At 39.8% G+C, this 249054-nt stretch overlaps 3 protein-coding genes across 20 annotated transcripts in view; 1 reads left to right on the forward strand and 2 right to left on the reverse strand.

Moving 5' to 3' along the window:
• The window catches only part of SOX6 (SRY-box transcription factor 6), a 393141-nt gene extending 320437 nt beyond the window's left edge, over positions 1-72704 (reverse strand). The window contains exons 1-4 of one of the 7 annotated variants that reach the window (XM_072337682.1): positions 72566-72704; positions 71241-71355; positions 42174-42393; positions 41147-41326 (exon numbers count right to left, since the gene is read on the reverse strand). The gene's annotated coding sequence lies outside the window, so the exon portion shown is untranslated. Of the gene's footprint in view, positions 1-34996; positions 35112-36078; positions 36128-36815; positions 37327-41146; positions 41327-41881; positions 42029-42173; positions 42394-71240; positions 71356-72565 lie in introns of those variants that run through there. The other 6 variants (XM_072337688.1, XM_072337687.1, XM_072337684.1 and 3 more) reach the window with 6 other exon arrangements.
• A 274-nt stretch (positions 72705-72978) lies between these two features.
• On the forward strand, positions 72979-78707 carry C5H11orf58 (chromosome 5 C11orf58 homolog). Its single transcript, XM_072338901.1, has 5 exons — positions 72979-73134; positions 73317-73397; positions 74141-74201; positions 75904-76013; positions 77203-78707. The coding sequence occupies exons 1-5, from the start codon at positions 73075-73077 to the stop codon at positions 77407-77409; spliced, it is 519 nt and encodes a 172-aa protein (XP_072195002.1). The 5' UTR covers positions 72979-73074; the 3' UTR covers positions 77410-78707.
• Positions 78708-85613: 6906 nt separating this feature from the next.
• PLEKHA7 (pleckstrin homology domain containing A7) lies at positions 85614-219404 on the reverse strand. 12 transcript variants are annotated; one of them, XM_072338385.1, is made up of 29 exons: positions 219261-219404; positions 219073-219149; positions 218931-218988; positions 145787-145870; positions 138897-139008; positions 135626-135730; positions 134732-134804; positions 133461-133561; positions 127580-127698; positions 125199-125684; positions 119481-120000; positions 117397-117483; positions 116888-117007; positions 115066-115119; positions 111697-111777; positions 109568-109636; positions 109322-109402; positions 107976-108125; positions 106056-106157; positions 102690-102798; positions 101385-101623; positions 100510-100698; positions 100148-100265; positions 99221-99300; positions 98631-98831; positions 95378-95536; positions 92878-93011; positions 91952-92094; positions 85614-87146 (listed from the first exon to the last, which is right to left on the reverse strand). In XM_072338385.1, the coding sequence occupies exons 1-29, from the start codon at positions 219341-219343 to the stop codon at positions 87124-87126; spliced, it is 3957 nt and encodes a 1318-aa protein (XP_072194486.1). In that variant the 5' UTR covers positions 219344-219404; the 3' UTR covers positions 85614-87123. The 12 variants fall into 12 exon arrangements, with proteins under 12 accessions (XP_072194486.1, XP_072194485.1, XP_072194484.1 ...); XM_072338384.1 differs by having other exon boundaries at positions 101388-101623; positions 127580-127758; XM_072338383.1 differs by having other exon boundaries at positions 127580-127758.
• Positions 219405-249054: the final 29650 nt, after the last annotated feature.

Consider the following 249054-nt stretch of genomic DNA (forward strand, 5'->3'; position numbering starts at 1 on the left):
AACTACCTTTTGAATTTTAGAGAGTTTTTAATCTAGAACATACACAGTAAGAACAGAAGTCTGTTCCATGAAAAGTTGTAAGACAGTGCAGTGAAGCAGGGACAGAGGGAATGCCAAATATGAAAAACGAAAAAGATAGCCAAGTTCTTCAAACTAAAAAAAACAGAAACTGGTAGCGAATTGTAGGAGGTAATTAAAAGTATGTGAAATAAATTCTTTCTTAAAGTAGACACTTTCCAAGGTTACAAACTTCTTGAACTTGCAAACTGGGTAGTAGCAGTAAGGAACAATCATCCAGTAACAAATTAAAGTATACAATTTTAACAGAACTTTCAAGACTGAAAAATACAGCCTCTTCTAAAGAGATCTAAAATATATAACAGACACTAGAGGATACACATGGGTTACAGAAGAGCCCTAAGAAACTGCAACAGTACCATATTTGCCCTGTTTCAGGTCACTAGCTAAGAATTCACTGACACAGGCAGGCACAAAAAAATATGACTCATCATATTCCGTACACCTGCTTCTGTGAAAAGATACCTAAATACTCATTTAATTACAAAGGAGAACACTGGATTCAGAGAAACTGAAAATGTACTTAAAGACCCTATTCTTACTAAAAAACTGCACTAGCTCGATGCCGCATGAGTGGATTAGCTGCTCTTATCTCACAGTTAGAGATGGTCTAGATGAATAGCAGAGTAGGTACAGCCACAGGCCTGATCAGAATCCATCACTGATGACCTATAGCTTTGGTACCTACCAAAGCTATACAACTTCCATGCAGTCTGCAAAAAATAGTTAAGAGACACACCACAGTAGATCCTCTGGCTCTGTTCTTGCCATGAATACCATGGAAATTAATTTACCACAGTTCATGGCAAGTCCCCTCTCATTTGCAAGGGAAATCTGCAGTAGCATTGCCGATGGGGAAAGCCAGAATGCACATAGGTGAAGAATTTGCTTCTCCATCCTTAATGTGTTCAATTAGATGCGTGCAAATGAAGTACTTGAGCAAACTACTCACCAAAGACAAGCTGCTTTCACAGCAAGGCTGTTGAGCTGTATGCCTAAGTGGATAAGAAGTATTGCTATATAAAGATGATGTACGAGGTCTGATCTGAAAGTAATTTCCCCTATTTTATTATGTTGGCCCACAGTGTCAGAGGCAGATGCTGGTGGTATGGCAGTAGAAGTTGAACCTTCCTGCCATTACATTTCGTTGCTGTGCAACAGATGGCAGTGGAAGGGCAGCCTGGCAAAATAATACCTGACACAGAAGTGTGGATAAAGCATTCCTCCATGGGGAAATACTGCACCCACTGACATTCATCTTCGCTTCCAAAACCTTTATGGAGACCAAAACATGGACACAATCACAGTGGTACATTTTAACAGTGGAGACAGATGATCACCTCAGCTGGTACAGATTTTATAAGCATGGCATGTAGGTTTTTGTTCTTTGCTGATGACTCTATGTTGAAAAATAGTGTTTTTTACTTGAGAATTTGTTCCATCAAATAGTGTCATTGTGTTCTTTTAATCTGTTGCATTTTTCATGTAAATAAATAGGAGAGCAACTTACATATCAGTTCTCTGAGTTAATACTTACACAAGCTCTCTCATTTTGTCTATTCTTATCTATACCACAACTGTCTTTTAATGTCCAATTTGTTAAAGGCCTCTGGAATGCCCTTTTTCAACACAGCACACCATTACTCAGCAAATTATATATATATATCTTCATGGTGAAAAAATATTAATATATGGCCAAGTGATGGCACAAATCAAAATACTGATCCTTACCTTTTCAGGGCCAATAATATGAAAGATTTAATTGCCAATAGCACTTACACACAGCAGTGTTTTGTTTTCAGACCTGAAGTACATTCAGTATCTCCACATTAAAACTTTCAAGTAGGATTACTTGTGAACAACAAAGGTCTTTCCTTTTTAAACAAATTTAGAAAAAGTAATCATCCTTCACAGGTGAGATATTTTGTTTATTCTATAGAGAATCATTTCAGTCTAAATTAAACTCCTGAAATGGTTTTGGTGATTGCTGCAATAAGGACACAACAGGGAAAAGATCTGGGAAGAGAATAACACATTAGATGAATGTCTGACAAACACTTTTAGTATATGAAAACTACTGTGTGTTTTTGTTTCTGTGGTTGTTTGGTTTTTTTTGTTTTTTTATCAAATATCACTATTATTGTATTTTAAGTGTAGAATCTAATGCTGCTTATCTGCCCCAAGTGAAAATATCAATCTGCACTCTATTTTCAGTATGGATAAATGAAGATATATGTCTCCTCAGCATACAATAAGACAGTAGTGGTACAAAGACACCTGCTAGAGATTAGACCATCACCCTGCCCATCCACTATTTAAAAATGAGACCATTATTGGTGCCTTGGCCTTGAGTAAACAAACAGAGCAGCATGAAAATGGCTTGTCTGTTAAAAAATTAAGACAATTAGAAGGAAAAAAAAAAATGCAAAGAAAGATGTTAAAAGCTCAACATGAAACTCTAACATTCTGTTTTCTCTAACCTAAAACTTCACAGACAAACATAACCAAAGAAATGCCCATCAAAAGCTTGTGGAAAGGGTTGTTTTACATATTCTCCTTTCAACACTATTATTAAGAACAATGCTGCTTGCTGCTAGCAGTCATGGGGAAAAAAAAAAGCCAACAGCAATAAATCCTAAAATAAAGTCACAGAACTACACCATTACTGAAAAACTGGTACAAGATTTCTTACTTATCTCTATAATATGTTATGTCTACCCATTCAACTACTTAAATTACCTCAATCACAAACATTTTTAAGAGAATTTGGTTAAAAGAAGTCCAAAACAAATAAAAAGGAATAGTGAAATCCAAGTGACTTAAGAACAGCCATGTGAGGCAACCTATAAACAGGGCTTTCAATCAGTAACTTGTTCATCACGCTGCTAACATTCTCTTTGTCCAAGGAATACTAAGTGATCCTTCACATAGTGCTGAAGGTAAACTGCAGTAAAACTCTGCAAGTCAAGAAATCTGGAAGAATCATTTGTCTTCCTTAAAGACATTTCCTTTCCATAAGGATGTGCCCCCAGTGGCTTTCTTATGCAAAGAAGAGCGATCAACAAATGGGCTGAAGAAGACCAAAGCAGTCCTGTACCGCCTCCCTGGATAAGGGTCCCATGGAGACCCTTTACAGAAAGCACACAGGCTCAAACCACATCATTTGCATAGTTTAGCCTCATGTGTAATGAAGTCTCACTGAAACCAAGCTCTTCTTGCTAGTACAGTTGAAACATGAACACCAACAAAGGTCAGATCCAGACATGAGATGTCTCTGCATGGTAGCACTCAGTCTGCCCCTAGTCCTGAGAAGCTGGCCACATTCACAGATGAGATTTGTGGTTTACAATATGGTTCACCCCATTATTCCAGTGAGATAATGGAGAACATAAGATATGAGCCAGCTGGCAGACTCACAAAGCTAGAGCTGAACTACACCTTCGGGTCAGACTCCTAAGGCAGGAGAAGGAACTGAGGATAAGAACGTGTGACACCACTCTTCCAGTGGGTCCATCTGTAGCATAGAGTCTCTGGAAGATGGAGTACAGTTCATGAAAGAGTCATAGGCCTAAAGTTGTCATTGAACATAACTGGCTTATAAGCAGCTCATTACTTGCCTGATCAGGTATCTCATAATAATTGCATTATTCCAAAATCTGTAAGTCAGTAGGAACCTTGCTATTGACTTCAAAGGGGCTTTTGATCAAGCCTTGCCCACTTAGTAGGATACCTCTCTCCCTATGTCATGATTCAGCAGCTGCCATCAGGAGGCACTCAACTAGACAGACTTGCTACTCAGCCACAACAGAGCCACTAGGAGGGCACCTTCATTTTCAGACATTTGATTCCATTTTATAGCTTTAGCCAACCACTGATCTTCAGTACCTGGGACATCTGCTTGGTCAAAAAAGAATTCATTAACATGAATTTAAGAAAAGAGTAGTACTGAAGAGACCTCTCATGCTAACTGGACATGGTCTGGTCTAGATCTGACTTTCGTAGATCTACATATGTAAAACAACACTAGCTATTGGCACAGAATACAGAATGCAAAGTATTTTTCAATCCAAACAAAAGAGGTGGAAGAATGACAACGTTCCCTCTAACATACATAATACATTATTTATATACTTCCCTGACCATTAGGCAGGATCACATAATGATCATTTATAATGTATCTTAACAGTTATATATCTCTGCATACGCATTACTTCTGAAACTGCATACTGTGTGGCCACACTGTAACTTGTCACTGAGAGACATTGTGGAAATCCCCCTTATTTCATGGATCATTGATCCAATGTGTAAATCCTTCTTAGCTTGCAAGCCATTGACCAGATAAAACATAAGGGCTCCAAAGGGAAAGAGCCTTTCTGGTCTGCTGAGCAAATTCAGCAGTAGCGCATGTACATCAAATTCACATGTGAAAACCTCTTTGAAATCAGGGTCCTGATCCTGCAAATACTTATGCTCATAACCTATAAGTCACCCCAGTGCAAGTCGAATATACTTATCAGGCACCTTTAGAAACAACATTGTCCTACCCGTGTTGGTTTCTCGGATCAAGACCTAAATTCAGCTGGGAGAATAACATCTAGAAATAATTAGACTTCTAAATTTTTTTTTCACAAAAAACAAACAAATATGTTGTATGTTGTTAGCTTTAAATAAGTGCAGAAAACTTGCGAACATACACTGACCATTTTTAATAATTTTACTCTGATTCGCTTTCAAAACTGCTAATTGGATTTTCCCACAATCTTTAATACAACTAAGAATCACAGATGTTAAGCCAATTCTGCAAATTTACTGCTATGATTCAGCAGCTGAATGCCTCTTAAAATCTATCAGATGGTAAAAGAGACAATGCTCCTACAATAACATTTTGCCTCTTAAGCATCTTGTTACAAAACCTACATTTTCCTTAATTTCAGATCTGAGACAAATACAAATTCAAACTACAGAAACACAAATGTTATTTTCTGTGGTGCTGGCATGCTGTTATTTTCCAGATCACCCTAACATGAGGTAACTATTATCGATTGTGAAAGCACAACAGGTGGGTCACATGAAAGGTCACATTAGTTTTGTTCACAGGGCCAAACAGAAGGTTTTCATTATCCTTAATAAAAACAGAAGCAAGTAATAAAATATATCATTGCAATAACATATCTCTCCATTCATATGCAATAACCTCATCCATTAGGTCCTACAATTTCAAAATACTGCTGTTGGCTCCAGCAGCACGATTATTTTTGCGGTTGCTACTTATAAAAATAATATAATAAATCATAGTTTGCCTTGTGTATTTCCACACTGTTCTTTTGAACTGATTTTTGAAATGTTTTTCTGGACAAATCTTTGCAAAGCACATATTCATTTAGAAACATTAAGCACTTTAAATGGTCAGTAAAGTGGCAAAGATTTTTAGTAATTCCTGTCATTAGCATAATAGCAAATCATGATGATCTAGGAGTACTCAGGCACCTTGCTCAAACCCTGATGCCAAACAAGAGTAGAATCACAGCTCAAACATGGTGTAAGGAAGTCAAAACACGTTAGACCCTTTCATAACAGTCTTCAGGACAAGGTGGTTGACCAGTTCCATTCTCCCTGCAACACATCTGTACATCCATATGTACATACACACACACGCTTGCCATTTCAGAAGGCCCCTATTTAAAATGATATCAATCAGCCTCTCTTAACATCTAAATTAAAGAAAATGCTTAACATTTAGGTGGGTTGTTTTTGGTTTTTTTCACCTTAATAATGATGCCTAGATAACTAAGCAGAAGGATAATTAATGAATCAATTTTTCTTCATAGTTTTTTTCTATCTATGGGCTGTTCTCCAGTGCCTTATGCTGGTGCACATTCACATCTCAAACACACCTGAACATAGCATAGAATTGAAACTAAGCTTCAAAGGAATTTACGTTTGCCTAAAGCATTATTTCCCAGTACCATATGGGTTGTAGGCATTAGCAGCAAGTCCAGAACATTCCTACTGCTAATAGAGCAACAAAGAGAAGACCTGATCTTAAAAAGCAGTATCTTGTTATCAGAAAGCAACATGTGTTACTGCAAACGTATGGAACAATGTGCCTCTATCTGCGAATGCAAAATACCTCTGCTAGAATGACTTATAAGTCAGACACCAGAAAACCAAGCTGCTTATCAGCCTCTGCCACTTAACTTTGAAAAGCTCATCTTAGGGCATGTTGTGTCTGCAGAGAGACTTGCACACCGGCAGCAAGTAAGCAGCAGTTCAGTCTCCTGCACCACTCATTTTTGCAAGTTTCAGGACAATGTATTTCTTTTCAGAGCCACACCTGCTGGCGTTTCTGACAGACTGTTTTGTCATGTGCTTAAGAGATTTTAAATTCTTTCTCACAATTTGAAAACACTAAGCTGCAGCTTCACCCTTTTTCACACCTCACTCCTCCCCCTCTCACAGTCTGATGTGCTAATATCAAAAACCCTAGAACATAAATCAGGAAGTATATTTCCTCACTGGCTGAGGCACAAGGGTTAGGAAGATCTTGAGCGTTTTAAGTAAGAGACAAGTCTCCTCAGTTACAGCATATCTGATGCAGACACACACTGTGTGGCATTCTCCAGTTTAGAGGGCGTGCCAAAACCTTTATCTATAAAGTGCTAAAGTAAAAGCAGTGGCAGGTAAATAATTTAGATATGGAAAAAAAAAAAAAAAAAAAAAAAAAAAAAAAAAAAAAAAAAAAAGTACCTTGAAAGCAGAGTCTGACCAAACAGAACGTGTTTTAGGCTCTTCTTGCTCCCCTCCAGGGAGTTATTGGAATTATTCCAATTGATTTAGATAACCAAATCTGTATTTCACATTTTGCTTACATTTTGGCATGCTTTATTCACAAAGCAATTTTCAAAAAGAAAGTTAAAAAAATACAGTAATTCTTCTAATTGCCTCCGTGAACTTGAGAATAAATTAGTAATTTTTGACAAATTACCCAAAACCACAGAGATAAAGTGATAAAAAGGCTTTTTGCTTCCCACATCCCAGGGAAGTGTAGAGCACAATGAACCTGATCTAAAGCATGGTATGTAACTGACATTTTGTCAAGAGAGCCTTGTGTGAAAAATCAAGAACATTGGAGGAAAAATTCCAAAGTCAACAGCCTGATTTATATGATTTACAAAAGGTCAGCCCTATTTCTGGATAACTGTTTGAAAGCTTTACAGTATTTACAATTCAGTTATTTCTATGTCTTTTGTGGTAGCAGCACAGTACATTTCTCTTCCTTTCTGCTTATATCAAGGCATTATCTATGTTAAACTGAGGAACCTATGTACAAATGGTTCATAATCAGGTACAGTCCCACCTGTACTATACACCCTTCCTCTGAGAATCCACAAGCAGTGAGATTTGTTATAAACGTGGGCTGAATTATAGATAACAGCATGGTGAGACTGACACCAATGATAGCTCTTCCTGAAGCGTTAAGTGGTAAAACTGCTGAAACAAGAGCATCTAAAATATACGTGTCCAGCTAACATTTGTTTCCCTTTGTTTTGTTTAATAAAATATTTAAAAATTATAGAAGGTTTGTTACTTGCATACATTAACTACATTATGTATATTACATTATGTACATTACAGCTATCACATTATATATGTTAACTATATTACATATTTTATGTGCAGCCCATGAAAACTCCTTTCCACTCAGTGGTCAAACAACTGGACACCTGTGATCTAAAGTAAGACACCAACACTCCTATTTCATCCACCAAATCAAAGGTGGCTGGACTCTAGGAGATATCTGGCAAACAATTCTAATAACAAGCACTACTCAGACAGAGACTACTTCGATTTGGAAGCCTCGGTGCAAGTCAAAACTCTACTTTGAGACATCCCTACTCTGAAAACACCACCCAGTTCAGCATCACCATTTTAGTAAGATTTCCCTAAGGGAGCACGTGCAAACAACAAATATACAGAGCGGTGTGGTTAGGCTGGTACTTTATAGATCATATAACTAGAAAGATTATCACTGTGAAAATGGATAATTGAAAATAAATTGAAAATAAATGAAAATGCTCACCCATGTCCTGGGCTCACAGAAAGACTCCAAAGGGAGCAATCTCCAGAAAGAAATCCCTCCCTGGTGGCAGCCAGCCCTTAAATGGGGTCTAGGAGAGGTGCAGCCAGGCTCCACCCAGTCTGAACACACGACAGAATTGCCTTCACCTGTGCTCCCCAGCCTGTCTCATTGCTTGCCCCAGGTGATCAATCAGATGTTCAGGCCGTGATTCGACAGTTCTCATACAGAGCGTTTGTACCATATGTTTGGGAGGGTTTTTTTGTTCTTTTTTTTTTTTTTTTTTTTTTTTTTTTTTTTTTCCCTGAGACATTCCCTGCCCAATACATATCACTGATGAGTTTCCACCACCCACCAGAACCTCTCCAGCATTCATACACCCTTGAAGTTAGCATGTTTCTGACTCTCACTCTAACTGGGGGGGCTTTTTTGTTTGTTTGTTTGTTTTTGTTTTGTTGTTGTTGTTTTGTTTTTGGCTTAGCTTTGAAACAAGCTATTTTCTGACAACAAACCAAACATTCCCCTCAGTATCACACAAATACACATGCTTTCTCAAGCACACATTTTAATGTGTATGCACTAAACAGTCCCTTCCAGTGAGGACCAACTGCCTTCAGAAATGCATGAAAACAGACGACTGAGACACCTGTTGCGTTCAGTCCTTCTCTACCAGCCTGCATACAGACTGAAGTGCTTCTGTAGTGTTCCTATTTGTCTGTCCCATTGTACACTGAGAGCTGTAAGCAGAACAGCTAGTTTCATACACACACCTTATTTTCACCCAACAAAGAATCTGGCAGTTTGAACTACAATTTCAAAAAGGTCATGAAAATCTGTAAAAAAGCCAATGCATTTTGGATTCAAAAATTGTAAAGCCTATCTCAGAAATGTATCTTTCTCCCTCTCACTTAACAGTTGTTCTTAGTTCTCAATTACATTCCTTCCATAACAATGACAATGTAAGCTAACACAGCTTAGTCTGGTTGGCAGAGACATCTATGAACAATGAGGCCAAGTCAGAGGCTTAACCTTTGAATTTTAGTTGTATGATTAATCTGCAGTGTCCTTTGTAGCATTTATATATTATTAATTAATTCCACTAATTCCACTAATTTAGGTAACATATGCACTGACTTGAGGAAATTTCAGACTCTGGTCAGTATAAGAAATTACATTACATCCTGCAGATGATGAAAAAAGGAAGGAAAAACCTTTGTACCTACCAAATTGAGCTGTTGTGATCTCAAATCAGTTGTTCTGCACGTACGGATATAATGACAGGAAAAAATGTAATTATAATTAGGTGTCTATTTTGATTTTTCTCTTCATAGTATCCGTACTGAATGTCATTTGATTTTAACAAACTATAAAGTCATTTCAGGCAGGCACTGTACATACTTGCAGTTACCATTCTCCTTAGTTTATTTCATATGCAAGCATTTAAATATTTTTAAGATATTTTTAAAAAATAAATAAATTTAAAAAAAGAAAATTAAATGATACAGTGATCATCCAAAAAGGCAAAACAAATAATTACTCCTCCGAGTAATGTATTAACTCCTCTGCTTTTGAAGGATCACACTTGAGAAAAATACCTCAAAAGAAAAAGGAAACAAAACTCAGTGAGGCTCAGCTCAGTTGCAGGACTGATTCTGTTATTGGAGCTACATAACAGTTAAGTCATGAGCCCAAGAAAAATCTTATTTTACTTTAACGTGGCTCTATAAGGGGCCTTAGGGCCCAAACGTATAAGATGGATGTTCACAAGAATCAAGTCTTTCTGTTTTCAATAAATGTCTTCCTTGAATTAAGCTTTCTACTTCTAAGATGCCTATTTTGTGGCTCTTACACTGTGTCATTACCAGGAAATTGGTAAATTTTTATCAGGCAATATTCACACCACCTAACTTCAGGTACCTCACTTAAATGCCTAGATTAGAAACTAAGGCTTTCCGTACCATTATTGACATTCCCAAAACCATAAAAGCTATGCAGATGGGAGACCATCTCTCTCTACTCCCTGCATAAGAAAGCCCGAAGTTAGATACACTGTGCATACTATACAGAGAAAAATAAGAAAAATTTCATTTCTAAGACAGCAGTGAGAAAATCCACACACACAGTTCGGGACATGCCTCAGAATTACATTCTGAGGGAAGTTAGTATTGACAGTTTTGGTAAGGTTTAGAGTAGATTCACACCATACAATGTTCAGATCATTACAGAAGCAAAATAAGTTAGGTAGAGGAAATTGATTCAATACTGATGAGACAGATTGTGATGGGTCTATCAACCCAGGGAATGTTTTTTCCAGGCACAGAAGTAGAAGTCCAAATACTCCATGGGACATTTGAAAATAGAATGAAGATAATAAGAAATTTTGGAACTGCAATGACATTGAATAAACATTTCTATGAATAATCACAGGATATTTTAGTAACTTGCATTTGTTACATTAGCACAAATGAAGAAGATACATATGTTTATTTAACAGAAGTATCCAAATTGTAACAAAATAGTACTCCATCTACTTAGAATACTTCTTGGAGCTACTTTCAGTTCAGTGTGCACTTCAAATGGTGCCGTTTAGCTGCACCAGGCTTTTTGCTAGCAATGTCTACAAGTCAATCTAAAATTTCCCATTTAGCAGTGCCAAAGCCAGTGTAGGATTTTGGTTTTTTGTTGACCAACTAGATTTAACACTTCTGCATCACATTTTTTGTTCATTCTTCGCAAGATCACAGACCAAATTATATCAATAGCAACCTGGGTTATCTGTAATTATATTGCCCTTATGTATATTACGAAAGTTAAAAGAAAGATCACAGTGTTTCCTTCCTATTGAGACCAGCTGTCAATACCACCACGTTACAGATAGGGGCCGTTCATACAAAACTGTCCCAGAAATACAATTTTAAAAGCCACAGATTTTATCAAAAAGAAGTTAGCACAGTGAGATGTAAAATTATTTCCTCTTACCCTGCCTTATTTGCTTAAGTTTCTGCTCATTTCTGTACCATTATCATTGTAAGGCAGCTTCTATACATCAGATGTTCTCCAAACCCCTGAGAGACTTTCTGAACAGTGATACTGTGTGCTAAAGAGATACAGAATGCTGAAGTGTCATCTGTTGGAAAGTAAAATTATTTCCTTCCAAACTATTTTTTTCTTCCCACCCCACCTTTGATATGATAACACCTTTTTTTTTCTTTCTTTCTTTTTTTCTTTTTTCTTTTCTTTTTTTTTTTTTTTTTCTTTTTTTCCTCCAGACCAAGCACATCACTTGTTAAACACCATGCCTCTTTTTTCTGATTGGAGGGAGAATTTCCAGGAGGCACTGGCACCCGATGGGCTGTGAAACCACACAGAAGCCTCAGAAGACTCAAAATCTCAGCAACTGGATGTTCACCATCTTTTGACTTCACTGCAAGTTAACTTTTTTTTTTCCCCTGAATGACTACATCTTTGAACATTAAATGAATTTTGCAGAAAATTACAAACAACCTTTTTAAGTTTACAAGACATCTTCCTCTCATTACCAAAGACAGGCTACCTGAGCAATGCATCCCCCTCTTCTTATTTGTCAGGCCCAATACAAGAAAGTGAGGTTGGCCCAGATAGGGTCATAGTATGTTTCTTCTCTCTCCCTGACAGAATGCTGCTGAGGAAAAACAGTAATACTAACCCTAACCTACTTTTACCCTACTACTTTAGCACATGGGCACCAATTAAAATATTGAATCCGTGAGTTAAGTAGCAGGTTTCTCATTCAACATTAATAACAACCCCCCACCACACACTGCCTAAAAGTTAAAATGCATCTGTTCTCTCTCTCTCTCTCTCTATATATATATATATAATAATATGTATGTATATATATATAATTTTTAGTACCAACCAGCATGTTAATTGTAGTAAAATGAACAATACGGGAATTGTTTGAAGATGGAATTAAATTTAATGAAATTCACAAACAAACCCCTTTTAGAAAGTAACAACAGCTTTTTGAACATTAAAGAGAAGCTCATTATATCAAGACAACTCCAATGTAAAAGGCAACCCGACTTCAATCACTGCATATCTGCATGTTAATGAACTTGCTGTGTGCAGCAGGGACTGAACAGAAGTAATGGGAAGACTGTCTTAAAGCATACAGTACACTTTGAAAAAAAAAAGAAAAAAAAAATCACGCCACCTTTAATCAATGAAACACCTTTTCATTCGTACCTTAATAGTAACTGAAACGATTTCAAACGTAACACAAAGGGAAGATGATACTTAGTAAAGGTTTCTTTAAGACATAACATTTCTTGCACATTCTTTCAGCATTCACATGCTGTCAGCATCACTGTGGCAAAGACTTTCAAGTTTCAGCAGACAGATACCGCCTAGTACAAAGTCTTTGTCATAATAATTTCATTGCAGCCCCCTGATCAAACATCTAGACAAATCTGAGACTGAAAAGTGAGAGCTAACCAGTGACCTTTGATTAGAACCACAAGCACCAGTTTTAATAAAATGCCTCATTCATTGCTTTCCACTGCCAACAAGGAAGGTGTGTTTGAGCCTGAAAAATGTAGTCAATAAACCATTTACACTCATATAATGATTCCTATTATTCACAGTTAGAATTTGTGACTGTAGCAAGTGAAACACAGACATCTTAAAATAGCTAAATGAAAACATACTGACAACATTCTACCTTTAAAATATATTCAGAAGCCTGCCTCTGCCTTTCTGTTGCCTGCTGCTGGCTTTCATGTCTTGCTGATCGTATTGTAATAGGGTTGTTGTTTTTTCCCCCCTACACCTTCATTTACACAATGTTTGGTTTGTTACTATTTCTCAAAATCTACGACTGTTGACAAAGTCCAGTTTTAAGGGCCCTTTACATTTGTACCTTATTTGTAATTTACTTAAGTAACAGTGCCTCATTCAAATGTGTATTTATAAAGCTTCATTTTTTTATGTCGTATATAAATATTTATACATTAAATTTTGAAAACTCAACTCATTTCTGGAGCTGAATATCCTACCAAACTTTGAGGAAAGATTGTAGAAAATACTTTGCAGACTTGAGCAGTTTTTCAACACACTTTTTGGTTAAAAAAAAATAAAATAAAATAAAAATCCCAAGTTTCTGGTTTCTAGAACAGAGGTTCAAGGAAATACAATTAAAATCCATTTCACATATTTGAGCTGTAGCATACCAAGCAAGAGGACAGAAAGGGGGTCTTATCACATTTATTTCCCACTTGAAAAGAGAAAGTCTTAAGCAGGGTAATAAATATTCAAATGACTTTGCACCACTGAGCTACCATATCAAGCTAATGATCTGTAGTCTGGAGCTCTATAAAAAGAAAGCTTACTGCCTGCCGTCACCTAGAGGTGTTGCTGTAAACACTGTGGGGGGATATTCTCCTCTCAGTGTGTGTGCGCGTAACTACACTTAATGTTGTTTTCAAGACAGAATATATTGCTGAGTCGTAAAACAGAAAGACAGGATGAAATAAATGCAGAAAAATTCAAGAACAAAATGAATTAAAGGAAAGTTTTGTGATTTAACTTTCTTCTTCACCGTGCTGTGAAGAAGCGAGTTTGGATTTCAGGCCTCACTTACTATAGCTGCAATGGCAAATAAGAGAGATACAGATGTTTGGTTATACATATGGTGAGAGCTCATGGCTGGTTAACTCAGAGTAAGATGGGTAAACTTCATAGCCTGCCACAGCTTGCTTTAATCTCAGATTCACTGCAACAGAACTTCCAGTATTTCCAAGCGACATGGCCCACTACCTAAGAGAGCAGTCCCCTTCGGGCAGGAAGGAACATGGAACAACTGACAGATTTGTTACGATCAGCCTGCATCCTCACTAGGGCATGGACCAAGCAGATATGTGCTCCATCAAAAGCCAAGGAGAAAAGGCTGCTTTAAGTACAGAAAGAATCATCACTAGCCACATGTGTAAAGGTATTTAAAAAAAAAAATAAAAAAAATCTTATCCTTATTACTGAATATTGCATAAGAAAAAGAAAGAGTGATGGTCTGCAGTTTAAGCATAGGCCTGGAAATGAGCCATATCTTCTGAGTTTGAATTCTGGCTAGGACCCAAACCATCTTGAAACCTTCCTGCTTCAGTTTCCCAACTGGAAAAGTGAGAATAAACATACTTGCCTACAGAATTTCTCCCACAAAAGTAGAGGATTAATTAAACACAGTGCACTACTATCTTGGCTATTTAGATGCACTAACATCCCTTTTCATCTCCATACAGATTTAAAAGACAAATAGCAATTGTGCATGCCCTCTCTTACATACACTCACTTTTTAACATGTGAGAGTGATTAGACATAGCAGGGTAGAGAAAAAGATTGACTGGAAAAAAAAAATAAAACCTACACAAAAAACACACTTACAGAAGCACAGAAAAGCCCTCACTGAAGTCTCGTCTTCATTTTCTGAGTCTTACTTTTTCCCAAAGCAATTCTTCTAAACCTGGAGGAGCACGTCTGTCATCAGAAATCCTCAGGTAGCTCTCAGCAAAGCCAACAGGATTTTATATCTTCACAGGACAAACTAGACTGGAACTTTGTCAAGAGTGAGGGAAACAATTAGTCATTTTCCCAACACAGTAATGTAAGCCAGGCTTCTGTCTCTGTGTTTTGGTCATATAGACTGCACTGCAACCACTGCTAGCCCAAAGACTGGTGTCTTCTTGCCCAGTATATACAGAAAGCATTTCCTGGCCTGTTCTTCAGGCTTTGAAATCAGTTGGAAGAAGCAAAGTCTTGGTCACTGACAAAAAATAATATGTTATTAGATACCAACTATCAATTTTTCATCATTCCATCAGGACTGAACTACTCAAGTTTACTCAGCACATTATCAAATTCTGAGGCCTGTATCAGACACAATTTCTCCCATACTAGGATAGGGATGAAGATCCTATTCATCCTCTGTTCTGGAAGAAGGCACGCACAACACAGGTTTTCAGTGACCTCCTTCCACAATTTGCCTACAGCGTCTCCAAAAATGAGAGCTCATAAGGGACCATTCTCTACTGACTTATTTTCTGACAGAATTGTCAGAAAGTGAAAGAGTCCAGAATCTGTGAAAACAAGTGAGACGTTAAATAAGAATGAGAAGCAAAGGTAACAAACATTTCTGTACCAACTCAGTGATCACTTTACAAAAAAACAACAGTACAAAAACAGGGGCGGGGAGAGGGAAGGAAAAAAGGACTCTTACTGTGATTCATTTGAAGGAGAAAAACCTCTCCCTATGATCAATGAAACCCATATAACCCATAAGGTTTTCTTGCCTTCCAAAAGCCTTCTGAATTGTCCACATACACCAAGTTAGCTAATGCATAAAGTACATGCAAATATTTCACAGCTCCAGAATCTGAACCCTAGAATTTGATTCTGTTTCTCAAAGGATTGATGCCTGAAAACATAAAACAAGATTCACATTCTTATTCATTATAAACTTACTATAACAAAACTGAACAAGTGAGAGAATAAATCCTATCACTTTTCACCAATTGTTTCTTTGTTGTATTTATAAATTTCAAACATATAAGAAGAGAAAAAGACAGCTTCTCAGAAGTGCTTAAATACTGTGGAAACAAACAAAACTAAGAAAACCTAGAGCTATCTGTCTGAAGCTGCCAAGGGATCATGTCTTTGTATGTACGTATCACACCTCAAGTTAATGATTTGGTTCTTATTTTCATTCCATGTTAGAAAAGACCAATCTATCTCAAATTTAGACTTTCTCATTTTGTTACATGCCATCTGTGCAGTACCACTATTTAAACATACTGTAGACTTAAAATAATATACTTAGTCTTTGTTTCTTCTAAATTACTGATAATGTTCTTCAAATACATTCACATGCTAGACTTTTTCTGTTGTTTTTTTAATTTCATCTTTTCACTTGCAGACAGCGAAGTATAATTGCTGTTGTAATGCTGTATTATACTGTTTGTTTCTTTCCTGAAATTGCCTGGCCTTTCCACGAACACTGCCACTAATATGGAGTAAACCAGACTGTTAGGCATTAGCCCTAAGTTAAGCGGTAACATGATCTATTCAGTGGCACACTTATCAAGTCAGTTCTGCTGCTGCTTATTTAAATAGAAATTGAAATATTAGCTGTTCAACAAACTCCAGGCATTCTGTGCAGGAAATTGAAAGGATTCTAGACCCTCCTATAACAAGAGAACTTTTGACAAGTCCTCCCTGAAGTTTCCTATTCTGAAGTACAGCACATCTCTAATTGAAGGAAAGAAAAAAAAAAAAAAAAAAAGAAAGAAAAAAAAAGGCAAAGCTGAGATAAGAAAAATGTTACCAGGATACCCAGTACAGATATACTAGTGAGTATCATTACCTGAACCTAACAGTGTTCTTCAGTTCTGTGCTTACGGGCTAAAAGAAAGGATAGCCTGTCCCAAGGAATAAAATACTGAAATGGATTCCAGATACATAGTACACAAGGTTCACTAAAAACTTGTTCCAAAGCACAGTTATACCTGGATTTCTAATTGTGGAAGGAGGAAAGAAAGATGTACTTAAAATCTCACACTCTTGAGAGAATTAGAGCTGCTGACCAACAAATGCTTCGGATACAACAGCTAACCAGGTTTGTCATGTGCCTTTTTAAACACTTACGGAATTCTCCGCCAGACTCAGCTGCACTACTCACATTTTTCTTCTTTTATATATACGTCAAATGTTGTGATTTGAGATTATAAAGCTAAGGGATAATGTTGTATTTCACTGTTGCCACCTGTCAGAGAGGATTTCCTAAGGGTATGCCACTATTCCCAGGGCTTCGCACATCTGGATAAAGGGTTGAGCTTTCATTCTACACTGACTGACTCTGAATGTTGAGCCTTAAGGATTTTGATCTGTTCCTAAGTGCACTGCAATGCAGGAAAATCAAAGAAGTCAAAGCAACATTATCTAAATAAAGTAAAATCTTTACGCCTGACTGAAGTTACCATACAGCTACTTTTGGTCAATAGCATGGCATAAATAGCAAAGTTTTACTGCAACATAAGCTTCAAAACTGACCCTGCAAGCTTTTGGTCAACAGAGGTGCCCCCAGAACAATTAAATGACCTGTTTGCCTGAGCAAGGGCTCAGAATCATACCTCTTGTTGCTGGTTACATCAAAAACAAAAACAAACAAACAATAATACAAACAATAAGATCCCATTACAAAGAAAGTACGTTCTCTATGCAACTCCTCTCATGCCCAAGAGCATTAAAAATGTAGAACAATTATTTAACCCATTTTTTAAAAGTGCTTGTTTGCACATAAATGCAACTTCTTCTTTTGCTTAAAAAAAAAAAAAAAAAAAAAAAAAAAAAAAAGAGAGAGAGAGAGAGAGAGAGATGTTAATAATTTTATTCTTATTCTCAATAAGCAAAATTACTCTGGTCCCCTGCTTATGACTAAATAGTGCTGTTCAACTTACTTTTTGGCTGTTTGTTTTTTGGTACTGGAGAAGTATTACTCTATTGTACACACTTTCATTTTTAATAGATGATTCACTTGCTTGATACTAAATGGAACAAATGCCTTAGTAACATAATCAAAAATATGCAGACGTGTTTCCAGAATTAATTTTGATATTTCCTGTCACTGAACTTGCCTCATCAGAGCATAATAGTAATTTCATAGTTGTAGCAACGCTGATTTCACCACACAAGAATCTTCAGGAACATTTGAAGTCGCACATGCTCAAGACGTGCTTTTTGTCCTGAACAGTTGCAGAGCTAGTTTGCTTCAAATCCCTGCATTCTCCCTTTTAAGGAGGATAGAAACTGGATTTAGACTTTCCAAACAACACTGGTCTAAACTGCAATCCATTCATGCTTACAGTTTCCTTCTTACAAAAAGATGCAAGTTTCCAAAATCACTATTATGCTTTTCCTTGACACTTACATGGCTTTCTAACTATTTAAAACGTGTACCTTGATCCTTTTAAGTAATTAGACAATCGGTAAAAAAGGATTTGGGCTCTAATAATTATTGTTGAAGGCTTAATGGATACATGCACTGCAGGGTTTATACTGAACACCTATTTGATAAAAGTCCTTTTCCTCCAGTTTCACACAGCATTCTGCAGGAAATAATCAGCTGCACAGAAATGCTAACATATGGCAGTATTATTGAAACTGCTGTAGAAATTAAAGGCAATAAAAATCTCCTCGGACAAGAAAGGACAAATAGGCCAAACCAAACAATTATTCTTGCAGCTTTCTTTAACCACTAACTCCATTTTATATGCAGTTTCCGATCTCTCATATTAACTCTGATCATATATATTTAATTCCATTCTTAAAAATTTCAGTAGACAACTTCAGTGCTAACCTACAACTGCCCTGTCAGAAAATCTTTGATGTCACAGCATAATAGCTCCTGAAAGAACAGCACTAATACTTAATGTAACATGAAACCAGGGCCCTGCAGTGGGGCTGTCTGCTGTCAGGAACAAACAGTTTCACTGCTGTTCCCCAGAAGTGACAAGATTGAGAACTAACAGGGCAGCACCTCCTCGGTGCTACAGGAGACCTGTGCACCAGTCACTGGCAAATCCAATCCCATCACTTTGAATGCACCACCATTATTTTAAAAAAAATTACACAAAATCCATCATTACAGCCATAGTTTTCCTGGGATGCTCTCATCATCTGTTGTAAATTCAAATGTTCTGATGTGAATTATTCCTATGATGCGAACGATAAAAAAAGGAATCTGTATTTACATGGAATTTCTTTAAATTTCATGCTTGTAAATAAAGATACTTGTTTTGCCCGAGGCATTCAAGAACTTATATTTTCGCTCATTGTGACCTTTGGATCTCTAACATTCAAGCTGAAATTTTACCATTTAAGTATTACTAGATGGCCCTCAGCAGAAAACGCATATCTTTCTCAATTGCTAACACAGGTGATTATGGACCCACTTTTGAACTTAATGCTAGATTTTAACTAATGAAAACCATTATGCCTGACAGAAAGCATTGGAAAGATCAGATTCTAAAATCTTAACGTGGCCCCATTCTGAATGGTACCGAATGTCACATGCTGAGTGCCCTTTTCAATGGAACTAAAGGCTCTCACAGGAGGTGTAAGACCCTTACAGAATCAGGCCCCATATGTCTCTGCTTTGGGCTCCATTTTTTGACCTCTTTCAAAACATTTTTAAGATGCATGTGTAACATTGCTTTAGGTCAAAATATATTACTATACATGAGTGTACCAAGCTCCCATGGAAATCAGTTCCATTGCTGGATTTATTTTCTCTCTTGGAAAGCTGACTAGTCTATTTTATAAACTAACAATAGCTGTATTTTTAAAGTTTATAAAACCTGGCCTCTGGCTAACTCATAAACATAGGATATATTATCCTTCTGTTTGTAAAGCTTAATCCTACAACTGTCAAGCTGAATAAACCTTTAGAATAACAGTAAAAAAAAGAAAAAGTCATTAACAGAAAATTGAACTCAGATTGAAATAAAGCTGTCAGTGACACAATCTCTGATACATTTGTTAGTACACATAACTGTAACAAATATATAATTTAAATTTCTCAAAAGCACTGTTTGGCCATCTAACTTGAAAAGTCACAAAGACATAGATGTTGTTTTAGAAGGATTTGTGCCTTACCATCCTCTCCCAGTGCATCTCTGGTACTTCACAAAAATAATCTAGAATGCTTTAGTCACAGAGGACCTTACTGGCACTGCATGGGAAATGAGTTCCTTCTTGCTGACTCAGAGCACATGCCCACACAACAACATTAAAAACTATCTGCTCATATGTTTACTACTCCTAGTATTTCTTCCTAGAACACACTTGAATGCAACACCCAAGGTACAAACAGTGAGTAAGAGACCTTCTTTACTTTGTAGTCTAAGTAGATTACACAAGAGAGGAAAGAGGGACACTGGGAGCAAAGCAATACATTTGCATGCACGGTCCATAGCAGCATCATAACACCAGTTAAATGCCAAGTTATCCTCTTTTCCAGGCCAAGGCCACAAGCACTTTCTCCCTCTGCTCTCCAAGGGGCACATACACGGGCTGCTTCAGAAGTAATGCCTGCTATTTTTTATGTTAGCCCACCATGTCAGTGGTGCTGATACATGTTGGTGGTGACAGCAGAGGCTGAACCTTCCCACCAATACTCCATCACATGTTGTTGCCGTGTGACAGATGGCAGTAGAGGGGCAGTCTCACAATGGCATCTGACATGAAGGTGCAGATGAACCAAAGGTGTATAACTGAATTCCTCACTGTGGAAAAAAGTTGCACCTGTTGACATTCAACACTTCCCGAACATTTCTGGAGACCAAAAAAAGTGGATGTGGACACACTGAGGTGGTGGGTAATGCATTTCAGCAGCTGCAAGAGAAACAGTGGGTCACCTCTGCTGGTGCAGATTTTTACGAGGACAGCACACAGGCTCTTTTTGATCACTAGCAACAATGCATAGCTAATGGCGATGTCTCTGTTGAAAAACGCTGTTTTGTAGCCGAGAGTTTGCTCTATCAAATTGTGTTATTGTGCTCTTTCTAGCTGTTGCAGTTTCCATGGAAATAAATAGCAGGCATTACTTTCTGAACGACTTACTTATTATTCCCCCTCTTAGGAATTTCACTGAACTCCTAGGAAGGCACCACTCTCCCTGCCAGAAGCTACTGTCCCCCTGCTCTAACACTGCGTTGTTGGAGTTGCAGTGTCAACTACCTCTCCTCACTACACAGCGACACTTTCAGCATTCACAGACATTTGCAGAGAGGCGGGAAAGAAGAGCTAAATGTATCATTTCTTCTGCCCCTCCAGCTAGACGTGTAACAACATGCCCATCTACAATCCAATCTAGGCTATATATACACTTCGCCCCAGCCTACTTCAAAGACGGAGCGTAAAAAGAAAGGCAAACAGTCAAGATTTAAGCTAGCATTTACCCGTACCCCCTATTCCATCTTGATGGTAGCATGCAAAAGCTTTGACAGAGATAATGAAATTTTCTTTCCTCACTGCTCTGAAAAGGCCAAAGTTTGTTCCTACTACAAAAGAAAAAACAAACAAACAAAAAACACCTGCATCCATTACCTTTGTCTGAGATATTTGGGATTTACCTGAGTTTCGTCTTTTTTTTCTTGTTGTTGTTAATTCTGCTTGTTCTATTGATCCCTTACAATGAGTTTAGAGAGAATTATGACCAAATGTGTAGGTGAAAAACTAAAAGTATAACTGGGAATAATCATAAAATAACTGAACAAGATCCTCCGGTTTCCTTAATTCCAGCAATGCCAACCTAGTGCCAAGATCATGCTGTGCAGTAGAACAGGTGAGAGGAGGAAGAAAACAATTAGAACCAAGACCTTACTTGGTCAAGACTTTCTGAAAGAAGAAAAATACCTGAAGCAACTGCCTAGAGATTTTAGTTCAGATAAAGTTTGCTGCTAATTAGCACCTGAAAAGCACTCCTTCAAAATGAGAAGGGAAAGGAAAAAAAAAAAGAAAAGCTTATAGAAAGCAATGAGAACTTGGAAACAGAAAAAGTCATTACAAACAAAATATAACTTATCTTCAGAATTTGATATACTAATTGTAGACAGGCACTATTAATTTCTGCAGATAAACAACATAGTTCTAAAGGGGGGAAAAATAAAATCTGGGTCAAACAGTGATCTCTTGATCAAAAATCTTAGCAATTTCATATTATACATAAGTTGATTACAAAGAACATGTTTATTTAGCATCAGTAATTATGTAAAATGAGCCATTCCCTCTAGAGATTATCCATAGCCTTCTAGACAAAACAAGCCCCAGAAGTTTTTAATCCTGACCATGTTGAAGGCTGACCATTAAACAAAGGAACAGGTCAGTGAGGAAATTTATAAGCAAAAAAATATATAAACCACCACCGGTGAATAAGGATTCAGTGCCCCAAAGTGCTAAGCATGTTGGCACCAATCCAGAAAAGTACTTAACTATATGCTGAATTTTAAGCACATATATAGTCTCATTCCCACTGAGATTATTCACAAGCCTTAAAGCTCAGCATGTGTTTATACAGTGAAGGACATGAAGAAGGACCAGAGCAATTGGTATCTTGTGGGCTCAAACCCTGAGCTGAGTTTTATCAGCTGGACCTCCAAGAGTTCAAGCAGATCAATTTTCTACCTGCTTTAGCCAATAACTAAACTTCATTTTAAAGTTCTGAACCCTTTTGAGATTATGAACTCCAGTCACTCTTCTTCCACAACCACAAGTGTGAGAATGAAGTATCACCAGCCAAACCTGTGGTTCACTGCAGCATTTGTTTGTTTGAGGATGTCAAAAAACAACAACAAAAGCTCCCAATTATTGTACCTCAGGCCTAAAAAGAGGATCAAAGACCATGGACCAAAGACCATCATTTTGTCTGGTTGAGGGGAAAAAAAAACCAAAAAACAGAAAAATAAAACCCTGAATATGTGTTGGTGAATCTAATGGCAGTGATTGCCTGAATTACTGGGAATAAATGCAGACAATCCAACTCACCACTGGTATTTATTTTAAGATAAAAACTGTGATAAGAGACAAACTGCTATTCACACATCTGATGCTATTTGTTATGGCTTCAGCACTGGAGAACTGGTAGCTCATGGCTGTCAATGACTTCCCACAGACAAGAGCCTCTTTTCCAGCTATTGCCTTTACCACAGCTCTGGAATGCACCACCAAGGCCCAAGCATGACCTATGAAAACTGGCTTTGACAACTAGCATGCTTTCTTACAAGCAGAAGAGCAAAATGCAAATAAATTAATTTCTCACATCAAGCAAGTAATGACTGATGTTAAAACAGCCTTTCATCTGTGTGCAAATGGGGTTATGCTCTCTCTCTTTCGTTTTTCTTTTTTTTCCTTTTTTTTTTTTAGGCCTTCATTTGCAAAAAAAAAAAAAAAAAAGGAAAAGAAAATGCATAACAAATATTTGTAAATATAAATAAAGGCATTTTATTATAATCTGAATTTTCAGAGATACTAACATACTAATTGTGTGAGGATGTGCACACAGAAACTTCAAAGAAATATAACCACATGCACCTTCATGTCTGAAACAAGATTTGAAAAGCTGAGGAAGACTATTTATTGCACATAGTGCCTGCAGTGCCTCATTTGGACAGCTATATAATATTGTAGCATAAGAATGAATTGGAAAACATGCACAGTCTGCTAAAGGAGCAACCCTAAAGTCACCAGTCAATTGACATATCTAGCAGTTTTAGCTAGACTGAAGATTATTACAGGAAGACCCAGTCTACTGCATTCACCAAGAAAAAAAAATCCCATCCACTATGGCACGTTTTTATGTGCTCATTAACTCAGTCAAGCCATAGCAACAGATGATCCCACCAAGTGTGGATACTCCTAGGGGAGACATGGAGAACCTATAGGTTTTTCCACATTAGTTTCAGTAGCTCAGTGCCTCTCATGATGAAGTTTTCTATTTCTCTTCTTTTTAGACTGGTTTCCCATTTGCTGCCCCTCCAACACAACTGGCTGGTCAGCCTGGATCTTAGTTATTTAAAAATGGAGCAGAGAGTCCAGCTCAGACAAACATGCACAAATGGAAGACTAAAATCTAGTTCTTCTGCCCCTGCACATCCTAGGTTTTCTGTCACTTTGGTTCTCACTCTGTCCTCTTTGTTTCTATTTTTTCCCCTTGTCTCCCCTCATTCCTTCTCTCCTTTCCCATCCACAAAAACCGATCACTTCAGGTTCCAAAGCATCTATTTCATTTCTGCTTTGCTTTTAGCTACTTCAAGTAAGCTAAGTCTTGATTGCTAACAAGATCAAAAAGCTATCACTCTTCCACTCACAACTATTCTAAAGACATAATATGCCATTCAATTTCACATTCAACATACAAACCACAAGTCAGTGTATAAGTGTACTTGGATTACTAATTTATACTCATTATTTAGAATCCATAAAGTCTTTCAACAATATTTGCTATCACGCAGTTAGTGGAAAGAACAGTAAAGCACCAAAGTGTTTAAGGTTCTAACTAATTGTCCGAAAGCTGTTCATACCAACAGTGTGATTATATTCATCTACACATTCAAGACTGATTAAAATATACAAAAGTGACCAAACATCTCAACTTAAGCCTTGTCCAGAAGCCTGCCTTTTCTCAGATAGCAAAGGCAAATAACCTGCATCTCACAGTACTTGTGAACAACTTCATGAGCAATAAGAAAGAAATAAGGGCTTAATCTGAAGTATACTAAGCACCGAAGAGGACTTCTTTGACCACTGCTTGCTATCTTCTAAGAAGATAGCAAATCTTGCTATCTTCTAAGAAGATACATTCAAGCTTTACACCATCTGTGTGGAGAATTTGTAATAATTTTAATGTATTAATCTATCACCAAATACTATCTGATTGTAGAAATTCTCTACATATGCTCAACAGCAATAAGAGCATCACAGTTACTATTCAGTTAATGCATTCATTCTTCTCTCCCATCTTTGGATTTTAACATCCCTTCCCCTCCTCCTCCTCTCCTTTTATTTTTTCGTCCCATCTTTTTCTCCCACACACATTCAAGAAGGCCCAATTCAGCACAGTGTGACATCAGCAGAGATCAGCAACAGCTGCTGTTCCAGCTACAACAGTGAGTGGATTTAAAAAAACAAAAAAATCAAGGGACAACTTTAAAGTTAGGGAGAGCTGTTTAAATTGAATTAATAATAACTCTACTGAGGATTTGGACTTTAGCTACACTCAATAGGGGTGCTTCATTACCTACTTGTGGGAATGCCACTTGTCTGTGATGAGGTCAGAGCCTCCTGGTGATAAATTCCATATCTGCTGTTTAGTCCGGTCAGCTGAAAATAAACTAGCAGATGCCATGCTGATTTGCATCTAGTTGCTATTGACACTAAAGAGACAATATGACAAAGACAGGAAGTATCATGTGGGAGCCACACATAGACAGTCTGAGGGGGAACAAGCATTCACCTTCTTTATCTAATCATCCCATGCTGAAGTAATGAAATATAGTCTTCCAAAAGAGGAATGCAAAAATCAAATACAAATTGGGGCTGGATTTTTCTCTTACTGTTTCATCTGTTATCCTAATCAATTCTGTGTCATTTTTATTAAAAGAAAAAGAAAAAAATCCATCAGAAGTAGGATCAGAAACAGCTTATACCTTGAAGCTTGCACTTCTGTGAGAGATCATCCTTGCATACAATGCAGCATAACAATTCCCTCTTGTTCCTTTTCCTTTTGGTCACATTATGCAGAATACTGAGTTGCTTGTGCTCAGTATACTCTGTGCAGTTACGTTGTGCTGGTGAATGCTGTGGTCCAGACGAGTCCTCAATTCAGGAAGGATGTAAACCTGTTGGAGCACGTCCAGAGGAGGGCCACAAAAATGATCCAAGGAATGGAACACCTCCCCTACAAGGACAGACTTAGGGAGCTGGGGCTATTCAGCTGGGAGAAAAGAAGGCTCTGGGAAGACCCAATTGCAGCCTTTAAGTATCTAAAGGGAACCTATAAGGAGAAAAGGGACAGACTCCTTAGCAGGATCTGTTCTGAAAGGACAGGGGGAAATAGTTTCAAATTTAAAAAGGGAAGATTTAGATTGGGTAAGGAAAATGTTTTTACAGTAAGGGTAGTGAGGTAATGGAACAGGTTGCTCAGAGAGGCGGTGGAAGCTCCGTTCTTGGAGACACTGAAGGTCAGGCTGGACAGGGCTCTAAGCATCCCAATACAGCTGTAGGTATCCCTGTTCACTGCAGGAGTCGGACTAGATGGGGTCTCTTAAGGGTCCCTTCCAACTCAAAAGTTCCTATGAATCTGTACTCAAAAAGAAACTGGATTTCAGTCTGTTCAAGGGTGGACTTAATAAATCAAAAACTCAGTAATTAATCCAAATTCTCAGTAACTACTCTTTGATTACCTCATCTGCCTTCTCCCTCCTATACATTTTTTCTCTTTCCCTGAAAATACTCTATATAATGCCCAGAAGAATAAATGTCTTTCACTTTTAGGGCATCATCTTGACCTCCAGACAATAATTTGATCCCACTCCCATCACAGTGTGTCACACAGTGGTGTTTTAAGATCAACTGTTAGAGGGCACACCCACTCACTCCACACAATATCTGACACCATATCTGCGCTAGAATACATGGCAATGTATCTCCACTAACATCGCTAATTAGAGGAGAGTTTTCACTGAGCAAGGAAAAAGGAGAGGAAACATGAGTTAAGGCTTTGTACCAAAGGCTGAGGGAAGATCTGCAAAGCTGGGAAGGACAGCCCACTCAACTACTTGAGTACTCAGTAGATGTGGTTCTTTGAAGTCTAGATTGAGCATTGCAATTGAGCAAGAGACAAGCCTGGTCTGGCTCTGTCACACCTCTATAAGCTTGTATACAGAGGCAGCAAGGGATGAAGTCAGGGGGATCGCTGTCCCTTATGGGAGGCTGCTTGAAACATGCCATCCCTCAGGAACACTGAGCATACAGTGAGCAAGTACGATGGCATTGTGAAGCATAAACTAATCTATACCCAAATTGCAGTAGTATTTCTTGAAGAACAAAAGGAGTCTGGGACTTGTTTACCTGCAGCAACAATACTGCTCTGAAATAGAAAGGCATCTGCTCTCCAAGTCAAAGTAGCCAGATAGCAGAATAGCCAGTATTAGCACACTGTTCCACCTCAAGATGGCAAATTCACTTCCCACTCAGCTGCAAATTAGGCAGATCCTACAGCATGGAAATGTTCCTTTCCTCTCAAGCAAGTACATAGTCAGATTTGGAACTTGGTGTGCTCTGAAAGTAATAAAAGTACATAAATAACATCATTAAGAGTCCAAAAGATCTGCTGTCTGGCCAATAAGCAGAAAGGAGAAAGTTTTACCTTACTCCTTTTTCCTGGACAACAGGTAGCAAGGCCCTTCTTTCCTGACCTCTGGTCTGTTTTGTTTTTGCATCCTGTACAGTTCTCTAAACTTAGTCCTTACAGTCCACATAGCCCTCATCCCATTCCTACACCATTTAGCCCAGAAAATCAAGATGAAAAACTGATCATATCTAACCTGCTTTGAAATAAAAGAAGAGACTCCACTATTACTTTCAAAATGAAATACCACAGGTGCCATAACTTCTACAAGGAATGAACAGTCGGTATAATGGGTGCTAACACCTATAGAATGCTATCAGAATGACAGAGTTTTTCTAGGAATTCATTGTTGACCATTTGGACAAGCCATGAAAATAAATGCAGTTACCATTTAAAAACAAAAAAAAAAAACAAAAAACCCACAAATAACAACAACAACAAAAAAAAAAAAAAAACACAACTAAAAAAAATATGTTTAAACATACCTACTTGGGTACACCTACCATTTATTTGCAGTAAAGGTTAAATAAAGTATGTTCTTATTGTAGTGACCTAAGCAGCAGGGAAAAAATTAAAAAAAAAAAAAAAAAAAAGAAAAAAAAAAAAAGAAAAAAGAAATGGAAAAGAAAAAGAAAAAGAAAAGGAAAAAAAAAAAAGAAAAAGAAAAGAAAGAAGAAAGTATCTGAAGGAAGATATAACTCATCAGGTCAGGGGTATCTGAAATAAAGAAAGCAAGAAAGAAAGCAAGAAAGAAAAAGCATAACCACAGTCTCCACATTTACAGAAATTCAACAGTTGGAAGGCTCACGCTCTGAGCAGAAAACCCACTAGAAAAGTCTGTGTAGGGAAACATATGATCTAGTACATAGTTGACACGTGATGAACTGCTGTCAGTATCATCCTATAGCCATAAGCAACCTCATGCAGATGAATCTGACTACATCCTAACTGAAACCAAAGCAAGTACTTTTCTACACTGCACTGAATGCAAACAGGGCCTGCAGATGCATCTCCTGCCTCCCAGAATAGTCACAGAAGGGTCTTTCCATTGAATTCTAAAGAAATTGGACCATATCCTAATGAACACAATGATGGCTTGGAGTAAAATGGAACTCTTCAACTTCAGGAAATGGAGTCACACTTGTTTATGACAGCTAAAACAGCCCCATGTGAACAAAATAATTCTCTTATGCAGCTCAACATTCAAGTATATTATATATTAGTATAGTATATCAAATCCTTAAAAGCATTCCCTCTAATAAAAATTAGCCAGACAGGTATATGAAACTCTTCTTATCCAGACAGCTATCAAAGCACGATCCATTATCTACTTCCACCTACTACTTCAATAGTTGGATTTGGTACTTCTAAGGCAAAATGTAGCAAGTATCCTTAGCACGCTTCTCTACTGCATTTAGGAGAGGAAGTAAGGATTAACTGAGCCAGTTAAAACTATAAGAAGAATGTAGATGGGCAACTACATCCTATCTTAGCTGGAATTAGGCCATGACATTGAGGTTAACCCCCCTACTTGTGCAAAAATACCATGGGTTTTTACTAACCACAACTGGTCAGGATTTCAGTTTAACAAGCCCATCCACAACAATAATACAGATTTAAAAAGCATGCTTAACATCCTCTGAAAGTGTGATATTATAGCACAAAGTACTCACATACTCGTACATGAACTGTAATCTAAAACTAGGCAAAATGAAGCGAGATTGCAAGATCACCTAAATGCAAAACTTCCACAGTACAAACATCTGTTTAAACATGAAGACTTCCCAAAAGCTTCACCTCAATAGATTTGGAGCATTAACAGATAGCCTCTGTAGAACAAGTTTCTATGAGTAATGAGGAAATCTGCCGCAGTCACTGCCTCCTCCGCACTGGGACACTGACCAATACAGTTGACAAAGTAAACAATTCAACAGCAGCCCTTCCAGAACAGCTCTCCACAAGGGCAATTAAAGTCACATTTATTCCAGAAAAGAACATCCAGATAGGGAGCACCCTGCAATGTGTTTTGCTGATTCTCATCCCCCTCCTCACAAGTAGGTCTTTGGACATTATGTATTAATTCTCCTTATGCTGTGTAACAGTTAGTTGGGATAAGTAATGCATCTTATCATTAAAATTATTATTTCCTGCACATGCTTCTAATTCGCCATAAAGTATGGTATGTAAGAAATCATCCTATCTTCAATAAATCACAAAAATACTATCTCTTTTTTTGTTTCCAATAAAAGATATTTCAAGCAAGTAGTAAAATTTCAGTGGTATATGGAAGGGGTCTTAGAGAAACACACACACATACACACACAAAAAAAAGCCCTACTATAAACAAGCCATCATTCTGGTAAGAGGAAATACAAACAACCAGAATAAAAATAGTTGATGCACAAAAGCCATAATGAGGGGGTTGCTCAAAAAATAACTTCTACTTTGAATGGTTTGGATGAAATACAAATTATCCACAGAAAAGTGTGGACTGGCATAAATGTTTGTACAAAATTATAAGTATATTTCTAGAAGTATGCAAGAGACAACCGCCTGCATGCTGCACAAGGTCCCAACAACGCTCTGCGTAAGTGCTAGTGCACACAGTCCAAACCACTGCATTTTAATTACTATGCAGCCTCAGATATATTGCCTTTGATATGGAAATGTTCTTGTTCTCTCATCTTCACATACAGTCTCATGCACAGAAATCTTTATCTGATTCATAAAAAATAAACTAGAATCCAATCTCAACACCTGACCTCAGTGCTTAGAAGTTTTTTACTAAGCACAGTGTCACTATAAAAAGAATGGATAATATTGGTGTAAAGTTAGGTATTTTGAGCAATGATATGAAGGATTTGCAGTTAGGAATCAAATCAATACTTCACCTCTGAGGTTTTAGATTTTCCTGTTGCCTTGTATCAGACAACCAGAGAAAACAACTGACTACACCTTTCAGTCTAGCTCAGAAAGAAAGATAAAAATATTTAAGTGACACCCCATCTTACCACCAATAGAAAAGATGGAACTTGGGCACTCAGTGTATAAAAATAGATCCTGAAATTAAAAAATAATTTAAAAAAAAAAAAAAAGTCCTCAATGTTAAATTTGCCATCTTATTTTGTGTGTTTTTTGTTTCTTTTTTAATTTATACATAGCATTTTTGTGCATATTTTAAAGGTATACCCTATGAGGTTCACAAAGAAAGAAGCAAAACATATCCGAGCTTTACTTTATCAAACAACCAAAATAAACTGAAAGAATATTTCAAATACAAAAGTAGGGCGTTTGGTATCTTATATCAATATGTTGCCTATAAGGAAGCTAAGAATTTTTGACTTTGACAAATTCCACGTGTCACATAGAAAGCATTAAATATTCCAATCTATTCAGAATATCCTCCTAGCTCTATAAAATTACAATCTCTTCTTATAAAGAATATGATCTGTGTAACCTCTCTATAGAAGATAATGACCCATCTGTAAATCATTTTGTTGCAGGTTATCTGTTTTTCATCACTTCTAGTACCTGCCTGTGCCTGATATGATACCCTTAAACACATTAACTTGATGGAATGTTTTGCCTGACTTCAAAAAAGCATCAATTGATAGATATTTATTCTCCACTATAAATGAATGACTCTGATTAGCCCAGTTTACCAATACATCTAATTTTATATTACTCCTGCCAATTCACAAAGCTCAAGAAATATTTGATTAAAATCATTTCCAAGCAATGATTTTCAAACTCTTGCTACTGTTTTCTTTCTTCTTAATTTAAGGAGACAAAACAGTAAATATAAAACTGATACGAGGATGTTAAAATATACAAGAGGAGGAAAGAAATGTCTATGTACAGATTCTTGTTTCTTTAAGAGAAAATCCATTTTTTCAGGTTCCTGTTGTACTAATTGAAAGAGAATTATTTAAAACTTCACTGAATACTTGAATATACGATGGGTATGTGCAGCAGTTTCGCCAGTGCCAAAGAACTCCAGACTTTTTGAAAGACAGTAAACTCAAAATTGGCAGGAAATCTCTCACAATGATGTCACAAATATTTGTTTGTTGCCACAGAATAATGCCTTAAAAGAACACCTACTTGTGCGCTGAAAAGGCTTTGGGAATGTGTAATCATCCAGTTTTATCACAGCAGAAATCAGCTGCTTTACGGCAAATGCATCTATCAGAGCTCTCCCTTCTGCAAAGATCTATGTTTAAGCAAACATACATGTGTTTCACATAGACATCAGACCAGCTTTGTACGCCACCTTCCTAATGACAAGATTTATCTGAATTTTGTTTACAATACGGTTGTTTACAATTGCTGTTTATGCAATATGGTATCATGATCTGCAATAAGATATCAGCCATGTATCTGAAGATTTCCAAATAGACCATTTAAAATAAAAGGAAATCCGGTTTCTATGTTTTGGGAATAAGTCTCCTAAAGTTTCTATTGTTGCTCTTCTACCTAAGGGGACAAAACCAGAAAACAGTGTATAGTTAAAATAAATAAATAAATAAAGACACTGAAAGGGAAAAAAAAGACAAATAGGAATCAGCTAAGTCAAAAACTTGGAACGTGCACCTGTGTGTTTCGCTGCTACTCGACGAATACGCCGTATGAGAGCTACCGAACACATCACACAGCAGTACTTCTCTCACAGGTTCTGACATCATGTAGAAATGTTTCAAAGCCCTGTCTCCTTGATTTACTATATTAACTGAAATGTTTTAAAAATATGTCCTTGTATCACTTCAGCTGACATAGCTTATATATACACAAACACCCCTATTTACATAACTTTAAAAACATTAGTCATTACACACAACCTCTGCCAAACAAGCCCACTGATCTTTCAAGTCACACTATGGAAAGAGAAATATACATCACCCCACCGTACAGGGTGTAAAGAAAAGTGCATCACTGCTTCTCCAGCGATTTTTGTTCCACAAAATAAATAAATAAATGGACAGAAGCCTTTTCAGTGTGATCCACGCACTTTTAAGGGTGAAATCAAACCGAGTGTAAAAGATTAATGGATATGCTTCCTGAAGTGATATCTCCCTAGGTGATTATAGTGTTTAGCAGATATAAGGTCATGACTAAAGAAACTTTCTCCTGCCCACTGAGAACAAAATATTTGGTCTTGCTGTCCTCTTGCACAGCTCTGCCCTCTATTAGCACGGTATACATCAAGGCCTCTAAGAACAGCAGATGTACATGGACACATTCAACTGAAAAAATGATCAAAGATGCAAAGAACATCTCCAAAGGCATTTTGTCCCACCTCACAAAAGAAGTTCAACTGGAAGCAACCACTAGCAATTGTTGGTCATATATTAAGAACTGCTGGCTAGGGAACAAGCACCAGCAGTCCCCAGTTGTCAATAAAATCAACATGACAGGCGAAGGCAGCTCACTTTGGACATCAGTTATTCCTTTCTACAGGTCAGGCACTGACGGTCTAATGAAGGAAACTGACAGGCTCCACTTGGTTTCTCTTCTCACTTTCACTAGGGTGTAAACGTAAGAAGAAAAAACTGAAGTTACATAAGTTCAGCAGAGAATCAGTAACGTGCAGCGGAGACAGCCGTCTTGTCTGACTCCCTTTGCACTATGTGTTGTACGCATGCCACTAGTTTGCACCCAACGATACAGCTGAAAAGGGAACCAAGTGAGCTTCGAGGCAGCCCAGTTAGTCTCTCAGCAGTACTGAAGCAGAGTGGAACTGCAAAGAAGAGAGACAATAATGCATTTAGCAGAGGATGCAAGATTGCAGAGCAAAGGGCCTCTTACTTTCTCTTCACTTAATGAATTCAAGTTCTGGGGGAGGAGGCCGGAGAAATCAGAGGGAGTGAAACAAAAAGTATGCCAGGAGAGAAGAGGCCAGGAGCTGAAACCCGGGGACAGAGAGCGCAGACACCAACGGCCGGAGCCCCCAAACCCGCGGCCCCGAGAGGCCGCCTCTGCCACAGCCGCCGCAGCCCCCGGGAGGGCGCTGCCACTGGCCGCCCGCACGGGTCGCCCCGTAGCAGGGGCCGCCGGGTCCCCCTCCCATTGCTCCAGCCGGCGGCAGCAGGCACTCGGCCAGGCCTCGCAGCGCAGCCGGGGCAGGGCTGCATCCCTCCGCCTCCCTCCCCCCCCTCCATCCTCCTGCCGCAGGAGCATGGTGGCGGCCCGGGCAGCGGCCTGGATAGCACTGGGAGCCGTGCCCGGGGCTCACCTTCCCCTCCCCCCGGAGGAGCGCGCTTCGACTGGGCTTGCAGGCGATGCTGGCCGGGCCGCTCTCGGGGCACCGGTTCCAAGTACAGTGCCTGGTTCGGTTTCCGTATATTCTTTGGCTTTTAATAGCTAGCTGAGGAAAAAAAGAAAGCATTATTGTTTTCCTTCTTTCCTTCTCTCATTGCCTATTCTAAATTTGACTCCAAAGTTGAAGCGGTTGAATTGGCTAATTCTGAATACAGTCTATTGAGAGACCAGACACAGCAGTATATCCCTGTATAGCAATAGATACAATGTGCTGAATTGGCAGTCTAATTATAAATGTGGCATTTGGACCTCCTTTCAGACCCAGTGCCACCTTACCTTATGAGGGAACTTCAACTACAGCAACTGTTCAAAACAAAATGCCATTACAGGATCAGCTTCACCCAACACTGGAACCGGCCAGGGGATTGTTTTACAAACAGCCTTTCTCACTTAACACAAGAATGTATTATAAGAAAAAGTTATGGATAGTGCAGAGTCTGAAAAAAAGGCGTACGTAGTTTCTGCCAGGTGTTGAGCTACTTCAAACTGCAGCATACTCCACATGACCTCATTATTTTCTTTTAAATGTACTCACTATAAATAGATTATTTCTTAGGTTTACTCGAATGAGCTGCTAGGTACGCTCGCTGTTTATACTCTGAGTGCGCATGTAACACTGCAAGAACAGAACCACGCGAAATATCCAGGCTTGAAACAAAAACCTGCAATAAGATATTGCCAAAGAACTCACGGTGCGCTGGAAAAGTTTGTAAAGCCTCTTTTCCAGAGGAATATTTGTATATAATGGCAGACTATGCACACATATCTCACATTCATTCTTACTATTTGCTTTATGGCATAATGGCTTAATTAAATGAGTGGGCACAAGCACGTCAATAAAACAAGTCAAGTCAAGTCGAAATCTCAAAACAGGTTTCAAAACTACTTCATTACAAGAATAGGGAGAGGGAAATTCGTTAATTTTTGGACCCGAAACCCTGCTGGGAGACCGCATAAAACCATTCTCCTGCCCTCACGGCCGGCTCTGAAGATGGGAACACCAAAAATGTTAAAACGAGGGTAAAAGAAAACAGTAGGAACAAAGTGCCGCTCCTGTGCCGGAGGCTATTTAAATTAGCTTAATAAACACACACCTTATCTCCAAACAGCAGGCGAAGATATATGACTTTATCACAGAAAGTTTTACCGTCTGTGTTTTTGGGAAACACCCCTAGGACAGAGCTAATCTGGCGTCCCCAGGCCCCCGGCACGCTGACTTCCCGCAGCCCCCCCGCCACGCAGACACAACACTAATTGTCTCTTCACGTTGCCACTTTCACTCCTTCCCTTCCTTCAAAAAAGAAAAAGAAAAAGAAAAAGAAAAACAAACAAACAAACAAAAAACAAAAACCCCCACACAAAAACCGCTGTGAAACGGTCCGCCGAAAGCAACGACAGCAATCAAATCGATATGATCAGTGCCTCTGATTGACCTCAAGGCCCTGCTCTGCTAAAGCGCACAGCCCCTGCTGCAAAGCGGGTTAACTGCTTGCCTCTGTTGAGCACAGCCAGGAACCGGAGCCGGGAAGCTCTCCCGGCGGAGGAGCAGCTCCCTGGCAGCTCAATTATTAACGCACGCGTGTAGGTACCTGATCACATCGCGCCTATACGTTCCCCCTCCCGCACCTAAGAGCCGCGCTCCCGCAAGGGCGACCCGGCGCCGCCACACGCGTGCACGCGTTCCCCGGGCGGCTCGGCGGCAGCGCGGTGCCCGCTCCTCCCCGGAGCAGGGCAAGGCGCGGAGGCTCTCTCATTAGCTCCCACTGATGACTCCTTTCAGGATCGTGAATGGAACAATTGTCAAAAACTGCGGGAAAAAAAAACAAGCCCTGAGACTATTATATACAGACACAGCTTGTGTGCGCGCATGTGACATTTTCAGGCAACCCAGATTTGTCCGTAAACTCTTCGGCATTATTCGAGATAAAGCATTCAATTGCTTATACGGTTAAAGAGGCCGCTTATCCCCAATCAAAAATCCGAACAGCTTCGAAGGTAGCGAACGCCAGGAAAAGCACGAGCTCTCCGCCAGACACACCTTGCCTTCCTCGGATCCTACGGCACTGCCTGTAAACAGCTGCGCCGCGCCGCGCAACTGTCACTATTTTATTTTAAAGGCAGGATAAGAACAGCAATAATAACAAGTGAAATACTTCCTGAAAACTTACTTCGCATTTAGTTTAGGCACTAGTCTTTTTTTCAGCTCGCAAAGGAAGCCGTTTTGTCCAGGTTAGGTATTGTCTACTTATGGATCAGCCTCTGGCTAGGGGTTTATTTTAATTTATGGCTTATGCATTCTTTTAAGGTCGATTTGCATGACCTCCGGCAAAGAGCGACGGCAGCGAGAACTCCCGAGCCGGGCGTTGCCACAAAGCGGCACGCATCGCCCCCTCGCCGGGCGCAAACGGAGCGCTCCGATGATGGAGTGCTCTTTTCCCCTCTCCCTGTGTATCACAAATTAGGGCGCGATATCGACGTTAAAGTTTTCGGTAGAACTTTATCCGAGCCCTCTGCTCGCGGAGATAAGGCGGCGCTGGGAGCCGCAGAGCCCCGGGACAGTGCCCCGCCGTGGCCGAGCCCGGCACTGCCGCCCGCAGCTCCCGCAGCTTTGTATGGCTCCCCGCTCCGGGGACGGCGCTCGGTTGTGGCCAACTTCAAAGCGCTCACCCACCTCAAACTTAAAGGAGAATCTAAAAGCCCCACTGAACTCCCGTCGCCTCGCTCCATGCCGTGCCCTCCGGGGTTAGCCGCGAAGAGAAACCCACGCGAACGCTCCGGAGCGGTGACAGCAGCGCTCCGCTCTCAAAGATTTATTTCGGATTTTATTTTTCCTCTCTCCCTCTCTCTCTCTCTTTCTCCCTCTCGTGTTAGTTCCTTGCGTACGATCTCTTCCCGGCACCATGTGTTCGCCTGCCGTGGGGGAGCTTAAAATACAGCGCTGATCTGTCACTACATTTTAAAATAAACTCTACTCGGCGAGGATGAGAAAGTGTTGTGATTTGGGGGTGCTGAGGTCCCTCGGTATCTCTAAGCCTCGAGACTCGCGCAGCCCCGGAAACTCGCCCGGGGACGAGGCTACAACTAGTTTTTGCTAAAGAAAAAAAAAACAACCCAACAACCTCGTGGTATTAAAGTAAATAATCGTGCAGAGGGAGGAGGGGGAAGGGGTGCATTCAGCAACGCTAAAAGCCAAACAACACAGCTACCTCCGGACGCTGTTCCTTCACTCAATTGCAACTAACAACCCATTAAAGACAGCGCAGGGGGAACCGGATTCTCTCCTGCAAAGCGACATAAATCCAGCGAAAACCCATTAAACCACCACCGCCGCCACCAAGCAACGCAGCACTACACACCACAGCAAACAACAGGTATACAACACAATAGGGCTTGTTTTTTCCTGGTTACCTCCTCGGGATCCAGTGTGGCACAAAGCACTGGGAGAGCCTCCTTTTTTTTTTTGCACCGCGCTTCGGTAATTTTCATTAAAAAAAAAATAATAATAAAAAAAATAAAATTAAGAAAAAGAGGGAAGGGATGGAAGGGGGGAGAGGGAAATAAATGGGTAGTAATTTGGTAAAATAAAAGAAAGTAAAAAGAAAAGAAATGAGCTAGAGTCTGCTGGTGTTTCTCCGGGCCATGGATGTGCAGGATCCCGATCGTTAGAAGTTTGCGGATGGGTTGCCTGGAGATTTGCTTACAATCAGGTTCATTATTATTATTTTTTTTTCCCTCCTGAAACAAGTGAAGGCGATGGTTACTGCTGTCAATCTTGGCAATCAATGTGAGCGGCCATGTCGTAAGTATTCAAAGCATTTCCCGTCGTGCAACATCAGAAAGTGAGTGGCCAGGGCATTGATCTGAGGAAGGCAGAAGGAGGCAGGGCTCCCCCGCCCAGACAGCACAGGCAAGATGAGACAACACAGAGAGAGAGAGGGAGAGGAAAGGCTGAGAGGGAGAGGGAGCCTGGGAGCGAGCGAGCGAGCGGGGAAAGCAACAACTGCAGAGAAAGTGAGCACAAAACAGAAAGTGAAATCACCCCGGGCTGCCAGCCGCATCCCCGAGAAGCTATCACCACTCACATTGCTATTAGACAAATGAAACCTTAAACCTCTCTCCTCTAATGACCACTGATTGCCCGGAGTGGTGAGGAAAGGTACCAGAAAGTTACCGGGAGGGGGGCGAGGGCGGGCAGGGGGAGGACGGGCGAGGGCCGGAAGAGGGGGAGGCGGGGGCCGGGGGAGCTGCGGGCTGCGCGGGGGGAGCGCAGGGGGACCCCGGCGCTCCCCGCCCGCGCGCCGCTGCCCGGCACACGCCGAGCGGCACCGTTTGGCTGCCGCCCGAAAGGGTGGAAAAAATAAAAAGAGCAGAAGGGGAAGGGGGAGAAGGGGAAGACGGGCTGCGGGACGGGCCGGCGGGGACGCAGAGGGGAAGCGCTCCGCGAGAGCCCGCTGACAGCTGATAGATAGATGGTGCTCTGAGGAGCCCGATCCCACAGCCCGGCCGGAGTAAAAAAGCAAGCGAAACCCGAAGTAGAAATGACGCGGGCGGTGGGAGTGGGGCTGCGGGAGCCCGAAAGAGGGGAGGCAGAAGGAGCTCGGAGCCCACAGACCGCTCTGCGGAGCGCTCAAAGGAAGGCACGAACGTGAGCGCGACTGACAGGGGCGGGCAGGTAGGGGCCGGGGGAACGCTGACTTCGGACGGACTCCCGCCGTGATGCCGAGAGCTCCCAGAAGCGGCGATATACGAAGATGTCCCTGCTAAAAGGCAACAGCCAAGGTCTCGAGTACCGATTTAGGAGCTCACGCTCCCTTGAGAGTGCCAACTGGGAGAAAATCCGAGAGCAGGAAGGGGAAAACTCCGAGGAGAAGAAGGAGAGTCAACCAGAGGCACAGTGTGCTGCAGAGCCAAGAAAGTCTCTCTGCCGTATTTTTACATTCCAAAGGTAAACATAAAAGAGACTTTCAAACTGTCAGGGGCCCGCGGATCAGGTGGGCAAGCAGTTCTGCAAAGCTAACGTCTGCCTCTTTTGATATTATTCACACCTATAGGCTAAACTGTTGTTAGGATGGGAGTGCGGAAAGCAACCTCAAGCCCACAAAATGAGAGAGAGAGAAGTTGTGTTGATTCATCTCTGTATTTTTGGCACTTTCTCCCCATTTTCCAGAAGGCGCCTGGAACAGTTAGTAACAGAGAAACTTTTAAATTTTAAAATAGCTTCATAACTTATAGAGGCCAAAAAGACGAGGAGAAAGCCTGATTTCACTTCCCTGCTCTCACAAGCTGAAATCTGCAGGCTAGCTGAGAAGCAGAAGCCCTCCTGCAAATGAACCCTGTCTCCTCATAAGGACGTGATGAAAATTAGGCATTACTGTGATGGCACACCTGATCTGGCCCTATTTCATTTTGTTAACAAGATGTGAGGCTCCAAGCCCTGCTAGAGCAGTGCCCATCGCAGCCCCCACCCTGCTATCCGAGGTGCTGTTGTCCCTCTCTGGTCCAGCCCAGGATAAAAGAGTTGGAAGTCAGAACCTCTCACAACAGTGGACCTGTCTAATAAGGGATTTGATTTTTTCACTACAATAAAAGGAGCAATCGAGTCTTATTCAACAAGCACGTTTAAACAACTTGAAATTTATCTAGTAAAGCTTTCTCATAAATTAGCTGGCTAAGGGCATAGCAGCTAATTCCCATACATTCTTCCAATTTTAATAAAAGATCCTAAAAGCCTGTAATTCGGAGATGGAATAAATGGTTAGATTGGAAATACCGAGTTTGTATTCACCTGTGTACAGCTAGTTCAAACTATTCACCTCGCTACAGTTATCTACGGGATGGGTTTAACAACAGGAAATAGCTTCCTGTCCAGATACTGCTGCGTCCTCTTTCATCTTTAATTGTTAGAATCCCTGTGCCCGGTCAGTAGCATTTTCTTTCTAACGCATGTAAACCTGCTGCGAGTAAAGGAAACACCTTGACTTTATGCACGACCGGTAGCTTTGGTGCACAAGAAATCCGAGTTCTGTAAGAAGACAGAGGCAATCAGAATATAAGGACGAAGCATCCCGCCCGAGTTCGCTACCCCGTCGGTTTGTTAATGGAAGATCTTTTTTTTTTTCTTTAAAGGAAAACAGATGAAAGATAACAAGCACATCCTCGAAGGTAGCATCCTCCTTCGCACAACTTCTTAAGTACGAGGCGGCAATGGGACGAGAGATAAGGAAGGCGTCAGAACAATTTAGCCGCCCACCCAGATCCGAACCAGAGAAGCATCCCTCCGCGCTCCCGAAATCCCCGCTCAGGGGCTGCCACTCGGCTGGGGCAGGGCACCGCAGGGATGCGCCCGCGTTCCCAGGCGGAGCGCGACTAACACTCTCTAGCTTGTTGCTTCCCCGTGCGATCAATTAAGTTACAGATGCAGCACACAATGCCGCGGAGTTACAACTTCGCGGTAGAAGACGCGGGCTCCGTGGGCACTGTATGCAAATGTGCATGTATATGCTCTGCACAGGAATAATTGCGCTTCCCTCTTTGTTTGTATAAGTGAACATCCGCCGTATGCACGTGCAGAGAAACAAGTAAACGCTTTAGCTTTTAGCATTACTACGCATTTAGAGGCTACATTTTACATTTCTTCTCTCGCTTTTCTTCATTAAGGCTAGAGACGGGCACAGCAGCCAGCGCAGGCAGATGTTGAGGAGGGATGTGGGGCTGCTCTGAGTCCTCACAGAGGGAAGGAATCAGCCTCTCGGTTCACGTCGGGGCACTTACCTGCTCACAGCTGGCAGCGCATTTTGTGCCGTCTCTTTCATTAAACACATAAAAGTAAAGCAACGTTCAACAAGGAAAGCAACCTGTCCGTGTGCATCTTTGATAAGACGAGCAAACCCAAAACTCCTGTGGAGTTGGTAGAACAGTCTCTTAAGTTTTGATTCAAAGGGTGAGAAATTCCTCCTTAAAACTCATTCGCCCCATTCTAAAGTCCCCTCTCTCCCCCAGTAAATGCCGGACAATTAACAGGCATATTTCAAAGTTCCCTCTGCTGACACTCTCCGACAATGAAGACTTTTTATAGGCTTGTTAAAGATGTTCAGAGAAAGTTTTGCAAGATAATCAACAGCATCTGAGAGAAAGCTGAAGGAGAACTTAAAGTCTGTTCATCCTACTGGGAGAAAGTTTTGTTAGACAAGATAAAAGCATATCCCTGCAGTTATCCTCATAAGCAACGCCATCAGCTGATGTGAGTTCCCCTAGAACAAGTACCTCTGGCGATCCTGTCAAAATTTAGGGGACGTTTGCATTTTGTAACGCCCAAAGCAAAAGATCTGAATGGGAAAAAAAAAGAACAAACCCCAAACCTCTGAATTCTTTAGAGCGTCATCTGCCAACACAATGTATTGTCCTGGCAGAAGCGGGAACAAGGAGGTTTCAATTTCACTTGAAACTGTGCATCACCCTGACGGTGAAGGAAAAAGCCGCAGCAACAATCTCCCCACTTCATACCCCCGTTCCTTAAAAAAATGGGGGGGGGAAAGGGCGGGGGAGGGGGGAGAGAGAAAAAGGGAAAACCACGTAAACTTTTACAAAGAAAAATAAAAGCAAGTTTGACATGAAAACCCCTTCCTGTCTAGGAAAGTTCATTTTAAAGGTCCCCTCTGTAAATCTAAAGTGCAAACACCAGGCTAAGGTAGTGAGTGGCTGGAATTTGCATGCTGATAAGAGAAGGCTGTTGTACTTACAGTGACAGAGGGCAGGCTGCGGAAGAAAAGCTGTTTGTGTTAGCCTGAGAGTCACCCAGGGCTGCAATGAGAAGAGAAGAGAGGAGTGGGAGTGCCAAGCTGGATACACCTTCACCGCATCTCATCACATCTGCCAGCCTCTCTCTCCCTCTCTCTTTCATTTCCACATTCCCTTTGTTCCTGAAAAAAAAAAAAAAAAAAAAAAAAAAAAAAAAAAAAAAGGAAAAAAAAGGAAAAAAAAAAAAAAAGAAAGAAAAAAAAATCTACACGTCACATCAGTCCCCAGATGCAGTCTACACCAAAGAAAAAAAAATGAATAATTCAATCAAACTGTGCATAGTCTCTAAGGCACTAAATCTATTGCACTTAAAGAAACGAAGGGTAATTACCGCTATAGAATTAGAATAAGGCCAGAGCACGCAGGGATCCCAGGGTCTGTAAACTCCACGGTCAAATAAAGTTTCACGTATTTAATCCTTTGACAACCCCAATGTAAACTAAAGGGGAGGATCAGAACTTATTCCGGTTGGGTTTGAGAATGCTTGAAGTGAATGTTACAGAAGCAGAGCGCCCGTGATCTGTGACAAACACAATGCGAGGAAGTCGAAGTGTTTCACTGCATCACCTCCAGGGTCCGTTCCCCCCTCCCTAACGAAGAGCAGACCACACTCCCACCGGCTTCTGCCGCTCTCTGCAAGTGCAGCGGGAATCGCTGGCAGCCAGCAGCCGCCTTACCTGCTAGATCGCCAACGACGCCTGACAAAAACTCAGGCTAAGAGGCAATTTTGTCCCACGCTTTGGCGGAGGGAAGCCACGGGGGATTCGCAGCAGCGAGGATTGACTCGAAACGCTGCCCCTGACTCGCGGATTCGCGCTGAGCTGACTTTGGGGACTGCCTGCCGGGGGCGGGGGGAGCGCGCTGGGGAGCGGATCCCAGCTGGGCGGGCGGTAGCAGCAGCGCTGCCGGAGCCCCGCGACAGAGCGGCCGGGCCGGGCCGGAGGAGGGCCGCACTTCTCCCTCTCCTACCTCTAACGGTGCGCTCTCGGCTCGGAGGTAAGATGACTCTATATTGTGTTTATTCTCTCCGGGTGACTCAGGTCCCAGGGGCATGCTTCTGTATTAATGAGGGCGGCGGCGGCACGGGGCCGTGTCTCAGATCGTTATACTGAAATCAAGCCGGAGTTTAACGTCGGTATCTGCCGCTTTGCACTTTCAATCGCATTCTTTGTAAACTTCTCCTGGGAGGCTAGGGGAGGAGAGAGAGAAGGGGAAGAAAAACAACCTCAGGTGAGACCGCACCGTGACGCTGACACAGACCGCTCTAATTCAGCGCGGCTTTGTGCTGTCCGGGAAGATTCAAACACCTTCCACTGACGCAGAGCATCGCGCAGCTCCTGTACTCGAGCTCCTTTAATAGGCAGTTCTGATTTATCCAAAACATTAACGGAACTGTTATTCTAATAAAGGTAAACTAGAAAACACGCTTGCCTCTCCGCTCACTTGGCTTTGTTTACGTGCTTAAAACGCCACCGTGAGGCCAGCTCGTGTAAAGCAGCGAGAGCAGCCGCCTGCCAAGGGGCTCTCGGATTAGCACTTCGCAAAGCAAAACAAACAGCGGTAGCGGCAGCGCGAAAGTCATCGAAGAATCCGCTGCCGGCGGGCGCGGGGCCGGGAAACTCCGCCGTGGGAGCGCCGCCCGGACCCCCGCACGCACGCGGACACGCGGGTGAGGGAAAGAAGGGAGGAACTGAAGACTTAGAAATGGAAAACAGAGTGAAGAAAAAAAGCCAAGCCCTGCCCGCCTGCTTGGTGGCAGAAAGGAGCGGCCCCACTCGATCCTCGGCCAGCGGGAAGCAGCCCCGACCGTTCCCGTCTGTCCCGCTGCCCCGCAGCTCCCATAAGGGCTCCGGGCCGCTGCTTCACCCGGCCCGGTCCCATCCTCGGGCACATGCAGGCCGTTCCCGCTGCCCGGGCTTTCCCAGAGGTTTAACTTCACAAGTCTTCCCGGGGATTTCGATTCACAGGCTAGGTTAGTAATCTACACTCGATTCACGTAATAGAAGGCAAATTAAAAAAGAAAGAGATAAGCCGTTAGACCCGCAAGCAGTGTTTGGAGTGACACTGCTTCAAGTTGCAGGCGAGGCTCAGCACAAGGAGATTCCTGGGCACGCTCCAGGCACAAGGAAGCTATAAGGAAGAGAACAGCAGCGGGAGACAGGTGCTGTTCCATGGGAGCACAGCGTATTACCACGCACTGCTGCTCCCAGCCCTGCTCTCGCAAAGAGCCCTGAGCCGGGAAGGTGCGCTGCCCAGGGACTCAGCATCTGGTTGGCGTGATGCTCTCCGCAAAGCACCGGAAAGCATTCATCACGCCCAGGTGTCCCGTCACCAGCAGGGCACTAACTGCACCGGCAAAGCTGAAGTCACTGAGCTCTTGGCTACGAGTTGCATTGGCAGAGTAAGCAATTGAATTATGAGAGTGCTATTAAGAAGCTCCAAATAGTAATAATAATAATTAAAAAAAAAAAAAAAAAAGTAATTATCATTTTCAGTCAGGGCACTCCAAGATGAACAATTATTTCAAATGTCCATTTTCATCAGCAAGTCAGAGCTGTGCAGGAGACACCCATGGCAGCCATCCATCCCACAGCCCACTTCCTTGCATGCACACCTGCAGGGCCCCCTGCACTGCTGCACAATCAGGGAGAGCTGAGCATGACTTGCACAAGGGAAGGACAGAGAAGCACTGTACCCCCCTATCTGAGAAGCCAAAAAGACACACATGCAAAGGACTCCTTGTAGCCCACACTAGTGCTATCTTATGTGGCAGCCCAGAGTATATTTTCAAAGCTCCTGACCTAACTGCTACAGTACAAACAAGATACTATGTAAAACAAAACAAACAAGCAAACAGAATAAAAACACAAAGCTGCTTTTGACCTGAGGACTGGCCCACATTACAAATAAATGCATTGCCACTAGGTCACATGCATATGACACATGAACAGAAAGAAACTGAATACTCAGCATCACCAATGATTTTGTATTTTATATTCGTACTGCTGTGCACTTTTAAAATGCACTGTTTTTAAGATGTTCCCCTGAGTTCAGAAGTGTCCGGCCTAAGTCACTGCTGGCTGTTCCACTCACAAGTTCAAAGCCCGTTCATGTACAATGCATACATCTTGTTAAGAAGACTAAAACAGTGATGCCAAAATGGATAAACTGTTCAGAAAATATCAGCGCCAGAGGTGAAGATGCCTCCAAAGAGCTCTGGGGGTACACAGCTTTACTGGCCTGCCCCACTCTGCGTGAGGGTTATACATCCCATGGCATACTGCACGGGTGGTATGGCCACCTCCTCCCTTTGATCACCCATAAGAACACCTCACGATTTCTAACCAAAACATGCAGTAGTAACTTCTTGCACCAAAGTCAGCTAAGAAGCAAATCACTGTATAAATCTTTCCAAGTATGTTTTAATATAGCTCACTGAACCTGGAACACGGGGTAGGAACTGCTGAAAGTGTTCAGACTGTTAAAAATTAAAATGCGACATGATCTCAACATATTTGAACATTCATTTATATGCTTTTTTCCCCCAGCATAATATCAAATTTAAGACCGAAGTACAGTAAATGTGACTCGGCTGCTTTGGAATCTTCCTAAGACAAGTGACTGGAAGATCAAGGTGTTTTATTTCCTATTTGAATCAATGATCAATAAGTCTTATACACAAGAAGCATGAATTTGGACTATAAAACACACTTTTTTAATAAGTGCAAGTTATACTGAATAAAATAAGTGTGTTTTGAAAGCAAAACTCACTATTTTTTAAGTCACTGCAATCTGTAATTATGAAGTAACTTGAATAAGGCATCTTACATTGGTCCTAAATTTTTTACTCAAGTAAAACACTCATTGATTCCAGTGTGAGTGTTGCTTGAGTAATAGAGTTCCCTGTCAAACTGCTAAAATCAGCTAGCTTCTAAAAGCCTGCAGCTTGATGGAATAGCATGATTATACTGAAAGTATGTATTTAATATGGAAAAAATAATTCACATTACCAGGCAGAAGGTTTTTAGCATTTACAATGAAATAAGGCGGTAACATAAGTAGATGCTGTGAGTGGGTTTCTAGTTCTGTGTCTGGTCACACAGACTCTCGTTCTTGTGGCTTTACTTATATAAGTGCATCAGTACGCGTGTCACAAACATGTGAGGTTTAGCATCTTAGGACAAAAGAAATAGCAATAGGTGGGCTCTCAGTATTCCCTAGCGAAACAAGACTATCTGTAAGTCAGTTACAGCAAACTGCACTGTAGCTTTTTTCTGGGATGTTGAATTTAAAAGTTTGTGACTGATGACACACATTTTATTTGTCATGAGCTCTCTATCAACATGGTGTATCACAGTTAGATTTTAAGAAACGTTCTCATAACAATTAGAAGTCCTTTACAAAAACACCGACATCAAGCAAATGGAAAATGCTGAAATACACCTTGTTCTCAGGTTTTCTTTTTATCGAGTGTTGAAAGCTTAATTCTAATAAGAATATTAAGTAAATAAATGTTAACTCTGCCCGGTGCTATTAGCATAGTTGAAATTGCAGTTTATAAATTTTTGAGAGCATCGGCATCATGATATGGTTGTCATAGAAACTGGGACAATATGTCATTTCAATTAATTTTACATGCAGTGATGCTGAGGTCTGTGTAACAAATCTTTTGAGAAGTTATGGAAGTAAATATAGAAAAGCGGGAATAAAAAATACAAGCAAGTAAAGCAAGTAACTGTAACCTCCAATTACGATTTAATTAACAAAATGGGAAGAGTTCTAAATTACTGTTAAAACTATAATCCAGCACATAGTTGAAACTAGTTAAGGAGACACTCACTTCAAAAAGCACTGAAGTTTAAAAGATGAAAGATAGGAAAATTCAGACTGTGACTGAAAATAGAATGCTTCCCTGTGAAGCAGATTTGGACAAAATATTTAAAAGAAAGGAAAAAAAAATAAAAAAAGATTTATTCCTGTTTAAAAACTCTAATATATAAAATAGTTTCAAATCATGAATGGTCCCTTTGTGTAAGAATCAAAAAGTCAAAATTGTTACAAATCCAGAATCGTAACACAATAGCAAGAAAAGAAGCTTTAGAGGTAGGAAATGTAACATGAATAGATCTATTTTTCCTGTAGAACGCAGCTACTGTGTGTTACAAATACTACCTTAGGTAAATTATTGCCAGACACACTCAACTGCCATTAATGACTTGATTATTAAAGCAGAAAAGCTAACCAAAATAAAGGCAGTGTTTTGTTCTTTAAGAAAATATCATAAGTGTTTTTTAGCAGCAGAAAACTTACTTATTTCTTTTTGCCGTTATACGACAGCATCAGCATATACCCTTGTTCTCACATTGCATGTATGACATGATACCTAATCTAGCAGTTTATACATGAAAAAAAAAAATACTGAGCACATCCTAGAACAAAATGTATGTTTTCAGACCCTTTTACACTGTAATTAATAATTACATAAGTATATTCTGTTTATTGAGTTGCTACACAGATTAGAATATGCAAGACCTTTCAAAGTGAGACGTGAAACAAGCCTGTTTGTAAGTAAATAGAAACTATCAATATTAAAAACAAAACTAAAGACGGGGGAGGGGGTGGGGTGGGGAAGAGGAGAACATTAAATAAGAAAAAAATATCAGCCTGAAGAAGCTATTTGCAGTGGGAGAGGAGAAGCATCTAGAGCTAGCCTCTCTGATAGGATTAAGGAGCGCTACAAAAGCAGCATTTAAATCTCCAGTTTTCCCTGACAATTAACAATGAAAAGCAGATGTTTACAAAGCTATTTTACATGCTGGTTTATAAGATGCTAAAAGATGGTTTGTGGATGGTAAGAAGGAAGAGCTGGATAACTGCTTGTCTGGTGTATATTTAAAAGCATTTTCATTGGCTCAGTTATTGTTAATAATGAAAGAAACACTTTGCGCTGTATGGCTGTGACTATAGAAAACTGCCGTCATAAAGTCCTCAACAAACTCTTAAGATGCAATTTACAAAGATAATAATAACACAGAATTATTTCACTTCTCTGAATGCTACACATTTGCATACCAGGACTGTGTACAATATACTCATAATGCACATTCATAACAACAAGGACTTCTTAACACTGCAATAGCACAAGATCTGTGCATTAAAAATCTACAGTTCCGAGTTTTCCTTTTTGGTGGGAAACCATTTGTCTGTATAAGCCAGATGCTCTGCAGCTACACAGGATTAGACTATATTCAATTCTACACCTTTATTGAATGCGATCATACTAAAAAATATATGGAACACTGGAAGATAGCAACACTATGAATTGCTCTCACATAGGAATATGGCAAGTGGACTTGTCACATAAATTTAAGAGGTCTGGTCTCTAACTGTGAGTCAGGAGATGTGGGTTCTATTCCTGGCTGTGCTACAAACCTACAGTGTTTTTCAACAAGTCACTTACACCAAGTCACTTGAGCAAAAATAAATAAATAAATAAATAAAAAATGCAAAGAATGCATGCCTCAAGCTCCATTTAGACAGATCCCTATCTGCTTATATCGGATGCAGGCAAATGTAGGCATATGTTTGGGAAAAAGCTGGGGCCTATCCTGGCTTTTTCATCTTTTTACCCTGTTTTTCTACACAGAGTGAGATTGTTGGGAGACATAATCCATAAAAGACTCCTCACATTAATTATATTTATGCGTAACGAGATTCCCATTAAAAGTCCCAGCTCTGCGGAGACTCACATGCATGTTTCACTTCACACATTTATAGCAGTCCCATTTACTCTAATGGAATTATTCACTCTGTGTAATTCCAGGCATATAAACTTCAGCAGTATCAGGAACTAAGTCGATGGAATAGATAACGTGTAAAAATACTCATGCAAGTTAGTAATGAGGCTCAGGCTTCACATCCTTGAAGACCTGTGTCACACACAGTAGGACTATGCATTGCTCTATGATAGCAGTCTGGTGGAAGCACGAGGATTGCACAGCCAACTTGACATTAAGTATTTTGGCTATCTTATCATTCCTACATTTTCAAAACAAACAAAAACCTCTTTGTGCCAGGTAAGGTAATTCAAGAAAACCTTTTGTTTTAATCATAAAAGGTAATCATAAATCACCAATATGTTACCACCATCCAAGCTGGTTTCGTTTTTCTTACCTCAGACACTGAATAAATTTTAACTTCTGTTAGCGCTTATGTTATTCCTATTATTTGCTCAGTTATGAATTAACATATAGCACTAAAGTACAAAAATATTTAATTTATGTTAGGCGGCCTGATTTAATTTCTTCGATGGACTCTTAAACAACTCAGTTCCCATCTACAGGCTATTCTCTCGAAACAAAATTATGCTATGTATATAAAACATATATAAGCAAAGCAGGTCAAGTTCCCAACTTGCAGATACAGCCATACTACACCTCACTGCTCCTGGTTAAAACTAAACATGCATATAAACGTTTATAAAATTGGGGCAGAAAGTAGCAGTCTTCCTGATCTGGATGGATTTTTGCACAAATTACAAATAACATTATTTACACAGAAACCTAACAGCAAGGTACTACTGAAAATATTTTGTGTACCTTTCAAAAATCACCACGGGGAAAATACCTTCTCAGCAGCTGGTATTTGATAGGGGAGATAAGGACAAACAAAGGAAGCAACATCTATCTCAGCCTGAAACAGCCTGTGCTGGTATTACACTCATGCCAAGCACCACAACAGCTAATACAACCTGTATCATAACTGCCTATTTTTTTTTTTTATTATTTTTTTTTCTGGTGCCAGCTTCCTTAGCTCAGAAACACAAAAAGTATCCTCCCTTCTCACTCCCCCCTCCCCTCCCACAGAAATTAGCCTCCTGGCTGAGTCCTTGAATTCTTGCCTGCCACAATCTGAGAGGAGGGAGGCACAATTTGCCTCTTAGTATTTTGCCTCTCACTATTTTGGCATTATTTTAATTCCATGGTATTTTAATAATAGGGACTGGTTAGGATTTCTTTCTTAAGCAACTAAAATGTCTGTGGCTAAGGTTTCTGTTCTTATGATTTTCCTTTTTTTTTTTTTTTTTTTTTTTTTTTTTTTTTCCCCTCTCCCGTTCCTGTTCTTAACACGTGTTTCAATTAGCTTTCTAATTTATGCAACAGAAAGGCATGCCCAAGGTGAACATTTTGATTTTAAAAAATAATAATAAAAATGGAAGCATTCACAGCCTTCAGCATAGAAAGCTCTTGCTCACAGAAGTTGAGATTAAAATAAAATTATGATGAGCAAAAGGAAAACACTACAGAATCAACCACGGAGCCACCACCCCCAAATCTCCAGCTCTTATGAACAGAAGTTATTAGCTTCTTTAGAACAGTCATTTTTCAATCAAGTATTCGAATCTGAAGGTATTTTCAAAGTGTCACAGCTTTCACTTTTGCTTTTCCTTTCCTGAACTTGTAATTGCAAGGAAAAACCGTTATTCTTCCAATGTACAAAATTAGGGAGAGTTGACTGTGGAATTAGTCGTGTATTAGATTTGATTGCGTGCGCATCTATTGTGGCCACATGCGAGGAACATTCTGTAAAATATCCTGCATAACCACCATGTTCAGCACAGGTAACAGCTCCAAAGGAATAACAAAAAGATATACATTGTAACATATTTTCCAAGGTTCTATGTTAAAGAATTTATTAAGGCCTATTTTAAAAAGCATAAGACAGGAGAAGAATAAGATAGGTGCTCTAAATGTAGTATACCATACTGAATCCTTTTTATTTTTATTTTTTTTTAATTCTTGAACTTTGGATTCTAAACCCCCGGCTCTCTCGCATGCAGTATTTGGCACACTTGTTTTCTAAGAGTGGGATTCAAACTTTTCAAAGCCTTCACATGAGGAACTTGCTTCTTTTTGCTAAGAAAAATTAATGAAAGATAGGAATCCTTTGATTTAGGGAGAAGTTTTATTTTGTGGGGAATATTAAGGGATTTTACTGTTGATATTTTCACATTAATATACATTATTTATCTCCACAGGGTGGCGAAAAAGAGAAAATTGCAAAGACTTACTGGGTGGCAGGAAGTGGGATTCACTATAATCAGCAGCAGCGGGGGACTCTTTGAGGTTGTGTTGCAAGATATATTCAAGATTTTAGCAGAAAGAAAATAATTGCATTTAATATTGTGCTGGTGGGAAATCGCATATGTTCAGTCTTTTCCAGCTTTTATACTTACATTCAGATTTAGCCTCTTGCCCTTAAGATGCTACTCCTTAAGGTCTGGAGACTATTTTTGTAGCACGGTTATACTGAGGATGTTATATTATTAGCCAGGAAGATCTTTACACCATTTGGATATTTTTTTTCTTACAGAATTTACCAAAGTTTTGTGAACACACTCACTGGACAAAACAACCAGCTCTGTGTTCAATAACTAAGCTACTTCTAACCCACAATGAAATTTCCAGCACTATGTTTCAATTTTTTTTCCATGAAAAAATCAGAAACAATGTGCTTTCTCAGATACTTGCTTAAAAGTTCTTCCTCAATCAACTCACCATCACTTCTACCATTCACAGCTTCTTTAGAATGGATGCTGTTCTGTCTGTACAAAGAGTCACTGATAAGCTGCTGAAATAATTAAAGTTTCTTACTACAGAAAAAGCTGCCAGTCTTGCAAAGCTTTTCTACACTTAAGGGGGAAGAAAATTTGTGCATATGACAAACTAGCATCAGGGCTCAATTATAACTCAGATAACTTCAGGAAATTATGCAGGTCACTCTGAAAGTAATGCTTCCTATTTATTTCTATGGAAATTACAATGGATACAAAAAGCACAGTAACACTGTTTTTTGGAGCAAAGTCTCAGCTACAAAACAGTATTTTTCATCATAGTTGCTACCGTTAGCTGTGCATTTCTGCCAGCAATGAAAAACAGCCTTCACAACACGCTTGTAAAAATCTGCACCAGTGGGGGAGACCCACTGTCACCCAGAGGTTTGTACCCCTCCGTGCCCACAGCCACTGATTGGTTTCCAGAAACATTCAGCAAATGTTGATGAATGCCAGTGGGTGTCATTTTTTTCCAGCCTTTGCTTCATTTGTACTTCCATGTCAGATAACATTATGTAAGACTGCCCCCTCCCCCCCCCCCCCCCCCACTGCCATCTGCCACACAGCAACAAAATACAATGAAATATTAGCAGGAAGGTTGTCTCTCTACTACCACACCACCAACACCTGCTCCTGACATTGTGGGCCAATATAGCAAAATAGGAGGCACTACTTTTGGAGCTGCCCTTGTAAGAGTAGCTGTTCAGTATAATTATGTAGAATTCTATTGAAATCAAACACATTAATACCGAATAGCATCTCCATCATCTGTTTCAATATTGTCCTGTTCTGCCCATAATTAACTGTGTAGAAAAGAAAAACTGCCCACTGTCTGGCCTGTCCTTTCCTCTGACTAAAGAAATCAATAATTTAAATCACTAAAATATAAGTATTTTGTTAAAGGTGAGATGAATTCTGTCTTGTATGACTACTGCAACCCTTGACTAGGTTCAGCAATTACCTTTTGTAGTTCCCCTGCTTTGTGTGACTAGAATACGAACCATGTGGTAGACCTTCAGTTATGTAAAATGCTAAAGGAACACTGATCATCTACACTCTATGTAGACCTACCTAATCTTCCTCTACGAGTAGATGCAAACTTCAGGTAAGCATATGAAATTATTCTTACATGAAAATCTTGTAGAGCATTCCTTACATTAACTGTATTGTACTGTCATTTTTCTATTTAAATACCAATAAAAATATATATACATGTGTATAAAAACATATGATCAACTTCTGGAATATGAAACACACCAGATCTGGGCTGTGTACTGACAAAGACCTATAGGTGTCTGCAAAAAGACTTTACCTGGAAGTTGTGTGTTGAAGGAAGAGATGGGGGAAATAATATTTCATTCAAGAAAAACCTTCTTAAAAGTGACATCAAGGCTAAATAATTTAATTTGTAAACCCTAATAACTATATCTCACAAGCTGCAGTTCCACTGTTAATTTATGCAGCTTCATGGCTGGCATCGAATAATTTACCTTCATGGCTCCACCCTTGCTACCAGCACTAATATTAAGTCAGTTAAAGAAACATATCTCTGTTGTGAAAGAGGAGCTGTTGTGATTTGAAAGCAGCTACAACAAAAGCTACGGCTGACCCAAGAGGAGACAGAAAGTGAATAGATGTTGGTATGGAGATTGTAACACTACTTTTAGCTTGAAGGAAAGAGTGGAACTGCAGCCTACTGATGTGATCCTGTGGCACGTTAAACAGACAAATGTTCAGTTAATATAGTCTTGCCTCCCATCCTTTCTCTACCAACTAAGCATTTCTGTTCTTTCCCTTGCATCAGCACTAACACCCACACAAGTGCGCAGGAGCCAATTCAGGGAGGTGACTTGTCTGGAAGCTAACCCCACAAAAGCTGTTTTAAAAAAAGAAATGCACAACCAAACAAAAAAAACTTTTCAACCAGATCTGCTCCAAGGAGCAATTCACAAAATGATCACACAAGAGCTAGTGCCAGCACAATGGAGAAGGTGGAAACACAGAGCCAGAGGCAATAGAAGAGAGGACAAGGCAGCCCAAACTTAGATCAACTCCAGCTGTGATGGACCTGGAGCCAGAGCCAGCCTGACCACTTACAAGCTTCCTCTAAAACCTCTGCACTTTCTTTGAAAACACTGTGATAGAATGAGTACGCATTCAGAGTTTAAATCACCAAGATGCCAAAGAAAAACAAGGAATAAAATCAAGAAGCTTACTTGCACACTGAATGAGGCAGAAGCAAGAGAAAAAACAAAACACCATGGTCTTAAAGTTCTGTAGCATAGTTTCTGTAGAATGTAATAGGCAAGGACAAATCATTCCTGACTTGAGTACTGGAGCTATACAGACCACATTTTTGAGTGAATTTCCACTTTCTAAGCCTTCATCGTGTATTTTTGGGCTGACAGGAACACACAAGCATTGGCTTCTGAAAGCATTATTTTTAGTTTGCAGGATTCCGTATCATTATAAAACATACTATTCTTTTTTTTTTTTTTTTTTTTTTTTTTTTTTTAGACAACTAAAACAAATAAATGTTTTAGTAAAATAGTTAGATAAGGTAGAGACAGCTTGAGAAGGACTGGAAAAATCTGAGACTGAGCAAACCAGAAGAAAGCACTGGGCCAGAGCTAACAGTGCTGTAGACTGAACTTCTTTTCTCTATGCAGGCACGTTAACTTTGCCATCCCGCATCCACAAAAATGCAAATCTTCTGTCACTTGAGGATATATGGGCTTTCAGAACAAACAAATGGACCCTAGCTTAAGTTTTAAGGACAACGTAAGGACAACGGTGTAAGACATGATCAAATAATGGTAAGCTGAATTTAAAAGAAGGTAGAAAAGCCTTTACTCACAGGGAAGTAAAATTAACAAAAAGACCTCTAATATAGCATTCACACTATAAATAAAAGAAGCAATGTCTCCACTTCTCCACTGATGGCTACAGTAGCAATGCTATGAAAAATATAAAAATGTCTGTAAAAGATGGATTTTCTTAAAGCTTTGGAAATTGCCAATTGACGAAAACCGAAGAGAGACTATAAAGGGCTGGCATGTTAATTCCTGAAAGAGAACCATCTATTCGAAAGTAACTTTGATTAGATCAGCAAGCCAGCTGCACAGAGACTGACTCAGACCACTGAGATATTTGAGCAGTTTATGTGTGCAAAGTACTTAAGTAAATACAAAGATATTACTAGGTTTAGTTTGTCTATCTGCAGCCTGTACTAGCTGGAAGGAAGCTAACACTATCACTGATTTAGAAGAAAAAAGATGAAAATGCTAAGAAATTGTAATGACCATGTGACTTGTCTTGAGTGCCCATAATGAAGGACTGTAACAGACAGCAGAGACACTTGGTATTGTGAAATTTCTGGTGCTAAGAATACACATTAACTAGCCAACATCTCTAAATCTAAGGAGGGTAAAGTAGTATTTACATACATGTTTGTGCTCCCACTGTTGTAGTATTTTCCTTTCCTGAAGTATAAATGTTCTAGATCCTTTCCTGAAAACTTAGGAATTATCAACCATGATCCAATCATGATCCAGGAGCATAAAAAGATTTCAGAAAGTTTGGAATGAACAGCAACGTACTTTAATAGTTAACACAAACATTAGAACATAAGGTGGGATCAGAATGTTTGCTTCTGAAGGACAGCAGTAGACAGAAGCAAGGAAAGAGCATAAAATGATACGTCAAGGGGAAAAGCTGGGAAGGAGCTGTCAAAGGAATTCAAAGAGAAAAGGGATCAGAAGCAATTCACATGCAATCAGTTTGTTTTCAGAACTGGACAATTCCAGGACTCTAGTTTTCCAGAAATAAAAATTTCTCAGAAACCTTTTAATGTAAGACTTTCCCAATGCTGTGTACAGCCACTGTGGGAAGGTGAGGAAAGGATAGGAATCAGCCTTCTGAAGCGTTGATGCTGGCCATAAAAACAAAGCTTAGTTGATATAATCCCATTTGGATATTTATTTGCCTATTTTTTATCTTGGTTAGCAAGCAGAAAACATTCTGGAAAGGGAAAATACAAAGCAACAAGGAGAATAGGATAGTATATCTGAATCTGGAGAAATGAAACATGGGCATTAATGACTGTAAAAACACCTGTAAATGCCATCCCTTTCTGGCCTGTTTTCTTTATGGAGTTTTGGTATAGTCTTCAAAACCAAATTCAATTTCACTGAGCAGATCACATCAGCTGAGTTCAAACTGCCTGTAGGAGCACAGCTCAAGGATTCAACCACACCTAGCAGTTGAATTAGATTAGATCAGCTTTAATTAGATTTTTCCTTAGGGAATTTGCCACAGAGACAGGACAGTCCTTTTTCATTTGTTTAAAAAGAAAGGAAAAAAAAAAAAAAAAAAAAAAAAAAAAAAAAAAAAAAAAAAAAAAAGAAAAAAAGAAAAAAAAGCAGAACCTCTTAACAGCAGAAAGACAGTAAAACATAGAAATGAGAATATAAGAACCACAAAATGCCCTTCTTACTTACAGTATTTTAACATAAAAAATATAACTCTTGTTTAAGTCAATCATCACAGAGTTCCAGCTCTTTTAATCAGAGTGTTGGTATACAAAGTAAGGCAACCCTGGGGCTGCTATCTCCACAGTTGTTGTTCAGGCAATGTTTTGCAATTCCCCATGCTGTGTAGCACACGATTATCCAACCTGGCATACTTCTTCACATTCCTACCAACACACTGAATTATGATACACATACAGAAAACATTACCATAACATGATTATGAAATAACCACCCTAAATTACTAGATGGTATGTAGTATTCCAAAAGCACTAAGTGTTTCCTACCTAAAATTTACAGATTATTACAAGTCAGGAGAGATCACTGATCTCTTTTTAGGATGAGTTTGTGACATGAAATTATCCTCTTTATTGGATGGTAGACATCAGGAGAATTCATGGGTGGATCAGTGATATTTTAAACTCTGCTAGATATTCACTCACCTCCTGCAGTACCCTAAAGAAATATGTTGGTTCTTGATGAATCATTTTGGTACAGAAAAAATAAAGCAATTCATAAAAAACAAAAAAAACCAAACAAACAGACAAAAAACACATAGTGAAGTCGAGGTTTGCAAATGCCTCCAAGTGCAGTGAGTATAAATTGCCTTATAGAAGCAACTGTAAGGCAGATAATCAGCATGACAGGACACTGAATTTTGGGGTTCTATTTTTTTTTTTAACAGACTAAAGTCAGTGTTCAGCTCACTCTCAAAATTTACATTGCCCTGTGGAAAGACACAGAACAGGCAAAATCCCTGGACAACAAAGAGAAACACAAACAAATTCCTCCTTTCTAAATGGTCACCAAGACGCACAAGTCAGTTAATTACACTGCTAGAATATGAACTAGGTTACTTTGCTTACTGGTAATGTGTCAACATAAAAATATGCCACACTGAAGGTCCACTTTCCAGGCATGCTGTCCTATACTAGGCTTGAGAATCTTTCCCTGCACAAGCATTAAAAATGCTTTCAGGTTACAGACACACCATACCTTTCTCATGAACTGTAAGTCTGAACACTTGAAGTTCAGAATTCTTAATGAAATTACTTGTAGCTACAGATTGTCTTTTGGTATCTCACAATTTTACAGTAATTTAAAAAATCCAGTAGTTGCATTTTTACATGTTAAAATGGAAATGGTTATGGTTCCAATCTGCTTCTCATAGCATGTAAAAATATCACATATACATAATTCCAGTAGGTGCCGTGCTTTATTATACTAGCATTTACGGATGGGGGGGGGAAGGGGGCAGGGTGGAAATCAAGTAATTTTTCTGGCCAGAAGTTTATGAACTGTATTTGGAAAGCTGGTCTATAAATCAAGCAAACAATTTCACTATCAATTACTTTCCCTCTTGCTTCAAAGTATCTATTGCACACAGAGATGTCATTAAACAGGATAGCAGAAAGAAGCTACACAATAATATTCGCCCAACTTGTTTCAATTTTCATTTACTTCAATACAGTATAACATACTTCAAAGTCAGTAATCAGTAATCTTAAATTTGAAATTCCTTATCTACTTTTCACCATCAAAAATACAAGGTATTTCAAAGCAATTGTTTTTTTAGTAATGTTGCAGATATTACAGTTTCATTAGGAATGAAAAAAAAAAAATGATATTGCTATCCAAGAACAGTGTAAATTACAAACAACAAAACCACCATCAAAAATTAAATATGACCTACATTCAATATCTAAGACTGTTATCTGTGCTCAGATGCTCAACAGTTCAACATTCAAACTGCATTTTTATGTCTCCCACATAATAAATTCAGTTATTTCAGCAGGTTTACAAAATTACCAGAAAGCAGAAACCTCTATCCACAAATGCATGCCATTATAGAAGACCTTGCTACATTGTTCTCTAGCACCTCCAACTCTTATTGACATCTGCATACATACAGCTTTCTTTGCCTTTCTGCATGTCTCAGGTATTATTAAAACTCAGATCAAGATAAATAAGTTATTTAGGACACCTACCCACTTTAAAGTAAAACCTGTTCATTAATAAGCTAAAAGAGCCAGGCTGAAGCAGTACCTGTCAAGACCACAATGTGAGCTTCTCCCTTACTGCTAACAGCTTGCCTTCACTCTATGTGTATTGAAGAATGCTTATAGTAACAAGTTTTCAGATGGTGAGTAAAGGAAGAAACTATTGCATCATGTTTCCTTTGCCATCTTAGAATCAAATCACGTAGGTGTGACCAGGGAAATCAATTGTTAGCATTAATCCCAACTCATTACATTCTTAATTCTTAGTTTAGCCATTCACCTAATAAGAAATACATAGAATTTATAAAACTCCATTAAACTTTTGCATGAGATTATACATACATTCACATTCTTAATGTTGTGTGCATGTGTGTATATGACATTCATGGAGACGTGAAGACAAGTACATCTATAGGGTATAGACAGATATGTGTGCGTACTTCTAGGTGAAATCAAAACATTTTGAAAGAAGAAAAAAATTCCTTGTTTGACCACACTCATTACGTATTAGTGGGCTGTTCATTCAGGCTTTCCTTAGGAAAATACACAGCCATGAGTTTTAGTACAGGTATATAAAGCAAACAGTCAAAAACTTTCTTCAGAAAATTTGTAAGGTAATCCGATCACATAAACTAAAGTTTTCACTTCAGCCTGAAGGAATAAAAGAGACATCTTTGGCTCAAATGTTTTAAAATTTATCACCTCAATACCTGCATAAGTAAAAACAATGCCCAGCACTGTAGCCCTTACAAGTGAAATTAGTGCCTGCTATAAGAAGAGGGAAGAGGGGCCTCACAGCACCAAACTTCTGAGTGCTTTATAACCTTTCTGATACACCTGGGTCAGTGCTCTCTTTCCTTTGCTATTTCTCTAATACTACTTCTTGCCTTCATGGCAAAAGCTACGGGTTTTATGAAAGTCCAAGTAAAAGCGACCAGTAGTGCAGTATTCTCACAGAAAGTCAACATACTCATGGAAATAAGGAAATGAAAGCCTGCTCCCAGATTCAATACCATGCCACAACATGACTTCAGGCAAAGCTTCACTTCTTGCCTCCATGCTGTTATCTCTGACCAACATCCTTGTTCTGCTTCAAACATGTATGGGTGTCACCCACCAGCCATCAAACTGCTGTTGGGATCAGGCATTCACAAAGCAAATTCACAAATTAAAACAATGGGAATGCTGTATAGCAGACAAATTACTCTGTTAAGCTATAGTTTATAGTAACAGAGGCACTGACCCCTGAAGGACTTTGCAGAGCCATACTTGCTGTGATTCAAAATGACCCTTCAGCCAAAGGGGTAAGACTTTGCTCTAGATTTAACCTGTTCTTGTTTTTATACTGTGTTTCCTCAATCATATTTACCCACTGTTGGAATTTGCCCATCACCAAATTACATGTTTTGTTCTTTATGTTATCCAGCCAAGATTTTGTTGGCTTTGTTGCCTAAAGGCACAAGCAGAACAATAAACAGTTCCAAGTAAGCTCCCTTACACAGCAGCAGACATGCTAATAAATGACCTGGTAGAGACTGATCACAAGTGAAAGGTGCTTGAAATTTATCAGTCCTCAAAACAGATAATTTTTGTTTATTCTGACATAAACTTAATGAAATCTGGATTTTGAAGAAGCCCCATCACTATAAAGCAGAACTAAGCATCCTATTTCTCTGCAGTGTTCAAGAATATTCTGAGTGTTCACTTACAAACATTTGAAATGAAGTGCATAAGCTTGTCAAACTAAAGGAGTATTATAATAGCAGATTCACTGCTGTTCATTTTTACTTTCTCCAGTCCACAGTTCTCCTGATTTCTATTAACTAGTTCGCTGCCACTGGCAGTCTCTTTGCAATTTCATTTGTTACAAAAATAAAGAGAAAACCAATTTTAGGCATCATATAAGTAACTTGCTAGAAGTATCTGACACAGTGTTGTTGCTGTTGTTTGTTTGTTTGTTTTCAATATGCAACAATGTTTTCCTCCTAAATATCCAAGAGATAACAGGTACTCCTTATTCAATTTGATTTTTAAAAGCATCCCTTCCTCCCCACCCCCCATCCAAATTTCTCCATGTTTTAAGAGAGCTGGGCAGCACTAAGAAACAGCAGGTTGAAACTATTAAAATAACTGACAGGACAAAGTGTGGACTCAAAAAGGCTTTTTCTGTGTGGGTGTCTTCTAAATCTACCATTAAGCTTTTCCCTGAGTTTATAATGTGTGGGATACAGTGCAGGGACTTGATCACTAGTCACTTCCCCTCACTTCTGTTTCTATGCTGGTTGTTTTTATGTGACTGTGTTTTCTAGGCATATTTGGATCAATTCCCTTACTCAGATCCCAGAATATATGGTAAGAGGCATTCTATTAAACATTTTTCCAGGTGTCCTAAAATACTACATAACTCCCCCACCCTGAAATAAATAGCTGTTTCATTGAGGTATTCAGCATCTTTGACATTCTTCACAGCAAAGTAAGCTTGCTTAAACAGTTTAGAGTGTGGAGATCAGCACATGTGTGTTACAACTGCTTAAATTAAATGCCCTCTGTGTGGTTTTCAGACTCTCCAAGCATAGATTCTTGAAAGATACAGTTAATTGTTTTTCCAATTAGCGTTTTTTGAAGTGTAGCATTGCCCTCTCTAAAATATTTTTCAAATCACAACACCTAAAGCAGCTTTATTCTATCTTTAAAAGTACATGCATGCACTTCTCAAATAGAATTAATATCCCATCACATGCTGCAACTACCACACCTACTGTATGCATGGAGAAACTGAGCTATAGTATGAGGACTTGATTTATCCCATTCACAAAGGATGTCTGTAGTGTTACTACAAGGGAAACCCTGACCTTTTGAGACCTTGTGCCTTAACCACTCAACCAACATAAACACCCCATTGCTCATTAATAATTATTTCCTAGAAATAAGCATAGCATACTTGCAAAAGTGCAGCATAGATAAGACTCTAAAACAACTCTTCTGCTGCTTATACTTACAGATATAAACAGTACACAGTTCATAATCCACCTGGAGTTTTCAGAAGGTTTTGATGTCAATGCTGTTCAAACACATCCTCTAAAACACTGAGTTTATAATCCCTCAATACGTGTCAGATAAAAGATTCCTTATTGATCAGAGGCCAGGATTTCGGCATAGGGTAACTCATGCAAACTTTAGGCTTTTTGTGTTTCTCTTTCTTTGTCTGGCTACTCCTTTTTCACTTTTAAACATGCAATCTATGATCCGTCAGACTTAGGAAAAAATCCAAAACTGTTTTCCTTGTAAATCAGTACATCCAGATAAAACCAGGCTAGAAGGTTATTGTTGATGCTTTGTTTGCTCGTGCTATACACACAATCTACTATATATAATCCCTGGATATCCTGAAAAATCATTGCTAAAGTAAAAAAACTTCTGTTTGATGTTGAAGTTTCAGTGACTGAAAGGCATCTATCATTAGAAGAAAATATTAGAAAAAACATGCAGAAGATATACTTTGTTAATCATATTACTTTTCGCAAGCTAGTCATTAAAAAACTCTTGCTAGGTAAAGTGAACAAATTGGTGCAGGTATGTGAGATTAAGATTCTCAGTACTTCCTTGGGGCATATCCCAAGCACAGACATATCTCCCTGGCATATACATGGCTGCATCATTAACTCATTAATTTGGCTTAAAAACTGTTCTCCCCATTTGTGTGATAGGCTGCAACTAACCGTCTGTTTTGTAAACTATTCAAGTCTATTCTGTGCTCATGCCATTTTTAAGACTTGTCTACATACAAAAGTTATGCTTACTTATACTGCCTCAATTTAATCAGCTCAGGCCCTGTAGTGTGATGAGATCATAAAGTTGTTTTCTACCTTATGTGTGAAATTCCTGATTTTATGGAAAGCAGACACGGCCCTTTCATACTATCACAGCTGCATACACATCCAGGTTACACCTGCACAACTATTGCAATAAAGATAATATGTAGCTAAAGTACTTACCCTTCTCTGAAACCCATATTTAGACCAAAACATACACCTGAAAGTGTTCCTTAGATATTTTAGTAAGGCATTTCATTAGGAACTAAAGCACTATTATTTTTGACATATATCATTTTAGAGCTGATGGAAAGTTGCAGGTACAAGAGTTTCTACAGGAAATGAAAATGGCAGAACCAGTTTCCTGAGTGTCTGTGTTATCCCAATGGCAAGATGGCATTTCAATTTACATGGCAAACTATCACTAACTTTGCTTTCAAATAGCATTCAGGATGTAATTATATTTGTTGCTTAGAAAACTGACAGGCTGAAGTTGCCAAGTCAGCCGAGCCAGTAAATCCTAGTAAATATTCAAAACATCGGAAAGTGTTGAAAATGTCCCAGAATTTCTTTAAACTCACAATGAGATTTCAATATTTTACAAAATATAGTAATTCTTTGTTTTTGTGGTTCAGTTCCAGCTCTATAACATAGCAAATTGGAACATTAATAATTCGAAATTTTCTTAATGAAAATATTATATAAGAAAATCTAATCATTGATGACATTGCTGTTTTTGTAATTGAGTGGGAATCTCCATTCTAGAACATTAAGCACAGAGGGAAAAAAAAATGAATATTTAGGTATCACAAAGTCCCTATAAAATGTGATTTCATTAACAGAATTTCAAAAGATGTGATCAGTTTTAATGAACAAATTGCTCTGTAAGCAACGTAAACGTTCACAGAGAGGCTACCAGTAGATTTGTGCTCTACTGTGCTCACGTGGGTCCACCCACATGAATTCCCCTGTTCTGCTTCTATCTTCTGTGACCTCTCTCTCCACTTCTTCCTACCAGAGTAATACGAGGAGCTCTGGTTTCCTTCAGCCCTTCACCAAGGAATGCAGCTGGGTACTCATCAGGGCAATACGCAACAGGCAGTTCATACTGAAATTAAGTTGCCTGGTTGGCTGGAGATACTGCTGCATTCATGAACTGGTACAGAGGAATATCATGGGTTACTCTGTTTCTACCTAGTCACCAATTTTTCTGAAGCCTGTAAAAACCTAAGAAGTGTAAGAGTCTGCCCCACTGTCACATTCTCTTGAAATCAGCCAACATTTTCTGACATACAGAATGGCACTGACATTGCAGACATGTTTCTTCCAGAAACAAGGTGAAAACACACTTAGTAACAAATGTAAACATATCTAATTTTCCTGGAAGTACATGTTTATCCTGCTTTTCTACTTCAGAGTTCCTAAACTTTGTCCCCATCTAGATTAGTATGTGAGATCTCACATTACACAGCCACAAGGGTTGGTAGTAGAATGCAATACCATATATTTGTTCAATTTGAAAAATTCCAATCTGAGTTGCTATCAGTCTGTAAAAGCAAGGTGACAAGGTGACTGGGCAACAGGATATGAAATATCCTTCATGAGTTTTCAGTTTTGGATAGATAATATTATTGCACAGCAGTTGCTTGCACATGGAAATCTTTAGGGATTATATTATTTCCTACAAACTGTCTGTAGATTCAGAGAGGCAAAAAAAAACCCACAGAAATCTAAGAGTTAGATGTATTAGATAATAGTTAGGTGTCATGTGAATGACAGAGGCACAAGATTGTGTTATGACTCAAATTCAGATTACTCACACTCTGTATATAAGTATACTACGAGCATTGTACAGAGTATATATGCATATTCAAACATACACTGAACCTCTCATGAAATTTCACAAGGTAGCAAAAAAATTTAGGCTTCTCACTCTAATGTCCAGTGCCCATTTCAAAACCAAAGTAGTCTGAAGTGTTCAAACTTCTCTTCAACAAATAGACCTTTTCCAACAAGACACATGAATGTTACATGTGGTCTAAGATTCTCCATGTCACAAATCACACCTATAATAAAACAGATTTATAACTTCCTCTCAGAGACAAGTGCTGCTCAAACCCAAACAATCAGTTTGCGATCAGACAGATTGGGTGACATACCTGCATTCAGCATTGTTTAGACCCACAGAAGCATCAACTCCCAAAGTTATTAGCAAAGCATAAAGCTTTTGGATCTGTAGTATATTCACTAACATATTTAACATTTCTGTTTAAATCTTGTATCTTTCTGAAGTTTTATTAAGAAACATGTATTGCTTATTAAATCACTCTGTGCTCTGTTGCTGTGCAGGACAACACTGCATGCTCATTCATCTTCTTCAAGGCTTGGGTGGCCTAATTGAGTCTGTGGCTGGTCCATGACCCTGCTTGCTAGATAAATTTACCCTGCTTCTACCATTTTGTGTGGAATTACTTGTCGGCTTCAGTCCTGCTACTTCTTCTGAGCTAGACCTTTCATTTAGTTCAGTTTTCATCTTTTAGTCTCATCTCTTCAAGGGATAAAGGAATTGGGGAACTAGCTGCAAATATAACTTCATATGGCTTCCATCTCCTTACGATATCCCTCTAGATTAGCAAGTAAATTCTTAAAAGTACAATGATGCATTCCTTTGTATGGTGGTCTTCCTCCAGAGCCCACAAATAAGACTCCCCCAAAATTCTTATAATATGGAATTTCAGCTTAGATGATCACAAATTAACCAGAGAAGGGCATATGTTAGTTCAAGCAAATTACTCACATTTTCCATTTTCGCTCTGTACTAGAAGAAATTAGATAGTTAATTTTAAATGCAAAACTTTGTACAGCGTGCAAATCATGTCTGTGTGTCAAAGTAAAATAACAAACCTAATGAGGAATGTTAAAAAAGCAAGACCCATTAGTTTAAAGATACATGGAAGCAGCCAAAGATGACAAACATGCATAAAATTCAAAACATGATGGAAAAGGGAACAGGCACTGAACCACATAAATCAGTGTTTTGAATTCTATTTCTCTGTGGGTATAATTGTACCTTAGTTTCTTATAATGATTTATTGAGGTAAATAGTCTGTATGGTTTAACAGCTACAGCTTCAAAGTGTCAGGCACAGACTCTCCTTTATTCATGAGGCAGCTGAGTATTGGGATGTGAATTAGCTTCTGTTTTCTGGGACTTGGCAAAGTTTGTTATAAGGACCTTAAGGTCCTTATAAAGGATTCATGTTGATGCAGCTATTCAAATGTGAAAAACACTGTGCTTCAATGGATGAAATAGAAAAGCTTTACAGTTATTCTGGAGGTTAAAAAAAAATAAATAAATAGCAAAAACATTGAAATAAACCATTCAGAATTACTTTCAGCAAAAGAAAGGTACATCCTAAAGTTAATTTTAATGTTATGTCATTCTGAGGAACACAGAAAAAAATAAAAAAATAATAATTCTTGATGAAGTACAAAAGTGTGAAGGAATTCCAGAATTTACTTTTAAGTTAAATTAAAATACAGTATGAAAAAGAAATGGTAGAATTTTAAGCTGTCATATTCACACTATGGGTCAATTGCCAAACTGCACATTCTATTGCCCTCAGACCAGGATAAACCAACCATTAACTAATCAAAAGAATCATCATCCATGAAAGCTATGATGGTGTTTTAACAGTTCTTAATCTGTTAATAAGAAAGAATAATTTGCAAAATATATTCCCTCTTCTGTTTATATTCGTAGGGCCATTCTTAGCAGAAATTATGTGTAGGCTCCCATGGTGTGAAAACCCTATGAAAGCCATGAAAATTCACTAAGCTTCCTTACGTACGGTGCCAAGACATTCAGCAGGAACCTTGGTCCTTGCCAAGAAACACGTGTGCCTCAGATACAGAAGCTCTGCATGTACCGGTATTTCAACATTCCTGGAGAGAAATGTGACCCCTTGATGAATACACTGGTTTGCTGGCATGCCTGCATTTCTCCCCATCTGTCAGAGTGGCATTCTGCCTTCTCACAAGGTGGGATGCCAGTTTTGGAGCACAGGTGCCAACCAAATATAGGTTCAGCCTAATACTCTGCAAAATGTGGCAAATGACATTTCACCTGCAAGAAGATCGTCCTACCTCTGACCCGTGCCAAATTGGGATTGCATGCCTCATTAACAAAGGGGGTCATCTTCTGAAAATCACGGGCAGCACCAGAAATGCTGGTTTCCTCTGTAATATCTCCTTGCTGAGAGTCTTCAGTGCAGAGGCTTAATTTACAACACACCAGAATTTCCTAACATTGCAGGCATGCAGCCCTTTAGAGAAAGCTGCAATAGACCATGGACAGGGATACACTGAATTCATTCTCACAGACACATGTCGGACAAATTCCAGGATTCTTAAAAAGAGTAAATGAACTAACAGAGCAGAAAAGACACAAGTAAAGTTGTGTATTACCTCTAAGGCAATTTGCTCCCAAATTAGCTTACCCATACTTTATATATAAACGTAAGCAACAAAAACAGAGTATTGTTAAACTAAAAACTATATCTCTTCTTTCTCGAAATAACTAATTTCACCTTCTTTGGCAATTTATTACCATTTCTGTAATTTCTTTAACCTAGGTCACACATGAAATAGCAGCAGCTTTAGCTTAAGTTTTGTTAAACTGATTATCCACAAATGAAAGTCGTTATGTACAATTCCATATTATTTAGACTATTTAGAGAGAATGGGCTGCTTTCCCAAATGACAGACTCAAGCTACTAGCTCTTCCCAGCACAAAATTACAAACCGATACCTCGAATTCTATAATTATCATTCAATACATTAAGATGCAGAGTCCTGCATCTGAGATTAAATAACCCCATGCAACATGACAGGCTGGAGGCCAACTGGCTAGTGAGCCTATTTGCATGGAAAAAAACCTGGAGGTTCCTGTGGACAACAAGCTCATCATGAACCAGCAGTGTGCCCTGGCAGCAAAGAAAGCCAACAGCATCCTGGGCTGTACTAACGGAAGCACTGACAGCAGACTGAGGGACTTGATAATTCCCATCTTTCTGGCACCTGTGAGCCTGCATCAGGAGCAGCACCTCCAACTCTGATCTCCCCAGCTCAAGAAAGACACTGAAAGAGTAGAGCAGGTCAGCAGAGGCACCAAGGCAATCAGCAAGACATGCGAGAAGAAGCTGAGAGAGCTGGTTTGCACAGCCTGGAAAACAGCAGGCAGGGGGGACAGCTTATCACTGCCTGCAGCTGCTTAATGAGAGGGAGTGAGGAAGATGAAACAAGAATCCTCACAGAGGTACACCATGAAATGACAAGCGAAAATGGATACAAGTTAAATTACAGGAAGTTGTAATTCAACATAAAGAAAAAACTGCCATGAGGATGGTCAAACTCTGGGCTAGGTTGCCAAGAAACAATGCAGCATTACCATCCTTGGAGCTGCTGGAAACCACACTGGATGCAGCCCTGTGCTCTAATGCCATCTGCAACAAGCAGAGCAGGAGGTAGGACCAGATGAGCCCTGGTGGTCCCTTCCAAACTACATGATTCTATGTTGCTGACATGCATGATTTTACATGATACACATACCAATTTTGGCAATGCCGCATACAGGAACATTCACTCACTAAGCTGTTTAGGGACAGCATATGGCCTTTATTTTTTTTATTTATTTATTTTTTTTAATCCCAGCTTTCCATGCAAAGAAAACATCTCAGTCTTCTGTACCGAACTCACTTCTAGTAAATCAACAGCATTATATGTGACATTTTTACTAAGCATTTCCACTTTGGATCCCAAATTCTTTATAAATAACATATTATTTAAAAATAGAAAAAAGCACCTGGTACATCTCTTGGGAAAACAAAGACCTAAAGTCAGCAGAACAGCCTATCTTTCTTCCTGGTACTTTGTACCTATGGGCCATAACCACTCATCCTAACATAAAATTTTCAAGACAGAATACATTTACAGTCTCAGACCTATCATAAATATCATGATATAAAAAAGGATGTCATCTTTCACATCCAGGTTAATTTATCTAAAATTTATTATTTCAGACAAAAATACCCTGATGCTTGGGCTCAAATTCCCAAGCTTAATGTCAAAACGTACAGACATTGCTGCAGTACTGCACATGCAACTTTATGTTGTTTACTATAAGAGAACGTATACCAAAATGTTCAAGTCAACTGCAGTGTAGGCAGAATGCACAGAAGGTTCTTGGCAAAGTTGGTGGACAGTTTATAGTTTATTAATGCTGTATATAGCTTGAAAAGTTCACCACATTAATTTTAAAAACCTAATGCAAGAAATAAGATGTTGGTGTTAAACAGGTAAAAGCAGGTAATGAATTTCCCTTTTATTTTTGTATTTACTGCAGTCACTCAAAGCCAATAGGCCGTGACTGATGCTGAATTAATAATGCATGGCTCAACGCAGGGACAAAGTAAAAGAGCAAATATCTGTTAATACGTCCTTTAGTATAGTAAAGATCCTACAGTAGCAAAAACCAAGGGGGCATTCTGTCTGCATGCTAAGTAACACAGGTCACCAGGACACATACAAACTGGCTGCAATGGACCCAATTCATCTTACAGCCCAGACAGTCAAATATGATGTAATATCTCAATGGAAGGAAAGCTGTCTGTTTTCTTGTTTTGTTAGAGCTGGTTCACATTCACTGCGATTAAGAGAGATGCCTGGCCTTGACTACCCTGATATAGAAGCTACCTGTCTCCTTGCTCCCCTAGGACTGCATCTATAGAGAGCTGTCCTAACTTGCCTTTTTAACGTGCTAAAAAAATGGGGATTTTTAAAAAATCTCTGTATTGAGAACAAATTCTAATACATGCAACAGCACTGGAAGCCTACACAGAGCAGGTTTCAAGGACAACATTTATCTATCCTTTGTTTTCTTAATTTATTAAGCTGAGGCAACAATTCTTACTTCTTTCCCAGAGGTACTGAACGATGGCATCTCTCCTAGCCCAGAAATAAAAGTAAGTGAAGACAGCCTTTGTACCGATGTGCTGCCTGTCTTGTTTACAATAAAAACTATTTTGTTTTTAGAAAGAAAGCTTCTAAGAAAAGCTTTTATAACAGGTTCAGAAATATAAAAGCCATTTCAGGATGAGGACACCTTTATCCTTTATTTTGTTAGTCCTTGAAAGGGCTTTTTAAATGTTAACAGCTACGACTGACTTCCCTCAACTGATGCTCCCTTCTCAGCAACCCTTTTGTTGGCATTTCTTTGTTTGCCCTTAGCTTGCCACTCCTTCTTCCCAACCCCGTAAAACACAACTTAGCAAGAGCTTGAGCTGAACTTTTGGCAGACACCATGACACTAAACCACAGAGAGCAAGTACATCGCGGAAAGCAGATCTCAATTACAAACATGTCTCTCTCCACCTACAGCGATATACAGAATATTTTCCACTCTTCTCTGTGGTAACCCCTACATACTGCAGTGGTCAGAAAAGCAGCAGTATTTTCATCTTAATGTATACTGAAAAAGATGAAGCATTTCTAAAATGCCAGGGCAATATCCTGTTTCCACTTAAAACAAAAAACAAAACAAAAAAACCTTCCTGCTAAAAACAAATTTAATTTAAACTGTGTACTTGCAGTAGGTGTATGTGTACACATGAAACACAGTTCTTTTTAATTTCAAGCTAAAATAGTCATTGTGCTAATCTTTCATACAAATATTGGCAACATTCCCTGTTTCACAGTAATAACCACTTTGAGTATCAGAAGTTCGTTATTATTAAAAATTCTACGTCACTTGAGAAGAGGTTGATCCTATTTTATACGCCGATGTCAGTTAGCACATTCTCAATTGCAGTAGCCCAGTTACACTACAGCTAGTATTTGCCATTTATACATTGCTTTGAACACCCTGCACAACCCTTAATTAGTTCTTAACAATGTAAAGTAGATATATTATCCTAGATAATCCTAGATAAAGCAGAAAGATAAGGTATGCCTAGGATGCTTATCCTTGGGCACAGCCAGGACTACAACAGGGGAAGATTCAGCTCTGAAACCACAGCTCCCAGAACAGGGTTGTCCTGCCTCATTACTGCAGCTCAGTCAGTACCGTGAGGCAAAGACATCCTTATCATATTAGACAAAGGAAAAAGGCCTTTTGGCTGTTGATCTTAGCTTGACTTTACTTTAACCCTCTCTACCTCCACAGAGAGATCTCAATACATATGTATTTTTACCAAATGTGCTACATCATACTCCTCCAAGATAGAACTACTGCAAGATCTAGGTAAGCTGCTGCTTTCCCATACCTAGCTTTCCTAAGCTAGCATTTGCCTGGAAGTTCTTGTTGCTGAGGTTCAAAGCTTGTACATGGGCTGGTGCAGAAAGTCTTCACTAAGGTAGTTTTTTCTGGCATTTCCTGTAACAGAGTTGGTTTCGTCCCATCTCCAAAGATGGTTCCCACCCCAATGCAGGAGCTCATCACCAAGCAGAAGTCTAAGACTGAGAGTAACTGTACAGAACAGTGAATAGTTTTTGTCACCTTAAGGGTCATTAGATGTCACCTCACTCTCATCTCAGCATCTCGGGGTTCTTCCCTACTGTTCTTCAGCTACATGGATGGGCAGCCATTTCAGTGAAGTCTGACTGCTACATTGCAGCCAGTTTCTACTTTGTAACAAAGCTGTACCTCCTGTGCCCTAAATGCCAGCTTCCAGAGTATCTCTTCTGAGACACAGTTACAGAACGGTGGAAAACTCCCACAAACGTTGCCCGGGATCCTTACCTACTATTTTGTTCATATGCTAAAACAGCCTCACAGATTCAAGAAGACAGGTTTCTTCCTAATCGGTCTAGTTCTCTTGTGAATCATGCTAATTTTCAGTTGTTCAAAAGATGACAGGAAATACAGCACTGGATCTTAACATGACAGAATTTCCTAGTGCTGTCCTTTCTCCTCATTTACTAATAATGCTGGAGGTTAAGCAAAGATCAGGAGTCACATATCCCCAGAACAACTTGTAATACCTCCATATAGATAAGTGACACTTGCGCATAACCAGTTTTCAGAGACAATTCACAGTTTTGCCAGCAGTCCAATCACTCCATTTTTAAGTTCCCCCATAAGTACATGGTAGAATTTAGTGCTAGAGATGTATCTGGTGTTTGATTATTACGGTAATGCTTCTCTTCAAAACCGGACCCTTTATCACAAGTGAGCAATAAGGTAATGAATGTATTTATAGAAGTCCTTTACTAAAATGTTACTAGCACATCATTATTTGTAATGCAAACAAAACGCACCATTGCAGTCAGCAATATAAACAATAGTATATTTTAGCCATCCTGAAAATAACTTGAAGTTAACTGTAAGCCACAACTGAGACCCAGTGATCAAATCTGAGTCTGACTTTGCACAAAGCCTGATTTTCTTGCACCTTTTATTTCTTCCCCCCAGTAGCAATCCTCAGTTCATCCTGTAAGGAAACCATTGCCACAAACCTCAAATGTCCCACGTGTTTTTCTTAAGGAATGGGTCTTAAAGCATAAAAGTACAAAAACTGCCATAAAATCTTAAGTGGAAATAAATAAATAAATAAATAAATAAATAAAATCTCACAGATATTAAACTGGCACAATCCCCATTTAACAGACTAAAAATGCTGCTGGATACTATAAAAAAAACATGAAGTGGTAATTTGACTTTCTCAGTGACTATGCTATTGGTTACACTTTTGGGGGTATGTTTGTGATAAGTCGTTGCTTAAGAAAATTGACATTTCAGTTAAGCAAGCCCCTTTAACAGTCACCATGTAATTATATAGATTCGTTAAAATGGGGATGAAGGTGTAAATGCAATATTCTCTTATATTAATGCTCCCTCATGCTCTTTATCATTGTCAAGTTATGATGGCAGCTTTAGAAAACAGAAGTAACAGCTGAACCTCTCTGATTTTGCATACTTGGTGCAACACAAGTAAACATTAATTTCAATATCGCTACCCTAGTGCTGTTTTATATAAATAGCATTGAAAATAGCGACAGCCAACATATATCTATAACTGAACCTACCTACACAGGAGCAGCAGGGCTATATCAGCACATCTCTACATTGGTAGAGCCGCAGAACTTTTGCACTCCATCTCCAGAGTCTTTTCTTATAGGATCTTCTTTCACTGCACTAGTCCTACAAAAGAAGGATGGGTGACATGTGAAGGACAAGGCTCGGGGAAGATGCTAAAATGTATCAAAGTGGCTGAAAGCCATTCAAAGCCCTTCTCAAACAAACAAAGGAAAACACTTCAATAATATCTTTTTAACCTCCTCCATTTTTCCTCTTCTGTAAGGAGGAAATTCACAACAACAGCTGCTCTGAGAGCAGTTCACCCTCTACACACAGAGATCCCTCTCAAAGACAGTGCAGAGCAGAAGCCGAACCTCAGAAGCCCAATAGGAGCTTTCCATTTACTCGCAAGGAACTGAGCACCCTTCCCTTGAGAGATAAGCTGTCCATCAGCACGTTTTCACTGTGCACAGACCTCTCTGTATTACAGGCTGCTCGCCCTCCATCAGGCTGTTGCAGTATGGGCTTCTGCCCTGCAGGTGACCGACTACAGGTGGAGCCTGCAGGCACAGCCTATCTTGCCCTTCCTCATGTCCAGCCTTCAGAAGCCAAAGATTTCCATGCTATAGCACAGTTACAGAGGAAAGTGGATGGACTCACTGGCTCAAATTTGAAGCATTTAGCTGCTGCAAACAAAATCTTGGGAATAAACCAAGCCAAAACAAATTACCAAAGAGAAGTAGGCACAAAGAAATGCAGCTTAGCTCTCTACAAGTCAACAGAAAGCTTGGATTAAACCCAGCTACTGAGAAGAACGCAGGGTTTGGGACACATCCTGACTTGCTTACAGCATATAGCAGGTAGGAAGCCTGAGGGGAGGAGCACATGTGATTTGTGGGCACAGCTAGAAATGAGAGCTACTCTGCTGAACTCACTGCACAAAGGCAGCCCAGACACAGACTGACAGACACCCAGAGAAGACCCGGTGAGGGCACAAACTTCATCTCTCTGACCAAAAGAAAACCGGAGCCGTTCGTTTCAAGCAAGGTGCTAAAGCAGGATTCAAGAGGACTGAGCACCTGTGTGTGTATTTACTCCTGTCCCCCTCAGCTACAGCTTATTTCATTTGAGCTCCAAAAATCCACAACCAACCAACTTTAACGCTCCAGCAGCCACGTGTAAGCTGCAGCAGGACTTCGCACACCACATTTACACCTCTCAGGGCTTGCACCTTCACCCCCTGCCACAGGCGGTGTGTCAGAGGCGGGGTTGCGGTGTGGTGCAGGGGTTTCGGGGCGAGGCGAGAACTCGCCTGTCCTTCTGCGGGCATTACCTCAGGTTCCGAGCCAGCCGCGCTCACACGATGCAGAAGCGCAAATTCCCCTAAGCCGGGAGCCCTCCCTCACCCCCTGAGAGCGCTTCGCTGCCGGCGGGCAGCCGCACCGGGAGGCGAGGGCTCGGCGAGCTGCCGCCCCTCACTGCAACCACCACCACAGGAATTGATGCGGGACCCGGGGCGACCGACCGCAGGTGCTGCGCGCGGGCGTGGCCGCCCAACTGTCCGCCTCGCGCCCCTCCCTCGCGCTCCTCCCTCTTCCCGCCCTCGGCCGCTCTCAGCTCCCGCCTATCGAGCTGCCAATCAGCGCTCGGCACGGCCCCGCCGCCGCGGGGGATCCTGGGAGCGGTAGTTTCCGCCCGCCCCAACGGCGCCGCCGCTCTCCCGGCGAGAACTACCGATCCCGGCGTCCCCCGCGCTCGACCCCGGGGCCGCGACCCGGCGCCGGCGGAGGGAGCGGCTCCGGCAGGAAGGAGGCGCAGCGGCCCGATCGCCCAGCCGCGGCCATGAGCTCGGCCCGGGAGTCGCAGGCTCAGCACGGCCTCAAGCGAGCGGCCTCCCCCGACGTAAACGGGCGCGGGGCCTGGGGCGGCCGCGCGGCGGGAGAGGGGAGGCGGGAAGGGACGGGGGGAGGCCGCGGCGCGGGGCCCGCAGCGGGACCGGGGCCTGCTCGGCCGCCCGCCGCCCTGCGCAGCGGGCCGCGCGGGGGGCGGCGGGGAGAGGCGGCAAGCGGCGTGTGCTCCCGCAGGGCTCCGGCAGCTGGCAGGCGGCAGATCTCGGCAACGAGGAGAGGAAGCAGAAGTTCCTGAGGCTGATGGGCGCGGGGAAGGTGAGCGGGCGGGGGCCGGGCCGGGCGGAACGGCACGCGGCGCAGTAGGGGGCTGGCTGCGGCCCCGGGCAGCGTAGTCGTTTGCGTTAGATTGTTTTGCTTGAATGTGATGTTTTCATAAGCTTAAATATTGGTCTAAAAGTTGGCGTTCCTTTGTGTCGGTAATACACTGCAGCATTCAAGCATCCCCTCATTGTACCGCCTGCACGGTACTTAATGCGACTTGCCGCGTAATGCCACTAGGGGATCCATTCGTTAACAAGCAGCCGCTTAGTGCTGTATCGATGAGACTGTGATGGATTACCTGGTACAGCGGGTCACAGACAGACACGAAGCCTGAGCTACTGCATTGGGACAGAGAAAGAAATCAAGGGTAAACTCACGTTGTCCAGTGTTCTCTGGCATGGTTTTGGTATCAGATGATCACTTGTCTTCCTTGTTTGGCAGACAGTACCAGCGTGTTTTTTTCTTCATCTTCAAAGTGGCAAAAAACAAGAAAACAGCCAGTTTTGGGGCGTGGGAAGAGTGAAGTGTAGTTGGTGGGCATTCTTTTTCAGAAAACCCAGCGAACCATAAAGATGGAATGAGCTTCATCAATAAATAGCAGCTGTTAGCTACTAGAACTTACTGTCTTACCACTGGCTATCAGGGTTTGACAGGAAACCTTTTCCGTTCGAGATTTCCAGAATGTTGGCAGAGCTGTCAGTGCCTAAAGCTCCAAAACAAACTGCATTTTCTTTTAGAAAGAACATACTGGCCGCCTTGTTATCGGAGACCACAGATCAACCTCTCACTTCAGGACAGGTCAGTCTATCCAACAGCTGGTACCAAGTCGGAAAGCAAACACTTGCACAGGGACATCCCAGAACTTCCAGCTCGGGAGATGCTGCAGGCAGGGATTTCAGGTTTTGAGGCTGAAGTTGGAGACAGAAGAGGCTGTGGAGCTGGAGGAGTTCCTAGCTTTGCATTGGAACACTGACAGGCAGCTTCTGTGACCACATACCTTTGGAAGTCAGGGTTTAGAAAAGTACTTGATTGTCACTTAAACCTGCATACAAATGCTCATCAGAGCCTACAGGCTCTTGTCATGCTTTCTTTTCAAAATAAGACAGTGAAGTGTTACTGCTGCTGGTTAACAGTGTTGTTATATTTCTTCCTTGCTGCCAGGTATGGCTATTCAAATCTGCTTCAGTGTGTATGAAAAGTGCAGAGTTGATTTGTATTTTTTTTTCCTCACTTCAGCTGATTACCTATTAAATAGAAAGATTTTTGCTTTAAGGTAGTGAGGTAGAAGAGAAGATCTGCAAGGACATCTTTGCAATTAGTAGTGGTTTGATGCCCTATAATGGCTGACCCTAATAACTGATCAGGCTTGCTCAGATCCTCAAGTCAGAGTACACCACAATCAAGCTGGGCGTGACTGTTTGACAGAAGCTGTGGTGAAGCTGTAGAGCAAAGCAGCTTTCTGTAGTCCAGAGAACTTGTTTTCCTGATATGCACCACAAGTAACTGTTGACAAAAAATGATTTAAAAACCAGAACACTAAAGGAAGTTTAAGGATCGACTCCAGGTTCTGCTGTGACTGTGAGTCACTTTGGCCTAGGATGGAGATGATGCTTCCTCTAAGGAGTCATAAATATTCCAAACTGCATTGGTAGGAGCAAGCAGTTCAGATGCTGCATTTTACTTTCTGTAATAACACAAGACTCCAACTTGCAAATGAAGAAACACTGAGGAAATGTTAGTTTGGAGTCCAAGGTTTCTGTTTTGCAGTGATACAGATTAAAACAGAAGTGGTGTAAGCTGACCTGTGGAGATTTTAGAGGTTCTTTCCTTCCACAAGAACAGAGGATTCCATGCTATTTTGGATTATAGTTTCCCCAGTAAAAATGAGCCTCTATTTGCGTGTTCAGAAATGTAGTAGTAGAGGGCATGAAGGAATAGCTCACGTTCTGTTCATTAGATAGTTTTCTTGCTAATTCCTAAAGACAGACAAGAATAAAGAGCTATCATTACCGCTCCTGATAATTCAGGGTGCATGTGATAATTTCAGATGTAGCTCTACAAACAGGACTGGCAGTGTCTTTCTGGTTGCTGCAACATAGAGCAGTCACAGTTTAATCATGGCAACCCACGTGTTATATACTGAAGGGCAGAAAGTTGGGCCTTTTGGTGATGTATTGGCAGGAGCACAGCAAAGTCGTGCCAGTTACATCTGCTGTGTTGAGTAGAACATACGCTGTGTGTAGCACCTCTGATTGTGTTGAGTCTTAGGAACTTCCTGTCCCATCCTTGTATCAAAACAATTTTGCTTGCATACTTGATAAAACTGCTTATGAGTCAGCATGGTTTGTATACAATAATAATAATCCAGGAGTTTCTAAGGTGGCTCACTTTAAGTTTTTTTTCACATACGTACTGATAAACTGAAAGTCTGATGGCTTTGTGTAATTTGATGTCTTTGTTAATTTGAATGAACCATAACCAAAGTACACTGGGCATGCAGGGGAAGAAGACAAGAAAATGAATGAAGAACTGGAGTCTCAGTACCAGCAGAGCATGGACAGCACGATGTCTGGAAGAAACCGGCGCCATTGTGGACTGGGTTTCAGTGAGGTAGGAAGATCATTATTCCTCTTATGATTTGGCTGCTGCTTCAGTAAGACGAGATGATACAGGGTTTAAAAAACTCATCATCGTGAGAATAGCAGCACATCTGCACAGTTTGGGTTAAATGAGAAACCTACTGACTTGTGGCCCTTGTGATAATCTGGAAACAAATCACTGCTTCTGTTTGTTCTGGAAAGTGACATAACGTGTTTTTTTATGCTCCACTGTAGTCAAAGCTGATTAGGATGGAAAGCTGCAAATACATTAATTCGGGGTGCTGCCAAAGAATGCATAAAAGGACAATGTAACCATCTGCATTGTCCTGGAGAGCTAATTAATCTGCTTCTTGTTACTGTGAGGCGTGTATCTCTATGGCGCTGAAAAGCAAGGTGGAATACAGGAATCAGATGGGGGAACTAGCTATATGGGGAGCTGAAGTCCTTCAGTGGGTTAACACCCAACTGGCCTTGTATTTGCAAGAGCTACTTACTGAGTAGGTAGATGAGTAGGAAGAGAAGCATGACAAAAAAACCACATTGGATTATTAGGAAGCTGTCATACTTGGCCAATTAAAATGTCTATTAGTTTTTTTTTCCGTGTTAGCACCAATTATTGCTTAAAAACATCACCAGTATTCCCAGAGAGAGAGAGAGACAACCTGTGTGGTGCTTAGAGCTCTTAAAGTACTACAAACATGAAGGTTTTGCTCCTTAGGTGCATGAACAAAATGCCATTTGGGAATCATTCTTAGCAGTAGCATTACTTTATTGCTTCTAACGCTGCTTTGTAGTGCTGTGTGCTAAACTTATTTTCAAAGATTAGTCATTGTTATGAATTCCTGATGATCGTCAGTTAGTTTCAGTATGTTTCATTTCCTGACAAACATCCAAGTGTCATTTTACACAAAATGAAACTAACCAAAGTGATGGAATCTGAATCTTTCCAAACTCATTTAATGGCATGTTCAGGATTTCTGCTGTAAGTAAATAGGGAAGTGGTTGAAGTGTCCCTAGATGTTGTGTTTGGTACTGTTAGCCAATCCAGTAGACTTGTTTTCTATGTAATAATTCCTTAAAGATTTATCAAGATAGCCCATCTTATTACTGAAATGAATGTGGCCACATAGCAACGGGAACTGAAATGGAGTTGCCAGGAAATAATGGTTTACCTTTCTCATCATAATCCGAACTTCTAGTTTCAGGAAGCTGAAGAAGAGGCAGCTGGGCATTCCTCTGACCATGAGAGTTCAGAGGACTCCGAAAGCGGCTCTGATTCAGAGCAAGATGAATCTGCAGAGGAACTGCAAGCTGCTGAAAAACATGATGAGGCTGCAGTCCCAGAAAACAAAAAGGAAGCAAAAAGCAATTATAAAATGATGTTTGTTAAAGCCAGCGGTTCATAACTGCAGATGTAACAGCTTTGTATTTAACGTACAGTAAGCCTTATTGTTACAGTGCAAAGTGGAGGACTGCTACAGCACAAATCTTTGTATTATGATTTTAAGAAGACCCTGTTAGAAGACAAAAAGTAGTGTTTGCTTTCAGTTGCCGTGGGCACAGTGAGATTCCTGCTTTTTGTAAAGTGTATAAAATAACCGATGAAATAAATCTTTGTTCCTGCCCAATCTCTACTATGTTATCTAAACTATCCTTCCCCTTATTTCATGCCGGATTAGAGAAATTCCTGCTTTTGGTTTCTTCAGTAATTAGTCTTGAATTCTTAACTGTGACTTACTGGGTGTTGCATTAGTTGTAAAATAACCAGTATCAGTACTTTCTCTGTGATGCAGTAGAGCTTTAAAGTGATTTTGTCAGTAGATGCTAGTGGGGACAGGACTAAGAGCAGAACCTGCTCACTTCTGTGACAGTATTAATCACTGTATCCAGCTCGAGTCCTGCAGCAGTGGGTAGGAAAAGATATTTTAGAACTGAATTCTACAACAGGAGACTCTAGTTTCTTATTTCTTCAGGTTAATAGTAGCAGAGGAGTAAGAAATAGCACATTGTAAGCCTTTGTACTGTTGAATAGAAGAAAGTGATTTGGCTCCTGGTTAAAGGACTGAGCTGTTATTTTTTAATATTCCTCCTAAAGAACTCAGTTTACTTTGAAAGAGAATATATACTTTGATAGTGAAAAGGATATGCAAATTATTTAGCGTTTTAAGGTATAGAGTACAGAGCTAAACTTGTAAACCTTTCCTCGCTTGGTTGTCTAGGTGAATTACCATGGAGGGGTTGCATCTCTCTAGTAAAGCTGACATGCTTAAAGAGGCAGGACTTCAGTAACTCCTTTCAGCAAAAGTTAAGCACATCCATTTCTCTGCAAATCCAGAGTTTATTGTATTAAATCAGTAAAATAACAACTTAGACTCGGTTTCTTCTTAGCACGTCAGATGGAGGATCTGCCTGTCCTTGCTGGGAGGATGGAATGTCAGATCCACACCTCTAGCACAGCCTCGTCCTTCCCCAGCAGTGTTGTGTGAAATTCCATGTACTTAAAATTGTTTCTGTATACAATCTATTGCATGCAGAGAAAAGCAACAAGCTCACACAAAAGCAGCAGGAGGTACTACTGCATAGCTCTATTGAACATACACAGCGGAGCATCAGTTACTGAGGGAGATCTTGGAATAAAATGCATTATGGAAAAAATAAAGAGCAGTATGACTGTAAATAAAGATGGTACCTTTTGATTTAGGTAGTTATTTTATTCTGCCACTTAGTCCAGATTTTTTTTATTTAAGCCATTTAGTTTTTAGAAAACTGCATGCAGCAGTCATTTAGTTCAGTGATTTGTATGAACTTCTGGTTTCCAGGTATACCAAGAGTTCATATATAGACAGATATATATGTATTAATGGAATCTATATAGTATTTCATTAATATATAGACAGAGACTAACACTGCATACTGCAAGGAACGGAGACTTCACTGTGACTCGTGAAAGCTGTTCCGTCTTTAAGAAAAATTAAGCCATCTAAAGAGCACAAAATTTGCTGGATGGTTATTTGCATTCAAATGCGGGCTTTGAACTCGCACCGCTTAGACAACTTTGGCAGACAACATGGCTTTGTAGAAGCCTTTCACATCATCAAGACAGAGCTTTGGACAAGGTCTAAATTAAGGGAGATATGAAATGTGAGAAAGACACCAGGGAGTACAAATAGAGGAATACCCGCGTTGTCATCAGCACTTTGGAATTTTTTCTGTTTCAGAGTTTTTCAGTGAGTAACCTTGTTGTGGAAGGGGCTCTATCAGACCCACCCCATTTCCTTACCATCTACAAGACAGAAGCAAGACAATGAGCAGCATCTGCCTCGGTAAAGCTCCTCCTTCATTCCCTAGTGATGAAGCTGACTGATTTACTACCCTTTACATCCTTCCTAGACTGAGGTCAGTCTTCTATTTAGACACACTAGCAGCACTTAAACTAGCATTCTCTTTTTTTTTCTTTAATCTTATTTTAGATTTGGCCGTCAGCTACTGTTTATTGCCTTGAGCAAAGTGCAATTACAAAATTGCAGTGTGGGCTGTAAAGTGCTGCATGTACACTGACCTGTAGTCTCTGTCTCAGCGTTGACACCATCGCTGTTCTTGCAACTTCTTCTGCAGCTGCTCAGCATCTACTCAGGTCTCTTGACTTACCACCCACACGCATCTGAAGGGACTCAGAAGGTGACAGAACCCACCCTGCTGCTTTCCCACTACCCTCCAAGTGAAGGGCATATCAAAGCCTGCCATGAGAGCTTCTCCCCACAGTGCAACCAACCTGGAAAGAGCTGGGAAAAGGAGGCAGAGCTGGCAGGCTCTGTATGGGGTCTCACATGTCTCGTGTGCAGAGCAGGCTGCAGCAGTGAGTGCCATCAGGGCCTCCAACACTCAGCTCTGCTCTGAATTCACTGCAGCCTCTTGCCTTGTTGAAGATTCCAAACACAGACAGACAGATCACACAAGAATGAAAAATCAACTGCAATTAAACTTTTCTGGTAACAGTTCTTACTGGGAAAAGTCAGCACACAATAACTTCCACTCCCCAAGCACCTGACATGTAATTTTGTGGACATCTGATGAGGTCCGGTGCAATGCACTTCTAATAGCGAACTAAGGCTGACTTGCTCAGAGCAGGAGCTGTGCACTGTCACATTAATTTCTGTGCAACGTTATGTCAGCACCTGCAGGTTCATCTATGAAGCAGCCTGTCTACAGAACTTCTTCCACGTTAAGAAAGACTGATTCAGGTCAGCAAAGATTCTGCAGCTGATTTTCTAATTTGGGAGTCAATTTTAGCAATATTTGGTAAAAAAAAACAAAACACCATTATTAGCACAGTGTATTCAGCAGCAGAACAGCTTCTGCTCCCATTAGAACTGAGAGAAACAAAAAAAATATTCAAGATGCTATTGGCTGATTCTGTAGTTCTCTGTTTTCCAGGCTGCTATGAAAGGAGCCTCTGAGAAGACTGCAGAACACAAGCAGATCCCAAAGCAAAGAGACCAACCGAGTTTGTCTTTGCAAACAAGATCTGGCCACAAACTCCTCAACTCAAAGACCACCTCAACAGAAAGGGATACTACTGCCCACACCCATACATGCCCTTGGAAATGACTGATGCAAGTCTTGTCTGTCACACAACCACCAGTAAAGGTTCTCACCTGGTTCTAAACCACACCTAAAAATTTACCCACACAAAGGTTAATGCGGGTGCATTACTGGCATGTAGCTTTGGAAAACAGAGCACTTGATCAGGTGGAAAGCACCAGTGTACCTGTTCCCATCCCCTCTACCCTGGAAGAGGGAACCCCTCAATATGAGTCCCATCTCAGCCCCTAGCCCACAAGGTCCTGCAATCACAAAAGTGGATGTTTCCAAGCCAAGTAAAAAAGGAATCTGTTTCTTACTACCATACAGGAATTCTTCGAGGCAAAGGAAACCAGATCTATAAGGTGCCCTGTAGCTTTGTGCAACTGCTTTACAGTTTACTCTTCCTTTTTTTCCTGAAGAGGAGGCTGACAACTTGATTCCTGAAAGCACAATTTATAGGCCAGCTTCAAAGCTATAGGTCCTTCTAAGGCTCTGGTTGGGGAATTCACATCAAAGACGATGTGCACATGTTGTTCTGATGTCAGAGAGGACGGTTGGCAGAAATCTCTGTGGATTTACTGCAGTCCCCAGAACAGGGATTAAATTATGCACTGAAGCTGCCTCTGTAAACTGCAGGAGACAAAGAGAATAAGCGGCAGCACAATATCTCATAATCAAAGCCTGGCACAGTGATCTGCATCGGTCTCGTCTAGCTGTCAGGGGATTAAGAGAAGGGACATGTGTCACTGAAGGGGCAAAGTGGAAGTTGGGTTTCTTTTTAGGAGTGTCACCTCACACACGCTTTTCTTGAGAAAATTACCCGATACGTACAGCACCGTGATGGATAAAAGTTTCCTCAGGTTTTTCACAGTGTTAAAGAACCAAAATACTTCATGGTTTAATCTATTTAGACCTGGCTTTCATGTACAGGTGCAGAATGAGATCCCACCAACAGTTTGTGCTAAGATCAATCCAAATCCAGTACCATTTCCAGTGTCCCACAGCTCAGGAAGATCTAATTCAGAAACAAAATAGTTATTTTAAAAAAAAGAACAGAAACCAGCATATAACAAAATAATTGTTTGTATCATCCATCAGTCAAGCAACACAGAGGCTCATATACAATCTCCCCACTTTTAACTTGGGCACATCTGTCCACTCTGACCTGCAGAGAAATCCTCTTAAGCCACGGTAAGTACACGGGCTCATCACAAGTATATCCAGCCACACTGAAGGCCGCAGAAGAAAAAAGTCAGACAATCTGAACTGGTTTCTTTTCACTCTTGGATTTATTGCTAATTCTTTTGTAAGCCAACGTCAGCTTTTCCCCGCAGTGTGGTACAGCTCACTGTCAGCCATCAGCCAGCTACTTCATTTCATTAGGGTTAAGCCTTGCACAACTCATCAGCCAGGGTTTCAGCTCGCATCCTGGACAACACCACAGACCCGAGGCCAGAGACCTCAGCAGGTCACGCAGCACCACTTCTTGTTACAGCAAACCACCTTGTTAAAAAACACCTCCAGGATCCAGGGAGGACCAGCCTCTTTCACCATCCCTGGCTCTGGGACAAACCGCTCCACATGAAAAATAGAGGGTTTTGCTGATAATAGTTAAGATTTGTCTCAAAAGAACAAAGCAAAGCTACTAGCAATAGGATGCTCCTCTAACCAAAACACTACTTTGTTATTCCCTCCTTCATCCACTGCCACCATCAGCACTGTACTTTCATTAATGCCTTTCACAAAGTATATTTTGCACTAGGTTATGGGAGTTGCGCTCTCTCACTTGCCAGGTGTTCTCACCTCTACGATTTAGGCTGACTTAAAGGGATTTATTACAGTGATTTGCTTCAAAGCCACTGTATCCCAGCTCCTTCAACCCTTTTACAAACATATCGCCTCACAGCACAAGGCTGTTCTCCATTCTCCCCTTCAGCCTCTTTCAGAGACTTGTTTGCAGATACAGCTGCCATCGTATCCCACAAACTCACTACTCACCCTCATTTTCTTAATTTCTTTCTTCCCTTCAGTGCTTTCTTACACTCAGCTCCTGGTAAAAGGCTTCTTCTAGTGGGCAAAGGAAGGAATCATTATCCTTTAAGCTCACATCTTATAACACCAATTCATCAATAAATTACTGCTTGCTGCAAAAAACAAAACAAACCCAAACCAACCACCCTCAATTAATTTAATGTTTTGTCCGGGGCTGTTTAATACTCTCTGTAAGCCAACAAGGAATGCTTACAAGTGAGCAGAGCACAAACATGCACATATGCAATACTTTCCGGATCAGCTTTCTTTTATAATTAACACTCAAGTTCTTCTGTCGTCTCGCAGTAATTTCATGGCGAGCTCTGATTTCACTTTCCTCTGAGGTTTACCTGTAGTTTAACATTCAAAGTTGGTTGTTGCACAGAATACCTCGACAGACTTGTATTAAAAATGCTCTTTAAAATTCCGAAGCTTTGAACTAAAGAAATATCTCAAGAAGTTTTCATGGAAAGTTCATCTCAGTTGGTTCAATTCAGCTATGGTTAGATGCACCTTTTCAAATAATGGAAAAAAATGTAAAGGGGTCAGACCCAATCAATACAGTTGTTCAAACAGAATTTCAGGCACTATGATGTGTGTACTTTTTGTGCTCTTTCTTTGTACTGCTCCACTATGAAGAAAGGTTGCTTTTGCTGGTAGAGCAATAAAACAGTCGTAGCCTTTTGAATACAGCCCAATAACCAATGGGAACCTTCACTAGGTGTGGAAAATATAGCAACTTTTCATGTCTTTCCTGTGCTTGCCTTTGTTCTTTTTATAACTACGCAACATACGCAGGCACACCACAAGCAAACACTTTAAAATACCCAAAGACAGACATAAATCAGAGGAGTAACATCAGATCATGCCTTCCCTATCTTCCAAGTTTCGACACAAAGTAAATCCGGTCCTTCCTTCATGTAACATCCAGAAGTTAATTGCTAAGACACTTGGGAAATGTGTGGTTTTATGCAGAGCAAAAGCCACCAATATAAAATATATACACATTTATATTTAGAGATCTGGCAGTCAGATGGGTAAATGAGGAAGGTGGAAAAAGAACCCCACAAACAACGCCAATGGGAGCCAGGCAACCCGTCCTCCCAAAGCCTGTGGGGTACCTGAGCCCACCTCATTTGCCCTCTGGCAATTTCTGGAAATAGCAGCCCACGAGTTTAGCCGTATCGTTCAGCTGCTTCCAGTTCCAGATAGCTGCAGCTTTCCAGAATAGCATCTCTCCATACAATTGTTTCCCCAAAAAAACTCGCTGGCAAAGTGTCTTTTTTCCCCTCCCTAACTGATCCAAAGCAGTTCGGATGCCTCCAGCTGCCACTCCCCAGACAGACAGCTGTATGTGCTCATACAAAGATAGGCAACAGCGCAACAGGATTCCTGGCAGCCCATCAGCACACGAAATGGGTTGGTGGTGGTGTTACACGAGTTCAGGAAGGTCAAAGCTGAGCTACTTTCAACCGTCAGGCTGCAGTTTTAGAAATTCAGCTGTGTGATAAAACATTAGTAACGTTAGTGCAAAAAACAAAACAGAGGTAAAAGGGGAAAGAATTCAGCCTGCATAATTTTTGCCTGGTGTAACACTAGAAAACACTAATTAGGAGACAGCACCTTCAAAACAAGTGTCACTGTTCCTGCTTCCTTAATTACAATTTCACTTAAGCTTCTTAACAGACTGCAAAGAATTGTTACCTTCTGACTGAAATGCAGCAGTCTGCACATAGGTGCCTTCTTCTTTCTAGCCTTGCTATCAGAAGTATTAAAACCTGCAAAACAACATTTTGATGGACAGACAGAACTGAAAAAGGAAGCTGTCCCAAAGCAAATTATCACATGCAAATGAAATCAACCTGTAATTATTTGAAGACTACACGCACTCCTACTAAAGGGTGGTCAATGAAATACAGCATTTCACGTATTTAATGAAAAGTTTTAGAAGAGAACCTAATTTCCCCCCCCCATATAGGACTAACTATGGACACAGTCCAAACTTGTTGGAACAGTTCGTTTCACTGCAAGCACTCACGGAATAAGCGGTCAGTGCAAAAGCCTCCTCTTTTGACACCAGTTTGAATGAGCAGATTCTGTGTGCATGACTGAAGGAAAGAAAATGAACACCTCCTGCAACCTGCAAAGCAGAGCTGCCCTCAGCCCTTCCCTTTCACTGCCAGAGCAGCACAGGAATTAGCACTCAACAGCCTGCAGTGGTTCAGGAGGCCATGGGCCTCGCTGCTCACCCAACTGTGGCTCCATTCCCTTCCACCCCTCACAACAAAGCTTCTGGAGAAGGAATGTAGTTTCACTGAACCAAAAAACACGTGGTCAAATGCTCCTTTGTATTTCAGTCAGTGAGTCTAAGGAACAGACAGAGCACGTCATAAGCAGCTCAGCTGGGAGGCCAAGGACTCACATTCCTAAATGCTCACTCTTGAAGTCCTGAAGTCGACACTAAGCCACGGAAATACAAACTGCTCCTCCACATTTTGTTCTACATATCAAGTTCCAGAAGCATTAAACACTTCCACGAGTTTCCCTCGAACTTACATCAGAAACTGAGAGCACAAACTGCTGCATGTCAGCAGCTCCAGCACTCTGTGGGGCCAGCTGCATCCCCACACCCCAGTTTAGATGGAGTTACTTGGGGTACCTTCATCACCAGGGACTCAAGAACTGAGAACGTGTCAGACAAACACACATCTATGAGACAGAAACGACAGCACTGCAGTAGTTGCATTTAGGTCAGCACCCTGAATGACCATTCTGTTCAACAATAAAAGATTTAATCCAATGGTAAGAAATATTTCTAGAAATTATGACGCCTCGGTGTAGGGGGAACTCCATTCGAATTCCAATGAAGAAAGTGCAAAATTCAGGAGCTTCAATGGGATTTACTCTTGGACATGGTAACAGCACAAACAATGCTGGATATCAACCAGTACGGATGCTGGTAAGAGCAGGCAAGACAGAGGCAAGAGGAGGCAGTTATGTTAATATTTTAATCTGTACATATACCATTTTCCAAACTGTTACATTTAAATTAATTTTTTTTCTTGCAAAATATTCATTTATGCTCTCAAAAGTTTTTATAAAGGCAAAAATAAATCAGTATTTTGGCAAAAAAGGTTTTGAAGACGATACTGGCAGTATTGAGGTAAAATAGATTACATTAGCTAAATATAGATCTCAAAGAATATTTCTGGCTACAGCGCTAAGATAATACGACTTGACTCAAAGTCTGAAACATGAAGTTCAATCAGTTTCCAGGGCTTTGTATCTATTACTTGAATACAGCATATAAACGAGTTAGTAGTATCACAAAATACTGCAAAGTATTTCTTAGCCATTTTTTATCTAGAGCTGAACTCAACTACCTAATATTGGGCAATTTCTGCATACCTTGCACCCAGTATTTTTTTTTCCCCAGGTAAAGCACTTGTAGCAATTCATTTAATATTGTTTTCTCCTTTCGTGTCCATCTCACCCCTCACCATGTAAGTAAAACGCTGCCTTTCAAAGTTTGGCAAAGTTGAGCACGAGCTGAACTTACATATAAAATTAGCAGGTCCCACATTACATCAGTTTTACTGCTTTGGGCATAAATATCAGTCAATACATCCATCATATTGTACTTTTTACTGAAAGGATACTCTGAAGAAAAATATATATATATATTTACTAGTAAAATTAAACATCCTATTTTTCTTAATGCTTACGTGACATACTTCAATTCAAAAGTTTCCTTCTTCCATATCTCAACTTCCAAAAAATACATACATTCTTAGCAGGCTCTTACTACTGTCAGGAGCAACTTATCACATTGTGTATCAATACCAGCAAGCTAATCATATGCAATCAAAAGAGAAAACAGGGGTTAAAATTGGTTTTTGTTATGGCTTCCCATGGAAAATTTCAGCTATAAAGTCGTTACTGGGATTTAGGAAGTCAAACTAGAAGTTCCTTGTAATGTATTATTTCACAGGCAAAACGGTGGGCAATTATCTCTAAGATACTCAGCCCAAAACACCCCTGCCGTAAACCTCTCACTGGGGTTAGATCTACTCATACCCTACAAATGTGCTTCTAGGATTGTTTAATTTGCCTTTTTTTTCCCCCCATAAAACTTTACATTGTGCTTCTGAGCCTGAGGGGGAAGTAACAGCGTCTCGTAACAACTAGGCAAGTAGCTCCTCTTCAAATGAATTCAGCCCTTGATTTAAACAAATTCCAAAATACATTCTGTTCTAAAAATACACTGTCAGTATTTTACAGAGTTTATTAAAAGTGCCATTCATTCATACAAAAAGTCTGAGCTAAACTGAATTCAAAATAAGATGTTATGCAATTCTCTCCATTTTCATAGAAAATCCCCCATGAAAGCTGAACATATCTCCTAAAGAACCTGTGATCAGCCACTGAATGCCTTCACGGAGCGCTCGTAATCAATCTCCTCTTCTACACGGTGCCACCGGGTGGGATTTGCTTCGAGTCTCACGTCAGTGCTCACTTACTGCTTTGGCTGGTGTGAAGTAAAATAAAACATGGTTAAATGAGAAAGCGAGTGCACTAATACCAACTAGCAAGCACTTTCAGGAAATGTATGTTTGCATTAAAGCCACCTGAAGATAGACAGAAAGAAGAAAATTAGTACTGACACGTTAAGCAAGCCATTGTCACGAGATGTCACTGAGCTCACGCTCAAAATACTGGGTCCCCTGTGTATTGCTGGTTATTGCAATTATTTTCTTGGTCATTTTTCAGACACACACACACAGGCATGTATATTTATATAGACATATGATAAATGTGAAGTCTGCCAATCACAGAAAGGCTGAGGTTGAAAGGGGCCTCTGGTTGGAAGCCCACCTGACCCAACCCGTGCTCACGCCTAACAATAACCAAGCAGGGTCAACTGTTACTCAGCCATTGCAGGGATGTAACGTTAGGATCTTGTTCCCAGAAAGTTAAACAGAGCCAGAATAACAAATAGCTACTGCCAACAAGTTCTGTAGAACTGCTCAGAATGTCTGAGCAGGTTCTCTCTTGCTCTCCATCTATCATGTACCACAGTCTTTCTGAAGACAGGTCAGAGCCTCATTGGGCCTTTCTGGAACATGCTCACTTTTATGTGATTTGTATTTGTTGCAGAGGAATTTGATTGTGATTAGTGAAACTTAAAACAAAGGTATCTAAAGACTAACACTATTTAAGGCATTCATTCAGTCCACCTGCTTTACTGCTTCACCTCTCTTTTAAGTTCTTGTTCAGAATTAGTCAACAAAATCAGTCCAAAGGAAATAAGGAAGATGGAAACACTTCTAAGGAAACTAGAGACACACGAGTGCTATACCTACAGCACACCTAGCAGTTAGCTAGTGTAATATTTACAGGCTCTTCTATTTCAAATAGAAAAATCACTGCAAATTCTACTGGGAAGAGATACATATTTCTTTATAAGAACAATGAAATTGTCTTAATACTTGAAATGTCAAAATAACGTAGTCAGAGACAAAAGTTAATACTTCTGTTAACACAATCCAGCAAAAAACCCCAAAACCCACAAAGGCACAAAACATTCACAATATTGCAGAATTAGTGATATAGGGCCAAATTTTCAGCTCACCTCAAACAAGACTCGAGTTTTAGCCCATGTACTTTTAGACATCAGTGCATAAACTACCCCCCACCCACCTTACATAACTTCAGTTGCATTTTCAGTTCTCTTGTGCAGCAAAAGTACAGGTCACTCCCAGGCAAAACTGCCTTCAGAGCCCAGCTGCAGCCACCGCTACATGCAGCACTGCCCACTGGAGTACAAATGGTGGCTGAAAATCTGGCCCCACGCTACCAAGAGTATAGATGCCTCTATCCTTCACCACAGTAAGGGTATGGAAGTTGCTCATATGAAAAGCTACAGCAGTTATTTGAAGACTAGTAGCTGTGTTAGCTCATTAGAAGCAATATTGATTATACAAGAACAAAAGGTTTCTGGAAAATGGATGCATGCGTTCATTTGGATCTGATTTAGGTTTAGAGAAACGTGTTAAAATTCAGCAAGCCACAGCGAAGATACAGAGCTAAATCAGACATGTCAAGAGCAGTTAGTTCTTACTTTTAAGGTGTTTAAACAAATGTGTAGTGAAATCCATTGCTTAGGGGAGAGTGAGGTGGCTGTGGTACAGAAGGTGAGGGTGCTTTAGGTGGATAGGTCAACTGCTGAGCTAGAAGGGATCACATACAGGAATTAGGCTGCACAATCAAACATTCACGTTAAAACAGAGCCACCTCAATTTTCTAACATGTGAATAAGAAACCTGATTAGTAACGCAGTGAGGTGTTACACTACTGTAGTGACATGGAACACAAACAACATTTCTAATCGCCGCTTTGTTCTATTAGTCACATTCAATTATGCAAATAACCAATCTTCTTCTGATGACAAGTTGGACAATTACCCTACGACTGGAATGTAGTAAGGCACACACAGCACTCATACGCCCCAATCAAATCCTGCTTTTAAAATCAGTTCTGGAATGGCACCCATGTTTACTAATTCGGTTTTGAGATTTCTCTGAGGTTGTAGAGGTTCCCAGCCTTTCACTGGTTACAGATAAAAAGCAGAAATTAAGGTGCTATTTAGAAAATCACAAGCAAAAATATTTTACGGATATATGTAACATTTACGCAAGGCAGTGCATGATAAATCAATCCTCAGATTTCAGCTTGAAACTTCAGGATAAAAAATAAACTAGAATAAAAATATTCTTGTTTATAAAGCAGAGTAATTTGAAGGCAATAATCCTAAAACTACAGAGACTTAAACTCAGCCTTAAATTCTGTTTTTTCATTTTAGAGGGCTAAAGGTTTCCAAAACAAACCACAATTCAGGAATTACATTCATGAAAACTGTACGTTTTATTTGAATCTTTCAGATTCTTGGCAGCATTTCTATTTTGAAGGTGGATTTCCAACAAGCTCAGAGGAACTTTACAATGCTGCGTTGCAGGCGTTAGACAAATGCACAATCTACACTGAAAGCAATGTGCATTATCACAGCATCATAACATTACTTATCTGCTTCACAGAAGAAAAATGTAAGAAGTTAAGGGTCTCTTTCAAAGCAAATCTTGATGCAAAATCTGGACGTGCCGGTTTGGACACCCAGCTGTGGTTTGCTTCATCAGCAAAAAGCAACTTCGAAAAAATATATATTTTAAATTCAAACTACAAAAATGAAAGTGTGAAGGAATGTGTAGAAATGGAATAAATTAGAACGTGCGATCAGCTCCGCAAAGCTTCACGGTATTTTCACTTTAAATCACTTTAGATTAACATAAAATGCCCCACAATCCAAAATCCTTAACTCTTTTTTTAGGGGTTGAACACCATCAGTCAATACTAAACCATTCTGGCTGCTTCATTATTTTATTTTTAACAATTTCCAAAATTTGGTGGTTTTTTTTAAAATTATTGTTATTTTTGAAGAAGGAATAGTGACTGAAATCAAAGCAAGAGTTGTTCTAAGAAACAAGTCTCTAAGAAATTAAGACTAATAGAAAAAACAATATAATTGTGGCAAGGGAAAATGGGCACAGATAAGCATATGGGCTTCCTTAACAATCAAGTCCTTTTTATTATCTAAGATTTTTTGTTTGCTTGTTGGAAAAGTGAAGGAAAAACGAGCCAGGTGTTTTACTTCACAAATGACTGCAAATGGGAAGAGACGTTTTAATCCCTTCTTTGGAAAGAATGTTTAAAAAAACCTAAACCATAGAATTAACAGCTATTACTAGCTACTATACATCTACCCTGTTAGCCACAAAACATGGACAGAGAAACCATTTCAGTGCTGTGCATATCAGTGCACACCAAGAAGTACGGTAGCGACCACATGAGGACTGCTTATATGGCAGGCATTCTGCTCTTCTACTGATACACAGGAATAATTTCAAGAAAGAGTGTCAGCTTCTCCCAAAAGAAGCTAGAACTCATATGGCAAAATGCTGTGTTGGTTCATACCTTCTGAAACACCCGAGTCCCATTCCATAACCAAAGCATGCAAGTCAGTGTTACAGTACCAAGCATCTGGTTATTAGAACTGGGACTAGAATGCCTGCAAAGGAGACTGAGGGTCTGAAAAGCTATTCCTGAAAGGCTCCCAGGACCTTACAATTCTGTTTATGTTGTCTACCCTCCTCAGTGAGCCACTTTTATTCATTCAACTCTGTTAAATCACCCACTGAAACTCTGTCTGTATCACCTCCCCTGAAAACTGCACTGCCTCTAGGATTAGTTGCCACTGAATCTGTGAGTATACAGCCATATCCAATCCGCAGCCTGTTATTACAGATGCACGTTACATATCTAGATATTAGAATAATCTGTCTTTACTGGGAAGGTCTTGAGGGCTTTTGTGGCAAGTACCATACATTTAAACTGACAGCTTCAGATGAGGAATGTGCACGCTTTTCTCCATCATAGTTAAGATTCCATTATTTCTATTCTCCTTTGGAACAGTGAGCAGAGCCAGTTACAAATGGCTGCTCAGGTACTGGCTAGAAAAGCTGCTGCATCCATTACAGTGCCATACAAATCTGTTGACACTTTTTACTTATTTCGACTATAAAGCAATCGAGAGTGAAATTATCATCTTTAGTAACATATTGCAAAGGGTCTAATTAATCTCCAGACATCAAGCAGAATTCATGCATGCTTGTCTTGCTCTAATCCCTAATCTTGATCATCAAACAGAAATATACCAATACCAATTTTAAGACTTTTAGCCTGCTGTTGTAAATCTCAAGATGGAAGTGATTCTGCTATACTTTCAATCACAGAAACCAGCACATCTCTCTTTTAAAATACATATATATATGTGTGTGTGTGTATATATATATTTATATACACACACACATACACACACACATATATATAAACCCTTTTTAAAATAGATATAGAAATCCATCTTGGAAAAAAAAAAATAAGGGACCAATTTACCTTTTAAAAATGAATACAGAAACAGCTCATTTCATGTAATTATAGGGAATTCATTAAAACTATTACATTCTTAGTGCTATTAGTAGAGTGAGTTTTCAAGTTCTAAACTTCCTGATCATAGCATATTCTCCCATTGAATGTCAAATTGCTCGGCCTATACCTTAACTTATCTGCATGTCATCTATAGACACCACACTGCTAATCTGAATATGAATATTTTGAATATGAATTACTAAAAACTTCTCTTAGGCCAGGAGTTCAGCAACAACACACAACTTTAGAAGAGGGAAGAAAATAGCTGTTAGTTTGTAAATAACTAAGTATTACCTGCTACCTCCTTGCTCCTCTGAGAGGCTTCAGAAGCCAAAGCGTATGATATGGTAATGATGCGTTCCTGCTCTTGGAGCTGTGAATCTAAATCAACTGAGTTGTGCTTGTCCTGGGCAATAGTAGGCTGTAGATTGTGCATACTAGTAGGAAAAGTGCAAAACAACATTAACATTTACAAACATGAAGAAGAGCCCACCGTGCAGAAAAAGCTTCAATTCATACAGTAGCTTTTGTATCTCATATATCAAGCTCCATATTTCACTGAAGTTCTTTGAGGTAGTGTTAGATATTGTATGTAACTGGCTATGGCAAACAAAGACAAGTAATGCAGCCATTAATACATTCAGTCACAGTTTCTGCTTAGCCTTAAGAACACTTGAAAGTCCTTTGTAGTAAACAGGTGATTAACAGGAAAGCACTATAAAAATAAACAGGTTTCTTTGAAACTGTTAATAGCATTTCTTGTTACTGCCCAGAAGAAATGGTGGTTCTCATATTCAGACACATTTGCATTCATTCTAGGAGACTAGGGGCGCTTGAGGTAACCACATTCATGAAAATGCATGTTTCAGCTGCCTTTACATTGGCCTTAAGTAGCCAAATTCTACCATGCTTTTGGCTGGATCTGTGCCTTTGCCTCCTCCTCACTCTCACCTACAGGTTGTTTAGTAACAACTCAGGACTATTTTAGGGTGCTCCAAACAGAAAAATGGACATATGCAAAATTTGTCATAGCTGGAATCTCTGGTACTCGGCTTTAAAAAGGAGCTTTAAGTGTGCTAAGCACAACACATACATTCGGTACGCATTTTCTAAAAGCCACCCTCATTACATGATTAAATTGTACAGGAAATAGTCTGTTGTATGAAGATAGATTCCGGTGCTTAACACCAACCTCTGTGTAAGATCAAAAAGTAACCGACCTTGATTTAGTAAGAATATTCTTTATCTTCTCTGCTTTACGCTGCCTTGCTGCCAGTTCTTCTGTAGAAAGAGGTTCTTCTGGCTCCAATTCAACATAACGTTCTGGAATTGCTACCTTCTCAGGTTTTGACAACTGTGGAACAAAAGCAAGCATCATGTTCTATCAATACGGACTTAAAGACCTTGAGATTTATTCTCCTTAATGCAAGAACACAGTAAAAACAATAAAGCATAAGTTTGCACAGTCAATATGTGTACCTGATCCTAAACATTCCCTCTGGACGTGAGCTGATGCCCTTTTAACGTGTCTTTTTCCCTTCTTTTATAAGATAGATCAAACAAATATTAAAGAGGATTGCAGAGGAAATTAGAATCAATAGGGAGCCTTTCTTCAGCTCAGCTTCAGAGCACAAAGTAGGACACTGCTTGCAGCTGTTACAGTAGCAAGAAGAACCCATATGCAAGAGTGGTAAGGAAATCAAACATTTTAAAGGAACACTGGAAAGTATTCATATCATTCCAGCATTTCCTGTGAGAGGAGGTATTGCCTAAAGTTTTAATTTATGTCTCAAAAGAATGGAACCTAATCTTCCTCTGCGAGCAGCAGGGAAAAAAAGAAAAACACCACTGCCTTATAAACACCTTTGGAAACTCCTGGACTGCAGAATCGGAAACCTTCGGTATTCAAAAGTTGACCCAAATACACCAACACGGTGCAATTAACAACACGTTCAATACACAATTGTGTAGGCTGAAAGTCTTAATTATGGAAATTATTACACAAAAGCTAGCAATGATTTTTGTGTTAGGATCAGTTTCCTTGCACAAAGGTTTTGCCTCACAGAAGATATCTAAACTACCTAATGAACGTAAGGTTTACAAATGAATGCTGAAAACCAAAGCAAAGACTGCTTCTGAAAAGCAAAAATAGCAAACATGAATAAATAAAAGAGAGAAAAAGGGAACTTTTCTCCCACAGCTGGATCCAACCTCGCCCTCAGCGATGAAGACCAGCAATACATAAGCAATGCACAAAGTGCCAAAGCACTCCATAAGTAATTGTCATTCATAACTTAAAACTAAAATCACAATCTCAAGTTTTTACAGTCCCTTTCAAAAAAAAAAAAAAACCCTAGGCCAACGCTTTCTGAAAAATAAGGATCTCTTGTTATGTTTCCTTACCTTCAAATCCTGCTCCTCCATAGAGCAATGTATATATTTATTGTACAGCTACCTGAACAGCTCATCCTGCCTCTTCAAAAACAACCGTTATCATGCAAACAGAGGATGTATCAGCCATAATAAGTATAGCCTTACGAGGTACAGAACTGGCCAGGCAAAGAGGATGGATAAATGAAATGGAAAAAGACAACCTGAGTAACTGGAGAAAGAAGCTTTAAACCCAGACCTTCACACCTGCTTCAGTCACTCTGAGGTATGTCTGATGTCAGAAATGTCTATATGCACAAATGTTTCTTGTCCCAGGCTGAAGGAGCTAGTTAGGATATAGCCAGTGATTCAAGAAGCTCTGGAGGTCCCAAGGAAACTTCTACTGGCACATGTTTAGCCAACTGTCATCTAACACACCCAGATTGTTCCCCTCTGTGCAGCTTTTCAGCCACTCTGCCCCAAGCCTGTATTGATGCATGGGGTTGTGACCAAAGTGCAGGACCCAGCACTGGGTCTTGCTGAAGCTCATAAAATTGTCCTCAGCCCAGCGATCAGCCTGTCCAGATCCCCCTGCAGGGCCTTCCTACCCTAAGGTAGATCAACACTTCCCCCAAGTTCGGTGCTGTCTGCAAACTTATCAAGGGTGCACTCCATCCCCCTCATCCAGATTATTAATAAAGCTATCAAACAGGGATGGCCCGTTTAGTCAAAGTGCTTCCTAATCTAGAAGTCTTCCTACCGTTAACAGTTTCATAGACTTCCCCTCCACCGTGCTGCTTTACACAGCACGTACCTGTCTTACACTTGCTATGTTCTTCCCTTTCCACTAGATGGCTCAATCGCATTTCAGACAAATACTGCACTCAGTTACCAGAGCTGGAAACAAATCTTGGCCCCAGTGCAAGAAGTCACATAAAAAGCCAGCAGAACGTTTTCTGCCATATCAAAATGAAGAGTAAGGCAGCTCTGTGGAAATAACTTTTACTTCTTAGCAGTTTCTTCTTTTAAATGCTCTTTATATTGTCACCTTTCTTTTCCTAATTCTCATAAACATTGCCTAACAACCACTTTTCCCTATAAAGCCTATATATTTCTCAAGGCAGAGCCAACCTTCCCATTTTTTCTCTCCACTACAGCACCATATGAACACAAACCTTACAGACACCCTAAAGAGCCAGGCCAGAAATATGCTTTCTTTTCAATACCCAGAAGACTCCTTTCAGTTTGAACTCCCAGCTCACTTTTGAAATAAAAGATGAAAATTAACTACATAAAATATAAGCTTAACATCAGGGGGAATACAGTAGGAAGCAAAATTATGAGTGTTACCTCTCTGCTGATGTCTAAATCATAGTCTTGGGGCTCCAGGTCTGTCTCTGTCACAGCTACTGCTACTGGCTGAACTTTTAACCATTCATTTTCATCCTTGTCTTCTCCACGAATTGCCCTCTCAAGTAGCTGCAAATCAAATTCTTGCTCTCGTTTCCACTGGTAATAGATACAAAACAATTAATAGCGTTCAACCGTACTGGCAAATTCAATGTTCAGCAGTGTACATAACTGTGTCTGCAAAAGCTATTTTGCTGAGAGAATCCACAGCGCAAACTCTTTAACTGATAGAAAAAAAGAAAATGCTGCTGTATTTCTTACAACTCTTGGCTGGGAGATTTCATTTCTAGCTATGCTGCATGGATTTCAGAGCACTGTTTAATTTTATACACAGTGTGCAACTGTAATAAAGTATATCACAAGCATTAATCGCATATGCTGATACAATTCTGTGATTCAGATGAACGTGGCCACCAGCACAACCATCTACAGAAGTACAGATGTCAGTACAAGCAAGCCTGCTGTGTTGGCCTTGCTCTAGGCACTCTGACCAGGCAGTGCTGCACCACTGCAAATCACTACACAGAAAGGACATTGCTACTGCAGGCTGAGAATTGTTAATTCTACATGCCTAGAAAAAGACTTGGCGATTAAAGTTGGTATTTTTAGTACTATCATTAACTTGTCTGAAATTCAAACACAGTAATTTTAATAACTCCTCAACTACTTTACACTCTATTAACCTCAGCTACCTGCAAAAATTAAAAACCTTACACATCCTCCTTACAAGATAAATATTCAGCAAGAATACAGTCAGAGCATAGTTAAATTAAACAGCATAACTTTAAGAGCTCCCAGATTATTGCTCAGCAGCTCCTTCACACCTACACGCAATACAGCTCCATATAAACTCATGCTTAAGAAACCTAACAGAGCATTTGTTCATAAGAGCCAAAAAATTAAGCTCTGTTGCAGCATCATTCCATCCAGCAGATCTCAGCGACTTTACCATACAGACTTAAAACGTATTAAAAGCAGCAGGGTAGAAAAGGGACAAAACAGTAAAATGATCTCCTGAGGTATTTAAGGCTACCAGTAGGAGAACATGCCATTATATTTAATACAAATGTTTAATGTTTCTATTACATATCTCTGGCTTTTGGTTGAAGTCTGAACTCTACATGAATCCCTTTGCCTCCATGATGCTACTTGCATTATTAAATCTACTTGAAACCTATTCATGCACAAGCTCTCGATATTCACTCAAAAGATACGTGTCCTCCATGTATATTTGGAAAGTTAATATACCTGAAAGGTCAATTTCATCTCAAAAATTAAGATTTTTTTTTCAGAATTCAAAAGGAGAAAAAAATGCTTTTATCATTCTCACTCTCCAGACTTGTTATCCTACTCATATTCGAACCAGGCCTGATTGACATAGTCCATTTCAAATACACAGTATCATTTTCAAATTGCGTTATGTAGGTAAGAAAAACATCAAACCATGATTACAAAGCAGAATTTTTATTGGCATTGATGTTGCAACTTGTACATTAAAAAGGCGCTGTATATAACAAATGAGCTGACGTACTGTGACCCATACTTCAAATGCCATTCTATGCTTGCGAGCTGACTGATTAAAAATTCGAGTTACACATACAAGGCATGTTTTAAGCAAATGTTACATACTGAGCAGCATTTCAATTATACATTTAACTGTTTGCCATTTTGGCTGCTAAATAATTGCAATGCTGTAAGTCATTGTGCTATTGAACATGCTTTTTGCGCTTTGAAGCCCTGTAGGTACAAGAGATGATCTCCGCAAAACACTGCTAGGGCTGAAAGATTCAATTCTTTACAGCAAGAAAAAGACCAAGATGGCACCCAATTTATAGATAAAGTACTTGTCACAAGTGTTAATAAGGAGTGTCACAAAAATGTTTAAATTCAACTTGCGTGTGTTACGTTAGACTTGGGAAACATTAGAAGCTCAGATTTAGTTCTTCTGATTAAAATATGAAAATAACGGTTCTGCTGTAGTTCCATATTTCCCAAGTATGACATACTGCCTTGAGTAACTTTGTGATTGCAAAACAGAAGACAAAATAGATGGATGTCTCTGAGTTGTGCACTCATATTTACTGGGAAAGTAAATATAAAGAACTGGCTGTAAAACAGCGCTACGGAGCAGTGGGGATGAAAGGCTGAATATTATAAGGGGTGGTTTAAATGCCAGCAATTGACACACATGTACTAAATGCAATTAAGCCTGGTAAAAATTGAGTAGTCCAGTTAGAAATTTTAAAATAACTACAAAATTCTGCAAATTAAAAACAAAACAAAACGAACAAACAAAAAAGAGGCATTAGGTATGATGAGTGACAAATCTAAAAGCAAGAGATCTTGTGCAATGAATTAGGTAAAACAAGGTGACCGTTCTAAAGCTCTAGTGGACCAAATGAAAAATAAATTAAAAGGCTACAGCGTAAGTGCAATTACAGTACAATCTTGGTTTAGCACCAAGTGAGCAACTGGGTAGCTTCACCAATTAGAATTGCTTTGGTTAGTATCCAAAACGTATCATTACAAACTTAGATTCTGTACAGCATTTAATCTCAGAACACAACAAAAATTCTTTTTCTTCAGCAGCTTTAATTTGAGCCTTATTAGAATATTCTACATGTTGAGCTTTAAAGGAGGACTTGCTGCAACTGAAACCAATTTGATCCTAATTTCTACTAAGTGCGATTAGGTTTCAAAACTTATTATTCATTTCTCCTTAAAATCAAACAAGAAAAACCAACCACACAACCTGCTTGGCCTGATATCATCACAACTATCTTGCAGCCTAATTTGTGAATTTAAAAGAAAAATAACCACGGTGAGTAAGAACATTCTAAAAGGCCCATTCCATTATGAAGCAGCTTGAAAATCCTAGAAGTTTCTTACACTTTCTAAATACAGTGCTAATAAAAAAACAATCACATCTCTGAATTCACTCTAACAGAGCCTCACCTCCACTCAGCACACGGACGTCTGACCAACTTACCTGCTGCATCTGCTACATACACTGTAACTACCATTAAAAAATGACCATCTGTTACTTGCACTCTCTGAACTCATTTTATACTGTATAACACTGATTTAATTATATTAGAAGCATCACACACGCTCAAGTGAAAGTGCTTGCTAGGAAAAAAAAATAATCCAAAGACATTTCTAGTTTAGTCCCTTTAAGGCATATCTAACATACTGAGCCTATGTCTGCAGAAATGGGCCTGATGAAAGACCGAGATGAAACAGACTGCCTTTCTCCTTGGCTAAGGGTTCTCTTGCGTTCACGAACTAATGCCTTCTGATGCCGTTTCATTCTTTCTAGTTGTTCCTCTGCACTCATCTTGCCTCTTTGGTGGTCTCCAGAGTATAAACGTTCCAAGGCACTCTTTGGTCTCTCCTGAAGAAGTTACAAGGCACACAAAAAATGTGGTGGAATTAATAGTTTATAAGGAGCATACAAATAAACAGCATCTTTCTCCCACCTTATTTCTAACAAAGATAATTTTGCTCTATTGCTTTGTATTAATTTCAACATTATAATATCTATTAGTACAAGTGATTTTGATTCCGAACTTTGTTTCTATAAATCTATTAGAAACATAAAGTCATCTTTCTACTTCCTGACTCATTCAAGAGAATTAGAAAATAAATAGTATTAGATCATTGGAGATGGGACTCCTCCCATGGGACTAGAATCCCATCTCCTGCTGTGCAACATGTGCTCTGGATTTAAGAACAATTTGGAAGATCAAGACAGTAGTCTTCAGATGTCCTTTAAAAACTTACCTTGGACCTATCCCTTCGAAGAGTTGCATATGATGAAATGGTAGATGACTGGTGCAATCTGGAAGTTGATCCAGATAAGCCTTTACAAGGAAAAAGAAACTGCTTTAAAACCAAACAAAGATGTGCCAGATAGTTGTTGTTTTTTTGTTGTTGTTTTTTTTCCCCCTCTTACTATATTCTCATTATTTCAGTTCACATTTCACATATTTTTCTTTAGCTCAGAATGCCACGAGGGGCAGGAAATTTCATTTCAGCCACAGCTGATACATTTCAGGTCACTACTGATCAAAACACAGAAAAATCTTCTACATTTTAAACACATATTAAATGAAGTATGAGGTGAATTCAGCTGTGCAACAATGGATATGCTTTACAAATAGTCACATCTATGAAGAAAATCAAACCTTAACAGTGTTTAGGTGTTTCCGGGATTCAAAAATCAAACTGACTACTTTTCCCCAAATATCCTCTATAACCTCACCTGTTAAATGGTGAAAAGACTTTAGTAACATGAGATCCTACTGACAAGTCACTCGTAGTGTTTGGAGGCATTACGTTTCTATTCTTTACCATTTCATTGACTCCCACAGGCAATACGTGTATTTTTTTAAAAATTCACTTGAGTTTATAAATACAACACAAAAATAATAAGGAAAGGCAACTCTGAATACAGGAGATATTCGAACAGCTCATTGCATTTTTTTGCTGTTTCTTTGCTTTTAAGCATTACATATGAAGCTCCTTTGCCAAAGTGTGGTTATCCATAACAGCACCGTTAAAATCATGCATTCTCTACAACTTCACAGCACTGTACAGTTAATCTAAAAATAACAATGTCAAAATAAAATCATCTCCAGAAAATCCTAGGAGAGAAGCTCCTATCCAAAAAGTACTGTGGAAAATAAACTCTGTTAATTCTTGGCTTACCACGAGTAGGCAGTGTCTGGTATCCACTATCAACGGTTATGAAACCACTGGAAGGTTGGTTGAGGTCACCACCTATCATTGCTAGTTCTGGTTCACTCACATATGAACGCAGTTCTACCTGCGTGGAAAGATATTTTCTGGTTGAAATGACATCACAGACAGCAAGTCTTAAAACAAATCCCAGCAATTTTGTTTCTGGATTACTGAATCTGTCTCTGCCATTACTATAACATACAGATCTCTTCCATTTTCTGTCTCTCCCCTCTCATTACAAGATCTGGCAGTATACATATTTCACAGACACTATCATCTGTTATTGGTTCACATGTTCCTTAAAGTGCAGATGGTCTATGAGTGCTCACCCTATAATCTCCGTTTACATACTGTCCCAGTTCTCTGTCTCTCTTTCTTTCATCTGACTGACGTTTCAGGCCTCGCACTGACGTATGTCTGATGACTGTGGCTTCTCTTGGGAGTGGTGGAACAGCTGGTGGTTGATCTTCAGGACTGTATAACTGAGGGAGAGGAGGTCTGGGTGGTGCTTCATCTTCCTGGTCAGAGGAAAGCACAGGTATGTGGCAAACAGTCTGGTCTGGAATAAACTGTCTGAAAGTTCGTAACATTATACAAATTATTTATGATTGCTTTACCATGTTCTTCTCTGTCCACCAGAATCTCGAGTTCTTTGAAGCAAACAAGACCCAAGAAAGCAAACAACCAATGAACCAAAAGGCATTACCAAAGAGCAAGGAAGGCTCTTCTGCTTTAGTATGTTCTGAAACAGTATATGGCTACTGTGAGTAAATTTCCAGGTTACAAACATAGGAATAGAGGAAATGGCCTTAAGTTGCACCAGGGAATATTCAGGTTGGATGTTAGGAAATAATTCTTCTCCAAGAGTGGTCAAGCACTTGAACGAGATGTCCAGGGAGGTGGTGGAGTCACCATTCCTAGAGGTGTTCAAGGAACATTTACACTTTGTACTGAGGGACATGGCTTAGTGGGCAATATTGGTGATAGGTGGACGGTTGGACTGGATGATCTTGGAGGTCTTTTCCAACCTAGGTGATTCTATGATTCTAAATACTCTTGTGTATTTGTTATTGCACAGTTTGATTACAACCCTCAGGTGTCTCCTGCTGTGCCTCCACATTGCATGCACTTAGTAACCATGAATGCTTTCTGCCAGAAGCAAATGAAAACAGCAGAGAAAAAGGCTCACAATAACAGTACTTACAACCTTTGGCATTAGCCTAACTGGTGACTGAAGAGGTGGCTCAATTTTTTTCAGCTGTGGTACTTGTTGCTGTGCTCTGGCCTGGAAATAAGGCTGTGGGTACAGCCTCACCTCTAGGGAAGGTTTGACCTGGCTGGACGGAGGGCTTTGTGGAACTGAAGGTTTGCTCTCCACGGTTGTGAGAGAAGCTGGTAAGGAAGGCACTGTAGACTGAGAAAATGAAGGCACTATTTTTCTTTCTAGGGGAGAAATATGCACATTTGTTAGATGCTGTGTTTCTTGTATCTGTCAACAATGTTCAGTTCATACAAATAGAAATTAGTATCACTAAGCTTTAAAAAACAGCCCTAATACTCTGCACATCATTTTCAACAAAAATTTAGTTGTTTTTTTTTTTAATATAAAAATCTATGACTGCTAGATTAAGCAGGGGTGGGAAAACATTCCCTTGATGAGGATCAAATAAGCCTTCCAGGCTAAAAATAAAAATATACATTAATATCATTCAATGAAAACCCTTGGTGAGAAGCAACAGGAGAAAAGTCCACACATCATACACAATCATTACAATGGCTGGATATGGCTCCACACCTCAGAATCCCTCGGATGGCTACAGAGCTAGACATGACTAAGCACCAATAGCCATACCATAAATAAACCATAATCTCACCAAGAACAATTTAATCTCCGTGTGTAAAAAGGTAAGCAAAGATAAACTCAAAATACAAGATGAATTTGCAAGAGGCATTAATAGACTCTTGCTATCCCAGCATTCTCCTCTTTCATTCGAAACATCATAAAGCAATTGAAATGCAGACCACACATTCTTTTCCTTCTTCTATTCCATAGCTCATGCTGCTCTGCCCACCAAGCACATGCCTGAAGAGGGAACGGGAAGGTAACTGGAGCGAGGGCAGTCAGGCAGCATCCAAGAGGCAAAAAAAAATAAAGCAGACAAGTGCAGAGAGGAGCTCCCAGACAACATACAGAACAGATACTACTTTGGTATGAGTCTGGTGTACGCGTGAAGCTGTTTCTGTGACCTGCATAACTTATCCCACTGCTATTGCTCTCTTTTTCTATGGCTTGTTATGCTTCAGGACGTCAAACAGAAAAACATACACTTTTTTGCTGGCTCAACAAAAAAAACACCGAAATAACGTGTGCAAACTGCAGATTTCCACTGCAGACATTACCAGAATTAACTATGCTGTCTGCTCTGAACATACCTTGAGAGTATCCACATAGACTCAAAGATTCAACTGCATTTGAAATTTTTCTACATTTTAATTATGCTCTCTTTACCTGGATTCTTGATGGAGTCTACTATGGTTTTGTAATTTGCTTTATTTGCACTCAAGCCAGCCATAACATCTTCAATTCTCCACAAGTCTTTCTGTATTTGTGTTTTCTCCTGACAGTTAAAAACAAAAAACCTGTTTAATTGACGATGCATTTATCCTTCTGTTATCAAAACCAAAGTAATATTTCAGAACTTATAGGCATAGAAATTTAAAACAAGCAAAAACCACATTACCCACAGATCAACATATCTTGCACACAGACCCATAGAATTTAGAGCTTTTTCTGAGTCTCAGAAGATTTCCTAAAGAAGACATATAGAATGAGACATCTCCATATTGTTCTCTACAATATTATTCAGGCTACAAAATCCTGGTTCTATATAAAGTGAGCTTATAGAGCCTTTTAAATTGTACTAGTTTCTCAAATCCTTTCGAACACTTTAGGATACTAAGGTAGCATTACAAAACTCCTCTTCACAGATTTAGAGGAAATGCCCAAAAAATATATTCAGTCTCCATGAATAATGCTATACATTCGCCTAACAACCTGCAACGAATTAAATCTAAAACCAAAACTAATTAAGAAGGGATGACAAACTTAATTTCTTTCTATGCTTGGGTGGTTAGGCCTACTGGATATGATGCATTCTTTGGTTTCAACTTGTGTCCTGTTTATTCCACTAATTCTTCCCAGCAGGCAACAATGGGAAGCTTTCTCTAATGTCTGGACTCTGCCTTCGTGTATCTTGTGGCTAGAGGCCGTGGCTACTGAAACCATCACTTCAGACACATGTTTATTGTAATCATCAAAAACCACAGATGGAAAAAGCTATTCAAGGCATGTGGATTTTTGTTGTTTCCTCCCCCCCAGCAGATTGTAAGTAATCTTGTTAATTTATTGTAATCTGTTATTTTTCCTAAGGAATCGATGCCTAATAACTCTTCTATAAAATAAGTAAATCAATAAATAAAACAAAATAAAAAACAACAGGCACTAAGAAAAAAATAAATAGTATTGTTTGTTTCCCACGTGGTTTTATAAAGGCAGAAGGTTGTGCTACACTGTTGTTAGGAACTGCTTACAAACTCCTTCACAACCCTAGGAATCTGTCACTTGCCAGGAGCTGCAAAATAACTGCTAATTAATCCCATAAACCTGAAAGAGAAAAATTTTACTAACAGCTCTTACACCTCGTAGAACTAGAGAAGGCATATCAATTGCTTTCTACTTTCTGTCTTAGCTCAGAAAATATGCTCAGTCAAGTTATAGATCAACAAGCAGGTTGCCAAGAACACAAACATTTAAATGATGGAGAGCGTTATTTGCCTGCAGTAAAGTCACTCTGTGGATGGGATATCTTGAAAGACTGTCAGGATGCAAACTATAAATTTGCACATTTCATTACGTCTTTCTGAGATTAATCAGACTACAAGGTACCAAATGATGGATTTACAACGATCAAGTCTCAGGACTGGTTAAAAATCCCCACACGTAGAAAAAAAATCCTGCTTCTGAAATCACTCAGAAAAACTGCGTGATCAGCGATATACACAATCCATGAGATCTTTTACTATTATTTCTTCCCATTAGTTGAATCTCAAATGCGAGGAGAATATTTTAAACCAAAAATGGAGTGGATCAAAAATATAAAGAGATTAATTTATTTTTGAATTATGAAAGGCACGATTTCTGTTCACCAAAAGGTATAAAAGTACTTCATGGGCGAGAAAAGTTAGTTTGGAGAGATTGTTGTTTTCTATAGCAACATGCATCTGCAATTTTATAGAATTTTTAGGAATACTTAATGAAGAATGAATAGTTTTTTCAGTACAGTGTTTTTGGTTTTTTTTTTTATGCTACTGCAAAATGTTAGATACATAACCTTGAGCCTATACACAGTTAGGTAGTCTTTAGATTTCTACGATGACTGTGTTTACTTGCAATGAAACTTCTCTGAAAGAACATGGTTTTAAGAATATTCATTACTTTCTGGGAAAATCAGTTCCCCTTAATATCCCCAAAACAGATATTCAGAAACATATTCGTCTGCGTGTGTGTGTATCACTTGAAACACATACTATGCTTAGGTATGTTTATGCATACACTTGGTATGAGATGCTCATTAAAGTAAATTAACGTTTGTTCTGTGTAAACCATCTGCCCATCTCTGCGTACTGCTATATCACTTGCCAAACACTATTTAAAGCAAGTTCAATACATAAATGAAAACTGTTTAATAAAGTATTTTGTTCAAACGCTTTCTGTGTAGACATGAACATCCTCATTGTTAATGGAGTGAACTTTGCACAGACCTGATTTTTATTCTAAAATACCCCTGGGATGTTTTGGAGGAATGTATTCTACGGCTGAGCTCCAATAAATGAGATTCTGGCTCTAGAAACTGACTACACACACACACACACACACACACACACACACACGCACCAAAAACAAACAAACCCACCAAATTTAAAAGTGGCTGAAAATGGAAGACTGAAACATTTAAAAATGTTTTACACCTCTTGTTTTGATACAAGAAGTTCATTAATAGCATATTTGTTTTCACTAACTTGCCTCTGATCTGATGTTTTTGGCAAATACATAAATTAAAAACATTGAGCTTTTTGGTCCAAAATACTTGGAAAAGTACGCTACGGTTTCAGCCAGTGAAACACATTGGCTTTGTTACTCATGTTTTGCCTTTTAAAATTCATCTGTTGTGCTCAGACATGGGAAAAATAACCTGAACTGCACTCCTGGCCCTAAGGATAAAATCATCAGTTACAAGCAGGTATGCAGAATTAATCTCATATGTCACATCCAGCTCAGCAAACAGAATAGCTCAGCTTCAAACAAAGCTTCTTTGTAAGATTCAAAACTGAATAATTGATTTAAAACTGCGATGCTGTTAAACACTTATTCCACTTCACAAAACAATCTGCAGAAATAAATCTTCCATAAATAGAAGAACATGACAAAGAGCAAGTAATGACAATAACAAGCCAGCAAGTGATGTTCTTAAAAATGGATAAAGAATCCAACAATGTCAGATCAAATAAATGTATGACTAAGAAGCCCTGCACAGTCTTATAAATTAAATACGTTATCAATGTCTAGATGTCAGCATGTAATAAAAACTTAATCAAATAATGACAAATTTGCATGAGAAACTTAGAAGCTATTAGACACCTGAAGATAGCTTAGTTACTGCACAGCAATGCTGCCAGGGTTTCAGAACTTCACAAACTAAGATGCGACAGCTGAATGCAATGCAAAAATTACAGAGCATCTCTCTTATGAGATGATAGCTTTCAAGTTCAGAGATGGCCTTCTCACACGTAAACTAGTGTCTGTAAACAGACTCACCTGAGATATCAATGAACTATTCATCTGTTCCTGTAAGGCTTTTTTCAGCTGGCTCACGTCATTTTCTAGTTTCAGATATTCTTTCCAGGCATTTTCCATTTCCTAAAAACAAAGATAATACTCTAGCACAATTATGATCAAACAGGATCAATTCTAATTGAAAGTTCTTAAGATGGACTTTTTTCCTTTATAAAGAGATGTAAAAAAGTCTGGTTTGTAGCCTGTATTTTATATTTGTATATATACACACACACATATAGAAACATGTATACATATATATTTATATGTATTTAATATTTATATACATATATATACACACTCCCTCTATCTTGAAGATACACTTCAAAATGCTTTATTGATTACAGTACTACATTAAGAATCCCTAGTTGAGAAGTTCTTGCCAGCTCACAGATACAAAACCGTTTCTTAACCATAAAACTGCTGTTGACAGTTTAACTGACTCTACTATGCTATAAAAGAAGCACATTCTACTTCCCTTCTACTTTCCTGCTCTACTTGAAGCAAGTTCACAACTAAAATTCAAACAGTCACCTAAACCTGAAATGATATTTTAAGACACAAAGTATGATATTCTTTGTAAGTTCCACTTACAGCACTGCAGAGCCATTGTAAGCAAATAAATAAGCAGACACCTGAAAAATAAAACTATCCAATTCCTTTTATGTCACTTAGATTATTTCCAGCACCCATGGCACCCACAGTATGCTTTCTGACACAGAACTGTGAAAATTCAAGTCAGTGTAAAGGGTGAGAGTAGGTTTCTTTTCCTCCAAAGTTTGAAAGAGAGAGTTTGGAGGCATACAAAACCATGAGGTGCACTGGTAGATCGGATAGTGACTGATAGTTCCCCACCCTCGTACACCAACAAGGGTCTGTCACATGAAACAAGTGTGAGTCAGGCTCAAAACAAATAAACTGGCTGCCCACACAGTGGGAAACAGATCTACACAATGCCTTGTCAAATTATGTTTTGGATGCAAACGATTCATAGAATTTAATAAGGAAGTGAGCTTGGAAATTAGATATACTGAGGATTACTAAGTAGACATAAAATAATGGTCTCATGAATTTTATGATCAGAAAATAGAAGCTGGATTGATTAACACAGAAAACACACCACCCATCCCTTAACCTTACTCTTCCCAAAACACATGAATATGCCCTCTGCTGAACCCTAACACTTCATGAGAAGAAGCCTTGGACTGGGCTAGTGCAGCCATTCTCACAATGACTTGCTGCTTGCCAGATAGAACATAAAGAGCTTTCACAGACCATATGTATTTTCTACAGGCAGAAAACATTGTACATATACATTTAACTACTACTGGCATCTTAATGTTCAGATCTCACTACAGAAAAGGTGTTCAAGCAACTCTAAAACAATTTTATGAAGAGCAGGTCCCATTTTCATTGAGAGATAATATTAATACAATGAGCACACAGCACGCAGCTTATATTATTCTTTCATTGCCAATTCTTACAAATATTTTTATTTAAGAAAAATGCAACGTTAAGTTAAGTTGCATTTGGGTATTTATTAACTTGTAATGGCAATGGTAAATTTTGACTGGAATACAAATAGACCCACCCCCTTTTCCCTTGGAAAAATATAAATATGATTATGTTTATGATATCTGCACTGCAAAAAGGATTAGCTGAAAGATTTGCTATTTAAACCCTATACATATCAGACAAAACTATTAAATGAAACTCTAAGCTTTTGAAGGAAGTGCACTGAAGAGGAAAGCTGGAGAGGTCGCCCATAAACATTTGGATTTCTGATTTATCATCCTGCACTTTAACAAAATCAGATCACAATAGGATTTAAGGAAAAATATACAGTTTTCCTCTAATTGGTATCTTAACTACTGCTTTCTTAAAGCAACCCGAAATACGTACCGTTGAAACTTTGGATATTTCTGCCCGAATACGTATAAGATCTTCTTGCAAAAGTCTTTGCTGGTATGAAATTTTTTCTGCATGCTGTGGTTGGTCTTTGTACTGTTCCATCTGCCTGTGTAACACCTCCAAAACAGACTCCAGCTGATCCTAAGAAGCAGCAGAAAACAGAGAAGCAGACAACAGTAAGCTTTCACCATTGATGGCAAACTTAATAAATTTATCTTTGTGAATGTAAAAACTGTATTCTATGCCCCCAGCGTTACCTCTAAGCCACTAGGCTAGGATTGGCCTGCTACTGCGGAGACTAAGATGTAAATGAATGAAACACTGCAATAGAGTTAATCACTTAAAATTCTAAATTTTAAAATTTTCTAATATCTTCTATAGAAGATGTTTAAATCATCAAACCTGTTGAAAACACAAATCAGTGAGAAGTTTTCTACTTATAGTCTGTGTAAAACTGTAATTTACAATTTTAGAAGAATCCCCTTAAGCAGCACAGAAGTGTGATAGCCCTAGCACACCACAGTACTAACAGTTTATTTATAGACAACTTCTCACTCATTGCTAGAATTAAAGCAGCCATGTGAGAGATTAAAACACTACCTAAACACTAAGTAGGTCTGATGCATTCAGTCAGAAGTAGCAGTGAGGCATTTCTGCACAACAGCTCTCTGAAGGATCTACTTGATGGGACTTCCATTTCACAATGCCTTTTATTCTGAACTACCTAGCCTTAGACTCTTTGACAGCTATAGTTCCTTGTTCCAGAAGCAGATACACACAAGAAGGGAAGAATAGGAGATACTTCTGGTATTGTTTACTGTTCAAACTATGACTTGAAAGGGCATGGAGGGAAGTAGGAAGGTTCCAAGTATAAACTTGTCCAGAAGTATTCCAGCATCTCAGTCACAAACCTCAGAACAATGCTCCAAGCTATCAATAAACAAGCATAGTTCCCAAATGACTACAAATGGGAATCTCACTACCACACACAGCACGCTGCTGTTTATGCAAACAGTGCTTGCATGCGTGGGAAGAACTGCAAATGAAACATGACTACCTCCCACTACATGAATCTAAGACATTAAGCAAAACCAAGCATATGCAACCCAGTTTGTGAATGATGCCAGAAGATTAACTGTATAGGGTTTCAAGACATTGATCTTCAAAAACCTTTTCTAAAAGCAGGTACTCAACTTCAATGTAAAAAAGTGTTTCTCATACAAAAGTTTACGTGCATTCTCAGAGAAAACTATCACAAAGCAAGTAGCATCCAGTAATTTTATTTGAAATTCCATACTTTATTATTATTTTTAATTTTATGTTCTTTTTATCCTTACTTTATTTTCCTTAAGAGCTCTTATTTTGTCCTCCAAGTCCTGCAGAATTCTGTCCTGCTCGCAGAATACGCTCAGCTTGACCTGAAAATAAAACCATATCGGTGTATGTAACATCAGAATTTTAAGAAGAAGAAAAGCCTCCACTAACAATAGTTTATCCCGAGGAGAACAATAAATGCAACAATTAACAGTACAACAAATGGCCAAAACAACACCAGAGTTTCTGAAGTGGTGGTTGATACTTACATCGATATCACTTTCTGCAACCTTGACAGGTTTTGTACTTCGCTCTTTTAGCGTATCACGCCCCGACACCTACGAGGAACAGGTTTGAAAGGTCTGAGTTGCAAATTAAAACTTAACTACCATTCAGACATAAAAACAGAAGTTTGTTAAATATTCATGTTTAACCACAAAGGTTAATAAGATAAAATTTTGGATACAAGTCTCTTAAAAGTGCATTTATCTTCTCTAAAATGTAATCAGAAAAGATTATCAGTTATACTGTGCTATTTAACGACCCTTATTGTAGCTAAAAACTGTACAAAATGGCACAATCCCATTTGTCCGTGGTTACAAGCGTCCTGTTCCTGCAAAACCCAACAGTTTTATCTCTTTGCTTTTAATAACTTCCTTGAGCCCATGAGGATTTGAATAGTACTTTTAGAATATGCAACTGCAAGTGTAACAGCATTAATCGATGACTGAAATATACCTTTCTGGCATCTATTTCATTATACAAAGGACAGTCTCTTCCATAGCACAGGGGTGCATGTTATTAAAGACAGACTGCTATGAAACTGCAGGGTGAAATTTAAATGCCATTTAACTTTATAATGTTTATGATATTTCTAATTTCTCATTCCATAAATCACTGTTTCCATATTTCATTTCTTATGGGAATATTACCTCCTCACATAATTCAGTTTTTAAATTGATACAGACTGTACTATATCACACTTCCAACCTTCCAGCAAGCCTAACATGAAGGCATGTCTATCCCTGCAGAAAAGTGTATTACTTCCACTGTTTACACTTGACTCTTTTGATGAATAAACAAGACTAAGAGAATGGTCATATAGAACAGTTCATGAACTGTACAATTTTAAAAGCCTTACTCAATTAGAATACTTTTAAAGACTCATTAAATCAAATAGAATCACAGAATCACCAAGGTTGGAAAAGACCTAAAAGATCATCCAGTCCAGCTGTTCACCTATTACCAATACTACCTTACCAAAGGAATACCTGCTACTGAGAAGTACAGTGCTCAAATACACTCAAGAATATAGAAAAGATCACCTAATTATTGTATTGAATAACAAAGTTAGATTTATTGTTGTTGTTGTTTGAACTGGTAGGGAAATTAGTAGTTTTCATAGTTCTTGTGGTTGGAGTGGTTTTCTCTGTTTAATTCTTTAAGAGGGAAAGAAAGAGCAGTTTCCTATTTGCTGACTGGCAGTCTATAGACTTAAGCAACATGACTTCCTAATCAACTTAACAGGGTCACACGTGATTTCTTAAAGTAGTTATTTTTTACTGCAAGTGGAAGTCAATCTTTGATACAACTTTCTCAGATCACAGCCCATTTGAGTATTTTCAGATAAACTACGTTTAGAACAGAATTAAGATGCTTAATTGATGTTTAATATCCCCTCCCCTCTGACTGCGGGCTCCATTAACATACTTATTGTGGGATTTCACATGGAGAAAGTTACACATTTATTACTTTTCCACTCCAAAAACCAAAAAGCGTTTCACTGTCTCTCAAAATTTATATTTTGATCTTCAAATATTTTCAACAGTAAATATGTTTAAGAAAAATCCCATCTTCCAAAGGTACTACTGGAATTATTTAAGTGCTAGACCCTATGTATAACACCAAGAAACAACCACATACAGGAAGCAACGTCAGCATGTCCAAGTAACAATAAGTAAAATCATTACTGGCAAACTAACAGAATGCAAAAGCCTTTTTCAAAGCAATGAAATTAAGACAAATACACAGTCCGCCCATTCTAAGACTTCAAATTACGTAATCACAGCTATACGGATTTTGTTGATTTTCAAGCAGTATGAGAACAGAATGAAGGTTCAGCATGCTTTCACACTTTCCAAATTTACACATTGGACTTGCTGCTTGACACAATCATTTTCATGACAAAATGAAACCAAACACTGAGGACAGCCATAACTTCACATACAGACTCCAAAAGGCAGTGGGAGAAAAAAAGAAGAAAAGGGGGAAAAAAAATAATCTTACATAAAGTTCTACTGTTTGCTATAAGACACCTGCAAAAGCCAGAATATATAAACATCGACTGCTACTTTAAAAAGCAATGGGATGAAAGCATTTTGGATGCAAGCAATCTTACATGTATACTGGAAAGCAACCCCTGTGCTGAGTTCTTCAGCACTTTGTAAATCATGTTGATCAGAGGTCCATTATTTTCTATCTGTTTTAAACACAAGTTTGAACAATAGCTTGTTATAGATGTAAGGACTGAAGATAGAAAACCTTAGCACATAAAACTCCATAAGTAGCAGCAATTTCACGTTCTTCTTTCACACAGATCCTCAAGGTTTAGAGTCTATATATTGTACCGTTATGGAAACTATAATTAGTTACCTATTTTATTATTTTCAGTAGATCATTCATCCAACCATAAGACTTCTGTTTTTTACTTTTGCAAAGCACACATACCAGCACACAGCACAATCACAGCTTAACAAGCACCATAGGTAACGGTAAGACATTTTCTGTCATGTAGAACATAACTCTTGCACCAAGAGCCCTATGCTGATAAATGGAGCAACGCAGTCAAATGCTTTGTAAATGAAGCCATCAGAAGCACACTCAGACTTACCATTACTCCCATAACAAAGACCTGCCGTGCAGCATTTCCTTAGATACCTGTGCAGCATAACCTTGTACTAGCAACCTCTTCCAACAAAAGGGCTTCACACGTGACTGCAGAAGAACAAGCAGCACCAGTGCCGAACAACTGGAGAGGGACCCAAATTGGCTTGGAATAATTGCACAACATATACTTAGAAGCAGAAACTTTGCACTTCAGCAGGCCTTACTCATTCATGCTTTGTGCAAGTCTCTCAGGAATGTCTGTGAACTATTTGGAAGTGCAACCACTGCCCAGAACTCCTTTGGCCTGACTGAACTTTATTTATCTTGGAAAGGAAAAAAAATCTTTCCCTTTCATGCTTCACCTTTGTTTGCAACATCATCTTGGAGATCTGTGGGGAAAGAATCTCTTGCTCACTATTTCTGCTCTTTTAAAACAGAGTCACAACTTTACACCTTTGTTTAAGGGATTAAAAAAAAAGCCATAACACACACCTGTGGAAATCCATTTGCAAAAAAGAAAATGTTGTTTCATAGCATAGAGATGCAACATCTCTTTCATTCCTACATCCCTCTGTTTCATGAGTGAAAGAGAACACGATATCCTGGCACTTTTTTTAATGTCAGAACTAGTTTGATGTAGGAGAAAAAGTATAATATTTGCAAAGCATATTTATATCATTTATGCCACTCTTATGACAAAGCACTGTAATGTTGAACAATACCATCCTAGTACTAACATCAAAATGTTTCTTAGATAATATATTTCAGCTTTTAAATAATAATCAAAAATGGACTGGTAAAGTAGGATAAGACCGAGGCTACTGTGGGGACAAAACATCTGACTTATAACAAATTACCAAATGCCTCATAATCAGTAATTGCACCCTGCTTTAATACTACAGCACAAATTACGTAGTTAATTAAATGTTTAATTGCTATTCCTAGTTGAAAAGTTACATTTCACAACATCTAAGAAGAAATATGTTCAGAAATAATAAAGCAGAAATGCCTAACTTCATTTTTAAGCCTATCTGAAATTGTCTCATCGGAGTAGATCTAACTCAAAGGCTAATGAAGTCAAAACTGATATTTGAAATAAAGGGCACTATATCTAAGCCTTCAATGAAAGGCACCCTGTATACTAATCATGAATTCACAATATTCCACCATTACCAAATCAATCTGTAATTTGCTTTGTTCCACTGATACTAGCTTTCCTCATACTGCGAGTTCAATAATTTACACTTAATGGCAAAGTACAAATTCAATAAGAACACAGACACCTACTCAAATTTCACAATATCATTTTAATCTCTCAGCACCCTGATCTGAATTTCATATTTTCAGACCATTACTGAAAGAAGGTTACTCTTTTGAGCATGAAAATATCTGAAAAACAAACAGACACCTTCAAAAATTACATCATTCTTATGGAACTTCACTTGACACTTTGACTGTCAAGATTTGTCAAAAGGAAATGCAAAGTAATATTAAGTTTCTTCTTGCAGAAAGATCAGGTTGCCCCCATACATTTTTCATTCTGGCTGCTTTTGGTAGGCACAAGGGGAGCTCTCAGGGGGCCAAGAAACTCTTTGTACCCCGAATTCACTAAAAAGCTAACAACCCATCCTATTTATTTCCCTAAGCACCTAACATTTTCAGGTACTTACAACATGGTCACTTGTAACAAGGAAAGTGATTGCAGGACCTCCTAAATTGAAATGTCACAAAACTCAGCCAAAGGCTTGGGATGCAGTTACATTTGGCACAGCCAAGAGCACATCAAGAACAAGGCCTAAAGCGATACACGTCCAACTGATTTTACATTTGTATGTAAATGATTATAACAGTTTATACATGCTATCATTTAGTCTACATACACCACATATACTATGCAATACATATATTTGTATTGCTAATATTTTCTATTGATGTATTTGGTTGCATATTCAATCATGCAAGCATCAGATGAAACTGAAGTTGCCATACTAGTGGTCCCAGCAGCTCATTATATAGCATACAGTCAAAGCCTCTTGGCATCACTGATAACTACAGACAAATAAGCAAGGATTATAAGGTGTCAAACTTCACCTTTATTTCAGAGACACCATATGATTCGTATATGGTAAGATATGCTACACAGCATGGAATGACTGCTTTATTAAGCAATATCATTGATTATGAAGTCTGATTTTTTTTCTTGAAATACCTGCTATCAAAAAGTGCTTTCAAATTGCCAACTATCAGATGTATCAGGAACAGAAGTAATTTCATTTAGACAGATATTCTGTTGCTGAACACCATATTATATTTTTATCTCTACGAAATATTACCTATCCTTACATGGGCAAATTTTATTGTATGCATGAATGAATATATAACTGGTATCTCTTAGCCATCAGAACATGGAAACAACGAAAGCTTCCAATTAATCACCACATTTTCGCCAAAAAAATGCATTATAAATACAGCCTATTATAAAAACAAGAGAAAAGACAGCTCGTATAAACTTAAAGGGAAAAAACTGAACACGTGTCTTAACTTAGAGGAGCTGACTTCATATTGTCTCTAAAGCAACAGCAAAAACATTTTGAAGCAGTTTGTAAACTTATTTCTTTTAAATCCACAAAACACTGACCCATCTGAAGTATCTGCGATGCAAGTTCTAAATAGAAACTGAAGTACCAACCATTTTCTGAGTTTGCATGTCAGTTCCATAACTACTACTATAAGCACATACTATTTTAAGCACAATGATAGCAAAAGGCACAGAGTTCCAGTTTCTGAAAGGAAAATGATTCTAAAACCTGAGAGTACAAAGATGATACACAAAGACAGCTAGGTTATAAAACAATGGAAGTAAACTTCTATAAAAGCTTACCTTCAGATCCAAATACTCCAAATCCTTTTTCAATTGGATATAAGTGTCATCAGCCTTTGGGTAAGTGCACAGAAAAAGAAAAAATAAAATGTATTTGAAGGTTTGAAAAATAACTTTAAAAAAAGATTGGATATATAAAGAAGATGATGATAAAGTAAACAAAATAACAGAGTAGGGAAGTACATCAAAAGCACATTTGCTCCACCAGCATATTGCTATTTACAGCTGAAAAATGGGCAAAATATTTCCTGAGATCATTTCTACCTCATGTCCACTCTTTGAACAGATAGACTTAGTTTTTACACTGCTAATGGGATACAAAACTACACAAACAATGCATTTTCAAGACCAATTTCTGATGACTATCCCTTCATCAAAAAGATTGTGGAGTTGTCCTCTAGCACAATGTATCCCTAGGAAAAGTCATCTGCCTAACTGAATGTCACATATAAATAGAAGCCTGTATATAAAAATCATTAGAACACTTCTTGATCAGACTGCACACACATTTTAAGATAAGCACCTCTTCATTTAACAAAGGCAAGAAATAAGCTTCATGAATAAAACACTAAGATCTCACTCGTGTGATTGGAGAATCCATTTCACTATAAGTGACAGCATTCAACTTCATCCCTCTTTTTCAGCAGCTCACCCCTAACTGTTGTCAGCTTAGTCACATAGGTACATTTCAACCTGTAACATCTTCCTTAGAATTAGTTCAAGAAAAGCATACACAAGACCTCATTTGAAAGTTACTTCTTTTTTCATAAGAGGTATTTGTGATAGGTAACAAAGTAAAACCTAACTGTTGCAAGCAGACATGGTGAGAAGCCAAAATTTCTACAATTTTTGCTAAAATTCTGATAATTTTCTATTCTGAGTGCACTAAAAATCAGACCCAAAGTACTATAAAAGAACTATACCATTCTCAAGCTTGAGCCAATGTGACTGTGTATTTTAAAAAAGGAAAGAAGACCTTTGCTGCAGTAAAATCAGTACATTACACTTACATTTCTTTAGACACCATCACCTAAATCACTGTCCAATTACCTTTCGAATCTGTCAGAAGACCTGACTAGAAAGTATGCCCATTTTTAAGGAGAAGTCCCAATTATTCTAGACCACCTTAGTGCAATTGTTCTGTAGGTGAGGTAAGGAAAGTAAACTTTTCCAAATTGAAAAAAAAAACACACACACCATGAATTTTAGGCCGATATAAAGCCTCCACCAATTGCAAGAGTCACCATGTTTTATTCCTATTTTTGAGGTTCTGATATAAACCAAAGTGCTCTTTAAGAACATTTGTTTCATCCCAACGTTTAAGTTACATACATCAGTGCAATCAAGAGCACCGCTCATGGTTCAAGGAGCCCACTAATGTTTATGAGCTAATGTTCACCTGCAGAACTGGTACAGTTACAAGATCATATGAAGGTACAAACTGGCTGATGCATTTTCACTTGCAGGTGAGGCAGCATGTAGCACAAGGAGCAAATCTCACCATGAAAGCAGCACAAAGAAATGGTTTCGCTTTAGAATGAGCGTGTCTAATCTTGTAACACACATTTCTGAAAATGCAGCCTTTTCAGAAATAGCGCAAAGAGGAAATATACATAACACTTTGAAACATATGCACCGGTACTCTGTAGATTAAAACGCTTATTTCTGACAGCAAGAGTAGCAAAGAAAAACTGCAAATGATCTGGGCATTGTAGAATACCGAAGAATGGGCAAGAAAGCACAGACCCAAGCATGCCACTGACAAAGCGTTTGCAGAGTCACAAAATGTCATACGGTACAGATGAACCAAGCAGCAGCTGACCTGATAGGTGGAATTAGTTGGCAAGTGCTGCAGTAATTGTGCGATTGTGTAATTTCGTATACTAGCCAACTTAGCCTGATGTCTCCTTAATCGAATGAGAAGCAATGTTAGCTCTTCAGGCTGCAGGTATTTAGACACATTGTAAAGAGGAAATTAGCAGTCTTCAGGAAGAGTAACTGTAATTATGTTTTTCACCTCAGTGCCCAGAAAGCAGTTACTTGACATGATTAAGCAATTATTTCATTAACTCCGCATTTGGTCAAATAAACATAATAGAAGTTGAATCCTGTGCTAATAGCTCACTCCTGTTCACAATGCAAGTATGAGCAAAATCCCTACAGGCTTTATTATTCCTACACACTGCTTAAGTTCAAGTTTCACATTCAAGTTACTTATGATTTATCTTATTTAAAAAAAAGAAAGAACAACTATGGAATGAGCAGGATTTTAAAACTTAACTACAATACAGTGATGACATGAAAGGCAAAGAAATTGCTCCTTCAACTTACCGACTTGCCATGCAAACTTGGTGCGCTCACGGTATGGGTCATGTAGCCCATAGCTGGCATCGAGCGTCGATCAATGTGAGTCGAGCTCTGCAAGAAGCCCCAGGCAGAATTATAAGCATTGTCTCAAATGAGATGTATGCTGTACTTGAGGGAGTATTCTGAGGATATGCACCTCTGCTATAAACTTTCTGTTTGAATTCAAGCCATGCTTAGATCAGGGGCCAGCCAGAGCCTCCAATAATTATGCAGAATTTATAAATGAACAAATACAACCTATGATGCTGGACAGAGCAGTGGATTCTGGCAGCACAAGCAGCCTCAAAAGCACGTGCAAAGCTGTTTTCATCAAGTAAAAAAAACACTCAAAATTTCACACACGCACACGTAATGTCTCCCAGAGTAAATCTGCTTGGCTTAACACCTTTAAATAGCGGGCTTGTACACCATGCAGTAACAACTGTGAATGTCCTCCTTTAGCTATGGAACAGTTCTCCACCACTAAGCCACTGACAGGAGTGACACCTTGTGGCAAGGGGTCCCATTAGTACCAGGTCATAGTAAGCAATATGATCTGTCTCTTTCTGCTTATACTGGAAGTACCCACTTCACATCCACTCTTCCATCTTTCCCTTGATGTCAAGCTCTTATTGGCTTACTTAAAGGCAGATCAAATGTCTGATGATTTATTGTTACTCACTTCTGAATCTCACTGAATGCTATTGAGTTCTATTTTTTGGTTTTGTTTTTTTTTTTTAAACATGCATCTGGATGGAATTAAAGCATTCCTGTAAGGGGGGAGTATCACAAACTTCAGTAGACGTGTACGTTTAAATGTAAAATGATGTGCTGTGCTTACATACAAGAACACAAGCATTTCTACTCAAGAAACCCCCTACAGAGAAATTTTGCAGTGAAAATTTTGTTTTCAGATATGGTTTCATATTAAAATAATGTAACATGAAAAGAGTTTTATTTTATGAGTAAAATTCATGCAGCTACACCACACAGAAAGGAAAGAAACTGCTATGTATTCCCTCATTGTAACGCTGCTTCAATTTCAATGTAGAGAAACTAATGTCTGATATAACTAACAAGAGTTTAGAATAATTTTCAGTGCTGCACATCACCAGACTGCTTCATCCCCTGACTCAGAATTATAAATCTAGAGATGCTGAAAGACATCTGACAGCTACACAGCATACACTAGGAAAAATCTGCTGTGCATGATGAAGTTGGCACACAACCGAAATTCACAGTCCTGAACTCACGCCGAGTTTGTGAACGTACAAGACTCTTTCTTGGCAAATACTTTCCTCAACAGAGCTTACGTTTGATGTTAAAAAATTGGCAGAATGCAGAAGCTTTTATTTCCACTTATTCCAGAGTAAGTCCTACCAAGGCAAACAAGTTCTATACTGATTCAATCCTTAATTTTCCCAGTTACCTCAGGCAAGGAGAGCTACACAAAGTACTGAGCAAGAAAGCCACTGTCATCTCTGGAGAAGAGGTTAAAAAATGCCTACAATCAACCACACTTAGACTTGAACCTTCTGAGGAATTTAAGACCAACACGACCTGACTGTAGTTAGTCCAGAAGAATATAAACTGCCAAATGCATGAAAAAAACGTATCATGCTTTTAGCCGTTAGTACAAACTGGATTAGCTGTGTGACCAACTATACTTGCAAAAGGTTAAGAGAAAGTAGACATGGCAAACATTTAAAACCATGACCGTGAATATATAATCAAAGATGTGTTCATCCTTTTGTCTTTTATACTGTTCTCTACACTATTCATTAAAACACTAATTTGTGTATATTTTATATATATATTTATACACACACACCCCTCCCGGGTATTGAATGAAAATATTCCAGCTCAGTGTGATGAGTCACCGATCTGCCTTTCAAAAAACACACACAAAAATGAATCTGAAATAATCACAAAGATATGAGTTTTAGGTGAAAACCACCCACTGTGCTAACTCTCACAACTTGCAAGATCCAACCAAAATTACTAAATTAAACATTCAGTATATGACGCTACATGTAAAGCAGCTTGAAATTGTTATGCTGAGTACAAACCTTGAGAGCATTACTTTGAGTCTTCCTGGGTGATCCAGCAAAAGGACTGTCTGCAGTCTGCCTCTCATCAGATGGTTTAACTGTAAGCCTTTCTGCAGGAGTGTGCGGTCTCCTCGGGAGAAAGCTTTTTGGAGGTCCAGGTGGAGGAATATCAGATGGAGAGGGTGGAACAGATATCGATCGTGGAACATCCAATGAACTTTTTGACTTACCACGATCAATAAAATCTGAAGAGCTTACATAAAGAGGGGCAGTGGGGCTGCCATGCTTAAATTGCTGTCTCTGCTGCCACTCGTAGAGCTGCCAAACAGTTCCATCCTTATTTGCTTTCCTTTCCTCCTGGGACATCTTCAAGTGGCTAACACGATCTTGTGCATACTTGTAGTCACTCGGCAAATTGCGACTTAGTGTCGGCGGTGAGCTCCCTGAAGGCTGCCTGGTATTCTTTGGCAAAGTGTGATAGTTTTCAGAAAAAGGTGGATTGGGACCCTGACGTGTGAGAGTCAGATCAGAAGCAAGGCTGTGAAGGGGGAAAGAGTAAAACTTTAGCATATAAGTTACATTGAAAAAAAAAAAAAAGAAGAACAACAACAAAACAAACCCTGGGATGGCATTAGCTACAAGACTCCAAATACAGAATGCCTTCAAAAAGAGTTTACAAAACATTAATAAAGTTAATGAAATGAAATCTACCCCGCACAAAAACATTACACAGAATTCATGTCCGGATGCAAACAGTAAAAAGAGAGGCTTTTAATTGCATCTCAGCAAGAATGACCTATTAGAGATAATCATAAGGAACAGCTGCATTACCTTTACTTAGACCAAAATGAGTGTCAAAACACAAAGACAGAAATGACTGTTGGTTTTAAAGAGGAAGTCAGCAAATTAAAAATATGCATTTTTTCCAAAGGCCTCTTCACCACCAGGTGGTGCAGTCTGCAAACAGCAAATACATGCCTGTTGCAAACAACTACCATCACGCATGGGAAGAAACCTCACTCATCACAGAATAAGTCTCTTATTCATTTTCTGCTTCGTTAACATGAACAAAAATTAAGAATGAGCTCCAGGTTCCCAGGTCTGTACCATTTACTTTCATCTGATCAAATGATATGGATTCTACCATTTGAAGCAGCACAAGGATGAGGACCAAATCTAATTAACAAACCAGAATATAGACAGAGATGCTACGTCTTGGTATTAGCACTGAAGCCATAGTGCTCCCAAAACTCCAGAACTCATTCTATATCCACCAAGAGATTTGAGACAGAATTTGGGAAAAGTTTTGATGAAGCACACTTAGATCTTTCTCCTACTTTGAAGCCAAAATGTTTCCATAGCCTCATGCATATGAACCTGCTTGCCTCATTTCTCATCCTGCCACTAAACACTTATGAGTTTCCTCCTTGCAGTCACTCATCTATTGCTTTAGCATGGAAACCATTCTGCTACTTTTTCCACAGAGTAACAATACAAACAGAAACAACCAAAATCACTCAAATAGCCACCAAAAAAAATATAAACAAATATCAACCCACAAACAGAAACAGCAAACAAAAAAAAGCAAACTGGGAGCAGATTCCTCACTTCACTCAGTAGGCTTCACTCTCTGCATGAGAATGAGATCTGGTACAGAGGGAACTCCAGGAATTCCATGCCAACAAAAGGGCAGGATGAAAAGGAGCATCTTTGTCCAGCATCCAGGAATAAGAGAAGCATAACTGAAGCAGGAAAAAGAACTGATATCCGTAACTGTTGCTCAATGGCTGCCTCTGTGTGTTTCTACTGGAAGAATCTGGCATTACTGGACTGTGTTGAAACACTGCTCCTGAAAAGGTACATTTGTGCGAGAAAGCAGAATAACTGCTGCACGTTGCACAGAGGATCACAAATTCATAAAAGCTGTGCTCTCACATTACCTAGACTTCCAAAACACAGGCAAAACAAGCAGACAGGATGGAACAGAGGCGACTCAAAATCAGCATTTAGTGGTCAAGTAACCTTCTCTGCACTGCTCTGTAAATTTTGAGCTGCCAATTCTTTCCACACAAATATCAAAGCAGCTGTTAAAAATGTATTTTCTCCAGACAGAAATGAGAACTGAGAAATACTGGAGCAGCAAAGGCTTCAAAAATACATTTGAGACAGGCATGAAGGCAGGACAGGTGACTTTCCTGCGGAAAAAAGGGCAGAGGCTCCTCCAAAAGCCAGTTGTTCCTACACTCCGCCCTAGTGAAGTCCTCATAAAGCCACCACCAAGTTCTGGTGTGCTGCAAGCCATCCATGTGCAGTTATGCTCTAATCAATCATAAAAGGGTGAAGTGTTACTGCTAGTCAATGAAGTCAACAGGGCTAGCAGCTGTAGGAGCAGAAGCAGCCGGAAAAAAAGGATGCTAAGAGTTTTGGTTTTTTTTTGGGGGGGGAATCCTTCAATTTCTAGGGGAAAAATAAAGAAATAAATAATGTCTGAGAGGAAGTAAAAACAGTTTGGATGAAAGCCGTGCTTTGAGCAGTAGGAAGCGCTGACTTCATGTAATACTTCAGCTACATTACAAAAAAAGAAGAAAGTTGTGCATTGCACAGAGAGTCATGCTCCCTTGATGCAACTGCCTACATACAAGCAGGCTGTGATTTCTCACTGCATGAAGTAGGCACAAATCCCCAGCTAAGACAACAAACAGGCTTTAGTCAGGTGGCATCTGCTACTCGAGGTTTCAGACCCTTACAGATAATTGTGTTACATAAAAACAAACACCAAGATGACAAAATTTTCTATAAAAGGGAAAGAACAGTGTCCCCAAATGACTCAAATTATTCTATTATGAACTGCAAACAATGGTTTCTCCCAGACACTAACAGTAAAATGAACAGAAGTAGATAATCTTGAGACTATCCCTCTCTTGAAGGATAAGGTTTAATAATCTAAAAAGGAAAGCAGACAGTGAAGAGTGAAAAAAGGGCCTGATGCCATACTACAAGATTATTGACATGGAAGTCATTCAGGATCTGCAGCGGGAAGCAATTACACAAATGGTATTGTAAAAATCAAAGATAAATGACCAAAAGAAAACAAATACCATTATTGGAAACACCATGTGAATTCATGAGAATACACAGAAACTAACAAAGACATGTAATGTTTCTTCCTTAACCAAGTCAGGAAAGAACACAAAGTTCTGCACAAGAAAATATGATTAATACTGTATTCCGCCCCCACCCCCCCAAAAAAAAGAAATTCCTCTACACAACTTCAGAAACATTCAGCTTATTTTTAATCAGATGAATATATTTTTTGTCAGTGTAAGTAGTAAATTCACTACACCTACCCACGCACTGAAATCTAATCAGAGACTAGTAATTTCTAGATAGCTGTTGGCTCTGACTTTCAATTACTTAAAACAACTTCCAAGTACCCTTCCAAACTTGGCATTTCTCATGAAGGCTGGGATGAACTCACTGAGGTAGCTGAGGACAGAGAGGTTTGGGTGACAGTGTTGTACCACAGTGCATCTATCAGTCATTGAGGAAAGATGCACCTCCAAAGTGACTGAAAGCTAACATCTCTTAGTTTAGTTCGCAAACAATTCTGAGTGATTTATTAAAAGGAGTAAAATAAATATCTGAAAGACCTAAATGTCTATACGAAGAGTGCAATCCCTGCAAACAATTATAGAAACAAATGATGAAACATATGAGGCACGTAGCTAAAAAAGCTCTTTCTTGTCATAATCAGCTTGCTGCCAAACACTGCATCTTTATACACCTCAGCCAGGAGAAGTACTGTACTCACTTTGTGTTCAAAAATGCTAAAGGCTGCTTATTCCTAAGACATTCTTTATTTGTAACATTTCAGTAACCATGGAGCAATAAAAAAATTAAGTGCTCCACTCATACTAAAAGCAAAATGGAAAGGCAGTGAAACGATTGCCTCTATTTTACATTTCTATATTCTGAAATCGAGAGTACATCAGACAACTGCCATACCACTTTTAAACATCAGCTCAGTGCACTGTAACCACCTCAACAGACACCATGTATAAGATAGAGCCATTAATCCCTGGGAAATAACACACAATTCATTCCAAACACAAAGAACTTAACGCCAATTGCCAGAGGTAGAGAAGGAAAACAAGGTCACCTGAGCCAAAACAACACAAACAAAGTTTGTATGAATTACTACAAGACACACAGTTTGGTTACATCACTGCAGTTACACCCGTGAAGGCTCACTCACTGCATGTTTAGCAGTGTCAGCCAAGGCAGCTGGTTTTTCTAGGGCACCTAGAGCAGCAGCAGCACCACAGCACTGTGCCTGGTACACATCCAAAGTTAATCTTACTGAAAAGAGTAGTAGGGGAGAAAACAGAGCTTACTTCAGTATCAGTCAAGTCTGCTCACTGCCTACACTTCAGATGTGAAAAACATCAATGAAAATTTTATTCAGCACAGGGTAACTAGCTGGATAGTTTTCTGGATCACTTTAGACTGATACCTCCGTGCATATACAGAACAAACAAACCAAATCTTTTTTTTTTCCCCACCATTGAAGTTACGTTTCTTCAGGAAGCACTGATAAGCCAAGTGAAAAAACAGATGTAAACTGACTCTAGCATTCATATAACAACATTAAATAATACTGAGAAGCATGAAAGCTTCTTTAAGTGTAATCCCACAGGTAAGAGAGTAGAAGAATGCACTTCCAAACAGGATTAGCAAGCCTCGAATTTCTCACTGGATCTGCAATGACAAACGTTAACCTCAATAAGTATTTTAAAAGTCCAAAATGCTTTTTCCTCCTAAAATCAAACGCGTCTCCTATTGTTTTATATTACAACTAGATTTTAAGGAATATCTAAGACAGCGATTCAGTCAGTTACCCATATCTGCCTCATGTGCACCGTCCAGCCCAGCTGTGTTTCCTGCCACTTGACCCAAGCTGATGTCAGACATAAAACCATCACTTCATTTTTATCAACTGGTACTGCATGATTTGAATGTAAAGCGATTGTGAGACTTCCAAACAACAGCATTCCAGCTCTTGGAATTACCAAGAATTACCAGCTTAAGTAATTTTCAGGGAGTGAAATGGGAAAAGAGAATCCTGGACACCATGGAAACGTCCTAGAAGATTTCTTCATTAACTAAATGAACAGAGAGACTTTCAATACGTGACGCACACATGGTGACTACAGACACAGTGATCTGATGTAGAGAAGCAAATGGATGTTGGGAAGAGGAGCATAAGGGGAAAAAAATTTTAAAAAAAAAAGAAAGCAAAAAATCCCAAAGAACGCTGTAAGTGGAACAATTACCTATAACTCACCTTGAGTAGATGTTTACAAACAAAAGATAAGTTCTCTACTTCCATTTCTGACTCCTCTATAGCAAATGTAGAGAAGTTTAAAGTATCTTTAATCAACAGTGATTAAAACTAATGGGGGTTTTGTTTTTTCTAAAGGCACTCTAATCTCACCTTTTCTATTTGCAACATAGTGACAACATTAGAGGAATTGATTAGTCAATCCTAAATTGACTTCCCCATGAGATAAAGACCTGAAAAATACCATTCTGTACTGGAGAAGAGAAAGCAAGTTTTGTTACATATTGTCTCTATATTGTTCCAGCTTGCACTAAATATATTACAAAAACATATTTTTCTTAATATTAGAAACATTCTGTTTGTCGGTCTATTTAAAGATAGGACCTACTACTAACCTTTTTGTATCTCCTTTTTGGACTTTTACCCAGTGCTCCACTTGAGCCATATTACTTTTTCTTTGAATCTGTTTATCAGGATTCGTTCTGGGAACAAACCCTCTTTTATATGAGCTGGTACCATTCTGCTCCACTAGGCCAGCACTCATACTTAATGAACTAGGAAGCGTTCCATTCTTCTCCATGGGCAGAGACTGAGCTACTTGGGACCGTGGTGCATTCGTTAAATCTGGAAATAATGAATCAGCTTCTGTTAACGCATGCTTAGCCTTTCCCTTCTTAGTTTCTAGAGCTTCTTTTCTGTGGATATAGCGCTCCTCCTCCTCTTTTTCTCTTCTTAACTCTTCACGCTTCTCATACCCGAGCATTTCAGCAGATTTTTGATAACTCTCTTTTGTGTCTGTAGCCTCTGCCTTCACACACACTTTACAGGCATCCACGTGATTGACTTGGGGAACAGCTCGCTGATCCGCTTTTTCAGTTTCTCTGAAAAGAAAATATATGTTGGTAACGAACATGGCTTAACAGTCAGAAGTTGATGCACGCTCGTTAATGTTTTAGAAGGGATACCTAGGAAAGCACCTTCTCTAGGTTGTACTGAATTTGGCAGATGTTAAGATGGACACGGTCAACAAAACCCAGGTTGTTATCGTAGTTAGATGAAAATTACCTCTGCAGGAATCTTTCACGTGCAGCTGTAAAATAACTGAAAATTTTAATATTCTATGAAAAGTGGTTGACTTGTACAATACTACGTACAAGTAACTATAGAAAAAGAAGCCTTCCTATCCTAAGCAGCACTGGAAGCCAAAAAAAAAAATGAAAACCAACTGCCAACTGTGCATTTTAAAGTAAAAAAAAGGTCTTTCACATATTATAGATGCCCTAGAGACTAGTAATTTCTGGCAAGAGGACAGACCATCTACATTTGATTCAGTACTATCATTGTCTATGGAACCTACGGTTTTGCTATTCCCAAAGAAAATTAAATCTCATTTTTCCTAAAACATGCCATTCATGTTACTTCATTATCTAAATAATTCAAAAGTTCCATAACAGAATTCTTGATATAAAATTTACAATGCACTACAAAACATCTATGGGTCCAAAAAGCTTTACACTGCTTTTGACACACAACACATTTCATTTGCAATTTTTTTCATCTCTTTATAGTCATAAACTTCTCTAAATGATTCTTCTCCAACAGTTTAACAGTAGCATTGATCTCTGGGCATCACCCCATTTTCTCTAAACTACATTTGGTTTCCTGAAATCTTCATAGAAAGTGGATTCCAAGTAAACGTCACAAAACAATTGTTTTCACCTCACTGTGATTTAGCATTGTAAAATTAATGGTCTACGAGGAGAGCTCCAAGCAACCTGATTGAGCTGTGTATATCCCTGTTCATTGCGAGGCATTTGGACAAGGTGACCTTTTAAGGTCCATTTCAACTCTAAGAATTTTATGATTCCATGATGATTAAGGATGCTGTCAATACTTTTAATGTGTCAAGCTTTCATGATTTCTCTTTCAATTCAACTCTTATCTTTATTAAGAACATAAAGAAAAACAAGTGATAAGTCACATATTATTGGAAATTAAAATTAATTCCAGAAAATTTGAACACAATCATACAGGGCATAAAGGTCTAGAAGGTACATTAAGACTTTTGCTTATATTGCATTATATTTACTAGAAGCAAGCACCAGTGCAAGATACTCTGAGAAACTGCACTATGACATTTTAATTCTCATAGACCCATGGGTTAAAAGCAGGACTACCTCAAAGTACAGAGGCTTCTTTCACAAGGGCTTGTAGGGAAAGAATCACATTCCCAAAGCCAAAATATCAAGAAAGTCATATCACTTTTAAGAAAAGGGAAAAAACTGGAAGCCCATGAAGGCACAGTGCCGCAAGTTAATATCTGCACAAATCAGTTAACAAACATAACTCTATGCATTTACAGCATACTCATTTTTAACATTCTTTTCCCTCTTAAGAGGGCTCTGATCCTAGTTCTAAGCACTCAACTGAAATGACTCACTGCTCTTTTTGTCCTTTCCCTTCTATTTACCTTCCTTACAGCTGCCATTTGGCTGTTGTATGTATATGAATTTTTCTCACAAACAATTGTAACTTCAGTTCCCTAAAAGCACATACCTAGAAAAGAAATCCGTGTCACTGAATGGGGGCACGCACTTTATTTGTTGCCAACTAGCTGATCAGCAACAGGAACAAGTTGGTGTAGCAAGTAAACTACAAATAACTATTTCTTTAAAATTGGAATAAGTTTCTTAGCAGATATTTATTAGTTTCCCCTTCAGAAATCATCACCATCCAGTTTGTTTTTTTAAGCTAGGAACTGGCATATGGAACTTGCCTCCTCAGTGAAGAGCGCGTTTGCATAAGGGCAGCTTGGTTCATAGCCCGGATCCAGCTGTTCATATCCTCCTGGGTATCTGCACTAAAGTAGTACGTCCGCATCCCTGAATGCTCTGCCTGAGAGCCAATAACAGAATTCTTATTATAAATATAAGCCCGCATCCCTGTATGGACAGCCTGTAAGAAAAAGAAACAAAACACAAAGAAATCAATCAACATCAGACAGTACTGCTGTTTTCTCCCCAGAAAGTTTATTGTAACTTTTCCTGATATCCTCAAAATAAATAAAACTTTCAGCATTCTTTTGCTGAATTTAGAGTGAAATTATTATCTTGCCACAACTGGCAGCTCTGCAGCAAACACCAAAGGCACTCTTTACATTGCACTGAAATTCTTACCCACTTCTTCCCCACACTATTAGGCTACAAGTGCGGCACTTCTGTTTCCCATAGTATGAACTTCAACCTTTTTAATTTATTTTAACTGATGTTCCATTTACCACCAATAACACACAAAACAAATTAATTTTTTCACCAAGACACGTGTAAGTGAGTGAACCACCACAGCCTTCTTCATAAAGCAATTTAGTCAGACAAAACACAGACAAAAATCTTACCATTCAAGCAATTAAACTGCTGATTTAAGGACTGTTAGGATCTTTTGGTTAAGGCGTGCACTTGAGCCCCTGTATTAGCTGCAAAATCACAGGACTTACTGATGAAGTTATCAATACTGATGGAATTACAAAAGTGCATAAAATACTGACAAGCATCTCTGCATACCAAAACAACTTGTGAAATTCCAGTAAACACTACAAGTATTCAGAAACTTCTCTATAAACATATTGAAAACCTAAATAGTAGTGCCATGCACAAAAACATGTTTAATACAGAATGTCTGTGTAACTTTAGGCTAGTTGAATTTAATCAAATCTTATCCACCTTTGTATAAGGGACAGTACAAACATTTCTATGTCATACAACCATGTTTCAAGACTAATACTTCCTCCAAGTTACCTTGCAGATCTAACTGCTGTTTAGCACCTCACATGCTCTTCGCCATTGTTAACAAAATGAACAGGAAAAGACTTATTTCCCTACTTCTTTTCAAAAAGCTGAAGCAAGCATACTTCACATGAAAGCTCTTGCAAAATGTATCCGAACAAAATTAATGATTTAAATTGCTTTTAATAAAACTAAACCTGCTATAACATACAAAAGCTAACGGCATGAAATATTGCTGAGACAGCATTTATTTATTTATTTTAAGAGGGGGAAAAAAACGAAGTCCAAGATTCTCTTCCTGTTCCACAGCCTCCAGTGGCAGATAACAGAATACAAGGTGGTATCTATCTACCTTAACAAAAGGAAGTAGGGTTTACATAAATGAAACAGTAGCTCTGATCAATTCCATATTTAGGAACCAAATGGTTCTTTTATATGTGTCTGACTGATTGAGTTTTTTGGGTTTCCTTTGCTGTTAGGAATATTCTTCTTTTCTGTCTTGTTGAAAATACCACAAATGTTCCAAAAATATATGGTTGGGAAGAACTTAAATTACTGCAACTTATAATTAACATTCAGTGCAAGAACATAGCATGAAAAGCAGCTCCAAACATAAAAGTAATCGGAGACTTCATAGTTACACTTTATGACTACACAGTTCCTATATACGCCATTTTGAGTCTATAGGAGAAGATGCTAGAATATGAAAGTGAAGCAACTCCTGCCAAAAGCAGACTATATATGCCCCACTGCAGATGACACAGCAGGATTCTAATCTTCATTGGCTACTAGCTTGCTGGGAAAAAACAAACAAACATAACAAACCAACTACAGGACCTTGGTTAACTAACTGGAGACTGTATATCCCTAGCAATACATGGTTTTATTTCACTCGTATGTTATATTCAAGATAATCCATTTGCCTTTCATGCTCTCTTTCAGTGGTGCCTAATGAACACAGCTGAAAGCATTGCTTAAAAGGCAATGGTGAAAAAGAATAAAAACGCCAAGTATGTTGCACTATTCTCCTGTAAGAAACTAAAGCTATCACAGCCAAAAACAGATAGCTCCAGAAGGGATAACAGAGATGGCTTGCTGTTACAAACAGACCTGACATCTTGAAGCTTGTAATATATAAAATCAGTTAAAGGAAAATTCTGATACATTTCAGCTACAGTCATTTATTAGTACAGCATGTCTAATAAGTAGAAAGCCACTTTCTGTTCTTGTCCTGTAGCTGTCACTGCTAGTAGACACAGTAGAAGCCAGCATTTTTTTGCTTGCTTGTTTTTAAAGCAATAGCTATAAGGATGACTACAGCACATGAACAAGCTTAAAACACAGCACATGCCACACATACGTAGTACACAACAGCATAAAGTAATACTGGTACCTATTCATGCATTCAGATGCCTTAATGCAGACAGACTGAGAAGGGAAGCAGTCTCTCTCCCAAAATGCACAGGAGAAATGGACAGTAAACCCCAAAAGCGCATCAATAAAATAAGACAGGGACAAAAAATTAAGTTAAAATTGTGAAAAGATTCATTTTCTAAAGAAAATATTCAACAAAAGATCACAGTAATAAAAGCACACAGGAACAAGAATCTACAACTGCTATCTTTACTCCAAATAGTTCAAAATTCTGAGGAGAGAAAAAGACAGAGTTTGCAGAATGGAGGGATGGTGAGAGGAACACTTCACTTCTTTGTTTGTTTGTTTTTAAATGAAAAATAGTGCAATTGTCCTGATCCCAGTTGGTCTAAGCAGTTGGTCTAAGCAGACACTTGCTTTAGTCTGTCTTGAGCATCAATAATGTACATATATTAAAAGAAAACATTACAGTAGCATCTTGACATAATGAATTGGCCTGGCTTCCTCAGCTCTGAATACCCTCACACTGACTGGCTAAACCTCTGAAAAAATGTCAAGGGTAGTAACAAACTAAGGAGGAGTTTTGTTTGGGTTTTAACTCCAGTGGTACTTCACATCTCTTATGGAGCATCAGAGCATATTTCTTTGTCTTAATTTGGTGGCAAGATGCATGTATACATACTGACATACACTCACACATGTTGGCTTCGCTTGAAGTTTTACAGCTTTCTTTAGAGCAGACACTGGTAGACCTTCCAATTTTCAACAATTTGCATTAATGTCAGATTTATAAAATGAATTTATCTCATATTTTAAAGCATAAGATCAATTAAAGTAGCTTTCCTGACAGAGAGCAGTAAGACTTCTAAAGAGAATTGTATCACTAAGAGTTCTCTACTTGTCACAAGGAGTATTTCCAGCTATATATGAATGTCACGTGAACTTCTCCACAGTAAAGTCCAAACACAGCACTTGTAGTATCTCACATACGTTTCAGCAGAAAACTACTATATGAAGAAACACAATCATTAATTAATACTTCTAAGATATTAGGTACAGAACTAAATGTACAGAGATCCTAAATTCTGAGGGTCACCAAACAGCTTAATGACAGTAGTAACAACAGGACTTTGCTTGGGAGAAATAAACAACGTTAAAAGGTTGTCAAGATGGACACTTAGATGTGAAGTTGCTAAACAGAAATATTTAATACGCATATTCCTACACTTTTGAATGGATCTGAACAGCCATATGCTTTTCTACAGGCCTGTAACTGCAAAGCATTTAAACAGACACAAAATGTTAGGGTCCTTAGGAGATGAAGGAAGGGCTGAAGAACTTCCACAGGGAATGTTCTACCTGTTAAAGTTAGCCTACATCCTAGTAAACATATATTTAACAAACTGTCTTCTAACTGCATCATATACCAAACACACTCATGTATTTGCTAAGTGAAAGCCCTTTTAGCTTTAGAAACCAACATTTTCAGAGTTTTGATGCTTTATCTAGCTTCAAAAACTCACTGCTACTTTAAAAAGCCATTTAAATTGAAGCCTCCATTGTAACAAACGATGTACAGCAATCAGAGTAAGTGACTGGCCAAATGCAAAAAGCGATGCAGTGCATTCTTCCACTCATTCGGGACTTAAATGTGAGAAAAGTCCTATCTTTATTTCAGGCTTACACTGGTTGAGTTTTCTATTTCTGGCTGTGCTATACCGAGACAGAATGTCCGTGTACGCTCTGGCTATCAAAGAGCACTGAGAAGATTAGATAAAGGTAATGGCTGGTGAGTGATGGAATGCCAGCAAGGCTGTGCTCCCACCACACTGCACCCACAGTCAATGCAGCCATTGCTGAATGTTGGTGTTGAGTGGGGCCCAGGCAGCAGGAATCATTCAAAATCTGCCGACTGTCCTAAGAGCTGGTTCTAACTAAAACGAAACTGCAACATCAATCCTTCACTAACTAACAACTGCTTGTTTCCCTATCAACTTTTTAGAAGTGACCTTACCTGAAAATCCCAGTTTATTGGCTAATCTGAAGCTACCCTTCCAAAAAGATTCAGATTAAAGATTTAGGACAGCTCATATAGGTATAAAATCCTAGAAGGATCAGGGGAAGTCTACACTTCCTTCTGAATATATTTAACCACACCATAACCATGGGTTCTATTCTGCAGGAAGAAAGAGGCACAATTTGGCAGTGGTGACCAAGAGCTTGCCTACAGAACATATCATTTGGAAACTACATGTGTGTACGAATGGTTTTAAATCAAAAGAGGAGATTTAGATTAGATATAGGAGGAAATTCTTTACTCAGAGGGTGGTGAGACACTGGAACAGGCTGCCCAGAGAAGCTAGAGCTGCCCTATTCCTGGAAAGCCATGTCAGATGGGGCCCCAGACAGCCTGATAAAGTGCCTGATTTAGTGGGTGGTGACCCTGCCCACAACACAGGGTTAGAACTGAATGTTCTTTACGGTCCCCTCCAAACAAAGACACCCTATGCTCATATATACACATATCTACATACACATTAAGGTTCTTTTCCTTATGACAGACAGACAGCTTAACAATCCTAACCAAACTTGATGAAAATTAGCAAACACCCTTCCATTAAATGAAAACTATTTTTTTCAAAACACCAAAGCAACAAGATTCAAGCAGAAACTATTGCTGTTTCACCTCCATTCCCAGCCCACACTAAGACTTATTCAAGAGAGGCAGAAGCCCAAATATACAATGGGTCGTCATTTTGCACTATGCTCTCCTGCCTTGAAAAAGGCTCAAGGAGAACTTCATGAATCACATTTGTTCAATACTGAAGTAAAATAATTTTTAACAAAGGGTCCTCTGTAGCTTATCCTGCTTATCTCATGTTCAATATCTTTGAAAAAGTACAACAAATATTTCCACAAAGAGCAGCAGGTCTTCTATTTTAAACGTACTTCTCCAGTTAATATTTGTTTAATAAATTTCAAATCATTGCAGACTTGAAAATAAATCCTAATGCTACAAAAGGTAGTCTACCATTTTATAATGCCCCCCAAAAATCAAAGTCCCTTAGGACAATTATTGTTTCCAAACAAGAAAAGGAGAAAAATTGTATACCCTTTCTTTACATAGAAGGAGGTGATTATATACCAAAAGCATTGCTGTTTTCTGTGAAAAGCTAAGCTACTTTAAACAAACAAAAGCCCATTCTAAGCCCAATTACCTTATAAAGAAAAATAAGTCAATTCTTTCAATATCTAAAAGTAGTGCAATTAATTATCAATTTTAATCTCTAATTATTAAGCTCTAAAGACGCCTATATATAGTAACATATTTTAGAAGCAATTTATAAGTAACAGAAAAGTGCTACATGACATTTGAATAGGCAAAGTCCTTTTGAAAAAACATTACAATAGGAAAGTAGATATTTCTGCTTTCAACAACATCGCTTCTAACGCAAATAAGCACTTTAAAATATGGTAAGCTGCTGAGTTTTGTACCCATACCTTAAAAGAAAACTTGCGATTTATACGATCTTCAGGTCCAACAGGAGATATTACATAGCTGGGCAATGGTATGCTACCCAACACAGATTCTTCTCTGCTATCTGCAGAACAATAATGATAAAAAAAATAATTTTCATCAGAAAAAAACTCCACTAATTCACTGCACATTTCAGTGGAATAGCAATACATTTTCCATTACAGATGCAGAGTGGTGTATTACAGAAAAACAACAGACAATAGACATTTAGTCAGAATGTGAGGGAATAAGAACAGATATAAGGAAAATAAAACCCTACATGAGCACAGAGAAGCAGCGTGACATGGTGACTAAGGAGGCTGTGTCATCTCTGCCGTTGGAGGTTTTCAATGCATGAATGCATCAAGCCCCAGAGACCTGGGATGTTTGGATGTTCCCTGAAGTCTGAATTTTACTATGACTCCACAGCAACAATACAGAAAAATGTTGCATTTTTAAAGAATCAATACTGTATTTAATTATTATTTTTAAGTGTAGGTGGCTTGTTTTTTTTTTGTTTATTTGTTCAGTTTGGTTTGGGCAGAAGTAGACTATTCCTGAACAAAGCTTATTTTGACAAATGAACTCTGATAGGCTGTGTAACAGAAATGCCCTTCCATTTGGCATTTTGTTATAATGAAAAAAACCCTATTACTATCAACTCCTAAGCAATCAGCAGGAGAAATGTAGTGCCCACAAACATAGTTTGACCTTAATATTCTATAACGTTTCCCAAAAACTGTAAAATCCCTATCAAAACCTAGAAATAACCTTATGTAATATTATACCATTATTCCTATTCAAAGTAAAATTATGTTTAACCTGTTGAAATACTGATTACAGGATTTCTCACTCTTATGCTATCAGTTGGAAGAAAGCTGAATCAGCGCTCTGATCTGGCCACACTGCATTATCAACTACACGACGACAAAGAGTAGGTAACAACTCTGAACGTGGATGGAAAAAATCTTAAACTGGTATTGCTGATAAATATTTAGTAACATAAGCCTTGGCATATAGGAGAGACAAGTTGTGTGACAAAACATCATACAGCAGCCACCTCTGTTCCCACCTCTGCCTTTAAATTTGTCACACACTAAAGAGGAAGGGACAAATCCTTGCTTTACAGTGCATTTTGTTGGAACATCAAATGCACCTGAAAAATTCAATTAGCGTACACTTGTAATGTGGTTTGAACAGGTAAACTGTTACGGGCCAATTCACCAACTCGGAAGAGCTACTATTATCTACTCACCTTTATAGTAAAACAAACAATAATCGGCAAGCACAAACCATCGTCTTTTCCATAATCGCATACCAGAACTGTCCTGAAATGGGAGAAAAGTGAGACATTTTTCATCTGATGAGAATAAGAGCTTACCACATAGCGCTGTACTCATGAGTAGCTTACCAGAAATCTACCCAAGTATGGCATTAATTACAAAAAATAACCCATTTCATATTTTATCAGAATATTGCATACTCAGAAAGAAGCATCCAACTATAAGATAATCAGGTTTGAATACTCAAACTACTGATTTTCACTGAGCAATTAAACTTACATCCAGAGTTCAGATTAACCCCATAAACAATCAATACATGTTTTTATCAGACAGCTTTGTCCCACAATAAAGAAACAAATGTATGCATCCTGATAGCCCAAACTCCAACAAGGATCATCCTTAGACCAAGATGAAAATCACTACATGACTGTGAAATATGACCTCACAGTTAAGACAAGGATCCTGTAATTCTACAGTCCTTTTTCTATATGTTACTCATGTCCAAAATGTAATTTAATCAAGTATTCCTAAGGAAATAAACCAGAATGCATAACATACAGGCTTTAATGAGGTATAATTCAATATGCCTGTGGAGACAAATGTCTCTATATAATATACATCACCCTGTCAAAATGAGTAATATTTACATATAAATTAATTTTAGAAGCCTGTAAAATTGCCAAACTGTAACCTCAGTACGTACAACTTATTACACTGAAGGTCTGATGAAGCTCACGGGTGCTCTCAATGCTCTCAATGCAGCAGCCCAGCATTACCAGCACAAGGGCTACTGTTTTCTCAGTTACATGAAAGCCACTTTTACTTGATGATAGCATGTGGACAGAAACAGATGACTGCATACTTACCTGTTTGTGTAACCAGCCTCTTACTATCACAGGAACATTGGGATTCCTCCTGATAGCTTGTTCCCTCTTTCCAAAGCTATGAACTTTGTTTCCAGCCCTCATTACCTGCAAAGAAGTACACAGTAGCAGTGTTTCTTAACATAATTAAAATAACTTCCCTGTAATAATCCATTACACATTAATAGACCATAGAATTTTCAAAGGGAAGCATAAAGAGGAAAATATTTACAATGTAGCAAAAGCAACTTCCCACTCTCCTCAACATGTCAGTGTCAGGACGATGTGCTAACAGCAGTACTGCTGGTGGCTCCAGTCAGAATGGCAGAACCACTAAGTTTTATTGTGCTTGGAAAGTATCTGAGTGCACAACAACATCTGCATGCAAGCATCTCTCTACAATACACAGGAGCTGTGTCCAGGAATCATAATCTTGTTTGTGTTGTTCTATGTTTGGTGGTTTTTCTTCTCTATTTAAATTCAAATTACACAGACAGATTAATAAAATGCTTGGACTTTAACTCTGCAAGCGAAAGGAGATGTAGCAGCATGACTGCTAAGAAAGAAACCTAGGTGGCAGCAAATGGAAAACAAGGGCAATGCAGTTTTACTGCAACCTTGGTTTTGACTCACATCAGCAAAACAATTTCAAAAAAAAAGCAGGGAAAGTCTGTCAGTGCAAAAAGCAGCAAGAATCTCTGGATAAATGATCTGAGTGTTCTTTTCCAATCTCAGCAGTTTGCTACTGCAATTGTTTAGGAACCTGAGGAGCACAAACTGCCCTCAGAGTCCCACCCCATCTCTCCCTGCCTCCTTCCTAAAAGGTCCCTGCAATATCTTTTGTTCAAATCCCTCCTCTCAAGTGGTCATGGAACTGCTGCTCTGCCAGCTGCAACAAACAGCAGCTCTGGAAATAAGCATGTTTGTCATATGCAAGAGATGATATCAAAAAGTACCGCAGTGCACTGTTTCTGCCTGTCAGGCAACATCTGGACTAGAAGCCAGCACATCTAATAAATATAATAAAACGCTCTAGCAATGTATGAGCACACAAAAGAAAATTCTGCTCATTTTGAGGCCAGGCTTTACTGACCTATACCAAATTTCATACATTTCAGTAGATGTGAGGACAAATCTTAATGTAGAATTGAGACAATGCTAATAACTAGTTAAAACAAAACAAAACCACCTAGCAATTAACTTGTTTTGGTGCCACGGCATAAGAAACAGCCACAAAGATGTGTAACCAGTAAGCAGATAGCAAAGAACAGATTTCACTAGGTAGTGTGCTGAGGTTTGTTTCTGAGGAAGCAGCATGCTTTGCCTGCTGAGATGCAGGTGAGCTTCACATCATGGTCATTTCTGTGAGATACACTGACACTCAGGAGACAGGAGAACGCCAAGCATGGGCTCCTTCCTAGGTATAACACACCTGGTATTGCAGTGAGAGGCTGAACAAGGTTTACTCACAGCACAGTGCTACACAGAACAAGGGCTAGCACACACCCAACAGGCCAGGCTGCCAATAGCACCTGTTTTCTGAGCAGATGATCAAGCACTTTGATCCCTTGATCTAATCCAATTTTACAAAATGCAGAAAAGCCACCATTAGACTTAGTTATTAATTAAAAACTCAAAAACACAACATCCATTAGACAGGGAGAGGAGAGAGAGGGGGAAAAGCTAAGTATTTCTAAGGCTGTATATTTCATACCAAAACTCACAATAGAAATAACTTCTACATAATTTAGATTTTCCATATCATCTGTAGCATAAATTGTTTCGTTCAGTTCTAGATTAAAAGCAACTTCATATCTTGCTTCCACTGACTACAGTAAGAAGCCAGTTTAAAGGAAAAAGTGTAACTTTAGAACGCTCTGCATGTGCTGCAGTGATCTTTTCTGAACTAGAAATATTGATACCCATGTCATGTGTTGAGACAGGCAAGTCAGGTCAGCTGTCTGCGTGACCGAGGACAAGGAAGTCACTTCTGATTTCAACGCATCTGTAACACTGACTTGTCTGTGAGTGACTCAGATTTCCACAAAGAAGCAAAATATCAAGAGCCAAACTTTTCAAACTCCTTTTCTTCACTGCTTCATTCTTTCCTTCATTAGGGTAACGTCTAGCTGAGAAGGAAAGTTGTTAATTATAATATTTCAATAAACATATGTATACGTATAGCATTTCATAAAAGGTGATAGTCAGGTATAGGTAGCAAGAGACCACGGTAAACAGAATGAGATTCAGACTTCATGAGTGTGTCCCAGACCTGGGCCTGGAAACTCACTCTGCAACAACGATTATAGAACTCAGGGAAGAAAACTTTCAGAGAACAGAGGAAAGGTTCTTAAATTTTACTCTTAGCACACTAACAAACAACCTCAAAGTGGAAGACACAGATTATTCACTTTACAGCTTTTCTTCTTGTTGCTGGTTAACTTGAATCAATTCTGATAGGTCGTGAAGGAACATAACACATTCCTTTCTGACTCTACAGCACATGGGGAGTGTTTTCAAGCTTGTAAAACTCGAATTCAATGATGAATCAAAGTGTATATGAGAAATACTTTAGTTTTCTATCTTAATCAAAAATTAAGTATTTATTAAGGGTTCACAGCTAGATGGAGCTCACATAAACAAAGCTGGTGTGGAAGTAAAGTACTGGCAAGTCCTGCGAGAGAAGTCTGCTCAAAAGTCTAAAGCTGCAAAGTATTTTTAAAGATGCCACATTTGGCAGCTTGGCAGAAACATGCATATCCACACTACTACTGGACTGCAAAGTAGCAGAAGTTCTCATGTCTCCCATAAACTGCCTCTTTCACGCGTGTGGGCCTGTACATCTATCTGGTCATCATTGTTGTTCTCATTGTTTTGAAAAACCAGATTAGATCAGTGCAATTACATGACAAAGGAAAGCAGTGGGAGCAGGTGACAAGAACACCCACTTACAGGCAGAAGTGTGAGCCTGGGTCAGTTAAAGACACCACATCACACAAAAATCTCCATCCCAGAGCAGAGTACCAGGTCCCCAACAAATTCACCAATTTTAAAAGTTGGGGAAAATAAATAAATAAACGAGCCTTCTCCCACTAATGCTGGCATTAAAAAAATGAGAACAAGGATAAATGTAAAATGCAAGAATACTCAAGTAAGTACTAGTCCTCTAGCCCAATTTAGGGTCCTATTAAAATTAACAATAAAACACAGCATTGGTCTTAAAAGCATGTAAAGCTCTGATCACCAAACTCAATCAACAGTCTGTTTCCTTTACCTTCGAACCAGGCTTTGAATCAACAGCAGACACAGTTACTGCAGTGGATGACTCACTGACCATGCTTGAAGGCCTTTGGTTTATTTGTTGCTTGGACATAGGTGAATTCTGTCTAGAAAATAAAAACAGATACTCTAAAGTACATTGCATCAAACATTTATTTTTGCCCTTTTATATTTGAGACGCTAAATAATTGAATGACAGGCTGGTCAGTCACAAGGCAAACATTCTCCATGTGTCAGCTCCCTTTGCACCATCCCCGTTATTTTGATTTGGGGTATTTCTCAAGCATATACTACTGCAAGTGACATCTGATGACTGGCATTTTCCAGCGTATCAGGAGAAAAAAACCTGTCAAGTCTTCAAATCCAACAGAGAACCAAGTTATAACCAATAGCACTCAGAGAAGATAAGGTTAAGCTATGCCTGTTCCAAAGGCTTGGCTGCAAACATATGGAAGAATACAAGAACAAGGAGGAAGAGATAGGAGTCAGCACAAAACTCCACAATTGCTGGTCTGTTGATTAAACTAAAGGTGAGGCTAATCTAATGTTTGATCTTTAACTCAAAAAACAACTTATACAAGGGTATGAGTTATTAAAAGAAAAATACTTTTATGTGAAATGACAGAATTCACAGTACATATTGATAGCAATAAACAACTCATGGGTCATACAAGTACTGAAGAAATCTGGATAACTAGCTCAGACTCAGATACGCATTTAAAGCACAGGGAGAAGAATCCTACAATAAGAATCTGTCCAACAAGTAAGAATTCAGTACAGTTGCCCAGATGAAGAAACGAGGACAAATGGAAGTACAAAATCTTGTGGAATTCCATATGGAGATTACAAACAGAAGCCTCAGCAGCCAATCTCCACACTAATGTGTGAACTGAGCCAGCATGTGGTATTTTCACAAATCATTAAGAACACTTCAGCAAATTTATTACAGGAACATTAACTCATTCGTTGCAAAAACAAAACAACAACAAAAAACTATTAACAAACTACGAGATACTTTTTCCATCTCTAAGTCACAGTTTAACTCAGCCTGCAAGGAAGTAATAACTTAACCCCCTCATACACTACTTCATCTGGCATAAATTCCCTCTTTGTAAGTACAGGACCAAGACAGGAGAATGAACTACCGCATGTACCTAAAATCCTAGGCCAGCCTTCAGCGTGCAAGCACTTCATGACCCCAGTTTGAGCCAATCTGTTGTACCTTTAGGTACCAGCTACCCCATTTCAGCAATTCATCAGCTTTAGCAATAATCAGTTCTTTACTGAAAATGGGTAAGATGCTTCCCATGCCTGTTTCAAAGGAATCAGTGATAAAATCATAGAATCACCAAGGTTGGAAAAGACCTAAAAGATCATCCAGTCCAACCGTTCACCTATTACTGATAGCTCCCACTATTACTGAGCTGAATACAGGGGGGCAAACACCACCCTGGTCCTGCTGGTTGTGCTGTTTCTGATATAGGCCAAGATGCTGTTGGTCTTGTTGGCCACACTGCTGGCTCATGTTAAGCCAAGTATCAACCAACACCCCCAGGCCCTTCTCCTGCACAGTTTTCCAGTCTGTAGTGATACATGGGATTATTGTGATCAAAGTGCAAGAATCAATATTTGGTCTTGAAGCTCATACAGTTTGCTTCAGACCATAGATCCTGCCTCTCCAGATCCCTCTTGTAGAGCCTTCCTACCCCCAGGCAGATTAACACTTCTTCCCATAGTATCATCTGCAGTCTTACTGAGGGCGCACTCAAATCATTCACCCAGATCGTCAATTAAGATATTGAACAGGACCAGCTCCAATACTGAACCCTGGGGAACACCACTTGTGATCAGTCACCAGCTGGCTTAACTCCATTCACCACCAACAATTAACATACACACTCAAAAAGTCTGTAAAGTGAAAAGCCTGCAGACAGTCTGATTAGGATGTGTTTCTTCATTTCATAGAGCAGCTACTTCATAGAAAGAGAGAGAAAGCTAAGAAGCTAAGAAGAACAACAAAGGAAGCTAAGATTCATACAAGTAACAAGACCTATCAGAAAAAAATCACTGAACTATCAGAAAATTATGATGTAATACAGAACAACAAACCCACTGTTTCTAAGAACTGATAATTTTACCATTTAATGATTTCTTTTCCATTTGCTACTGAAGACAATCACTGTCAATAAATAAAGCTTTTATTTGTTAGTAGTATCAAGATAAATGAAGAACTTCAACTTCAAAAATAACATTTTAAAAATAAAGAAAGATGGAGAAAAAGACAAAATCATGCAAGGATGTTGTCATGGAAGAACACGAATAGCCAGCAAAAGAGACAGTAAGTCAAATGAAACAGAAAAACAAACATTCTCCTAAAACAATGTCTTTGGTGGCAAACGCAGATGATCCAAACATTCTCCACCTGAGACATAACTGAAGACACAAAACAGTACTAAAAACGAATTTAAAATACTTTTACAAGATTAAAATATTATAACAGATTTGCATTAAATCATATCGCAATCTCAAGGTCAAGTCTCTCAATAGCTTACTTAATAATAACAGCCTATTTTAGACAGCAAAAAAATACAAAGAATATATAGAATTACCTGAAATATCTCAATGTGCTTAAAAAACACCATCCTAACAGTGTTTGCAGATTCAAAATCACATATTCAAAAATGAGGGAATAAAACATTAATGCACATTTAGATGCATATAGTTCCGAATCACTACTGCCAAAGATGTTTGATAATATCTGTTAGTTGAAATGCCCATCACTGTGCTGTTTTTCTTTATGTTCTAGACAGCTTTCTTGCTGCCTCCCACAGAAGCACGCACACACAAACATAATGGTTCTGTCTGCATTCAGTGTTCCAGTTGCTTGTAAATCTTTATAAAACACGTGAAAATAACTCCATATAGTATCTCCTATCAAGGAACTCCTTGCTCTGCTCTAACTGTGCAAGGATGCCCGAAGAAATCACATTATACTAACTCAAAGAAGCACATTGATAGCATTTGATTTATTTTAGAAACAAAACTGAACAAAATGAGATTTTACACCAGTAGCTTATATTGAAAAACACAGCCCACAAGAAAAAACCAATTTCTTTTCTCCAAGGGATGATAAAGATTAGTCGACTAAAAAGATCCACACCCATACCAGTAACTTAAAAAGTTTATTTTCTTGAAACAAAACATCATGTCAATCCAGCTCTTACATTAATAAACCTCTTATTCAGATAGGAAAAAAATTAACTGTCCAGATATTTCTAGACACACAAACATGTCAGATGATTATTTTGGTGCTGTTTAGGTTTCCTCTCATCTTTTCACCTGATATTTTTGCTGCTATAGTAACCAAATGTAATGGATAAAATAAGATGGCTTTTCTCTCTAGAGATACACAGACTGCACCAGTTGCGCACACACACACACACACACACACAAAAAAGGCAAAAAAGGATAACAGACATTGAATTTCAGACATAATATATCTATTTTCTCCATTTCTATATTGAAGTTTTATCCTTTCTAACTTTAAAGTATTATTTTCTCATTTGCAAGCATAATGCTATCACAAAAAAATACTGTAAAATTTCTAATACACAACTTTCAGTGTTTAGCAGCAGATGCAATTAGATATATTGCTGCAAGTACCTATTTCATCCTTTCTCCATAAAGAACAGCTGTTTAAAGAAAAAAAAAAAATAAAGAAATCCAAAAATTGTATATGTCTATCCTAAACAATTCTAACATGGGGGTTACAAAGAAATGCAGACCTAACAATGTGTTTAAACCTGTTCAGTAGCTTGAAAATGAAAGGTGGGGATTTGATAATTGTCTTAGCTAAGAATAGGTCCATTATTATTTCTAATAATAATAAATTTTTAAAATTAATTAATTAATTAAATTTAAAATTAATTTAAATTAATTAAGAGAACCACCAAGAAGAAAGAATTATATAAGGATAAAAAATAATAATAATAACGTAATTAAAAAGTTACAGGTTCTGAGCAATACTTTGTCCTTGTTTTCCAGCTACCATGGAGTTGAAGAAATCATTTTGGCTTTCACAGAAAGAATGATGTGATGTTGTTTACAAGGCAAAATTACTTGGGAAAGCACCAGTGAGGGACAATCTCAGCTTTCTGCTGAAAGCACCCAGTTCTCTTTTGATCAAGTGAGACAAGAGCTTCTAGTTCATAACTGAGTCATAAGTACAGCAGGATGAAATCATTTAATGACATCACTGTACAAATCTCTTCTCTCCTTGCCAGTATGTTGATTGGATGAGGAACGACCTGAGCAAACATCCATCATCTCTACATTACTGTAAATTACTTTTCCGATGTTAAGGGTATCCTCTTCATAAAGACTTTTGTTACAACCTGAACAAGCTTCTGCCAAGGTCTCCCCACTAGCTCCTAGTCAATATCTGGTGACTATTCCCAGCATTAGACCTAGCCTTAAATTAAATTCAAACTGTTAGGAATAAATCACTTCACAACAGCAGTGAAGAAACTGCTGTATATGAAGCTCTTAAGAGTGTTGCTATGTCAGATAGGATTCTTGAGCTACAGCAAAAAAAGGCACTCTTGTTCAAAAGGATTTCATGATGGAAACAGTTACCTCAGATCATGGAAATCCAGGTAAAAGCTTCTCAACTCTGTCTTGTTAGTTAAAAACCTTTCATCACAAGATACAATCTACGACACTGATTCCAAATTAATATGCACTCCACAACTCTGATCCCACACAAATCCTTGATGCCCAAGGGAAAGAGACATCTACATATGTCACCATATCTGACAAGAACTCAGGTATGATGACAATGAAAAGCATCTGTATAAAAACTACACTGCTGGAAGTAGTAGTACAAAAATCAAGGAAACCAGAGGAACTCTGGTTTCCATCTTTAGATCAATTTTAACTTATTTAATAAAAATACCTAATTTTAAAAACACTGTGTACTTCAGATCAATAGTAAAACTTAGAAAACTGTTCTCACAAAGACAGTTCTCTGAGAAGTCACTACAAATACATCCCTCTATATACACACCTCTGCAGTCATTCCCTCTTCACTTGAACTCACTCCTCTACTAATTCTGCTGGATTGAAAGATTGTTTTTCCTACTTTTGACACCATCTCAGAGCAAGAAATTGATGGCAAGTTATGCCTGTTTATCTGATTGTCCCCCAAAATACACACAACCACCTCTCTTACAAAGATGCCTTTGATTGCTATAAATCAATAAGACTACGTACAATCAATTGTTTTCCCAATTCTGCTTCTAGTACTTTTTCTGCTACCATGATTACAAAACCAGGAGCAACCCAGGGAAGTGTAAGTAACCCAGAGAGGCACTCCAAGGAGTTCTGTCCCAACACCTATTTTCCTTCACAGGTATATGAATTTTCTCCATTCTAAATTTGATCAAACTTGTCCAGCAGATTAAATAAAAACCCATTAGTGGTTGGAAGTCAGAACACAGATGTACATTGTTGTTTATACTGACCTTAAATGTTGCTCTGTTGCAAGATATCTGTTTTCCTCATTAAATGACCTAGAACAGCTTCTTTGTGTACCTGTAAAAGAGCCAGTCCCTTCCCAAGCAGCAAGCCATGTGCATGTCACCAAAGAGAGTGATCTCCTTCTCAGTAGCTACCTCCTAATGCTTTGCACCTACTCACAGACCTCTCCTCCTCACAGCAGAACACATTCATCCATTTTGTGCTGGTTGGTAGCATGGGCCTTAAGATAGGACTGCTGCTTAGATTTGCTTTGTGCCTTTAGGAGGGAGGTTTGTTTAGCGTTTGAGTTTTATTAAACCATTTGAGAAGCATTTTCCAGGGTTGTTACAGAATCTCTGCGCAGAAATCTGTATTGCTGTGCTCCACTTCTTTCCTCCTCAGGCCCACCTCAGACCCCTGGGAGCCTCACGATTTCCTTCTCTAGGCCAATGAATTCAATACCACTTAAGTGTTCTTGATGCAATACTGCTTTAAATTAAAAGTAAATTAAATTACAGCGTCACAGAATTTGAAATGCAAAGCACTCAATCTCACAAAGGCATCCTTATAAACCATGACAGAAGGCTATTTACAGCGTGATGTCCATGCTCTGTGACGTATGAAGGGAAGCAAGTGAAGGCCGGAGGCTGCTAAGGTAGTGTTATAAGACCAGGATGGAAAATGTAAAGATACTTGGTGTTTCTCTATTCCTCTTGTTCTTTGGAATAGATTCACAAGTGATATAGCACTGAAGTTCTGGATTTTGTATAGGAAAGATACCTAGTCATTCAGTAACAGAAGGGATTCCAGGAGCAACCTGCCATGCAACATGGGTGATACAAGAAGGAAATACACTGGGAACTAACATACATGATTCTGTGTCCCCAGAACAAACTGAGGAATGCAAGAGCAATCATTTTTGATTAAACACCAGCCCAAGACACAATAAATGTAAAAAGGCAAAAATGAGGGAAACATGAGAAATGACAAGAGAAAACAGTAATGTTTTTCTGTATTTCAGTTTCATTACCAGCATTTCAGTTCCCTCTGAAGATATCTGAAATTTCTGTTATGTACAATTGGTACTTAACGACACTTCAAGTTTATATAAGCATCTTATTTTAAATGCCTCATTTTCTTTCATTTTTCTTCAAATAAAGTTCTGTAAATATTCCCTCTCTGGTCCCCACGTGGAACAGAGCTACAATCAAAAACACACTGTCTAAAGAAGTAGTCAATTTTTAAGCATCAAAAAAAACCTGTGTGACATTTTTGCAACAGTACCCAAAGAATTGTCAAACTACTAAACCACTGTAAGAAAATGTGCCACTATTTCAGGATTCTTGCCATGGGTATAGAGCTACTTACTCTTCTTGCAAAATAAATTCAATATTTTCTGGAGAAACCTGTCCTGTCACAGGATGTCTAAATGACGTGGTCTGCTGATTATGGCTGAAAAGAAAACAAAAAGAAAATAAGGAAAAAAAATTAATATTGAAGTGCTAAACTGCTTAAAAATATATCTGTGATACCCCAAAAGGCAGAACTGCATATTGATGCTTTACTTCTGCTACCGTAGCATTTCTTCTGGGTAATTTCCAAGCTTCTTGCTCCATTCTCATTGGCTGACCATAGCATATTATATCTTTTAATTATTACGCAGGCTAATGTCTTAGAAGTAAACCAGTTGCAAACCTTACTAATGGAGATGCACTTGCTGTTATGATTATTTACATCTGATTGTAACCAGATTAAACACCAACACAGAAACCACAAAACATAAATTATTCATTTGCACTTCTGTAAATATCACACAGGAGAGAAGTAAACTATACTAATATGCAGCTGGACAGTTCGCAGACCCACAAAATCTGTAAGACTTTATGAGTTCACAGAGATGTTTTCAGGAAGTCATTTACTACGTGCATCCTTTTCTCCCTGGTATGGTATATATCTTCAATGATTGTTCTTTATATCTCCACGCACAGGATTATATATAAACCTTAGTCATTCTGTTGAATGCCTTACATAAAAGAATATTACTTAATATTTCATCTAAGTTGAATTAAAATGGTGGGTTGTTGTTTTCTTTTAAAATCAACTTTCCCCTCAGACTCCTATCTACTCATTTTGCTACCCTCTAGGAAATATTACTGTCTGTTAACTCATATCTGCATAACTGTACTCATAATGTAAAAAGACCGTGTGAAAGTTTATCTCAAGATAAACTAGCAGACTTTTCTCCTCACAGAGTCATCTGAATTAGTTGTATAGAAGACAAGACAATTACAACAGTTCTCCACACCTAGAATTCCCATCTAACAAGACGTAACAGTCCAGCATAGCAAGATATTCCTCAAGAAACAGTCAGGAATAAAGAAATATTTTAGGGTTTTGAAGTAAGTGTGCTCTAAAAAGATAACAGCCTTCCTACAGCTCACAGAACACCTAAAAATCAACCAGCTCATGCATTCACAACATTCAGATGTAATTAGCTCAGGACTGGCCTTGATCAAAGAACCCAAGTGATTGAGTCTCCTCTCAGTTCTTACTGATATTGCTCGCAGGAAATCCATTTAGACTGTGAACAGCAGAGGAAGCTTTCCGCACTGTAAACCTTTCACTCCTTTTCCAATATGCCTTGCTACACAGCATCATAAATAGGGGAGCAATATAATAAACGCTGCCCATGGTAAAATGAGAGCAGTGACATCTTTTATTACTCCGAGAAGACTTATCCCAGCCCCAGCTATTACAAAACTACAGCCTTATAGCTATCAAGAACAGAGAGGAACAGGAAGCCACCAAGCACGCAGCACAGCAGGGCAATGTTCATTGCCCCAGCAATGAACTGAGCCTGTAGCAGAGGTCTGGGGTGGACTACTCAGCATTCCCACGCAATCAGAAGTCTGGAGAACGCAGTTACAGTAACTCTGCCGTGTTAACACCTACAAAGCAGCCTTTTTTTAAAATTTCTTTTTCCCCCTAAGAGGAAGAAGGAGCATTGTATTGTAAAGAGACAGCACTTCACCCAAAGTTCATATTCTAATTTTGGGCATACACACAAAGATAGGAAGAAGAACTTGCAGATATTTTTTCAAACAAATGAATAAAACAATTGCAGAAACAAGTTTCTTTTTCATCATGCATCCCAAACAGTTCTAAAAGTTCTATTTATTTCCTTTCCAATCAGGGCCAAAGCAGCCCGTTTAACCTTCAATCCATAAGCAGCAGCTACCAGCAGGAACGTAATTACGTTGTCAGCTGTAAAAATGAAAGCACGTTGTCAGCTTTATTCTCCAGAGGCTGACAAACTGTCAACAAATTTTCATCTGCAGGCTTTTAGTCATTAATGACTCCGTAATTAAGAGTAAGAAAAAGGACTCTATTCCAGAATTGCTCGAGGGCTATTCGGGACACGAAGTTTTCCATCTTGCACTTTTACAAGCCCTTTATTAGTTCCCATGAAAGAAATTCACCAGCCCTTCAGAAGATGAATTACCTCCGCTGCTGTAATTACTGAGCACGTTCTCCATTTTTGAACAGTCTTCCCCTTTTGAATGGTACGAGCCAAGGAACAGAAAAGCGCAGCCATGTTACCACATAATGCAGAGATAGGAATTTCACAGATGAGGTCACACACACAAAACAAAAACTTTCCACAATCATTGGACTTACTAGGAGAGAAACAGCAGCTTTTGAACAACACAGTGCTTCATGTTAATTTGAAAAGTGAGAGTTTAAATGTTTTGCCTCATAGGAATCATTAAGAATAAGCAAGACCACTCAAAGCAATCTGTACTATAGATAACTAATGCCTTATAACAATGACTTAGGGAGCACGGAGATTTCTATCCACAACAAGGTCAGGCGGACACTGGAAGAGGTTGCCTAGCAAAGCTGTGGAATCTCCATCCTTAGAAACATTCACAGAGTGGCTAGATAAGGCCCTGAGCAATCTCATCCTAAATTGGTTCCAGCTTTGAAGCTGGGTTTGCACTGAACAGGAGGGGCTGGATCCAGTGGGGTCCAAGGATTCCTTCCCACCTGATTTACACCATCAGTCTCTGCTGCTCTCCATCCTGATCCACAGACAGCACTCAGTTCTTATAATGCCTTTGAACCTTCCTGCAGTATTTACACAGGTGTAGTCCAAACACATCAGAAGCATCTTGTTATTTTAATAGAATTAAATGAAGAAATCATGATCTGGTATTAGATTTTTGGATTTAGATCACATTATTCTCTCCATGTTTTTCAAACACTGGCTTAGCAGCAATTTCCCAGCTTACTCAGAAGTAATAACATCTCAGGTGACAGTGACCTAGGAAACTCATTACAGTGATAACTGTTTCTCCTTCCCAAGCCTTGGCACCACTGTTCCTCATAGGCACAATCTGAACAGGTCTCTTCATAGTTTATCAGCTGTATTTCTTCCAAACGGCAACTGTGGAATAAGAATAAGTCCAGAAATCCCGTATGTATAAAAGTCACAATGAGTCTTAATGAAGAGACGAGCTATGCTGTCACCACTCTTCATGCCTCTTCTGTTCCTTTTTCACTAGAGGGAGCCTTGACACGTCTGGAAAAAGTTGGACAATGCTTCACCATGGGATCCTTCATTGCCACGCAACTTGTACTAGCACAGCACTGTGCTAGCTCCCCTGGCAAACTCCAGCTACCTATGAAAGCCTCCTATGAAAGCCACCCACAAAAGTCTGAAGGTGTACCATAACTCCTCCACCACCACAGCTCACCTCCCCCTGTCCAGCTTAGCACCAGAGCAGCACACAGACAGACACTGATACTTGCTGCTTGCCAGGAGTACAGCCTACAAGATTTCTCTAGTATTACTGACTAAGCAAGTCATCAAATTTAACAATGCCTACCATTTGCTTGCACTAACATAACTCAGTTCATTAAATTTAACCAATTTAAATACAGAAAACAAGAAAAAAAATTAATAATAATCAACTGCAATTCAGTACTCCAGTCCTGTAATTTGCAAAGGCAGACCCCTATAACCACATGGATCCTCTTGAGGAACTCAGTCAACACTACTTCACCAGTTTCCTTCCTCAGTTCATTCTGCATTTGACTCAAAGCCAAATTTTAATAAATTTCTGGCCGTGACTGATGTTGATGACCTTATATACAAAGTCACGTTAATTTATATATTGCTTCTAAATTAATTTAAATGCCCAGACAACTGAATCTTGAAATACATGAATCAATTACTGATCAAGTCTACAACACATTAACAACAAATTTATAGATGGCAAGAATAACTCCTGTTGTCACTGGATGGACTAACTATGAATTATTACAAGCCATTTCTATAATGTCTATTTTTCTCTGCTGGCTGAGCATATTATGATTACCTGCAAGACCAGACAAACATGAGCACTTTTATCTTGAATGCCCCATACACCCCATACAGCCACAACAGCTATGGCTGAGCATCCTGCTTCTATGGGAGACACTGCTTGGGGCAGCTGACAGCAGAACTCGAGCAGGGAAGAAATGTTGGTCAGCAACAAGTTCTCCAAATAAGAAAAGTGCTTATATCTAACCTGGCCAACAGTCCCATATAGTTTGCTTCACTGCATACCACATTTTTAAAACATACATATTGCTTCAATACACTTTCAGCACTGCCCTTTGTTTTTTCCTGGATATTAGTGTTGAGAATGGGATGCAAAGTATATCCAAAACCAAGAAAATCAGTGCCACAAAGCCCTTCTTTTAATAAGAAACAATTTGGAAGAATCTGGATCAATACCAACTGATTTCAGTACACAAGCAATAGCACCAACTACAAAATGGACACACCACAAATGTCTTTTCAGGATTGGACATTAGTTTAAAATAACAAAGTGCCTTTTTAGAGTAGCAGTAAAATCCTTTCTCCATGGAAGTCAAGGTCCACTAAATTTTCTAAGCTCTAAGCAGTCACCCTCTCCTATAGCTTAATTAGCAGCTTAACCTATGAACCTCTACAGAAGAATCATGGAGTAAGCAAGGCTCATATCCTCCTTAGAATATCATGAGTTTGTATTTGCTTCATAGAACACAATTCTGTAGCTATCTTGAGCAGCTGTGCCCATGACTACAGTCACTCAATACAAAAGTCCATGTTTCCAAAAGCAGCTGAAGGGATGACTTCCACAATAACGAATTATATCAAATCTGTCCATTTTTCATTATAAATGTAGGAAAGCTTGAGAACAAGATATAAGTGGACAGTACACTGACAGACATTCTCATGTGCTGTCCTTTTTCTATCTAGCTCGCTGACAATTAAGTTAAAAGAGAACTTCAAGTTTCTTTGAAACTGGATTCCCCCCCCCCCTTTAGTAGAGAGCTACCAGAAATAATTACCTAATATTAATAGGCGCAGGGATTTGGTTGTTAAGAAGCAATCTAATAATTCAATGGTAATTTACTATGGAGAATGCCAAAGAACCATCACAGATATTTCCATTATTAAAAGAGCAGATAAACGGATGAATATGCTATCTCACCATAGGATCACTGCAGAGCTCTATAGGTAATACAGCTGAAGTCAACTGCTGATTCACAGATCCTTTTGATGTACATCATAAGACACCATCAGGACTTTATTAACCCAATAAGTTGTATTACAGTAACTTAAAATTCAGGACAGAAGCACGATAGGTAAAGTTTTTAAGAGAAGGAAATCCTTAGATGAGCAGAAACTCCTGGAAAGCAAAATGTGATTCTATTTCTTTATTTTTGCACCTATAAGAAAATTAGTAATTGCCGTCAAAACTGAAGCTGGAAAGAATTCACTGATCGTACTGAAAGAAAATCTGCTATATCACCCTAATTCAGACTTGGAGCTCAGTTAGGGATGTTCCTTTCTTTCCCACTGATGTATTTGAGGTTCATGCATAAACAAAAGGTGGTGCCTTCAAGAATATCTAAAAGCATTTGGAAACCCGTGACCTAACAAAAGCAGCTTTAACTTCCAGTAACAATGAAATGACAGCATTGATTGTACGTTTCTTGCAGATACCATGTGAGCATCTATGCCAAAGTTTGAGTTAAAAATGGAAACACGTGCATTGGTGATGCTTGCATACATATATTTCTATGCCTACATGTATACCAACACATATATACATGTATCTATGAGATGAACGGATTTGTCTCCCCCCCCCCCCTCTTCTCAGTCACCAGCTCCAATTCTGGCACAGCTGTTTCTACAAAGGTGTCGATAACTGGGTCCTCTGGGATTAATTCCAATCCCTCTTCCTACAAATGGTCCCAACAGGCCAATTAGATCTGGAAACTCTAAAAATGGATGCTCACTTGGAAGACAAGGATTTTATTATTATTTTTAAATCAAGCATTTTGGGGAAGCGTGGATTTGTTTGGTTGTGGTGCTTTGTGGGTTTTTGTTTCGTTTTTTGGTGGGTTTTCTTCTGTTTGTTGCTTTTTTGTGCTTTCTGGGGTTAAGGTTTTTTTGGGGTTTTTTTTGGGCACTGAGGTCACTCATGCAACAGGAAAGCAGCCCCTCACTTTATAATTAATAAATTCTACACTACAGAAGAAGCAGTGTTCTGCACGTGGCCTTTCACACAACGGAAAATGATACAGACAAGATAACTACATAACTATAGCTGAGCTGCAGAAGAGTTGCACACAAAGCATGACCGTAAACCAGTCCTACCACAAGAGAAGCAAAGGAAGAGCAACACTGTCACTGTTTCTTCTGGATCTCACAGCAAATTACAATCTTTACCTCAGAGAAGAAAAGTGGTGATATTCCTAAGTATTGGGATTACATACACTAAGTAAAAGCAGCTCACCGTTAAACTCCGAAGTGAACTGCAATTCAGAGTTCAGTGAGGGAGCAACCCAACCAGCTCTGCCAGATAAGCAAACTATTTTGGAAGAAGCTTTACACAAATATGTAACATATCTCAGCCTTTAAGCCATAACAAAGCTGATTAAAATAAAAAGACACGTTTGTATGCGCACCGGGTAAATCTACCACAGGACGCTGAACACTCTCATCAGTCCTACTTGAATACATTTCCCTTTGATGCAAAGGCTTACCCAGTAATAGACACTATTATCTACGCTGTTCTAAACATGAAAGCAAATACAAGTTTTTCAGCATTCAGCTTTCATCCGAGCACCACACTATAAGGTCTAGAAAGCTGAAACAATTTAACACGGCAGCTACAGAAACGGAATAAAAGCTTTCACAAGCTTCATCTTTCTGCCATGTAAACTGCATCACTTCCAAACCAGCTTTCTTCTTGCTGGCTCTACAATGCAGAACACAGATTTCAGCTCTTTAAGACACATACATTTCTGATCCATTATTTATTAATTCTAATGCTTTAACATGACTAAGTGATCATCAGTGGACAATACTGCAGACTGACAGACCTTGCAGTGCTGCTGTGGGTAACCCTAGACTGAATGAAGAAACACACTCATGCTCTTCTTTCCACAGGATGGAAGTGCTTTATCCATAACCTTCACAACAGGAAGGCAATTTTACTCAAATTCTGTTTTCTTACACAATCACCAGTGTCCAGAACATGATTAAAGAATACAATATCAAAGATGCAGTCTTGGATACTGCATTCAGTGTTGGATCCCCCCAAAAGACATCGGAACATAGGACAAACTTTTCCACCTCAAAGATGCAAAGAGGTGCATGCAGTAGAGTACTTACAGGCTGCCTGGAGGGGCTCTGCAGTCTCCGTCCTTGGAAGCTTACAACACCAAAAGGTAAGAAGACCTGAGCAAGCTGCTCTGTCCTCACAGCTGACACTGATTTGAGTACATTCACATTCTCCTACTAATAATTCCAGGAAATAAAAGAATTTATACAGACTGGGTTCTGGTGGCTGTGTGCTTTCTACCTAGGCTATGTTTCAACCCCAACATCTCCTGCAGTAAAGCTTCATAATGCTCGTGGCTCTGTCTCACTACTACCCTTCATCTCCAGCTCATCTTCTTGAGGCACTAAGTGCAAACCTACCAACTCCATCTCCTTCAAACATCAGGCTGAAGAATAAACAAAGATATTAGCATTCCATTCCCCTAAAGGACGGTTTAGCAGGAAGAAACCACAATTCCCACAGCACACACCTATTCTTGTGGGTTGGCTGTTTGCATTCACTGGCACATACACTCCTAAGAGGGCCTTCGTTGGCACCAAGCTACTCCAGGAAATCTTGTGTTAATTCTGAAACACTTCAAACTTTATGCATACTCTAAGGATAGCTTAAGTCACAAACTGAAAAAGACAACAGTAAGCTATTCCTCTTTCGGGTTTGTAGAACTCCCTATTGTTTAAAGGGAGTTCCTCTTTCCTTACTCTCGTGCAACTCATCATTGGATAAAATATGACGCATCTCCTTCAAAAGAAAATGCATTTGTAAGAGGGTATTTCTCCCTATCAAATTTTGAGTATAAAAGCAACTACAGTACTGCTGAAGGGCACGAAACATTAAGCTTTGCTTGAAAGAAGGCTAGTAATACCAGAACTGCTTGCCTCCAGAAAGAAGTACAAATTAACAAACTATCAGACAAGCACTTCACAGCTTTGAGTTACACAGACACTGGTTATATTCCTTTCCAAAGAGGCCCAGCACTGAAATGCCTTGACATAGGAAAGCCATTGTCTGAGTATGAGTTTATTGGTCCCCACTGCACCTTATACTCAATCCCATACCAACTCAGAGCTGAACTGACGCTCTGCAACCCAAATGAGCAGAAGGCCCCTTACTTAGCTGGGCTACTCTCTGCACCACAAATGGAGTGGGAGATCCCACAGGCAGAAAAGAAGAAACCTTTATAGCTGCCACTGCTCTTCAACATGACTTTAGACATTATCCAGTGGGATCATTTGCACTGTCAGAGACTAACATCACTTTACAAAAAGAAAAAGAAACTGCAGACAACTAATACAGTATTACAAGGTCCTATGTATTAACCAAGGTCTTTCAGACTTCACAAAGCATGATTCTGAAGGCCACAGTTATAAAGCTGATAAAACATTACTAAACTGTCATTTATCCAAATGTTTGGGTAACCCTATGATGGAAAAACATCCCCCCAGTGTAGCGGGAGACGTGTTATGATTCATAGCTGAAAACTAATCCCAGATTAATATTTTGGGCTGTAAACATGGAATGCCCTCTTTTTAGATTAAACAGTTTATAAAATTAACCAGAAATGCATTCTTAATTGAACAAAAAACTCTTGAGCATATAAAAGGATTTATGGATGTATCAGTTGCTGAGGACTTCCGTAAAACCTGAAGTAACCTAGAGAAAACTCTTCTTTTTACAGAGATGTTGAAGTCCTCGGGGGCTCCCAGTCAGTTAAGAATAGAAACTCTGAGACATTTCCAAGCAACCACAGAAATACTGCCACAGAATTCATTTACAGCATTCTCTGTTCAATGGTAAATATGCCAAGACGTACATAGTTGCGCTGGACAAGTTTTATATGATTCCTATTGGTTTGATTATAACAGCATACAAAACGGTTCTGAACTCTGTAAAATGATTTTTAACACTCATTACTTTATTCAAGGCAGAAACCCAAAGAAATTGTTCTGAAAATTAACTATTTTGCTGTGTGTAATGCCTGAATTGTCTTTACTAAATGCAAATCAATGGAATAAATCCAAAGAGAGAAAATGAATTATTTTTCATCACCCAATATTTCCTCCCTAATCCCCAAACCAAACCCAAATCAAAGCACATCCAGTCAAAATATAACCGCCAACAATTCATAGCAATTTCTATTACTTGCATAGTGTATTGGTGCTGAGTTTAGCTAGACCTTCAATACACTATGAGAGTGAAACAAATTTCATTTACAAAAGCTCTCTTATAATCACACACAGTGTTTAATTTCAACACTCACACTGCACAATCAGGTGAAAATTTGAGAACAAGACATTAAAATAAATTAGAAAGATGACAGTGGAACTGAAAACAATGCAGTGATGGAAGAAATACTTAAATGTTCTTCATGCCTCAAAGTAAACAATTATGGTACCCAACATCCAACCCAGAAGGAATTTGCAGAAAACAAAGGTGATACCAATAAAAAGAGCTATTGGCTAAAAAAAACAGTGCAAGGAATGTATAAAGAAACATCTTTACTATTTCAGTCTCAAACACAGCTATAGCTAGCAAGCATTTATAAAACTTCTTGGTTGGTTTTGTACGGAATACTAAGGAAGTTTACTTTACAGCAGCAAACATTGATACACACTGTCGGCAGCAATGCTATCTGGGGACAACATGTATCTTTAAAATCAACTCTGAATTAAACTCTGCATGAAACCACATTGTCCCCCGAGAAACATTAAAACAACTTCCTTAAACACACGAAGAGTGCTATTATTTATCAAAGTAACCAGAGGAATGAAGCAACCGTCACCTTTCACAATAAGCCTGGAAATCAACAGGTAAATATATAAGCCAAAATAAAAATTAGCAAAGGAGATGAAGTCAGGCTCCTTAATTTCATTTCCAAGAGCAAGGCCGCAGCAAAACCCAACAGCCCTCAGCATACCGCCATATATAGTGGGCTATCAGTTGCATTCCTCTGGCATCACTTAAGTAGCCAGTCACATTTGCTTGTCTGGTTCTCATCCTGTAGCTCCACTGTGCTGAACCCACACAAGTGCTCCACTGCCGTCAGCAACAAGCGGATGCTGATAATGCCTCCAAGAGTACAATGGCAGCTGCTTTATCGCCAGGGCCTCTGCTAGTGTGGCCAACTATCAGATAAACATGCCCTGGAATAAGCTTGAAGCCAAGGGATCTACTGTATTTACATTAGTGAGAAGGGAAAAGTTTCTCACCTGCATAATACAAGACCAGCCAGTGCTCCCAGAAGGCCAGTCTTTTGCTCTCAGCACTCAGATCCCCATTGCCCTATGCTGTTTCCAGCCACTGGACAGAGCACACCCCTGCTTGGTCCCTCTGCAGGCCCCGCTTAATCAGTTGCTGACTCTCCTCTGCCCAGAGGACACGCAGGCAGAAGCAAGGCTGAGGAGAAAGGACGAGGCAGTGAGCAAGTTCTCACCTTCCTGCCAGGACCTGGGGAGAATGGGGAGTGCTGGGCAGGGTTAGAGATTGAAAGAAATTCCATAAACTTTTTTGGATCCTGTATTAACTCCTTTCAATGCCAAGTAAGCCTCTATCAAGCACATGACTGAAACTTGGCAGCTAGGCAGGTGAAGTAACTCAACGTGAAATGTTTGTTCTTTTGGTAATGATTTAACACCACATACAATGACCGAATGACTTAGAAAACTGTGTATCTTGCACTTGCAGAAAACTCAGTAATCTCCTGATTAAATAATCCTTTGCTACTCTCCTATTTTAGAGATTTCTCCCCTTAAAATGGGAGATTAAAAATAAAGTGTTCTAAAGCATGGGTAAGCAGAGCCGCATGCCCCAGGTCAGGTCAGATCAGCAGTGTAGTTAAAGTGGTATTGTTCAAAGCTGAGCTTTAAAACAGAAGGAAAAAAAAAGCAACATATTATATATGAACATTACATGCACATCCATCTGATGAAGTGGCAAAGTATCTCTTCAAGTTTTTGGTGTTTCAGTCACATTTTAATTTACTAATGACAGGAAAGAGGTTTTGATGATTGCTTAAACCTAGGTGTGTAATTTAGCACCTTCCATTCTTTCAGAGGAAGTTTTGCTGTATACATCACATATTCATACAACTAAAGCACGACCAGGCAATAACACTGCAGGGATTTTCTCTGTAAGTCTTGGGATCTTCCCCTTGTCTCCAAAACCGCAAATAACATTACTGCCATGGAAACCAAAGTTATCATCCATTTCCACCATGTTGGAAGGAGTGCCACACTGTATGAAGCTTATGCTATACATTTTTAATAAGACATAATTAAGTTTCTTTTCACTTTAAAGCACTTGAGTAATAGTACTTAAAAAAAAAAAAAATGAGAATCAATCTGTAAGTAGAACAGGAAAGAGTAATAATACTTTAGAATGACTTTTTTTTTTTTTTTGTAAAATAAATCATCACTAACTCACAGTGATTTTGCTCAAAGGTTAAATTCATCCATTTTCCATTATAAAGTTGAAGCAATTTGAATTGAGTGATGACACTGCAGCTATTTCAGCCACTGGACCAGGACTTGGGAGCGTGTCCCTACACAGATACAGGGTTTTCCCACAAGAAAAGAGAAAGTGGCTGCATTTGTAAAATCTTTGGGGCAGTAAGCTTTCCTGTATTGGTAACAGATAGAACAAGTTAAAGGCTTTGGCATTGCTACATTGGGATTTGGAAGACTGAGATTCAGATCTCAGCTTTGAAGTAGATTTCTTGGTGACCTTGCTGAGTAATCCTATTTTTGAAAATGCACTGTTTCGTTAACATCGAAGACCCAGAAAAGACAGTGCCTACTGATTTACAGCCTTTAGCTCATTTGCAGCTTTCTGTGTGCAGCACTTAAAAGCAATAAATTTGTTTCCAAGAGCAGAAAGGACTACCTCAGTCCTCCCAAAAAAATTCCATCAAACCACAGAGGAAAAGACAGCCTTGAATTTCTGAATCAAGGTGAGCAAGTCACACTGCTGCCTTCCAAGTTAAATTGTTCAGAGTGACAGAAAACCTGCACGGAAGTTTTTTATTTGTTTGTTTTTATATATAATATTTGTATCCAACACAACATTTTCTTTATTCCAATGGCAACATTTTAGCTGCATCTATTACTTTTTCCACTTCAAATACTAGGCAGATGGTTGTGGAATGAAGGTTGCCTTTTTTACTGGTGTTCTTCACAGCTGAGAGGTAGAACAGCATACAACAGGATACAATCCCGCAGATCACAGCATTGTGATAACCAGAAATCAAGTTTAGCAAAGTTATTTGACAAGATTAAACTGCCAGAGCAGTTTTACAAAACTCAACCAATAATGCCAATCTGAAAACTTGCAGCTCTGTATTTAAGTCTCCAAAGCTCAGCTTTCCAGTACTACTTAATAAAAATCTTTCTGCTCAACTACTTGCTTGCTGGTCACTAGTGCTTTACTTATAATCATAGAATCACCAAGGTTGGAAAAAGATCCTCCAGTCCAATTTTATTTCACACAGGACTGGCTTATAAATAACTGCACGAAAAACAACTCCGGTCGAAGATGCCGCATAATGTGTTTGCTTTTGTGCTACCATATACCGTCACATTACAGCACTCAACTGCTTTGAAAACAATTTAAGAACCTAAATTAGTCCCATCAATATAGTAAATCAAACTCCTAAAGGGATGAACGGCAATATTCATTCAACTCAAAGTACAGCATTGGAAAGACACAAATACAATCTCATACAAACCAATGTCAAATTTCAATTAGAGGAGAGAGAATGTCCTGCTTCTGAATGAGAACAATTAATCTCTAGGAAAAATAATTGTTTTCATCTTGTATGATGCAGACAGCGCTTCTGTTTTACACCCAACATCCTGGGACTCGCATGTTAAATATTTTATGTCATTACTTTAAGTATCAATATCTCTGAATTGTTTCCAGACAGCTCACAAATTCTGCAGATACCATGAGCATATATTACATTCCTTTGTCATTAACAGAGGAGAGGGGTAACAAGCTGCATTCTTAGGACACGAAGGAAAAAAAACCTCATAGTTTTTGGCACCTTGAACATCTGGTCCTACATAACTTCCTCTGATCTCACCTTCATATATTGATATTGACATGAATGCTAATTTTATCCGTATGAGAACTAGAAAACAGACAAAAGCTGTTTTGTTGATCCATTAGAAAATGACAGTTGAGAATTACTGTGGAAAAAACCCTACTGCTGGAGTTCTGACTTGGAAATAGCTAACCACGCTTTGGGGACAGAAACTAGCAGCTCTAAATATTTTGTTGTGAATAGGATGAAAATAAAGAAACACAAGCAATATAATTGATTGACATTCTAAGCATACCATTTCCGACCAGTCAGCATGCCTTACAACAAAGGGTAAGAAACAGGAAAGAAAAAAAAGCATCACAATCTCACCTTCTGAGATGGAACTGAAAGGGATCCACTTTCCTCCAACCAGATTCCAATGCACTCCTACTTCCATTAAGAATCTAAAGAGAACTTCCTCTTAGCGGATATTCTTAACAGCTGTTTCACTGAAACCAGATTCCCATGACATAGATATAAATATTTCACTATTAACCATCATCAGTAGCCAAGCTGGAGTACTTCTCGACAACAAGGGACCCCCAGGTTCCCCCACAGACACAGCAGCCCAAGCAGTAACCACACTAGCTGAGTCTGTGCAGCAGAGAGCAGCCCACTATGCTGCTGACTATCGTGAGGCCAGCTCCCTGCACTTCACAAGGAACACTCATTGGAGGAAACCAAAAATAACCTTTCAGCAGGACCAAGAATCACAGTATAGTTTTAACACAGTCCTCTCTGGAATCCTACCTGTAGGAAGTAAGAAAAGAGTGATGCTCTGTTATAGTCAGATGATTTTAACCCAGCCACAAAATCACAGATGTAAGAATCTCAGTCCCGCTTTAAGGATATACGGCTCAGAGCAGATTCTTAAGCAGAGAAGAATCTACATACATGATATGTAACAGCAGCTATTTTTGGAAGCAAGGAACCTCCATCTAATGCTAAGTGGCAGTATCAAAGATGCATGCAGGAAGTCAGTTTTCCAACTGCTGCCCAACAGAAGAAGAAAACACTCAAGGACTTCTTTAACTAATACCTGCAATTGTGATTTACACAATTTGACTTCACTACACACCTGCAGAATTGATACGTCCATATATTTGGTGGGAATTGATAAAAGGGGCACTGAAAACATCTGAAATAGACATTATCACTACTATCACCTTACACAATTATTCAAAAGCTATTACAGAACACAGGCTACCTCAGTCCCTAAGATAAAAGATAATTACAGAATTACATGGCTCTAGAATAGCGTAGCCCTTGTGGAGCTTATTCCTAAAGTTGAGGCCCCTATTTTGCTTCATGCTCATCTGAATTCCATTAAACTTCCTCTCTGCCAAAGCAATGGGCAGACCAGACTAGCAGGAAGTCACACATCCTTCCATATGAAAGCAGCACTGCAATGCACCCCGCACAATTCACGGGACTTTCCCTAAGGAAAACCACAAGCAGCCAAAATCCAGCACGTAAAACAGTTCTATAGGCCCTATAGGGATTGTCCTTGCATCCTAACCCTCTGCAAGTGATATGTTCTCTAATTCCCTTGGGCTGAAAGTACAGGTTGATCCAGCTCACAAAAGAAATATCCTGTCCTCTTCATCACACAATAACTAATACTATAACCGCATTATGATCATTTTATTACAATTATATTCACATATACAAATAATTACACAACTTTCATAATCAAGAACACTATAAATTCAAGAATAGGAAATTAACTGACCTATAAGATTCCAATGGAACAGACTTTCTAAAGTGAAGATACTCAGAACCGTAGATGCGGAACATGAGCAGCAGCAGTTTCTCTGCAAATTAAATCTCAGTGGTACCAATTAGCAGGAAATAATTAAAATGGGATTCTCAATTCAGTGTTCTCAACATTGCTTCTATTGCAATCCCCAAAATCCAACAGACTTCCAAAAACTTCTCACCTTCTATTTCCAGACAGCTTTTATTTGCAGCATTATTTTATAAATGAGGCACTCTTATCTACAAATATCGTTAATGATGCTGCACATCCTGCTCTGGGCTCTCTCACCCCATTCTCCAAGCACTATTCACCTCCAAGCAGGACTTTCACTTTGCATTGCTTTTAGTTCTACCAGTCTGTCACACCACTGAGATCACTACAGAAATTCTGAACTAGGAGCAGACAGACTGCACAGATGTATTCTATCTTCAAAAAAAAATGAGCTGAAGGTCACATCTTTCTTAACCTTTCTTAAGAATATTTTCCACTGTCAGTCCTCATTCACAAGAAACCATCAGGCATCTGCAACAGGTTGGCATCAGAACATATAAAGAGAAACACAACACACTCCCTTAAGTTACAGAACAACATTGCTCTAGCACAGTTTTCCTTCTCTAGCCTGTTTTCTTCCTCTGTGTCAGAATCACCATTTTTAGATACTGGGTTGTTTTCCTTCTCTCACATTTTCCTTTTACTAGAAAGGTCACAGTGACCAAAGAGCAAAGACTGTAATACAGCATCTCAGAATTTCTACCAGGAAATTTCTATGAAAAACAAACTTTAACAGCTAATATTTCTAAAAAGCATAAATAAAATTTATTATAGCTGAAACCATAAAAGCTACTTAACCACCTTTAAATACCCTAAGATTACTTTTCCTTGTCATAAATTAAGAATTACTACAATGTGCTAGAACTTGCAAGATGTGAGCGTATCTTGAATTACGAATGCTTTTCTCCACTGTTTATTTCATAGGTATTTTAACTGTCAAGAAATAGCTTTCCTATCAAAGACTAACTAAAACCTTAGGAACATAGGCACTGTGCCATGGAAAAAAGGGTCATTTTACCTGACAAACAAAGACAGTATCACCTACTGACTGGATCACAAAACAGGTGTGCCTCATACTAAATACATTCACCATACTAAAAGGAATTTAGCTTTGAAATCTTTCCTTCCATTTATGTTTCCTTAAATGACAAACTTTGTATATTCTTCGCTGTCTTCAAGACAAGACATGCAGAATCACGGGTCATGTTTTCTGAACCATACTGGCTCAGAAACATTGTTTCAGTTACTCATCATGTTACAAACACACTCAATGAAAACAACTTCCAGCAGGCACAACATCCATGACACAAGAGGTAGTTCGGCAGGAAAAAAATAAAGCACACCTACTAAGCAGCTTCTAAAACAGATTAAAAACAAACAAACAAAACAAAACACTGAACAGTTGAAATGATTTGACAGTAAGCACGTTACCTTCTTCAGGAAAGGAAAAAATCTGCAGTGACAGAAGCCACAAGTTCCAAAGAACAGCACCTTTTCCATCTCTTTTCACCTGGAATTCTTATTTCCAGGGATTTTGAATTAAACCCATGTCACTATGTCACATAAACTTGAAACAAAAGACAGATTTAAAATATTTTTCTCCAAAACAACTCCCGTAACTTTAGAAAATAATTCAGATTTGAAGCCAAGTAGATGACAATGAGGACGCATGTAGGTGGCTTACCATTCTATATGGTAAGGTGAGACCAACACGTTGGTTAAAAAATAAATAAATAAAAATCAATATACAGGGTCTGTAGGGTGCTGAATATTCTGACCACATATGTCAGGTTGTACTTGCAAGGAAATTGGTCCTTCCAATCAAGGCAAGCCAAGGAAAACCAAGTAGACATGATATTTCTCACATTTATTAAAAAGAACCACGTGATACAAAAAGGCTATACAAAAACACTTATACAAAAAGATCAGGTGTTTTGAAAGCCAGGTAAATAAATTTCTTTTTGTCCTAAAACCCTCCCTGAAAGGTTCCAAACGTTTGTGCCACAGCTCTCAGCAGCAATTACTCACTTGGAAGCTGCCACTCAGCTGTCCCCATGACAACAACAAGCCCCTCTTGCTCGCCTATAGAAGAGGATGGAAATCTTAATCACTGCCATTCATGCTGCCGACACTTCAAGTGAAGCAAATTTCGACTCATTAAAAAAGTAAAAATACCAATTTAAGATTTCAAAAACTATAGATCTCCCTCAAACATCCTGATCTTCCCCACTCTTTCCCAACAGCATGCAAGACCTCAGTCTCAGGGAAAAGTAAATACAATGCTCTTTTAAGTGATTGGGATTTGGTTCAGGGTTTTGGTGGTTTTTTTTTGCAGCTTGGTCATTTTTGATTTTTTTGTTTGTTTAATAATACTCTACGAATTGTTTTGGAAAGAAATCAACCACACTTGAGACCTTGCAAACTCTTAAACTTGGAGATTAGAAAATATCTTTAGGTTCCCTGATAAAAACACATAAGGAAACAAAAGAGAAGAACAATCTGTGGTAATTCTTCTCCACACTACTACAATGCACAAATCAGACATAAGTGCTTTTCACCAACAAGCTGGCAAATGCATACAGCTCCATCATCTCATCATCTGCCAATGGTTGTAGCACATTTGGAACACTGGGTTAGATCACAGAGCAAAGAAGAGATTAATACCCTTCTAACATTCACCCACTATATGTACACTACCCTAATCAACAATTAGGTATCTGTGAACTGACAACAGCTTTACTCCCTTGTTTGTCTAAACACAATTTTAAGAAGTCAGCTCATGGAAGAGTACGAAAATCAGTGAGAACAAAGTCAAATTTTCTAAGATCTGAAGTTCAGATGAACATTTTGAGCACAGACTAAAGGCAACATAATGAGATGCAAACCAAAGCAAAGCAATAGAACAAATGTGCAGAAGAGTAAAGAGAAGTTACTTATTGTGATATTACAGGGTGGCCTGAGTAGGACATCTAAATTCAATCCAGAAAAGCCTTCCAGTGGAAAAGTACCAGAACAAATATTGAAGGAGGATGCTTGGAAATCATTAATACTGAAATATCTCAAGTTTAATGAGGAGAAAAAAAACATACTTTCAACACAGAGAGAAAGAGTATTTATTGACCAGTAAGAGGTTTGTATAGACAAAAAGGCAGCGGCCTTTTTGATAAAACAATTAGTGGTCTCTTTAAATTAAAAAAGACAACAGGGAACTTAAATTCAGGAGAGACACAAAACTGAGGGTTTGAAGAACTAAAATCTGAACTAAGCATACAGGTTCACTATTGACACAATACTTCAAAAGCCTGACCAAAGTATGCCAAGAAGCCTCAAGACAGCACAGAGATAGCATCCCCAAGACTTTTTGGGAAGGAAGTGCTCTAAACCACTGATAAATCATTAGGAGGAGAACAAAGACTGAAAAAAATAACAGTACACACTGCTAGGTATGGTACTTAGAAATAAAAAGAAAATCCTCCTTGTCCCAGTATTTAATTTCTACTAATTGGGCTTCCACTCACCTGGAATTTCTTATCAAGGGCATCATTTCTACCACCATCCAGAATTCATTAAGGTACTCAATACAGCAGCAAAGGACAAAGTTGACTTGACTACTCTCAGAAAACACAAGTGCATGTTTTTTCCCCCTAAAAAATGTCCGATGTAGGGTTAAGAGTTGTACTAATAAGTAATTCAAGGTAGTAGGAGTGAAAGGCCTTTCTTTCAGCATATTGTTACAGATCATGACCAAACAATACTGCGTTCCAATGCCTTTCTGTAATACACATTTAACAAAGGCAAGTCAGAATCCAAGCTTATTCATGCAATTTTGCAGCTTCTACAGAAAGAATGTCCTGAACCATCACACATGCAAAATGTTCTGTGCATTTCAATTTAAAAAATAAAATCCACAAGTAAATAACAAATCTATGACACTAATAACCTGTATTTACTGTGTTTAAACTATCATGCTATAGAGGTTAATGATCCAGAGTTGTAGACTCACCAGTATCAACTTAAATGAAATTTCCTTGAAAGGACAAATGATTCTGGAGTACTAATGGAATTCTGTAAATCAGCATCTTGAATCTTGACACACTTGGTAAAGACAGATAATAGTAGAAAAATAGTGCCTGAATACAAGTTTGTACGACATTTTAATGTAATCAATCCTTATCAAAAAAGCATATAGTGATACAAGTTGCCAGAATCACTTGAGAAACCCAAGCCTTTCAACAAAGCACCAGAATTTGCTATTTGTCTAAGAGCTGGTCACTGATGGCTGGCATTACCAGGAAGAAATACACAGATGCACAAGTTATTGGTGTTACGCAACAGCTAATGCAAAGATAGCAGGTTTCACTTCAGCAACAGATAAGACTGAAGAAGTGCAGCACAACACAAAAAGGCTGGAATCCAAGTTGAAAATATTGCACTGTGATAGTGGTTTTAGAGTTATTCATAGTCTTTAGAACATTATTAAAAGTTGCACACATATACATGCTTATATTTCTCAGCTGTGTTTTCTTGTTGGTACTAGAACTTACTCCAATGTAAGGCTTAACCAGCATTCCAAATCTGGTGAGAAAATAGTGATCTGAGCTCCAGCAAGATCTACTATACCTTTAACTAAATGAAAATGAAGCATTCCTGAAAGTCACATGTGAAACAGAGGAGTAAGCTTGCATCTTGCCAACTACTTATTAGCTTAAATCACTCTAAATGCTTTGCTGGCTATCCTCAGCACCTACACCTCTACTTTAATCATACACTATCTACATAATACAGAAACGGGATATGAAGAATGATTATCTTACTGTACTCTTTGACCTTCCTCTCTTACAGGAAACAGAGCTCATCTACCAGCAATAGCCAATTACATTTGTGTTCTGCATCACTCTCATATCAGAGTCTTTGTATTTAAGTTTTTGACAAAATTACCAAGTGATAGAAGCCATTATCAACTACCAACATTCATTCATAACATCAAACTAAAAATACAAAAAAACAAAAAAAAAAACAATCCAGTAAAAGTGATTTAGATTTTATTTATTGAATTATAAAAAGCCCTTGTGTTTGGCAATCCATCACATTCTGTAAATGCAGCAATTTGTGCTATGCACAAAAGATTTAATTCCTTCTGTTTCAGGAAGACAAACACTGGTTTTACCAGTAGAAAGGAGTAACGTCTCAGAAACAATAGCTTCAAGATACCATTAAAATTAATATCAGCCAGACTTCTGACTTCTAGCCCAAGGGGCATGGAGGCTTTTTCAAGCATTATCTGTTTTTCCTGAAAGATCTTAAAAGAACACTCTAATTCACATGCATCAGTACATGTTATACAAGGCAAGTAGCCTAGTAGGAGCAAAATATAAATACTAGATTTAAAAGGGTGAAAATTTTCAGCGTGTGTTCTGATTTCAGGGAAAGTAAATTCCAAGTTAAATTATAACCATTTCTTTAAATACAGCAAATAGAAAAAACGCTACATTTTTAAGCGTGTGCTCTATACTTAACACATCACACCTACAGGAGTTCCACACTATTTACACCATGGAATTATTTGCCTCCAAAGTGTATTCAGACATACCCTCTCCAATGTCCTTATTCACCCATGCAAGTATTTTCAGCTATGCATTCACAATCGTAGTTAGAATTCCTTTGCTCTTTACTAATCAAAGAAAATAAAGGAATCCTCAAGAGAGCTCCTCACGACTGCCCTGTGATCACACAGACATCTTCTGTCAGATTGAATTTCCACGTTTATTCATTTGCTGACAGCCTAACTTAGAGATCCTTGTGGGCAATAAAGACGACTACGCATCCTCTGAAACACATTGTTACATTGCATCGTACATACACAAGTATGTAATGCACAATAAAGACTCAAGTAAAAAACATTTAAACAAAAAACAAACCATGAAATCATCAGAACAGAAACAAATAAACAAGTCAGATGGGAAGAATGACAGCAGAGGTGTTCAGAATGCAAGAAAAAAATTATCCCTTTCATCTTTAGACGCCATTTGTGATATTGCTTCTGCTGTCACCAACTGGCAACATCATTTCATTAGAGAATATTCCCTTAGGCAAACACCAGCATATACCAGTAATATTTAACCAAGGGATGTTTTGTGACAGTAATAGTAATGCAAGGCCATGCAGCATCTCTACAGACATCTGTCCCAGGGACTGAAAAGTCACCTTGGTCCTAAAGGCATTTCCTATTTCTCTCTTTGCCCTGTAGTTGTCAAAGAAGATTTCCTCAGATTCCACATACATGAGAATTTCTCATAAAAGAGCACAACAATAAGTGCAAATGACGAACCTGAGTCCCACCATGGCAACTCTGAATCCAGAATATATCAAAAGCAGAAGGGAAACAATGACTGTCATCTGGAAACAGACAATCATATTTCAAACTCAAAAGTGGTCCCAGGACTGAGTACCTCTAGCTACCAAGACACATGTCATCACATGCGAAACTCGGAGCATCACCATCTTAATAGAACAGTACCAGGGGTTGTTTTTCCCTTTTTCTTTTCTGAGGGGAAGGTTAAACACTTGCATAATAACATTGCAATAAGACCCACTCTTATGTTCCATAAGTCCAATTTTTGTAGATTCACATAAGACAATCCACACCATCTGAATTTGTGTTGCTTTTTCTAGAGTAGTTTTGCCTTCTACTGCCCTGAAAGGGAAGCTTTCTTTTACCATCCAAGTCCCACTTCTAAACTTGAAATCTCAAAGCCCTGCTCAATACATGGTGATTCCAGCTGAACTAAATTGCCAGTATTTCAAATATTATGAACTTTATAAATACATATAATTTGGATCTGAGATGCATCCTAACACTTACAAATTCCACCTCCAAGTTAGGGGACTTGATTAATAACGCTGACTTCACCAGATGAGTTCTGGCTAGCATTCAAGCTGGGCTTAATAAACCCTAAATGACGCAATGAGAAGCTGTATAAACCATCAGGAATTAAGAAAACACGTGGATAAGCACAACTCAAGCAACAATGAGTAAAGACGCAATGGTTTAAAAATAACAGAGCAGAGAATGGATTTGTGTACAGGGACTATAATTCTTTGGTTAAAGAAATAAAAATAGCAGCACTTAACAGAACTAAGTAGGCAACAGCATTGCTTCAAATATTTATTGCAGTTCCTGGCCTGTCTGGGACTGATGTAGGAAAGAATAAAAGCTGTAACTAACTACGTATCTGTAACACTTCTAACTTCTAAAACTTCACAGGCATAATATAAACAACAAGACTATGGGACTATGCTTATGAGGTTTGAGAAGGAACCTAACTGTAAGTTCCAGCTTGAAAGAGGCCATACCAGGAATATTTTAATGTAAGTTAATATTGATTAACTACACAGTGCAATGGTTCACAAGAAATTTTCTAAGTAAACTACCCAAGCTCACTCATTTCAAACACCCAACAGCTTAGTTGTGAGGAAAATTTCAATTTAAAACTTGGAAAATTACAACATTTCAGCAACTGAGGTTTCCAGAACAGCTTGTGCTTGAAAAGAAAGGGCTTGTCTTCAGGAGCTTTTAGCATCTGAAATACAGCAAATCATGACCCAGCAGGGGAAGTGTGGGCAGAAAAATAATAATGAGAGAAAGCACAACTGAGTGAAATCATGGACCCTGGTGCACAGCAATAGAAAAGTTTACATTAGGCAAATCCACTGCAGATTTGTCTTTTATTCAGCACACAGAAAAAAGGCAGATCTGACAGACAGCAGCAATAAATCCATTAAAAAAAAAAAAAAAAAAGAAAAAAAAGCACACTGCCAGTGAAGGAAAATTAAAAACTCTTAGTAGATATTAACAGATCAGTGCGGTTCTTCATCAGTTTCAACAATTCTGAATGAAGATTTTAGGATTACAAATTGACACAGGCTACATATTGAATATTCAACATTTTACAAGATTTCTTCTCCACCTATGCGAACACAGCGAAGAGAGAAAATAAATATTCTTGTAATCTTCCCATGTGCATTCTTCTGTGGTCAGAATCTAAACAAAAACTGTACTGCATCTCTCCCCATCCAAAAGCAATACCAACACTCTCCAGACATCCTACAGCAGCTCAAAACAGCCACAGCTAAAGCAGAGAGGTGCCTAGCAGACACACCTGAAAAATCACTCTGATTAAAATGCAGTTGTCCTGAAAGGTAATATACATTCATTTCTCTAATCCTTATACACACAAGTTCTTTTCATTAGTGTGAACAACTTACAGTAGAGAAACTCTTGTGACCAATGTTTCTGGATCTCTGACATCACCTGGAACCCACCTTTCCTTGCATCTTGCCAACAGAAAATAGAGGCACAATTAAAAGACTCCGCAATTATGAGCAATGCTCTTACGTTGCCTTTTGTTTTCCTTCTGGCTTCTTTCAAAGCTGTGGAACAAACAGGCTGTAGGAAAATGAAGTGAAACTCTCTGTAGGAGGGCAGGAGGATGGAAAGGAAATTAGGAAAAACAATTGGCTGAGAAAGACAAAAGAATTAACTTTTCAGAAGAGTAATAAATGAAATAATTGCTCTTACACACAGAGTTACAAGTACTGTAAATCACAGCATATTTCTGTCTAAAAGTCTTGCCTAGCAAACAGCAGAGAAATGTAAAACAAATCATTTTACTACAGCCACATTTGAGCAAACTTAAAGGGAGTAACCTGGCAGGCAACCAGAGTAGGGACAGAACTAATGACACGTCTTAAAGCAAGTAAGACAAGCTTGAACTTGATGCAGTTTAACAGGAGAGCCAAGAAACAGATTTTCTAAAAAGAGCAATGAATTGAAAGCAGGGGGTAAAACGTGGATTACTTACATGGGAATAAGGACAGGAGAGGGAGGAAACATGCTACAAGAGCACTACGTAGCTAAGGTCACCCAGCACAGCAATAAGGCAGCAACAAGTTTTCAGCAAGGACAGGGGTAGCAAAGTGAGGGCACAGTTGGAATTTGGAAGGTAAAAGGGAACAGGAGATAACATTAGACACAGGGAATACAGAACTTGCACCAATCGTGACACGATAAGCAAAACATAACAGTAAAACACCTCAGAACCTGCAAAGGAAGAGGATCAACACACACGTCTTGAAATGAGACCTTAATTTCTTGCAAAAGGTTCCAGTTTTCCACCTGAAGTCAGTCACGTCTGGGAGATGTGTTGGGGAAGCAGGAACAACTTGGAGCATAATTACATCCTGCCCAGGCACCCTGCCACATGAGGACATGCACTCAGCCACTGCAGTCCTCTTCACTATGATGGTATGTATTCAGTAGCACTTAGGTGTTACCTACAGTTATGAATAAATGGAACTACTAAGCGAGCTGAAAACCTGAGTTAAATTTTAAAAATGTCAGCAGCATCAGCACTATCTGCATTGCAGCCCTGTGACCAGCTGTACGGAGGCATCTGTCTGTCAGCAGCACTCGCCATCTATTTCAAATAAGGGTCTTTAATTTAAGGTGGCTTTTCTCAGCAAACAAGGAAGTGGTAATCTATTTCTTGCCAAAAAAATTATATATATATGTATATATATCTAAAAAGAGAATATGTAAGTACTCACTTATTAAGTGCTCAAATTCACGATTACTTTCTGCAAGAAAAATGTCCTTCAAATGAATCTCAGAACTCATGAAACTGGATTCACAATGTCATTAATCATACCTTGGTTGAAACAACAGCATAGAAAGTGAGACTAAATATAAACTACACATCATTTGAATAGATACTATCTATTTTAACGATTTGTTATAATTCAAATCTCAGCTGACACATCCAAATTTAAACACAAATCACTATATTGGTTATAATTTTCCTGTAGTTAATTGTTTTAGAAACAACACTTCGAAGCTACTGCAATGTCTTCATTTCTTCTTTAATAAGAAGTTCTGGATTTGCATCAAGAAGAAACCTGCAGATATATGCCTTTGCAATTTTCTCTCACAGGTTTTTTCCTCCAGGTTTTTTCTGCCAAAACAAATTTTAACCACATTCTCCAGTTTATATTTTGCCAATTACTTCATAAATCAGGACTTCTCTTCCCTTTACAAGCCAATATTTCCTTTATTTACATTGGAAAGAATGGAAAGTTCAGTATGTAAGACAGGCTCAACATTACTTGCGACAGTGAAGTTCAAAAACTATGTATTAAAAAGCATAAACTCCCAGCACTGTTGGTTGGTCCTTCGTTGCTGCATAACCTGGACCCCGGAACACACCAAGTCAACCTGAACATAAATCCCTGAACACACTCCCCACAGGGAGTTCTAAGGGATGCAGGAGGTCTCCAGGCGGTTTCACCTCTAAGAGAAGCATTCACAGCATAACTCTGGTGAAGCACACTACTGAGGTAAGAACTACAATAATTCTTTCGCTCTGTTCTGTAAGTACATTGAGTCAACTGCTGGAGTAGAAGTGGTAACTGAAGGGAGTACCAAGCAGAATTCTGAACAGCCATTATCACTCAGGACAGCAAGTTAGTGTATATTTACATAGACATGGCAAAAGTTTTCAAAAAGAAGCAAACTGCCTTTTCAGAAATCCATGGAATAACAAAAGTACAAAAGAGACTATCAAAAACTCTAGACACTTTCTTAAGAAAAAATATAGGACACATTAGGAAACAGCTGCTAGAAGAAAAAGTAACACAGAACTTGTTGCAACTGGTTCTGCCAGCCAAATATCAATGTCATTAGAACAAGAACTGCAATTACATTTCTGCGCACAAGAGCCTGAAATACTAGATATGACAAAATAAGCACAAAGAAATATTCAAAGTTCCAGTAAGAATTAATTTGGAAAGCAAGTGGTTCACATCAGAGCTATTACTTTGCATCGTATGCAGTTTATACTTTTGCCTCCTTTTCTGCTAACAGACAGCACTGGTATAATGCTCACATTTTTCCACAGAGTTCCTCTTTTCTGACAGAATGAGTTGTAATGAATTGTTGCAATCTGCTACCGCATTCATCGGATTGCACCCTTACATGGAGCCAGAAGGTAATGCATGTTAAGCAAGCCAGAAGTGACATGCATGCCTGAAGAAGGCAATATTCAGTGTACCTCAGCAGAGGTCAAACAAGCAGCATAGCACTGCAGCCTTGCAAGAGCTCAGTTTAACACTGGTATAGTATAGATACACTTGCAGTTTCAAAGTTTGTCCTGTAGATCACAGTGGAGGCATGTAGGATCATCAACCTAACGACCACTTGCACTGCACTCAGGCTTCTCTCTTCCCATTGAAATCTGACAGCCTCGGTGAGATTAAAAAAAAAGGGGAACACAACAAACCAGGGGTAAAAAGGAGGTTGTAAGAGATAAGAGAGGAGACCTCACATAGCAACAACATTCTGTAAGAAAAGCATTCATTCTTACCTAGCATTACTTTCCAAAGGGAGCGCTTGAGGAAAATCACAAAGGAGCTGCAGGCTGCACCTTAACTGACATCTTTCACTCGCAGTTTTGTGCCTGGATCTTCTCAACAGAATTCAGAAGTAGTGATCTTGCAATCCACTGCTTCTCTAACAGTTTGTGTATGATTTAGTCTTCTCAGAGAGCAGCCTGTACTTAAGATTTATTCCCTGCAAGCAAAACTCTTTTTTCAAGTTCAATCTTGCTTAATGAGTTACTTTTTATTACGTGAAGCTTTTTAATGCATTGTTTATTCCATCAAGGCCAAGTAACTGCTGACATCCTAATCGCGAGGCTCCCTGGGGAAAAAGGAAGGGTTCTCTTTGTTTTGGTTTGAGTCGATTTAAAAACCAATCTCCATATTTGCCTGCAAAGCAACTATATAACATCTAAACCATTTTAACATAAAAAATAACCTGTCCACATTTCAAATATTGTAGAATATAAAACATATACATGTTTCTTCTTTGTATTTTGATCATCTCCTCTCAATTATGAATTCAGCATACTTCTTTTTAGCTACAAATGAGATTACTAGCATGAGCAGCACCAGCTTTCTTTGCCAGTTCTCTCCAAATCCCGAAAAAGATATTTTTACCATCTAAAAGCAGATGCCAGTCTCCCTCTCTCCAGCAAGAAAGATTCCGTAGGCATATATAAAATCAAATTATATGGAGAAATAGCTTCTAAAGCCAGCTAGAATTTAGCATATCATGTTTCTGAATATATTTGGTCAATGGCTTTGCCTTTGCCTTTCTTTTCTTCCTCCTACATGGAAAGGGAACGACTCTGAATGGAAAGTGAACAAAATAGACAGGAAGCTTTGCTCAACTGATTGAGTTATTCCAAGGAAATCCAACTTGATATCCCAGTCATACACACGCGTGCTTCTGAACATTCAGAATGATCGCATTCAACAGACAGCCAGGAGTCTGGTTAATGCTACCAAGCAGGCAAATACTGAAATGTAATTTTTGTCCTTCATTTCATTCTTGACTGCCATTTCACTGACGTCAGCATTTCTCAGATATTTTAGTTCGCCCAACTTGACAGATCATGCTACAAAGAAAGCTCAGCAACTGCTTTGTTTCCTTAAAAGCAATGACTTTCTCCCAAGAACTTTGCAAGACAGACAAATACATCTTGATTATATCCACGTAAAATAAAGCAGCGAAGAAAATATTTTCTTCTATATTGAAGGAACGGTTGCTAATTCAATACCAGCACTTGAAGCGGACAGTAGCTTCCTCCTCAAAACAAGAGCAGCAGCTTCAGCTGCAACACATCTTTCCCATTCCACTTCAGCACTTGCAGTTTGTTGCTTAATTTCAGTTACAATGGCTTATTTACCACATTGCTACAACCAGCTGGGATCTGCAATACTACATTTTGGAGCAAGTGACATCATCAATTCGCAACATTCAAAGTTTTCCTTTCCCCTGGATACCTATTTGCTTTATTTACTCAGTATTGTTTTATGTGACCGTGTCTCAACATGAGCAGCATCTGTTCTTGTGAATACAGTTTCCATCACCTTTGCTCAAAGATGAAGTTCCAGCATTACATAGCGCTGCAGAAAGTTTGGATATGGTTAAGCCACAGGACAACGCCAACTGTAATAAGCCCTAAACACTGTTATTGATAAAGAAACACTGAAAACCATAAACTCCTCACACTGTGTGGCTCTGGGCAGCCTGGTTTGGTGGTTGGTGACCCTGACCACAGAAGGGGGTTGAAACTAGATGGTCTTCGAGATCCTTTTCAACCCAGGCCTTTCTATGATTCTATACATAGAACAAAGGTATCTTTGACCTCTAGACAAGTGTGTCAGAAAGATTCTGCCTGGAGTCTCATTAAGAGCATCAGAGTCCACCAGCCCAGCATCAGCAGCCTCACACAGACATTAGCAACTGCTCTACAGCTGAGACTAGTTTGGTCTGTCTCACTTTTCTGCACGAGGAAAGCTATGCAGCTCTCACTCAAAACACACTTTTCTCCTACTCCAAAATATTTTTAAGTGTGTTTCTCTTTGAGACTAATACGAAAATAATGATAATTTTCTAAGATGGCTATAGCATGAAAATTTCCCAGTGGATACACTCCATAAACACGGCTCAAACACTACATCACTTTCTTTTCTCTTTGCTAAAGGAAAACTCGTAAGGCTACCAAACAAGGAGAACCACTGGCAGTTTAGAACAAAAGGAAATAACAAAGGTTCTTACAAAAAAGGTCTCTTGTCATGCCAGGTTAAAACTGGCATGACAAAAAATAAATACACGAGTGTAGTCTTGCAAGTCCTGCCAGAAAAAAAACAACAACTTTGTTCTTAATCTCTACTGATTAAGCTATATGAAAATCAAAATGCTATAAGCATGTTGTTAAAGACTATCTTTTGAATAAGCTCAGTTTCATCCTATCTGAAATAGGACACAAAATTAGTATTACAACATCAAGCAGCTGCAGAAAACACAAGCTACCTGGCCAGTGCCATTCCAGCTGGTGTGAGATGGGAGCTGGCATGTTAACTGGCACGTTAACACTGGCACGCAGTGGCTAACTAGTTAAAGCTCAGCCACTAGTACTCACTTTACACTTGTTGCTACTCATCTTAAGCTACAAAATTCACAGATGGTGATATTTTCTTTGACTCTCTACATTAAGTACCAATCATATAAAAAACAAAGATTATAAATTACTTGAGGAAGTGTTTTTCAATCATGCAGATAATTTTCTACCACTACTGTTGAGATCAGATCCCTTAAGTTTTTTTTCTTGGCACAACATAACTATCAAACAACATAAATGCTATTATTTTGGATCTTTTCTCCAAACATGGAAATGCTGCCAAGAACTTCCAATTCTGCACTCCATGGGTTATCAGAAGCAAGTTGCAATATGGCTCAAGAAGACAGCCACCAAACCAGTGATGCTCAAAGGCAAGCAAGGGACAGAGCTACCCTGAATGACTCAGTAAGGCAGACTGCTATTTGGTCACTTCCAACACAGGAAGCTTGTCTATGCAAAAGGCAGCTTTCTGAAGATAGAGCTTTTCCAAAGCTCAAGACTTGGAACTGCTGACTCAATGCCATCCCAAATGCAAGCTTTATTAGATTAACATGCCAAAATATGAACTTGCATAATATATATTAATCCTCCCAGCTCCACATAGATCATAAGCCATTTATGATAAACGCTAGTCTCAGTACTTTTTTATTTCATTGGAAAAACTTCACTCACTGGAGCCTAACTAGTTAGTAGCTCGGAATTCTCTGAAAGAGTGGTCAGGCAGTGGAATGGGCTGCCTGGGAAGGTGGTGGAGTCACTGACCCTGGAAGTGTTTAAGGAACGTTTGGATGCTGTGTTGAGGGACATGGTCTAGTGAGGATTATTGGTGACAGGTGGAGGGTTAGGCTGGATGATCTTGTAGGTCTTTTCCAACCTTGGTGATTTTGTGAATAAAAATCCTAATTCAACCCTATGTCAGCAAAGTTTACTTCACCCCAGTTGGAAATGGCTACATATCGCTTTTCTGAAGGAATGTTCTGCACATGAGGTCAAGCTCAAAACAACTGTAGGAAAAAATGTACATAGCTGGAACTGTCAAGTTATCCATGGTTGCATGCTGTGTAAAGGATCTGGGTTTATACCAATTTTACACTAAAACAGTAAGAATGACTTAGCAATGAAATATGTCTACACAATTCCACATCTTCAAAACTGATTATAAGCTGAACAAAGCTTCACTGAAATGCAGAGCAACTATTTACAAACCAAGGGAGAAACAGGAAGGAGAGAATTCAAAACTCCCAATGCCAATAAACAACAGGGAGCTGAAAGTTCAGTAACTTCAGTTCCTCTCTTTTCAGAGAGGTGAAGACTTAAAAGGCACTCCCAGGCCCTTCATTCATTCTGCCCAGAAGGTAACAGAGAAACACAAGGAGCTGAGTGGTAGGGTCCAAGCATTCCGAGTGCTTCACTGAGCAGCTAGCAGATCACTTCTGGGAAGAGATGGAAGAAAAAAGAGAGGGGGAAAAAAAAAAAGAAAAAGATTGCTACAAGCAACCATTGTGGTTGACCTTAAATGGCTAACTCTGATTTCAATAAAACTCAACGGGTACCTTTGACCAGACAACCTGGCAGTGCTACTGAGAGATAAATGAGGAAGTGCGTGCAGGGGTTTATTTCAAGGAATACACAGGAAAGTGGTTAAATGAACAATATGCACAGCTACCACCCTTTCCATTCCCAAAAGACAATCACTGCAGCCTTACAAAACTAATCCATTGCATGTTATATCCCACAGTTCACAAAGACTATTTGCCAGGTACAGTCTCTGGTTATGAACATGTTAATTATTAACTTATTCCCTTATGCTTCTCTTTAAATGCATTACAGAAAGATGAGTAACAGCAGAGAGCTCCTGTTCTAACTCAGATTTTTCCCTACGTTGCTGTTGCAGCATGAGAGGCAGAGACTTCAGATTTAGACACAATAAAGGGAGATCACATTCCTTGATTAAGGTGTGCCAGAAACCTGACACCTCAGCCAAAAAAGTATTGTAATGCATTCCCGCTGATTATTATGCAACATTACAGCCTTCTACAGCAGGAAAGGTAATTGCATGGGTAGAATCTAACCCTCTGCACAAGACTGCTCTACAGCACTCTTGGAAGGAAGGATTCTTCATAAAATAGGACTGCTGAATCCAAACCAAAGCAATAAGAAGCCCATGCAATTAAGCTTTAACACAACCACCTACCACCTTTACAAACACACAATGCATAGCTTTTGTGAATTGCTGTCCTGAAAGCACAATGACAGTTAAGCACTTTTGTTTACTGACTTTATGCTATTCTGCATGACAATACTTCACATGAGTCATACTTTCCAGAAATGTATGATTTCCAATTCTCAGATACCCAATTCCTAGCAAATGACTGAAAAAAAAATCAGAATACATCACTCACTTTATAAATCTCCAAGGTTACAGCTTGATTCTCCCAGGTAGAAAAACTCTAAAAACATCGTATTATTTTTAAACATACTAAACATTGCTTAAAATAAATGCAAACCTCATTAGAAATTCAGGCACAAGGCACTTGAAAGGTATTTATGTTATTCATCACCTTAATTCTGACCTCTTACACATTTTCAGCCTGCAAACAAATGGAAACAACAACGTGCTATCACAAGCAGCCTCCTACAGCTCCATACAGCAGCACATGAAAAGATCAAACTTAAAACATGCTGTACCTGCATGGCACCTGGTAGAATGGGTATCCTGGGAGAGGCACGGAGTTCGAAAATCCAGACTGACTCGACATTGCCTTCAGGTATTGTATCCACTTAGATCGCTCCTATATTCTGTATGTTAATTCCTTACAAAAAAATAAACGCGTGCACGTATCCATCTGTTCCAAGCTAACTAAAGAGAAACCAAGAGCGCATTCAAAGGTCTTGAAAATTCTGCCCGCATATCAAACTGCTTCCTCCTTAGCGAAATTCCTCAAAGCCAACACCCTCGTGACATCACGTACTACAAAGCCATCGACGTGCAACTGTTTCAGCAAGGCAAGGGCAGCCCGGCGCTTCCCACTTGACGTGAAGCCCCGCACCGCATTCCCGCTGGCAGCGCGGTGCCGCGCAGGCGGAGGCAGCGACCGGCCGCCTCCAGCAGCAGCCCGGCTCTGGCAGCCGCCCAGGAGGCAGCACAACTTATTGCCAATGCCGCAAATCCCTCCCATCGGCTAACGAGGAGCGGGACTGCAGGTGGAAGGCGATTTCAGCCCGCGACAAGGATTTCCTTGAAAAATGCATGAGAGCTTTGACCTTGAGCTCAGTGACAATCAATTCTTTTAAAATCCTCAGTTAAACCTATGAGGCATACGACTGTTTTATAAGCACCATCAGGCTGCATTTCTGCACTTCATAGGAGTATGAGAAATCACATGGAGCTTTCCTCTGCTAACAAGGAATCACATCACGCTACCCTTCCAACCACAGGAAGGCAGGAGGGAAGGATCAGAGCCGGAACTACAAGCAAGATTACTTTAGCTACTGAATAGAGAAATGAAATTATCTGCCTGCACTCCTGCAGGATTTAACTACAGTTTAAATCAAAGAAATATCAAAAGCAGCGTTTCTTTTGATATCGAGTACAATGGTGAGTTACATGAAAGTTCATTCTGTGCATGCCTTCCTCAAGAAGGGGCAAGACAATCACCAAGCAGGAAGACACGTGTGCAGCCTGGCGGCATGGCCAATGTCAAACATAACCATGGGGTTATTTACCTGCACTGCTCTTAGCACCAAGAAGGGGTACAGTGCTCTCATGTGAAGACTTGCTTCCTTTTAGCAAAAAAAGTAACTCGAAAAGATCCAGAATGCATTTCATTATCTGTTCCACCCCCACTGGAGAACATTAAAATGGGTAATTTGATTCACCCACACGTTATTTATGTTTTGTCTCTCAGCTTTGGAAAACGACTGAATCAATTTCACTTGGTTTACAGCAAGTTTCTAATCAGTATCTCAGCCACGAGCAAAACTTTGTCACTGACTTCAGATAACTTCTAACTTAATAAAAATGGAAACTTGTTCTTCCATCTTTAATGCACCTTTATATAAAGGAACTCTGATCTCACTGAGATGCTTTGTTACTGCTTCATAACACTCAACTGTCCTCAAAGTGACTGAACAGCACTGAGATGCTTCACACCTCTACTGCATGTTGAGGTATAAAAAAGGGGCACTTTTATTTTGCAACACAATATCAATGCTCCAAATGCAGATGAAACAGTAGGGGGAAAAAATAATAAAAAAATAATCAAACAAACAAACCAACAGCAGCAATAAGAAAACATGTAACAAGGACTTGGTGCTCAACAAATTGGAAACACTGATTAATTAATGATCATGCAGAGATCAATCAAGAAGCTCACTGTTCCCACCAGCTTCAACACAGGAATCCACCAGCAGTTGGTGACTGTGGATAGCACAAGCCACTGCTTCAGGCACCAGATCCTCAAATCCATAAAACTGCCAGAACAACACAAACACAGCAAGGTTTGCCCACAAAGTACATTTTCTATAAGCCTAACAGATACACATGCAGGCTGCTGGGCACTTAGCAGTAATTTTTTATACCTCTCCCTGCTCTACAGAAGAAACTACATGAAGCAAGTCAAACACAAACGATGTAAGGTAACAGCTGAACTTCTACAAATAAGCTTGAAAAATGGCTATTAGAAGTACTGTGTCTCATAAGTAGAGCATGGAGCAGGAATTCCAAAACCCACTGCTACCAAAACCCACACGGGCTATGGGATGAGGCCACACGAGATGTCCTGCTACACTTGAACACAGCAGCCACCTTGTACATGTGTCCCTAAAGCACCTTGGTCTCCATCTTGAATATTCACCCAACCTTTTATCTGTTGCCTGCTTAGCAGTAATAATCCCAGCATTAACACATTCATCCAATAATTCTCATATCCAAAGTGTTTTTCTTAGTCCCAACCGGGATTTCGGGGGCTCCCATTTGATTTGCCAGCTTAGTGTCAAGCCAGATTGCAGGCTTATAAATCAGGGCCTGCCTCTGACTTGCCACGCCATTCTGCCAAAATCACTTAGTAACCTTAATGCCTGGCTTATCCACATAACAAGGAAAAGACTGGCTGACAGCAGAGGAATGATGCGAGGTTACATTTTTTTGTAATTAAGTATTGAAATCCTTTGATTAAAGATTTATGAAGGGATAATACGGTTGTATTTTTTGAGGGAAAGATGTGTGGGAATATTCAGAAGAGAGCCTTCTTTTTGTCTCCCGCTCCTAGCTGTAACTTAACAGAAGCCTTCTTGATCTGAAATTTCAATTTAAATATAAAAGCCATTTACATTTTAAAATGTGGTAGAAACAATGCAGTTTTTACATGTGTGAACAGCATAAAGTAGCATTTAAAGGTGGGAATATCTAAGTTGTCAATACACAAACAAAATTTGAATTGAAAGTGAACTTTACAGACATAGAATCCTTCACCGGCAAGTATCACGCTTGGAAACAGGAAGGGAACGTGAGGCACAGGATAGAGGAAGGATGGGAGAATCTGGTAAGGACCACAGAGAAAACCCCTACCGATGGCTACTCAATATTATCAGGTACCCGCATCACCTCTTCATGTGTGCCACTGTACTACACTTGGGACTCACCTCCACTTGCCAGTTACCACCACGGAGACAGAAAGGTTTCCTTCCAAATGCAGTTCTGTTTGTTTGCATTTGGTGCCTGTGCTCTAGTGCCCATAAAGAAACTTCTGAAAAACCCAGCACGTTTGGATTGTTTGGCATAGCATCCCACATTGTACTTAGGACTTTGCTGGAACAAAACTAAACAAGAAAAGTAAGTATAAGGTATCAGATTTGTGTGTTCCAGGACTTACAATGATCTTACTACTTAAAAGTAATTGATCTGTTAGCTGTTACACCATTTAACCATGTGAGGTGAAAATGGACGCAGTAGATGAACTGAGGTGTAGATGCACTTCAAAGCTGCACTTCAAAAAGCAGCAATTGCTTGAAAGACTGGAGAGAAGTACTCAATTATTTTTTTAAACAACATATTTAAAAGGTTCAGGATTTCAGAAAAGTAACATCCATGGTAAACTAATGGAAAATAAGTTTAATTTAAAGAGGCAGAATGAAGGAGAAATAGAAACTAACCTCATTACTGGAATCTAAATTAAGTTCATAAAATCTAGATCATAAGCTCCATCAAACCTAGGCACACTGCAGACAGTTGTGATGATATATCAAAATACATATAAAATGTTAGTATTCATTAAAAAAATAGAATGAAGTGCTGTGCGGAATTTATTGTAAAATCAATACCATAAAGCAGTAATTTACTCCTATACGTTATATTTGATATTTTCCCTGACTGAAAAGAGAGATTCCAGACACAAAAATAAGGAAAAAAAAAAAAAAAAAAGAATATAAGAAATGTAGGGGAAAAAAAACCTACATGGAGTTCAAAAATTAGTGATCCATACAGAGAAAATATTAGACAAAATACATCCAACATAATGAAAGGTACTTAGAAGGCATAATGGTATTTTGTTAGGGTTTAGGGTTGTTTTTCTATTTCACATAGAAATTGGTTCCTTCCAATTCAAACCATGCTACAATTCTGTGTTGGAGGAATTGGAAGCAACTAAAAGGTGGGCAGGGCAAAACCACAGCAGCGCTTCTTCTCATCTGCAAATCCATAATCACAAGAAATTTGCTACTTCTCCAAGCCTAATGTTCTTAGCCAGGCTGTTCTGCCCTGCCACTGGCTAGACTGGTCCACACTGATTTGCAGGATAAACAAAAAAAGTACCACTTGACATCACTAAGACACCAGGACGTCTTCTGGAGCAGAAGATGAATATCTGGGCTGTAAACAAACCCAGAGCAAGTAGTGAAACTTCACAGATGGAGATTCACTGAGTGTGACACTAACAGGACTAAGGACACTCCTTGTGACCTTGCCTTCCTCTCCAACAGAGAGCTGAAACTAGAACTGCAAGTAACCTGTGGCTGGAAGCTACTAACTTCTGGGCTTAGCCTGAGCATTACCCATAGATGGATGTACAAATGTTATTTCACACCTGTGTACATAAACAGCACACACAACACATCTTGGAATTGTAAGCTAACTGTGAGATCTGAAGGGATGTTCTCATACTCAGTATTATAGGAAATGCTACCTTTCCTCAGCCCAAACCATCCCCATGAACTTTACTCTGGGTATGGAGTAAACACGTCATATAACCACACTGTCATGCTCATTCCCAGCAACCTTTCACCTGCCGGTAGACTACAGCAGCAACTACTACTGCAGGAAAGCAATAGGTGCGCAGCAGTGGGCATCAAAGAGCACCTTACCAGTCAGGGCTGCTTGCCTGGCTTCGGATGGGGTAGCTGAAGGACAGGGCTGCAGCTCTTCCCAGCACTGCAGCACTCACAGCACCCAAGGGCAGTGCTGCACTGCGTTGAGCTCAGGGCGCATCGAGCAGCCTGGCACAGGGAGGCTGCAGCAGGGCTGGGGAGCGTGCCAGCATCCTACTGGCCAGGAATTGGGGAGAGAGTTCCAAAACAAATCAAGACAAAACAAAACACACACATGCACGAAGAAAAAACCTCACAACCCTAAAGCAGCCCCAAACAAACCAGAATCCCAGCCAGAATCCCTCAGAAAACTTCATCTAATTGGCCAACACGTGCAAGACTTCCCTACAGTTCTACACAGGAAAACATTTCAGACATGTACCAGGTAATGACTACCTCCAGGTACTATCTGGGCACGACAGTTCCATTTTCTGGGAACTGCATTTATAAATAGAAGTGTATAAATCTCTTCGTGTGCTGCAGGATCACCATGTATTCCACACTGTTCAAGGGGGAGTTACAGAGTCATTGCTGCACAGGAGAATTCAAGATTCCTAAAACTGAAATAGCTCTCCTGAACAACCACCAAAACCTTAAATACATTTTGGAAGACATTTCTGTATTAAAAACAAACAAACACACACAACCAGGGCCTGAAATGGGATTATCTTTCTTAAAAATAAATCATACCAGAGACAAAAAAAATTGCATCCAGGTGAAAACACTGAACAAAAAATACGCCAAATAACTGAATGTAAAATTTGTGTCTGCCAAAGAAAATCGACAGGAATACATTTTTGATAAAAGCTAAGAGGAAATGTGATATTTCGTTACATATGGATGCACACAAACTGTATCAGGGTGATAAAATAAATACAGTCACTAGGAACATACGTAGAAAACAGAACGCTGATATTATAGCAATTTTAAAAATAACTCTCCATTTAGAAGACAGCTCTGGGTTTCTCTCTCCCACGACCCCAACAAATCTCGATTTAATTGAGCTACCAGAATGCAGTAAGTTCCCCCACAGAACAGATCCAATTCTCATCAATACCAACCAAGCAGATGCTTACTTAACGGCAGCTAAGCCTCGCTTTGCTGCCCCTGGGTGAAGCTCCAGAGTAGGCAGTGTGCTCACGTAGGACTGCAAGTAAAGCAGGCTGAGACTATTTTTGGTCTTCAGCATAAGTAAGACAAAGTCTACTGAACAGGAGAACCGTTGTACAGCGTCCTTTTATTTTATTTATTTCTTTAAAGCATTTTATGTTAACAGCCCTGATATCTATGAGGAACATACTCATGCTAACAGATCAACTGTAGCCAATGTTTTGGCAACTGCTCAAATCAAATACCTGTTTATAGAACAGCGGTAGAGAGAGAAATCAAACATTCATTTCACTTTCAAGTTCAGCCTGTAGAATTCAATATGGCTCTAAAAAGCAGGAGTAAAAAAAAAAAAAATGGAGGGTGTACAAACTCCTGAGGTCAGAGTGATAAACGAAAGCCATTCCAAAATAAGCCTTCCTAATTAAAGCTTCTAAGCCAGAGCTGGCTTGCATTTAGTTAATGTCACTGTTACAAGTCACCTGAAATATTCTTGATAAAATATTTTTAGTAGTGAACATATGGAAACCAGTCGAAGGTCACTGTGAGGATGAAAAAAACAAAGACGGATGGCAAAAGTCACCCCTAAAGCTACAAAATTATTTTGAGAACTCCATATTTAAATTAGTTCAACGTTAAGTGTTTGTTTATAATCTTAATATATTATAATCTGAGCACTAAAAAAGAAAGAAATCAAATTTATCTGTCAGTTATCAGCTTCTATCTACTGAATTCTACCTTTTTGTCCCCACAGGAACACCTGGACTACCACAAGCAGAGAGGGGCCTTTCACTTATGGGATAGCAATGCTGGGCAGTAGTTTTAATCAAGCTTCTGCCACCCCAGCCTCCTTGAAGAAATATTTAATTGCTTTGTTAGACAGACGGCACTTTTAATTGTACTTTTTCATTGCACTGAAGGATCTTAATTTGCTTAGCCCAACTTTTACCTTTGCTTGGTTAACTTATGTCACCACATGGTGGTTCAGCACTATAAACTAAACTAGATAAATCCACTTTATTTTATGAATATCCAAATTTCAGATGACAATTTTTAAACAGACAGTTGTTTAAAATCCACATTCTATACCGGCGTCAGAACTTATTTAATTCCAGCATCTTTGTGCTGTCACTTTAACCTCTGAAAAAAAGTAATGCTAGGGAATCCTTTAAATTCTGTTATTTTCTTTTCCATTATCTCACACAATCTTGAAACAGAAGAAATTAAACTGAAGTATGAAATAATATACAACATACATTTCAACTACAGTCACACTGTTAAAGACTAAACAGGCTTCACAGACCTTCAAAAGAATGCTGAGATCTACAGAAACCCAGAAAAATGAAACAAGCAAGCAAACTTCTCTTGCACACTGCCATCCAAATTCAGAAGAGAGCCACATGTTTTACAAGGACACAGAAGACATTTCTATGCAAAAGCACATAACTAGGACATACCTTAAACCACACACTAACATCCAGATGCGAATTAAAATCACTGATTATATTTTGACACAACTTCAAGTCCGCAAAAAAAGATTCTTGCTTACAAGACCCGAGTAATCTGAGGTGCGTCACCAGAAAAGCTTTACTTTTTCTGAGAACAAGAAAAATGCATAAATAGACTCAAACTTGGAAAATCTATGACTCACCATTACATGGAATAGCTGGTTATTTTACAAGGCAAGGCAAAACTTCATTTGTAACTGAGCTTCTGACTGCTAAAGCAGCCTAATTACTTTAGATTACAAGGCATTACAAGCACTTCCACTCTTCACTCCTCCTAACAAAACATATTCAAGCATTTGGAAATAATGACAATATTTATTCACTTTGATAAGAATTAATCATCAATTTGAAAGCAAAGTCTACAACGACCAAGAAATGAGCCTACCTTTCTTGTCAGGATCCTTCACAAATATGGAATGCAAGCACTGGGATAGATGCGGTGCTAACAGTCTGTGCCAGGAGTACCCAGTATCCACTGACACAGTAGCTTTGCTAAATTATTCCAGATAACAGCACTCTACTTCCAAGCAGGTATTCTAATCACAAAACAAACTTTGACAAACATGGTACTGAATCAACACTGCACATTTAAAGCTGCAGGGCTAGCAAGAATTCAGTACGAAATGCTTGATGTTGTCTGAGGTATTTTAGTACCCAAAAGCAGGAGAAAATAGAGGGTTTCAGAAGAACCACTGCATTCTCCTCACAAGGATTCAGCACCAATACAAACCTAAGAGAACACTTTTTCATAGCAGCATTTACAGACCATCAGCTTCAGTCAGTCATTAACCATTCTCATGATTAAATCTGAGGCATTCATAAGTATTCAAAAACGAAGCACAGTCATTATAAACCAACCACGCTTCAGCCTTTCCTCATTTGCTGAAAGATTCATTAACACCATCAGTCCCTCCCCTACTTCTGCCTAGGGAAGGAAGAAAGGGGAGGTGAGCAGAGCAGAACACCCACCTCCCACTGCCAGTATTTCCTCCCACCAGGCAGCAGAAAAAGGGCACAGAAAGAGGACTCCAACTGGTCTGTACACCAGTGTCAGCGCTTCAAACTGGCTGAAGAGAAACAAAAGGAAATTAGCTCACGTGATGCAACTTACAAAGCTTTGTGCATTTGGCGTTGCTTCATTTTGCACCCACGGTATTACCTCTCACACCTGGTGATGCTCAAGGACAACTACATCCAGTGTACGCCTCAAGATAAAGGCAATCAATTTCAATACCAAAGAAGTTATTATTATCACTACAATATTATATATAACCCAGATAATTCCTAGAAACAGGAAGCCAATATATTAACAGAGTTGCATCATTTGAATTTGTTATGTTAGTCCTCTGGATGCTTTGATGACAGCAGCTTTACAAAACTATATTTGCAGACAATCACTTTCTGTTTTTCCTCCATCTAGAAGCAGCTAATCACCTTGTTATGCAAAGCGAAATTAATTATCATCTTTGAAAAAAAATAGCCCTCCTCAGACTAATTAAACCATGCAGAGAAGAAACAGTTACTGCAGAAATGATTTTAAGGGAAGGCCTTACAAAACTGGATCCCTTTTGGAGATGGGTAGATTACATCTGTAAACTTCTCCTCAGATACATGAATTACAAACATCTCTTTTGCTTTGCAAAATTGTGCATTTATTAAAAGAACCTCGAATGTTCCATTGATCCCTTATTTATAGTAACTAAGTTATCTGCTCTTTTTTTTTTTAAGGCTGCCTTCAAAGTACTGCTCATCACAGAATGAGTTCTGGTCCGACCACTCCAACCTGTTCAGAACTTTTCTTTAACAAACTTCCTCAAGAACCACCCAAAAAAAAGTTCACTTTAACCGCTCCCGGTAACAAAGTCATTTGGTCTCAACAATACCCCATGTTAAAATAATTCTCTAACATTTTATGCTAATTTAAGTAGGCCACACTGTTTCTATTAAATCTGCCTTAAAGCTCTTCCTAATACATCTACCTGCAAGAAAGGTTTGGTCTGTTTTTCCTCTAAAACGTTGCTCATATAAAATTGTATATTATGCAACCCACATTCTTTGAGAGCCTCCATACAGCGTCTGCCTGCTCTGTCAAAGTCCAGAAGATGCGCTCTGTACATAACATCAATTTTGTTCTGCTGCTGATACACAGAGAAGCCTTTGTAAAAATGCCATCGTTTATGGCTGCACAGCAGAAATGCCTCCCATACTTAGGAGCAGAAGGGGAGGGGGGAGCCACCATGGAGCTGCTAAGAGTTTACTCTCATGGCTGAAATGTTCTGTGCAGCTCCTGTGCCCCTTGTTGTTCTGTGCCTTTGTAGTTGGGTAGTGCTCAAAGGAGCAACGTGAGGCATGGCAGAGAGTCAAGGAGGTCTCTCTATATACTGTATTTACATACAGCTCACATTTTAAAAAATAATGTTTTGACTGAAATAAAAAGTGATGTAAAGAAGGCAAAACCAGCATGTTCTTTTATGGAGGGATGCAATAAAATATATATATTTCCAGAAAACTGCAAGCCTTAAGCTACCATTCCAGATCACATATGGATGTGAGAAATTAAACCTTTCCCCAAACTTTTATTTTACTCATCGCTTCAGGATCAAAACCTACCAAGTTTGAAATACCCCCATTACTACTTATTTACCTAATGGAGAAGAAATGAAAATACATGCAAAGAAGTGCTCCTTGGAGTAAATGCTACCAAGCACCTCCACTGAAACCTAACTGACAAGGAGACCTAGCAAAGTGACTGTCCCTTCTACCTCAGTGCTTGCTGCTAATCACTTTATATTTAATTGCAGGTGCCCACAAAGTTTAAAAGCTAATATCAAATCTGCTTAATACAAAATATTTTAAGCTGAAATATCATATTAATTAGTCAACAGTAGCTTAGTCTTGCTTTGAAATAATATTTACATAATGTTACAGCAGCAAACACATACCAGACAGTCCTTCCTAGGGGTACATTAAAAATAGAAACAAGCACATACAAGGCTTAGAGCAACATCAGAGGGAAGCCTTTGCATGGCAGCTGTGCAGTGCTGACAAATGCTCACTCTTCCATTTTATCCAGCGCTATCACTACTTGTACAACCTGACACCCATTCCCACACTGTTCATTCTCACAAACTTCATGAGGCAGGTGGCAATTAATTTTTTCCCTACAGTGCCTCAACTATGTGCGACTGCTGCCATCCTACTTCCCATCCCAGTCACTTTTCAGAATTGGCCATAAATACCTTTTCTCCACATTCAGCTACCCTATTCAATTCTTCCAGACACTCAAGCAGCTGCTTCTCTTCCCAGAGTCTCCCAGTATCCCTTCACCATCCTGGCGAATGTCTCATCTTTGCCTGCTCCTTCTTCAGATTCCTGGCCATCTTCACAGTGCTTTTGCTGCTGCTTCTCTCCCTGACATCTTCAGAACTTGGGAACCACCTATCACACAAAATCTGCTTGTCATATTCAGGCATTTGGAAACAAGTTTTTGCTCGTTTGTTTGCTTTACAATAATACAAGACTGTAGGAAATTCCAAATGTTCCTAATGGGAGCATTTCTCCTCAATCGGTGTAGAAGTTCCTACCTTTACCACTGAAATCATCTCATTACCCAGAAGCACACAACATTTTACTTTTAGAACTGAAAAGCGATGTTTAAACAGTCGATAAACATCCTACAAAGACCACACAGAAGAGGACCACCTCTGCCTCAAACAAATGAGCATTTTCTTTTTCTTTTCCTTCTCTATTTAAAGATTCCAAACTTACTTCAAGGTCACTCAGTATAACCTGAAGGGTTTCCTCCCTTAAAAAGGAGGAAAGGGAAACAGATTAGCTTTCAAACTGGAACGATGAAAAAAAGTGCCATAAAAGCTGATACAATTACAAGTTAATAGAAGGAAACCTTGAATGATGGTATCACTGTTACTCATATCATTTAAACAGAACAGGAGAAGATTACACATAGGATGCACGTGATGATTTGTAGACTGTTACGACATCTGAAAGTGAACGCATAGAAAGAAAGAAGTCAAAGAAGTCTCAGTATGCCAGGCTGCTTTTCTGCATAGAGAAAAGGTACGAAGCCACGCAAAGATACGTGGCAAGCTTTCATATGTTTTACACTTTTGGCAAAGAAAGAATGTTTATGTAAGAAGCTCAATCTGAAATTACAATGGCTCTAGAGGTATTTAAAGACAGACAGAACTCAAATGGACTTCTCTAGACTAAGAACATGTACCCATCATATGTGGCATGTCTGGTCCTACAGAGAAATTACAGATGGAACACCAGGGACTGTGCAAACTCCTACTTTCTAAGATCATACGCAATACAAAAGAACCACAGCATAGAAGCAGCAACAGATTTCCTCATGATGGCAGCATAAACTATTCTGATGCAGCACTAGATGACAATACCCACTGTTCTTCATACAACACAAGGAAATCTGAGCTGCTCCAGACAAAGTGGTTACTATTATTTTTTCTCTGCCTCTATATTAGCATTCCTACACAACTTCATGGTCATCATCTTTGATTCCCAGAATTCCATAGAAGAATTACACTGCTTCACACATAGAATTAGTCAGGAAATAGGAGGTACCACACTAAAGATTGTTTAGAAAAGTGATAATTTAATGCAACAACCCTATATGACCAATCAGATTTTGTACCATTTGTATCCTTCATTTTATAAAGTCACTGACAGCTGCAGAATCCATGCACTTAAGGCATCACCAAAGGTCCACCAAAGAATGATTTCCCATCATGTTTTGTCTTTTCTTAGAGGCTCCACATCACAAACAGGATGACATTGTGACTTCCAGGGCTCTGTAATTTCCCTACAAGTAGCAGTAATTTTAAAACTACCAGAATAGCTTATAAGGATTCTGAAAATCTTTTTATATTTTTGGGATGCAAAGGACGAAGATCTACAAGAAAGCTAACTGTATAACTTTTTAAACCATAAAATCTAAATTGCATCTACATCTGCATAGATTTTGGTTTACACATAGATTATATCAATTAAGTCTGAGTTGATTAAGAACAGGTTTGAGATTTAAAAAAAAAAAAAAAGAAAAAAAAAAAGATGACCAAGCTTGGAAAGACAAATAGACTATTAACTAAATAAGTGTATTCACACTTATCAGGTTATCCTGGAAGGGACTAATTGCTATCCCACCTCCAGCAGCCCATCACCTCACTCTTTAAAAGGTTGATGTCTCCCTCACAACACGCCATGGCAACTGCATTTGTAGTTGTTCCTGAGCCCAATTCCAACAAAATTATCAGAGTTCTTGATAATGGTTCAGCAGAGCATAAGGTAACCCAGACCACTGACAGACCAGGTTAGAAAGAGCCGACAGAATACTGTTAAGCTGACTGCAGCAAGGGGACAGTTAAGTCTCAGAGGGGAGGAGGCAGACAATGAAGAATGAGACTCAAAACCTGAGAGCAGAGCCACTGCTGATTCCTGCTCAATTGCATGAGCTTTATACCTGTCTGTGGCCTTTACAAGTGCACCAAGCCTCACCACCTGTTTCACTGTGATAACACCACATAGAAAATAAACATCAGAAGAGCATCTTGATTTATTACATATTCACTTTACTGACCATCCCTGCTTAAATACACCTGAACACCTTATCAATTTGCAGTTTTACACTATCTCTGATTAGTCACCAACTACCTGAAGGAAGCAATCTTGAGACTTTATCAAACTGAAGGTAAACTACCACACATCCTATTTCTATACATTAATAAAGACTGAAAGAACAAGAATTCAAAGGGAAAGGAAAGGGGAAGGGGTGGAAAATAAAATCAGTCTGCTTTCAAAACAACAGCAACTGACAGAAACATGAGTGAAAGCTTAACCTATGCAATGCAGAAAGGTTGCATGAGTCCCAGAAGATGTTTAACTTGCAGTATATTGGAACACCACAGTCTGCACAACTTAGCGTTCCTGGACAGAGCAAAAGAATATTGTCGCGCACAGATATAAAAGCCAAAAGCAGAAGTGAGTAAGCAAGTTTCTTTAACAGTGTCTTGGCAATTCTACCTCCAGTATGGTAAGAAGAGTGGTTAACACCAATTTTCTCAAGTTAGACTCAGATTGCACTGAGTGAAAAGACTGACCCTAACTTAATTTGAGGGTTCACAATAAGATTAAAACAAACCAGCAGCACCCTTTGTTTCTAAGCAATATAATTGCTGCACAGCTAACAGACACCACATCAAAGAAAAAGTAGCTTTAAAGACTAAACCCATCTCCTGAACACTTACTGTTTCTAATACAATTATTATTCCTCCAGAAACCTTCCATTCTCTTCCTTCTAGTGAACACACAAGCAGAGCTTTACCACACTACTTCTGCCAGCAGAATTATTCAAACAAGCAGTGAAGACTGAGAACAGCTGGAACTCCAGAAAAGAACTGCCTCATTATTAGAGCCAATAAACAATACACCACAGGGAAAAGCCAAGTTCTTTATCTAAACTAAGAGGTACTAGGTTGAAAAAATCTGTTAAATACACTTGTGTGTATTAATGCGTCATAAAATGATGTTGTAAGAATAAGAGTGCTGAAATAATTTACTGTATTTTGTTCCCTTAAGGGATATTTGGTGAAAGAAACATGATGACGTCCACTGAAGTCATATGAAGAAATTCCCCAGATGTTACTAGAAAACATGAATTCTGCTCTTTTCAACAAGACATTTCTTCAAACCTGTAATGAAGCTGTCGTGGCCATATTGTGATAGAAAGCCTAAAACCATCAAAAGAAGCAAGTGGAACAGCATAGCAGTCTGTCAATTTAGGGGAGTAAAAAAAAGAAATAAGTAAAGAAGTACATATGGCAAGACAAACTTCCTTTCCCAAATTACATTTCACTCCAGACTCATCTCTCATTGTTATGGTTTAGCAGATCATTTTTTTTAATATAGAAACTTTCTACAATTACCAAAGTTTCAACATGCAGGGCACAATTCAAAGATAACTTGAAGTAAAAGCAATTTGCAGGCTTGAGAAGCAAGTATAACATCCAAACTTGGATCCAAAGCATGAGCTAGCAGCTGAAAGCAGAGATGATACATGCAGTTCACCAGTCAATGCCCACACGCACTTTGACATGCATTTTCACCCAACGGCCCAGCCATATCACTGTGCAGGTATGACTGTGCTACATTCAGCTGAGAACTGGTGCTGCTGGCCTGTGCTGTGCCACAACAGCACATGAGCCAGGCTGGTGTGCAACCCACTGCACAACGCAGACAGGCATCAACACATACCTCAGGCAGCCCCTCATCTGGTAGGGTGTAGGGCTGTTCTGTTTACAAACAAACTAACACAAATGCCAGAGAAGGGAAAGGTGCACACATCAAACAATAGGGATGGCAGGAGGCCAACAGATAGAGGATTACCACTAGTTACTACAAGCCAGAATCTAAATCAGCATTCCCAAGATTTCTTCATTCCCAACACAATTGGGTAGGTGCAGGATATAAAGATGATAATTCTAAAATGGAATATATAGTAGGGGACGTTGGATTCCAATTAACTGCTACATCAAAGAAAGTCACCTGCTCACTACTGCTAAGGGGGTTTTTGTTTTCATCTGTAGCACTGTGATAACTTCCCTCACACGTATCACAGCAGTAAAGGACTATCACGTCAAACAAGATTGTAACATACTCTGTTAATATAAGGAAGTTAAAGGAATGCTTAATTTAGCTACCTTCATCCTTTCTTCAGATGGATCTCCTATTATTAGTCTGTCATTTTAAATACATCTCTACAAGAATTTGTCAGTTTATCTGTTTTCATAATAATGCAATGCAGCGGCATTTCTTTTTTAAACTCAGTATTATTTTAAAATTTCACACCACCACTTACTGTAGCAATAGAGCAACAAATTAAGCTACTCTAGCTCCAAAACATTTGGCAAAGTTTGCTCCTTTAAGAACTCAGAGAACCTACTGTCTTCTGAAGCAAGACTGTACAAAAGAAGTCTTTGGTCTGTAGTATCTGGGAAGATAATCTGCTACAATCTTGGATTAAGAGTTCACAACTTGACACCCTTCAGCCCCCAGGTCTTCATTTCTAACTCAAGTCTAACTTGTCTATAGACTTGCTACGGCAGACAATAATGGAGTTCAGAGAGAAAAAAAAAAAGAAAAAGAAAAAAAAAAAAAAAAGAAAAAAAAAAAAAGAAAAAAAAAAAGCAACTTTTATGTAAGCTTAAATGTTTAATTACAAATATTTTAGCACATACATGTCTCTCTTAGGGAGCACTCTATCATTCTCCAAACACACATGGAAGTCTTCTACAAAAAAGCATTCCTTCATGTTTGTCAAACGTGCCCAGTTCCTTACTTGCATTATGTTATACAAGCAACCTGAGACGGTACAACATAGCACTCTGCTCCAGTGCAGCAAGATGCTAAAATTCAGATGTCTTCAAGGTATGGTTGTGTACCGTGCTTTTTATAGCCATACTTCACGAACATAAAGATGAAGTCAATGTAAGAGCTGACCAAAAGCCAAGGTTACCAGGTCTTCTACAATTCCACAAAATACAGTTTAAAACAACACGAGAGCAGAGGGCACAGCTGCGATTTAGAGGGCACTTGATGGGCTGGAAAGAAAATACGCTGACAAACCTCACAACATTCAACAATTGCAAATACAGATTCCTGCAGCTGAGAAGGAATAAACCCATGCAGCAGTAACATGGTGGTAGGCTGGCTGGTAAAAAGCCTTCCTAAGTGGTCTTAGGTGTCCTGGTGAAGAGGCTGAGCGCTATTTATGTAATGCTATAAAGGGACGACAATAGCAGGGCAATCAAGTCTTTGGCCACATAAATAAAGAACCAGCTCAAATGCAGCAGCCAGGGAGAGAGGGAAGGCAGGAATGCAGGAAAAGAGCCACTTACCTTTGGGAGGCTCCAGGTAGGCAGGGATCTCCAGCAAGAGATATCATTACCCCCACTACCAACCCTTAAATGAGGGCTGGGAAGGGCTGGATCCTGACTCCACCCTTTCTAGTCACTCAGGTATATTGCATGCACCTGAGCTCCCCTGAGTTCGCCCTGCCTTCCCCCCAGATGCTCCATCACTAGTTCAGGCCATAACCTAGCATTTCCACAGCAATTTATTACATAATTTTCATTCCTTATCTTGGCCTCTCCTCTACATTACAGCACAGAAATGCGTAAGAAATGCAAGCAAACAAACACAACATCTACACTCCTGAATTCTCTCCTACAAGCAGCATCAAGAAAGTGGGCAGAAAGGGACAGATAACCTTCAGCTAAAAAACATCACTTAGTACACCAAAATAAGCTGGTTTGCTGATGAGGATTAAGAAGCTCTTGCAGAAAAGTGCAGGCTAACTGAAATCATTACAGGAGCCCCACCGTGCTCTGCAGACGAAAAGTTCCTTGTCCTTATCACCCCCTGAAGACAGGTCTGTCAGAAAGCAGTCTGAACAAGCATCAGCCTCTGTGGTTTCCAAAAGGACCCTCCTCACACACAGAGCTCCTTTGGTTTTTCAGCTGCACTCTCTAGAACAAGAGCATGCTAACATACTCCACGGTTTTCAAGGAGCTCAATGTTCCTGCTTGGAATAAAGATGAAGCTTCCATAAAGAGAGAAAAGCAGAAGTAAAATTACACTATTAATGCTCAATTACCTACCCGAGAGAGGTGCAAACAGCGAGCTCTTTGAAGCACAAAGATTTGTAAGATACTTCCACTTTTAAAACAGCACTATGTTCTTGTAAAACCAGCGAGGATAAGAATTCTTGTTACACTTTATTTCAGCATGTTCTCTCCTCCATGTCTCAAGAATGCCTACAAATCCTGGATATAATCATATGCAATTCCATTCTATAGATTCATCAAGAAATTTTCCTGGCTTAAACCTATATCCTTTGAAGCACATTCAAAAACATTAATTCTTATTAATGCCATTAATACAAATGGCTAAACTGCAGTAATTACAATCTGATATTTCCAGTGAGGAAGGAACACCTTTATAGTTCATAGTATGGATTGCATGACCAGCTCATCTTTAGGAAATCTATTTTTACCATTAAAAAATATATATATCATTACATAAACAGTGTTCTTTTATTTACACATCCTCACAATTGATACCATGGAGCTTAAATCTGTAATGATCAGTGGTTAAATGCCATAATTGCCTCCTCACGCTACCTAAATAGCTCCTTTCTGGAAATAAAATGTATGTTACCAACTCTCCCCCCCAACACAGAGTCAGATACACTGTCCAATGCACCTCTTAACAAATATTATTATGAGATTTCTTACCTAACAATAACATTAAAGTCACAAATCCTATGCTATTTGTTTGATTTCATTGAGTAATAAGGGTGGATCAGCATCCAAATCCATCACTTTAATTTAGAAAAATGAGTTTGTTTGCCATCTATGAAACCAATTTTGCAGTTAGTCAATACCACAAAGACCAATAAACCCAACAACAGGCTTCTGACACCACTGCAAATAACACCATATTAGCATAGGAAGCAGACTGCAGCAGATCGCAAATTAGCTGCAATTTCAACCTGGCTACATAAAACATTTAAAGCACAAAAACCAATTCATGCTACTTATTCAGACGAATCACTTCAATTTGCTCACCAGGAGCTATGTGCAGTCAGGCAATCCTTCTGCTTCCTGGGATACGCAGCAGCGTGCTGCCTGTAACTTGGTTTTGGCCACAGATTCTTGGAGAACACTGCTGTAGCAGAATCCTGTTTTCTACCTTAGCATAAATGTCGTCTCTTGAAGTATAGGAAAGCCATGCCATCTTGCAGGTTAGGCTCTCATTCCTCACATCTTTAGAACCAAGCTGGTTGTTTTTTGAAGCTGTTAGGCAACACATTTTGTTAAATGTCACACCAAGTACATTCCATACAGTGGAATGTACGTGGTCTCCCTGCACAAACCACATCCTCCCACCACAGCTGGAGATTTCTAAGTTCCTTTGTATTTATTGCTTGGAATAAAGGGACAAAAACACCCCGCTTTCACAAAAGAAACTCTCCATGCACCAAAACAATGGCTTGGCATTTGCAAAGTTTTTGAAAAAAGAAATCTCAGAGGGTAGTTAGAAAACAAATGTCAGGCACTAACACCTGTCTACAGGAAAGTCCATGTGCCACAGCTGTCACTCGGTGAGCTGGCTATCTGTGCATCCTTACGCAAACCAGACTCTGCAAGTGTTACTTTAAGGCCTAAACTATGTTGAAACCATGAATATTTGTATTCAAAAATGGCACAACACATCCATTACATGAAAGCATTTGCAAAGTGCCCATTTTAAAAACCAAAGCTTTAAACTCTTCCGATAGCGATTAAACACAGCTATCGTTTAACAAACTGTTAATTCTTCTTGCCTCTGCCCAGGATTTTTGGCATACTAACTTCATTTCAAAGTTCACATGAAATCCACAGTAAGCTTTCAGAGGTAGAACTATTTCATTCTAATCTTACATTGGTTTTATTTACCTGGAACTACTTGAGTTTCCCTATAACTGATGTGACAGGTGTAAAAAGCTAAGCAGAGGTAAGAGGTAATTAAGGAAATGAATGTAAAAAATAACCATTTGAAGTAATTAATTAGATAAGTACATAAAGCAGCCCTTCAAGGACAATTGCTAAATCTGAAGGAATGCCATCTCTTGGGAGTCCTAAATCTCTAAGACACATCCTACTTAACGCTCATTTGCCATGCAGTTCCACTGAACCTGTAATTTTCTGTAGGGCACGAATCCAACAAAAGTCTCAGTGCTACTGAAAGGCACAGTCCCACCTCCTACATTCTCAGCACTGGAGCTTGTGCAGCCATGCAGAGAGGTGAAGAGCAAGCAATTCGGCTGTAACTAAGCTCTGATAGGATTTATCTTTCCCCTAGATCAAACAGGTGAGCTGGTGCATCAGGCTGCTAAATAAGTGTTCCAGGGCTGCTCAGGAATGGGCAGCAGACATGCTAGCATCCCTTTCATTGACAGCTCGGTTTTAGAACAGTTTAATTCCCTTGTGAAACTTGTTTGCTAGTCAATTTGTATTTCTCTCATGACAGCACTCAAGATGACACTCTACCTTTCTCTTCTAATAATGATCATAGTATCATAGTATTGTGCAAGTTGGAAGGGACCTTAGAGATCATCGAGTCCAACTCCCGGGATTCGAACCCTCTGTGTAGCAGAGCGGCACTTCTACCCCCTGCTCCACAGGAGGGGATTCGAACCCGGGCCCCCTGGTGTTGCAAACGGGAATTCTACCGCTGCGCCACCGGAGGCACACAAGTTGAATTAATTGACTCGTGTAACTCAGTCATATGATAATCCAAAACACACCAAAATCAGCAGGCCACAAGTTATACCTTTAATGACTGAGAGAGTGGTGAGTGGTGATGCACTGGAACAGGTTGCCCAAGGAGGCTGTGGATATGCCCAGGCCATTCTATGATTCTCTGATATACTATTCTTGTCCCTGGCTTCTATAATCTGAAGAAGTTTATTACAATCTTACTTCCAAAACAAGGGCTGCAGTCCCCTCAAATGCCTTATCATGTATTTGCTGACTTGAATCTCTCCTGTTCTTTATCTTTCACTTGCTGACAGTTAATGCTTTCAGATTTGAAAGTTCACAACACAGAAGCAAAACTAGGGACTCTGTTGAATGGTTTAATTGCACGCAGGCGGAATACATTTTCAGTCAAACCAAACACTGAAAAACAGCAAGATATCTGAATCAAATGAGAAAGAAAACTTTGCATAATCCCAGAGAATATCTTAAATAAATAAGAAAAAAGAGACAATTCTAATGGGAAATGTTACAACACAGAAGCAAATGCCCATTTTTAAAGAACGGGAAGCTCCAAATACTGGCTAACAAGGGGATAATCTCTCCTCTGGACTTAACCCACTGAGCTCAAAAACTGACAAGTAAGTATTAATATTAGGATGTTTGTTGAAAGAAAAGTTCCTTACTCAGAACAACTATAGAAATCAAATGAATTTTCTAGCCTGTACCTGCACTGGCTGCCTAAGCTGGCAGTAAACAACTGTGCATTGAGCTTCCAGGTAAGATACAGCATGGGCTTTACCTGTGGTATCAATAAACATCAACAGCTGAGCCAGTCATTTGCTGCATTTCACAGAGCAAAGAAAGGGAATTGGGGAGAACAATGTATGCGATCTATTTTATATACCTGCCTTGAGAGAGATGAAGTTGCCCCAGAAATACCTTTCTTCTGCTGCCTATAAATGAATCACAAAGCAACAGTCTCACATGAAAACACAGGCTGACTGTAAAAAGCTTCTGCAGATAAACTTGCGCATGGCACATAAGATGCTAAAGGCAGAACCAAAACTGCAATTCTGTTACAGGAAAATTCAGCAATTAAGAAGCATGGTTAAAACTGATCCTACTTGATTTTTCACAAATGCTTTGTTTCTTTTCTTAAAACTACAGTAACATTAAATTTCTTAGATTACTTGAGGCATCTGTATTTATGAAGCCTAGTATGAAAATATGTTTTTAGGCATAGAAACTCGATAAGGGATAAAATAACCAGTAAATTTGGCATTAATCTTCTCCATTTACACATTTAATGTAACAGTATTATCTGGCTTTCTAAACAAGTAAGTATACCTGTAGTTTAAAATAATAAATATATGTAGAAGTATTCTACCAATGCTGTTTATTTTCAGACTGCAGTGAAAAGCTATGCAAGCTAAAATATTAAATCCCAAACAATGTATTAAATCAATACTTAAGTGTTCTTCAGGCAAGATCAGTGTAGTTGAATACCCTCAAGTCACACAGAATTTGTCCTTAGACACATACAAACTACACACACATCCACTGACCACCAGGAAATTTTCTCTCATAAGACCTGTGAGTTTTTAACTATTTCTTTAAATAATGTATATGATTTAAATAATTCACTAAATCAATAGACATAAACAATAGCTATAAATAGGACTAGGCACTGAAATGATATATGTTCATATTTATATATTAAATGTTGCTGAGGAAGTGCTCCGGCATCACATTTAGCAGAGTTACGCTGGGAAAGATGTCAACAGGGACAGGAATACACCAATACTGAAGAGAGTGACTTTCTGATCAGTCAGTCAGTAGGAGCCTTCAGGATCAGACTACCTTATGAATACCCAAGAATGTTAAGGAAGGGGACACCATTAGCACCAGTCTGGTTTGAAGCCAGTTCCCCAGATACCTTTGTCTTTTATTCCATTCATTATGGACTTTGACAAAAATCTGGAGCTGTACTGGCATTCACAGGACTTGCTACAAGCTCCACAACCCACAAACTTCACTCTTTCTCAAAATGCTTGGCTACGTTAAAGTAAATTCCGGTTTCTGACAAAAATTCAGCTGCAACACAAATGCATGTCAAGAGCCTAATAACAGATAAAATGAATCTGCAACGTGACCAATTTTTATTGGGTGAATACATTCATTTTCAAGAAATTTATTTTTCCCCCGCTCATTTGAGCAGCCCATTATTTGGCATTCTCCCATTATCTATCCCTTAAAACTTCACTTATGAATACACAGAACCATCAGCACACTCAGCTGACTTGAAAGGATGTTGCTAAAAGCTCCTATAAAAGGAAAAGTTAGAGACAGATTGCTGGTTTACCTCAGAGAACAGAAACAGTTTCTGAAAAAAAACCTAAAGATAACAGAATAAAACCTTCACTTTTTTTCCCAGCATTTCATTCAAGTATGCTAATCTGCTAGTCTGCAAGTAAATATGTGCTTCTTAACAGTTTTGCTCTACTTCCCACACAATGTTTGCTTCCTATTTTTATACATATTCACCAGTACTCGCTATGCATGGGTAAATGTCATTACAAAAGACAGCAAGCATGCTCTGGCAAAAACTTGTGGGCAAGGAGAACTCACTGGCCTTACAACACCAGTGAGGGGCTGGTGGGATCTCAGATGTAGAACTTGCAGGTCAAGACCTCGGTTACAGGCAACATATGAAGCTCTTTGATGGTCAGTTTTGACTTCCAGCTCAGGAGATGATCATTCCTGAAAACACTTTAGGAGAGCAATGGACGTGTATCTGTACATAAGAAGTTAACATTAAAAAAAAATGCTATAAAACATCCTATTCCTCTACTGTGCAGCAGTTTTCTACACGTTCACTTCTACTTGTCTTAGCCAATACACTTTTGACTTACTGACACCTATTCCTCCACTGCTAAGGTCTTCGGGGCTCCTGACCATGATGCTCCTGCTCAAGACACCAAACTCCAGCACTTCCCAGTAGCAAGCAGACCACCACTTACACATTCCTACATTTCCTTTGCGTGGTTGCTGAATACAACAGGATCTCCACAACTTTTTTCAGATGGTTACATAATCAAGTAACTGAATACAACTTACAAGGCACAGATAATGAGGGTTAATTATATTCATGTGTTGCAATTGAATTTATGGTCACACAGAATTTCAGCTCCAGTAACAATCACACAGAAATAATTATGCAGACCTAGCAGCTCCTCGTGCATAAAGAAAGAAATATACCGCAACGATGTCAAGGTGGCAAGACGTGACATACACATATATTAGCAGCACTATAATCTGCTCTAACCTGTTTGCTTTGGAAGAATATCACCATAACCGTTTCCTTAAAAGTGAACAGTTGGTAAATTTGATAACTGAAGTATTCACAGAAGCTCAATTCCAGTAAGATTCAAACTTGTGAATGCGACCTAGTATCTCAGTTCATTATTTAGCTCAAGAACAAAAGGTCTAAACAAATGCCATAAAGCATGACACGTTTGAACATTAACTGCTGAAGAAATTATCTATTCTCAAAAGACACTTTTGGAGTCACCAGCTGAACTATCACTAAATAACATTTATATTCATTACCAACCAGGCCATCATTTCTTCTATTTCAAGATAGCACCCCATCACCACGATAACCATCAGAGAACCAAGCCTGTAAGCGCCACTGCCACTATCTATAGCAGTATATATATCCTTCTGTGTCGACAGTACAGTATTTCTTATTTGATGTCTAATATAGTAAGTAGCATGGAGTTAGAGCTGAAAAAACACATACATGTGCCAAGTAACATAACAAATAAATAAATAAATAAATAAATAAAAAATTAGCAGTGTTAACTACATTATTCAACTAAATATTTGTAGAATAGACTTCTAAAGCAAGTAACGTTTTGAAATATAATCTGTATTAATTTTCTATTACTGTTCAATTGCACACCATTCACGTACTGCGTGCATTTCAAGGAGCACATACAAAGACATTCAGGTCAAGTCAAATGGATATTTTTTCCAGGTTATAAAGATATCCCCCCTTGCCTTTTCCTTGTCAAAACCCTGGAACACCTCATGCAAAGGATTTTATTATAGTACAGTGCCCTTGGAAAGGCATTGTTCTCTGTACACCAACCAATTTTCTCTGCAGGAGAAGAATGAAGAGCAGCAGTATATGATATATTCAAAAGCACCACAAATTATACCACGAGCAACATGGCCAAGTGAACATTCCCAAGATTTGGCCTCGGCTTTAAACCGCAAAGCAGACAACTTTATTCGCAAAGGAGACATCCAGAAATACCACGTTGTTTGGTTTGATAATAACTGTATTGTTTTCCCACGCAAAGTGATACTGTAATCACAGAAATAAAGAGTAGACTAGGATTTACTCATTTACAGACCAGTATACTGCTGATGAATCCTCTAACAGTGCCTTGGAAAAGCTTGTGGCCAAACATTATGTGTTCAGGAACAGTCGCTCTCATTCTGTACACATCCCTCCACCAATTCCTTCCCTCTCCTGCATTACTGGCTGTGAAAAGTACCATTTCTCAAGACAGTATATAAACATAACATCCATTGTTCTAGCAGTGCAGAAGCATAAAAACCATGTATGACTCAGAACATTTCAAACAACTTTTTTTTCTGAAGTTACAATGTTGAGTCAGTAGAGTGTTATGAAAAAATATTCAGTCTATTAAACACATTCTAATCAATAATGAATCTTAACTGAAGGTATAATGTTCCAAAGCCAAAAGGCAGTACCAGAAGTCAAACTTTGAGAAGCGCCATTCACAGTAGACTATGAACAAAAGTCATCATTGTCGTGCCTACAAGGCAGACTGCAAGCACTTCACACTGCAACAGGCCCTCTATTGTGCTATCCAAGAGCTTCAGTAATTTGAAGTAACAATGAAGTTCTAATGTAACATCCCTGGAATCTACTGCTTGGATGCTGGATAGGGTTCCACTGGAAAAACATCGAGCAGCATCTCCATAAGCCCTCACAACTCAGAACACAACTCCCAAAACATCATTTAATGTGTCTTGTTTTCTAATCTAATGCATTTTTCCCCCTCACATGTATGGATACAAGTTCTTTACTTCCACGCTGATGGAAATGAGCAATCCTGTCATTTCTACGTGCGCTTGTGTGGGAAGAGGGAGGGTATGTTTGTTTTTAAATGCAGCTAGCACAGCTTGTCATCATTCCCAGACTCTTGATTTAGAGCACAAAGGGTTTTGAAAAAGTGTTTTATTGGCTGTATGAGATCCAAGGCATGCGTGTATCTACAGGCACATGCATCTGTTGCATAGGTGTATGGCTCTGGATTTCTACCAGCTTTCCTGCAGTTAAGCACCAATTTATGTCAGGATTTATAGCAAAGAGCGGCAGAGCTTTCATGAGTAAATCAAGCAAAGCCTCAATTAAAACTTTCAAAACAATAATTACTTGGTGCCAATTATGACAGTACCTCTTCTCCAAACATGCTTTATGAATCCACAAAGGGCTAACCACAGACAGCAGAAGCTTAGCCTTAACTCATGTTTTTCTAGTTTCTTTCAAGTCACACACAGATCCAAATCTCCAGTGCTTTCTACACTTTGGATTGTTGGCCCAACACTGAATGGAAGAGAGCTTTAGTTTGGAGCTAGTTACATTTGTGCTTCTATGTGAAATCAAGTTGAACAGGTATTAATACAGTCTCACTAGCAGCTAAAACATTGTTCCCAAGGAGTAAACAAAATGAGTTACCAGCATATGCGCTTTCTCATTCCAATGAGATTAAAATTCCACAACAGCCTCAAAATGAAACTGTTAGAAGACAGAGAAACACTGCAGAGACCAGCTGAAAAATCTGTCAGGATACTTCCTTTCAGCATGTATTCAGTTTCTTATTCTTATTTATTTATTTAGAAGCACATACATTACAACAGTGTATTCACATCCAATAAAGTAAATAAAGCCAGTATGGTAAGTTTTCTTTTAGAGGGAAAGGAAAGCAATGAAATAATACCATTTTTGCAAGGAAACTACAAAAATAAGCACACCGTGTGCAAAGGCACATACATTTCAGGAAAAATACACAGCTCAATAAAAAAGAAATCCCAATAGAGAACAAGCAGCAGCAGAACTATAGAGAAGAACGAATGCTTTTCATCATGAATCACCGCATGTCCAACCAAACTGAATTATTAAAAATTAGCATCCACGTTACTTTGGATCCTTTGAATAACCACGCAGACGTACTGCAGAACTTAACAACAAAAACAGGCAAGTGCCTGTTTTCCTGATGCAAACTACTGGTGTTTAAAGAAATTATCTAATGACAAATTTCGAGTCTGCTTATTTTAGAATGTTAGCTACAGCAAGAAAATGCCAAGTGATTGATGTCAAAAAAAGGCAATCCCATGCCTTAGTTTTTCAAAGAGAGAAACCTGATAATTGTCTCCAATCTGAAAAATACTTCAATGCTTTGAGATTAATAATGCACAGGTTCATTATTAAAAAATAAGGCGGGCTTTTTGGTTTTTTGTTTGTTGATGTTTTTTTTACTTTATAAATGAATTTAGTTGAGCAAAGAGAATGTCAGACAATCACCCGTGCTTTGCTACAGAGAGAATTTTTACTACAACTTTTGAGAATTTCTAAGTTGTCTGTGTAGCACTGGCAAATGCCTTCCCACCAATCTCAAAGCATGAGCAAATGGTTTACAAGACTTAAATCTCCCCATTTTAAATAGGCAAACACACCAAATCCTACCGCAATTATGCTCAGCATTCAGTGAGATTGGAAAGCCCCTGAAGATTAGTTGAGCTGGCATAACAAATCCAACCTGCCAGAACAATTCATCTGGCTTCTGTGCTCCTCCCTGCTGCCATATTTCCTGAGGGATGCTCAAAACTAGAGGTATTTCAAGTCGGATAAACTCTCCTGGCATTCTGCTCCAGCATTCTTTTTTTATGAGTAGAGAGGTCCCTCATCACGTGATGGTGAGACTTGGGAATGAAGGTGAACAACTGAAGAGCCTTGGTGTACCCTCTGAGCTGCCAAGAGCCCACACTGCTGTTGAAGGCACACACGGCCTTGTGCCTGATTAAATGAAGGCACAGGCATCAATGCATGGGGAAGGAGCAACAGGTGCAGGGCTGTAGGGCTTCCTGAAAGAACCGGGCTCATTTCCCTACAAAGAGTGGGCACCTCCAAATTAAATGGTGAGCCAAATTTACTACGCACAGTACACAACTCCAATTATTTCTCCCATTTACAATCTTGCTGATTAACGGTGATAAAGTGCAAACTCTACTGAACATCTGCATGGTTGTATCTTGCATTAGTTACAGTACTTTTCATTGAAGTGCTTACAGCTTACAAGTGCTGCTCTGCTACACAGAAGGGCTCAAAACCCGGGAGTTGGACTAGATGATCTCTAAGGTCCCTTCCAACTCGCACGATACTGTGATACTGTGACACTTCCAGTTACATTCCCTCCCATTTGATCAGTCTTCCGTTTGACAGAACACTGTTCTTACCTGCACAACTTCCCAGGCTGAACCACACTCCTAAAAGTTACTGATTCCAACAACACATTCTCCCCATCTGATTTAATTCTCCTCATCGCTACCAGGTGGATCATTTGTTGAAACGTCACCAGGTGCAGAAATCAGAACCAGAAAACTTTGAATTCTCAGACATCCAACAATTCCAGGTTAACAACAAAAACAGAGATGTCAAACTATTCCTTTTTAAGTTATGAAACTAGGGAGCTCGGAGAAGAGAAACATCACTTGAATCTTTTTGCCCAAGAAGGATTCATCCACAGGTATGCATGCCAAAGTCATCTATTCCCTAGCGGCAGCAGAGCCAGCACCGGGAATGCCCTCTTGTGGCACAGCCGAAGCCTGCAAAGCCCCAGTTTCCACAACTGCAATTAACACACGAAAGTATTTCTCAGGGCTTGCTTTGAGACTAAAACAAGATAAGAAAGAATACAAGAAATGGGACTAAAACAGCAGATGCTGTCTAGTCTGAAGAAACATTTGAACTTCATTTCTTTTCATGCTGCTTTCTTTCTTTTTTCTTTGAGTGTTACTGTAAGTAGTGGGAACTTCTGGTCCTTCTTGTAAATCCGTGGGTAATCAAATTCCTGGGAAAGCTGTTCCAGGAACCGAGCTCTGTTACTATGACAGGCTCCTGAAAGAGGCCTCTTCATGCCTTTTGCAACCTTTTATTAAAGAGTGTGTTCAAAAGCAGTTTCACTGGTCAAGTACCTGTGCGTTCTGACACCTCCGACAACAGGGAACAACTTGCAAGCCTGCCTCCCTCTCATCCCCACAGGCCCTGATTCTCAGAGGTGTACCACTGTGTACCACACAACCAACAAGCGACAGCACAGCCATTTGTTTCCCCATGGAGCTAAGCTAACACACTACAGATTTTTCTGTTAAAGAAGTGTGACTGTGAATGCAGCATCCTTTGCACAGGTTTTATTTTTGCTGCTTTTTAACTCTCCATCCACCAAAATGCCATTAGCATAGCAGTTCACACGCAAGCAGGAGAGCCTTCCAGGCTCAGCCAGGCCCCAGCAGGCTGATGCCCGGAGAGAGGGGGGGCCTTCACCCCGCACCCACAATGCAGCACAGTGGCGGGCGCATTCCTCAGCCCATCGCTCTTGGTTGCATTTTCCCAAGCAGTGGGGATTCAGACCGGCTGGCGGCAGGCCAGATTATTCATCAGCAGAGTCACCAGCTCCTTGTTGCCATCGTCCTGCTATGAAACGTGTCGCTCCATTTTTTCAAAACACAGTTCAAGCGGGAAGCGCTAAGCACAGGAATGCCGGGTTTCAGCAGGCAGTCGCTTTGCCGCTGCCCAAGCCGTGCTCCCATTTCCCTACAGCTTGCTGCGAGGAACAGGCAGGTCAGAGAGCATTCAGCTTGACAGGAACCATTTGGTTCCAAGAGGAAGCGATCCAATCAATATTTTCCCCTCTGTAGAATAATTAACAACCAACAAACAAAAATATACCACTCTTGCACAGCCTGTGATAAGCCCTCAATCAAAGCCAAAATCTCAAGTGGAACATCCAGCCTCAGAAAAAGAACAAAAGATTCTGATGACGTTGAGTATCTGACACTTCTGTTTTCAGAGAGAAACTATCCATGCTAGGGTTATAAAAAGGCATTTTCCAAGTCCTGAATTGAAGTTTCAAGTTAAGATAAATTCATTAGAAACACCTGTTATCAAACAATGCAATTTTTAAATGCAGTTATTACTTAAACTTTAGTGAAAATACTACATCACTTCATTAGTGACAGCACAGTTAAAAATCATCTTTTGGACAGGTTTCACTGAGCAGTTTGCGTGCAGGTGAAATGCACGTCTTCCTGCAAAGGACTTCCCCATATCCTGTGATTTTATGGCACCTCGGGATCCCCTCCCACACCAAACTGTAGAGCAACCATAGAAACACATCACTGACATTGAATAAACAAGCAGGTTCCATGGGCAAAACCCACTTATCACACTGTAAAGCTCCTCAGAGAACTCAGAAGTCCACAGCAGAAGGGTCAGACTGTTCCCCAGCCCAGCACAGCCATGTGGGAAACTGGAGGGACCTGAGGTATCCCTATCACTCTGCTCACACAGCATTTACAGTAAAGATTCTCAAAGCAGAGAGAATCAGGAGTCATTAAGATGAGATTTTCTAGGTGTAACAGTTCAACAGCTCTTTTCTTTCCACGATCAATGAATTTTTTCACTCCACCCGCTATCAGTAGATCAATAGCACCCTTCAGAGTTATCCTGCCTTCCCATTTACTACAGTGCAATCTCACTACCTAAAAGGAAACATTAACAATCAGAAAATCCAGACCATAAGAAAAAACAGAGACCTGATCAAGATGCCCACCTGCCAAAGTTGATGTCTCTCACACAGCTTTCCCTAGCTTTCCCCCACCGCCTGGGGAATATAAGGAACAGATATGCAGGTACATACAACCTTGGAAATGGAGTAGTGTGGGTTGGGAAAGAAGAGAAAAAGAAATCACCAAGTTTCCTTATTACCTCAGAGCAGCTGTAATGTCACACCTCAGACACCGAGCAGTAGCGCTGCAGCTTTGTGAAGCTTCCCCTTCAGCCAGTCTCCCTCAAGCACATCATAACAACATTCTTGCCTCCATAACCCAGTCCGGAGCACCAACTGCAGTGCAATCCCTGATGTCTGCAGCTTTCTGAGCCTGGCTGTCCTCTGCTACTGGAAGGAAGTGCTCAGTTTCTGTACCCACCCATCTTGACTCACTCTGCAAGTCTCCTCTCCAGGGCACCAGTTCATCCATTCAGACAGAAAACACCATTTCCCAACCCCTACAGGAAGTACCTCCTCATAATCCTCCAGCAGTTGAATGCGAAAAAGGGCTGTCTGTCATTTACAGTTTCATTTCAGTGTGTGCATGTTTAAACAAATGGCACTTACTACTCAAGCCAGGAGTGTCTGTCTCAGTACAGCCGATGGAACAGGAACAGTTTCTCATCTGTAGCAGCATCCACATTGCAGCTAGAACCAATTCTAGATTCATGCAAGTACTCAGCTGTCTGCTGTAGGTCCCTTGCTTGTTTCCAGCTACTTCGAGCTACTAAGACCATACATGAGCTGTGACATTCAAGCTTCTTTAGCAGGCAACCTAAGGAGACACCTATGCTTACGATAAATCTTAATTTTTATTTTTATACTATAAGTACCAACCAAGCAGTAACCTGCTTTAGTGGGCTGGTCTGCCTTCTTTCCAGCACCTGCTTTCCACAACAGACCATCCCTAAAACTGTTTTTCTCCTACAGGCTTTTTCTTTATTTTCCAAAGAAGCATTACCGAAAGACAAACCTGTTTTTCGTGCCCTATAGAAACTGGTTTTAACACCTTTGGGAAAGGCTGGGGGAAGGGACTATCAACCTAAGACCTAGAAAGCTTTTACGGACATTCCTCTCCTGTGGTATTTCAGATTAGGTACAAATGCCTCCCTCTAATTGTTGGAGCTGTTGAGGAAAAAGCATCCATCCTCAAGATTAAATAGCTTGCATAAAAAGCTTCAGCATAAGAGTTACTCAAGTCTATCTGAGTATCCAGTCAGAGATAAGTCTTTACCCCAGTCAGTGTTAAAGGTCCAGGCATCAAAAATCAAAGGGAAATTAACAGGACATCTACAGTTAAAAAGCTTACTGCAAATCTGTCTGACCTTTCAGCAGCTGAAACAGCAAAAATATCAAGAAAGACTTAGAACTGCTCCTTTTTTTTCAAAGCTTTTGAATAAGACATAACCTTTTTTCTTAGCATCCAGATAAACATCTGAAGCAGAGACATTTCCCTTACAGTCATTTGACTCAGTGAGCAGCACGTTTGATAATGCTGTTCTATGAAGATGGCAAGTGCTCACTTCTGAGAGGATTTACCAAGTATGAGATAGGAAAAAAGCTCCCACTACACAAACTCTTACACTTTGTCCTGCTTGCGCTTTCTGAAGAATTTTTAGTGCTTTTCTCTTCTTTTTTTGAGGAGGTGGTGGTACCTACATCATTATAAATGTATTTTAACATAGACTCGTCCAAAAGCTCTTACAAACTGATTGGGTAGTGGGTATCATTTCCCTGTTTCAATCTTACAGGATTTCCATCTCCCTCAAAGAATGGTAGCCACTATAAATGTATTTGCTATCCTACATACAATGACACAAGGGGGGGGGAAACACTTTACCATTTTCTTACATAGAGTATGTAAAATTCTGGGTTTCATGGTTAGTTGGTGGTGGTTTTTTCCCCCTTAATAGCGAATAGAACGTAAAGGCATGCTTTTAAGTAATCCTGCACAAATTTTTCCTATACAAACAAATCTATCCTACAGTATCAGAAACCACACATTAACAAATTAACTTGCCCATAACACGTGGGGATTAAGTGATTCTTATACCTCTGAACTACTTTCCAAAGTTTGTTCAATGCTTTAGTTTCCGGGCAGGCACAGTGAAAAGATTTCCTCTTCTTATTCAGCTATGTCAGACGCTCAGACAAACACTTAGGTTCCTTTTTGTTTTGACACTTCATGACCAGGTAGGAACAGAAGAATAAATTAACAGAGCTCAAGCTTAAAATCAGCCCAAAACTGGAACATAACGTGTCAAGATTTACCATTTACAATGACTTGAAGCACTTATAAAAAAAAATCCATTGAAACATTTAAAAGTCTATTTCTATCACTTACTAATAAGACACATTTTACTTTAGCTCAGTTCAGAAATGAAATTCTGTTGGGATCCACACATTTGCAGCTACAACTTAAATCGATTTCAGATCTCTGCTCCAGATCACCAAACATCCATATCTGGAAACACAGATACAGCACAAGATGCCCACTGAAGGATTTCTTGTGCCATATTCAGAAGAATTCAAAACATCACACAAATGAGTCCATATAAGAAAAACTATTTCAATTGTCAAGCTGGGTAAATTTCACAGACAGAAGTAGTTTTGCTCATGAAGACAGCAGCTCTGACTAATGCTAAATTCCAACATCTCCACTTGACACAAAAAGTAATTTATTTGATTATTAAACAGAAATTGATTATGTCTATCCCACAAATAGATTAAAGCTTCCAGGAAGGCTGGTTGTTCTTACACACATCCATCCCTACAAGGCAGTACTGGGTGTTTCCTAACCATTTATTTTGTACCTTATCAATGCAACCAAACCTAAGGAAAGCCAGGACCCTATGCAGCAGCAGGCACACTACTTTTCACTGCAAACATTAGCAGACAAAAGAAATGGAACACGGAGTTAATTGGCAAGGAGGCAGTGGAACTGAGTGAATAAAACACAAAAATAAGTAATAAAATAGAAGTACAATTTCTAATCTTTACAGCAATCAGATTTCTATGTGACTGCAGAACTGGGAGAATATTAAGTAATTTTGTTCAATTGATCCAACACAGAACCACGCTCCATTTACCTCTTCACTTACATGTTCTTACAGAACGCTGAAATTCACCAAGGGCAGCTTTCTCAGCATGTTTCTCTAAATCAGTTTCCCCCCAAACCATCAGGCAGATCTGACAACAGGTGGAAACACATTTGTTATCAGTTACAGAACTCCTGCAGATGAAATGAAAGGAGGAAATGTTAATTCACCATTTACATTCTACAAAAACACAAGAACCGTCTGTGTTGAGCTTCATTCTTAAACCGGCTGCATGACCTACGTCTGGATCATCAGTTTATTCAGCTCATTAGCAGACCTCCTGACTGCACTCCTTTTCGTGGTAATCTTTAAAAACTCATCAAGAATAAAACGTCTGAAATTTTATTTCTCCAGGAAACCAATATTCACTTGCAGGCCATTATTTGTAAAAACAACATTTTTTTTCTATTCCCATATAAAAAGCATAACGTACTTCATCACGGTTACAGAAAGCACTCTGCAAATAGCTGCCTGACAGCCTAAACAAATTTAAGCCTTCTCATCTTCCTACGCAAACAGAACTCTCTTCTGTACATCAGTCATTCAAAAATTCCTGTAGCCTTCTTCCAGACGTGACTTACAAACACAACCTGTGGTTGTTTCCTCTTAAAAGATCTCAGGCAGTACTTTAACTAACCTCTACATCCACAGCTCCTTTGTCTTCCAACCACAGCAATACAGAAAGAGCATGCTGGTCATCACACGTTCTCTGCATCTCCCAACAGAGCTACTAATACTTTTGCAGCACTTCACATTTATCAGAAAGGGAAACTGCCACCACAATACAAAACTTTGTATGATTTGTAAACCTCTTGGCAAGGACTCCCCGGCATCAATATGACAGTTCCTGCATAACAAATAGTGGGTATTACCAGTGACATTCAAGTGCAATAAAAATCCATCAGCAAAATCGGAATTTTATGCCAAAGAATCGCATATGAAGAAAATGCCACCCATGGAAATATAGAGGAAATCAAAAAAGCGAGTGCTGTTTTACTTCACTGTCAAATGGCACTGTCGTACCCCTCAGTAATTCAATCTTCTTTCACCCATTCTGTGGTTTCAATACTTTCTTAGACAACTCAGTGCTCTCCAGGGTACAGAAATGAAACTCTGAAGAAAGGCTCTGTTGGAGCTGCACACACCCAGATTCCCAAACAAGACAGCTTCAAAAGAAAAAACAAACAGCCACTGACACTGAGGAACATCAGTTATACTGATAGTAACGCCTGATGAAATCAAGATTTATCACGTAGCATTTCAGCTGGAAGGGCTAAATACAATGAAAAATGAATACACCAAAGCCTGACTTGGTGTCCGTAATCTGCTTTATAAAACAGTCTTACATAGTAACTTCACACGCCAGAAGTTAAAAAGTCATTGTGGGTTTTCTGTTTGTGGGCTTATTTTTTTGTAAATGAGCTTCAGCTGTGACTCACTGCATGAGTAACTCCACAAGCAAAAGGAAGGGGCTGAGACTATTCACAACTGAATACTGAGCCAAGGCACACAGGCACTGAAGGAATAAATCTTATCGCTCTCTGAAAATATTTCAGGTATTCAAGTACGCCTGTGCTACAGAAGAATAGCACAGAAGTAGCACTTGAAGAACAGCATCTTCCAAAGACATGCAAGGAAGGAAATAGAGACATTCCTCCAAGTCACTTGACAAAACCATTGTCTTAAATGGAAAACAAGCAGAATTCTCACTTTAAGAAACGGTATGTTGGCAACAGAACCTCTTTTTACAACATAAAATAACTACTTAAGAGCACATGAAGTGCCAGTTTAAAATAAATAAATAAATATAAACAGTTACATTTATAAGAGTTGATATCCTGAGACGGCAACAATAAGCAGTGACGAGCTGATGACAGCTCTCACCTAAGAAAAGGGGGTTTCACTACTTTGCAGCTAACTGCAATTAATTTTAATTCAGTCCAGGCAATGTGGTTTTGAACCAACGCATCCTCTGTGGAACCACTGCTTACATCCACATGTGGGCTGCCTAAACTCCCTGGTGTTATGATGCCTTATCTCCAGAAAAATACACTGAAAAGATTAATGCTGCCTTACCAATCAGTGAATCACACCCATTAAGTACAGTCCTATCTGCCTATATGCAGTGCCAAAGTAGGCACTGAACTCAGATTCATCTGCAGAGCACGCATTTAAACACCTGAAAATTAACTTTTAAAGATACCTATTAAAAAACAAAGAAACAACCAACCCACCTACCGCTGGTCTTTTGACTTCTGATCTACAGTGTCTGATAACCAAATAGTGCCCCCAGTTCTCCATTCTGTTGACACCAACATCTTAAGTCAATCAAAAGGAGTCATTCTTCCACTCAAAAAAAGGGGCAGATAAATACCACTTATGTGAAAGTTCCTGCTCCGCCATTTTGCTAATTTGAAGACACTGCCAAACTGTGGCATTTTGAAACAAATACACAGCTTGCAAAAAGCCAGTAACTCTACATTTCTGCAGATGAAATAAAGTAGAAAAGTACAAGCAGCTTTGCTGCTTTGTCATATTTCACCACACAGAGCTCCTGGAAAATCACCTGCACGTTTCAATACTGACATCTGTTTACAGGAAGCTCAATACTCAGTTCTTAGTTTGGTCTCTAGGAAGCAAATATAAATCTTAATAAAGCTTGACATAGCGTCATAAATTAAATTTAGTATTGCTCCAATACTTCACTTCAGTGTACCCAAAACTCATTCACAACTTTTTGGTTGTTTGTTTTTTTATTTAACTAAACATAGCACTTTCAGAATGCAGGTAAGCAACAAGGAACGTAAGGGCTTAAACCTCCAGGAAGAAAAGCACATTCCTCCTACTGATAGCACACTTTTCTACCTGTCTAGACAAGTCAGGGATGTTCTTGCCAAGCGTACATGGCAGACAATTAAAAAATAAAAAAGAAAGGTTGGGAGCTTAACCAGATTCTTCTTGGATTTTAACTTCTTTAATTAGCAATCTGCATTCAAATCAGGAGTTCTGTTTCTAAGGACTGTACTACCTCAGAGCAGACTTTTCTAAATAGTCTAATAATGCTGCAGGAAGAGACAATTAAGCTACAAGCAGGATGAGGTTTTAGCTCCATCCTTCATTGTTAACCAAGCCAAGGGCATAAGAATAAGTAAATTTTAAGAAGCACATCTAGGAGGCAAAGTCAAATTAAATTGAATTCAGCAGCAAATTTGAACGTACAGCCATACTGGATAGTATCAGATATGGTATTAGTAAACGTGACATTGCATTATTGCTCCTTGCAAGGTTGAAGCATTACAATACTAACGCAACATACTTAATCTGCACCAATGAAGCGTAAATATTTGAGATGATGGCCAACTTTGATCAGCAGAGAAATCAAAACTCATTTTAGAATAATCCATCTGTAGCAAATGGAAGGATTGGGAAACACAGGGCACAGAATCAGGGAGAAAAGCCTGCACCCAAGTACTTCACAGCACATACATCTCCCTCTGCTGAAGCGCTTCTTTAGTACAAGGCTGTTTAGTATTGCCAGGCTCATCTAGAAAATGTACTTTTTCATTTTCTCTATCAGAAACCACAAAAACACCTCACATGAGATTATCTGTCTGCAAATAAGTAATCCTTTAAACTAGGTCCAATTGCTAGAGAGTTCAGTGCCTACTGGCAGATTGAAGAAGCAACTTTCTTCAGCAAAATATGTACTATTAATACCAAGAATTTGCTGTACCAAATATTTTAATATATATATGTATATATATATCAGCAATAAACAAAACAAATTCAGTGTTGAATAGATTATCTGTTTGCACACCTGGTGTGATAGACATACTATACGCTTCTAAAAGCGGTCTAAAATGTAACACAAGGTTCAAAATGCTGTTTTTTTTTTAAGACTAGGGCTATAGCTGTATATTACAACTGAGTATGTTCTTCATCCTTACATTTTAAGAAGACTTTCAGAACCACTGCAATATACCTATCACAGACACATGCTCACACGCACACAGCCTCAGAGAATGCAGAAGCACACCCTGCTCTGGGAACAAGAATGAATGGCTGGAGCTCTTCTGACTGACTCATGTTAAAGATAGTAGAAAGCGTATTGAAAGAAAGGTGCAAAGTGGATATCAGCCGCTCTGGAACCAAGTTTGACCCTTGTTTCTGAGCTACAAACATAAGTCAGTCACATAACCCCAAGCAGAACAAAAGAATGTTCCTTTATTTCCCAGAGGAACTGGGATTATCAGAAGCGCTCAACATTCAAACAGCATCTGAAGTTAATAGGAATTATGCTTTAAATATGTTACCCTCACTTTCCTCCTCAGGCAGTCAAAGTTCAGTTTTCCCAACAACTAAATGTGTATTTTGGAAGAGAGGCAATCAGGGGCTGACAAACCAAGCTAAGTACCTTTCGGTGCAGCCACGCTTTCAAAACAAACAAAAACTGGCCCCTCCCCCTATACACTCATCCCCCTGCCAGGGAAATGTGCACAATGCTCCTCTTCATATACACCACAGAACCAAAGCGCACGTGGTATTCTCCCTGTGCAAAGTTCCCAGCCTGCTCTTCTAGAGGGCACCCTGCAATCCAGGCAGCACCAACCTCGCTCTCTCCTTCCTCTGAGAGCTACCAAGTACCTCTTTTGCTGTCTGCAATTTTTAGCAACCTCTGCACGAGTACAAATCTATCAGCATTTATTTGACTTCTTAATGAGTGATCTCTCCTTTTAACCATCGACAAGGAGATGCATGTGTTGCCCTAACATGAATGAAACACAGCTCCTGTACTTACCCAGCACACCCAACATTCCCATTGCTGTTTTGCTCACCACCCAAAACTGATTAAACAAGCCGTGTGCTCAAGCCTGGAGCTGGAGACCGAAGGGCAACAAGAGACCAAGAAACAGCTGCAGGCGATATGGCTTACTTTATGTAGCCCTTCGCACTACTCGAACAGGCCACTTCTTGGCTAATAAACCGGCAAGAGCGAGAAGGCGGGCAGGCTCAGCCCCAGGCCGGCAGCTCCTCCCCGCTCTCACCTCGCACCCGTGAGCCAGCAGAGGCCGCTACAGACCGCCTGGCACTGCTGCCGAATGCACGGCTTTTCTCCCTTCCTATCCCAACACAAAATCCAATCCCGGCATTTTTCTTCCACTACTTAACTTCACACCTGCTTTCCCTCCCATACGAATATTACTTCGACGAAGCCCAGTCCCCGCAGTGGCAACTCTTTGTTCCAGCAGTGAATTGCAACCTGCACGCTGCTGCACACAGACATGTATCCAAATGACGGCCTCGACTACTGCTGTGGAACCACGTTTCCTCCACCAAAAGTCTCTTGGTGACACTTCAGAGCATGCAGTCCTTTCATTTAGCCAGAGACCATCCTGAGATTCCCCAACGGCAGTGCAAATGGCTGGGTATCACCTACATCCCACAACAGGCAAATCCAATCTCCTGCATGGTTTTCAGCATCACAGTATCTGCAAATACGTTTGGCAGAGCAGAGTCCCAGTTACAGATTTCAGTTTGCTGCCCACCACTTCGATGTGCTTCCCATTTTTGGTATTCCATAGGATGGCTTGGGTTAGAAGGAACCTCGGAATCATCCAGTTCCAACCCATCTGCCACACACAGGGTGGCCAACCACTAAATCAGGCATAGATTTATATCCAAGTAATACATACCATGCTTTTTTGCTAAACACAAGAGAAAAGAAAGGGACTTTTAGGAGTTATAAGAGCTACGCAAACAAGTGTCCGAAGTTGATATAGATCCATCAACAAAAGGTCAACTTCAGCTATTTCAATGCCGACTGCTACTTGTTTGTACCTATCTTTACAAAACTTGAACACAATATTACCTTGATGATACGCAGTATTCATGTGGCATTTTCTCCTTCCCCAGAAAGCCTTTGGCCAAGCCTACCCACTCCTATCAGGAGCCCAGCTACTTGAAGCAAACCACAGCAAGTGTTGCAAGCTCTCATTCAATCCCTATATGTTTAGCAACATTCTTCGTGCAGTGACTCCAACATAAAGCAGTTGCCCAACATACACAATATATTTCATAAGCATCGGCAAAGAAAACAAAACAGGAGAGAGGTGAAAGAGTAGTGCAAGCCATCACAGGCACTTGAAGTCAGAAAGTGAAACGTCTGTGATACTGTTAGGGAAAGAAACATTTGAACCTACAAGCAATCCTAAATCAGCATTTCTTTTACAATGGATGGAAGGCTGGCAGGCCAAGCAACTGAACGCTTACTTTTTGTTAAGAAAAACTGTTGTGTTCCACACATTCCTGCCGCTCAAAGAAAAGAGGAAACAAGTCACAGAGGATGATACAAGTCTCACAGCTCAGAGGCAAAGGTGACTACATTGCAATCGTAGTTGGTGTCTGTTCTGAGTTGAGCAAATGATGCTGTGTCTCTTTCTGATTAACAAAGATGCTGGGGTTTTGTACATATGGAAAGACACTTAAAACCATACAAAATACCCTATTTTTCTCCTTGGGATGAGCTATCTAAGTTGCAAATAAGCTGCAAAAGAGAGCTTTTATCTAAACCACCAAGCGGAGATCCAAAAAATATCAGTTTCTACATCACTTTTTTAGTGGTTTTAAGATAAAAGGCAGGACTACACTAATAGGATTTGCTGCTATCGAGAAAACTTGAGAAATAATCACAGAATTGTAGGGGTTGGAAGGGACCTCCAGAGATCATTGAGTCCAGCCCCCCTGCCAAAGCAGGTTCCCTACACCGGGTTGCACAGGTTCATCAGTACAGAGAAAATCACTCAGAAAGATCTGGATGTGCAGAAGTGGGAAGAACCAGAATGCAGCTTCTTACATGACTTCCTTGTGCAAACTACAGTCCTGACAGTTAAAGCAGCAAAGGAAAATGAAGATCGGGATGCATCAGTCAATTGGCAGCACTCACACACTGTCAGTGTTGGGTATTTTTCCCAGAAAGGCAAACAAACTCAAATGCAGAAAGCACAGAAGTCTCTGAGGCCCAGGAAGTCCATAAAGCACTTTTGCAACAAAGATGACTGACTTCACGTTGCAAAAAGCACAGAGAAGTGCTTATCAACTTTTGTTTTACTATATGCTGCTTCAGGACTGCCCACGGTACTGACAAAAAGAACAAAGGCACGGAAGTGCACAGGCATCAAACTAATTACTTTTAAAAATCAAAGACAGCTCACATCCAACACTCGGCCATTCTAAAAATTAAGTCATGCAAGTGGAGCTGGCTGATGTATACTTAAATATTTGACACCACGCCCCACACTAAATAAATTACATTACAACTAACAGAAGACCCAGAAGAGAGAGAGAAAGAAGTAAACCAAAGAGGAAAACACAACAGGTCACATTTAAAGTGGAAATTATGGCAAGAGAGACAGGAGGCTTGCAGCATTCCTCCCAGCACCATTCAATGAATTAGTAATTAAGGAGCAAGAACGGAGTGCGTGCTCATGAAATGTCTGTGGATGACACCCAACTGGAAACTATCAGCAGTTAAAAGAGGCAGTTAATGAAGAGCTCACGGTTTCTGTGAGCTGGAGCGCAATTAAATGGAATAGGATGAGATGTGAAATCGTGCACTAAAGGACCAGCAGCCTTTCTGCTCTGTAAGCTGAGAACTCGTCACGTGGGAGCAACACAGGAGCGAGGAGCAGAGCAGCGAGCTATGGAAATCCCTGTCTGAGGACGCCAGACTTTATGTGAGGGGCTCAACGTGGTCACGGGAAAAACAGAAAAGCAGAGAAAATCCACGAGACTCCAGGGCCTCTGAGAGGAGCAGTGCAGTTGGAGCTGAGCGAGGGGAAGCATCACTGCTGCAGAGGATACTGCGCCAGGTGAATCTGAAGTGCTACAGCCACATGTTTTCCTATACAAAACTTCTGTTGCCCTCTCACAAAAGTTTTCCTTGACTAAAGGATGGCCAAATTTATCTGATTGCCGTGTAAAATACACGCTCCCTTCAGTAATACACACTTCATTTTCCAAAGGAATTCCAGCTCAAGCTGAAGAACGTCATTAACACCACTGAGGACAACACACTGCACACAAGCGTAGTTCAGAAATCGAAAGTTTTGTAGCTGCCTGACAAACAAGACACAAAAAGCCCTCCACACAAAGCAGCTGGGAACAAACCCACCGCCCAGCGCCACTGGGGCTCTCGGCGTTAGCCACACAGGCACGGGGCGGGTGGAGGAGGGGGCCTCTTCATCACGAGCCACGCTCCGCTCCCGCCGCACCAGGCGCTAAGTTGGCGCTCACACGGCGCGGAGCCCCGCGCTGCCGCCCCTCGCAGAAGCAGCGCCCTCAGGCCGGCCAGCCGCCGCCCGCCCCGCGCCCACACACGCAGCGCCCACACAACCGGCGCGGAGCCGGGCAGCGCTCCACCTGCCGCGAGCCGCGCTTTTCAGTACCAGGAAGATAAGGGAAAAAAAAAGAGCCAACCAAGCAGCCGCCCGGGGAAACCTGTTGCCGGCCGCGCTGAAGGAGCCGCTGCAGCCCCGCGCCCAACTTTCCCCATCCCGCACCCCCCGGCACGGAGCCGGCCCGCAGCCCCGGCCCGCAGCACTCACTCGATGAAGTAGCTGGCGCCCTCCTCCGAGAAGCCTTCCTCCCAGCCGCGGGGCAGGTCTGCGGGGACAGAGAGAGGAGGGGCGGTGAGCGCGCGGCCCGCGACCCTCGGGGCGGGGGAGGGCGCGGAACGCGAGCACCCACCGGAGCGGATCATGTGTCCCGAGTTGACGGGCTCCCCGGTGCGCGGGTGCAGCCAGGTGGTGCTGCGGGTCAGGTCGCTGCGGGGGAGAGGCGGAAACGCGCACCTGTTAGCGGCGGGAAGCGGCGGGAAGCGCGCGGACGCGCGACCACCCCCCCACTGCCGCCCCTTCTCCCGCCGCCCCCCTTACTCGATGAAGAAGACGCGGCCGTCCCTGCAGACGCCGTAGGACCAGTGCTCAGGTAGCGCGTCCCGCCCCACCGCCGCCGCCATGTTCGCCGTGCGCGCGGCCGGCCGGCCGGCCGGGGAGGGGGGTGTGCGGGCGGGCGGCCGGCGCTCGGCGCCCAGTGCCCGGCTCTGCTCGGCAGCGCCACCGCGGCCGTCGCCGGAGGCGCGGCGTCCCGGAGCGGGCGGGGGGCGACGCCTCCCGCCCTGAGGAGGCGGGTGGCGGGCCCGGGAGCCGGAGGCGGCCGCGGTCCTTTGTCCGCCGGCGGCGATGTTGGGCTCGCGAGCCCCGGCGGGAGAGGCGGCATCCCCGCGGGCGGCTGTGGCTGCGGCGCGTCCCGCCCCGCGCTGCCTCCTAGCGCTCGCCAGAGGGCGGCGGGACGGGAAGGGCAGGTGTGCGCTTCGCGCTGTGTCCCGGGATGCCGCCCGCCCAAGGAAAAGCACGAGGGGGGAAAAGGCCGTAGGCGATTAAAGCCGCGGGGAGGGGGGTGCCAGCTCTCTAGCACGGCGGCAGACCCTGTCGGCCATGCAGCCGGCACAACGGGCACCGCCACGGATGGGATGGGGTGGGATGAGGCCCTCTGCCCCTTTCGGTCGCTTCTGGAGAGGATGGTAGCGTTCTAGGCCGGACGGTTCAGAATGGGCAGTACTATGAGATGCAACACTGGAAAGTGGTTTGATTTGTGTTGCACGTGAGGAAGTGTGGGCTCAAATTTTACCTTGGAATGGATTTTGTGAAAGTGTGTCCGAGTCCTGCAGCTGCAGAACCGCTTCTGTCCTTGACAGAACGACAGCCTTGATGTTACATCATCATGATGCCCTTCCTCAGCGTTTCCCTCTTCCAACAATTCAGAGCTTTGGTTTATCCTCCCCAATGAAGGATGCTTCCAACCCTTTGTCCTGCGTCAGAATTGCATTCAAAACTTGTAGGCCCAAAACTTTTGTGATGCTTTTCTTTGAAACATGATCATTTTTGATGCTCTCTGGCAACGCTGAGATTAGAAGCTAGTTATGTCACAAATCACCCACAGTAAGTTTGGTTCTCTTGCAACTACAGGAGAAAAACAAACACATTTTGGTAGTGTTACTTGTTAAATCTGCCCAGAAGAACCTCCTGCTTTGAAAGGTGAATTTACCTTGGTGCCATGGAGACTCTCATGCATAAACTCATTAAACTTAGCTGGTAACTCCATCATGCTTTGGCCGCTAGACCACCGAACAGCCTGTGGCAAAGTGTTCCTAATGCTCATGTGTATGGAGAATCACCTTTTGTTTGCTTCCAACTTGGTTCCTATGTCACTGATTTTTCCTCAGTTCTCACAATGGAAGAGCCAAACCTTCATCATGGTCTATGCAGGTTACAAGTTTCAAGGCCTGAGATCAAGTTTCTCAGGCTTTTGGGTAGGACCTGAAAACTTCAAAAGACAGGAATTCCGCAACCTGTCTTGGAAGCTCATTCCCATGTTCTTGTGGTGAAAATGCTTCCCTTGTATCAAACCAGAAGCTACCCTGTTTTTATTTATGATCCTTGCCATATAACCAAATCTAGAGTTGATGCATCGTTGTAGGTGTATGTTGCAGGTACTTGCATCTGTTAATTTCAGATTTATTTTAAATAATACATAGTTTATTTTATAACATAATTTGAAAGCCATGTTCTGTTAGAGAAACTTGCCGAGTTCTAATCTAAATTTAGGATGGAAATGTAATCTAAATGTAATCTAAATCCAGGCATTTACAACCTAACTCATGCTGGCCTCATCACTGAGAGGCAGGTTTGTGATTTAGAGCAGTGGAGCAAGAATACCTCTAGGCATCACTCAGTAAGAAGATTACTAAATTCTTCTGATTTATTCTTTTTTCCCCTGCATCTAGCTAATTAATGCTCAAGCTCTGGTTCCAGTCCTCCCTCACTGATCTCAGACACATTTCTTTTCTGTTGCATCTCATTTGTTCCTCTCACAGGGCACTACCTGGCATGAGCAATGTGGGGTTAATTTGGGGGTTTCAGGCCATAATAGCAAGAACTTGGCTAAAAGAAGTGAAATATGCTATTCAACAAATGAAGGGTCTAAGAAAAGCTAAGAGCTTCCTTTGTTGATAATGGGGTAACAGAAAGAGATTTGCTAAGGTCCCTGAATATTAGTGCATGTTTGAACCCATATTTGGCAACTTTATCTGAAGCATTCCTGGAGTTACTTGCTCTGTCTGCATCCCCAGGAAACACTTTTTTGTAGATATAACTTTCATTACGTTTTTTTTCTGCCTTGAGAGTGACATATTCTAAAGCATACACTGAAATCTGTACCTAGACTTTGCTGTTTCCAGAGTAAAATCAAACAACAGAATACAAGCATCCTTTCTATCTCATCCTTTCTTTTCAGCCCTTGCCCTTACAATCCAGCCTTTCTGATCACCCTTTCAGTGCCAATATCCCAATCTAGTTATGTTCTTGCCCACTTTTACATTATTCCTTTCTGCCCCATTCAGGTCAGCACGTTTCCCTGCTCTTTCAACCCTTCATATCCTATAACTTCTCAACCAAAGGTGCAATAGGAATCTGGAAATAACACTGGAAACACTGTGTAAGAATCGCCAACCAAAAAATCTGAAGTGTGATGAAGTCACAGTTACACCCGGTGTCTAGGAAGTTACAGAATCACAGTTGGATTTCAGGCTGATATGCACCGCAATGATCTATTTCCTACTCTTCTGAGAATTGAATATAATTGAATTTGATGGCCTTAGAGGTCAAAAGCTGCTGCTGTTTCGGGAAACTAAAATGAAGCAAACCCCAATACATAGAAAAGCCTGCTAGGTAGGACTTTTTTTAAAGGACAAGCACTACCTACAAAAGGTGAGAGGCCAAAGGCAGAGCATTTGAGAAGCAGTGAGGCTGAATTAATGAATCTTGATTAAGAAAGCTCTTAAACCATAATTGTAAAACATACAGTTTGCCTTTCAGCATGATTTGTGAGCTCTGCTCAGCACAGCTGAGAGTTAGAATGACAAAAAGTTTCATAGCGAGACAGATTAATTTGCAAGACCGTATTGGAGCAGTTTGCCCAATTCTTCTTCTCATTACATTCAGAGGTTGCGCAACTGAATTGTTCTTCAGGACTGCACAGTGAGATTCCTATCCAGCAGTGACAAGTGCTTAAAAGACCAGAAATCAAAACAGTCTTACAGGCAGAAGAATATGTTAATCACACAATAGGAAAACGTGACTGATGTCAGAGAAATGTGTCTTCCAGGAAAATCTGATGCTGTTTTACCAAACAACGCTGTTTCAACTGAAGGAGGAATTTCACAGAGGAACAACTATGGTTTTTTCGTTCAAATTAAGGAAATTTCAGCTTTCGCTGTTGAACTTTCAGTATGGAATTGGAGAAAGTCATCTCGGATAACAGCACTAATAATCCCCAAATAGTACAATAATGGATTTGCCTGTGCCCTGCATGATTGCCAGAGGTCCCTTCCAGCCCCTATGATTCTGTAATTTTAGAGAATAAGATTTGTAGAGCCTGATTCTCTTGCAGGAGATTAAGAGGCTTCCCTAAATTTCCCTGGAACTAGTGTCAGCCAAAAGTACCAGCAGATAAATACATCTCATAATGAAAGATTAAACTGTATCAAATCTATTATTGAGGGAATTCCAACGATGGGAAAAGGAATTATTCATTTTCCTGGGCAATGGAAAGAACATTAAACGAGTTCAAATTGTAAGCACAATTCCTTTGAGAACATTATGGAGCATGGCAGACACTGTGCAAGAATATTATTCAGGCTCACTCTGTCGCTGTGCTGCATGGTCTGAATGATGACTGCACAGAAGGATCAGCTGAGGCTGTAACGCTGCAAGCAAGACAGATGGGAAAATGACATTGAGAAGGCAACGCTCGTGCTGCATAACAAATCCACGCTTCTCCTTCCAAAACACGCTGAACTCTCCAAGGAGTAGGAAAAATGGTAATTGTCCTGTTAGAAGGTTTTCTGTTCCAAAGCACTGTCAGTATTTAGAATTGTATCTGTGCTAAAAGCACCTTTGTGGAATGCAGGAGGTGTCTTCAAAACAATTTTACCTGTTTGTGTTTCCTGTACAAGTCTCCTTCATTTCTAAAGACGTCCAGCTGATTTACTTTTTAGATGCTAATGTTTGAATATATCCAATTATCTCGCTTACCTGAATATCCCATGGCCTAGAAGATTTATATTTCAGGAACCAAGCTGAGCTTGTCCCCTAAAATGCACAAAAATGCATGTGAAAGCAAAAATGAATGAATACATTTCCTAATGACTCTGCCAATTTACAATTTGCTGTCACACCAGCTTTTATGATTGCTATATTTAACTCACTTTTATCGGTTCTTCTCTTCATTTTCTCTCTATTTCATTTCCTATAGTCCCAATAATTTACATACCTCATGCCCAAAATGCTTGAACTAAAATATATTTGGTAATGATTAAACTAAAGAAGAAACAGTCACAGTTTTGTCATCGTACGCATAGTTCCAAAATAACATCGGTGACTGCACAGCGTTCAATTTATTTGTAGAAGAGGAGAATACGTGAAGAATGCAGAAGAGCAATTGCATGCCAGAGTACAGGGTCACTTACAGAAGTGTAAGCAAGGCTTTTATAATGACGAGTCGAGGGTCTTTTTCACATTTGTTTTGGCAAGGGATGCTGTATGTCTGGCAACCCTGAGAAGCCCTCAGTTCAATATTTATACATCTGTGACTGTCAGCATTTGGTTCATTTCAGAGCAGACGCCTCGAGTGTGTTGTCACACAGCCACGGGCACTTGTGTGGGACGAGGAGATGCTCTTGTAAGAAAAGGGACAAACGCAAAGTGAGGTGTCTCTAGGTGACCTTCTGAGACTAACAGCTTACATTTTCGAACCCTGCTATTGAATTCACAAAGGTTTTCTCAATGACCAAGCAGTTCTCCCTCCTTCCTCCAATGTGCGGCACATCTCAGCCAAAGCTTTTTTCTCAGCTTCTAGCCCACTACTCCATGTAATCACTCATGGCTGATATTACCCTTTTCCAGCACCTCTGGTTGCAGTCATTACCAGACTTAGCATCTTTGCAACTGTTACTTGCACCCAGGGCAAGTGCAATATCACATATCATCAGTACTCTTTGCTATGACATTATTTCTAAACTAAAGAGCATGAACTGACTATCCAGGCTCCTCCTTGTCTGCACTGTAACACCCAAAATGCCTCCTTGGAGTCCCCTCAATAGCAAAGCCCGCACAAAACTCCAGACAAAATTCAATTTTAGTGTCTTCTGTCCAGCCTTTCCTGAGGTGGTATTTTCTCAGCAGGCTCATAACTCACCGAGGCTTCAGCCTTCTTGCAAAATGAGCTTTTGCCAGGCAAAGCAATCTCTTCCCACTGTTCCTTTTTCAAAGACTCCTTTGCAAAAGAATCTAAGATTTTGGTTACCTTCTGTCTCCGGGAGCAGGAGATAACTGAGGGCTAACCAGGCTTCTTCATTTTTCTTACAGCGTACGTACCTTGTCACAGGTTTCCCAATATCCAATTTCTTTTCTGTTTCTCCCAGCTTTCCATTACAAGCCCAGAAAATGTGACTTCTTGCCAATCCTCTGCATCTGTCTTTTCTCTTTCTCTGCTGGACTCAGGTCTGTCTGTGGTTTTCCAGTCACCTGTAATGCACCTGTACGCCCTCCACCCCTGAGCTCTGATGGTTTGATACAATGATCAATCTGTTTCTAAAGACGAGGTGATAAAGCACCTGTATGTGAGCACAAAACAGCCAGTAGCTATAGTAACAGAAGAGCATATTTTAAACAAAAATGAAACAAAATAAAATCCAAGAGAGATCTCTCCCATTTTTTCCCCGCCTCCAAATATTGCAGGGTTCCATACGCGTCCTCCCTCACCCAAAAGAGGGCAAGACAGAAATGAAACGTTCTTTCACCTAGCATAAGGAAGAAAACAAACAATCACACACAGCAAAACTAGAAAGAAAAGATGGTCTTCTCAGAAAAGAAAGGGAAAAAATAACACTGTAAGCTGCAAATCTGGTATAGATAAAAACGTCCCTATCCCAGTTCTGCCTTAATTTCTGGTACAGACTCATGCACAGCAGTCTTGCAGGTGGAAAATTAATTTCCACTGTTCTCTCTTCATCATTCTGTTCTCTTAATAATCTTTCCTTTCTACAGGAAAACAGTTTCAGGGCAAGACTGCTCAAAGGCCTTACCTAGGACTCAGGTTGGCATCACTGCCTGATGAAGCCCCCATATCCCAAGGGCTGAGGGGCTCTCAGGGCCATGGCACCTGGCATGGGGATGAGAAGGATGGATGGATGCATAGAGCCTCCCTGCATTGCTGGACATGTGCGCAACCCACCTCTGCTACAGCTTTCCACTTCAGGCTTTGGGCTGCAAACCCCCAGGGAGCCCCAGGAGGATTTGGGAGGCTTGCAAAGGTTTGAGAGAGGACATTCTCCCCTCGTGGTGCTGTGCAGCCTGAAGACATCTGTTTGCTTACCAAAGCAGCAGGGATGTGTGCTGTTGCTTGCAGCCCGGCTCTCATTGCACAAACCTGGACCGCAGTCTCTGAGAATTCAGAATTGCATAGGCAACTTTTAATAGGAGTTTTCTGCAAGGTCTTGGGAAGATCTCCTAAATCTCACCGGTCTGAGCCAAGGTATTAAAGAACAGATGCTTCTTTCAGCCTTCACATATTCTTCATTCCTCTAGAGCCTATGTAGGTGGCCTTCCACAAAAAAGACCAAAATAGACTTGGTGCCTCAGCTTGCTTTACAGGTCAGCAGGCTGCAAAACACTATTCAGCATTTCATGCATTTATATGTGTCACACCTTTTCATTCTCTCTTTTTAAAGTATAGATATGGAAATCAGATAAACAGTACAAGTTCATTTTGTTAAAAAAGAATGATTCACGAACTCCTTAATTTCATACAAATTAAGTAACGTTTTTCCTTTACTGCAGCATCACCTTTCAACAACTTATTATCTTTTATTTGATAGTCCCTTTGTTTAGGGACTCAGACTATATTGCTCTTGAATACATACAAATGTGTTACTATTCTCAACAAAACCCACCTGAAGTAGATTTCCTTTTAATCACTGAAATAATTTACCATGGAAATAAGGAGAAAGAATTACGTATTTCAACCATGTATATTCTGGCAATTGGAATGCTGTTATACCTGATTCACTTTTATACTTTGACATCTTTCCATTGTTATTGATTAGCAGGGTAAAACTCTCTAAGGTTGTTATAAGACAGCTCTAAATAACCTCTATTATTTAGATATATAATGGATGCAATCTCTGCAAATGATAAATTATATCCCACTTTTTAATTACACAATCCTCTGAAATTGAATTTAAATAGTAGATAAGCTGATTTAAAAATTAAAAAGAAAAAAAAAAAGAACAAAGCAAAGCCTTTTCCAGAATGATACATTGAGGTTTCTGGCTCAACACTGCAGTTTTTCCACAGACTGTTTTGTAAAGTACCATCTTTCTCAATATCTCCTTAGCTCAGGGTGATCTGGATTTACATGTCGATTCATTCAGTTTCAATGTCGATCGTAACACGCAAATTTAATAAAAACCAACTCTAATTGTTCTTCGGAGACTTAGCAATAATTACTCTCCTATCATCCCAGTCAAGCAGTTGTCTTTCACCTCTTCTGTTTTTCAAGCATAGCAATTGCCCATTTCTTTTGGGCGCTGCATACTTTGCAAACCAGTGTTTCATTCACTGAGATGTTGATGACTGCCTTAACAACATATCATGTAGGGATCACAGTTGATAAAATCGGAACTGTCTTCTGTCAACAATAATTATGTGGGTGTTCTGCTCATTTCCTGCCATAGCTGTCCCATGGCAACAGTGTAAAAGCAGGACTCATTTTTAAAATATGCAAATGAATCCTTACATGACATGTTTCCAACTCAGGTTAGGCAATGGCATGGTGAAAGCGAAGCCCTGTATGAGGAAACATCAGAACGACTCTACCATTGCATGCAAATCTATGGGGGAGGTGGCAGCTCCCAAGTGGAGGGCACAGCTCTGCTCTAGTGAGGACGGCAGGACCTGAGGCATTCCCAGAGATTGAGAATCAGCTACCATGTTCACTTCAGGCCATTCTCTCCACTTTCTTGTGAATTTTCCAAGAAGCTCCTCAGCTGTAGGTCACTATTCCAGTTACCCTTGCTTTTGAGGTTACCGTTGGTGCTAAAGCAAATCAGATAATACCATGTTAACAATTCTGCTTTTAGTCACAGGCCCTTCCTGGGGTGCAGAAAAACAGCTACTATTAATGATAATATAGTCAAATAAAGTCTTGATAAGAATTAACGTACGGTGCATAGGAAATTAGCTTTATAACTTTCAGTTGTAGCTGTTTTGAGATCAAGAAGAGCAGATACCCCACAGTCCGTGTTGCAGGGATGAGTCAGGATGCTGCAGGCTTTGCCACATGCTCTGTGAACATCCAAGTTCCAATCCAGAATGACCCGGTGGCAGGATCCAGTGTGCCTCCAGCTCCACTCACTCAAATACCATCCAACAGAAAGGATACCATTCTACCTATATTTTCCTTACTATGAGCACCCTGACTACACCTGGTTCCTTGAGGTTGATGCTAATGTAATGAGAACAACCTGGCAACTAAATAAGCAGATCAAATTCAGGCTGGATGTTTAGGAGAAACTGTTTAACAACCCACCACGTGTCCCTGGAAGCATCCTTTCTTTTGGTTGTAATGTTCCGGAAAGATATTAAGAATAAACTTTAGCACTTGCCAAGTGTAAGACTTGCAGATTTTAAAAGATGTCTGTCAGAGCATCGAGTACACGACTTTTTCACACTGAAGGGAAGAAATGCAGGTCAAAATGAGACATATAACGGCAAGCTGTTTATCGGTATATTGACAAAACCAATTTGCCTGGAATGTCGAGACTGAGACTTCTTTAAGTCACATATCAATTGTCTTTTGTATTGTCACGTGGATGTAAAGGAAATCGTGAGTGTTTGCTGTCAGCATCTGATTAACCGCTGAATTCTAACCATAGTTTTGGAACAAAGAGCAATTTTATTTGATGCCAGCTATTGTCTGTAGCAGTGCAACAGAGCAGTTTCCATTAGAGGAGGATGAATTTGAATTCTGACAAGATGCAGGGATGAAACGTTAACTTAAGCCACATGAATATTCATATAGGAAAGTGAAAATAGGTGTCAAGGACTTGCTGCACTTAAGTCCTTGGTTACATGAAAACTGTACACCATTTGACAAAACAACAGTGGTTTCTAACGATTACTTTCCCCATATAATTTATTCATCTATTCCAGACCAGTGTTTCGGGGCTTAATGACTATTTGTAAAGCTCTGGCTGAAATGCACTCTCTAAATGCAAAACATTTACAATGAATGCAGTAGTGTAGATTACCGCTTCAAAAAGCCACCAAAGCTCATCAGCATGTGCATTGGACGGGTGCATTACTTCACAGGCTAGGAAAGCCCTCTGTTAATGTCCCAGCCAGTTAAATGGCTGTGTGCTTCCTTCCCAGATGAGCCCTCTCTGCAGCGCAGAGAGAAAGAACAAGTGGTATATACAAACTTTGTCCCTTCTCTTATTTTCACTCCATTTCACCCTTATTTTTCACCTACAGGGGCAATGTCACATTCACATCTCCAAGAATATCTGACAGAGTAAATAATAAGATTAAAAAGCAAAACCACCTCCTATTGGAAACAGCTTTTCTTCATTTCTAAAACAAGACAGACGTCTCACTGACGTGGTCTGAAGCTCTCCTCTATACTTTGTGAGTTCAAGCACTTTTATTACCATCCGTAACACTAAGAAGAGCGCTGCAACACCAGAACAGTTGGGCACTTTCAGTCCATCTCTACTCCCCCCTGCACACTACTAAAGTCAGCTGTCATTCTTCATCTCCCCCTGGGAGACCAGCTTTCTGAAATACACGTCTGTGAAAGTATAGGCCACAGATTTCCATCAGCAAAAGGAGCAAACAAGATGATCTCACATTTCCATGTGGGGTCTGTATGCTGATGTAATTCTCTTGTCCATTGTGGCAGTATCATGACATCTGTTAAAGATCCTGAATGCCTCTTTAACCAGTTCAGTATCTGTTTGAGAAACTGACATTTCAAAAACGGTAGTTCTCTCAAACTAACTTTGTTTTCATTCTCTGTACACGGTGATACTTAAATATTATTGCCAGCAATAAAAGCTGATATAACAGTGATGTTGATGATGAATAGTTCCACTAGTTATAAAGGCAGACTAATACTTCATAAGAGGAGATTTTAGTATGGAAAGAGACACATCAGGTACAATAAATACTACAGAATTAAGTAGTCTTTCTTCTCAAGTTAACCACCTGTTTCCCAAGCATTTTCATTTCTACATCATGGGAATTTCTGCTTTGGACAGTAAATGAGAGCTCAGGAAAAGCAAAACTTTGGCTTTTAATGTCTTGTAACTTTTTGTCCATTAATTTACCTTTCCCACTCCTGTAAAAGGATCCACAATTCACAATTGCTCATGCTTTCCTCATGCATGGTTTCTACTGCATCTTGAAACACAAGAGAAAGTACAAGATACTCACAGAATGGCCTGGGTTGAAAAGGACCACAGCGATCATCCTCTTTCAACCCCCTGCTAAGTGCAGGGTCACCAACCACCAGACCAGGCTGCCCTGAGCCACATCCAGCCTGGCCTTGAATGCCTCCAGGGATGGAGCATCCACAGCCTCCTTGGGCAACCTGTTCCAGTGCGTCACCACTCTCTGAGTTAAAAAAACAAAGATAAGTTTATATTTTGCATATCTACAGTAATGCACTAACAAAAATAAATAAGTAAAGCTCTTGATAGTTCACGGCAGTATCTTAGGCAAAGAAGAATACGAAATATTGCTATGTACTTTTTATTAATTAGCTGACTTTAAAGTTCAATAGAATTTTTCTGCATTAGCCAAGCATGGTAAGTAGATTGGCTAAAATAAGTATCAGTGGTCACTATGGTTCGAATCCCCCCTGTGGCGCAGGGGTAGAAGTGCCACTTCGCTACACAGAGGGCTCGAAACCCGGGAGTTGGACTCGATGATCTCTAAGGTCCCTTCCAACTCGCACGATACTATGATACTATGATGATGATACTTCTTTCCATTGGGAAGTGAAAAAGAAAAGAAAAGCAAAAAGGAATAAATTGCCCAGGAGAAAGATCACCAGAATTCAACATGATACCAGCCTCTTCAGAAGTGTCGTATACACAGATAGTATTTATGGAAATCAACATGCAGCAGAAAGAGGCCTTCAATTAATTAAAATGTAGCCTAAGATTACACGTAATTAAGTCCAGTTTTCTAGAAGGTTACATCTAATGATTTTCTCTTGGAGTCAGTCACTGTTTTTTGCATTTGGACCAATAAAGATCTTGTTCTACTTGCAGAGTTACCCAGATTCTTGCAAACATTCGTGCCAACACCCTTTAACTTCCTGAGTCCCGTTTAAGGTTTTGCCCCAGTGTGATTCTTTTTCTCAAGACAAAACAGCTGCACGTACAGCATCAGGAATTGTAAATAAATCAGTGCAGGATAAAAGCCGCTCATCCAGGCGACTGCTATACTACAGCACTCCAAATACCCAGGATAAATGACTGCAAACAGCCCAATACCCAGTTGCAGTATTGCTGCCTTACCACAGCTGTGACAAACAGACAATTCCTTGTGAATACTTCATGTTGAGTTACGCTGTAAACGCATACTGAAGAACATAGGATGTTTTCAGAGACTCGCGTATTCACAGCATTCTAGATGAAGGAGATGCAAATTACAAGATAATCCTCAGTTGTGGGAAGGGGTTTGTCCCTTCTCTGTGCTGTGCGGCCTCACCTCGAGCACTGGATGGGTTTGGGGCACCACAGTGTAAGAGCTGACAGGGAGCAGAGGGACAGTGCTGAGCTCTGCTCTCTGACAGCAACAGGGCCTGGGGGAACGGCATGCAGCTGTGCCAGGGGAGGGGCAACCAAGGTAGCTGCTCAAATAAAAGGCAATGATTTGGCATGAGTCTCTTCTGTGTCTAACACTGCTAGCAGAAGTAGCATGTAACACACAGCACAATCCAACCGTACGTCTAAAATCCTTCTAAGTAATATTAATTAATCACATTGCTGACTTGAGAGATCAAACCGAAGGGAGTTAACCAGTTAAATACAAGTAATCAGAGCTAGCAAAAAAAAAAAAAAAAAAAAAAAGCCCAAGTTTGCTGGAAGTTCTTTTCATCTTGACAGCTGATGCAAAGCTTATCTCATCTGAGCATACAGCAGTATTCAGTCCAAATGTTACTGTCAGGAACATAATTACACCCAGTTCCAGAGACTGACCTGTTGCACCAGGGTCTCATGCTCTGTCGTTTCCCCAGTGAAGACATTAAAAAGGCCCCTGACTTACTTCCATTCTCCTGAAAGGAAACCTGTGCTATGTATCTTCCATAACGTTTGGCCATGGCTAGCAGAGATATCAGATGCATGGGGGAAGAGGTCTTGGAACTTCATACCTACTTTGCACACCCTAAAGACAACTCGCTTAAATTCCTCTGTATTCTGGGCATTGCTGTTGCCTGTGGAGATTGGAAAGACTCGTGGTACCATCATGGGCTGTGATTCTGTGCCCAGGTTTCATTCCTGTGGCTGCTTTTAAAGATGCAGCCTCCACAAACTCATAACACAAGCTTCGCTGAGCCTAGTGATCAATGCAACATATGTTGGTGCAGCAAGTGCAAATATTTGTAATCATGTCTCACGAAGGGTGCCGCATGACCTGAGAGCAAAGAGCAGCTACAGAGTGAAAGACATGCCAAGGGCTTTCAGGCGGGTAAGGAAGAGCAGAACAGGAAATGCAGTTCCTACTCAACGCAATGCGATTCAGTCACATTGTAAGCTGTAATTTTACTGGATTTATCTGTCATGAATTTGTTTTGTCATTTGAAAATCCTCATCCGGTTGTTTGCCTCTTTGAAGATGCCATTTCCAGAACCTACTTTTCAGCTCCTGTAGGAAAGTCTCTCAGTGAAAGCCGTTGTCCTCTGAAGAGGCAGCAAATTAGTGTTGGAAAACAGTTGTCAAGTGAGCTTCCTGCTTTCCCATTCCCCGAAGCAATGAGTGCTGAAAGGCTTCTGCAAGGAACAGGAAAAATCAGATGAATACCAAAGGTCACAGACAATTTTTTTTTAACTTTTAGTAAGGCTTTGTTCATGTAAAGAAGGATCAATGCAACACAATCAATTCAGCAACTTCTTTGGTCGAGCGTTATCTTCCCCTTCAGGGGGCATGTCAGATGGTTTAAGATAGTCTGAAAGAAGACATGTATTGTTTTGACCAAGGGCAAAGGCACGTGACTGAGCAGGATCCGGTTATGACAGCAAAGCAATCTATGTTTGAGGAAAGCCAATATCATATGTTACAGCTTGTTGCCAGTCCCACTTGGTCAACTTCCCCATGCCTGCAGCAGAGCAATGGGGAGAAGATACAAAGGGTTAAACATCACCAACTTATATGCGTGAAAATAAACTGTTGTTCTTCTCCCGGCTCTTTGCGTGGCATTTTCCTGTCCCTGCAAGTGACTTGAGGTACTCAGATGTTTGTCTTTTTCCACCTGCAAGGACCTAAATATTTGCCTTCCTTATTCCCTTCTTTTCCACAACCTGAACCAAATCTTTCCTTTATACTTTACCAGTATCCTAAAGTATCTCCAAAAACAACACAGTTGCAATGGTACGTCTGTTATCTCCAAATAAGGCTGGATCTATTCCACAAAGCTTTGATGATACAGTACCTTTATTAAGAACATGAGGAAAAGAATACCCCCACACCTTACACATATACAGCCACGCAGGCAAGGCTGCAGAATATGTTCTTAATTTACTTTATGGCTTTCAGAAAAGTGGGGAAAACAAACCCAGCAGCAAAACTTTCCTCTGTCTCTGTCCTCTGGTGCACCTTCAATATGGGACTCTGCTATCCTGGGTGCACCAGCACAGATGAAATCTAATAATACTTACAAGTGTGAAATACGAAGGTTTTAAAACAGACATCCAGTGGGAGCAATTCTAACTGTTTTTAAGATAGAACTTACCAGTTTTAGGAAAGGAATTGAGTGCTGTTGTACCTGTGATAGCACTAGGCTGGATCCAATAAGCCAAGAGATCCAATATTGCTAAGCAAAGGAGGAAATGGAAACACTGAAATGCAGGCAGGAAAGAAGAAAGACAGAAAGAAAGACAGACAGAAAGAAAGAAAAAGAGCAGAGGCCAAGAAGGAACAGCAGTAAAAAGCAGCTAGTTACACATTAGCTTTGACATGGCTTCCATGGCTGGTAGCTCGCAGAGAGAAGGGTATGACCCAGCAGGGCTGGCACAGTCACCGCCGTGTAATGTCTTCTCTACCACAGAGGGTAAGAAAACATTACAAAGTACAAAAGAAAAGTGAAAGTGATAAAAGCAAACCTCATCCATTCCCAAGACACAACGCCATCTTAGACAAAGGAGAGATGGGAGATTGTATTTTCAGGAACAAAAGTCCAGGGAATCTCACAATCCCTGGCAGCAAGAAGGCTGAGCAGGCCATTAACTGGTGGCACTGCAATGACTGGAGACCTTAATCCCAAGTTGAGAAAACCTGGATGCCATTTTTATAGCTGCCACCTACAGTGGCTTGTGTCTCTGAAGGGGGCTAACACCATTCATACGTGGGTAGGAAAGAAATTTAGCCATGCAAGAATGGTTGCAGCGTGGATAATTTATCAACTTCGCTTGAGCTTCACTAAATTGACTCGCAAAACATTTTGCTTTACATTTGGTGCCATTTTAACTCAAGAACTGGCATAAATATTTAGTGTGCCTAAATAAAACAAACAAACCACACCACTGACAATTAACATAGGAGGCAAACAGCAAAGGAACAATTCAAATCCTCTTGGAATTTCCTCAGGAATCAAAAGCCACTTCGGGTGAACATTTGCCAGCTCGACAATTTGAGATGTCTTATATCTCTCTAGTAGCCTCCGTAATAATTGACAGAGCACAGTATACAGAAAAGATGCCAGCACATCACAAATATGAGGCTGTTGAGAGGATTAAGCATAATCCTTTCTCACCAATGAATAAAGAAATAGGCATTGAGTCAAAGATATGCTTATGACAAGCTTTGGGGTTTGATGGCTTTTTGGTTTCTCTTTTTTCCTTTTCTTGCTCAATAGGGCTTCACTGAGGAGGTCATGCATGAGAGCTGAAAAAACTGGCATTATTGCCAGGCAGAGCAGGAAGTAATCTTTAATTAATTTGTGAGGAGCTTTCATTTGGCAGACACAGTCTGCCAAATAAAGACAGAACAGTAGCTTTTTTATTACGCTGATAATCATCGCCCGAAAGTGAAGAAATCCCATAGCTAAAAAAGCACTACAACAGTGGATTTTTACTGCGAGATGTCATAGAAATCCACAGGAATCCTGACAACACTCATCAGGGTTTTTACGCTGAAATCAAAGGTATTTTGGACAAAATATGAGCAGCAAATGATTCTTTCTTTACTTCTAGACTCTGTTTCAGTACTTGATCTCAGACAGTGCAATATGCAAGCATCTTCAAACCTGTTAATTCTAAGAGTTCAACGCATAATACTCAGTGAGGTGGGTTTTTTTTTTACCATTATCATCACTGTAAGTTCCATTTCCGATTGGCACCTCCACCTCCCAGCAGCACGTACAGCATTAGGAGGTATTTCTGTCATTTGTACAATTCTGCGAGAACCTGAGATAATGGGCACCCCATAAAAGCAAGGTGTTATTTTAGCGAAAGTAGGACAAAGCGCTCGTTTCAGATGTAATTGGCTACAACTGAAAAACTGGAGCATCCATAGGAAACTGGGGCATGGTATGTGAGAGGTGCTAATATTTATCCAAATGTGGCAGATTTGTCCCTGGACAAACCTGGAGTTCACTCCTCTATTTAGGGGTGTGAGAAAAAGGGCTTTAAAAGAATCCCATCTCTGCTTATTGGAAATGTTTCCTGGGAATAGGAAACAATGCAGCAAATCACCGCGTTTGTTTTTCACATCTGGAAGCCAAATCTTAAATCTAACATAAGCCCAAAGGGAAACTAGTTGGGCAGTTTCAACATAATCCCATCAGAAATGTATTCTCTTCACATGGAGGCTGCTCAGCACAGTAGCGGCTCTGTACAGTGGAAGCCACACAATGAAACACAAGAACTGCTACAGTTTAGGACAGCCTCTTATTGGCAGCCTTTATAATAATACCCTATATAAATTCATAAATAACGTTAACATATTGACATCCTGCTAAGGAAATGTGAAAAACTTGTCTGTGACCTGCCTGCATTAATCTTCATTCTATCGTTTGCTGGCATTTCTCCCAGGTTCCTATGCCCTATGTTCACAATATGTTCTTAAAGGAACACACTGATTCTTATAGAGTTGAGAACAGAAAGCCTGCTCTGCTACTCATTGTTGTATTTATATCCTCTCTGCCTAAACAAGCAGCTTCTGAACTAGTTTCTAACGAGGCAATGGAAAGCAGTTCTATGTGAAAAAACTTGGTGTGCAAATCAGGTGACTGAAGAGCATGGATTTATTGCACTGCTGTGCCTTATGGATAGACTCCAATATAACGGAGCTGCACGCAGTGAAGCTCAGGCTTATGGCCCAGACTCACTAATACACATCAACGCAGGCTAACAGACTGTTATCTGTCTTTTTAACTTTTATCACAAGCTTTAAGCAACAGCCCACAAACTGGTGCCCCAGATACAGTCACGAAGCTGTTTCCAGCCAAAATTCCTTGCCATGACAAACAGAAATGTTGCAGATCTGATGTGGATATGGGACTCGTAGCGTCTTCCTATGAATAAGAAAGACAGAGGTGAGATCAGAGACAAGCTGCCGCTTAGACAGACTCAGAAAAACACTCCTGGAAAAGTGAAATACTACATGCTGGGGGGACAAGAAGGTTCGATGCTTTATGTACAACAGAACTACTTCACCAATCCAGGAAACTCCCACAGCAAAACACTCCTGGTGCATATTGAGGATCTACAAGCAAACAGAGCTTGTGCTGATATCCCTCACTTCAGTCCGACAGCTCAAGTTGCCTGTGTCCCTGTTTCAGATGTGGTCCTCATCCATCACATTTTAAGAGCCCATCCAAGCTCACTCACAGCCCAACACAAACACATCACCGAGGCTCATTAAGTTGATCTGACTTGCCCGCACCTACGCCAGGTCAGGACTGTACCTGTAATTTGGGAGCATATTGCTCAAGGTAGCCATTGCGGTGGCACTGAGCACAAAATCCCAAAGCTTTCCCTCTGCTGAAATTTTCCCCATGCAGCACTCAGTTTTCTACCTGCACTTGCACTTCCTGCATGACCGAGAGCATCCCAGTTAGAGAGAAATAGGAATAGAGCACCACAGGCTCCATCAGTAAATGCTGCGGAAGAGGGGCAGGCAGACTGCAGCTCCTCTTCTTCCCAAGGAATAGGGCTTGCTGAGTTGTCTGATTTAGAAGATCTTGTGGTCACGTTCACAATAACTGAATGTATGCATCACCAAGTCAGGGCATTATGGAGTTTGGGTTTGGAGCACGTGTGTAAAACCAGAGGGACACTCAATGGCATGTCTGAGCAATCCTACCTGAGGCTGCCCTAGCTCCAAGATCTTACTTTCTGCTTAATAATGCTGGTGTGAGCTATTTTTGGGTTACCAGGCACCTTCTGAGATGAATACACAGCTTCCATACTAATCAGCTCCAAGATTAGCAAAGGATACTGCCTGCTGCTGCTGCTGCTTATTGAAGCCAATTTATTGAAATTAAGCCAGTTTACCTGCTGGCATACATGATATGCACTCACTGTACTCTGTAACAATCCAGTATAATAGCCCCAGGGAAAGTTTTGAGCAGCAGGAAGAAAGAGCCAGCACTATTTAAAGCTTTTCTCTACAAAGTTCCCCTGTTGCAAGGCTGTTCCCTTACAGCATTCAGATTATACACTGTACTAACAGGACACAATGCTAGCAGATATTCCAAATCAGGTTCTGTAGGCATCCAGCACAGCTACTGCAAGTTTACACCAGCACATCTGAAAGAAGAGTTTATTCCTCACTTGACGCTGTGAGGACAATGCGAGATGATCACTTGAAGGAAATAGATTGCGCTTTTTATCTACTGGAGATCAAGAATATCTCTGTTCCCCACATTTTGAAGTCCTCCCTCTGGCACATGAACACAATTCCCGCTGATACCTGCAGTCTGATCCGTGCCCCAATTCCCATCACCATGGCACGCTGCTCTCAGCGATGGAGGATGCACAGGACAAAGACAGCAAATGAAAGTGACATTATCAAAGCGGGTAAAACTCACGAGTAAGTCTTAAAATATGTATGCTCAATGAATGGGAACAGAAATGATTTGCCCGAGGTTGCCTTTATTACGCTACTACAAAGACATGTAGGAATAAAGCTAACTCCACTTCCTTAGCAAGGCACACAGCCCGTGACCACGCTCGCTCAAGGCTTTCCCTCATTCTTATACAAGCGTGTCTGGTGGAGATAAAGGTTTTGCCCTCCACCTGATTTAATTTGCAGTTTGGCTTTACCGGTTGTGCATAGGAAAGGTTCCGTTCCCAAATATTTCATTGACTTTCAGAGCGACCCTGCAGCTCAGTTGTCATCTCACAAATATACAAAGGAAAATAATGTTTCCTCTCCTACGCTCATTCCGCCCTTATTCTTCATACTGTGAACCTGTCCCCTATAAACCATTTAGCAAAAGGAAGTCCTGAGCTCAGCGGGGGCCCTTGGCCGCTACAATGGCAAATACCAACCAGAGAGAAATCTGAACCACAGCCCACCTCAAGGCTTCGCACAAGTTCAGATCTGGATCAGACATTAGGAACAGGAACGTTTCCAGTGTAAATGGACATCTCCCTCTGAGCCAGTTGTGAGCAGACACCCCACAGTTCCTGTCCTACTGACCTTCTGATTTTTGACTGAAACACTTGAAGCAATCCAAAAATAAAGCAAGAATAAATCACACTGCCTGAAATCCTACCTTTCCTCCCCTCACATCCCATGCCTTTTATTCTGAAATGGACGAACGGCAAAGGCAACAAAAGGGCGATTATTAATCTTTGATCCCGAGTCCCCTTCCCTCCAAGACCCGCTCTTAATCTCAGGAAGTGCGACACACGAGCACTCCCACGGGCTGATTAGAGGTGCAGGTATGGGGTCACACAATGCACAAAGAGAACTGCCGGTTCGGAGCGTGGTGTGTATTTAATGTCTGACTAAACATAACCGTGATAAAGAACAAAATAATGAGCTTTCCCAATGGCTGCTTTAACCGTGAGCTGCCACAGAGCTGTTTGAGCTAGCAACATTAAGAAACTGAATTGCTTCTTAAGAAAGAAATTACCAAGTCTGTTTTGCAAAGAGTTAGCCTGGATGATTACAGATGAGAACTCCCCGAGAACACCAGACTGTTGAAAAATGGCACTGTGCCCTTCTCAGCAGAAAACAGCAAAATGCAACTAGGATTTACTGGCTTATCCTGAAAGCTAAGACATCAGAATTGAAAACAACGTGAACGAGGTAGGTAGCAGCTGAAATTGCAGGTTTCTTGGTGAAGAAACACCGAGCAGCCGGGTCAGAGGTGAAGGCTGGAGGTATAGAAGGACACAGCTAAGCTCAGACAGGCATCAAACCCATCTGGTCCTTCAGAAAGCAAATCAACATTAAATCCATTTTGATGAGTACAATTTGGCTTGTGATAAAATCACACTGCTTCCCAAGGGAGGACGCTCAGATCCAGCTCTCCCTTTATTTCTTTCCATCCTAAGTGAAATTTTAAAATAAACATTTTTTATTATGATATTTTTTTACATCACAAGATCCTGAATTTTAAGAAGAAAGCAAAACCAAAGCAGCTGCGGTGGGAGCCCACTCCATCCCGGCAGATTGAAATAGCAACACGCCTGTGAGCTCTTCTGACTGCTCCCAGTAAAACTGACTCTTATGACAACTCTTCTAACGAGGGATTTGCAGTGCTCTGAAAAAGCACTGATACTGTGGATGACAACAAAATTGCATCTCAGATAGTGGGATGGGAGGGAAGAATGGCAGCCTCACAGCCAGCCCTCTTGGGGAAAGGAACCTGAGTCCCACACAGGGCAGGAGCCTCCATTCTCACCAGCACAAATAAGGATGTGTGAGCATGAAACCCCCTTTAAGCACTGCTCACTCCATAGAGCTGCATAGAATAACTGCTTTGGCTTGGCTGCCATGAGGAGCTGCATTTTGACATTGAAAAGGTCAGAAAAATGCCCTTTCTCCCTTCCCCCCCAATTTGTAGGACTTTTTATGTTCTATCAGTGCTTAAGAATCCAACCAAAGAATGTGCTTCTCAGTGCTGATAGATCTGATAGAGTTTCCAAAAGAGAAGCGGCTGCAGAGATGATAGGGAAACACTTGACTGCTAATTTACAAGTCCCTTGAGATTTCCACGTTCCTGGTCAAGTGTGAAAAAACCCTTCATTCTATAAACTCACATTCTGTATAACACCGACAGATCTTTTAGCTGGTTATCAGACAAGAACTGGCAAAGCACCAAGACAAACTCCATGTTAACCAGACCTAACAGCAACTAAGAACACATCAAGAACTCTGCTCGCTTTTATCAGTAGATGAGCCACCTTCTAATTAAACATAAAGGCTTACTCACCTATTCTGTCAATAGACATTTTGGTCTCTGAAGGACATTCTGATTAGATAGAAGACAAAGAAGCTCACAACTGTTTTACAGTAGAAATTCAGGAAAAGCCACGGATCTATGAAGTCCCAAGACCCTTTGTCTCCTCTTGCTGCAAGTTAGATGTACACTTCACATTCCAATTCAATAAGCAGCACCGTAGCCTGACTTCTTACACTGAGGTACAGTTGGACAGCACAGTTAGTGCCCTGTATGGATCACGTGCAATACCCAAAGAGGCTGTTTCACTAAAGGGCTGTCAAGAACGCTTGTAAGTACTGTAGAAAAAGCAGAAGTGCTGCCAACAGCTGAGACACAGGAAAATCTCTACACATTTTGCAGTCACAGTTTAACATAAGGAACGAACTAAAGACAGCACCAAGGTTCAACATAAGCACTGTATTGTGTTTTTCTTACCTTTTTCTTTTCTTTGCAGAGCTGCTGCTCTGCATCCATATACCGAGGTGGAAAATTCAAGTAGGATGAACAGTTCTAAATTTAGGCTGCAGGACACTGCAGCTGTGATAACATTTCGGAAGTGGAAGGCATGGTAGATACGTAACATTGTTAGATAAGGAAAGACAACTATTTTTAGTCAAAACGAAGCTCAGTTTTGGACAAGTGCAGTCATTTGGCTGATCAGCTCAGATACGCTCTGGTCCATTCTCACTGATGAGATAAGAAGAGGCTGAGACAGCTGCATCTGTTCAGCCTGGAGAAGTTGCGAGGGGATCTTACCCATGTCTGTAGATACCCGCAGGGAGGTAGATGGAGCCAGGTGCTGCTCTGCGGTGCCTGCTGCCAGGACATGAAGCAATGGGCACAAACTGGAGCACAGGAAGTTCCCTCTGAACACCAGGCAGGACTGCTGTGCAGGTGCTGGAGCACTGACAGTCTTGCCCAGAGGCTTTGGGATGCCCTCCTTGGATCTTCCACCTGGATGTGGAAAAATCATCCTAAAATTGCCACATGGCATTTCTTTTTTCTAAGCATCCAGTAACAGGTGTTTCAAGCTATGTCAGCTGCACAGAGCATCAGCCCAGCTCTGGAGGAGTCAAGAGGAATCTCACCTCGCTGAAAGCTGCGCTTACTGTGAATCTAAAGAACTGTTCATATGGCACACAGACACACGTGCACCACCAACTATACCCTCAGGGATAATAGTGCAACAGAACTGATTGCCTTGACCTGTGCCAGTGGATGCTGGAGCTAACGTTTGGAACATCAGTACAGTGTGGAAGAATTTATATAAGCTCCGTGCAATTCCACACAGATTCCACAGACATTTCAATTGCCTCTAAAGCTTAAAACTCAGTACCTGAAAGTAAGCACCAGTCCCCATTTTTATCCCTTAATCCAGCTGAACTCCCAGGAGATTTGTTGTACTGCACGTGAACTTCTCTCGCAGTACCCTGTGTACGCCTGGATGGAAGAACTAGGCTGCCAGAAGCTCACACTCCCAGCTTATTACACCAACACTGCACTCTTGTGGCAGACACTTAAAGTGAAATATTGAAGTTTTACATACTGCAGTTTACTGGTAATATAACCTAATTGGCGAGAGGCAAACACAGTAACAAACTGCCAACAAAAATGGATGCTCAGATTTTTGATAGACAAAAGACACTAGAAGTAATGATAGATCACTAGACATCACCTTCCTACGCTGTCCATTCTTGTGCCTGCATCAACACCAAACAGCTCTGGGATACATTTATCAGACCAAAGCTAACAGTCATCCTATGAGCTTTCCAGTGTCTCCCAGAAATTCAGATCTTGCTCATCAAAATGAAAGATCTTTATTCCTGTCTCTCAGCCCTCAATGATCTCATCGTTCGAATTTACACCGTGTTTGTAAATCAGACGCCTCTCCCTTTTCTTTCTCAGAATGAGTACAAATGATTGTATGCTGGGCATAATTCACATCAGATCATCACAGTGCATAGCATTAACAATAATCACTTAAAGGGCAAATGTCCCCGTAACAGGTACAATCAGCACACAGTGTAGCATAACTCAGTGGATGATGAGCAAGGGACTTTGGGACTCATTCCATACTTTGTTCTGATCAGTACACAAATGTAGGTGCGATCACTAGTGAGAGCAAGTGTTGGATCTTCACAAAGGAGTGACTTGCTCTTCCCATCTCCTGCCTTCTCCTTCCTTGATGCACAATTTGCAGCACTCAGCACCACCATATCAGCACACAAATCTCTGACTGCAGCCAATTGATTTTGAGACTTCTTTTTCCTGTCAAGTTTTCAGTTAGACAAAAGAAACTGAGCTATTCCCACAAAAAAAAGCACCTGATACAAATGCTATTGAGATTCCTGGGTCTTGATTTAGCATTTAGAACCTTTTCTTGAAAAGGAGTTTCCAAACAAGTCTCATCTTCTTCACTTTTCCAGATGAAACCTCACGAACCCTTGATATTTCACAGCTTTTTAATGTTGATTCAGATTTGTGGAAGTCAAATTACGATTGTGAAGATGGACCCAGATGGAACATAACAAAGCAGAGCCTACTTTCGATAAGCAATAACCTGTTTTGTGACAATTCTCCAAATCTTGCAAGTTTACTCCAGTAACCCCCTGGCTTCTCGACTGAAAAGATCACCTAAAGTGGCTCTTGGGCCAACCACGAGGGGAAGCCCTGCCTTCAAAACCAAGTATCAGTTCACACAATACAGCAGCCTAAACAAGCCTCTAGGGGACACCACTTGAGCTTTCCAGCCTTCCTGTCCCTAAGTTGCCTGTTGGCATTGCTGTGGCTGAGGTGATGCATCTTGGAGCAGCACCTCCGTAGAGGAACGGGGTGCTGGAAGAGGTTCACCAGAGAGGAGATGAGATTTGGAGGATCTCCCAAAGTCACAGATTGCACCGTGCCATGAAATTGAACCTTTCTGTCCAATCTGCTTTCCCTGAAGTCTTAACAGCAATGTTTACACTTCATATAATTTCTCCTCTGTACAGGAGTAACACAGAACAAACATAATCCTCCTCCAAGACCAAGAAATACACCTGAAATACCCAGCCCTCAACAGCTACCACACGGAACCTAAGAGCCAGAAAACCCACTGGTCGAATGCACCCCATGATAGCACTCATAGTGGACCAGCAGCACTATCTTGGCTCTGAAGCTCCAGAGTTCAAGCACACAACTTTAAAAAAAAATAAAAAATAAAAAATAAAAGCAACAAAATTCACATCATAAAGACAAACATTCTTTAAACAGGGTTCCAGGCTAAGGCTGGTTTTGCTTTGCCACTGACAACCTGCCACACGACACAACACACGTGTCCAAGATTTCACTCAGCTGGCATATTTTGACTTCATCTGCCACGTGCAGGTAGATCTTTAGGTTGATACGATGAGCTTTTAGATCTCCTTTCATATGGTTTCATAGCGTATGCCGCTACAGGGATGAACTTGTCAACTCAAGTGCAAAATGAATGAATGGCTTTTAATCACTTTGATAATGTTCACGTTATTGCTTTGACAGGATAGCAGCAGATACAGTTTGCTGACTCAGCCACTTGTATAACGATCTAATGGGCTTTTCTGACTAATGCCATGCTCTAAAAATATATATGGGGCTAATAAATGAGCCTCTGCTATACTGAAAAAGAAGCTCATTAAGACAATTCCTCTGAAAAGTGGCATTTTTATGACAAGATACCGAGGCATTTAATTATCCTGTACACACTGACAGAGCTGAAAGAAATTGAGAAAAACATGCAGCAACGTAGCACGTCTTGAGGTCTCAGGAAGAGAATTCTCACGTAGATGCTCACAGACAGTAGTGCAAAGGGGAATCTGAGGAGAACTGCAAGGTTATTTCCCCACAGGAAAGGGTCTTTCACTGGCTACAGATTGCCATCCATTTACACAGAACAGAAGGCTGGTTCCTAAGAGGAGACTTGTCATTACAGAACAATTAATTCTCTCAGTTGTACTCCATGTCAGAAGAGCAGCTGCTGCTGTTGAAGGACAGCGAAGACAAGAGATTTAGGAGGACAGAACAGCCTTTAGTGATAGCTGAGGTAAGGGACTTGTTTCCATCACAGTGTTTGCTCGGATTATCTACCCCTTAAGCTCATTCCCTGCTCTCCGAATCAGCGTGTAAGGACAGTTAGCAACGCAGCTCATGCTGCAGCACACAGCAGTGTGGTTAGTGTGGAGGCTGAGCAGCTTTCTTTGTAATTCCCAAACTACATTTGTTCTCACACCAATTTCCCATCCTGCTGCATCGGTAACTTTGCAGACACCTCAGAAAAGGTGAGGAACAGGGGCTGAGGAAGAGAATGCCTAATCCTGCTTAAGCAACACCAGTATCGAATGGGAAATGCACAGCCTGCGCCCCCACTGCTGCATCAAGGGAGTCTCAAGGCAACACTCCCCTGAAGGGATCAAGCTAATACTTCCACAGGTGAATGCAAGCTACGCTAGAGGCAGGGATTTGAGCTGGCCTTCAACACACTGTAGTAGTGAGGACAGGCCCAAAGTGATACCGAGTGAAGCAGAAGGCTTTTTTCCACCTGAAAAATGGTTTCATCAGACACTGGCATTTCACCATCTGTTGACTAAAGTGTGGCTTTGATCTTGCCTTCATAGCAAACTTCAGCTTTAAAAGAAATACAGGCTGTGGTCTGCATGCCACACAAGGTTTGTCCAGGTCACAGCCCACAGCAACATTCACTTCCAGCAGTTCTTCCCATCTACATCACAGGTACATGCAGGTCGTAGCAGGGAGTTCACAGACCAGGGGAGCACCCTGCGCTGGCCCACACCACCTTGCCCAACAATGAAATGGAGCTGATTGCTCTAACCATTCTCCTTTTGCCAGTTCACTGTTTGGTTGCTGCTCTCAGTCAGCAACAGGTATCTATCTTCACACCACAGTGACATATGATGACAGTTTGAGCATGAGAACTGTCGCTGTCATGAATGGAAGAGCTCACATTTTCCTTTACAGATTCACCCTTACAAAGGCAGCATGACATTCATTACTCTTTACGTTTAGTCCTATATTTCTGAATGAAAACTGGAGTGTTTTGCATTGTTGACACAAAAGCACAGCTACATACACCTGTCTGTTCTGATTCTTCAGGGAATGCTCACTGTTTGAAATGACACTGTTGCAGCATGTGAATGGACAGTCAAGCAGCCCTTCATTAGGCATGGGGCACAAGCCTGTGACCAATGCACTCTGTGGAGACTCATGAAGAACATGTAATTGGCCGCACAGATAAATGCCCTGCCTAAAAAGATGGAAAAGCAATGAACTAGATGGTCCCCCTAGTGTTTCTTTGCCTCTGATCATCACTGCAAAGCAGGCATGAGAATGGCCCTGCTCCCTCTTATCCTACTGCCAGTGGAGTGGAATAGCCCCGCACCTGCTGTGCATTACTGGCTGCATGGAAAGGTGACCCTTCAGCAGGAGGGAAGAAATCCATTCCACTGCAAAGTGTTCAGCACAGTTCTTTCCTGGGGACTGAAAACAGCTGAGTGGGCATAAAGAGCTCACAAATGCCTTATTAATAAGTGCATTGGATCTAATGATCTGCGAAACTGAAATGAGATTATTTGGGTTATCTCATTAAACAAGAATAATAGCAATAATAACCAGGCAGTAATTACAAATGGGCCAACCCAAGGACAAACTAAGAAATGGGGGCCAAAAGGCTCTTAATTAATAGTCTGTATGTCTGCTTCTCTACTTCTAGATCCAGAATTTATGAAGAAGAATCACACCTAACTGAAAAGATCAGTGTCAACAAGCAGGAATTAAGTCAGTGCCTACCAGAGCTGTATAGGTCTGCCATTTGCTCACTCAGCCTTGAATGTGTGCAGAGGCTAAGCACACAAAGAACCTAAACTGCCTCAGTTCTTCACATGATCTTCACCCCTAGAGCAAGGTACGGTGAAGCCCACATCAACATGTGTGAGGTTCAGCTCTTTTTTGAGCCAGGAACTTGTGCATGTTTCCCATCACCAGAAGCCAGCCTGGATGCCAACAGCTGTGCGACAGCTCATTATGAGTCCATAAACCAGTGATAAAACCTGTTTCCTTCTCCTCCACAAAGAGTTTCCTTCCAATTTAAGACAAGTGTTGATGATCAAGGTTGAATCTACTTCAGCTTCAAGCAATAAAGGAAGAAAGACTGGTTTTCTGCCAGAGCCCCAGGCTGTGGGACTGCCAATGAAATCACAGCCACCAAAAGCACCTGTTGGCACAACAGTCACAACTTCATTTGCACTCCACATGGAGATGCTGAAGAGAAGCACAGAGAACCAGTCTTTATTCATTTGTTTTTAGATAGAATACCCAATGCAGAAAATAGTTCCTGCTCTAGCAGCAGCTTCTGAAAAGTTGTACATTTATAGGCCTTGCTTTGCCAAGGCTGTCAGAACTGAGCTCAATGGCACGGACTCTGAGAAAAAAACAATACTGTTTTTCCACTGTTTGAGAAATAGAAATCAAACAAACAAGAGGCAGAAGACTAATAAAGACCATAGAAAGAACAAGCCGTGTCACAACCGTTCAGAAAGATATGAACAAAGGGAGCAATCTGCAACACGAGAAAGGTTTGCTCTGATTCTATGAAGTCCAGCTACCAACATACACAAGCGTCATTCACCAGTTTCTTACTTCATTGGTAAGAGACATTTTGTCCTACATCCAAACGGGTTGTGGTTTCTTGTTTGAAAACCAGAACAATTTCCTGGTGACGAGAAGTAAACACCTACAACCTAAGTGGAAGGCTTGTGTTTAAGCTGACTCTTAACTTGTCTGTTGATAGCACTGCAGCAAGTAAAGCTGCATCTGAAATGCATAATCCAGTCTGTCACATTTTTCTGAGACAAAAAAGCAGACAATGCAGACCTATGTACCTAACCCAAAAAGTTCTTCACAGCAGCTATATTTTCCCATAAATATATAGGAAAAAATTCCCTACTCCTAGTTCACATGAGAAGAAACAGGAAGACAAATTATACTGACAGCCAATATTTTTGCATGCGCTGCACCTACTCTGTAGTCCGATGCTAACAAGGCTCACTTTCCAACACCACTAATAAGTTACCTCCGTGTTTAAAGATTAAAAGCCAGGATGCAGGAAGGAATACTTATTACTGCGCAGTATTTTAACATTGAACTTGTAAACCAAGTATTACTCGGCTACACAACAGTACTAAATTTCTAACTTTTCCTGCCTTATGTACCCCTCATCATACCCAAGTTTGCCATACACAGAAAGATTAACAGGAGAGCACATCATGTCCTGCTCTGAGCTAGTTTGAGCATGAAATTCCACGTCCCACAGCAGCAGAGCCACACAGACAAAGCTCTGACACAACATCTGGGTCCATTTCTCTGAGCTCTATCATGTAAGGAATCTAAGGCCCAGCTGCCTGCACACTTCAGATTGAAAGAGGCTGGGGAATTGCGATGTTAACTCTTAAATTTGAGCATCCATCAGCACAAAAACGGGGCATCAACCACTGCCCACTATCCTTTACTCAGAGTCACACTACAGTATCCTGCATCAGGACTAAATGTCCCCACGTGCCACTTTAAACTGCCTCAGTGCTAAGCTGTACACCACTTCCACATCTTCTATTTGCATATAAACACCCACCTTTGTTTAAAGTGTAACTTTATGGGCTCACAAGGTAGGACTCAGGGCTGGGTTTGGGACATCAGAGCACCACAACTAGTATTCCTCCTGCCCCCGGCCAAGACATTCCTTCTGCTTTGTGCCTGTCTCACAGTTAAGGGTGGGTTATAGTGGTACTCTACCCCCACACAGAGCATTGTGATTCCTGGGCCAAAAGCACTGCGCAAGAGCTAGACACCATTACAGTGGTGTTACGGTGGCATCAGAACTGCACTCACATCTGCTGAACTGCAGGAAAGCAAAGGAGAGCTGATGAAACTCTTACTGTAAGGAAGAAAATGTTAGTTTTTCCATTGTTTAAAACAAACAAAAAACCCAAAAGAAACACCAAATGTTCTCTTACAGCTCTTAGTGTGCCTCAGTGTCCAACAGCTTATATTATACCGAGAGGTATGTTTCCAGCCCCTGTCCTGCAAATCTCAACGCCTTCACCATCAGAACTGATCCTCTGAGATTTGGATCCTTCCCAAGTGCGTTTAACTTGATCAATTTTTAATGGCTGTCACTGGTTATTTCACCCAGTCAGTCAACAGCTTCTGCAGTTCAAAACACCAGCCACTCTCTTCCCACTCTGGCGTAACACAAGGCTCAGGATCTACAGAAATTATTCATCTGCATCATAAAGAACTTGAAGGAACTGTAAAAGAGATTGATCCCTGACAGCAGCACTAAACTTGAAAGCCCCTTCCTGGCTCTGAAGAAGGAGAATTCTGACCTGAAAAGGGGTCTTGAGTGAGCAGCTTCAAAAGGAATAAAATATTTGCCTGTAAAACCAGCACTCACTAGAAAACTCGGGTGATCTTTGAAAGTAGGTACACCTCTTGCCTCAGGCACAGCCAACATAATTACTTGTCACACTGTATCTCAAGCTGGAAGGTTGATGTAACTGAACATACTTCACCTCCTTTTGTCCTACCTCCTGAGCAAGGCCCCACGCAGTAACTACCAGTGTGACTATTCTGGAGACCACGTCCTGCAGGACAACATCACCATTTATTGGTGTACCCAAAACATATTGCTATGCCAGTAACATTATGCTTTTATAGTGATGCAACTCCAGTTTACTAAATCTGCGCTGGCCTTCAATAAATATGGAGGTGGTAGGAAAGAACTTGCGATCAGTCAGCAACACGGATGGTTACAAGGGTTACAGATTGCTGACCAGGAGAAACGTTTATCCCAAAAGCATGAGAAGGCGGAGAAGGAGGGAAGCTTTCAGTTACCCAACTG

This window comes from Excalfactoria chinensis, chromosome 5, assembly GCF_039878825.1.
Source record: "Excalfactoria chinensis isolate bCotChi1 chromosome 5, bCotChi1.hap2, whole genome shotgun sequence".
NCBI classification, from domain to species: domain Eukaryota; kingdom Metazoa; phylum Chordata; class Aves; order Galliformes; family Phasianidae; genus Excalfactoria; species Excalfactoria chinensis.

Coding starts and splice junctions, on each gene's coding strand:
- C5H11orf58 (XM_072338901.1), top strand. CDS start 73,075: ATGAGCTCGGCCCGGGAGTCGCAGGCTCAGCACGGCCTCAAGCGAGCG. Junction 73,135..73,316: donor AGCGAGCGGCCTCCCCCGAC/GTAAACGGGCGC, acceptor GTGCTCCCGCAG/GGCTCCGGCAGCTGGCAGGC. Junction 76,014..77,202: donor GTGGACTGGGTTTCAGTGAG/GTAGGAAGATCA, acceptor CCGAACTTCTAG/TTTCAGGAAGCTGAAGAAGA.
- PLEKHA7 (XM_072338383.1), bottom strand. CDS start 219,343: ATGGCGGCGGCGGTGGGGCGGGACGCGCTACCTGAGCACTGGTCCTAC. Junction 108,126..109,321: donor GAGCTCTTAAGGAAAATAAA/GTAAGGATAAAA, acceptor GCTGCTTCTTAG/GATCAGCTGGAGTCTGTTTT. Junction 106,158..107,975: donor AAATATCCAAAGTTTCAACG/GTACGTATTTCG, acceptor CTTTGTTTTTAG/GAAATGGAAAATGCCTGGAA.